The sequence below is a fragment of the Pelophylax lessonae genome, assembly GCF_965119305.1.
Source record: "Pelophylax lessonae genome assembly, chromosome: 1".
Classification (NCBI taxonomy): domain Eukaryota; kingdom Metazoa; phylum Chordata; class Amphibia; order Anura; family Ranidae; genus Pelophylax; species Pelophylax lessonae.
In genome coordinates, this window is record NC_138768.1 from 790,503,359 (window position 1) to 790,713,582 (window position 210,224).

General features: G+C 44.4%; 1 protein-coding gene across 1 annotated transcript; it reads left to right on the forward strand.

The window, feature by feature from the left end:
- Positions 1-7,750: 7,750 nt before the first annotated feature.
- Positions 7,751-131,698, forward strand: WDR1 (WD repeat domain 1). Its single transcript, XM_082252461.1, has 15 exons — positions 7,751-7,964; positions 25,438-25,559; positions 39,618-39,708; positions 46,780-46,927; positions 64,142-64,322; positions 77,627-77,704; positions 87,231-87,311; positions 95,261-95,494; positions 97,491-97,592; positions 101,642-101,793; positions 103,573-103,660; positions 104,156-104,266; positions 115,500-115,673; positions 129,048-129,192; positions 131,063-131,698. The coding sequence occupies exons 1-15, from the start codon at positions 7,949-7,951 to the stop codon at positions 131,170-131,172; spliced, it is 1,833 nt and encodes a 610-aa protein (XP_082108587.1). The 5' UTR covers positions 7,751-7,948; the 3' UTR covers positions 131,173-131,698.
- Positions 131,699-210,224: the final 78,526 nt, after the last annotated feature.

Here is a 210,224-nt window from a genome sequence, read left to right on the forward strand (position 1 = left end):
ATTATAGAAGGGCAAAGCAGAAACAGGAAGAAATCTCTGACACCAGCCTTATCTTCGAGTCCAGGGAGTCCAGCGTGAGATATCATTCAATCCTCCAGGGAGGGTTCTCTCGGGATAAAGGCCACCAAGATGTCTTTTCTGTGGGTCACTTTATTGACGGGTACACACTATTCGTTTTTTTTTTTGTGCAATGTCAGCTCTGGTTGGAGCTCCTGTACTAACCATGCGAGGTTAGTACAACAATCTCCCCCGCTGAGCAGTTGTGTTCTGACACATTAATCATCGCTCTCTGCCATTGGCTTAGAGTGCTGATCAGGAGTCACTCGGATGCTGGTTTCTCCAGCATGCACGTCCCACAGACCGACATACATGTGGGCCAAATGTCGGCCGTTTTCTGTTTAACCAGTCGTTGTCTACCGACATTCGGCCCATGTGTGTGGGCCTCAAGCCTTCTTTGCTCTCCAATGCACAAGTAAACATCAGCAGAGTAATTTACTTAGCTTTATTGATCTGGGGATGGTCACATGAGGTCTATGTAATTGCCAAATCACATTTAAGGCCCGTACACACGATACGAAAATCGGAAGTAAAATTTTGTCCGACGAACGATCTGCCGATTTTCGGATTGGTAGTATGGTGCTTTCGGCAGCCGATTACGAATTTTTGGGCGACAAAATCTGGATGTGCAGGCTATAAAATTTTTATCGTACGTAAACACAACGTCTGATTTTCGTTTAATTAGTACAGTTTTCGTCCGAAAAAAATCATAAGAGCAAGACTAGGCATGCTCAGAAATGAAAGAATACATTCAAAACAATCCAACACATGACATCACTTCTGAAGTTGAATTCTGTCGTACGGGAATTTTCGTATGAAAGTAACCTCTTCACTTTCCATATAGGACTAGCATGCAACAAAAAATGGACAAAAGATGGTCCAATAATCTGATCGTGTGTGCAAGGCTTTAGATTTTTATGGACAGCTTCCAAAAAATTAAAAACAGCTTAGAACAATTACAACCATATCTTAAAAACATTATATGGTGCACATCGGGCCCTTTTTTAATGTATCTAAAATTGGAAAACTGTCTGCATAATTATAAAATTATTAGATTAGTTCCTGCTCTTGCAGAGCTTAAAGCAGTATTAAACCCAAAAACCAAAAATGTAATATATAGCAGTTTACCAATCATTAGATGTGGTGGCTGCATTAGTTTTCTTTTCATAGGCTTTTTTTGTTCTGTTTTTACTCAAAAAGGGGGAACAGGATGGGACTTTAGCGGTACCAGATTGACAAATAAAAGAAAATGTTGTAAAGTATCCACTTTATTGAAAAAGTTTAAAAATTATCCTACATCAAGAGTGAATAACATCCAATGCATCAGTAAAGCTCTGCATCACGTGAAGTTGCATCCATTAAAGCGGAGTTCCGGGCACAAAAACGATTTTTTTTTTTTGTGCCCCTCCGCTAGGTAGAGCTCACCTGAAAAGGAATTGGATAGTTATTTTTATTTTTTTTGTTTACTCACCTTTTTATTGAAGATCGTAAATACTCACCTCTGACTGCTTCCTCCCTCGGAGCCGAGGCTCACCCCGTCACTTCCTGCCTCGCGATGATTCCTGGGAGCTGAACGTCATAGCTCCCAGGAATCAATGCGACGGCACCGGCCCCGCTCGTCATTTCCGGGCGACGCACCGGAAGTTACGAGAGGGGCCGGTGCAGTGCATTCTGGGACACGAAGACGCGGAAGAAGACAGAGAAGAGGACCGCGCCGGCTTCAGCTGCCCACAACAGAGATGGAAACGCTGTGGAAGAAATTTTCTAAGTAAGTATTTCTTCTAAAAGGTAAGTGCGAACCGGGACAGATCAGAGGCTAGCCATTGTGGAATGTGCTAGCCCTGACTGTCCCGGGGGTATGTTCAGCAAAAAATCATTTCTGTGCCCGGAACTCCGCTTTAAGGTGTCATTCAAATGGCAATAAGAGTATTTCAACTCATAAAGAGTCTTTATTATTATTATTATTATACAGGATTTATATAGCGCCGACAGTTTGCGCAGCGCTTTACAATATGAGGGAAGACATTACAGTTACAATACAATTCAATACAGGAGGATTTCCATTTTTTTAGGAGGAAAATAATATATTCTAGAATGTAAACATATGTAAGTATTTATTCTACACCAAGATAATAGTTATACAAAAAAACAAAAAGAAACCACAAAACGTATTCATATATGAAGAAATTACTTACACATAAGTCATTTCTTTATATATGAATATATGATTATTTAATCCTTTCACTATTGCTTCCTGCAGCCCCTTGTCCTTTGGGGCAGATTCCCCAGTCCTATGGTGCCCACACATCACGGAGCCCTGTCAAGCATTTCCACCAGCTTCTGACATCATTTCCGGTCTCCAAGCGGGTCAGTCTGGCCCACAGCTGCGCCTTTTCCTGGTCCCCTGGCTGTTGCCGGCTTTCTCCATCCTCCTTGGTGTCACAAGGAGTTTCGGGGCTGTGAGTCATCCATCTGGACCCATGTCAAGGCGCCACACCACCACTGTGAATTTGGCTTGCACTCTCACCTGTTTTGCACCTTGGCTATCTGGAATTACTCCTGTGAGATGTTTCGTGCACACAAACTCTGGCCCGGAAGGTTTTCCCCCTTAATGACCAGGCCATTTTTTTGCGATACGGCACTGCGTTATTTTAACTGACGATTGCGTGGTCGTGCGATGTTGTACCCAAATAAAATTGATGTCCTTTTTTCCCCACAAATACAGCTTTCTTTTGGTGGTGTTTGATCACTTGTGCATTTTTTTTTTTTTTTTTGCGCTATAAAAAAAAAAAGAGCGACAATTCTGAAAAAAAAAAAAAAAACAATATTTTTAACTTTCTCCTATATAACATTCCCAATAAAAAATAAAAATCTAATTTTTTTCATCATTTTAGGCCATTTTGTATCCTGCTACATGTTTTTGGCAAAAAAAAAAATCCCAATGAATGTATATTGATTGGTTTGTGCAAAAGTTATTGCGTCTACAAACTAGGGGAAAGATTTATGTAATTTTTATTTATTTTTTACTAGCAATGGTAGCAATCAGCGATTTTTAGTGAGACTGCGACATTGCGGTGGACAGATCGGATACCTAACTGACATTTTTGACACTTTTGGGGGGGCCAGTAACATTAGTACAGTAATCAGTGCTAAAAATATGCATTGTTACTGTACTAATGACAATGGCAGGGCAGGGGTTAACACCAGGGGCGATCAAAGGGTTAAATGTGTCCCTAGGGGGTGCTTTCTAACTGTGTCGGGATGTATTTACTGAATGAACACAGAGGCCTGTGTTCCTAAATAAGAGTAACACAGAATCCCTGTGTTCATTACTTACAGAACTGCGGTCTGCCATGTTTACAACAGTAGACTGCCATTCTGTCTCCACAGGGAGTGATCGCAGGTGCCCGGCGGCAATCGTGGCCGCCGGACCCGTTGATTGACCTCCCCTGTGGCAAATGGGCCCCCACTCGCGGTCCCATGAAACGAAGTATAGGTACGTCGTTTCGCTGGGCTGACCTGCCGCAGTATATGTACTGCTGGTGGTCAGCAAGTGGTTAATAAACTGTGTATTTGCACTTGATCTATTGAACTTGCCTTTTACTTCACCACCTGGATCAGCGCTCCCAGTGAATGTTTTTTGGTTGCCTTCTCATTTGGTTATATGAGTAATGCTGGCCATACACTAGCCGAAAGATCGTTTGAAAATCTGTCATTTGGTCCAATCGTTCGTTTTTTGTCCAGTAAATGGGCACAAAAAGAAAATAGTTTTTAACTTTTCAGAGCCAAAAAATCGAAGGAACAGTTTTGAAAATCCGCTGAACAAATGATAAACGAACGATAAATTGAAAGGTTAACCACTTGCCGACCGCTCACTGAGCTGGTACTGCGGCAAAGTGGCTTGTTCCCGTCCAGCGACGTAGACCTACATCGCTGGACTCCTCCCCTTGTGAGGGGTGCACGCGCGGCGCCGGAGGCTCGCTCCCGCTGTACTCAGTCACAGCGGGAGTCGGGCCAGGGGAGGAGCAATGGTGATCACCGACCCTCTTCCCCGATCGTCGGGGAATCGAGTTTGGAGATCCGCCCGCTTGTGTAAACAAAGCGGGCGGATCTCTTAAGTGACAGACAGTGACAGATTGCAGGGTTCAGCATAGCTGAACCTGCGATCTGTCCCTGTGTCACTCAGTCACCTCCCCCCACACACGTTAGTAAGCACCGGGCATACATTAACCCCTCCCTCTCCAATAAAATTAACCCCTTCCCTGCCAGTGTCATTTTTACAGTAACAGTGCATATGTATAGCACTGATTACTGTAGTAATGTCACTGGTACCCCCAAAAGTGTCAAAAATGTCAGTCAAGGGTCCAATCTGTCCGCCGCAATGTCGCAGTCCCACAAAAGAAAAACGCAGATCGCCGCCATTACTCGTTAAAAAAAACACCAAAAATGACAGAAATCTTTCCCTTAGTTAGTAAACGCAATAACTTTTGCGCAAACCAATCAAAATACGCTTATTGTGAATTTTTTTGCCAAACATATGTAGCAGAAAACAAATTGGCCAAAAATTTTAAAAAAATTAGATTTTTAAATTTTTTTGGGGGGGAATTTCATATAAAAAAATGTGAAAAATATTGTTATTTTTTCAAAATGTACGCTCTTTATTTGTTTATAGCGCAAAAAGTAAAAATCGCACGGGTGATCAAATACCAACAAAAGAAAGCTCTGTTTGTGGGGAAAAAAGGACGCAAATTTAGTTTGGGTACAGCGTTGCACGACCACGCAATTGTCAGTTAAAGTCGCACACCGCCGAATCGCAAAAAGTGGCCTGGATGTAAGACAGCAAAATCCTCCGGTGGTAAAGTGGTTAATGTGTTTCTCGGCTGACCTGTTTGCACTAGGCAAATGTGACAAACTGAATGAAAAACGGATTCATTTATGTTCATTGAACAATTTATCGTTTGCAATTCTGTCATTGCATGATGGCACGATCGTCTGCTCTCACGGCCGATTTTTAGTTTTTCGAAAATGAGTTTGTCCAATATTTCGGCTAGTGTATGCCTTCTTTAGGGTGGCAGCTTTCTGTGTGGGAACTCATGCGCCTGGCTTTGTGGCTTACTGTAGCCAATATTTTAGGAATGTACAAAATAACCATAAGGGGAACCCTGCACTGGCCAGTAAGTTAAAAGTATCCAATGTATCAATGTGGAAATGTTATTTGCCTTTAGCGCAGGAAATCAAATAAATTGTAACATTGTACTAGAAGGAGATTGTTGTGTGAATAAAGACACACACGGGCTAGGTTCATATTAAAGCGTTTGTATCCTCACCGGAAAAAAACAAAACAAAAAACCCTGCAGGACAAAGGCATAATGAGCTAGTATGCATCGCATACTAGCTCATTATGAAATACTTACCTTAAAAGGAAGCCCCGACACGGTCACCCGATCACCGCTGAGGGAGCTGTTTTGTCCCTCTGCGTCTATTCCTGGTTCGGCGGCTCCGACGCTGTGAGTGTTGCCGGAGCGGCGATGATGTCACTCCCGCGCATGGAGCCAGCAAAGAGCTCTGAAGGTCCGCCGGACTTTCAGAGCGCATGCGCCGCTGGTTTCAGCGGCTGCATACATGGAAATATCTCCTAAACCGTGCAGGTTTAGGAGATATTAATTATACCTACAGGTAAGCCTTATTATAGACTTACCTGCAGGTAAAAAGCAACAATACTTCCACTTCAAAGCAGAGTTCCATCCACTTTAAATACTGCTGACCCCCTGACATGCCACATTTGACATGTCATTTTTTTTTTTGGGGGGGGGGGGGTACCTAGATTTGACAGGTACCCACTCCCACTTCCGCTCGGATCGCCTAGGCGGCTCGAGCAGAAGTTCTCCTCTCCCCCTCCCTGCAATCTTCTGGGACATGTCCCAGGTCGCAGAAGATTGCCCGGCCATTCACAATGTGCAGTGCGCACCCGGTTGTGACGCCGCAAGCTGCCACAGCCGGGTGCCCACAGTAGACCGAATAATCAGCAAAGATGAGGATTTTCATTCCGTCGAGCTGGAAAGATTTCGACTGCCTGAACCTCTGGAGAATTGCAGATTTGTCGGCCTAATTAAGATACTTCGCTATGATCGGTCGCGGGGTTGATCGCTCAGATGAATGCATCCCCATGCGGTGGGCCCTCTCCACTACACAAATGCCTTGAGTGCTTAAGGCCTCTGGTATTTTCTTGGCACATAAGTCAGGGATAGCGGAGGGAGGCATGGTTTCAGGTACCCCAATGAAACGGAGGTTGCTTCTGCGATCCCTGTTTTCAAGGTCCTCCAGTTTTTGCAGGATAAATTGATTAGTCTTGTCCTGGGTCTGCTCAAAGTGGTGTGAATGGTACACCTCTTCTTCTATATTGGACACCCTGTTTTCTACTTCTTGCAGCCTAAGGGTATGTTCGGTAAGCTGCCTTTTGATGTCCTGCATCCCTGCAGTTACTGCTGTCTGCACTGCAGCAGTGATGGTGGGGGATAGGAGCTCAACCACCGCTTGAGCTATGCGGTCAGATTGCGGGGTCCCCTAGGGATGGCACCGTGGCGGCTGGGGGAGCAGCAGTGTCCATAATGGATGCGTCCGCCTCTCCAGGAAAAAGGCCAAGACCGCGGCCTCGATTTGCGGCGGCGCGCGTGGGCCGTTTTTTTTCCAAAAATTTGTCCATGGCTGGTATGCTACTAGGCAAGATGAGTACCTGGAGGGGTGGAGAGGTACGTCGGGGCTCAGTGAGGTGTTTGGAGGATTTTAAATGCCGATTTGAAGTCCTGCCGCGGGAGGGAAGACGCGGCTACAGCATTCGGCGCCGGAACCTGGTGCCCACAGTAGAGGTGCTGGTGCCGCCGAAAGGAGAGGGAGAGGAGCGAGGCTTCGGGTGGTCACATAGCTGGACCGTGGGACAGGTAAGTGCGTGTTTATTAAAAGTCAGCAGCTACACTTTTTGTAGCTGCTGAGTGCTGACTTTTAATAAACACAAAAATGAGTGGAACTCGGCTTTAAGCTGCATTCACACCCGACATGTTTTTGTCCTTTTTTTGGGGGCATTTTTTTGAGCATTTCGTATATGCGTTTTTAGGCCCTGTTCACACCTGAGCGTTTTTCAGCTCATAAAATGCTCATCTCTGAAGTCTCAAAACGCCCAACAAGCAAAATCCTATTCATTTCAATGGCCCATGTTAATATATAAGCGTTTTGTCACCTGCAGCAAATAGCCTGAAGCTGAAAAAAAGTACACAAGCTTCTTTTTTGGCATATTACAAGCGTTTTTGTTCAATGTCAAGGCCTGCCTCCGAACACCTGCAAAAATCCCCTCAAAAACGCCTGAAAAAAGCCCAAAAAACCCCTGAAAATGATACGCACAGAATGGAACCTTAGGCGTATCGTTTTCAGGCATTTTTTGTGCTATTTTCAGGCATGGGTTTATATACACTTTAATTTTTAACTTTCTTCTGTAAAGTGTGAATAGCTTGCGCTAAAACAAACACACAAACCCAATAAGCTGACTACAGGGACAGTCTCCTTCTCCCCTCCACATTAGTATACAATTCTCACAGTAAAACATGAAAAAAACTGTAGGCTCGCCCTTAGTAAAGATGGCGCCGGCCGTGTCCCCGCCCTGAGCCGTGTCCCCGCCCCCCGGCGCCCTGACAGACAGAGCTGGCTTGTTGCTGGAGGCGGCCAGGAGGGAGCGGGCTGGAGCTCCAGCGGAGGAGCTCATTGTTGACCATATATAGTCAAAGCCACAGGGAGACATCGCAGCTGTGAGCGGCTTCAGCTTCCGGGTTTGTATTGCGGGGCGGCGGAGAGAGAGCCGGTAGGACTGACACCGAGCGAAGCGGCCCACTGCACCGGAGACATGCCGTACGAGAGCAGTAAGTCACCCGGGGACGGGACATACCACTGACTGATCGGGGGAGGGGGGCGCTGTCACTGGGACCTCCACACCCTGCACGGGGGTCAGCCCACCTGTCATAGCGGGGAGGGGGGACTACAAGTCCCAGGACACTCAGAGTGCGGCCCGGAGAGCCACAGGTTGTCTGATCTCATTCATTGGCGGAGTGTGCGCTCCATACACCGAGCGTACCATTCATTACCAGAGCGTGCCCGGCACACCTTATACATGACATGCATGGGGGAGAGAGAGCAGTGCGGGGGAACATGGGGGAAGGGGACACCTCACCTCTTCCTATTCCCTGCCGGGGGGGGGGGGGGGTCACCTCTTCCTATTCCCTGCCGGGGGGGGGGGGGGTCACCTCTTCCTATTCCCTGCCGGGGGGGGGGGGGTCACCTCTTCCTATTCCCTGCCGGGGGGGGGGGGTCACCTCTTCTCATTCCCTGCCTGGGGGGGGGGTCACCTCTTCTCATTCCCTGCCTGGGGGGGGGGTCACCTCTTCTCATTCCCTGCCTGGGGGGGGGGTCACCTCTTCTCATTCCCTGCCTGGGGGGGGGGGTCACCTCTTCTCATTCCCTGCCTGGGGGGGGGGGTCACCTCTTCTCATTCCCTGCTGGGGGGGGGGTCACCTCTTCTCATTCCCTGCTGGGGGGGGGGTCACCTCTTCTCATTCCCTGCTGGGGGGGGGGTCACCTCTTCTCATTCCCTGCTGGGGGGGGGGGTCACCTCTTCTCATTCCCTGCTGGGGGGGGGGGGTCACCTCTTCTCATTCCCTGCTGGGGGGGGGGGGTCACCTCTTCTCATTCCCTGCTGGGGGGGGGGGTCACCTCTTCTCATTCCCTGCTGGGGGGGGGGGTCACCTCTTCTCATTCCCTGCTGGGGGGGGTCACCTCTTCTCATTCCCTGCTGGGGGGGGGGGGGTCACCTCTTCTCATTCCCTGCTGGGGGGGGGGGGTCACCTCTTCTCATTCCCTGCTGGGGGGGGGGGGTCACCTCTTCTCATTCCCTGCTGGGGGGGGGGGTCACCTCTTCTCATTCCCTGCTGGGGGGGGGGGGTCACCTCTTCTCATTCCCTGCCTGGGGGGGGTCACCTCTTCTCATTGCCAAAGGGGGGGACCCCACATCCCAGGGATGCTCATTGCCGAGGGCCATTTGTGTCAGGGAGGAACATGTCAACATCCTGGGGTTCCCACAGCCTCCTCCACAGTGCTCAGTATCTGTACAGACCCCTGGTTTGTTGGATGGGGGGGGACGGACGTGTGGTGTGCAGACCCCCCGTTTGTTGGATGGGGGGGGACGGACGTGTGGTGTGCAGACCCCCCGTTTGTTGGATGGGGGGGGGACGTGTGGTGTGCAGACCCCCGGTTTGTTGGATGGGGGGGACGTGCGGTGTGCAGACCCCCGGTTTGTTGGATGGGGGGGGGGACGTGCGGTGTGCAGACCCCTGGTTTGTTGGATGGAGGGGGGGGGAAATGTGCGGTGTGCAGACCCCTGGTTTGTTGGATGGGGGGGGGGGGAAATGTGCGGTGTGCAGACCCCTGGTTTGTTGGATGGGGGGGGGGGGGAATGTGCGGTGTGCAGACCCCTGGTTTGTTGGATGGGGGGGGGGAATGTGCGGTGTGCAGACCCCCGGTTTGTTGGATGGGGGGGGGGAATGTGCGGTGTGCAGACCCCCGGTTTGTTGGATGGGGGGGGGGACGTGCTGTGTGCAGACCCCCGGTTTGTTGGAGGGGGGGGAACGTGTGGAGTGCAGACCCCTGGTTTGTTGGATGGGGGGGGGACGTGCGGTGTGCAGACCCCCGGTTTGTTGGATGGGGGGGGGGGGTGGTGTACACTTATTGTAGACTGGAGCTGTCAGCAGGCGTTGGTGGGATCATAGATAAACCAGTATGCAGACTGTAGCAGAAAGTTTACAATGGGGCCAGCATGTTCTGTACAGGTCAGGATGTCTGAGACTGCTAGAAATTCATAGAGGTGTTTATGAAATAAATATGTGATCAGGCCCAATGTGGTGTTATCTGTGGGTACTGGGGGGGGTCATATATGGAGAATGTTTGGCATTGATTTGTCAGTACATGGCCTCTTTAAGTTTCCAGCATTTACTTGCATGCAGCCCCCCTCTTGGTTCAGTTGGCACTGCTCAGCAATGTATGTGCTTTGCATCTATAAATATTTCATGTTCTGTGTACATGGGGACAGGGACTGTGTTTGTGTGTACTGTGTGTACATGGGGGACTGGGGCTGTGTACTGTGTTTGTGTGTACATGGGGGGCTGTGTACTGTGTGTGTGTGCAGACACCCAGTAACCTCGCCCTGCTCCTCCACACCCCTATACTGCAGTGCTGCTGTCTCCCTGATTTACACAGCCATCACTTCTCATTTACTTCTACTTCTACTTCCCTGTTCCTCAGCCTGTTGCAGCCGTCTCTCCCTCCCAGTACAGTACACACCTTCCAGCAGATGAGTTGCTTCCGGACTCCACCACACGCCCTGCGGCTCCTATTGACCTCACACTTTTATTATAGGGCCCTGTGATTGGTGTATATGGTTTTCTTATCTTTATATTATTTATATATCAACAACATGTGATCTCTATTCTGAGCTGAACTTTGTTGGACTGAAGTTGAGGAATTGCCTTCATTCATTCTGGGATAGTTGGCCATAGCAGGAGTTTGAGTTTATGAACATCTTTAATGAAATTATGGGGTGAATTCACTGAAGGATTCTGTATGCCATATGAAGGTCATGAGATTGTGAGAGTTAACTCCTCTAAGTAAAATATCGAATGCGAGGTAAATGCCGCATTAAAAATTGAAAAATCATTAACCACTTCAATACAGGGCACTTTTACCCCCTTCCTGCCCAGGCCAATTTTTAGCTTTCATGCACTTTGAATGACAATTGTGCAGTCATGCAACGCTGTACCAAAAACTTTTCCCTACTTCACTAATGTGCATTAATAGGCAGCCTTTATGTGCACTGGTGGGCATCGCTGATGGGGCTGTACTAAAGATCCCTGCACTGATTATCATTGGAGAACCCCCCGTCCTGTATGTCGGAGAGCTGCTTATCGGCTTTCCTGTACTCCCACCCCTGTCAGCGTGAATTGAGGGATGCCGATAACCGGAACTTCCTAGTTACGCTGTTATTGGACACAGCTGATCACATGGTAAAGAGCCTACATCATTGGCCGGTGTTCCGTGAAAAATCCATACCCGTGAGAAAACCATACCCTCGTCACTTCCGGTTCCGCTACGGAGGGTATGGATTTCTCACGGTAGTTAAACTTGCGGCGCTTACATTAAAACAGCTCCTCTGAAACGTAAATCATCTCCGCTCTTCGCCCTGTCACTGCCCTCATCTCCGGTAATAAATATAAAAGCGGATCACGGAGCCGCGATCGCCGTCACATTTACATCACATACACCCGCCGCCGCTTTTATATTTATTACCGGAGATGAGGGCAGTGACAGGGCGAAGAGCGGAGATGATTTACGTTTCAGAGGAGCTGTTTTAATGTAAGCGCCGCAAGTTTTACATTAGACACAGTGCCGTGAGAATTTCATGCCCACCGAGCATGCGCACTTGTCTAATACTTTAATGTTCAATCATGTATCCGGGGCTCTGAGCATGCGCACTGCTGCGCTGCTCAGCTGTTTCAGCCCGGAAGTGACGAGGGTATGGTTTCTCCACGGGGTATGGTTTTTTAACGTTACACCGGAGATGCGGTGTGTCAGAGCGACACACGGCACTACCAGTCTGAGCGGCTTGTTCTGAAGTAAATCATACAACGTCCAGTCAGAGTAGGAGAACCACCGCCCGGCCGTCATTTTGCTGTACCCTGACTGGGATGTGGTTAGTCAATTCACTAATAGACACACGTTGGGTATTTATCACCTGGTGTAGGCAGTCGGTATTTTAGCAATGCAAAATAACAATGAGGGTAGCTCTGCCCTGGCCAGTAAGGTAAAAGCATACAATGGGGGTTATTTACTAAAGGCAAATCCACTGTGCATTGCACTTGGAAGTGCAGTCACTGTAGATCTGAGGGGGATTGTGAGGAAAATAAAAAATAACAGCATTTTTGCTTGCCTATGATTGGATGGTGGAAATCAGCAGAGCTTCCCCTCATTTCAGATCTTCCCCTTAGATTTACAGCAACTGCACTTCCAAGTGCACAGTGGATTAGTCTTTAGTAAATCAGCCCCAATGTATCAGTGTGGAAACGGTCTGCTCTGAGCTCAGGAATGAATATTCCTGTAGTTTGTAACATTTCACCACAGGGGGATGGTTCTTGAATGAAATCACATTATAGTGTTCAGTTTCATATTTCTGTGTGCGATTATTTACAGAACGTTCTTCCTCTGGTGCAGAGTTGGCATGCACAAAAAAAAAAAAATGCCCAAAACAAAGCTAAATTTTAGGTGATAAATATTGAAAGGGTAACTCCGCTTTCGTAGGGAAATAATGTCGTATACAATTGCAAATCCAGTCATTGTAATTGAACGTTATTAAATTCCCATTCTATCTTCAGCACTGTAATTTTCTGTAAAAAATGCAATATGGCTACCTAGAGGCATTCTATACACGGGTGGTGTAAAGAACGTAACCCCCCCCAGATATGTAATTTCCTGCTTGTGTGATTGGCTCACTGATTTTCCCAGATGTCTGCACTAAGATGCAAGTTAGATTTTGAGCATCCCCCCCCCCCTCCTGCAACAAAAAAAGGTTGAGATACTCCAAAAGAAAAATCTTAGCTAAAGGGATGCAATCCCTGCCACTTTCCTCTTTGGAACCCTGCAATTTAAGCAGCTGATAATTCTAAAACCACTCCCATACAGATTCAGGCTCCATGCTATTTCTTCAGAATAACAAAGTAGGAATCTGCAACAAATTTTCTGAAAAAAAAAAAAAAAAAAAACCTTCTCCTGTTCATTTATCACCCAGAGGGGAATGCTGCTTTTGTTGAAGGAAAAAAAACAAAAAAACAAACACAAGCTTGCATGTATCGTTTATCGAATGCAATTAAGAGAAAATCCACTTTTGTTTGGGGGGGGGGGGGGGGAAGTGGAGTGTCTCTTGCATTCGATACGATGCATGTTTGTGTGTGGGTTTTGTTTTAGTGAATTGACTGCTTTTGAGATAAATACTGCATTTTAACTAAAAAATGTGTAGCACTACTCCATTGGGAGCTGCTGGTGACGGGTTCCCCTGAGTTACCCATAGTAACAGTAAAATAATTCAGGCAAAAAATTTGGGGGACCATACCCATGTATTTCTAAAGCTGCTGCACCTATGAACCAAAAGACATGTATATTAAAAAAGAATAGCGCGCAAATGCAAAAGAAATTACTACCAAATCTGAAGACAATCCATAAATAAAAATGGGGATTTGGTCCCACCATATGGCCATATAGTGCTCAAGCCCACTACTGCGTCAAAGTACCCCATTATCAGTGGGTCCTACACTATCCATGAAAAAGAGATGAATCCAGCCTAACCCTTGGAGATAGTACTCCTTGCTGGGAAGGATGTGCAAATGCACTACAAGGGACTCCTACTATATCCACTTGATGGTGGACACTGAGTACAGGTGTGTGTGGGGGGTGGGGAGGGTTGCTCAACCTCGGTGGTCTGGTCAGACCGAATCAAATAATTCAGCAACTTCAAAGTGCCTGGCTCAGTCAAGAAACAGTCTAGGAGTTTTGGTTTTTGTGGTTTTAATGAGAACTTGGATAGGAGAAGGGAATGAGTGGGATACTCCAACTTTAATAAACTATGCACAGTTTGCTGGGACGTTAGACTTGAGTGCGGCAAAGCCGCTGCTTCACCTTGTCATTAGCAATGAAGTAGTAATTAACCACATGCCGCCCGCCCTATAGCAAATTGACGGCGGGATTGTGGTTGTATTATCCTGACCGGACGTCATATGACGGCGGCAGGATAATTCAGCTCTGCATGCCCCCCAGAGCGGCGATCGGTGATGCGAGGTGTCAGTCTGACGTAGGCTCTTTACCATGTGACCAGCCGCGTCCAATCACGGCTGGTCACATAGTAAACAGGAAGAGCCGTTGATCGGCTTTCCTTAGTTCATGCCTGACAGGCACGAGTAAAGGAGCACAGATCGGCGGCTCCCCTGACAGGGGGGTCTGCACTGGTAATCAGATCATTGATTACCAGTGCAGACCCTCAGGGCGTGCCACTAGAACCACTAGGGATGCCCACCTATGACCCCAGGGATGCCCACTATGGCCACCAGGGATGGCAATCAGGGCTCAGGGAGCCCCCCATTGCCCTCCCCATCAGTGCTGCCCACCCCATTGGTGCCACCCCATCGGTGCCTGTCAGTGCAGTCTCATCAGTGCAGGAAAAAACTTATTTATTTACAAAATTGTATAACATAAACAAAACTTTTTTCAAACTTTTCGGTATTTTCTTATTTGTTTAGCAAAAAGGGAAAAACCCAGAGGTGATCAAATACCACCAAAAGAAAGCTCTATTTGTGGGGGGGGGGGGGGAAATTACATAAATTTGGTGTAGGTACAGTGTTGCATGACCGCGCAATTGTCATTCAAAATGCAACAGCGCTAAAAGGGGAAAATTGGCCTGGGCAGGAAGGGGGTGAAAGTGCCCTGTATTGAAGTGGTTAGAGGTTGTAAACCTCCGAATTTTTTTATTTAAAAAAAAAAAAAAAAAATAAACACCTGAAAGACAAACACATAATGAGCACTATTATGCATCACATACTAGCTCATTATTAAATACTTACCTTAAAACGAAGTGCCGACTGCTCACATCTCTCATAGGCGACATGTTCTGTCGCCCTTCTTCCGGGTTTGCGGCATCTGGCCATCTGATTGGCTGGAGCCGCGATTACGCGCATGCACGGGAGCCGATGGTCATAGCACAGGGCTCTGAAGGAACGGCACCAGCGGCCGTTCCTTCAGAGCGCATGCGCCAGTGACGTCACTGGCTGCATGTAAGATAAATATCTCCTAAACGGTACATGTTTAGGAGATATTTACAGTACCTATAGGTAAGCCTTATCATAGGCTTACCTATAGGTACAACTTGCAGAGGAGGGTTTACTTCCTCCTTTAAAGAAACGGTTTAGGTAAGCTGTACTGTGGAACACCGGATCCTCTGCAGCTCGGCTCCACACCTGGTTCACTGGGCTGACCTCTTAAGACCGCCTTCCTCACACTGCAGGAGGAGAGACAGCCGTCCACCTCCTCCTGGGACTCTGCTTCCCACCAAAGACACCCTGTCACATGTCCCCCCGGCTTTTATGAGCAATCCCAGGATGCATTGCAAGAATGCCCTCCCACTGGGACTACCACAAAAGCCAACTTGTCACTGGCTGGGTTTCCTCCACTGTCCAACAAGCTCCCTCATTGGATACTCTCTCTCAGACCCAGTGAATCACACCTGGAGGCATGCAACAGGCAATCTAACAGATCAGGCCCCCCTGATAAGCAGAAGGAGCAAATGGATGCGTTTTGCTAGCACCTACCTAGGAAGGTGCCACAAATATATGCGGTATTAATCTCTTGGTGAAATAAGCCCTACCTCATTATTGAAAATGATCCTTATTCCTTTCTATAGTGTGCCCAGCAGTGCTCATACATGGCTGGGTGGATGTGCTGGGGCTTGTGTGTTCTCCAGCAGTATGGAGCTACATGTAGAGACAGAGGACCAATGATGGGTTATAATTCAAGTATGTGAGATACCAATGGTCCTCTACACTGGTAGGGAGATCACCTGTACTGATCGGTGCTTGGGGAAGGAGGGTGGTTCACTGGCTGGAGGATACGATCACTTTCAGGAAGACTATTGCCAAGGATTCACTGCCTGGAGCGGGCGCTGCCAGAGGGCACCGCTCCCTGGGTGAAATGAAAGTTTCTTTAATTTATGAATGTACCCAATTATATTCTTTATGATCGAGGGAAACATAAGATTTTCAGCAAAGCATTGTGTTTTCCATTTCTAGGAAAAGTGTCTGGGTTGCGCAGTTCAGCGACGTCTTATCCTCATCTGCTCTAGAAATAATAGCTGTGCCATGCTTGCTGCGGGCGAGATCTTCGGTTTTTTTACACATATATTTTTTTTCGTTTAGATGAATCCCTGTGATCTGGGTCATGGTAGAAAGTATGTCACAGATCGGCTCATGCTTTCCTGCTTGATGTTCTTGCTGCTAGTTGGACATGTACAGATATGGGTCAAATTGGGGCACTGTCCAATCAGGATGTTCCAATAGTTTGTATTTTATACTAAAGCTGAACTCCCAAGATAAGAAAATGTCATTATGTGTATTCTTACTTGACTCTTGGCGTGCTTTGTGTTTTTCTTCCAGATCTGTGCAGTAATCCAGTGTGCTTCTTTGCCTCTGTGCAGGAGCGTGCTGTAATAAAGACCGTTCACTGCTTCTCTGGTGACTGATCTTGTTCCCATCCCCACCTGTAGTTTTCTGCAGGCAACCTTCTTCTTTATTTTTTTTTTTTATCCCTTTTATTGCTATCACAAGGAATATAGATATCCTTTGTGACAGGTATGCTTTATGGAGAGATCTGGGGTCTAGAAGACTCCAGATTCCCTCCTCTGTCCCTGAAGTGTTTTTTTTTTTTTTCTTAATGAAAAATAACAAACCTGTTATACTTACCTGCACAAGGCAGCTCCGATCCTCCTCTTCTGGAATCCCCTGCTGGTGCTCCTGGCTCCTCCCCTTCATTGGGTGCTGCCAAGGAAAGCTGCTTTCTGTGGGGGCACCTTTGCAGGCTCACTCCTGAGTCCTGTTGCATCCATTGACACACACACAGCGAGACTCCTGTTATCAATCTGTCCAGCAAGGAGAGCGGCTGGGTGTGGAGGGGGGATGTGTGGGTGTACTGCAGCACAGGTTTTTCACCTTAATGCATTAAGGTGAAAATCCATGAGACTTTACAACTACTTTACAAGCATTTGATCACACCAAGATCAGTGTTTTGAATGCTTTTGATTTTTGAAAATTGTGCTGTTTACATCCCAGTAAACCAAAAGTGATGTTAGGTCATCGCTTCCAGGTTACCATAGCCCAGAGCCAAACCAAGCCGATCAAGTCTTTATTCGGCTCTCCAATCAGCTGTCTGAAGTGCTGGCTAGTCGATTAGGACTCCTGGTGGGACAGAAGATTCCTGGGAGGTGGTGGAGGAGGGAGATGTCCCCTCCTGCTTCTAAAAGCAATCCAACAGCTAGTTAGCCACTAGGATTACTCTATCGAGAAAGCCGACTGTCCGTCCTAAAAAAACTGTACCAGATGATTCATACAGCTGCAAGCATAATCTTTTTATAACCACTTGACATCCAGTGAAGCACTAGGTATGTGACTGGTCGGCAAGTGGGTAAACTCACTATGGTGGTTGCTTTAGATTAGAAAATCAGTGTTCAGACTAAAGCTGACAATTATCGCATCTCTGGGGGGACTCCTGAGGTACAGCCTTAAAGTATAAGTGAAGGCAAAATTTTATATATCCAAAATATTGCGCTAGAAAAGAAGGTAGTAATAAATCAAAGTCCAATACACAAATTTTGAGCTGCTAGCACAACATCCTATTGGTAAAGGACAGTATAGTGTATTCAAATAGCAGGGCTCAAAATACATTAGTTCAAAAATAGTCCTCCAGTGAGATACGACAGACACTGTGGGAAGAAATCGATAGGTCCACCACCAAGGGAAGCTAAACATACAGCCTCTTACTAGATGCGAATAAATTAAACAGCCGGCAGAACATTCTATCGCCTGGTCAATGGATCCGATAGTATGAACCACAGCAGCACAAACCTCAAAGCATGTTCCAAGAGAGATGAGAGGGCAAATCATTGCACAGACATCTTTCCAAACGTTTTATTAAAACAATAAAAATCTGCAAACGGGGTACTCACATTTTCTCTTGTACAATGAGCATAAAAAAATGGCGAGGATGTGTTGTAAAATTGTTTCCAACCAAGAAAATGGACGACCCCCCCCCCCCCCCCAATAGTGTACAGCACCAACGTCATGTGGCTAGGCTTCTCCTGACGTGTTTCGTCATAACTGACAGGGGCGTGGCCACATGACATAAACCCATTCTATATATAGGCAAGACACCGGAAGTGGGTGGAGGTCAAAGGTCGGAAATTGCCAATACTATGAATTGCGGCAATAAAGATGTTCTAAATAATATGCACTGATCCCACATATTTTATTATAAATACGAGGTGGCGCCAATATGCGTTCCACAGCACAGAGGAGGCGGAGCAGGCATTCAGGCTCACCTGGATCCCATGTAAACAATAAAGACCAACATCCTGCTTGCGCTAAGAACAATATAAAACACAGACAAAAAAAGGTTTTAATATATACAGCAAGATCTCTAACCAGAGATAATGGCACCACTAAAAAGGCCAATAACATAAATGGCACAATTGAATGTACGCCTTATAATATTATATATTACCTTAACATAAGGCCATATGTGTGAAGGGATATATAGATAGCACAAATAAAAGTTTAAATATTTTTTACCAGACATAAATCTATATACCAAGGATTATGCAGATGATAAAGATAATCTATCTATATGACACTGGTGTCGTTAACCAAAAAACAGAGGTCGGCTAAAATAATCAGGCAGAAACAAGTCGCACCACTAAAAACAAGCTCATGCACATTACAAATCAACTATTGTTTATGAAAGAATTAATATCCCAATTGACATTAAAGCCGAAGGGCCTATAAGATTTGAACTTGAAAATCCGTTTGGTTTCCAAACGGGAAATACTCCTCCTAATATTGTCCCCCCCTCCAGTGGGGACAATACTGTTTGATTGCCATGAAGGAAGTCCCCATTGGGTTCCTCCCATGGCACTGGTCATATGTTTAGAAAGGTTATGTTTTGGAAAACCCATTTTAATATTCACAATATGCTCTTTCATTCGTACCTGAAAGGCACGCACGCCACAAATGCAAGCCACAAGGGCACGTGATGGCATAAACCACATTCTTGGTGGTGCAGGTTAGAAGAGCATCAATGTCTTAAACCTAAGAAGTGATATTGGATTGAAAGGAGGTGTATTTCCTGTTTTTGAGGGAATTAACAGAGCAGACAGCACACCTTTTTACAGGGATAGAAACCCTTGAGCTGAGTAAAAAGATCTTTTCTCTGGGGGATTAATAATATTAAGAGCGATCTGTAATCTGGCTGGAGGAATACCTCTAAAGGTTTCTCGGGTAATAGGGGTCTTAGAACCCGATCATTCCTAAGTACATCCCAATGTTTCCTTTTTAATGCTTTTAATAGCATGATGTTGGGTTAAAAAGGAGGTAAAAAAGTAGAACTTAATGGAAATATTTGCAGACATCAGGTTGTCATCTTTAGGGCGTGAAACTAGCAGGTCCACCCTATCCCGACTATCGACCTCTAGTTTAGTTTATCTAGAGAATCTGGCGAGTAACCTTTTTTCCAAGGACTGGACTTAAGAACGTGCGCTTCTCTCAGAAAGTCTTATTCTCTAAGACTACAGTTTCTTTTCAATCGTAGAAACTGACTCTTAGGGATGGCACTCAACCAGGGGCTATAATGACAACTCCTGGTGCTGATTAAAACCATTACGGTCGGACTCTTTGAAAAAGTTACCGGTGATCAATCTGTCCCCCATAGCTTTAATGTTGAGATCCAAAAAATGAATTTGAGTCTTGCTCATTTCATGCTGACGCAGGATGCCGCGATCATTGTCATTGAGCTGTCTAATAAGAGGACGTCATCTATATAACTCCTCCAGAGGACCAATTCAGATTCCTGTTGGCATGGATGACGTCTTCCTCCCATTGGGCCATGAAAAGTTTATTTATATATTTCATTTTTTTTTATTGCTGTTTGTTGCCATGTTGCTTCGCATTTGATCAGTTATGACCCCAGCCGTTTGATGACTTGACATTTTGGTTGAGAGCACAAGCAACTGTGGCGCTATGATTCAAGACATGCCGTCAATGTAATTGCTTTAGGAAACTGTTAAAAACGATGGGTTTATTTCCACTTTGAGCTTCAAACTTTCTTAATCTGTGGCTAATACAGTACAACAGTCTACTACTGCTAAGACATAGTGGTAAAAAAAAGCCTATATATTTATCTCATGACCTGTGTACAGTGGTTGTAAACCCATACATATACCCAATGAGAGTACTATCCTCAGGTGATACAGAGATGAAACAAATCCTCCTATGTAAGTTGTACCTGTCTATTTGCAAGTCTTCTCTTCATCTGTTCATAGTGCAGAAAAAAGGGGCGGAGAGCTGGAGTTACACTTTGCAGAGCTCAGTGAGTAGAGCTCTGTATTGATTGGAGGGAAACAGCACACAGGACCATGACTAAATCTGTAAATCCGCTGGAGGTCCCTCCCCTGTCATTTTTTTTTTCTCTTGGTTTCAGGAAATCTTGTCAGAATTTGATTCATACTGATAGCAGAGGAATAAGGCAGCAGACAGAAATTACACTTTGTGTTCTTTATAGAGGTTTATGCTTTGTTCATATTTCATGTTTGAGGTTTACAACCACTTTTAAAGCTGAACTGTAGAAGATAAGGACACAAGCAAGTCAGCTAGCTAAAAATGAGCCAAGCTTAAGATACATTGATGATCATCATATTCTGTTGCTACCGTATCTTCCCCGCAGACTCATTTCCTCACTCCCTCACGTGATCTATAAATCTGGCACCATGTTGGCTTCCTCTTCTCTGAAGGCCTTTATAGTTTACTGATAACACACATGCTGAAATTCTGTGAATGTGCTTACAGGGCAAAGTAAGTCTGTTCAGACATTCCTGTGCTTCCCTGACACTGGAAATCCTATGATGTGGTATTTGTAAGATGTTGTGGCTGCTGGGCATGTGTGTACAAGTAAGGAACCCAGAACAGTCTCAAAGATGAAGAATGCTTTTGGGTTTCTTTGCAGGAAAGAAAAAAAAATAGAACTGAATCAGTAATGTGATGCAACTGCTGTCGTAATGGCATAAAAGATTTGAGCTTACATTTCTCTTTTTACAACTGGTTTTGTGTTTTATATAAAGTACAAATCGTGGGTCTCAATTCTGAGGGTCAGGCAGGTGAGGAAATTACAGCTGCATTGTCCATATCATCAGAGAACTCGTAGGCTGGATAGTTAGCACAAAAAGGTGGTAGGGGTGCCTGCCTGTGCACACATTTATTTTCAGAGTGCATTGATATGCTGAAAATCCTGAGATGGTTAATAAAGCAAATGGTTGGCTTACACCAGAAAACACACCCATTGCCTTTAAATCTCTATTGGCCATTAGCCTCCTGTCACATTTGTGGTCCATAGGGAGCCAAGGAGAGAAGGAAGGGGTAGACTAAAGCCCCGTACACACTTACCGATTGTCGGCTGAAAAGATTCGGCCGATTGTAGGCTTGTTAGTATGATGCTTCCGACAGCCGACAGCGCACTTTCGGCCGAACAGAATCTGTTGTGCAAGCATTAAAATTTTTGTATGCCGACACCAGAACGGCCGATTGTTCGCCAGTCAGTACAGATTTCGGCCGACAGACGGCAGATTTGCAAGACTGGGCATGCTCAGAAAAGAAAAAACACAGGGAAAGTTAACCATCACATGACATCACTTCTGCAGTCGGCGGACAAAATTCGTGTGCAGTCTTTTGCACTTTTCAGCGGACAGGACAGCCCGGGGACAAAAGACGGCCGATCGGTTGGCCGATGATCGGTACGTGTGTACGGGGCTTAAGTAACCAGGAGATATGTGGATGATATGAGCTTGGGGTAGCAAGATGCTCACGATTTGCTTACTGGAACTTGGGGGAGCATCCGTTTGCATTTAGCTTCTGGTTTCTGATGTTTATCCGACTCTTTGGTCTTTCTTAATGTTTTATACAGAGATCTTATACATGTATGTGAACAAAATAACTGCTAAAAATGTGTAGTCCTGTCCAGCCAGTCTTGACACACAGCACAGCCAATGTCCTTTAACTTCTATCTGTACTCGCTATAGCCGAAAGACGGCTACAGTGTGGACCTTAATTGCCGGGAGGGCGTCCATGTATGTCCTCCCGTACACGAGCTGCCTGCGTGCTCCCTGCGGAGCGCTCGCTGCTTACTCTGTGATCAACGACTCCATGAGTCCCGGTGTTCCGTGAAAAAACCATACCCGTGAGAAAACCATACCCTCGGCACTTCCGGTTCCGCTACGGAGGGTATGGATTTCTCACGGTAGTTAAACTTGCGGCGGGTACATGAAAACACTTCGGGTGCAACATAAATCATGTCCTCTCCTATCGCTGTAACTTCCCTCATCTCCGGTAATAAATATAAAAGCGGATCACGGAGCCGCGATCGCCGTCACATTTACATCTTATACACCCGCCGCCGCTTTTATATTTATTACCGGAGATGAGGGAAGTTACAGCGATAGGAGAGGACATGATTTATGTTGCACCCGAAGTGTTTTCATGTACCCGCCGCAAGTATTATATTAGAGACAGTGCTGTGATAATTTCATGCCCACCGAGCATGCGCACTTCTCAAATTCTCTCTTCTTCACTCACGTATCCGGGGCTCTGAGCATGCGCACTACTGCGCTGCTCAGCTGTTTCAGACCGGAAGTGACGAGGGTATGGTTTCTCCACGGGGTATGGTTTTTTAACGTTACACCGGCCCCTTACCACGTGATCAGCTGTCAGCCAATGACAGCTGATCATGTGATTAAAAGAGGTTGTAAACCCTTTTTTTTTTTTTTTTTTGTTTTTCTTTTTGACCCTGCAAGAGAAACGCATAATGAGCTTGTATGCATCGCAAACTAGCTCATTATGAAATACTTACCTTAGAACGAGCCCCCGCCATGCCGCCCGCTTAGCTGGATGACGGGTGACATGTCCAGTCGCCCGTCTTCCGGGATCAGATGGCCGGATGCCGTGGTGACGTCACTCCCGCGCGCGGGAGCCGACAGTCACGGCACGGGGCTCTGAAGAAACGGCACCAGCGGCCGTTCCTTCAGAACGTACATGTTTAGGGATACGGTATTTACAGTACCTATAGGTAAGCCTATAATAAAGCTTACCTATAGGTACAAGTGTCAGAGGAGGGTTTACTTCCTCTTTAAACAGCAGCCGGAAATCAGCTGTGTTTTTTTTTTTTTTTTTTTTTTTTCTCAGGCTGTCAGTGTGAGTAGAAGAAAATTCTGATTGCCGCTGTAACGTTAAAAAAACCATACACCGTGAAGAAACCATACCCCTCGTCACTTCCGGTCTGAAACAGCAGCGCAGCAGAGCGCATGCTCAGAGCCCCGGAGACGTAATTGAAGAAGAAGTTCACAAGTGCGCATGCTCGGAGGGTATGATATGTTAACGGCACTAATACTTGCGGCGGTAAAATTAAAACAGTTCGGCTGCAACATCAATCATCTCCTCTCCTCTCCCTGTCACTTCCCTGATCTCCCCTAATAAATATAAAAGCGGCGGCGGGTGTATAAAATGTAAGTGACGGCGATCTGTGCTCCGTGATCCGCTTTTATATTTATTAACCGAGATCAGGGAAGTGACAGGGGAAGGAGCTGACATGAGGCATGATGCAGAGGAGCTGTTATAATGTAACCGCCGCAAGTTAAACTACCGTGAGAAATCCATACCCTCCGGAAGTGACGAGGGTATGGTTTTCTCAAGGGTATGGTTTTTTCACGGAACACCGCTGCTATCAGAGGGAAATCGGTCCCGAAGAGGAGGGGGGCATCTGTGCCCACCAGCACCACATACCAGCACCACCTATCGGTGCCCATCATGAGTGCTGCCCATAAGTGTCTCCTATCACTGCCACCCATCAGTGCTGCCTTTTAGTGCCGCCTTTTAATGCCTATCAGGGCCCATCAGTGCCGCCTCATTAGCGCACATCAATGAAGGAGAAAAATTAAATGCAAAATTTTATAACAAACTATAAAAACTAGAACTATAAAATTAAAAAAACATTTCGGTCTTTTTTTTTTTTTTTTTTTTTTTTTTGTTTTTTTTTTTTTTTTTTTTTAGTTTCTGCAAAAAACCAAAAGAAAGCTCTATTTGGAAAAAAAAAATGATAAAATGTCATCTTGGTACAGTGTTGCATGACCACACAATTTACACTCAAAATGCAACAGCACTGAGAGTTGGCCTGGGCAGGAAGGGGGTTTAAGTGCCCAGTAGACAAGTGGTTAAAGAGGTTTTTCACTCTAGGGGGAAAAAAAAAATATTTAACTGCTACAAATCCTGTAGCTGCTGGCCCTTAATAAAAGAAAGAAAGAAGTTAAGAGGAGAACTTCTTCTGTTTGGATCCCCTAGGTGATTTTAGCACAGGAGGAAGTGGGTGCCTGTCAAAGCCAGGTACCTGCTCACCACACACACACACACACACACACACACACACACACACACACACACACACACACACACACACACACACACACACACACACACACACACACACACACACACACACACACACACGAGGTGGGGAGGAGGACTTAGTGTTTCTAACGACACAAGGTTTTTATCTTCATGCATTGCGGACTGAAAAGACACCGTTTTTGTTGTATCCTGCTATATTGATGTGATCGCTGCATTCGTGGTGTGTGTTTATTTTTTTTTTGCCATTTGACACTCTGTTTTCTCCTAGTGATCTGGCCATTAACACACCTCCTGTATTAGAGTGCCCCACTCTGGAGGAATGAGCATAGGGGACACTGTTGGACAGCAACTTTGTCTGGGGGTAGAGAAGTGTTAGTGTATCTAAATCTGTTAATAGATCTAACGAATTGAAGCCAAACTCCAGCTCCCACTTTATAATCTGTTTATAGCAATCTATTTTGTTCCTTTTGGGATAAAGGTGGTACATAAAAGCTGATCACTGTAAGCACCCCTGTCATTAGTAAATAGTTTCTCATCTCTGTAACTGATACATTTTCTCCAGTGCTTGTTTTTTTAAAAAAAACAGACTTACTGGTTGGATCACCAGATGAAAATGGAAGAAAGGAAAAAAAAAAAAAAACCTAAACGCAGCCATCACAAGAATCAAAGAATTCAGAAGCTGCAATATAATGTATGCTTTTTGGTTTAATACCACTTTAAATACTCAATCATGTGCAGATGGTTTTCGCATCCTTGTATTACTAAGGTGACTATTCACACAATTTTTTGTGTGACGATTTTCAACTCCTTTAGTAAATCAGCCCATTCCTCTTCCATCTTGAAGACTGGAAGTGAAGGATAATCTTCTAAATGGAACACACAAAGCAAATAAAAATATTAAAATAAACCTTTGGGTCATATATTTTAACTAAAACGGCATTCTGGGTAGTATTTCCTACACATGTATCAGTTGTTTAATGAACAATTTATGAATAATTCATGTTTTAATGGACCGCTCTTGTTTTTTTTTTTTCCTTTGTAGAAAGTGTGTTTGCCAGCCTTCCTCAGATGGAAAGGGGAGTGGCTAAAATTCTTGGAGGAGACCCGAAGGGCAAGAACTTTCTGTACACGAATGGGAAATGTGTTATCATCCGGAATATTGAGGTAAGGAGTCACTGCATTTGTATTTCACGATGCATCATCCTCTAAACATAGACCTGTTCCACGGTCACTCAGCTATCCCTGATCATACAGTGCATGCTGGCCTTTCACATAATCCAAACTTTCTCTGTATAAATACCAATGGGACTGTCTTCTGAAAGTGGTGTGTGTGTTTTGTTTTTGGATAGAGAGGAGTCCTTACGCCAGTCAGGTTATTAGTGCTGCCTGTGCCCCCGTTAGGGGGATTCACCCTCTCTGTTTGTACTATTTACCATTATCATTGAAAGTACAAAGAAAATTCCACATTTTGGGTTGTCCCCAGAAAAGTAATAGAGGGGAAATGTTCCATTGGGGACACTAGTTCTGGAGGTCCCCAAGGAATTCCCTTAATTTGCACAGATTTCCTTTTTCCTTTTCGTGCTCCTGACCCCCTGACATGCCTTTTTTTTTTTTTTTTTGGGGGGGGGGGGGGCAGGTACCTAAATTTTACAGATACCCGCTCCCACTTCCGCTCGGGCCGCTTAGGCTTAGTTCTCCTCCTCTCCCCCTCCCTCCCTGCAATCGTCTGGGACAAGTCACAGGTCCCAGAATATTGCCCGTCTACTCAGGAAGCCGCAAGCTGTCATAGCTGGGTGACCACACAAGAGGGAGAGAACTGAGGTTCCTGCTGGCCGCATCGCTGGACCGTGGGACAGGTGAGTGTATGTGTTTAATAAAAGTCAGCAGCTACACTTTTTGTAGCTGCTGACTTGTAATGCACAATAAAACGGGTGGAACTCCGCTTTAAGTCTTGCACATAGAACCTCATAAGAACCAATTGGCGATTTGTAGTTGCATTGCTGTCCGGAACCAAATACAGAAAAAAGTCCACGGCAGAGGGCCAATTGCTCCAATTTGTCTGATTTACCCCTAAACTGTCCAGCTCTAATGTATTCTCCCCCCCCCCCCCCCGACCACTTGGCAAGCATTGTGGTTCTACAGCTTGCCCTGGATTCACAGTATGTTCTTACTTGGCCCTAATAGTGTGAGCTTCTTTAGAAGGTTGTCAAGGTTCTCATTTACCTGGTCATGGTATACCTGGATGTGGTTGGTCACGTTTAGCTGCTGTATTTACCTTCAGAATGACTGCCTACCTTTGTGTTTCCTCTTGTCTGTAGCATACATGCAAACTGTTCAAAGGGCAAGTAGACAAGTGTTCACCTTTTTAAAGGTGCCTTTTGACGACTGAAGGATGACAAACCGCTACTCTGCACATGCTCTTTAAAATCTTCAAATTTATTGTTTCTCCACAAGACACTATCGATACAGCAGTTAACGCGTTTCTGCCTTCGTTGATCTTATTCATATAATAAGGCTGGAACGTGTTCACTGCTATATCGTTATTTTGTCTTTTGTGCAGAAACATTACATTTTGAAGAGCAAGTATGGCATAGTGGATTGTCTTCCTTATGATTGTGCCTACGGCTGTGCGACTGCTTATCACGCACTCAACCGCTCTGGATGAGTCTTGCATATCATTGGGTTGTAGCACCTTATCTCTAATTTAATTAATGGCCTTTTGGCGATTGGATGACCATGTTGAAAATCCCGTTGTCTTCTGAAGCACATATGCAAACTGTACAAAGGGCAAGTGGACAAGTGTTCACCATAAAGGTGCCTTTTGATAATTGGATGACCATGTAGAACAGTTCTTTTTAAAAAAACCTTTTTCAAAATTTGCGGTTTTGAAAATCAGTATCTTTACCTTTTTAGCATGGGGCTCGGTGCAGACACTTAAGTCAGAGGACAGATTCCAAGTAATAAAACCTGAACAGACCAGTCTGCCCCCAGTCTTTGACTCAGTACCTCTGTATGGATATACCCTGGAGAGCAGCAGTTACATGAGATGACTGTATCCATGGAAGGATGGAATGGGGCATGCATGAACTTGTTACTTTATAGATGCAAGTACTCCATGGAGCAGGGCATTATCTCAATTACTTTACAGCACATTGATTGTGTGTTTCAGGTGCCTGTAAGATGTATGTGTGCTGAGTCACGGCCACTCCCGACTTTCCTGCATTATTTGATTCTTGGTGTTCAGTACAGAGAATCTTTTGTAACTGGTGATTCAGAAATAGACTTTGCTTGCAGTGGTCAGAGCAAGCCTATACTCCAAAGATTCACCACACGAAAATGTCTAGTTACCCCATGTTGTAATTTAAATATAAACTATATACTATTTTCAGTAGATATACTTTTTCAATTATTTTTAGTATAAAAGTATTTTTACAGGATTTTTGCATTCTGTTTTCTTGTTGTACCACAGGGATTGGCCTTCTTTTTTTTTTTTTTTTTTTTTTTTTTTTTTTTTTTTTTGCATATTTGTCCTTGGTGGTTGCAGCATTGGTCTGATGCTGCATCTGTCCCACGCTTGCTCCAACACTGAGTAATCTGTCAAGTCAGCAGCTCTCTGTTGGGTGCTATTGTGAACCAAGACTTATGGTGAATTGATAATTGTTTTATATTTTTGAAAATCAATAAACAAGGCCGTTAGTTTGGTGTGTCTAGTCTTCTTTGTATGCTTTGGGTTTATGCCGCTTACTATCCCATGTTACATTACTTCCACTTTCAGTCTACGTCGTCAACACTTTCACACCTGCAAATCATTTAGTATTTCCTTTTTTTTTTTTTTTTTTTTTTTTTTTTAATCCATTCACTTATTTCCCTGGTGCTGAGAGTAATGGTTTGTCTGTGCTGATCCACTGCTACAGACAAATGGCAACCAATCATACACAGGACACCGACTCGCTTTGACCAAAACTAAACCAGGTAATGTTAGATGGCTTCAGCTCTGCGCTCCACCAGCAGGAGAGGTTCCTCTGATGCGTTTTGTCTCCTAGTGGGCTTAATCGCTGAAGCTGTAACGATTAGACTCACTAGGGGTGAAATGTGTTTGGGGCACCTCTCCTGTGGGTGGAGAGCAGAGCTGAAGCCATCTTATGTTACCTGGTTAAATTTTAGTAGTAACAGTCAGCCTCCTGTGTATGATCTTTTACCATTTGTCCGTAGCATATTGTACCCGGACAAGCTGTATTTTTTTTTTTTTTTTTTGTACCAGTTCATTACATATGTTGGCTGAAATCGGTGATAGGAGAATTAGAGCGGGCCTTTTATTTGTCTACAGGCTGATCTAGTGGCTTTAGCACTTTGAGTTAATGATTCAAGTGTGAAGGAAGTAAAGTCTTGAATACAAATCCTGTATCTGTGTGTTAGTGACTCAGATAGTGTTGATTGAACAGGTCAATGTAACAGGCAGGGCCCCCCTTTCGGAAGAGGTCGGCAATGACAGCCAAAGTAATTCTTGCAGCACATAGACATACAAGGTTTCTCTTTCGTTCATTGACGGACACAGCTCCAGATCTTCTTGACGGATGGGTTAAACTGCCCCCTACAGGAGTGGGACACTAGGCAGAAAAAGTCTTTACCATGCCTATGGGGCAGTCCCAGGGGGTATACTCCCACTTTCTGCTATAGACACTCAGTTTTTTTTTTCTTTTTTTTATGCCTAGTCAGGAGTAAGGACCCAGCTCCTTGCTGGGATCTCTGGTCCTAGCATTTTTTATTTTAAATGGAATTTCTTCTCCTCTTTTTTCTGTTCCTGTGAAAACTACAGTCAGCTGCTGGACTGGGCGTCGGACTGGATATTCTAGATCCCTATGTCCTCCCAGTCCGGCGAGCGAGCGCAGGCCTTAGCCCCACGCTAGGTCGGCCGTGACTTAACCCCAATAGACAGGGGCGTTAAGTCTTGCGAGGGCGCATACGACCTGGTTACGGCCTAAGTTGCAGCGTGCCTCTTGGCCCGTAGCACTCCTATTCCAATGGTGCGGTGGTCTGCCTGCCCACCCAAGTTCCATGGTGTAGTATTTTTACCCCAGCTCCCCTGGTGGCCTTTTGGGGTGGACATCGGACCCCTGGGTTCCCCTTCTTCTTCCCACACAGCGTTTCGCCCCCCACCCCAGGGGTGACCATACCTGTAAACTGTTTGGGGGTGGGTGCCAGTTTTTAGGAGGAATGGTCCTTGTGGGGGCTTATGCCACGGATCCTCCTTACTGTACAAATGTTTGTTGTGGATGGCTGGCTGTATATTCGGCGGCCATTTTCTTGCAGTTTCCCATTAGAGAGGCGGCCATGTTTTTGGAGACATTATGGGCGGTGATTTTGACGGTGGGACGGTGCTGACTCCTGGACTTCCTTTCTCTGTGCCTGACCAGTGGTGTGGAGTCCCTGGTGGGTGCCCAATGGCTCTCCCTCTCTATAGCCGTGGCTTGTTGTGCTGGAATCTGTGGTGCTGCTAGCGCAGCGATGGGGGGTCACTTAGTGTTTCTCCCTTTGCTGGTGTGGTTCACCGGGTTAACCCATGGAGCTCCTGGAGTATGCTTCACCTCCTGATCCTCTCTGAGGAGGCTGCGGGGCCCTCTGGATCCCAGTCCACCTTGTCTGCATTGGCGGCAGTCCTGAAGTCACTAGTGTCCTAAGTAGATATGGTCCTGCATAACTGGATGGGCATAAAGCGTCCCCGCCTTCACTGGCATCCTCTCTCCTCAGATTTTGAGGTTGATTTGGCTGCCGCGGACGCGAGCCTCCCTACTGGGTCTTTGTCCACGCACCCTGAGTGCGCTGATAGGGAGTATGATTCCTCTTCTACTACAGCTGCGCAGGAAAAGGCGTTAGACCTTAGTTCGTGGCATTACCCTTTGGTCTCGCCTCAGCTCCTCGGGTGTTCACAAAAGTCTTGGCCCAAGTGTTAGCATTTCTGCGACAGTGGAGGATGCGGTACTGGGGTACCTGGATGATCTCCTTTTGCACGCAGTCTCCGACTGCCTTAAATACCTGGAAATCACTGTGCGAACCTTGCAGGAGTTTGGTTGGAAACTGAAGTTCCAAAAATCTGCTCTGGTTCTGTTCAAGCTGGACTACCTCGGTCTGACTCTGGATTCAGCCTCAGCCCGAGTTTTTCTTCCAGGGAAGAAACTCCAAAAGCTGTAGGATGCGATTCGGCTCCTATTGTCCAACAGTCGGTGATCTCTCAGAACTTGCATGCGAGTGCTGGGTCTGATGGTTTCCACCTTCAAGGCGGTTCCGTTTGTACAGTTCCACACGAGACCTCTGCAAAGAGAGGTTCTTGCCAAGTGGAAAAAGAATCCACTCTCTAGACAATTTGATCCCGTTGAGCCGGGGTACGAGAGGGTCCCTGATCTGGTGGCTTCACTCTTTGACCAGCCTGTCCAGGTAGGGAGGCGTCTTGGGCACGGATTGTGCTCAGGGGGTTTGAACTCTGGAGAAGTCCAGACTACCAATCAATATACTGTAACTATGGGCGAACAGACTCTGTCCCATTGGACGCATCATCTGCAGGGGTGCCTGGTAAGGATTCAATCGGACAATGCCATGGCCTATGTTAATCATCAAAGGGGCACAAAAAGTGTCCTAGTGTCTTGGGAAGTAGCCAGCATTCTAAGGTGGGCAAAATGTTTAGTTCCAGCCCTCTCTGCCGTGCATATTCCAGGGGTTGAAAATTGGCAGGTGGATTACCTCAGTCGGCAGGCGTTGGACCAGGGAGAATGGTCACTTCATCCGGAGGTGTTTCATAAGCTCTGTCTCCGGTGGGGAACTCCCAAGGTGGACCTTTTTGGCCTCTCATCTCAACAGGAAGGTACAGAGGTTTGAGGCAAGGCCTCGGTATCCTTTGGCTGCCGCCACAGATGCACTGGTGGCTCCTTGGGGCCGGTATCGTCTGATATAAGTCTTTCCCCCTCTAAAACTTCTGCAAAGAATCGAGGCAGAAGGAATTTTGGTCATCCTAGTGGCCCCAGACTGGCCTCGCCGGTCTTGGTACTCTGATCCAGTACGGCTGGTTGCCAATGTCCCTTGGAGACTCCCTCTCAGAGAAGACCTATTGGCTCAAGGGCCTATCTTCCATCCTGCTTTACAGTCACTGGCTTTTAACGATTTAGCTATTGAAAGCCAGATACTAAAGGATAGAGGGTTGTCTGAATCAGTGATTCCCACGCTGTTAGACGCTAGAAAATATACCTCTAGGAATATTTATCATTGCGTCTGGAAGTCGTACATTGCGTGGTGTGAGTCTCTGGGGGTTTCTCCCCGTTTCTTTTTGGTGGCTTGAATTTTGGCATTCCTCCAAAGAGGTGTGGAACAGCGTCTGGCCTTGGGTACCATTTAAGTGGCAGGTTTTTCTTTCAAAGTTCTTTTGGCTTCGCATTATTTAGTTTGCACCTTTTTTGTCCAGGGGGTTTGCCACTTGGCTCCCCCTGTGCGGTGTCCTCTGCCCTTGTAGGATCTCAACGTGGTGCTGTCGGTTCTTCAGAAACCGCCTTTTTTGAAAATATTTGCAAGATTCCTCTGCTTACATTGTCCCAGTAGGTAGCCTTCTTGGTGGCTATTACGTCTGCACGCAGGGTGTTGTAGTTCTACTCTCCCACCCCTACTTCATTGCTATGTCATGCAGGGCTCAGAGCATGGAACCACAATGCACATCAGGGTACGCAGGGATTCGATATTGCTTTAAATGCTGAGTGCTTGTAGGTAGGGTTATATCTGTATGGGTGCTGATACTAAGCATTTGTACAAGTATTCCTGCAAATGCTGCAAATCCTGAAACTGATTCATTTTATATGGCCTCAAATAAAGACCCTAAAGAAAATGACATCGTACTCTACTCACCGATGAAACTGTATTGGTGTAACATTACTTGTAACTTTAACTGAGGCTGCAGTGTTGGCATGGAATGATTGTAGAATATATGGGCCACTGGAGAGGTGGATTTGCTGGGTCTTCCTTTGCAGCAAACTCCTTTTTTTTTTTTTTTTTTTTTTTTTTTTTCTCCCCTAAATGTTTAGTGCAGTGTCTTTTTAAAACCGCTTCTATAAATGTAATTCAGCTGTGCTTTTAGTTTTTGCCTGAAGTTCTACTTTGATGGAGAGCGCAAAAAATGCAAGTGAATAGTTCTAGCTTCAATAAATCACTGACGAAGTCGAGCTTTTCTACATGTCTACACTTTGTATTGATTATGTCCTTACATGCTTTATTAGTACTTGTCACAATGGTTTAAATATATGCACATCTACTGTGTTGTGCAATCGGCAGCAATGTAGGAGCTACTTGTGTCTCGTTGGGCCTCTTGTCCCAGGATGTTAATGTGAATAGTGGCTGAGACCAGGGTAAAAAAATTTCTTTTAAAAAAAAAAAAAAAAAGTGGTTATACAGGTTCAGCGTTTGAGGTGTCTATAGCGGAAATATCAGTGAAGGTGATCGGTCAAAGTGCTATTATGTCACGCCCTATTCGGGGAATGACTGCTTCCATCAGAGCCTTTTTATCACATTTTTGTTTAACCACTTCAATACAGGGCACTTTCACCCCCTTCCTGCCCAGGACAATTTTCAGCTTTTAGCGCTGTCGCGTTTTGAATGACAATTGTGCAGTCATGCAACACTGTACCTAAACCAAATTTGTCATTTTTTTTTCTCAGTATTTGTGTAGCAAAAAAAGTTTGAAAAAATGTTTTTGTTTGTTATAAAATTTTGTAAATGGAACGTGTTGTTTTTTTTTTTTCCTGCACTTATGGACAATGGGCACTGGTGAGCGGCACTGATAGATGGCAATCATGGGCAGCTCTTATGGGGAGGGCACTGAAAGGGTCCCTGAGCCCTGATTGGCATCCCTGGTGGTCATGGGTGGGCATCCCTGGCGACCATGGGTGGGCAATCTCTAGTGGCATCCCCCAAGGGTCTGCACTGGTAATCAATGCTCTAATTACCAGCACAGACCCCCACCCCCCCGGTCAGGAGAGCCGCCGATCAACAGCACTTCCTATTTACTATTCGTCCAATCACAGCTGGTCACATGGTAAAGAGCCTAAGTCATTAGGCTCTTTACCGGGATCGGAGATGCGGTGAGTCAGTGACACAATGCACCCCGGGTGCGCGCAGAGTGGTCTATCCAGCTGGAAGTCGTATGACGGCCAGTCAGGGTAGAGCAACCACTTCCCGGCCATCATTTTGCTATATGGTGGGCAGAAAGTGGTTAATGAGAGACTTCTTTCAAGAGGGTTGTTTTTGGATCTCAGGCAGGAACTAGATGTTAATTCACTAAGGCCTCATGCACACAGAATTTTCCCCTAGAAGCCAGCAGGGTTTTTTTTTTTTTTTGAAAAAAAAAAAAAAAGCCTGACACTTGTAAGTGTTTAACCCTTTTACAAGCGTTTGAGTTTACAGGTCTCAAGCACTTCAGCATTCATATCATTGGCCAGAATAATTTATTTTGGACTTTGAATTGATTTAATGCTGAAGCGCTAAACATGCCCAGCGTTAACACACGCTTCGGTGCATTTTAGACACGTTTACAGGCGTTTTTTTCTGTTCCAAACTCTGCTGCTCCTGGGCAGAGTGTTTTTTTCCTGCTTCTAAGGCTGGGCTCACACTAGTGCGAAACTCTCATCCAATTTGCATGACTGGAGAGTGTCCAGCTGTCAATGGAGCCGGTTCACACCTCTTCGGGGCGGCTGCGGAGCGGATTGCACTGGGGTCTGTGCATCTTTGGCTTAGTTTCAGATCCAAATTCAGGCAAAAACTTGGGCCTGATTTGTCCCTGAAATGGAGAACAGAGTTGCATTGGACCCCTGCTGTGAGCTGCACCGCACAGCAGTGTGAACCCAGCCTAAACGCTTCTGCCACTAAACGCTGCTGAAAGTCTGTGCGTCTGTGTGTGATATATATATATATATATATATATATATATATATAGGATAAAGTGCAAGGGAGTTTAGAGGCAGGAAAAACACAAGATGCCCATAGGAGCATCTTCTGGCAGGCAGGACATCTTGCTCTCCAATTTAATGAATATGCATGTTGAGTTCTTGAGTAACACTGAGTGAGATTTTTTTTTTTTTTTTGATAACCTAACCCTGCTTTAAACTTCTCCACAACTTTATCCCTGACCTGTATGGTGTGTTCCTTGACCTTCATGATGCGGTTTGTTCACCAAGGTTCTCTAACAAACCTAATCACACCCAGTCGATCCGATTCCTGTCTGAATTAACAGTTCGCACTGCGATATGCGAACTGATCTGGGGGTGTCATTAACTTTGTATTGACGCTCCCAGCGGTTCGCATATGGCAGTGTGATCTGCCTGAAAGTCAGGTGCGATGCGGGAACTTGCAGTGGATTTGCAGGGTTTCCCGCATTGCACCAATGTGAACCAAGCCTTAAAGAGGTTGTAAACCCATGAAACTTTTTTTTTTTTTTTTTGCTGCAACCTGAAAGAGAAACCCATGAGCTAGTATGCATACTAGCTCATTATGAAATACTTACATTAGAACGAGCCCCTGCCGTGCCGCTCGCTTACCGTCTTCCGGGATCGCGCATCCGGCTATCTGATTGGCCGGAGCCGCGGTGACGTCACTCACGTGCGCGGGAGACAACGGTCACGGCATGGGGCTCTGAAGGAACGGCACCAGCGGCCGTTCCTTCAGAGCGCATGCGCCAGTGACGTCACTGGCTGCAAGTAAGGTAAATATCTCCTAAACGGTGCAAGTTTAGGAGATATTTACAGTACCTATAGGTAAGACTTAATATAGGCTTACCTATAGGTACAAGTGTCAGAGGAGGGTTTACTTCCTCTTTAAGGGGACTGAATTACAAATCAATATCTGAAAAGTGTGGCATGCATTTGTAAACATTTTGAAAATCCCTTATTTTCCTTCCACTTCACAATTCTTTGCCACTTTGTGTTGGATTATCACATAAAATCCCATTAAAATACATTTTGTTTTTGGTTGTAACCTGACACAATGGGGAAAATGTATAGGGGTATGAATACTTTTAGTCACTCTATGTGCTTTGCTCAGATTCCATGACTGAGGCTTGCAACCACTTTAAGGCCTCCTTTTTGTCTCCCCGGGTAGTACAGCTGCCAGTTGGCAAGGCTGGTATAAGACACCAGGGTAGGTGTCCTGTCTCGGATTTCTCTCTGCTTTACCACTCATGAAGCACCGCTAACAGCATCATTACAGGTTGTGTCTTGTGAAGGGCAAAGCAGATTGAGCGAGCGAGACGCACCCACCACATCGGTCTCTGTTATACCAGCTTCCCTGATTTGGGTGATTTGCCCTACAGTGGGAGCTGTACTGTTCAAGGAGACAGAAGGAAAGTTTTTTACCAGTTATGCAGCAGGATGACTTCTCATTGCAACAACAAGGAAGGTGTAAATTTTTAGGGACTACAAAGGTATGAACTGAGCCATGCCTAAAGGTCTGTATATCTTAGAGGTTGTAAACCCGATTGTTTTTTTTTTTTTTTCTTCTTTCTTTAACCCTGAAAGAGAAACACATAATGAGCTAGTATGCAGCGCATACTAGCTCATTATGAAATACTTACATTAGAACGAGCCCCTGCCGTGCCGCTCGCTTACCGTCTTCCGGGATCGCGCATCCGGCTATCTGATTGGCCGGAGCCGCGGTGACGTCACTCACGTGCGCGGGAGACAACGGTCACGGCATGGGGCTCTGAAGGAACGGCACCAGCGGCCGTTCCTTCAGAGCGCATGCGCCAGTGACGTCACTGGCTGCATGTAAGGTAAATATCTCCTAAACTATACATGTTTAGGAGATATTTACAGTACCTATAGGTAAGCCTTATCATAGGGTTACCTATAGGTACAACTTGCAGAGGAGGGTTTACTTCCTCTTTAACTTCTTCCTATCCGCGCTATAGCCGAAGTATGGCTACAGCGCGGACTCGAATTTCCGGGAGGCTGTCTTTAAACGGCGAGCGCGCATCGGGGAAAATCTGTGTCGGCCGTGTCCCTTGGACACAGCCAATCACAGATCGTGGTAAATGGCCAATCACAGCAGCCATTTACCACGTGATCGGCCCATGCAATGATAGATGATCTCCTATGTAAACATGAGATCATCTCTCATCGCCAGCTCTCCTTCCTCACACAGAGACTGCATGTGAGGAAGGAGCAGAGCTGATCAACCGTTCGGGGACACAGAGGAATGTAATCAGGGCACTGATCACCAGTGCCCTGATTACACAAGGTAAATAAAATACACTAAGTGCCCACAATCAGTGCCCATAGTGCTGCCAGTCAGTGCCCATCAGTGCCTGCTCATCTAGGCACCGATGAGCACTGACTGGCAGCACTATGGGCACTGAGTGTGGGCACTGATGGTGCCACCCGTCAGTGCCCATCAGTGCCGCCTCTCAGTGCTGCCTATCAGTGCAGCATATTAATACCTCCTCATCAGTGCCACCTCATCAGCGCACATCAGTGAAGGAGAAAATTTTATTTATTTTCAAAATTTACTCGCAGAAAATAAGAAACTTTTTTTTTTTTCAATATTTTCTGTCTTTTTTCTTTTGTAAGAAATAAAAAAAACCCAGAGATGATTAAATACCACCAAAGGAAAGCTCTATTTGTGTGAAAAAATGATAAAAATTTCATATGGGTACAGTGTAGCATGACAGCGCAATTGTCATTCAAAGTGTGAGAGCACTGAAAGCTAAAAATTGGTCTGGATGGGAAGGGGGTTTAAGTGCACAGAAGGCAAGTGGTTAAGGTTTACATCTTCCTTTTTTTTTCCAATGGAGCACCTGTCCACTATATTAAATCACTTTATTAGTAATGTACCTTTTTGGGTTAGGAAAAATTCTCCCAAGGTTGACTAAGATTAAATGATCTCAATCACTTATTACAGAGTCTGTTGTATTCAATCCCCAGTGAAATAAGTGGTTCAAAAAGGCAGCCCCCATCTACTTGAGCACAAACCATGGATCGAAACAATGTTTTCCACATTAAAACTTTGAGATTGTGTACATGAAGTTGATTTCTTAAAGCCCCACACTGGTCAAAATATGAACCACCCAACCAGTATGGGTAATTTTGTATTTAATTTTTTTCTTACCTGGTAAAGCAATTTTTATATTTGCCTCTGGTTGCCAACCAGGCACCTTGGTAGTGCCTTTTTAGGGTACAAGGAACTGTTGACACAGCGATTCTACTCTGGCTAGTGCCTTACAGTCCTTTCATACTGGTCACCTCTCCTCCCTGGATCTTGAGAGAACTTCATTAATGGACAACCAATAGGAAGTGCCCACATCATGCAGGTAGTAATTGGGTAGCTGAAGGAGGACACTATCAAATGTGAACTTTAAAAAGAGCGAAGGATCTGCACTGCAGCATCATGTGACCGCAGCTTAGGAAAGTAAGAAGAGCTTTTAATGGGTTGTTGCGTGTGTGTGAATATTTTATTTTTTTTTTTTTTTTCCCCGTATTGATATACAGCTGTCACATGACCCAGATCTTTCCCAGCCTGTCTATCCAGGGTTCCTTCTCATGCAGTGCTCACTCACAAAAAATGTGCATCCTCAGGGGTTTGGGAAATTACTAGGGCGGAGCGGTCTATATGACGCCATGCTGGTCTCGGAGGTGGCAAGGTTCTTGATGCAAGTGAATGAGCGGAGCTCTTGTATTACTACTTGCACAACACCACTGTTGTGTGTAACTGCTTTTGCTGCTGCATTCAGTTAAGTACACTATTATCAATCCATCCATGTTTTCAGTGGTGTTGCTTGACCAGATAAGCTGTCTAAGTGTCCTCTTAAGAAAAGGAGGAGAGGATCCCACTGAAGGAGTTTGCCGTTTTTGGCTTAAATCCATCCACCGTGTAAAATGTGCTCTGAATGTCAGCGCATTGATTTTGGTGAGTAAGTGGAAGGAACCCTGGATCACGCTTGATGTTTGCTTTTCACCCACTGATGCATTTACCTTAAAAAGTGTGTTAGCTGTGCACTTTATGGCAGCATATTTAGTTCTGGTGAGTGTGCGTTGCATGGAGAGGAGGAATTTTGGAGCACAAGCATATCATGATCCTCACACTCTTTGCACAGGTTTTTTTTTTTTTTTTTAATTACTGCACTATAAGATCTTTTTGCCTTCATGGTAATCTGTATGCTGTGACATCACGGTGCCCTGAGGAGTGAATATAGTTGATTACTGGACCTTGGTGATCATGCCATAGAGGGATTACATAAAGCGTGTCTGCTGTTCTCTTAATTGGGACGGCAGTTATTCCTGGTTAGTTGCTACCTCTTAGAACCTACACAGGAAGAATTTTCTAAACCACATACTAGAAATACGTGCAAATTTTTGGTATTACTTGGAATTTTTTTTTCTTTTTATATGTGTGTGTGTGTATATATATATATATATATAAAATCACATTTTATTTTTTGGCAATAACATGGTGTGGGCAGATTTCTGCCAGTCACAGGCTGTGTCGCTCTCCTGCAGCCTGTGCCTTAGAATAAGAGGGAGGTGAAGCCTCCTCCAATCTACATGATTTCCCACCCCCATTGTGTTTAGCTGGTTAGCGGGCATAGAGAAGGATGGAGTGAGCTATCATTTATCATTGTGTATACACCCACATGTGGGATTCTTTAGTCACATGGGCTGCCCAGATGTGATAGGGAGGAAACGCTCAAACTGAGCATGTGCAGATTTGCCACCACAGCTGCAAAATCCCCTAGTTTAATTGGGGACATGAACAGAAGGTGGGGAGCAGCAGAATACAGGAAACAAATTCCATAGTTAGAAGTTAGAGCGAGTATGAACAGCATGTAATACACTATTTATTGATGTGTTTTTTTTTTTTTTTTTTTTTGTCTGATGGAGGTTTACTGACATTTTAAGTGATCTAACTGGGCACTCCATATGGATGTGGTATAAGTTGGGTTTAAGTGATCTCAAAATGTGGGGCAAAAAAAGAACCACACATTTTTTGTGATTCTATTTCACTGCATTCGATATCTCGGTTTGTATGCATAGAATCTTTCCACTCTTTGAGGCGTGATTGGAACCAGGTATTTATTGCTGTTCACAAGACCTTTGTTACTAAATGCTGTAAAATGTATTACACAATGTTTTCGCAGCTGCTCACCCTGTAGTGTGCCATATCTAAATTTACATTGTAGATATTCCCTTTGTGGTTTCTTGACAGAACCCAGCCATTGCCGATGTCTACACTGAACATGCCCATCAGGTGGTGGTTGCCAAATATGCTCCCAGTGGATTCTACATTGCATCTGGAGGTAGGTTATCTTCAAATTATTTTCTGAGAGGTTACATTTTGTGTATAGTGGCAATTATCGTACAGCATTTATTATGGTGAGTTAGATATTGTGAGATCTTATTTTAGGTTACAGAATTGGGAAATATCGCTTGCTGTGGCTTCCAGCTATAGAAGAAACACAAAAGCTGCGCCTACACTTCCTGCAAGAAACTCTAGCTCTGCAGCCAGGGAAGATATGAAAGGGGTTATGACTATGCAGATTTACATAGTTTTTGTAGCAGAGAGAGCCAGTAAAACATTGTTCATAGGTATTATAAGACAATCTGACAGCTAGATAAGCAAATAGTCTAATATCTGTGGATGGCCACAGACTTCATGGGCTGAAAGTCATTGGGCAAGTTAGAAAGCCTTGTGATCACAGGCCTGAGCAAGAGTGTTTGCCTAAGGCAGCCATTTGTGTTACGGGATATACTTGCCGGTGCAGATGCCAAAAGCATTCTTGATTGTCTGTAGCTAAAGCTATTAGTTAATAAATAGAAGCCCTTGAACCCGAAAACAATTTAAAGTTGCTTTTTACTTAGACTTTGCTAAAGTGTATTGAAATATAAAAACAATAAATGAACCAGCTATGTGCTGTCTGGTCTAAGCACTTCTTCTTCTATTAGGCAGTTCATAGACGAGTCAGTTTTTTTTTGTTCAACTAGCAGATTGAAAGAAAAAAAAATGGACTCCATTTCACCATTCACACAATTGTTTTGGATCGGGGAATTCCTCCTGCCAAGCTATTGTATTCCAACAACGGAGATACTTCCCTGCTGTCAGAATATAATGGTCAGCGTTGCAGACTATAGCCTTCAGTGCAGATTGAGTGGGTATAGTCCGACAGGGCGGTTGTACAGTAATCGATCGATTTTTATAGATCACCTTCTGTACACCCTCCCTGCCCATACGTGAATTTAAACCAGCCGCTTCTTGCTAATCTGAACAAATTTTGTTCCATGTTAGGCCAACTTTAGACAGTTGTATCCTTCCATAGCTTTTATCTATGACTTGTTTACCAGTGCAAAGAAATGTGGCTGTATAGCAGCAATGAATGACCCCTCCATCTCTGACCTTAGTGTTTTTATTGTGTTGTATTATGCTTTTAATGTTTGAAAATTTTTGGAAATGCTCAAGAAGACTAGAAAGCCAATGTGTAATAACATGCTTGGGTCCCTACTTCTGGAGGTCCTTGTAGAAGATGGTTGAGCCTCTGCTCACGATTCTTTGTGCACTAAAGTCTATTTGCTAACTGTTGTACAGTAGGACCCAATTGTATGTGAAAAGATGAGCTGTGGTCTGTGAGGTTGTATCGCTTGAATTTGTTGTACATGGAATGGTTCATGCAATCCTCTGTGTAATTTGGTATCATTTGATTATTGAGGCACAATATTCTCTCTTGAGAAGTGGTGATTAATGAAGAATGTGAATGTTATCACCATGTATGAATACAAAAGAGGTCTATATAGCAAACTTAGTGTAGATTTATTCACTTTCAGGTAAGGATAAGGGGGCATTCTTTGTCTGGAGCAAAAGAGATTTTATCTCCACATATGGAAAGGATTCTTCAGTTAGGGCCGTCTTTAACATGGCTCAAAAGGGGAAGCTGCCCTGTGCCAGAAGCCGAGCTACCAGCGTGGCATTGGAAGGGGCACCGCTGATTGAGGGCCCGAGCTGCTTGCAGCACAAATCTGGTTTCCGCAGGTAACAGAGTGCGGAGGAGGGGACCACAGCATGCAGCATCAGTCCCTCTGTCCTTCTAACCCCACCCCATCCCATCACTGCCTACGCTGGTTACTCCCTCCAGGGACACACCCTACTACTCAGAATACTCCCCCCCCCCCCCCCCCCCCTTCGGAGGTGCTTCACAACATGGCAAGGTAATGTCATGGATGGGTTTTCAATGGTCCCCCGGTATGTGAAGGCTAGCACTGTGCATGTCGGCCAGGGAGTGGGATGGATCAGGGGGAGGGGGAAGGAAGTGTATTCCATGCAGATAGCTAAATACACATTTTTATTCCTTATGTGTAAACATAGTACAGTGGCTGTGGGTGTTCTGTCAGGCCAGGTCTCCTCACCTCACCCTGCTGATTTCAGGATTGGAGGGGGGGGGGGGGGGGCACGGGTGGTGTGCTCTTTACTAAAAGGGTCAGTCCTCTTTACCATAAATCTGTCCCTGTAGATAAAAAAAAAAAAACAAACATTGCTCCTACTAGCAATATTGAATTATGTACCCCTCCGGAAACCTGTCCACCAAAAACTCCCCATAAGTAAAAGAAGGGGAAAGCGCCTCTTGAGTGTGGTAAGTTATTTTTATTACAGAAATAATGTAGTGACTTACATCTAGGTAAGAAGGTTCGCGAGTCAGTACGTGACGCTCCGAGGGCGGCTGATTGGTTACTGCAGCATCCAGGTGTCCAGGCAGTCACTAGGTGTCCGGGGGACTGAAGAGGCCAGCTCTTGCCTTCCGGATCTCTTAGGACAGCGATGAGGAGGCTGGGCTCACAACGCTTTTCACACAAGACACTAGACAAAGGAGTGCGCATGCCCAGGATCGGACATCCGCGCATGCTCCAAAACGCGTTGTGAGCCCAGACTGCCCACACTTCCCATCTACACTCCCGTGACGTCAGACGCCGCCGCACCAGCCTCCTCATCGCTGTCCTTTGAGATCCGGAAGGCAAGAGCTGGCCTCTTCAGTCCCCCGGACACCTAGTGACTGCCTGGACACCTGGATGCTGCAGTAACCAATCAGCCGCCCTCGGAGCGTCACGTACTGACTCGTGAACCTTCTTACCTAGAAGTCACTACATTGTTTCTGTAATAAAAATAACTTTTACCACACTCAAGAGGCGCTTTTCCCCTTTTACTTTCTGCATAGTTGACTTCACTCCTCCGGTCAGCAGCCCTGAGTGCCCTTCGATCCATCCATCCACTCCTGGATCCACTCTGTGCCTGTTCATCCCCCACTGGATTCCAGGTCAATTTAACTTTCTTTTTTTTACTTCAGGGACCTGCACATGGACTCTAAAATCCCCCCCCCCCCCCCTTGTGCTAACCCATCACAGCATACTGTCATCACGCTGACCTGTATCCTGGTTATCCACCTAGGATACACGCCCTAATCCCGTATTTCAGCTGACACTTCCTAGCACTACCTATGAGCGCCATACTGCCTACCATAAAAAACTCCCCATAGCGGTGTTCCCTGGCCTGCCCTCTTGCTAGGACATTGCTATGGGGCATTAGCCATTGTTGCTCACCTCCTCCACCATCACCCGATGTCCGCTCCCTCGGATTTAAACACTGCAAATGCACTTTCTTCCCTGTTGACGGCGATGAGCTCACCATCATGGTAACGGGGTTGATGGTGCACAGCACATGTGTGGCATTTATTTTCCGAGTGCTTGTGGTGGGCATCTCTCTTGGATTCACATGTGGCAGGTGCACTATCTACCCTGTTGTCATGGCATTGAGCTGGGCACTGTAGAAACTAGAGAGAATGTATTAATGGTGTTTGAATCGTAGAGACTGCGTTCTTATAATGACGGAGGTGAGCACCAGTATTTGTAGCTCCAGAAGCCTGCCTAAAGTCCCCCCCCCATCCTGGATGTTGCTATGGCACTCCGGCCATTGATGCTCTCCTCTGCCATTGCAAGAGCAAGCTCTCTCAGATGCCAACACTGCATATTCTCTCCTCTGTTGCCATGGTGCTGAGCTCATAGTGCACTGTGCTTGTGTGGCATAAATCCTGGTGTGTTCTTGTGGCATAGACTCCTTCATGAACCATTTCTGACCAGCTCAGTGGATTGTAAAAAAAAAAAAACAAAAAAAAGCAAGATGCATTCCTAATTACACAGAATATACCTAGAGACTAATATTTTATTAACACCAGGGGTAGTTGCTCCAGGGAATATTAAAATTGCCTCCAGGGCAATCAGATGATCAGTGCAGATGTCCTGCTTGGCAAACCACTTCGGCCCTTTCACACGGGTGATCCTCTAGTCAGTTTATTAGGTGGACCTGATCGGAATGTCCATGCATTCCTTATGCTGTTTTAACCCACCTATATCTGGGTGTGATCAGGCCTGCTAAAAAAAAAAAAATGGAGGACTACGTCCTTCTGTTTGGGTGGACCAGATCGGCGGCTGCAGGTTGTAAACAGAGTGGAGTCTGTTTACTGCCAGCCATAGAGTAGAGCGGGGTCTGTCTGTGGTCTTCTCTGCATAAACTGGTGTCATCCACCTGGCTTTGCTCAGAAAGGGACCAACTCACAGGTCCCCTGATGATCAGAACCAAAGGCACTGGTGTGAAAGCCCTTTCAGTCCTGCTTCCTAAAAGCAGCTAACAATGTCTAGCCCTGCAGGAGCCACCCAAGTTCTATACATTGAGAAGCCTGGGATGGAAGATGTCGTCATCCTGTGACTATTGGGCCATACTTCTAAATTTTCACTCTGCAAAACGGCACCTGTGCGCCGGATCACATAAATGCACACACACACACACACACACACACACACACACACACACACACACACACACACACACACACACACACACACACACACACAGTATCTCACAAAAGTGAGTACACCCCTCACATTTTTGTAAATATTTTATCTTTTTTTATTATCTTTTCATGTGACAACACTGAAGAAATGACACTTTTCTACAATGTAAAGTAGTGAGTGTACAGCTTGTATAACAGTGTAAATTTGCTGTCCCCTCAAAATAATTCAACACGGTCATTAATGTCTAAACCGCTGGCAACAAAAGTGAGTACACTCCTAAGCCAAAATGTCCAAATTGGGCCCAAAAATCTCTATTTTGTGGTACCACCATTATTTTCCAGCACTGCCTTAACCCTCTTGGGCACGGAGTTCACCAGAGCTTCACAGGTTGCCACTAGAGTCCTCTTCCACTCCTCCATGCCTCTTCCACTCCTCCATGATTACATCACGGAGCTGGTGGATGTTGGAGACCTTGCGCTCCTCCAACTTCCATTTGAGGATGCTCCACAGGTGCTCAACAGGGTTTAGGTCTGGAGACATGCTTGGCCAGTCCATCACCTTTACCCTCAGCTTCTTTAGCAAGGCAGTGGTCGTATTGGAGGTGTGTTTGGGGTCGTTATCATGTTGGAATACTGCCCTGCGGCCCAGTCTCCAAAGGGGGGGGGGGGGGAGAATCATGCTTTGCTTCAGTATGTCACATTACATGTTGTCATTCAGGGTTCCCTCAATTGACTGTAGCTCCCCAGTTCCAGCAGCACTCATGCAGCCCCAGACCATGACACTCCCACCACCATGCGTGACTGTAGGCAAGACACACTTGTCTTTGTAGTCTTTACCTGACACAATCTGAACCAAATAGGTTTATCTTGGTCTCATCAGACCACAGGACATGGTTCCAGTAATCCATGTCCTTAGTCTGCTTGTCTTCAGCAAACTGTTTGCAGGCTTTCTTGTGCATCATCTTAAGAGGTTTCCTTCTGGGACGACACCCATGCACACCAATTTGATGCAGTGTGCGGCGTATGGTTGGAGCACTGACTGACAGACTGACCCCCCACCCCTTTAACCTTAGCAGCAATGCTGACAGTACTCATACATCTATTTCCTAAAGACAACCTCTGGCTATGATGCTGAGCATGTGCACTCAACTTCTTTGGTCCACCATGGCGAGGCCTGTTCTGAATGGAACCTGTCAAACCACTGTCTAGTCTTGGTCACCGTGCTGCAGCTCAGTTTCAGGGTCTTGACAATCTTCTTATAGTCTAGGCCATCTTTATGTAGAGCAACAATTCTTTTTTTCAGATCCTCAGATTTCTTTGCCATGAGATGCCATGTTGAACTTCCAGTGTACAGTATGAGAGAGTGAGAGCGATAACACCAAATTTACCACACCTGCTTCCCATTCACACCTGAGACCTTGTGACACTAGGGAGGGAAAATGGCTAATTGGGCACAATTTGGACATTTTCATTTAGGGGTGTACTCACTTTTGTTGCCAGCGGTTTAGACATCAATGGCTGTGTTGAATTATTTTGAGGGGACAGCAAAAGTACACTGTTATACAATCTGTACTCTCACTATTTTACTTTGTAGCAAAGTGTCATTTCTTTAGTTTTGTCACATAAAATATTTACAAAAATGTGAGGGTGTTTACTCACTTTTGTGAGATACTGCGTGTGTTTATAAATGTGTCTGTATATGTCTAAAAGACCCCAAACCCCTCCTCTGCACTTAAAAGCATGACATCACTTCCGGGTTTTTGCATGGAGACAAGATCCGAGCCTAATGTGTGCAGGCTGGTTGCCTGGGCGAGCCATGGAAGGGGGTGGGGGTGGGGGGGGGGACGTCCACTCCCGCTGACGACCGAGCTGCATTTCAGCCACATCGGTTGTCTTTACAAGACGGTCGACAGTCGGCTATGGACGCCGGTACCGGGGTGATGCCTCTAGCTGCAGGCATCACTCCGGTACAAGCCCTTTCCCGAAATGTCGGCAAGATTGGTCACCTTGCTTTGCCGAAAATCAGTCGATCCCAAATAAATGAATTAATCTATATAATTTATGAATGATCCAACTGTCCCGGGTAGGGGGCATGCATGCGGCCGGTGAGGGCCTATCGATGGGTACTGTGATCTGTCTGCTGGCACCCACCGATGATAGAGCAGAGAGGCAGAACAGCGGTCTGCCTATGTAAACAAGGCAGATTGCTGTTCTGACAGGAGGGAAAGCATGGATCCTGAGTCTCTGAAAAGCAGGGACAAGCATCCAGAATTCATTTTATTTTTTGTAGCGCAACAAAAATAAAGGAGGTAATCAAATACCACATAAAAGCTCTATTTGTGGGGGGGAAAAAAAGACATCAATTTTATTTGGGTACAGCTTCTCATGACCGTGCAATTGTCAGTTAAAGTAACGCAGTGCCGTATCTCAGAAAACTGGCTGGTCATGAAGGTGGTAAATCTTCCGGAGGTCAAGTGGTTAAATATCCTCTAATGTTGTATTTGGGGATAATCTGATGTTTCTTCTTTGCTTGTTTGCTAGACATTACTGGTAAAATAAGAATTTGGGACACCACGCAGAAGGAACACCTGCTGAAATATGAATACCAGCCATTCGCTGGGATTGTTAAAGACATTGCCTGGACGGAAGACAGCAAGAGAATGGCGGTGGTCGGAGAAGGAAGAGACTCGTAAGTGATGTCACAGTTCTGTGTATATGGAAATGTCTAGATGGATGTCAATCAATCCAGTAAGGCTCGGCAGGCTTGTGTGTTGTACACCATTTCACTGCACCTCCATGGTACTACACATGTAGGGGTCTGAAGCAACTTTTATTGATCAACTATTGTAAATTTTTGGTTTATTTGTAAAGGTCCTGCAAATCGCTTGTGTGATAAGGTTGTTTAGTGCCGGTTCACACTTGTGCGATGCGGGAAGGCTGCGAATTCGCAGCCTGTTCCTGCATCGCAAACGCACATCTGGCAGTTCACACTGCCATATGCGATACGCAGGGGGTGTCAATTAAATGTTAACGACACCCCCAGTTTGATCGCATATCGCAGTGCGATCTGACAGTTCGCTCAGGATCGGATCGCACAAGTGTGAACCGATGTTCAATCCGATCCTGATGCGGCTGAAAAAAAGGGTCCTGTGTGTCTTTTGTGCGGGTGCAGTGCGAATTTAGCCATACAAAGTGTATGGCTGAATTCGCACCGCACAGCCGATCGCATGTAATGAAGGAGCAGTGCGCTCCGAATTACATGCGATCTCCGCAGCCGCACATATGTGAACCGGCACTTAAATCTCCATTTTTATGCTTTGTTGAGATGCATTCAAAAAATGCACAAATACACAGTAAATGCATTGCAACATAACATGAATGTCCTTTTTTTTTTTTTTTAATGTGAACATTTTTAAAAAGTGCAAATGGAGCTTTAGCAGTCATTTTTACTTGTTTTTCTTAGTAGGCAAATGACATGTTCTTTATTTTGAATAATAACAGCATTTTGTTTCCTTGGAGTAAAACACTTGGGTATTCCGATGCCAGAGAGAAAACAAAGCATTTATTTTTAGAGCATATAGCAATTGGCAGCAGCTGCTACCCCCTTCTTGCTATTATTTTTTTTTTTTTTTATAGTTTCTCTAGAGTTTTTGTGCATTTCTATAAATTCCTGCAACATTAGATTATTCTAACTCTCTGTACTGTACAAAGCTCACTGTAGGGTATATGAATAAGAGTACTTGGATGAGACCTTGCATTAGGTCTACATTATGGCACCCTATGAATTCAGATGTCTGCCACTGGGATGTGTGAGAATGTATAGAGACAGTACATTGTAAACAGCGGTAATCTTCGACTTATGAGGTATAGAGGTGCTCCAGCTGTAGCCCCTGAAAACCCTAAAGAACCACACATAATATTTTTAGCTTATTTAGTGCTGCAGTATTTTACTGAAGAAATGGTCAAATACTACAGACGTGCTACAGGCAGGACCGGGAACTAGTGGTGTGGGGGGGGGGGGGGGGGCACCTTCCTTCTGCACACAAGCTCAAGATCAATGGCTAATGACCAGGGTCACAACTTCATGTCTGCTCTGACAGCTACATCTGCCATGTTGTGCTCCAACATGCCTTTCCTATCCTTTCTTTCCTCCTTCTTTTTTTCCTTTCTGCCACTCTTTCCCTTTTTTTTTTTTTTTCCCCCTGTACTCTTTTCCCTCCCCCCCCCCCCCCTCTTGACTCTTTTTTTCCCTCCCCCCCCCCCTCTCGACTCTTCCCCCCCCCCTCGACTCTTTTCCCTTCCCCCCCCCCCCCCCTCGACTCTTTTCCCTCCCCCCCCCTTTCCCTTTCTCCCCCCTCCTCTCGACTCTTTTCCCTTTCTCCCCCCTCCCTCTCGACTCTTTCCCTCCCTCCCCCCCTCTCGACTCTTCCCCCCCCCCCCCCCCCTCGACTCTTTCCCTTCCCCCCCCCCCCCCCCTCTCGACTCTTTCCCCTTTTTTCCTTTCCATGCATTAAGATAAAAAGCCTTCTGTGTGCAGCAGCTGCCCCAGCACCCCCTAATGCTTACCTAAGCCCCCTCTCTGTCCAGCCTTCCGGGACACTCCCTTCTGGTTGACTGAGATACAGCTGCGGTGCCATTGGCTCCTGCTGCCGTTAAAGTCAGTGAGCCAACCAGGCGAGAGGAGGCGGGGCCGAACTGAGAAAAAGAAAAAAAGGAGACTACACAATTTAATCTCATCTCTTATGTTAAGCTAACTTACTCTTACTGGTTCCGACCCTCAACAGGTAGTTCCAGGAATGTAATAATTTAGCTTACTGTTTCCAGGCCAGATCTCCTTGTGATATCTTGATGGGATACCTGTGGTTGCAATTATGTTTTCTCTGTCGCTCATTGACAGACGTAGTCTTCTTGATTCACAAGAACTGGGTTATGTTGTCTCTGCAGGAGTAGGACTAGGCAGAAAGAAAAAACGTTCTGGCTCCACCCTAGGGGCAGTCCCAGATGGTATATCCTCCCTCTCTCTGCTACAAGGCATCAGTTTTTTTCTGTCTAGTCAGGAGTAAGGACCTAAGTTCCTTGCTGGGATCTCTGGTCCTGGAAAAATTCTTTATTAAAAAAAAAAAAAAAAAAAGTTTTTTGTTTTTTCTGGCAGAGGTGTCCTGAATTAACATGGACCCTGCCACTCATGTATCTCCACCGGATCCCCTCGAGGTGTCTGCAGGATCCTCCAGCACCCCACTGACGGTTGAATCATTGTCAGCTATTATGGAAACTTTTGTGTCCCGGGTGGAAGTGGCTTGTCAGGGACAGGGCGCAAGAAAGCGACCCCCGCCTAACCCCTTATTATCTGAAACTTCGGATTCAGAATCTGAGCCTATTTCTGCAGTTGCAGGTACTTCATCTGGGATTGGTGTCTCGGGTACTGTCTCTTCATACAGTGAGGAGGATGTTTCGGCATCAGCCATAGCCCAAGAGGAAGCGTTGGTAAACGCACTCATTGTATCTGTTCAAGAAACCTTAAGATTACAGGGTATTCCGTCGGAAATAGCTGAAACTGAAATCCCCTTTGGGACTGAAACGCATCAAAGTAGCGAAGGTTTTTCCATTGCCCAAATGTTTTGGCAATCCAATCAAAGAAGAATGGAGTCTGCCAAAACGCACTTCTGCTATTTCTAAACGCATTAACAGGCGTTATCCGTTTGAGGAAACCCTCATTAAGAAATGGACAGAACCACCTGTGGTGGATTCACCAATTGCTAGATTGAATAAAGCCACGGTTATTCCTTTAGAAGACGCTCCGTCTTTTAAAGATCCAGTGGATCGCAAGATAGAAGCTATGTCTCGCACCATGTTTTCCTTGATTGGATCAGCTTTCAGACCAATAATTGCTATTGGACTGGTTTCGCAGACTGTAACTGAATGGACCAAGTGGTTGCGCCGGGACTTAGAAGAAGTCCCTCAGGCGGTATCAGATTTGTTGGAACAAATGATACAGGGGTTACAGTTTGTGTGTGATGCGGCGTTAGACGCCACTCCATTATTGGCGCGAGCATCAGTTTCAGCAGTGGTTCTCAGGCGTACACTGTGGCTAAAAGGTTGGTTAGCCGACCAAGGTTCCAAAAAAGCATTGGCTAATATCCCCTTTTTAGGAGAGCGTCTATTTGGAGCCAACTTAGATGAGATCATTAAGGATCTCACGGGAGGAAAGGGCACCTTTTTACCGCAAAATGTTAAAGGTAAAGGATCTCGTCAAAGACGAGGGCCTTCTTTCTCTGCTCACAAAAAGTTTTTTTCGTCCCGCGGGTGAAAAAATTAAGTCCTCCAAAGCTCCTTCAGGAGGCTTCAGGGGACGTTGGTCGGGCAAGCAAAAGCCCGCCCCCTCCAGACCTGAAGATAAATCGTCCAAAGCCTGAAGGTGCACCCCCACCCATAACTGGGGTGGGGGGACGTCTTCGCCGGTTCCCGGATCCATGGCTTTCCAGAATCCCGGACAAGTGGGTTTGCGAAGTCATAAGGTCAGGGTACAAGATCGAGTTTCGATCTCTCCCACCGGCGCGATTCTTCCCTTCCAATATCCGACTCTCCCCGGATCGTCTAGAAGATCTACGGAGAGCAGTCACGGATTTACTACAACAAGGAGTGGTAGTCCACGTTCCTTGGACAGAACGTTTTCAGGGGTTTTATTCAAACCGATTTACAATACCCAGGAAAGAGGGCAAAGTGCGTCCAATTCTGGACTTAAGGGCACTCAATTCCTTTCTCAACATAAGAAAATTCAAGATGGAATCCATTCGCACAGTAGCAGCCTTCCTTCATCCAGGGGATGTCCTAGCGTCCATAGACATCAAGGACGCCTATCTTCACATTCCCATTTTCGCAGGACATCAGCGGTTTCTACGCTTTTCCGTAGAAGAGAACCACTATCAGTTTGTGGCGTTACCTTTCGGTCTCGCCACGGCTCCTCGGGTCTTCACGAAGGTGTTGGCCCCAATGTTGGCACTACTGCGCCAAAGAGGCATATCGATTCTAGGTTACCTAGACGATCTCCTACTTCATGCAGAGTCTCCTCAGACCCTGCTGCAAAACATAGAAATTACTATAATTTCTTTACAGGAATTCGGGTGGCTGGTGAACCAGCAAAAGTCATTTCTGGTTCCCACCCAGAGGCTCGACTATCTGGGTCTAATTCTAGACAGTCAGGACAAGAGTTTTCCTTCCGGTAGGGAAACTCCGGAAGATTCAATCAGCAGTCCAGTTGTTACTATCCAACAGCTGCTCTTCTCTTCGAACTTGCATGAGGGTTCTGGGGTTGATGGCTTCCTTCGAAGCAGTCCCATTTGCCCAGTCCCATACCCGAATTCTTCAGCAAGAGATTCTTCTCAGATGGAATCGGAATCCGGAATCCCTGGACAATCGGATCCGATTGAGCAAACAGACCAGAGAGTCTCTGGTCTGGTGGCTTCGGTCTCCGATGCTCAGCCAGGGAAAGTCATTTCTGCCAATATATTGGACGATAGTGACCACGGATGCCAGTCTATCCGGATGGGGAGGAATTCTCGGTCAGTTATCTGTCCAGGGACTTTGGTCCCCGGAAGAATCCAGGTTGCCGATAAATGTATTGGAACTGAGAGCGATCAGACTTTGTCTGATTCACTGGACCGAGCAGCTCCAGGGCAGCCCGGTTCGGATCCAGTCGGACAACGCCATGGCCGTGGCTTATGTCAATCACCAGGGGGGCACCAAGAGTGTCCGAGCGGCCAAGGAAGTGGCTTGCATTCTTCGCTGGGCGGAACGATTTGTTCCAGCGATCTCTGCGGTGTTCATTCCGGGGGTGGAAAATTGGCAGGCAGATTATCTCAGCCGTCAGACTCTGGATCAGGGGGAATGGTCCCTCCATCCAGAAGTCTTCCACCAGTTGTGCCTACGTTGGGGCACCCCGGATGTGGATCTGTTGGCATCACGATTCAACAGGAAAGTACAGAGATTCGTGGCTCGCTCCCGCGACCCTCTAGCAGAGACCGCAGACGCACTGATCGCCCCGTGGGGGCAATACCAGCTAATGTATGCCTTCCCTCCTCTCGGGTTACTGCCAAGATTTCTTCGCAGGATAGAGGAGGAAGGAATTTCAGTAATCCTGGTAGCTCCGGACTGGCCTCGCCGAGCGTGGTACGCCGACTTGGTCAGACTGGTGGCGGACGTTCCGTGGAGACTTCCTCTCAGGGAGGACCTACTGTCTCAGGGACCGATCTTCCATCCTGCTTTACGATCGCTGGCTTTAACGGCCTGGCTATTGAGACCCAGGTGCTGAAGGACAAGGGATTGTCAGCTTCAGTTATTCCTACTCTAGTTAAAGCAAGGAAAGCGACTTCCAGAAAGATTTATCATCGCACATGGAAGTCCTACATTGCATGGTGTGAACCTCTGGGGTTCCGTCCACGGTCTTATTCGGTTAGTCGAATATTAGCTTTTCTGCAACAAGGGGTTGAGCAGAAACTGGCCTTGAGTACTATCAAGAGTCAGGTCTCAGCATTAGCTATCTTCTTTCAGAAGCCTTTGGCTACTCATTCCTTGGTGCGGAATTTCATCCAGGGGGTGCGACATCTGGCTCCGCCAGTGCGCGCGCCGTTACCACCCTGGGATCTTAATTTAGTATTGTCGGTTCTTCAGAAACCTCCCTTTGAAGATATTAGGGAGATTCCTCTACCTACGTTGTCCCAGAAGGTGGCCTTCTTGGTGGCTATCACTTCTGCACGCAGGGTGTCAGAACTGGCCGCATTATCTTGTCGTTCCCCATATCTGGTGCTTCATAGAGATAAGGTGGTTCTTCGTCCGAATCCATCCTTCCTACCAAAAGTGGTTTCAGAATTTCATCTGAATGAAGAAATTGTATTACCTTCCCTGTGTCCTAAGCCCAGTCATCCTCGGGAGTTTGCTTTACACTCCTTGGATGTGGTCCGGGCGATCAGGGTATACTTGAAAACGACAGACTCGCTTCGCAAGACGGATTCACTTTTTGTGATCCCGGATGGACCCAAAAAGGGGTTGCCTGCATCTGCCGCGACTATTTCCAAATGGATCAGACAGACGGTGGTACAGGCTTATTCTATTAAGGGTCGGGAGCCCCCGTTCCCTGTTAAGGCGCACTCCACTCGGGCACTTAGTGCGTCATGGGCCTTTCGCCATCAGGCGTCAGTGGTCCAGGTGTGCAAGGCGGCTACCTGGTCGTCGGTGCATACCTTTACAAAACATTATAAAGTTGATGTAATGGCATCGTCTGATGCCTCGTTTGGCCGCAAGGTTTTGCAGGCCGCCATTTGAGGAGACCAGTGGTCTACCTCGAGGGTTTTTTTCCGTTGGAATTTTTTTTTGAGTCTCATTCTTTGTTTATAATGAGCCTTTAAAACTTCTAGTTTGGCACCGGTTGGGCCTTCTAGATTGGATTCTGATTTCTGTCAATCCCACCCCTCATTTGTGGCACTGCTTCTGGATGTCCCAGTTCTTGTGAATCAAGAAGACTACGTCTGTCAATGAGCGACAGAGAAAATCGGATTTTTGTAAGATCTTACCGTAAAATCCTTTTCTCTTAGCTCATTGACAGACGTAGTACCCGCCCCTCTATCATTGAGTTGGGTTGGGTTAAATTCTCTGTTGCTGCTTTGTGACCGAACTGATGCCTTGTAGCAGAGAGAGGGAGGATATACCCTCTGGGACTGCCCCTAGGGTGGAGCCAGAACGTTTTTTCTTTCTGCCTAGTCCTACTCCTGCGGAGACAACATAACCCAGTTCTTGTGAATCAAGAAGACTACGTCTGTCAATGAGCTAAGAGAAAAGGATTTTACGGTAAGATCTTACAAAAATCCGATTTTACCTCAGACGTGCTGTTTGTGTATGTTTGGCTGCTAGCACGTTTGAATGGCCGTTTGTAACTATCTTGTACATAACAGGAAAGTCCACTTCTCAAATTGTCTGATCTTAATGTTTTATTGTAATCTTCTACACATCTTTAATAAAAAAGAAATTGGCTATGTCCATGCAGTGCACCTTCCATGGCAGCCATAAAAAGCAAGGGGATGGAATGGGCGCACTGCGGTAGCTTTATGAGTAGGGGAAGAGGGTGTAGTTCCACATCCTTGCCATGGGCACTGGATGAACCTGTCCCTGTACTGGGTACTGGTGTTGTAGATTGGAAACTTGCTGCATTAGGCTTTAAAGCCTGGGGAAATGTTACATAAAACTGCTGGAGGTCACTGCCCTTTAAAAGGAATTCTTCCATTCCCACTACTGAGGTTTCATGCTGCTACAGAGGAAGGACCAGAGGGGTCAATGTGGCCGTAGGACTGCAGATTAATGGCGCTTTTCCACTGCATGGAACCGAACGGTTCGGCTCACTTTTGTGCTTTTCCACTGCTGGTACCACGTAGGAACGGTTTGGTACGGCGGCGCTTTTCCGCTGCATGGAACCGAACGGTACGGCTCTCTAAAACAGTACCACCTTGATTGTGGTTCCAAGAGGTACCATACCGGTACCATATCCCACAATCCTTTGCATGCAGTCACTACTAGCCACTGATTGGTCAGAGAATCGTTATCCCACCCACTTAACTTTAGTACTACTTTAGTGGAAAAGCAAACCATACCGTACCATGCGGTACCAGCAGTGGAAAAGCAAACCGGGCCAAGCATGGCCGAGTAGAGCCGAGCCCGGTACTTGCAGTGGAAAAGTGCCATAAACATCATGTGGGTTTAGAGTAAAGAACTGGTAGCACAATGATCAGTGTGAAACCTGCAGCACTCTTCATTACTTCCGTACTTCTAAAGTAGGCAATAATGTAAGTGGAAGTTGTTCTTTTAATGCAATCCTGTCGGGGTTCACAAGGGATGTTTGAGCTCTTCTTTGCATGTCATGTTTGGTTGTTCAGGGGGGTCATGTAGGAACTGAGCTCCATCTTTTATCTCTTTGGTGTTGGTGACTGCTGTAAAACTTTCAATCTCCTATCTTTCTGTATTTGTGACAATAGTAAATAGGACCAATCGAGAGGGGGACACAGATGGAAATCTGACCGATTCTAATCTCTCGCCAAAATAGTTTTGTTTTGGGAAGAAACTTGATAAATTCTACTATTTTTCAGTCACTAACCGTATTATAGAACTTATAGAAAAAAAAAAAATAAATTATACTGATTTTGCCACATTATACTGGGAGAACAAAACTTCTTTTGAAATTGTAAACTACATTTATTTGTAATGAGTCGTTGCTGAATATTTTTGAAAAATAGTCATCCTTTAGGTTTGGGGGATAGGGGAAGGCAATCCAGACTGAGAAGTACTGCATCGTATACCGACAGTTGAGCTATGTGCTCTGACACAACCTTAGCATCCTATATGTTTCTGGTGTGATGGCAGCCTACTAATGTATGCTAAGAGCTCATTTATAATTGAAGTGTAATCTCAGACTGGGTCCGATGTGGTGGAGGGGAAAACATGCAAGCACAAATGCTAATGTAACTTCTATCGTTTGAGCCATTTCTTTTTAATAACCAGGCCTCATATGAACCAACCCCCCTTAGCGAATTCTTTCTTTGAAGACATTCTACCACTATAATGCTGATTTGGAAGGGAGGATGAAAGACTTTGACTGATTTGGAAGTTGTGAAGGGTATCGTACATTTTAAAGTGCAAACTAGACTACACTGTGTGTGTTTTTATTGCTCTCAACTCCCATCTTCCTTGTGCTAACATGACCACATTGGGGAACTTTATTAGGAATACAGAGTAACTGGCACGTGATCTCTTCTAAAAAAGATGAATCAGGGAGGAATCTGTTCTTAAAGTAGACCTTACCTAGTACATGAATAACTTCTTTATCTACCACCATATACAGCAATTGTGTAATTGCTCAAAAAGGCTGTACCTTTAATATGGGCTTATTCACATTGCCTTTGTTCTCTGAAGAGTAGTCCACTTTTTTCAACTCTTCCACCTGCTTTAACCCCTTAAACCCCACGCTAGTGCGCCGCAACCATACATACGCATAGCGTATGCAGCCCCATTCACTTGCTATTGCATAGAAGCCCCATTCACTTGAATGGGCTCTTCGGGTAGTGGCAGCGCCTGCTGAAAGTGGCAGGGGTAGAATTCCTGCTGCAGCCACGACAGGTCTACACCCCTGGCCACTGTAGCTAAAAGGGTCATGGTTGGTGGTGTTAAAGGCATGGCTTGACTGCCGGGTTTTACCGCAGCCCTGTGTAATGCCTGAATTAAAATGGTTCTATGGAAATGGGAAGAAAAACTTTATCACTGCAACCTGTTTGAGCAATAATAAATACATTTTATTAATGCACACACTTAACATAAAATGTATCTGGTGTTAGGCACTTTTTACTAAAAATTATTGGGTGTGTTGACCCTTTAGGTAATCCTTCCAATATGGCCAGATAAAAAGTTGCCTAATACTCTCAGCACAATTTCCAGTTACAGATGGGCATCTACATCACTCAGTCTGTTCAAAATGGGCATACGATGAAAGATGCCATATGCTGTGACAGTATGAGGCCCTTCCATGGCATGAGATTAATAAGTGGATGTAAGGATGACACAGCAGTCTCAAATTTGCAGTTCGAGAGACTCTAGCATGCGTGTAGTGCGCAGAGAAAGCTGTGCTTTCTCCGGGTTTTGTTATCCTGGATTTGGGCCCGGAGTTTTGAAGGTTCCAAAATTTCTTGGGTGGGACAGAACCATTAACCCTGTTTTCTGGACTTATACTTAATGCCTGCAGCCTGTGTGAGTGCACAGGCATGCAGGGTCATTATAAACTAGACCTGGTGAGAGCTCAGAGCAGTTGCTACCATTCAAAGACACCGCTTTTGTGTGGGGATAGAGGTGTACTCCAACTTACTTGGAAGACAAGACTCCATGTTTGAGAGATTCCCCTACACACAGGTCTGGGAGAGTCAGGACAGATAAGTGAGTCAGCAAAAGACTGAGAGAGTTGAGGCAACTAGAGAATCCAGGAGGGGGATCTGTAAGTTTTTAAGATTGGGAGTGCCTGGGGTGCTGGAAAAACCTAATCCAGAGGCCAGTAGTGGGTCCTTGCAGTGAGGTGCTGCATGCTAAGTTAACCTTGACGAATTCATGGTCTGGGAGATCATTCTGCTGACAGCCAGGTGGCTCAGCATTTTCTACTGACACTGTTTGAGTGCTGCTGAAACCTCTTGTGTTAAGACTTTTTTTACGTTTTTGCATCAATAAAAGTGGACTGCCATGCTCTTAAATACAGTTCTGACTGACGTGGGCTCACTTTAACCACTTTACCACCGGAGGATTTTGCTGTCTTACGTCCAGGCCACTTTTTGCGATTCGGCACTGTGCGACTTTAACTGACAATTGTGCGGTCATGCAAAGCCGTACCCAAACGAAATTTACGTCCTTTTTTGCCCACAAACAGAGCTTTCTTTTGGTGGTTTTGAAAATAAAATATATATTTTTCACTTTTTTTTTTTTTTTATATGAAATTCCCCCCAAAAAAATGTAAAAATGAAATTTTTTTTTATAATTTTTAGGCCAATTTGTTTTCTGCTACATATTTTTGGTAAAAAAAAAATCTCAATAAGCATATTTTGATTGGTTTGCGCAAAAGTTATTGCCTTTTACTAACCCAAGGGAAAGATTTCTGTCGTTTTTTGGTGTTTTTTTTTTTTTAACGAATAATGGCGGCGATTCTCCCCCCCCCCCCCGACATTGCGGCGGACAGATCGGACCCTAGACTGACATTTTTGACACTTTTGGGGTTTCCAGTGACATTACTACAGTAATCAGTGCTATAAATTTGCACTGTTACTGTAAAAATGACACTGGCAGGGAAGGGGTTAATTTTATTGGAGAGGGAGGGGTTAATGTATGCCTGGTGCTTACTGACGTATGGGGGGAGGTGACTGAGTGACACAGGTGACTGAGTGACACAGGGACAGATCGCATGTTCAGCTATGCTGAACCCTGCAATCTCACTGTCTGTCACTTAGGAGATCCGCCCGCTTTGTTTACACAAGCTGTCGGATCTCCAGACTCGATTCCCCAACGATCACTGCTCCTCCCCTGGCCCGACTCCTGCTGTGACTGAATACAGCGGGAGCGAGGTGGAGTGTCTGGCGACGTAGGTCTACGTCACCAGACGATAACGAACCACTTTGCCGCAGTAGAGCTCTAGTGAGCAGCGGTAAAGTGGTTAAAAACGCTCCCCACTTCTGATCTAACCAACCCACATATCACTGTCCAAACAAATGGCAACTGCCCTAACCTATAACTGGCCCTAACGGCAAGGAGCACATGGAAAGGTAACACATGTCAAACCACAAAGAAAAATTTCCAGCTTACCTGCCAGCCTGTAACAAACCAAATTTACTGTCTAACAGTTTACATTAGATGAGCTTAGGGATTTTGTTTGCGCGCATTTGCAAACACATGCGTAAACTGCAGAATCCATGTCACGGCACCCCAGTATTTTCTGCAGTCCTAGCTTAATACATTTTAAGAGCCTCTATAGTAGGAACACATGTATGGTAATAGATAGATATAGGAAAGGTTGCCTGGAAGGAGCCCACCCCTCAAAGGCACAGGAGCGCATTGGACACCCAGCAAATAGTACAATGGCAGTGAAGGTGTCCATTGTGCCGCCTCACCAAAAATACCAACAGTACAAACAATTGGCAACTGCCTCCACCTATAAGTGGACACCTTTGCTGTCATTGTGCTATTTGCTGGGAGTCCATTGCATCCCTGTGCCTTTAAGGAGGGGTGGGCGTGGGCTCCCTCCCAATGGCCTCTCCAAGCTATCCATTACTATATATGTGCTCCTACTATGGAGGCTCTCAGAATTTATTGACTTAGGATTGCAGATAATACTGGGTTACTGTGATGTAGCACTTCACCTAGCAGCAAGAGGGTTGCTGGTTCGAATCCCAACCACGACACTACCTGCCTGAAGTTTGCATGTTCTCCCTGTGCCTGCGTGGGTTTCCCCCGGGTATTCCGGTTTCCTCCCACACTCCAAAGACATGCTTGTAGGTTAATTGGATCCTGTATAAAATTGGCCTTACTATGTATGTATGAATGTGAGTTAGGGCTCTTTCACATGGGCGATCCGATCAGATCCGCCTGTCAGTTTTTTTTAGGCGGATCTGATCGAATCCTCCATGCAGCTCTATGGGGCAGCGGATCTCAGCGGAGACCCCTCCACTGACACCCGCTGCCATCCGTATCCGATCCTGTCCGTGAAATCTGGACGGATGGAAACCCTATTTTTCCATCCGTTCAGTAATCGGATCGGATCTGATGAGAGCGGACAGGCGATCCGCTCTCATCCGATCCCCCATAGAGGGCAGCGGGGGCTGAGACACCTCCCTCTCCGCTCTGCAAGCGGAGACGGAGCTGTCATCCACCGGCTCAGCGGGGATCGCGGATCGATCCCCGCTGAGCAACACGGATCCGCCTACGGAGGCAGACCGTGTGAAAGAGCCCTTAGGGACCTTAGATTGTAAGCTCCTCGAGGGCAGTGACTGATGTGAATGTGTAATGTATATATAAAGCGCTGCGGAAATTGACAGCTCTATAGAAGTACCTGAAATAATAATAATAATAATAGAAGGCCTCTTTCCTTCCATTTGTCAAAGATGCCATTTGGTGTTTCCATCTGTGTTTACTGCTCTCTCGGGAGGCTTTGTGTGCATAATTCACATGCTTACGTTAGTTAATGTATTACCTATAAACACCAAGTAGAGCTCTTTATTCATCATCTCCTTATAAAATGCTAGAACACCGAGATCTCTCAAGTTTTATGTTTAAAGACAATGCAAATCTCTGACAGATGTAATGGCTGTCAAGAGTTTGGTTTCCATGAAGATGTCGGGAATTTATGACAGTTCTAGAATATAACTTGGCTCACTCCTACTAATGTAGGTGGAAATTATTGTGAGAAAACTATACAGCTTTTTTTTTTTTTTTTTTTCATGCACCTAGCAGCCTATGTACGCCAACTGGGCTATTAATGATGGCGCAGAATGAGTGTATAAAATATTGCTCGAAAGTGCTTTCTGATTTTAAAGATTAACTCTAGCTTTGCCTTCAGTTTAACCTGGTAGTACAAGCTCCCTTCCTGTACTGGAAATGCTTAGACTCCCTTTTTTCCTTTTTTTTTTTTTTTTTTTCTTTCTCTGTTCAGACAGCAGTGTTGCTGAAACAGATTCCTTCATCCACAAAAAAGGTGGGATGAAGGAATCCCTTCCTCCAGGATGTTGTAGTCTGTAGCTGCTTTGTGTGTGTGTGTGTGTGTGTGTGTGTGTGTGTGTGTGTGTGTATATGTATGCAAGGCTTATTTTCAGCGGGAACGCTGTTCCCGGAACCTCCAGTCTGAATGTATGCAATGGCAAAGGGGTGCTGGGGCCAGTGGGGTGAGATGAAGGGTCTATTGATGCTGGCTTCTGGGGGGTCTATTGTTGCTGGTGGCCTTTTTTTGCAGTGGAGGATTTATTGTTGCTTGGGGGAACTATTGTTGCTGGGGGGCTATTGTTGTTGGGGATAGGGAGACGATTGTTGCAGGGGAGGATTTTTTTGGGGGGGGGGCCATTGTAAACGTCCCTCCCAGCTCTGCCTCTAGTATCCAGCGACCATTACTCCGCCCTGCTCCGCCCATTGTCTCTCCTGGCTGCATCGGGGGCAGGATCAGGCTGTAATGTTTTTCAATGGAGAGACAATGGGCGGAGCAGGGCGGAGTAATGGTCGGCTGTTGACTAAGAGGGAGAGCTGGGAGGGCTGGAGTACGGGGCGGATTGTATGGCGGCGGAGAGGCTACATGCAGCAGGAGAGGGGGGAGAGACGTCCGGAGCAATGCCGGAGGAGCACCGCGGGACAAAGGCAGGCTGCTACCGACACTCTGGCTCCGACAGAAGGCTCGGGCCGGAGAACTACGAGTGTGGTGGATCCCCTGGCAGAAAGCTGAGCTCTGCTAACTGATCCTGATCTGGAGAAATATCGCGATATATATAGTTAAAAACGAAATATCGCAATATACTTTTTTCCCCAATATCGTGCAGCCCTAGTGTATGTGTGTTATATATATATTAGAGACAGAAGTTGATCAAATTATCAAAGTCTGTTGAGCAGGGAAGCCACACACTGGACAAAATTTGGTAAGTCCCTGCTTAACCAGAGTGTATGGCCGGCTTTGCTCTGATTTCACTGCACACTGTGAGCTATTGTGCTCTGCCGGTGGGAAGCCTTCCCTGCCTGAAGAACACAATGTTCACTGCTAGTCGTTTATATCTTCATTAATTGCATACGAAAAATTAGACTAGTTGATTGTACTTCAGTAGAACCAGCCTGCCTATAGATGGATCGAGTCTTGTTGGGTCCCACAGCTGAACTGGTTTCGATCCATTCATGGGCAGCTTTAGTATGCAGACTCTGCTTGGAAGGACCGATTGAGTCTTTTTAAAAGAGACCTGTTTCACCACCACACCTACACACCTCACTCTTGCTCTTAGCACACTCCATGTTGGCCTAATGCCCTCCCCATCCCTGTCGAACCTGTATGCCCCCCCTCCCCACACACACTTTCATCCCAAAATACCTGCATGTCTTCTCCCTGCTTTTACCATCCACCATGTCTGCGCTTATTCACTTATGGCCACTTATATGCTCAAAGTTATTCAGACTTAGTTACTGCTACAACGCACACCTCTGCTCTCCCCCAACTCAGCTGGGTTTTCATGTTCTCCCTGTGCCTACTCCGGTTTCCTCCCTCTTAGCAAAGACAAACTTGTAGGTTAATTGGCTCCTGTCTTAAATTGGCCCGTGTGTGCGTTGAGAGATCGGGACCTTAGGTTGACTCCTCAAGACCAGATCCAATATGAATGCACAGTATGTAATGTGATGCATAGATTGCCAGCACTATATACCTAAAATAGACATGGAAGATTACCAGGAGCCAGTTAGTGAAGTTTTAGATGTGATAACTGTGAGTGCAAGGCTCTTGGCACATAAAATGTTTCTGTATTCCCATTCTCCATCTTGTCATCTCAGTTTTAGCTGTGAAAATGTTTGCTTCATTGTTGCCAGGAAACTAAAATGCTGATTTGTTATGTAATATTTCTAATTAGGTCTTGTGTATTTTTAGAGTGGGCAAACTGCATAGTTGAAATGTGTTTTGTTAAAACTAAACTCAAGCAGATAGACAGAAATTGATGCAATTAATAATGCAAGGATCAGAAGTGGCTGGTTTTACTTGCTATCAGTTTCTTGCTGTGTACTGTACATCAGAATGCAGAGAGGGAAAAGCACCACAGGGGATCAATCAGGCGTGCTGCATCGCTAGGAGCATGCGGACAAGACAAGAGATTGAGTGACAGAGAGGTGAGCTCTTCAGATTGGGGACATGACTTTGTAAGCAAAAGTAAATCTACATGTACACTGGATGTTTTCAAACCTCCTTTGAATGCTGGAACTTAACAGCTATGTAAAGGATGTTTAAAACGTCAGTTGTGTCGCGTTTACATACCGCGTTTAGCGGCGTTTGCACTCAGATCCGTTTTTAGAGGTAAAAAAATCCTTCCCCCTTTAAACAGTAAAAGCGCTACACGTGGGTAGCCGCGTTTGGCATTTGAAACGCCGGTAAACACACGTTCTGAACATCCTGAACGCAAATAATTTCTTTCCAAAAAACGACACTGAACTCCACTGCCTGTAAATGACTGTAAACGACCCTGTGTACATGGACAGATAAGATAACATAGAGGAGGGTTCAGGGGCTTCTGGAAAAAACGTCAAACTGCTCCTAAACGTCCGTTTACAAGCAGCAGTGTACATAAGGCCTAAAACTGTCACAGAGAAAGATCGGGTCTCCTGACCTGCCAGACACGGATGTGCTGTGTGACAGAGCTGTGTAATCCAAAAACTGGATGGATATAAATGCAAATCTTTGGTAGGTAACAGTTCTTGTTTATGTATTTCATCTGTGCAACTGTCACCTGCCAATTCTGTTTAGTTTTCTATTACAAACAGCTTTGTCAGATGCTAGGAGTCCTGACCATTTCATTTTCTGCACTGCAGTAAAACCGGGAACGCGGGGGAACGCAGTTCCAGCACCTCCAGAACGGAATCTATGTAATGGCAAGGGATGCTTGGGTGTGCTGGAGGGTCTGTTGATGCTGGCTAATAGGGGATCTATTTTTGTGGAGGATGGGGGTCTATAGTTGCTGGGGAGGTCTTCTGTTGCTCATGGTGGATGTATTGTTGCTGGGGTGGGTTTTATGTTGCTGGTGGGTCAGTTGTTGCTGGGAGGGATTTATTGTTGAGCGAGAGGTCTTTGCCGCTTGCTGCTGGAGGATCTATTGATGCTGGCTACTTGGTAATCTAGTATTGCTGGAGGGGATCTATTTGCGCAGAGGATCTATTGTTGCTGGGGAAGGAAGTCTGTTGTTTGTGGGGTATCTATTGTTGCTGGGATGGGTCTTATGTTGCAGGGCATCAATCATTGCTGGGAGGGATCTACTGTTGAGGGAGGGGTCTATTGATGCTGGCTGTTGGAAGTCCATTGTTGCAGGGGTGGATCTATTGTTGCTGGGGTGTCCCTTGTTTCTAGATCTATTATATTGCCTTTCTTGTTGTTGTTAATTATCTAAAAGGGGTGGTATTGGGAGGTGGGTAAGAGGTGAAACCAAGGAACGGTGTTCGGAGGTGGGTAGGGGACGGAATAAAGGGGTGACTCGGAAGGGAGGAGTTCCTGCACCTATTGCTTAGTGTTTCAGATTATAAATCACACTTGCACTTTTTACGCCGGATATCTAGTGAGGAATTAGCAGTTTGTCACATGTGAAAAATACACATCTAATATTCTCATTGCTCTTCCGTTTAGGTTTGGTGCAGTGTTCCTTTGGGATAGCGGCTCATCTGTTGGTGACATCACAGGACACAGCAAAGTGATCAACTCTGTGGACATCAAACAGACCCGGCCCTATCGGCTTGTGACTGGCAGCGATGACAACTGCTCTGCCTTCTTCGAGGGACCACCTTTCAAGTTCAAGTTTACAGCTTCAGTAAGATTTTTATTTTTTTTTTCCAAACTTCAACCCTGGGTGGATAGACAAACATTATAATGGTGCTCTATAACCGTAAATTCATCTTTAAAGTGTCACTAAACCCACAACACTTTAATCAGTCTCAGCAGTAAAGCATGCTTGTTCTACTCACTGTGGGATCTAAGGGGTAATCCTCTGCATTGTCTAAAAAGGCTGTTTGATCCTGTCTTCTCTGTTCCTCCCATTTTTCCACTGTCCCCAAACCATCTTCTGATAGAACAGAGCATTAGGGGACAAGCTGCACATCAGTTTGGTGTGTATTGCTAGAGTTTTTTTATTTGGGAAGGTGCATGTGATCCGCACAGGGCCGGCCAATCAGCACTGTCCAGACAGAGGGTCAGGGGTCCTGCAGCCTCATAGGACAGCCAGAGTAGAGTGAAAACTCCTCCTACAAGCTTTAACCAGACAAGGATAGCAGTCACAAGACTGCTATATACTACTGATGAGAAAAGGTATTTAGCAGTTTGTATTTACTAAAATAATGCATTTCCTTGTTCTGTGAGCTGTGGGAGACCAGATATAGTGAAGGCAGGCGACTGGATTTAGTAACAATTTAACTGCATATTTTTTTTTTTCTTTTAGTTTGGAAGCAGGGCAAGTACCTGAATTTGACCTACTTTCAGCCTTTTGCAGTACCTGTACAGCTGGGTTTGGGTGTGAGAAGTAGTAAAAGCAACCATTAGCTCATGCTGGTGAGGAGGATGCTGAAGGGAAGTGAAAGCGGAGTGATGGTGAGATGAGCTAATCACTTTGCTGCTTCTCCTTTCACTGTTCCGCCACCGGTTGCGGCCAGGACAGCCTGGACTCAGGGAAAGTGGGTTAGGTGATTCTGGTCATCAGACCAAGGACATTTAGTGGCATAATAAAAATACTGTGGGGAAGTATTTGCATTGAAGATGAATATTTCCATAAAATGTTTTTTTCGTTTTAACTGGCTTTTCATTGTCATCTTGTTTTGACTAAAGTTCTAGTTTAACCTTTTCGCTGCTAGAGCCATTTTTGTATTTTTTGCACATGTTTAAAAAATCATTTTAGGCCTAAAGATTACACAAAACCCCCAAACATTATATATTTTCTCTGAAAGCAGACACCCTAGAAAAAAATAGTGGTAGTTCTAATTTTTTTTATATCTCACAATATTACCGCAAAGGTCTAGGAAAAGCAAAATTTCAGTCAAAAGCGCACTAAAATGAATTTTAGGGCACAGATGCAGTAAACTTCCCACATTTTTGGTAAAATATAAAAGACGAGGTTGCACTAAGTAAATAAAATACCCAACATGTCAAACCTTAAACTTTTCTATAGGCTCCGCTTCAAAAGCCCTCTATAGTTCATTAGTTTTGGTGTTACGGAAGATATCTTGTGCTAGAATTTTTGCCCTGACTCCGGCGTGCATATCGATATGTAACGTGTGTCACAATCAACGTTTTCACACGTAGGCGCCCCCGACGCGTGAATGTGGAGGTAGGGGGCCTCAAATTTTTTGGATGGGATATAGAGAAAAAAAAAAAATATATATATATATAATATATATATATATATACCATTTATGGGGCCTACTAAAATAAAAATTCACATGCTCATTGTATTTAGACAAGATTTTCTTATCCTGGAATTTCGCTTTTGTCACTTGAAAGGGGGGGGGGGGGGGGGATTAGAGGAAGTCTTTAACTTTTACATCTTTGCACACTGCACTTAAATGCATTGCATGTAGAGGCACTAGAATGTTAAAGGGATTGTAAAGGCAGAAGTTTTTTTTTTTTTCCCTTTCTTACTGCATTCCTTGCACGGTATATTTTTAAAGTTGAATTGGTCCAGCTTGACGTTTCCACCCAGCCTCTCCACCTTGTCCAATCAGAGAACACTTGCATTCATTCAGAAAATGCAAACCATTCTGACTAGAGCCCATTCTCAGCGGCCAAACTCCTATAATTGTTACGGAACAGGGCACCCCTGAGCAGGTACCTCCGTTGACAGATGCTCCTAGTGCTTCCCGAGGGCTCCAAGCACTCCACCAGACACCGTAAGCACTTCAGACTCCACGAACCCCTGCAGCTTGGTTAGGGTCTTGGCATCTCCTACCCACCCTGGACCAACGACAAGGCCCCAGGTTCCTGTGGGTGAACCTCTTTCCCCAGAGAGTGCAGCACGAACAAGCTCTTACACAAGCTCTTATAAGAGCTTAGTGATTCTCTAAGGGAGTATGGAAGACCATAGCAATCCCTGTAGCAGATTCCCCCAATAACGAGACAAAGCTCCGAGATGAGGGTAAAACAGGAACAACATTTATTGGAAGAACAGAGCACACTTTTATACAGAAATTGGAACATCCTTCCCCCAACAACCGCTTTCCCATTGGTCAATTAAGTACTTGCAGTTCTCACTAAGGTCCTCTACAGCATATGCAAATGAGGGCTTGAAAATGAGTCAACAGGGATTGGTCAGATAGCTTTGACCAATGCAAGGAGACAGAAGCCCCAGGGGGCAATCAATGTACACAATAGTCAGACACAGAACAATGGTTCCCTAACGAGCCCTCAATACACATTACTCTGAGTGTCAATAGACCGCCCGTCTCCTCAGAACTTCCTGTAATGCCCATATTAGGAGTTGGCTTCCTGTTCCTTACAGTTTACAGGAATACGTTTTAGCTTCCAGGAGAGGCAAGGCTCCATTAGCCACATGTTTAAAGAAACACAAAAAGACACAAAAATGCATAACTCCCAGCCTACTGAACAGAACCCCTACATTCAACCCATCCCCAGATAGCCTGGATCTGAGCGCTCAACCTATCCAAACAGCGCTCAGATGCCACAAACGCAGTCAAATTGCCATGGGGTTTACGTTTAGCCTGGGCTGATGAGAGGGTCCATAGTCCCATTGCAGGAGGCGAGCAACCAGGCTTCTCCAACGCCCAGTGGCGAGATTGGTCTCGCCACACTCCTATATTCAGAATGCATCAGGCTGGCCGCTCAGCACTGGACTCAGAAGCAAGAGCAGATCGCTGGAGTAGTGGTGTCTACTTCAGTGACTTCCACGTTCCAGCAACATCTGCTAGGTATGTATAATGTACATTGGTGCAAGCTGGAGCAATGTAACTATGTAAAAATATATTGTGCCTTTAAATTTAGGTACTGTTAGTTTGAAGTTTTAGGCCCCTTTCACATGGGGCAGATTCCACCAGGATTCTGCCTACTCAGCAGGGAATCTGTCCACTGAGTAGATGGATGACAGGTCCGTGTCACACAGCCGGTTCTCTATGGGCAGTTTAATGTAAATGGACCGCCTGTCTTACACCTGACAGCCATCTGATCCCCCAGACAGATAGGGAGCAGATCCCTATTCGTCTGTTTTTAGCGGACAGGGCGTCGGTATGTGTCACCGGACACATGACCGTTGACGCCCACTGCTCCTTTCGAGGATCAGGTTCGCTTAAAAAAAAAAAACCTGACAGGTGGACCCGATCTGCCTGTGTGAAAGGGGCTTTGTTTAGAAAATGTTTTTATTCAATCTTACCTACTATGCAACTATGTAATTTCAAGATTAAAACAATAGTCCATTTGGTTCAACCTGTGTAGTTGTACGTGTTGTCATGCGTTTGCGTCAGGAATTGCCTGACTGATAATTATAACTAGTATTTTTACTAATCAAAGTTCTTTTTAAAGGCACACATCAAACCATATGAATACAGACTAAATATTGATTATTCACTAGATATGTATTCAAAAATAGTTTGATTAAACTTAGTTCAGCCATAATCTTAAATAAAATTCAAAATTATTATGCAACCCTTGCTAATAAGTTTTGCTAAGCAATGTGAATGTGTTTTGTCCCCGTGGACAAAAAAAACTATATATATATATATAATCTCTCTATCTCTCTGACAAAACGTCTGAAATTTATGTAGCCAACAGTTACCCCTCTGCAGCAAGAATTCACTATGTAACAAAAATGATACGCTACTATAGCACCAAATAAAGGATGATAACATTTTAGAAAAACAATAAAAAAGTTAAAGAAATTATATTAAAATATTGGGGGAAATAATCAATAGTCAGTATTAAAATATTCAATGAATCTGGAAAGTTCAGTGTAACATATTTTCCCTTCCAAAATGGCTGCTGGCTTGCAATGGTCATTACTAGAGACCCCCCAAGATGTCTGGCTCTCCCAAAATGGCGTTTTGTATAGGAGCTGTGTCTTGCGCCCATAAAGTATCAGAGTATGAGGCATGATATTGGTATGATGGATGAAGTGTGTCAAGTGTATGTGGTGAGTGTAAGCAGTGTCCTCTCCTAGTCCTTCATACCGTTCTGGACAATAAGCTCATACAAATTATAATAAGCCTAGCCCAGAAGGTGGAACTTCTTTCCATTGGTTGAGGCAGAAAAAAAAGTGAACTTCCTCCTTTGATTAGGCATTGCCTCTTTCAACCACCAAGTGTCATCCTAGGGCAGAAATATTTGTTCCCATTATTTGGGTACCCATCCAGCACTCAACATTTCATGTCTTGTACATGCTAAATATTGTTTTATGATAAACGTTAAAACGCATATTACTTTTGTCTTTCAACTTATTGCCTCAAAGTCCCACCTACTGGTCCGAGGAACTTCTAGTTTAAAAGCCCTTCCAACTTTGTGACCCTCTTTCTTACCAAAAGAATCAGTTACTATAACTGGGATAAGCAAGTGGAATGTTGGTTTTGCAGATAGGGAAAGTGGTATGAGCAGGAGCTATAGTAATGCTTAAGGCAGAAAATTTAGACCATTTTTAAAAAGGACCTACAATCTAGACCTAATCAGTGTCTAGTGCTGTAGGTGACACCATAGCATACATATATCTGTATATATATATATATATATATATATATATATATATATATATATATATATATATATATATATATATCTTATTGTGAAAACAAATTACAGATCTGAATCCCCAACAACATTGCTTATATAGATCAGTGTTTCTTAATCTTTTTTCACAATCTCAGGGCATGCCATTGTATATGTAAAAATCTGAACTAATAGTTTTACATATCGCAGCAGCATCCACACACATAGGACACCAAATTATAGAGGTGACTTATTCTTCCAAAAGAAATATCACTTTGCACACTGATACTGACTAGTATTCCAGAATTTCTCTTCTCCCTCACTCAACTAATGTGACCCCCAGTGCTGACGAAGGGGGCAAAAAAGGGGCAAACATGCATGCTGTGCAGACACCCAATATCCTCATCAATTGTGTCGTCGGTTTTTGGGATGCTAGTGGCTGGCCTATACAGTGCCCAAGTTTTGTAATGCTGCACAGTGAAAACCTGTGGCTTTGTGTTTAAAAAAAAAAAAAAAAAACTTGATACTTCCGCTGGCTTGTACACAATATTTGCACCATTTGGGGTAAATTTTTTAGGCATTTTGTCAAGGCAGCCCTGAAGAATCCAGAAGGTACCTCGGGTTCCCTGGTTGAAAAAGGCTGACCTAGATGATCTATGCACCAAGGGGGAATAATATAATCCACTTACTTCTCCCCCTAATCTGTCCAATTTAGTGCCTTCCAAAAACGCTTCTGTGACCATGAAGGTGCTGGGGATCAAATTTTGTTCTGTATTCGAACAATGTAAGCATTATTAGGTTTATTTTTGCACATTGATCTTTTTCAGTGGGAATGCACAACATTTTTGATCTTTTAGATTTTCCAAGCCCCTTTTTTTTTTTTTTTTTTTTTCTTTTTTTTTCATTTGCTCTTCTAAATTCTAGGATTTCTCACTGCAGGTCATTTGTAAGCACCTCCCAGTCACATTTTTCACTTTCTGGTTTCAGCTCCGGTTTTCCTCGGGTTTTGCTTACTTAAATAGCCCAGACGATGCTAAATAAGTTATGACTTTATTTCCATATTTACCCAGCATGAGTAAAGGCGAAAGTTAAGCAAATTACAGGAAGTGGCTGCGAGGCTTGTTTTGTGTAACTCTGCCAGAATGTCCTTCATCTGACTCTTCATTGTGTTTTTTTTTTTTTTTTTTGTTCTGCATCACTTTCAAATGTAATGACTTATCTGCTGGTTTAGGGAATATAGTTGACAGTAAACCTATTTTATAAATTACAACAGTATCTGTCTGATTTTTCTAACTTGAAGTGGAGCAATGAAACCAGCTTCAGAGTCTGTATGTGTGTTGTTTTTTTATTTATTTTATTTTTTTGGGGGGGGTTTCCCATGCGTGTGTTGTTTTTTTTTTTTTTTTTTTTTTTTTTTTTTTTTTTTTTTTTTTTTTGGCAAACCGTTGTAAAATATTGCAAGTTTGTATTGACTTTTTTATTTTCAGTAAATTTGTAAAATGCATTCATCCAGTTAATCGTATACATGGTGTTAAAGAGGAAGTAAACCCTCCTCTGACACTTTTAGGTAAGCCTATATAAAGGCTTACCTATAGGCAGTGTAAATATCTCATAAACATGTACCGTTTAGGAGATATTTACCTTACATGCAGCCAGTGACGTCACTGGCGCATGCGCTCTGAAGGAACGGCCGCTGGTGCCCGTTTCTTCAGAGCCCCGTGCCGTGACCGTCGGCTCCCACGCGCGTGTGCGGGAGTGACGTCACCACGGCTCCGGCCAATCAGATGACCAGATGCCGCGATCCCGGAAGACGGGCGACTGGACAGGTTGCCTGTCATACAGGTGAGTGAGCGGCACGGCGGGGGGTCGTTCTTAGGTAAGTATTTCATAATGAGCTAGTATGCGATGCCTACTAGCTCATTATGTGTTTCTCTTTCAGGTTACAGAAAAAAAAAAAAATGTTCATGGGTTTACAACCTCTTTAAAGATTGCAAGTATCAGTCTGGTAGAGGGCCAAAAATAGTCAAATAAGAACGATAATGCGAAATCCCAAATCCTTTTCCCAAACTTTTTCTTATTTTCTGTCCCAGATTGTCACTAACCCCAGCACACAGTCAAGGGCCTATTTTTGTAAAGCAGTCAGAGTGACTTTTACTAAATACTCCCTGCCGGTGAATCAATGTAATTTAAAAACAAAAACACCAGGAAGATTCACCTGCAGTAAATGTTTTGTCAGTGACCGCTTATAACTGCTTTTATAATTATGCCCCATAATCTGCTAAGAAGTTCAGTTATGGCCTGTCAGTAGTAAGAAAAGAGCCATTCCATACATTGCAGGCTTTATGGAATTTATTAGGGTATTTCCTCTTTTGGAAAAGGATTTTCTAAGACCTTATTAGCAACCATTTGTTTCCAAAGAGCTAATATAGCTGTAGCACAGGGGACATTCACCACAGGGAGTTGGTGAATTTGTTTGTTTTTATGAATATGGCTGGCCATAACGAGTCGGAATACACTTATCAGTGCAAACAGCAATGATCAAGAGAATTTCCAGCAGGCTGATCCATCAATCTACTTACAACTAGCCTACCTATACATTGATTAAAATGTGGCCGGTCCTACTGAACCAGCCAAATTTCAAACTGTATATGGCTGGCCTGAGGAAGAGCATTCTTCTAAGAAAAAAACAATATTTTGTTAGTAGTGCCATTGCCATACTTTGAACTAACTAAAAAAAAAAAAAAAATAATTTTTAATTTTTTTTTTTCCCCCCCGTTTTGGCTAGAGTAGAGGGGGATTAAAACACCTGTCAGGTTTTTATTGCTTTCTGTACCCTGTTAGGGAGATTCACTCTCTATTTGTCCTTTTAACCATTATCATAGAAAGTAAAAGAAAATCCATCACCAGTTATTTTGTGGTCTTTGCTGGTAAGGATAGTTAAAAACACATGAACAGAAATTCTTTGTTTAATACTGCTCTACATAGTTTATGTTTTACCTGTTCTAATTTAAAGGCCGAGTTCACATTTTGAAAAAATAAAGGCACATTTTTTATATTTTGCAGAGCATTGCACACACTATCAGCAGATCGTGGGTCCATCTCTGGCTCCAATAAGAGTGATCTGTGCTGAAGTTTCCTATTTTCTTTTTTCCTTTATCCCGGCTCTATTGCTAAAAGAGAAACTTTTTCTATCAGGTAATTTCTTGACACCTAGGAGAATTCTAATACAGAAGATTTCAACCTGCTTGAGAAATCTTTAGACAAAACTCCTCGATTTTCAAATTGTTGTTACTCAGTTTAGTTGGCTTTACATGGTGACCACCATCTGTGAGAACTCGGGGTTGCTGAATGTAAGCCAAATGCTTACTTTAGTTTGTAGGATACCAATAGTCCTCACTGTCCTATACTCCCTTAAATTCTGGATAGTCTAGCCCTTTGATTATAGCTGAGCTGTTCAGCTGCCAGCTGCGGGGGGTCCATTGATGTCTCCAACTTTATAAAGTTTGGAAGGCTCTAATATGGTGTTTGCTATAAGCAGACACAGTTGTGTCACTTAGCGGTGTACACATCGCAGTGACAGGGCCAGGCCTCATTAGACAAGTCTGTGCCGCTCCTTCATTGTTAATTATTATATGCGTTATAATTCCCAGCTGGCAAGCTCTGGGCAGACATACAACACGGAGGTCCTTTATGTTTTATCCTTTCTGTGTTCTGTTTGGGTCTCAAACAATTCAGTCCTGGCTGACCCTCTTAATGAATCTCTTGCTGCCTGATTCCGTCTGACTGCCGAATGCATGTTACAGGGAAAGCTGTCTGCTCTGTTCTATGCAGCATCTTTCAGTGGACTGCTGACATTTGGGGGGATTTTCAGGAAGAGTCTCATTTCAGTATACATGAATGCGTATTAATACTTCAGTTAAGATTTCCTAAGAGCTAAAGTTATATTTGTGGAGCAATATTTCTATAAAGAAAATTGAATAACGCAATAGAAATTAAGAAAGGGACAATGCTTTTTTGAACTTTTTGTAAACTTACTGTATATATTATATATACTGTATATATTGCTTTTTTTATCTTCTGAAGCCTGTGTGAACAAAGCCATATATGTCCCAGAAACCTGCAAAGATCCAGTGGAGGTTTTAAGGCGAAGGTCACTTTTTTTTTTTTTAACTAATAATTTAAAAAAATTAATAAATGCACATGTTTTTGCAGGAAAAACGTGCATTTAATATATTTTTTCCACAGGAGCCTACATTATCAGTGGATCCGTGAGTGCAATATCAGGCTCCCACTTGCACTTCCTTGAGCTCTCTGTTTGGGCTTTCAATCAGAAAGTTGGAGGAACTTCAGAATGGACTGAGTGTGCTGATTATTATTGAGAACTAATGCCTCGTTTCCACTGAGCGGAACGGTTCGGGTCGGTACAGTTTGGAAGGGTTAGAATGGTCCGGTCTATTCAGGTGAGCGTTTCCACTGCAAGTCGGGCCACCAGGGACCATGCGGGGTTTACACCAAATGAGGTGTTTGTTTTGCTCTTTCATTTGACGTGAGCATTGATGGTTTCCTGTCCGCCAATCAGAGGACTCTATCGTGTGACGCCAGTAGCTCCGCCCTAACCGTACCGTACCATTTCCTATGGCCCTACATCTGAAGCAGGACCAGGAATGGTGCGGTTTGGTTCGGTTGTATGGGCCACTTTCATAATGGAAACACTCAAATTAGCGTACCGAACCGACCCGAACCGATCCGCTCAGTGGAAACGAGGCATTAAAGTCCATCTGCTGTGGTGGTGGGTGGGACTTGGATGTTTGTACATTCACACATCTGATTTTTAAATGTGACAGCGGCTGCGGGGATAGGAACCCCTGCATGCTGTCACAAGAGGTGGGGAAGGTGATCATCTAGGAGCAGTATGCTGGGGGGTGCTTGCACGCTTGATACAAGCGTAACACGTTCTTAAAGGTGAACGCGACCTTTAGTCCCAGTTAATATATATGCAATGCCAAAACCAGCCCAATTCCAGTGCGGGTTCCCGCATCGCATGTCACCTTGCCGGCGGTTCACACTGACATATGCGAACCGCTGCAGGTGTCAATGCAAAGTTAGTGACAACCCCCCCCCCCCCCCCCCAAAATTGGATCACAGTGTGAACTGCCAAATGGTTCAGGAATCTGATTGCATGGGATCCGATTTAATTAAGTGTATATCAAAAAAGGATCCTACATCATTTTGGTGCAAATGCAATGCAAATTCAGCCATACAGTCTGTATGGCTGAATTCACATTGCATGTTATCTGCACAGCAGTGCGGTGCAAATCACATGCAATGTCTAACATCGCACCAGTGTGAACTCAAGCTGACTGGATCTGCTGAAATTTGTGCCAGGTGTGATCCTATTGGCATCAACCAGCTCAACAAACTTGGACTGAAAAAAAAAAAAACCCCAAAGAAGCAGAGTGGAAAGTTGATACCCATGCTTCCTATCAGATGCAGTCACTATTTAGGTATTCAAGCAGCCACAAGTGTCATGGCTGCTTGAATATAATAGCTGGCAGCAGAGATTCCACTGTTGAGCACAGATGGAAGAAAAAGAAAATGTTAACATTCTGTGTATATGGCTAACCTTAGACCTGCCTTTACACAAAGCAGCAAAATCTGCTTTGGATCTGCTACAGCAAGGGGGCATAGGAGGAGTGTTTTTTTTTTTTTTTAAGTAGCTGACTTGTACATCATTATACAGTGTTTGCCTAATTCACTTTCTTTTGTAAGGTGACCTAAGTGTGACAAGTGATGACACTCATCCTTGCAGTAAAAGTAGAGTAGGTATCTATCCTGTGTCAATTATTCATTAGTTTTCTGCTGGAAGTTGCAACACTCTGCCACTGAATACAGGCCAGGCACTGTGTGATCGTTACCTAGAAAGATGGGTAGAAGACCACCTCCTAGAAGGAAGAAAAAAACTTATTTTTTTAATCTTTCAATAGTTTTTTTTATTGAAATAAGAAAACAGAGTACAAAATTAGAGTGAAAGTAGATGTTTCCACCCAGAGCAAGGGTGAACATAAACGTAGAGTGTTGCATTAGCTTATAAACGTAATAAGCTTAAAATCCATATACGATGAAGTGCATACTTTAAGCAGAAATAGGACTGCAACATCCGTCCATGGACAAGGAGAGTGTTGAGTCCAAGGTAAGGAGGAGAGGCAAGAAAAGCAGAATGAGCAGAAAGTGGGACAGGAAGGTTCTAAAGTAGACTTTTAGGCTTCTTTCACACGGTCCGCCTCCGCAGGCGGATCCGTGTTGCTCAGCGGGGATCGATCTGCGATCCCCGCTGAGCCGGGCGGATGACAGCTCCGTCTCCGCTTGCAGAGCAGAGAGGGAGGTGTCTCAGCACCCGCTGCCCTCTCTGGGGATCGGAGGAGAGCGGACCGCTTGTCCGCTCTCATCAGATCTGCTCCGCTCCGATTACTGAATGGATGGAAAAATAGGGTTTCCATCCGTCCAGATTTCAGCACAGGATCGGATGCGGGTGTCAGCGGAGGTGACCTCCGCTGACACCCGCTGCCCCATAGAGCTGCATGGAGGATCCGATCAGATCCGCCTAAAAAACTGACAGGCGGATCTGATCGGACCGCCCGTGTGAAAGAGCCCTTACAAAGGAATTGCAAATACTGAAAGTTACAATAGGGCAGTAGTTTTACTTTTGTCTCTGTTTGGTCAGAGACACTGGAAGGCATGGTTTTCCCCTCCTGTGGGGACTTCCAGGGAGAACATCACTGCAGGTTACTAAGAGAAATGCTTCTGGGATGTGCTAGTCATGGAGATCAATGTTTGTGGAATTTGTCAGGTGAGGTTTGATTTGGCGAAGAGACATTCCATACAACAATGGTCGTTGATAGTAGAGATGAGAGTATAGTGTTGGTGGAAGTGGGTCCTTCCAAGCCCATGCTAGGGTTACACATGCTGCCATTAAGATGTGAGTTAAAATTGGAAGGAATGTCTTGGGCCAAACAGAAGGGTGTAGACCATAGAGAGCCTAAAATGGCTTGTTTTATTCGAAAAAGGAATTGTCTCAAAAAACGTGAAATCTTTCTGCCCACTTAATTCCTCGTGGTTTTGACTTTGAAATCTTTAATAAGCTAAGTGAAAATTCAATTTCCTTGATGAACAGATGTTAGAGGTCCATTCTGTTTCAAAGCATGTGAAGTGTTCTGTATCATTCATTTCAATGGCATGATTTTCTTCTGTGGGTTTATTGAATGCATTTAACCTCCCTGGCGGTATGATTCTTTCCGATTTTTAGATGCTGAAAGCGGTACCATTATTTTGCATGTAATTCTTAATGAGCAGCCCAAACCAACTATTTACATTTTTTTTTTTTTTTTTTTAACTGTACGTTGTTCTTTATAACTTCTCGGGTATGATAAAGTTTGAAACCACAAAATCATAAATTATAATATAATAAACTATAGACACATATGATTCCCCCTTAGCCGTCTATGAACCATCTAGTTGACTCACCATACCTCTTCGCTAGGACGTTGGGGGGTCCCTCTCTCGTGCTCTGTGCCTTTTTCTGCCCAGTAATGTGCTTTCACTATGTGCATTATGATGTGCCTCATTGTGTCTGTAAACATATGATTTCATAAGGTTTCATGGGACCATTGGCTCTCAGTATACTTTCCTGTGTACACTGTATGATCTTTTTTTCAATAAAAATTTTTTATGGAAAAAAAACTATAAATAAGTTAATGTGTGTGTGTGTGTGTGTATATATATATATATATATATATATATATATATATATATTGTGTACAGTAAAACTGCAGGAAAGGGCATTGGGGGGCAAACTAATGTGAATTTATCTTATTTTGTAATGTATCAGTGTGTTTTTACTATTTAAATTTGCCGCCGGTTCCATTGCCCTGCGAGCGTCACATTGCAGGAGACTGAAGCCGGGGCACACAAAGCTTTGGGAGGAAGATCCGCCGCCGGGATACATCGCTGGATCTCAGGGACAAGGTGAGTACCCTCTCTTACAGGATCCAGCGATCTTCCTAGCGGCTTTTGGCACTGAAATTTATCCCCGAGCCACACTCGGGAATACAGCTAGGAAGGTTAAACAAACCTCAATATTATTGTGCAATTTCCAAACAAGTTCATCTTCCATAGTACTAAATGGCACCACATGGCAAATGTACTGTTCATTCATAGAGCCTCACAAAATTCCTTTACACCAAAGAGACCACGCAGAAAAATTTGTGCAAAATTTTAATTTGGGCTGTGATTGATATTTTTTGTTTTCATACGTTTTGTAACGGACTTTGTTTTAAACTACAATGGCTAGAAATTTGTGACCGATATGGAATATCTTGATTAGAAATTATATAAATGTTTTTTCTTTTCTTTCCTCTTCAAACATAGGACCATAGTCGCTTTGTAAACTGTGTGCGGTTTTCACCCGATGGAAACAGATTTGCCACTGCAGGTGCTGATGGTCAGGTATGTTAGACACCAAAAGCTGCTTTTCACTAAATCTTCATTCCCAAACTGTACACACTGCAACTACAAATGTGACTACTGCTTTAATATTTCACAGGTATAGAGAGCAGCCAATTAATCATTGACTGTGTACACAACCCGTGGTAATACCTTAGATTTATTTACTATTTTTGCCAAAACAAATAACTTTAACACTGAGGCCCCTTTCACACAAGCGGACCGTTCAGATCCCCCTGTCCGTTTTTTAGGCCGATCTGAACAGATGCCCCATGCATCTCTATGAGGCATTGGATGTCAGCGGAGACATGTCCGCTGACCTCCGATCCGTCAAATCCGGACGGATGTAAAACCCATTTTCCATCCGTCAATCGGATGAGAACAGACGGTCCGTTCTCATCCGATTCCCCCATGGAGAAAAATGGGGACCTGACAGCGCTGTCTCCGCACACAGCGCAGAGACACAGCTGCCATCCGCCTGCTCAGCAGGGGATCGGCGGATCGATCCCCCGCTGAGAAAAACTGAGTCTGACGACGGACTACCGTGTGTGAAAGGGGGACTAAATCTGGTATTTCTACTCTGGTAACCAAATGTTGGCAAGAGCTGCTGTTGAACAGCAGCATAGTGCCCATTCTGTATGCTCAGTCACCAGGAATATTCCTAGTATAGACATGTTCCTTTTTTGGGCTGCTTATATAATATCTATTTACTTCTGATGTTTGAGGAAATCTTTTTTTACATTTTTTTTTTCCCACTTATCGATTTAAAAGGAAAGTGCCTTTAAATTGAATCACACACATTACCATCCGATTCCAGTTTAGTTAGCCTATAATATTTAACCTATGTTTTTTTGTACCAGTATCAGTTTGGGGCAAAGCAAAGGGTAATTTATCGATTTTATAAAACCTTCCCCCATTCTCCCTCTCCTGTTGGAGCCCCTCGAAATATTCAGTACTTGTGGGTGTTAGGGAGCATGTGATCTACTTTTTCCCATAGGATGTAGTGCCTGTATGGCCAATCACCATGCCTGATTTAATGTAATGTGGTACAAAATACAGTATAGATTTATATTTTTCTATTTAAGTTTATTTTTTTTTTATTTAAAACGCACACGTATTTGATCCCCTGCTGATTTTGTTTCCTTTGCCCACTGACAAAGAAATGATCAGTCTCTAATTTTAATGGTAGGTTTTATTTTAACAGTGAGAGATGGAATACCAACAAAAAGAAATCCAGAAAAACAGATTTCAAAAAAGTTATGAATTGAGTTGCATTTTATTCAGTGAAAAGAGTATTTGACCCCTTTGCAAAACATGACTTAGTACTTGGGGGCAAAACTTGTTGGCAGTCAGGTCAGACGTTTCTTGTAGTTGGCCACTTGGTTTGTACACATCACAGGAGGGATTTTGTCCCACTCCACTTTGCAGATCCTCTCCAAGTCATTAAGGTTTCGAGGCTGACAGTAACTCGAACCTTCCGCTCGCTTCACATATTTTCTATGGGATTAGGGTCTGGAGACTGGCTTGGCCACTCCAGCACCTTAATGTGCATCTTCTTGAGCCACTCCTTTGTTGCCTTGGCTGTGTGTTTTGGGTCATTGTCAAGCTGGAATACCCATTGACGACCCATTTTCAATGCCCTGGCTAAGGGAAAGCGGTTCTCATCCAAGATTTGAGGGTACATGGCCCCGTCCATCGTCCCTTATGATGCAGTGAAGTTGTCTTGTTCTCTCAAACACCCCCAAAGCGTGAGGTTTCCGCCTCCATGTCTGGCTGTGGGAATGGTGTTCTTGGGGGTCATAGACAACAATCCTCCTCCTCCAAACACGGCGAGTTGAGTTGATGCCAAAGAGCTTAATTTTGGTCTCATCTGACCACCACACTTTCACCCCGTTCTCCTCTGAATCATTCAGATGTTAATTAGCAAACTTCAGACGAGCCTGTACATGTGCTTTCTTGAAAAGGGGGACATTGCGGGTGCTGCAGTATTTCAGTCCTTCACGGCACGACACTGTTCTCATGATCATTGAAACTCCAGAACGTGAGATCTTGCATGGAGCCCCAGACCAAGGGAGATTGACAGTTATTGTTTCTTCCATTTGCGAATAATCACACCAACTGTTGTCAATCTCTCACCAAGCTGCTTGACGATAGTCTTGTAGCCAATTTTAACCTTGCGTAGGTCTATTAGGTTTTCCCTGACATCCTTAGGCTCCATGTACATGGGACGTTGTTAAAAGTCCCTTTGAATGCTGGAATTTTTAGGACGTTTGAAACGTCCGTTCGGTCGCGTTTGTACCCGCGTTTAGCGGGCATTTGCGTTTAGAACCGTTCCAAGAGGTCAAAAAAAATATTCCCCTTTTAAAATGGAAAAAAGCGAACGCTAAACGCGGGTCATCGCGTTCGGTCGCGTTTTTGCATTTGAAACGCCGGGAAACGCACGTTCGAACGCAAATAATTGCGTTCTAAAAAAAGTCCCTGAACACAACTGCCTGCAAATGACTGTAAACGACCATGTGTACATGGACAGATGAGATAAAATGTAGATGGGTTCAGGGCCTTCTAAAAAAAACGCCCAACTGCTCCTAAACGGCCATTTCCAGCGTCCCGTGTACATGGAGCCTTAAACACCTCTTTGGTCTTGGCCATGGTGGAGAGGCTTGAATCGGATTGCTTCTGTGGACAGGTGTGTGTTTTTTTTTTTTTTTTTAATACAGGTAACAATCTGAGATTAGGATCACTCCCTTTAGGAGAGGGCTCCTAATCTCAGCTCGTTACCTGTCCAGAAGACACCTAGGAGCCAGAAATCTTGCTTTTTGATGGGGGATCACATACTTATTTCACTCATTAAAATGCAAATTAATTTAAAACTTTTTTGAAATGCGTTTTTTTTTCTGGATATTTTTCTTTTGTTCGGTCTCTCACTGTTAAAATAAACCTACCAATAAAATTATAGAAAGATCATTTCTTTGTCAGTGGGCAAACATACAAAATCAGCATGGGATCAAATATTTTGCCTGTGTACACACTCACACACTCTCACTGTGTTTAGTGTATTTTTTCTCTAATCGTCTTCCAGGGCAGCATCTGAGAGATGGGCTTCTCTCACCTGAAACAGGAGAAACAATAGTCCACCATTATTTAAAAATATCAGTCATACCTGCATGCCTCAGTTTGGTTGTGTTTCCTCCAGGTCCACAGGAGCTGCAACTTTTTTTTTTTCCCAATCCCTATGCTAATTGCAGGGGACTCCCTGCCCAGCCTCCTATCCAGCTCAGTGGGCTTTGGGTAATGCAGATCAGGGGCAGCATATTGGGGCAAGCTGGCCCCCACCTGAGGTTTCACCCCTACTGAGGGGTATGCAACCATCCCCCCCCCCAGCTGTACAAAACATCAATGGCATTTCCCCCCAAAGAGGCCTCTGCAACTGGATTGAGCCAGATATCCGGTCACCACATCCTCCTGGGACCGGCTTTTCACGAGCTGCCTCTCCGGTCAACAGAGAACAGGCGATCCACGCTGCTGGAGGAGCAAGATGGCGGCAGGCGTGTCTTTTCCGGAGCCTCTCAGCACTTATGGTGATGCACTTTCAGTCCGCAGCCATTGTGGTGAAGGCAGAAGTTGGACGACAGAGCGTAGCACTTTCGCTGATGTCCCTTCCGGGAGGCGGCGCAAGTTTTAAAAAAGGGGAAAAAAAAAAAAAAGTCAGATGGACTATCTTCCCCAATGAAGCAGCAGGCTGTAAGGACACCAGGAGAGCAGATGGCAGTGCAGGTATGGCCACCAACCTGCATGGGGTCAGCTGGGGGCGAGGCTGTAGCAGGAAGCAGTTAAAAAGCCCCCTATGCAGGAGTTTTTTCTGAGACTGACTATGTTGGATGCTTCCCCACCCAGCCCTGCAGATCCTGCCTGTCAGGGCAGCTCCAAGGTAAGCCAGAGAGCAAAGGGCAATGACCAGCAGCAAGGCATGCGTCCCTTGCGGTGTCAGGTTTCCTCCAGAAAGGAAAAAAACATTCTGCCAAAAATGCATCAACAAAATGGTGGCCAAGGAATCACAGGGGTTTCTTTAAAGCGGTTGTAAACCCAAAATGAAAAAAAAAAATGCAAGACAAAGGCATAATGAGTATGCATCGCATACTAGCTCATTATGTATTACTTACCTTAGAACGAAGCCCCGACACGGACCCCCGGACATCGCTGCGGGCGCCACCATGATCCCTCGCCGTCTCTTCCGGGTTCGGCCGCTCCGGCGCTGTGATTGGCCGGAGCCGCGATGATGTCACTCCCGCGTATGCGCGTGCAAGTGATTTTCCGGCAAGCTAAACTGAAGGTCCCCCCCGGACCTTCAGAGCGCATGCACCGCTCGCGTGAGCGGCTGCATGCACTGCAAATATCTCCTAAACCGTGCCGGTTTAGGAGATATTAATTGTACCTACAGGTAAGCCTTATTATAGGCTTACCTGTAGGTAAAAGTGTAAAAAAGCGGGATACTACCGCTTTAAAGAAATGATTATCTCCTTCAAGAAGGAAATATAAAGCACGACTGGGCCACTACGTTCGGCCATAGAAAAGCTGGAGGTTCCAGCAAGCTCCAGCCAGATTAGTACCTCATCTGCCAGTAAGCCATCCATCCCCTTTGGGAGCGGGGAAGAGGTTGACCTAGCAAAGCAGGAAACAGATTTCAGATGGCTCAGAATCCGAAGATGGCTTATGCTTGGACTCAGTTGAAGATCCAGCATCAGAAGACATGCTTTTTCCCTCAGAAGACACAGACAATTTGCTGACAGCAATAGGAGATATGCCCGGTATCAAAGAGCAAAAAGTTGCAGAGCTTTCCTTACACGCTAAGATGTACAAAGGCCGAAAAAAACAACATTTCCAGTACATGAGACTCTGAAAAACTTAGTCAAATAATGGAAAGAGTCGAAAAAGAAGCTCTTAATACCAGCTGCGATAAAGCGCAGAAATCCTTTTAAGCAGAGGAGGATACAAAATCCTGGGCAAAATGCCTTAAAGTAGATCCCTCCCTCGCAGAATTGCAAACAAGTCTGACTTAGCCTTTGACAACTCCGGGATCCTCAGTGATCCAATGGATAAAAAGATTAAAGGCACTTCTAAAGAGCCTCGGTAGCTGGAGCAGCAAACCTAAATCCAGCTATAGCTTCCACCTGCATGGCTAGGACCTTGTTAGTCTGACTGAGGCAGCTGCTAGGAGATACCCCCAAGAGAAGAATTGGTAAAGACCATACCCACACTAACCAGTGCGGCAGCATTCCTTGTGGATGCTTCGGCAGAAACTGCGAGGGTATCAGCCAGGACCACTGGTTTAAATAATTCTATCAGAGCCCTGTGGCTGAAGTCATGGGGAGGGGACATCGCTTCCAAAAATAGATTGTGTGGCATCCCCTTCACAGGCGATTTCCTTTTGAACCTAACTTGGAAACAGTTCTGGACAGAACCGCAGCCAAAAATAAAGGCTTTCCTCGAACCAAAAAGACGCCGGGGAAAGCGTCCTTTCGTCAGTCCAGGAGATTTAATAAAACGGGCCAAAGAAGCTCTGGATACAAAAAAAAGACAAGGGAGACTTTATCCTCAAGCCTTCCACTCAAAGAAACCAAAAGCAATTACGGTCTCCAGGTGGCGGGCAGACTTGGCAACCTTTTTATTCTTCGTACGACAGCAGGTTACTCAAAGTTTTCCACTCGCGCCCCCCCCCCCCCCCCCAACCAAGTACCGGGTGAGGACACTCCCGAAAAAGGCACAGACCAAGCAGAGGCCTTTTTTATCTGCATTAGAAAACCTACTAAAACAAAGTGATTTGTCATGTATCGCTGGAAGAGGGAAAAAAACAGGAGTTTATGTGCACATATTTGCGAGAAAGAAGCAATCGGGCAAGCTAAGGTTTATACTGAACCTCAAAGCACTCAACAAAAAGAGAAGGTACAAGAGATTCAGGATGGAGTCCATCTACTCGGCCAGGAATATCCTTCCGGCAGGAGTATTCATAGCTACAGTAGATCTGCAATATGCATACTTACATGTGCCGATAAAGTCATCAAAGATACCTAAGATTTGCGGTCCAGAGTCCGACTATCACTCTACACTTGCAGTACATAGCTCTACCTTTCAGCATCTCTTCTGCACCCAGGAGTTTCTTGAAAATAATGTCAGAAGCCCTAAAAAACCTAAGACAGCAAGGCATAGGCATGGTGCCATACCTAGACAATCTGTTGTTTTTGGCCGATTCAGCAGACAGCCTGGAAGCCAATATGCACAAGAGCATCTCCTACTTGCAAAGCTTAGGATGGATTTTGAATGAAGAAAAATCGCAATTAACCCTGAGCCAGTCATATACTTGGGCTACATATTGGATGCCAAAATAACCAAGATTTTCCTGACAAAACGAAAAAGTCGAGAAAATCACAGAAGCGATAGTATCCCTGATGGGGGGGACCAAATTCATGACAATCAGACAGTGGATGACAGTGTTGGGACTAATGATGTCCTCAATTCTGGCCATCGCCTGGACACAGCTGCATATGAGGCCTCTACAAAATCGAATCCTAGCCTGATGGGATGGCAAGCCATCATTTCTAGCGACAAAATATTTTGGTACCTTGTTCAATCAAAACAACGTTCCAGTGGTGGCTCAGCCCGGTAATTTTACCTCAAGGGACGCAGACCAATCCGGTGCGTATCACTATGGATGCCAGCACTCTAGGATGGGGATTGCATATGGTGGATCACTGCATTCCAATAAAATGGAACCACCATTGGTCTCAAGCATCCTCAAACTTGAGGCGCTAAAAGCTTTCCAACCGTTCAGGGCAAATATGTCTGGATTGTCAGACAACGCCACAACTGGGGCATACCTGAACAGAAAAGGGGGAACAAAATCTTATGGGTCTGACCGAAATTACTGTCACGGGGCAAGAGAAACATCAGAACCATCTCTGCCATCCATCTGAAGGAAACGGACAACACGCTGGCAGACTTCTTAAGTAGAAGTCCTAAAACAGAAGGAATGTTTTCTTGATTTAAAAAAAAAAAAAAAAAATCTTCTTGTGGATCACCCAAGCCTGGGGGGTCCCCAAAGTGGATCGGTTTGTGCCAAGAATAAATATGAAACTCCCAAAATACTTCTCCCTGAACCCCACAGATGGGCACATCGGTGTAGACGTGTTCAACCAAAGCTGGGTACACCAGCTGTGTTATGCAATTCTTCCAACTGCCCTAATGCCAAAGCTGGTGCAACAGATCAAGGAAGAAAGGGCGATAGTGATACATATTGCACCCCAGAGGCCATGATTCAGTCACTTAAAAAAAACCTCTGTGTTCTGCCACATCTAACACTTCCAGACATGTCAAACTTCCTAACGCAGGGGCCAGTCAACCACCCTAACTACAAGGTTATGAAGCTCTCAGCCTGCTTTCTGAAAAGGTGAGGCTACAGAGCAAGGGTCTGTCGAACAGGGTGATTGACACCATTTTAGCCAGCAGAAAACCCGTGACCAGAGCCACTTGCGAAAAAGTGAGGAAAAAGTTTGTCTTCTAGTACGGGAGCAAAGGGAACACCCTGACAAGGGGACTATTTGAGTAATCTGAGATTTCTTACAGGAAGGAGTGGACAAGAGCATTTCCCATAACACTTTGACGGTCCAAGTGGCAGCTCTATCTTCCTGCCTAGATATCAGGCTGGCAGAAGACCCACCAATAAGGTTCCTTCTCTCGTTTAAAAAGAGCCAGACCCACGAAGTTCAGCAGAATCCTAACATGGGACCTCTCCATGGTACTTAAAGGATTCCTCTCTGCACCCTTTGAAGCATTGGAGCATATCTTACACAAAAAACAGTACTCCTAGTGGCGCGTGTGTCAGCAAGGAGAGTCAGCCAAATACAGGCTCTATCCATGATAGAACCTTACTGTTTAATTCAGATGGATAAGATAATCCTCACCCCAGACCCAGCTTTTCTACCAAAAGTCTCCAACTTTCCACAGAACACAGGATATGGGTATCCCCTTTCTTTCAGGTTCGATGGATAGCAATAAAAGAGACACGTACAACAAGCTAGATGTAAAAAACAATTTGAATTGCTTACCTTGAAAGGACTAAGGATCGGCGAAAAACTACCACACTATTCATTCTCCACGCAGTAGTCAACAAGAGGAAGCAGGCCTCAAGTACGACAGCAAGATGGATAAAGCTTGCTATTCAGGCAGCTTACCAAGCACAAAACCTTTTCCCGCCGAGCAGAGTCAAAGCCCACTCGACCAGAGCTTGGGCATCATCTAGCGCAGAAAGGGCCGGGGCAATACTGGAGCAGATCTGCAGGGCAGTGACATGGTCGCGCTTCAATACCTTTGTAAGGCATTACCGCATCGACCCAGCTGTCCTGTCAGGACCAGACATTTGGTCGCAAGGTGCTCCGGACTTTATCCCCTCCCTAGTAGGTATTGCTTGATGCATCCTGCTGCCCTGGAAGAAATTTTAGAGAAAACAGAGTTGGGTACCTGGTAACCCTTTTTTTTTTTCTAAGAAGTCTTCCAGGACAGCACTCTTTCCTGCCTTAAACAACAATACAAAAGGAGTTTGCGGATTCATGAGTTTACTTAAGGGTTCCTTCCATGCTTTACAATTACTGAGGCACGCAGGTATGACTGACTTTTTTATAATGGGACTGTTGTGTTTTCTTTTTCCTGTGGGAGGAGCCTATCTCTCAGATGTTGCCCTGGAAGACTTCTTAGAAAAGAGTTACCAGATACCTAACTCTTCTTTTTTCTTTTTTTTTTTTTTTTTCTCCTCAGTTGGCAAATATAAAGGAAGGGGAAAGATGGTCAATAGACTAGTTCACTTAATCATTGTATTGTACAATCTGATTGTGAAGTTTTTGGACAACTTAAAGCTGTCATAAACCTATAAACAAAATAAGTTGCAGCTTATCAATCATTAGATGTGACTGTATTTTGTGTTTTTAGACTTTTTTTTTTTTTTTTTTCGGTTTTACCTAGTGATTTTGGCCAGTAACACACCTGTATTATACAGTCCCCACTCTGGATAAAGGAGCACAAGGGGGGTAGTTTTGAATGGCTGCATTGCCCATCTTGGCGAGGGAAGTGTTAGAAATATTAGCAGCTATAATATATACAGCAATAACTTGAAGCTAAACTCCAGTTGACACTTCAGTCAGTTACAACAGGTTTTTTCTTTTGGGATTAAGCTTTTGCATAAATTACATAAATTAATAAAAGCTGATCATTGTAGAGACCTCTGTTAGTGTTAAATGGTCGTTCTCATCCACTGCAAGAGCTTGTTCTTTTGTAAAAAACTGACTTACTGAAAGGCGCACCAGACGAAAAAAGAAAACGCCTAAAAAAATAAAAAAACTTTACAACCATCACATCTAAGAATTAGTAAACTGCAATATAAGGTTTTTGCGTTTGAGTTTACTACTGCTTTACCAAGAAAATTAATCGGTCTTATCCTTAGCCAAATGCTCAACTATTAGGTAATGACTAAATTTCTTCACAGATCTTTTTATATGATGGAAAAACTGGTGAGAAAGTTGGCCAGCTTGGCGCAGGAAAAGCTCATGATGGAGGGGTTTACGCAGTAAGTGCTGATTTCTTTTATACATACTTCCTCCTTTCTCTTGATGGCTGCTTTCTAAATTTTTTCTTTTTGTTGTATGACTACACACAGGTAGAATTTCTAGTATCTGCATAATCTCATGTTTTGCTTAATATTGTACAATCCCATGGTAACTTACTGTATGGGGAGCCTAATTGGAAAAGTAGAGTACCTGGAAGGGTTGCTAAACAGGCAGCAGGAGCCTTTCTGGACCATATATGAAAAAAGCAGCCATTGTCATATGGGGGTTTAACATAAATGTATGCAAATAGTAACCAAAAAGTTTGTCATTTATTTGAGGAGTGGAGCCAAGACTGCCCTGAAGCATGCATTTTTAAAAACCACGCCGGTAATAGCAGGCATAATACTCTCATCACAGGTTTCCCTTAACGTCTACATAAATCATAATAATATTCGCTTCAGTTTTGTCTGTCTGTTACCATTGTTTTTGTTAGATTTGTTTGAGAAGTGCAAAAAATACCTTTGATTCTACCAGAAATCCAGTGAGCCGATAACCACCTGTGTTCTCTGCCTCTTCTGACTATCGGCATAGTTTCCAGCTATCTTTGTTATAGGGAAGGGGGTAATGTGTTCTGCAGTGCTGTCCTTACGATGCTGCGCCTCCATAGATTAGTGCACTACAAGGCAATGCATTTGTCTTTTATTACATATGTTGTGTGTGCTGAGGGTCAAGTCTGTACACACTAGAATTTTCTTTTTGTTTAGCCCAGTGGGCTGAGACCGCCGTACTAAGTGATGTTAGTGCGGCGATTTCCCCCGCTGTGCCTTTGTATTCTGACAGGACTGCCCCCCCCCCCCCCCCCCCCGAGAAAACACACTGATTGGCTGCCAGCACTGGTCATAAACTGGGATTCCAGCATGCCTGTTTGACACAAGGCTGTCGTAAGACCAGCTTTTGTAGAGCCGGCAGCTGTACACATGGGTTGAATGTTTGTGGGTTCCTGCTGAACTGCCTGTTTTCAGCCAGTTTAAGGCCAATATTTCTCCCATTAATTTGCATACAAAAGTGTACACGTGGCCTTTAAAGTGGTTGTAAACCTTAGATATGAAATATGAACCAATCCTATCCTTGTGTACTTGTGTCAAATAGGAGCACATCTGCTGCTTTGTTCCTCAATCAGCATTAATAATTTCTGACCAGTTTTCTTGATGCCAAGAAGAAAAAGGTGACCGGGGTGGTATCTCCAGTTGATTGACAGCCTCAGCTCTGTTCCTGTGTGCAGGGGGAGGAGGGGGGGGTGTCTCTTCCCTCCAATAAGCTGTCAGAGCTCTCCTCACTGAACTCTGCAGAGTAACTTCAGCCCTCAGCCCACTTTTAGTCTGAACTGTGAACATAATGGTACAACTTATGTAGGAGTATTTATTTAATCTGAGATGGGTATACATGAGGGTTTACAACAACCTTTAAACGTACAGTAGTTATTCTTTATATCAGAACTCCAGTCAGGATTATGTCTACAATAAACTCAGGGCCTATTCAAACCAAAAACTGCACATTTTTGCATGTGCTGTGACATGCATTCGCTGCATGTTTTTTTTACGCTCCTTTGCCGTGCATTTTTCCTAAGCTTGCATCTCCTTAGATCACGTCCATATTTTTTTCTTTGGACTTTTATGTGCACTGCAGTGTATTGCAGTGCAATTTTGTACATTTATACATTTTTATGCGCGTTTCTGTGCATTTGCAGTGCAGAAAAACGCAGCTTGCTGTACATTTTTTTTTTTTGCACTGCAATTATGTGAACTATGCTCATAGCTCATAGGATAACCTGAATTTTGGACTGTCTATGCAGTTGGAGTGCAGTCAAAAATGCATCCCTCTGCATCTGAAGAGAATGGGGCCCTAAATGTCTCGTTATGTGCACTTGCTGCTTTTACACTGCCACAAATCTGTACACTGCAGATTACATTTTCTAAATTTCCATCCTTACCCGGAGTATAAACCTTTTAAGGGAAGTATTTTCAGTGAGCATCTAACATTCACCAGAAGCTGGTTTGATTTGAAGATCTCCCTCTAGTGGTTGTGTACATCAGGGATCGAGATTAGCACTCTTGGCTAAGATCTGCTTCATATAAAACATTAATGTGATTTAGAAATGCTGACACGTGCCCTGTCTGATTCATGAGCAAGGGAGATGCTAATGACATGTCCATTTTAAAGTTGGGCTTTCACACTGATGGCATTTTTTGCTGCACTTCTTTTTTTTTTTTTTTTTTTTCCCTGATAAAAATGCAATAAAAATCTCTAAATCCTATGGGACTCTTCACACTGTTCTGCTGGTGCAGTACATTTGAAAAGTCCTGCATGCTGCATCTTTGGTGCGCTTTTGAAAACCGCACCCAAAACGCAGCTCCCCATTGAAGTGAAAAGGAAAACCTGTCCACGCTTCCCAGGTGTATGCTAGGAATCGGGCACCCAGAAAACGCACAGGAAATGCATCAAACGCATATGCGTTTTTAATGCATTTTTGCAATGGACCAGTGTGAAAGCACCTGTAATGCATATCTGAACCAAAACAAAAAGTAATATTGCAGCCTACCAGTCTTTAGATGAAGAGGGCCTGCATTCTTTTTTTCCAGGCTAAGAACATTTTCGGCTAGTAAAAAAAAATACCCGATAATCTTGCCAGAAATTGTGTAGACGACTAGTCCCATCAGTCCATCATGTAATGGAAATGAAAAAAGGCAGCCATGTTTTAAGTCTGATTAACATTCATGTCTGCCACCATAGATCAAGAGTGGATGAAAAAATTTGTAGGCATGAAGGTATAGGAAGGGTATTTCTTTTCAGGTTAAAGTAAAGGAAAAAGAGCCTAAAAAAAAAAAAAAAAAAAAAAAAAAAAAAACAACAACAAATTCAGCCACTACATTGAAGGTTGAAGAACTTTTGAGTTGCAGTTAGACATATGCCGGTTTTCGGTAATTCGATATATCGCGGTATTGCATAGCCACAGTATTGTTATTGTGGCATTTTTAAAATACCGAGTTTCTCTGTCAAGTCTGCCTGACTTGTGAATTGATACATTTCAGTGAGCTGGATGACTCATTCACTCACACAGCTAACACCTATCAGCATTAAGTCTCCCAGTAACTATAAACAAAAATGATTACATTTGTATCTTTTCCTTCCCTCTGCCAGGGAGAAAGGAAGTTTAACCTCTTAAAGACTGGATCTTTTTCTGACACTTGTTGTTTGCAAGTTAAAATCATTTTTTTTTGCTAGAAAAGTACTTGGAACCCCCAAACATTTTATATATTTTTTTAGCAGAGACCCTACAGAATAAAATGGCGATTGTTGTAATATTTTATGTCACACTGTATTTGCGCAGCAGTCTTTCAAACGCAATGATTAGACTTTAATGAATAATAAAAAAAAAAAAAACGTAACAGTAAAGTTATCCCAATTTTTTTTTTTTTTGTTACACAGAGAATCGTGAGAGAATCGTGATCTTTATTCCAAGCTAAAAAATCGTGATTCTCATTTTGGCCAGAATCGTGCAGCTCTAATAAATATATATATATAATATATATATATATATATATATATATATATATATATATATATATATATATATATATATATATATATACACACACACGCATAGCAGCCCACATTACATTATTATATAGCCATCAAGCAGTGTCTACAAAAAATGCAGAAAGCTTGCCAGAGCAGGAACTGCAGGTTAGTCGCATGGTGCAAAAGCAGGATGGATTTCAAGGCCACTGAATTTTTAAAAAATGCTGCATGCACCTTTTTTCTGCGGAAAATGAGGGCATAGCAGCCCGTTCAAATCAAAGGGCTGCTATGCCTGTGCAAATGTGGGCCGCCAACCCGCATACATGTGAACCACCAACCCGCATACATGTGAACCACCAACCCGCATACATGTGAACCAGGCCTAAAGCAATAGTAAAGTCATTTATAAACAACACCTCCTTCAGGTTTAACCACTTCTTGACCACAAGGATTTGCCCTCTTAATGACCAGGCCATCGGATCGGAGCCGAGCGCCAGGACCAGTTATCACCAGTTAGGCCAGACACTGCTTGATGACCTATTTTAGGCCTGGTTCACAGAGTCTGTACTGACTGACTATATAATAATGTGCATAAGTGAACCAAAGCCCCTAAATTCAGCAATGAAATTGAAGTGAGGTGGAAATTTAATAATTTAATAATAGAATACCGTGATAATACCGTATACCGTGGCAAAACCTTAATCAATTAATCGCAGCATGAAAATCTGATACCGTCACAAGCCTAGTTGCAGTATATTTAATTTTAGGTTTAGATACACTTTACAGTATTTTTTCTCTTTAGTTTATTGACGGACACAGCTCCATATTTTCTTTGACCCTTGGGTTATACTGCTCTCCTTAGCAGTAGGTCACTAGGTGGAAAAGAATTGACTACGCCTATAGGGCAGTCCCAGGGGGTGTACTCCCACTTCCTGCTATAGGACTTCAGTTTTTTTTCTGCCTAGTCAGGAGTAAGCACCTAGCTCACTCCTGGGATCATTGGTCCTAGCATTTTTTCCTTTTTTAAACGGAACACGGGAGGTAAAAGGAATGGGAAAAGCTTCTACGCCAGAATTTTTAAGGGGGTCAGCATCCCCCGGAGCTGGCGGATCAGTTGATACAGGGGTTACAGTAGGTCTGAGATGCCTCTCTGGAAGCGGCCGTTTTGGCCTGCAGGGTGTCTGTGACAGCGGTGACTCTTCGCCGCATGATTTGCCTAAAATGCTGGTCTGCCGGCTAGGCCTCCAAAAAGGTGTTGACGGAGTTCCTATGGAAGAGATCATTAAAGGTCTCATGGAAGGTAAGAGCACTCTGCTTCCGCAGGTAACTAAAAGCAGAGAGCCTTCCCGCAAACGTGGGCCTGTCTTCTCGGCTCACAAGCGGCCCTTCTGTTCTGCATGGTCGCAGAACAAGGGTTCTAAATCCTCCCATACATTTTCGGGAGGTTCCAAGTTGGTAAATCAAAAGCTGGTTCCGCTGGCCCCACAGACAAGTCCTCCTCTGCCTGAAGGGGCGCCCTCACCCATACATACCCTGACCCCTTTGTGCAGGTTCAGAAATTCAGAATGGAGTCCATTTGCATGGTAGTGGCATCCCTTCATCAAGGGGATTTTCTGGCTCTCTATTGATATCAAGGACGATTGCCTTCATATCTAAATATATGCCGGGCACCAGCGTTTTCTTCGCTTTACCGTAGGCAAGGAACACCATCAATTCATGGCGTTACCCTTTGGTCTCACCTCAGCTCCTCGGGTGTTGGCCCCGGTGTTAGCCTTGCTCAGGCAGAGGGGGATTGTGGTACCTGGACGATCTCCTTCTGCGAGCAGATTCCCGTCTGTCCTACAGAATGATTTGGACATCACTGTGGGACCTCTACAAGAGTTCGGCTGGATGCTGAATTTTTAAAAATGCGCTTTGACTCTATCAAACATTTTGGACTACCTGGGCCTGACCCACTGGTCATCTCTCATGACTTGCATGCAAGTGCTGGGTTTGATGGTCTCCACCTTCGAGTCGGTTCCCTTTGCTCAGTTTCATACCAGACCTCTGCAAAAGGAGATTTTGGCCAAATGTTACAAGAATCCTCAGTCTTTGGACAATCTGGTCCTGTTGGGCCAGAGTACGAGAGAGGATCCTTACTGTGGTGGCACTGTTTCCCGGCACTCTGGCAGGGAAAGTAATTTCTTCCCCTGTACTGGACAGTGGTCTCCACGGACACCAGTTGGTCCGGGTGGGGAGGTGCCTTGGGCACAGAATCGGCACAGGGAGTTTGGTCTCGGGAGTCCAGCCTGCCAATCCATATCCTGGAAATTTGGGCGATCAGGCTTTGCCTGTCCCAATGGACGGAACGTCTCCAGGGGTGTCCGGTGATGATTCAATCGGACAACACCACGGCTGTGACATATGTCAGTCATCAAGGGGGCACCAAAAATGACCTAGTCACTAAAAAGCAAACTACCTCAGTCAGCAGGCCCTGAGTCCGGGCGAATAGTTTCTGCACCCGGTGGGGTTTCAACAACTTTGTCTCCAGTGGGGGACCCCCAGATGTGGACCTATTAGGCTCTCATCTCAACCGGAAGGCTCTGATGTTTGTGGCAAGGTCTCTGGAGTCTCTGGCAGATGCCGCAGATGCTCTTGTGGCCAGTATCATCCAATGACTTTCCCCGCTACAGCTTCTGCCGAGACTTCTCGGCAGAAGCTATAGCGGGGAAAGTCATATTGGACGATACTGGCGCAGAATCGAGGCCGAAGAGATTCCAGTCATTCTGGTGGCCCCAGACTGGACTCGAGGGTCTTGGTACGCAGGCCTGGTTAGACTGGTAGCTGATGCCCCTTGGCAACTCCCTCTCACAGAAGATCTTTTGTCTCCAGGACCGATCTTCTGTCCTGCTTTAGTCGCTGGCTTTAAAGGTTTGGCTATTGAGAGCCATGTACTGAGATACTGAAGGACAGAGGGTTGTCAGATTTGGTAATTCCTACTCTGTTAAAAGCTACAAAATTGAATTCTGGGAAGATTTATTATCGCGTTTTTGGAAGGCGTACATTAATTGGTGTGAGTCGCCCCCCCCCCCCCCCCCCGTTCCTTTTTCGGTGTCAAATCTGCTGGAGTTTCTACAAAGTATGAAGAGGTGTAGGTCAGATTTCAGCTTTGGCCATCTTTTTTTCAGTGCCCATTGGCCACGAATGGGTTTGCCATCTGGCTTCTCTGGTAAGGTCCTGGTGCCTCCATGGGATCTTAATCTGATAACTGTCGGTTCTTCAAAAATTGCCTTTTGAAAATATTTGAAGTTCCTCTGCTTACTCTATCACAAAAGGTGGCTTTCTTGGTAGCTATTACTTCTGCACGCTGCGTCTAAGAACTGGCTGAGTTGTCCTGGTGGATAACGGACAAAGTGGTACTACGTCCCTGTCAGTCATTCCTTTCTAAGCTCGTCTCGGGGGTTACACTTAAATGAAGACAGTGTTGCCTTCATTATGTCCTAAGCTGAAACGTCCAAAAGAAATTGCCTTGCATTCCCTGGATGTGGTTCAGTCGATCAGCAAATCGGATTCCTCGTTTGTCCTTACGGATGGTTCTCATAAAGGGCAGGCTGCTTCTGCTGCGACCATTTCCATATGGATCAGGCAGACGGTGGTGCAGGCCTATTCAATCAAGGGTCAGGCACATTCTACAGGGGGGCTTAGTGCCTCCTGGGGCTTCTGTATCAGGCGTCGGTGGTACAGGTTTACAAGGTGGCCACCTGGACGTCTGTACACACATTCACAAATTCAAAGTTTTGCAGGCTGCTGTTGCAGAGGCCTCTGTCCCATGAGGGTGTATTTTTTTTCTTGGTAAGTGAGCTCTAGTTGAGCTAAGTTTAGCCCTTTTGGGAAATATATTTATTGCTGTGTTTTTCCCACCCCTCTTGTTGACCTTGCTTTGGGACATCCCAAGGGTCAAAGAAGATATGGAGCTTTGTCCGTCATTGAACGAAAGAGAACTGGATTTTTGGCTTTACCGTAAAATCCTTTTCTCTGATCATTGACGCACACAGCAGCCACCTCTGTTGAGTTGGGTTATATACTCTTCTGACACCTCTTGTTACAAAACTGAAGTCCTATAGCAGGAAGTGGGAGTATCCCCACCCCACCCCACCCCCCACGACTGCCCTCTAGGCGTAATCCGTTATTTTGAGCCATGTGCCCTATTCCTAAGGAGAGCAGCATAACCCAATGGCTAGGAAGATATGAAGCTGGGTCTGTCAATGAATTTCAGAGAGAAGGATTTTACGGTAAGTCAAAAATCCAGTTACTTTCACACTGCCAAGCCTGCACAGTCTTCCATTCAACAGGGTTGTATGTCTGGATGTACAGCAAGCTGTAACCATTCTGTTTTCCCCCTCTACCACAGATTAGCTGGAATGCTGACAGCACTCAACTTCTGTCTGCGTCTGGGGACAAAACTGCAAAAATCTGGGATGTTGCGGCTAACTCAGCAGTCACCACATTCAGTCTCGGCACAGATACGCTGGATCAGCAGCTTGGATGCTTGTGGCAGAGGGATTACTTGCTTAGTATTTCTTTGTCTGGCTATATCAATTATCTGGACAAAAATAATCCAAGCAGACCTTTACGTGTGATCAAGGTAGACGATGAAAGCCTCTTCTTTTTTTTTTGTTTTAATGTTATTTTTGTATTCTAAAATGCTTATGCATGCATACCTGATTAATTTTCTATCTTTGGTGCATTTAGACCATTTAGGTCAGCAAATACGTAAAATGTTTTACATTTTTTGAAACTTATAACATAGGCATTGAAAACCAGTCCCTCATAAATGCATTGCCTTCTTCAGAAATTACATGTACATTTGTCACAACAAAATTCTTTAAGTTTAAAAAAGTAAGTTTAATCAAGCCTTTCACAAACTCCTAACACTTAGGGACATCCAACACCCCTGGCAGCTAAGACTGATGTCACCTCTCTAGGAGAAGAGAGATCACAAATTACTCATACTATAAAGTTCTTCCCAAGCGTGTCTGGCCGACCTTTATTTAACATGGATTATAAATCTATATCTCAACTCTAAGGCCTCATGCACACTGGCACATAAAGACCATACAGCTTAAAATTGTGAGCAGCGTTCAGCCGCCCTTCGTAAAACACTGTACATGAGTATACTCAAATTGAAAAGAAGTTACTCCCTTCCTAATTTTTTATTTTATTTTTTTGCATATTTGTCACACTTAAATTATTCAGATCGTCAAACAATTTTTAATATTACACAAAGATAACCCAAATAAATACTAAATGCAGTTTTTATATTTTCATTTACTAAGGGGAAAAAAGCTGTCCTGCCTGGCCCTATGTAAATAAGTAATTGCCCTTCCTACATTGTGAATGAACTGTGATTAACCACATTTTTTTTGGAAAGAGTTAATGCAGTTGTATACCCTGCTTTATTTTTGCCTACAGGTAAGCCTATGAAAAGGCTTACCTGTAGGTAAAATAAATATCTCCTAAACCTGCACAATTTAGGAGATATTCACCCTGCATGCAGCTGCTGACGTCAGCGGCGCATGCACTCTAAAGGTCCAGCATACTGTGCCGGAACGGAGGGCTTCCATGTGCATGCATGCCACTCACATCGCCAGAGACTGAGATCCCGGAAGAAAGGACGGGAGAAGATGCCGGTGTAATATCCCGTACTGGAAACACGAAAAGCTGTAGCAAGCGGCCATGTTGTTCAGTCGTCATAGGTCAGCCATGACAGTCTTGCAGAACAGTTTATACACGCAGCGATTGATATCCCCCTCCCCACCTCTTAATTTGTGAAATACATAGGTTTTACACTTCAAAAGAGCTGGTATCTCAACTCAGAGACCTCAAAGCCCAGCATGTAGACCTGTGCTGAGCTGTAAACCGCTAATTGAGTCCTGGCAGGATGTCTTATTTTCCGTCCAGACCTATCGTAAAACGTTGAGCAAATCCATTAAGGGTAACCAGAACTAATGGGGATTGTAAAAGGCAATCATAGAGCCCTGCCCAATTCAAAACGTAACAAATACTCACACGATTCATAAACTCACAGGAACATGACACCTAAGAAGTATATATTTGGATCAGAAATGTCATACTGAATGAATTAAGGTCACACGTGACCACACTAGCACATATAGAAGTCAGATATTCCCTGGGTGACAAGTTTATCTGAGATATTCCGTGTCTATTATCCCTGGATGCAAAATTAAATGCTCAACGATAAACTATCAGTTTAAAAAATGTAACCGGTACATATTGGAGGGTATAAATAGTGGTATAAAACTGCGTCAAAAGAGGAGGGACCTGATATTGGCATAAATTCAGGACAGCCAATGGACACTCCTTTATAGTGGTCAGGTTCATCTGTCAACTGCCCTTTGATCCCAGAGAAAAAGGGAGACCCGTAGCCGGTGATCAGTTCTCATGATTACATCAAAGCAGGAACATCTATCAAGTTTGAGGACCAATCACACCTGGCTCATCTACTGAACTCTAACACCCAGGACAACTTCTGGTTTGCGCTCAAGACCGAAATCTGTGCAAGAATTCTAGCTATATCCAGTTGGTGTAAAACTATTATGTTTTTGTTTTATTTTCTGCAGGGACACAACAAGTCTATCCAGTGCATGACTGTCCACAACCTTGATGGCCGATCGACGATTTATACTGGCAGCCACGACGGGCATATTAATATCCTTTTTCACGTGTCTTTGTATACTTGTTGTTAAGCTTGACGTTGCACACCTTAGGTGCATCCATTTGGGTAAACGGCTCTTAATATATTTTTCAAAGACATTAATGTGTGTGTGTGTGTGTGTGTGTATATATATATATATATATATATATATATATATATATATATATATATATATATATATATATATATTCTCCTAAAGTAAATCTAAGCCGCAAAACCACTTTTTCCTCATCCATTGAGGGACATCTTTGGTCTTTTGACCTTCAATCAAGCCTCTTCTCCATATTGCAGCCAGGTCTTTACAGTGCAATCTTCAGCCTGGCTTTTAGAGCGGTAGTAAACCGCTGGGGGGGGGGGGGGGGGTAAACCGCTTTTGCATCCTGAAAGGTAAAGCTGTAATGTGCTAGTATGCAATCGTATACTAGCACATTATGTGAAACTTGATTTAAAACAAAGCCCATCCAGCACCAAGGTGCCAGCGATGCAGGCGCTTCCATCTTCACCTGGTCTTCCTGGTTCACGGGCTCTGGCTCTGGCCAAGGCTCGTGTGACCCGCTGTTTACAGCACAGTACTCCTGAAGGAACGGCCCAGGTGGCCTTTCCTTCAGAGCGCATGTGTCAGTGAGGTCACTGGCTGCATGTACAGTAATTATCTCCTAAGCAGTGCACGTTTAGGAGAAATTTACACTACCTATAGGTAAGCCCTTTATTATAGGCTTGCTTATAGGTAAAATTCAGAGATGGGAGTTAGACTTGGCTGAGCTTCATGTATGAAGATAGCCCAGAAAAGGCCTTCAGGCGTTGGAGTCTACTAGGGATGCACCGATCTGACTTTTTTGGACCCGATACCGATATCTGGCGTTGTGAAATCGCCGATACCGGAACCGATCTGGAGCTACACACAAAGCATGCGGCTGCAGTTCAGAGCAAAGCCACTCTCCATGTTCTAGCATATACCGTACATTATAGCAATAGATTAAAGTGATTGTGGTGTTTTTTTTTTTTCTTTTTTAAACAAGACTTTACACACGTTATACTCCTACTCCTCTTCTGTGCAGTTGGTTTTGCATAGGGCAGCCTGGATTGTCCTCTTCTCGGGTCCCTCTTTGCTGCTCCTAGCCCCTCCCTCCTGTCGAGCGCCCCCATAGAAAGCAGCTTGCTATGGGGACACCCGAGCCGTGCTGCATCTGTGCTGCTTTGTTGCCGTTTGACCCTGCCCCTTCTCTCCTGATTGGCTAACTGACTTAGATTGACAGCCACAGGAGCCAATGGCAACACGGCTGTCTCTCAGCCAATCAGGAAGTAGAGTCCCTGATCGCCGAGGGACTCGCGGACTTTGCTGGACAGAGATGGGGTGCTGGGGGGGCTGCAGCACACAAGGCTTTTTATCTAATGCATTAAGATAAAAAACCTGACTTTACAACTCCTTTAAGGGCAGGTGTTGCCTGTGCAGCTTCCTCATATATTTGTAAATGGTGTGCAGCTAAAAGCACTGTTTTTAACCCCTTCATGCCAACCGTATGCAAGTATGCAGCCCCACTGGACTGGGCTTTTTTCCGTGGAGTCTCTAATTTGCGTATCTCCCTTTGTGCTGGGAGCGCGCCACACGGTGCACTCCCAGCACAGTCACTAGGGTCTCACGGAGAGCCCTGTACTAAGGATCGGGACCCAGAACTTCCAATTCCGGGTCACCTGATTACTGTGGTATCCAAATGACAGCGGAATCACAGCGATCACTCACTGAAGCCCGCCCCTGTTTTGTTTTGTTTTCCCACCCCTGTGAATGGAGGAGAGAGATGCATTGTATCTTTTGCTCTCCTAGGAGGGGAGGAAAAAGAAAGTATGTAAAAAATAAATAAAATTATAAAAAAAAAACCTAGATAAAGGTGTTACCTACGTCAGTGCCAGGATTAGTGTTTGAGTCAGGATCAGGGTCAGTAGAATCCAAAAAAAAAAAAGTAATTGGGCATTATTGTTTTTGGGCTGTTGTCTGTCTGGTGGTAGGTTATGGTAGAAGCAAGAAATAAACAGCTACAAAGAAATGTATCTTTGACAGTTTTCCTTTTGGTTAATAAAAAAAAAGAATATCAAGAGATACCCATTACTATTTACCATCAGAAGAAAGCCTAATTTTGTCCTAAAAAAAGAGGTATAATCCACCTGGATGCACAAAGTAATTGTGATATGCACAGTTTTACTTGTGTCCAAGTTTAAAAATTGTGCTTAGGCATTTAGATTTGTTTTACCCTTAGGTGTGAAGGTGTTAAAAAAAATAAAACACCGTAAAGCACCACATTTAAGGACTGATAAGCTGATATTACCTGTTTTGGGTTTAAGTGCACTTTAACCACTTGCTGACCGCCGCTCGACTATTTACTGCGGCGGTCAGCCCCTCACAGGCAAAGCGACGTAGGACTACGTCCCTAGCCTGTGAGGCTCTAGGGAGCGAGCGCGCGGACCCGATGTCCGCCGGTCACTCGCGATCGTCTGTTACACCGGGAGAAAGGCAGGCGGCTAATGTAAACAAAGCCGCCTGTCATTCTTCCCTGTGTAAGAATGGAGATCAAACGGTTCTGCTATGTAGGACCGTTGATCTCTGTTACACATCAAGCCACATCCAATCGCTGTTAGAATCACTCCCCTAGGGACACACTTTTATATTTATAGCACTGATTACTGTAGTAATGTCACTGCTAACCCCAAAAGTGTCAAAAATGTCAGTCAAGGGTCCGATCTGTCCGCCGCAATGTCGCAGTCCCGCAAAAAAAATCACAGATCACCGCCATTACTCATTAAAAAAAAAAACAACAAAAATCTTTCCCTGAGTTAGTAAACGCAATAACTTTTGCGCAAACCAATCAAAATACGCTTTTTGCTTTTTTTTTTTTTTTTTTTTTTTCTCCAAACATATGTAGCATAAAACAAATTGGCCTAAAATGTTAAAAAAAATTCGATTTGTTTCATTTTTTGGGGGGAATTTCATATAAAAAATGTGAAAAATATTGTTATTTTTGCAAAATTGTCGCTCTTTTTTTGTTTATAGCGCATGATCAAAAAATCGCACAGGTGATCAAATACCACCAAAAGAAAGCTCTGTTTGTGGGGAAAAAAGGACGTCCATTTCATTTAGGTAGAGCGTTGCACGACCGCGCAATTGTCCGTTAAAGTCACGCAGTGCCGAATCGCAAAATAGGCCCTGGTCAGGAAGGGGGTAAAATCTTCAGAGGCTTAAGTGGTTAAGGGTACATGAAGTTACTCATCTATGCAGGATCTTGCTGGCAGAACGATGCAGAGTAGAAAAAAAAAGGGAAACTCCTAAAATGGTCCATAAATATTTGCGTTTTACAGATGTATAGACGTGTACATCTTATAGTGTTTAGACACATGCTATTCTACTTCCATTCAATTAAATCTCCATGCACCCTGAACGCAGTGCAAGTTTACAAAGACCGTGTAATGTTGTATTTTTAACAAGGCTAGGACTGTATTTGGTTCCTTTTTTTAGTCAGGAAAAAATAAATATTGCATTTTAATGTTTTTCTGTAAGGCCCCTGACACACTTGTGTGTCCTGTGACTTGTCCTGTAACTTGGGACTGCCAAGTCGCAGGGCAAGTGGTACTTCATGATTTCCAATGACTTCAAGTTGCAGCAGCTTCAAAGTAGTCCCTGCACTACTTTGGTCCGACTTTGATGCATTTTGAGGGCTATAGACCTCAAGATTACACAGGCATTGATTCAAGTCCAGTCCTATTTGTGTCAAAAATTGCGCGAATTTTAGTTTGCATAAGTGTGAAAGTGGCCTTAATCATTTTCATATAGTAAAACTGTTCTCCCCTCTTCCTGTGTGTTTGAACAGTCTGTATAATTTGAACTTCTATCCAATACGTATCCTAACACGCGTGGCCAAAGGAGGCAGATGATGCATTCCCCAATCCAGAATAACCTGCTCTATGTAGTAGGAGTCTGTCGATGCATACCCTTCCTTTTATACTTATCAGCTGTACCTTTTTTGTTTTATTTGGGCGTGCTTTCCTTAATCAACTTGTGCACATTACTTTGATGCTGCATCAGGTGAGAATGACGCCTTCTCTGGAAAGGGCCACACAAACCAGGTGTCCAGCATGGCCATTGACAGCTCCAACCATCTTGTTACTTGCAGCATGGATGACACTGTGCGTTATACTGATATCGTCAACAAGGCATACAGGTGAACATTGCTGATTCCTTTGCTTGGTTATGATGTGTATCTGTACTGTATTTGTCCGTGTGTTTTACTGGATATAGGATGCTTCTACCCAATTCCTGTAAGTGATGGGATTTTCAAGAGAGAAATGTCAATGTGTAGTTTTTAGCGCAAAAGGAAACAAAAATCCCTATGGTACCACGAAGGTTTCTGTGTCAAAACCACTCATTATATCCTTCTCTAAAGATTTATAGGGCCTGATCTTTCATTAGTCCTCTCAATCTAGGCTTGAATTCAGTCCAAGGACAGACTGATCACCATTGTTTAGTGATGAGAAAGGGCAGTAACTTGTCGCACCACAACTTTAGACGGCCATACATGGATTAAAATTCGTCTGGTTCTGCAGGTATCAACCAGATTCCAAATTTTGATTCATGTGTGGGCACCCTGGTTGTTTGTTCACAAGTCAATCCAAGTAGATTGGATATAAGCCGGAAACACTAATCATTGTGTTCTGCTGTCAAAACATAATAGCGTGGTAGGAGGAATTTTATTCCATTCCACCCGTGGTATAAGGAAAGAAAACTGCATAATGTATGGCCTGCTTTAAAGGCTAAGTTCACCTTTTTGTAACCGGTTACACCCATATTCAGGTTGTACCATGTTACAGATGCACCGGCCTCCACTCTCCCATCCTGACAGCGGGGGATTTCAATTCTCCTCCTCTTTTTGATTAACTGCCACAAACTACAAGATCCGACAGCCTTTGCAGTGAACTACCACAGTGCTGTTGAGTGACGTGGTAGTTCATTCATGCTTATTATCAGTGGTACGACCAGACAGATACAGTCTGCAGGACCATGGCATTGCACCCACAACCTGCTGATCATGAGTGCAATGCTTTACAGGTCTTTTTTTTAAATAAACAAATAATAAATGCAAATATATATAATATATATATATATATATATTTTTTTACGTGCAATAAATGTGCATTTATTTTTATTGTTTTTTAAGGTAGAATCATCCTTTAAGAATCAATTTTTTTAGCGAGCATACTTGTTTTAGCCAAAATCTTGTTGCTTTGTTATACTTTTCATTTGTTCATTGAATTAGCCGGCATAAGGTCACTTTCTCTGTGGGCTCTGCAAAATCACTATGCTTGGACATCATTAATACTATATTAACTATACTATATATATACTATATTAACCTAACCTTTTTCAGAAGGGTATCAGCAAAGGAATAACCTGAAAAAAAGACATGGAAAAAATAATCAAACAGAAGTGGAGTTTTTTAGTAGCAAATAACACTGTTTCACCTGGTTTGTTTCAATCCCAATTCACACTATAGCGATGACATCGCATGTGATTCGGAGCGCAGATTGTATGGCTGAATTCACATCAGATTGGGACAGAACACGCACAGGACCCTTTTTTGGGTCTGCAGCAGAATCTGATCGCATGGTGGTTCACACCCATGCGATCCGATTCATGTCCAAACTGACAGTTTGCACTGCAATATGCGAACTGATCTGGGAGTGTCATTAACTTTGTATTGACACCCCCAGCGATTCGCATATGGCAGTGTGAACTGCTTTCAATTTGAATGAGATGCGGGAACCTGCAGTGAATTCACAGGGTTCCCGCATCGCATAGATGTGAACCGGCACTTAAGAAGAAGAAAATCGGATCGTTTTCTGTCAGGTCTGTTTTTTATTTTTTGCTCCAGTTGCTATAAATTTATTATACAATACATCCTGGTGTAACCTTCTTCTTCTTTTTTTTTTTTTTAACTTTTCAGTGCTCAGGATGCCGTGAAGTTGGATGTCCAACCAAAGAACATTGCTTTGGGATCTAATGGATATGTTGTGTTAGTCAACAGTAGCCAGGTACGTAGTGGTGGGTTATGTGTGTTTCCATTGCACTGAATGAGGAGTGTTTTTACTAGAGCACATTATGCTCAACCTACCAAGTTTATAATTTTTTTGTGGGGCTGCAACTATTTTCATAATCGAATTAGTTTGCTGATTATTTTATCGAAAATTTAATAAAGTGTGGTGTATAATTTAGTTAATATGAAAAGTTTAAAAGAAAAATGCAGTTTATTCCTAAATATCTATATGCAGTGGTAAGTATAAATAACCAACTATAATGGTTAGGGAGCAAAATGGCTTTTGGCACTTGCACCAGATACCCATCTCTCTCAGATTTGGGTATTGCTGTGGATGGCCAAATCTCTTGCAAAAAAGGCCCTTTGCAGCCAAGCAGAATTTTCAGGTAGCCCTTTCTGTCTGCATATGGCCAGCTTTAATCAGACCATGATGAGTAGTTTTATCAAGGAGTTTTTCTACTTTTGTGAGATCTGCTTTCTATTCCCTTCACAGATTGTCCTCCTGAAAGACAAGAAGAAAGTTTTTGTTGTTGACTCTTTGGATTATGAGCCAGAATCCGTTGCTGTCCACAAAGGCTCTGGAACAGTTGTTGTTGGTGGACTGGTAAGTTGAATGTTATTTTATGGCAAAACTGGTCTGTGTTAAATCTAATACTCCCACATTTATGCATTCATGCTTTGCTTTACTATTCAATGTCATACAAATTACTGAGCTTGTGTACAAATGGTGTCAGAGTAAATGGGGGTTGCATGCTCTAACCTTCTATATAAACTGGATTTGTACAAGCTGGGATTTTAGTGTACTTGCTGTGCCGGAATAGGGTTTCTATGAGGGAGCATACTGCAAGGAGAAAAGTGCCAGACAGCTCATCAACTTACAGCTAGAATAAGGCCAGCCATAGACGGTTCGACTCAAATCGTGTCTGGGCTGGCTGAATGGTTCAAATTGATCAACTTGGGTACAACCAGCCTGCTAAATTTTACATGCAATTATCACTAGCAACTGTAATGGCCACCAGCAGTAATCACTGCCTTCTCCCAGTGGGGACGGCTAACCCCTCGCCTTGCCCCTCAAGAGAAATTAGCTCCATGTATTTATTGCAAAGATAAATTTGCCAGCTAGCTGACACCAGCCAAAACAGTAGGGGCTGGTTGGGACCTCTATCCAGTACAAGACCGGAAGTATCATGACTGTGACCGTATTAAAGCATTAGAGGGTAGACTGGAAGAAAGGGGGAGACCCTCTGTCAGGGTCTGTCCCTGCTGGAGAGATCTCATTTACTGTAACCTCCCTTTGTGGTCACAGGGCGGGAAGTGAGGCGCAATCTCCCAGATTGAAATGGCAATACAAACTGGAAAAAAAATAATCAACGCTATAGCACCTTTTTTCTTTAGCGAATACAAACTGGAGGTTGTAGCCCTTCCCAACTCTAACAATTACTTTTTGACTGGAGTTGTGCCTTAATGATTGCCATTCAAATGAAATGAAATGCAGGTTGCATATTCTCGCAGATATCTGTGAAAGCTGCACAACACTTTTCATGTTTTTCATGTTTCTTTGCGTTTGTGGTCTTGTAACCCATGAGAGTGGAAATGCTGGGGCATACGATGGAGGTAACTAAATTTTGGCAAAACCTCACCAGGGGGTTGCTCTGTTATCTTTTTATATTGAGGACGCCACATCACTGGAGCATCAAGAGTCTTATTCTCAAAAGCTTGATGGTAGGGAGCAAGTGGCTGTAACATTAATTTTCAGCAGGGACAGTTTGCTAAAAGTCCCCATGTCATTTCTTACAGGTGTCTCATATTAGTGTATAGAAGTATGGCATGCTTTCTTAAGTGCAAGGCTGCAGAACCTTTTTGTGTAAAGTATTTGATCAATGTGGCCTTCATGAGACAGCATTTCTGGACCAGCACTTGACTGCATCATCAAGAATGCTACTGGTGGCAAGAGCACCTATCTTGGCAAAAGAAGTGGCAGGAACAAACTACAAAGCTTTTTTCTCTTACGTCCTCCGACAGTCGCCGCCTCTTCATATTCGTCACATATGGGGTATTAGACTTTGCTCCGAAGGAGTAGCTAGGCAACAGAATATGTTAACAATAAAGCTTTAACATATCCCACCCTCAAGGGGTGGTCCCCTCAGTCAATACCCTCCTATTTCCTGCAACCATATCTCAGTTTTAATGTCTAGCTTGTCAGGAGTGGCTGGCTCTCTCTGTGCTGGGACTTTTTGTCCCAGACTCTTTCTTCTTTTTGATATTTTGTTTGAGTTTTCTCTCTACCTTTACTTAGCTGTTATTTTTGTCAGCATTAGTTAGTTCTTCGGACGAAGAGGATCATGCGGACTGGGTCTCGGGCTGATCCCCCTGGTCGCAGGTCGTGGGTCAGTGGCTTCCCAGTCTGCCATCGAGCGTTCAGCCAGGTAACGCTCCTGGCACGGTGAACGACCCATCCCTGTTCGGTGCAGGGATGATTGGTGAGGTGGCTACCTCACCGGACGCTGTGCGGTTTCTGAACCGCCATTGTGTGCGTCTTGAATTGCGACTCTCCCTGCCTCATGTGCAGCGGCTTGTTCGCCTGTGCGGGTTCCCCACGCCATGTGAGGTAAGTGTATCTATGTGGGGACCTGTCTGTCTGGGGGGGGTCTCAGTCTGGGACTGTGTAACCTGCCTTTAATCACACTGCTTGTCTCCCTATATCTCGGCTGCATGCTGTGGGCTGCAAGGGGGGGGGGAGCTGTATGACACTGAGTATGTCAGGCTGGGCAGTGTGAGGAGCTGTGTGCTGTGGGGCATGTTTTTAATGGCATGTTGGGGCATATACAGCGATCGCTGCGGCGATCTAACATGTATCCATATTATGGGATAATATTGTGTGTGATTTTATGCACTGTGGAGCGGCGATTTCGGCGCCAAACGGCGCCATTTTACCGGCGCCCGCTCCGGCCGCATGGTTTACATGCACGGCGGCCATTTTCTTGTAGCCTCCATAGGCTTACATAGAGCGCCCTGGCAGCATCACTTCCTCTCTCCTGGAAGCACCGATCGAGGCAGCAGCAGCAGCGGAGTCTCCTCAGGTTTTATCCTTCTATTCCTGTGTTCCATTGCCTGTATTCAGTCTGTATATTCCCTGTGGGGGTCTCATTGTGCCTGAGTGTGGTGCGGTGGGCTGCGCTTGCCGCGCTTGCTGTAAGGGGGCAGTTAACCCTTGGTTGTCTGGCATACAGGGGCAATGGATTCTCAGGAGGGCAAGTTTCCCACAGTATTGGTGGAAAGCCAGGGGACCGCTGTTTCCCCCCCAGGGGGGGATTTGGCCACTATTGTGGCTGGCCTTGCTGCACAGGTGCAAATGCTGGTGGCTGCTCAATCTACTAAACGGCCCAGAGTTGCTCTGTCCTCTGATTCTGAGGGTGAAGGTGATGGGGCTGTTCTGGCGGGGACCCCCCTATCGGGGTCCCGCTCCTCTCTTGATCTAGTGGGGTCTGAGGTAGAGGCTGAAGTTGAGGGGGTTGATAATTCTCCCCCTGGCTCGCCTGAAGAGCTTGCAATCATGGATGAGTTGATTGCTTCCATTAAGCAGACGCTACGTTTGCAGGACGAGGTGTGTCCCCCAGCTGCCTTGGCGGCTTATGGGACGCAGAGAAAACGCAGGACGCCGCAGGTTTTTCCCTGCAATGCTGATTTTCAGCGCGCTGTTAAGGACCAATGGCGCGATTTGCGCAAGCCTTTTGCGGTACCAAGTAAATTTAAGCTGCGTTATCCTTTCTCGCCTGCCACTGATGAACGGTGGTGTGTGCCTCCGCCAGTGGATCATGCTATTGCGGTTTTGAACAAAGCCACTGCGATCCCTGCAGAGGGATCCCCTGTTTTCCGTGATGCCACGGATAGGAGACTGGAGTCTCTTGCCCGTCATACTTATTCTGTTACGGGTTCTATGCTTAAGGCTCTGTTTGCTTCTCTCATGGCGGCCCAGGCGATCGCAAGTTGGACGCAGATGCTTAGGCGCGTCCTAGTGGCCGATTCGGCCTCGGCGGCGACCCTGGATATGGTGGATCAGATCCACCAGGGTGTCATGTATCTGTGTGATGCGGACCTGGACCTGATTCCGTTGGCCGCGCGTGTGCACAGCGTGGCGGTGTTGTCTCGCCGCCTGGTTTGGTTGAAATGTTGGTCGGTGGACCAATCTTCACGTAAAACCTTAGCCAATCTGCCTTATGATGGGTCTCGCCTTTTTGGGGAGTCCCTGGCTGTGTTGATTAAGGGGATTACCGGGGGTAAGAGCACTCTCTTGCCCCATTTCCCCAAGGCTAAGGGGGCTTCTGGGAAGAAGCATGCTCATTTTCGGCCCCCTCAGGGGTCCTTTCGTGCCTTTCGGCCGCACTACAAGGGCAAACCGTTCAAGGGCAAGGGCTCTCAGAAGAAACCCTGGTCTGGGAAACAGAAGTCCGGCCAATCCGGACCTGCGGCCCATAACAGTTCGGCCTGAAGGGGCGCCCTCACCCAGTTTTGGGGTGGGGGGACGCTTGCTCGGTTTTCTTCAGCCCTGGTTGGCCCGTGTGCGGGACAGATGGGTTCTGGAAATCGTTCGATCTGGTTACAAGATCGAGTTTCTCTCTCGGCCAGAGAGCAGATTTTTTCCCTCAAATCTACAACTGTCTCCAGAGCGCCTGCGGGATCTGCACCTGGCGGTGCGGGACCTGAGGGCTCAGGGAGTGGTGGTTCCGGTGCCTCATCGGGACAGATTTCGGGGGTTTTATTCCAATCTGTTCACCGTGCCCAGAAAGGAGGGCAAGGTTCGTCCAATTCTGGACTTGAAAGCTCTGAACCGCTCTGTGCGGGTTCGCAAGTTCCGCATGGAATCCCTGCGCTCGGTGGTGGCTGCCCTGGTTCCGGGGGAATTCATGGCCTCCATCGATTTGAAGGATGCGTATCTTCACATCCCCATATTCGAGGGTCATCAGAGATACCTTCGATTTGCCATTGCGGAGGATCACTACCAGTTCGTGGCGTTGCCCTTTGGGCTCGCCTCGGCTCCGCGGGTCTTCACCAAAGTGCTTGCACCGGTTCTGGCATTATTGAGAGCCCAGGGCATTTCTGTCCTGGGGTATCTGGACGACATTCTGATTCGGTCTGCGACCAGTCAGGGTCTGGAGAAGGACCTGTCTGTCACGATGCAAACTCTGCAGGAGTTCGGTTGGACGATAAATGTTCCAAAGTCGACACTGAGTCCGTCGGTTCGTCTTCCCTGTCTGGGAATGATACTGGACTCGGTGCAGGCGAAGGTCTTCCTGCCGGAAGACAAACTCAGGACTCTTCAGGAGGAAGTCAGGTCCCTCAGGGACGTTCCGAACTCGTCTCTGCGGACGTGTATGAGATGTCTGGGATTGATGGTCTCGGCTTTCGAGGCGATTCCTTTCGCGCAGTTTCACACGCGGGGTCTCCAGGCGGAGATCTTGTCCAAGTGGGACGGGCGACCTCAATCTCTGGATCTTCAGATCTCGTTGAGTCATCGCACCAGGGAAAACCTTCTGTGGTGGCTCCAGTCCCCGTTGGTGTCCGGGGGCAAGTCGTTTCGTCCGATCTCGTGGACGATAATCACCACGGATGCCAGCCTGTCGGGCTGGGGTGGTGTTCTGGGCGTTCTGTCCGCCCAGGGGACCTGGTCGGAGGGGGAGTCTTCCCTCCCGATCAACATTCTGGAATTGCGTGCGATAAGGCTCTGTCTTCATCGCTGGACGGACCGGCTGCAGGGCTGCCCGGTTCGGGTGCAGACGGACAATGCCACGGCGGTGGCCTACATCAACCACCAAGGGGGCACCAGGAGTGCCCGAGCGGCTCGAGAAGTGGCCGACATTCTGTCTTGGGCCGAGACTCATGTCCCGGCGATAACGGCGGTTCACATTCCGGGAGTGGAGAACTGGCAGGCGGACTATCTGAGTCGCCAGACCCTGGATCAGGGGGAATGGTCTCTCCACCCGGCTGTCTTCCAGATGTTGTGCGCGAAGTGGGGTCTTCCAGATGTGGACCTGTTCGCGTCTCGCCTCAACTACAAGGTGAAGAGGTTCGTGGCAAGGACGCGCGACCCTCGGGCAGACGCGTCGGACGCGTTAGTGGCCCCGTGGCATCAGTACAGGCTGATGTACGCGTTTCCACCGATTCAGTTGCTGTCCCGGTTCCTTCGCAGGTTACACTCGGAACGCAGCACGGTGATTCTTGTGGCACCGGACTGGCCTCGCCGGTCCTGGTACGCAGACCTCGTGAATCTGGCGGTCGACGCCCCCTGGCGTCTGCCTCTTCGGGACGATCTACTGTCTCAAGGACCGATTTACCATCCTGCTTTACAGTCGCTGGCTTTGACGGCCTGGCTGTTGAGACCGAGGTCCTGAAGGAGAAGGGTCTCTCTCCAGAGGTTGTTCATACCTTGATCAACGCGAGGAAGTCTTCCTCGGGAAAGGTTTATTACCGTACTTGGAAGGCCTATTTTGCCTGGTGTGAGTCCAGGGGGTTTTCACCCCGCACGTACTCGGTTTCCCGTGTGCTGTCTTTCCTTCAGACGGGTGTCGATCAGCGTTTGGCGCTGGCTACGATAAAGGGTCAGGTGTCTGCGCTGGCCGTTCTGTTTCAACGTCCCGTGGCTTCCAACTCCTTGGTTGGCACTTTTATTCAGGGTGTGCGGCATCTGGTTCCTCCTAGGAGGGATCCTTTGCCCCCTTGGGACTTGAATCTAGTCCTGTCTGTGTTACAACGTGCTCCTTTTGAACAGATCAGGGAGATATCGTTGTCTATGTTGTCCAAAAAGGTCGCCTTTTTGGTGGCGATCACTTCGGCTCGCAGAGTGTCGAAACTGGCGGCTTTGTCCTGCAAGTCTCCGTACCTGGTTGTTCATTTGGATAAGGTGGTCTTGCGACCTAATCCTTCTTTTCTGCCGAAACGAGTTTCGGAATTCCATCTTAACGAGGATATTGTTTTGCCTTCGTTGTGCACGAAGCCTAAACATCCAAGGGAGGTGAGACTACATTCTCTGGATGTTGTTCGGGCGATTAGGGTTTACCTTAAATCGACTGAGTCTTTTCGAAAGACGGACTCCTTGTTTGTTCTTCCAGAGGGTCCTCGGAAGGGCATGGCGGCTTCCGCCTCTACCATTGCCAAATGGATCAGGCAGACCGTTGAACAGGCCTATGCCTTGCAGGGGAAGGTTCCCCCTGTGCCTGTGAAGGCGCACTCTACTAGATCTCTGAGTACGTCTTGGGCCTGTCGTCATGGGGCTTCTGTAGCCCAGGTGTGTAAGGCGGCGACTTGGTCGACCGTACACACTTTCACAAAATTCTACAAAGTAGATGTTCAGGCATCGGCGGATGCTTCCTTTGGCCGCAAGGTTCTTAGTGCGGCTGTTCCCTAGGGTCCCTTGTTGGGGACTCCTGGCTGTTGGGATAAGTTTTGTATCCCCTGGTTTTTTGTCTTTTCCTGGGTTGTTGCTCCTGTTGAGCACTTATTTTTGCTGTTACCCAGCTGGTTTCCTTCCTTTGGTAAGGTTCCTTTCTTTGATGTGGAGACTGCGTTGCCTTTCGGCGCGGATGCGTTTCCCACCCCTCATGTTTGCACTGCTTTGGGACGTCCCCATATGTGACGAATATGAAGAGGCGGCGACTGTCGGAGGACGTAAGAGAAAACGGAATTTTTGTAAAATCTTACCTGTAAAATTCCTTTCTCTGAGTCCTCCGACAGTCGCCGCCCCCGCCCCTCTTTTGGGGTTTGAATGTATACTCTACTGCTATTCCACTAAAACTGAGATATGGTTGCAGGAAGTAGGAGGGTATTGACTGAGGGGACCACCCCTTGAGGGTGGGATATGTTAAAGCTTTATTGTTAACATATTCTGTTGCCTAGCTACTCCTTCGGAGCAAAGTCTAATACCCCATATGTGACGAATATGAAGAGGCGGCGACTGTCGGAGGACTCAGAGAAAGGAATTTTACAGGTAAGATTTTACAAAAATTCCGTTTTTTTTTCTCCCCCTTCTTTCTTAAGAAGCAGCTCTTTTGTTTCTCTTTGACCCCCACATTGAAACCCCCCAAGACTGGCTCCCTATCCACCTGCAATAACTGGCCAAATCCTAAAAGAAGCCTTCCTCTGCATTAAGGGTTGGCCCAACTTTACAGGAGGATCAGGGGAATGTTGGTTAACCTTTGCAGCTGCTTTGATGGTTTGCATCGAAGATGCTTGGGTGTGGGCTACAAACTTAACTTTCACTCCCTGCCCCCTATTTCTTACCTCTTACCTTCCTGTGTTACCATGCAGATGAGCAGATCTCCATTAAACCCTCTTGGGTCTTCTAGATCAAGGGGTAACATTCTCAGTTTCTTTGGCACAACAGTTCCTAGGATTTTATTCTAGTTTCCAAGCCTAAAGGGGGAGTTCTCCGTAATCTGTGTTTTTTAAACCTCTAGTTGTCTTCATTGGAGTCCAAAAATTCCACATGGAATCTGCCAAATCTGCCATCATCCTCCTTCAGCAGGTAGACTTATTGCCTTCTGTGGACATCACACGTGCTGACTTGTATGTCCCTAACTCTTCAGTGCATCAAAGAATTGTACGCTTTGCTGTGGGACCCAGGTAGCACTAGTTTGTGCCCCTCCCATTTAGCCTCTCATCTAGCACTGCTGCGTACTTGTAGCGGCATCATTGTCGGATACTTAGATGACATCCTTAGGACAGTCTGTGTGGACTATGTTTAATTAGATGACATTGACCATCTAGATGTTGGAATGATTCAGGTGGTTCCTGAACCTTAAGAAATCATTGCTGGAACTGACCAACTCATCATTTGGAGTAGCTGGATATAAAACTGGACACTGCTCATGCCAGAGTTTCCTTCCACAGGAGAAATCTCTTGACAGTCCAGTTCTCGGATTCAGAATCTCCAGTTCAGGTAAAAGTGATGGTAGCCTTTTTTGTGACAGTCCTATTTCTACATTTTCACTCAAGGCTTCTACAGCACTTCATAAGATTGTCATGAGACAAGTCAGTCCAGGCCTTGAAAAGACAAACTTTTCCATCACCAAGGACTGGGCCGGACTGTCCCTGGCCTGGTGGCTTAGGAATACAGCTCTGGAGTCATAGCAAATCTATCTTCCTTGCCATTTTTTTGGAGAATCCTATGACTGATGCCCGCTGTTTGGGCTGGGGAAGGAGTCCAGGAAAACTTGGCAGTGTAGGATACTTGATCATCATCAGGGCCTTCTCTCTCGTATGGCATCCTGGAAATTCAGGCGATTTGTCTCTTTAAAGCGGAGTTCCACCCTGGATTTTTTTTTTTAATACCCCCTGGACAGTCAGGGCTAGTACATTCCACAATGGCTAGCCTCTGATCTGTCCCGGGTTGCACTTACCTGTTAGGACAAATACTTACCTTGCAAACGTCTTGTCCAGCGCTGCCATCTCAGATGTGGGCAGCTTGAAGCCAGCGAGATCCCCTTCGGCGTCTTCTTCCGCCTTCTTTGGTCCCACGATGCTCTGCACCGGCCCCGACGTCGACGTCACTTCCGGGTCGCGCGCGTCATCCCTCTACAGCTTCTGGGCATGCCCAGAAGCTGTTTAGGAGGGGATGACGCGCGCGACCCGGATCTGAGGTCGGGGCCGGTGCAGGCGCAATGATTCCTGGGAGCTATGACGTTCAGCTCCCAGGAATCATTGCAGAGCCAGGAAGTGACGACGGGCCGCGGCCGAGGAAGAAGGAAGTAAGGTAAGTATTTTTTCTTCGCTACGAGGTAAGTAAAAAAAAAAAAAAATATGCGATTATCCATTTCTTTTTCAGGTGACCCGGAGCGAGAAGATGGAGGTAAGTATAAAAATAGGGTGGAACTCCACTTTAATGTGTTGGACCATCCTACTGAAAGGTCTAAAAATCTGTCCAACACTTACCTTAACCACTTGCCTACTGGGCACTTCTACTCCTTCCTGCCCAGGTCAATTTTCAGCTTTCAACGCCTTCGCATTTTGATTATTGCACGGTTATGAAACACTGTACCCAAACTAAACATTTTTGGTTTTTAATCGCCACTGGGTTTTTTCTATTTTTTTGTAAAACAAACGAAAATAGACAAAATTTAAGTTTGTGTTTTTTTTTTTTTTTTTCTTTCGTCATATTTTGTAATTGGGTAATTTTCTCCTTGTACTGATGTGGCATCACTAATATGCAACTCTGATGGGCGGCACTGATGAGAAGGCACTGACTGACCTCACTGCTGGGATGATTAGTGCTTTGATTAAGTCTTCAAGCCTCCCCTGTGAGGAAATGCCGCTGGTAGGCTCTCCTCACCTCATGCTGTCAGTGTGACGAGAGGAATGCCGATAACCGACATTTCCTTTGTTTACATGTGTTCAGCTCTGATTGGACACAGCTGATCACATGGGTTAAGAGCCTCGTCATTGCCTCTTTACCAGAATCAGTGATTGGCTGTGTCCAAGGGACAGAGCACCTCACTGATCGCCGCATGCGCGGTGAGAGCCGGAGGACATCATGTGAACGAGCGAGCCTTTGCTTGTCATTTGACAATTTGGCAGCCGGGAGGCAGGTAATGTCATTAAGGTAAAAAAACCACCTGCATGCAGCTCGCCCCCTCCTAATACTTACCTGAGCCTAATCTTGATCCAGTGATGTGCACGAGAGCAGAGGCACTCTGTTCTCTCCTTCCTCATTTCCTCAGACACAATGGCTCCCAATGTTGTCAATCACTGCCAGTGAGGAGGGATGGGGCTGAGCCGCACTCCTGTGTGATTTTATTGGCACACAGAGTGGGGATCGGGAGCGAGTACGCATGAGTACTCCCACTTTGTTGTTACCGTGGGGGCACTCGGTGGGGGACCTGAAGAAGAGGATTGGAGCTGCTCTATGCTAAACCATTGAACAAAGCAGGTAAGTATACCATGTTTGTTATTTAAAAAAAAAAATCCCACATTTAGAACCACTTTAATTCTAACATGACTTTGCTAATATAATGATCTGACCACTAGATGGCATTGTAACATAATATTCTGTCCTCTAGTAATATAAGTATATAGCTGTAAACACAGCTGTAATTACGGTATATCTGCATTGTAATATGCTTCAGTATTTGTAATGCTCTTTACTAATTGTTTATCTTTTAAGATGCTGTCATTATTACTTTACTACTGTACATACTATACGCTCAGCAGCCTGTTCCTTTTATTTATTATATTATGTTTATGCCAGCTGCAAATATTGTGGTCAATTTAACAAGCAGAAGCCTTTAATATAAGATCTATATGCACGTTTGTGTGTGCGTATACACAAATTTCCAATGTGGCAATCCAGTTCCAAAGACAGGATGGGGAAATTTTGTGGTCATACTCATTGTCTTAAATGTTTGGGCAAGCTTCATTAAGGCTGCTTTCACACCGATCAGTTTTTCTTCCGTTTTTGTGTGGAAGAAAGAGGAAGAAAAATGCATGACCAATAAATCCTATGTAACTCTTCACACTGGTCAGTTGTGGGTCCGTTGCGCTTTTCAAAGTCCTGCTTGGTGCCTGTTTGGTGAGTTAAAAAAAGAAAATGGCACCAAAACTCACCTCCCCATTGAAATGAATGGAAAACGCATTTAAAATATGCATCCGTGTTTGGCTGACAAACTTTGCTATAATTTAATTATAGGTTTGTCTTAACATGTTTTGTACAGTTTATTCAGTTACTACTATTACTGCTATATTAATTATAGGAGGCTGAGGGTTGTCTGGTACAGAAGGCAGCTTTTTAGACATGAGCCAAAAAAGTAATTCTGTCCTGACCTCTGATGTCTGTACCTCTTTCTTTATAGGATGGCAACATCCACATGTACTCCATTCAGGGAAACACACTAAAGGACGAGGGAAAGTCTCTGCCAGTCAAGGCTGCAATAACCAGTCTTGCCTATTCCAATGATGGTGCCTTCCTTGCTGCTACGGATACCAACCGTGTGGTCACAGTTTTCAGTGTTGCTGATGGATATGCAGTAAGTGAATTCTGAAGATTGGGGTTAAGCTGCCTTTAATCTTTAAGTGGTCTTACAGAGGTCTATAGAAAATGATTTATTGATGTAATATGTAGTCGATTGTGTTACAATCTGAAGCGGATCTGTAAACCGTTCCCCTGCTAAATTGGTGATGAACAGTACAGATGTGCACAAGAGCAACGACTCTACCGGGTCTTTTCCTCCTCATTGGCTAAGGACAGCTGCAGGAGACATTGGCTCCCGTTACTGTCAATCATAGCCAGTGAGCCAATGAGGAGAGTGCAGGGCTGAGTTGCGCTCTATGTGTGAATGGGCACACGAGCAGCAGCTCAGGAGCCCCCATAGCAAGCTGTTTGCTATGGGGGCGTTTTGCAGGAGGGAGGGGCCAGGAATGCTGGCAGGGGACCCGAGAAAAACCATTACTCAGAGCAGATAAGTATGACCGGAGTGTTTTTTTTTTTTTTTTCTTACCTGCTTTTAATTTCAATTTTAATTCATGATGTAGTTAGTATGCACTCCATACTAGCCTATTATGACAGGCTTGCTAATAAACGGAGCCCTCCAGTGCAGTTCTCATGGCTCCCCCAGAGCTTCCATCTTTGCTTGGTGTTCTTTCCAGGTTTTAGATTTTCGGCCGCTTGAATGGCGACGTCACTCCCACACATGCACACAGGAGTCACATTGCTGTAGCTCAGAGTAGGCTGTAAATGTGATCTGAGCTGCACATGTGCTGCTCAGGTCACATTACACGCTAACGGGCAGGGAGGATATTTATGAAAGATACTCGCGGGTCTCTTCTGTTATAAAAACCCTGCCTGTTTGTGGATTTTACATTTCATGACTTTAGTACAACTTTAAAAGCCCCATGCTATGTTTGTGGGGAAGTGGATGCAAACGGACATTTGTTCATTTGGCTCGGTTCACATTAGTGCGATGACAAACCTTGCATGTGATTCGGAGCGCACTGCTCTGAAAATCACATGCGATGTCTGTGTGATGTGCATTCAGCCATACAGATAGTATGGCTGAATTCGCATCTGATTCGGCACAAACATGCACAGGACCCTTTTTTTGGATCCACACCAGTATAGGATCGCATGGTGTTCACACTTATGCGATCCGATTCATGTCCGAATGTCAGTTCGCACTGCGATATGTGAACTGATTTGGGGGTGTCGTTAACTTTGAATTGACACCCCCAGCGATTCGCATATGGCAGTGTGAACTGCCTGCCCTGGGAATGCGATGCGGGAACCTGCAGTAGATTCGCAGGGTTCCCGCATCACAAGTGTGAACCAGGACTAAAAGTCGAAATACCTCAAATCTACCACACTTTAGGTCCAAAAGACAACAGGATGCAGACCTTTTTTTTTTTTTTTTCTCCCCTGACATTGAAAGACTTGGAGGTAATCGGACATCTGTTTACATCCGCCTACCCATAAACCTTCATGGCGATTTTTTTTTTTTTTTTTTTTTTTTTTTTTTTTTTTTTTTTTTATTAGAAACTTTCTGAAAAACGGAATGGCCATGTAATATATTTATGTACAGTAAATGCTGGAGCCTCCTGGGCAGACCGCTTTAGTAGGCTGGGCCCTGCATGTGTATTGACCATGTTAATGGTTTGATCAAAATGGTTATCTGTGGGACACTGACAAATGAGTAGATCCGTCACAAACTATTGATAGAGATCAACCCTTGCATGTTGAGGTCTTGGCCTTGGTGCCAATTTTATTTTTCCTTGGTCAAATGTGCGTGCTCTGTTGAATAATTGTACATATTTATAAAAAGGTATTTTATTGATTTTCCTAACCGCCATCTCATATCTTTGGCTAGCTTATTTTTTCCGCTCCTTTATCATTAAACTGTCCTTTACTCTACACAACCTGCAGGTTTTTATTACATGATGCCAATCCTCTACTAAGTAGTTTGAACAGTAGCAACAACATATCCACCTCATTTAATCCTTTTAGCACTTTTTCTGATAACACGGCTTGGTTACTAGAGCATGACTGCATGGGCAGGTTTAAGGAAAGTTACTCTGAGAAACATAAAATCACTAATTTTATACATTTAAAATCACTCACAGGGTGTTGTATAGTGTCCGTCTGTCTGTTTTTAAGTACCTTTCCTATTATCTACCTTTCCTATTTATCTATTTTATACTACCCTAGAAATTTCTCATCCCAGCTGCATACCTAACTTTAGAAAATTACCATTACAATCTCTTTAGCCCAAATTCTCCTCTGCAAATATACAAAATCCTGTGATATTGATACACTGTGACAAAAAGCACTAGATGAGGGTGCGCTTCCCTACACATTAAATGGCCACTTATCTAAAATATAACCTTTTATTATAAATCCTAAAAGGCATGTAAATGCCCATAACTGGTATCCTTATAGGTTGAGGTCAATGCCACCATATATGAACTAAAGTTCTATCTCTATGTGGTAATAATTACATCTTCCAAGTTTATTTGGTGAAACTTTTCTCTTGATATACACACACACAATATTATATAGGTTATTATATCCTCCTTCATTCAATACAAAGGCTCCAGGCTTTTTAGGGGATATACAGTGCCTTGAAAAAGTATTCATACCCCTTTGAAATTTTCCACATTTTGTCATGTTACAACTAAAAACTTAAATTTTATTTTATGTAATAGACAAACACTAAGTGGCACAAAAAGTGAAGAGGAAGGAAAATGATAAAATAAGTGTGGTGTGCATTTGTATTCAGCCCCTTTACTCTCTGATACCCTTAACTAAAATCTGGTAGAAACACATTCCCTTCAGAAGTTACCTAAATTAGTAAATAGTCGACCTGTGTGTTTGTAGTTTTAATCTCAGTATAAATACAGCTGGTTTGTTAGAGAACCTTAGTGAACAAATATCATCAAGGCCAAGGAACACACCAGACAGGTCAAGGATAAAGTTGTGGAAGTTTAAAGTGGGGTTAGGTTATAGGTTATAAAAAAAAAAAAATATCCTAAGCTTTGAACATCTCGTGGAACACTGTTCAATCCATCATCCGAAAATGAAGAGTATGGCACAATTGCAAACCTACCAAAACATGGCCATCCACCTAAAAACTGACAGGCTGGGCATTAATAAGAGAAGCAGCCAAGAGACCCATTGTAACTCTGGAGGAGCTGCAGAGATCCACAGCTCAGCTAATGGAAGAGTGGCAAGAAGAAAGCCATTGTTAAAGTTCTGTTTGCGGTTTGAGAGAAGTCATGTGGGGGACACAGCAAACCTGTGGAAGAAGGTGCTCTTGTCAGATGAGACCAAAAGTAAACTTTTTAGCCTAAAAGCAAAACACTGTGTGGAAAACTAAAGCTGGATACACACTATACAACTTTTGTTGTTAGATTTCCTTTGGATTTACCTTCAACTATGTAGTGCAAGGGCCTGTCTGATTGCATACAGATTAAAATGTGTTTAGATTTGACCTCATATTATATAGTTTTGGTAAATCTAAAGGAAAAAATCTAAAGGCAATTGTATAGTGTGTATGGCCCATTACACTGCACATCACCCTGAATACACCATTCCTACCGTGAACCATGGTGGTGGCAGCATCATGTTGTGGTGATGCTTTCTTCAGCAGGGATAGGGAAGCTGGTCCGAGTTGATGGGAAGATCAATGAAGCCAAATACAGGGCAATCTTAGAAGAAAACCCGTGAGTCTGCAAAAGATTTGAGACTGGGGTGGAGATTCACCTTTCAGCAGGACAACAACCCTAAACATACAGCCAGAGCTACAATGGAATGGTTTAGATCAAAGCATATTCATGTGTAAGAATGACACTGTCCAAGTCCAGACCTAATACCAATTGAGAAACTGTGGCAAGCCTTGAAAAATTTGCTGATCAGATGCTCTCCATCCAATCTGACAGAGCTTGAGCTATTTTGCAAAGAAGAATGGGCATAAATGTCACTCTGGATGTGCAAAGCTGGTAGAGATCTACCCAAAAAGACTTGCAGCTGAAATTGTATGGAAAGGTGGTTCTGCAAAGTATTGACTCAGGGGGGCGAACACAAATGCATGCCACACTTTTGTAAATTTTATAAAACCTTTATCATTTTCCTTACGCTTCACAATTCTGTGCCACTTTGTTTTGGTCTATCATAGAACATCCAAATAAAATACATTGAAGTTTTTTGATTACAACATTGCAAAATGTGGAACATTTCAAGGGGTAGGAATACTTTTTTCAAGGCACTGGTATAAACTCAAGGTCTACTCCCCAAGACCAACCGTTATAAAAAGTTGGGTACATCTGTCTCTCCTACCATCCACTGGCCACATATAAATGAACAAAAAGTATACTAGTAAAGACTGTCTTACTGAAGATCGGTCTTCTGCCCTATGAAAATATCTTTCTCTCAGATAGGTAATATGGGTACACGCATCCATGTGGACCCAAATCCCCACCAATGGACGAGCCCCGTATATCACCATAGCCACAAAAAAGCTTCTCTAATAATCAAAACTGACTGGCTGGTTTTCTTCAAAAAGAGATTGACTTTGAGGTTTATTTACTAAAGGAAAATATACTGTGCACTTGCTCCAGATCTGGCAGAGTGGGGGGAAGATCTGATTTCTATCATCCATTCTTGTGCAAGCAGAAATGCAGTTATTTTCCTTGCATGTTCCCCTCAGAACTAGAGCAACTGGACTTGTGCACAGACTATTTACCTTAAGTACATCAACCCCATTGACTCTCTAGAACAGGCATCACTAAATGGCGGACCGGGGTCCGGATCCGGACCCAGTTAATGTCTCATCCGGACCCCTGCGGTCCCACCCTTTAGAGTTGTTTTGCCCACAGCCATCACCACTGCCAGTCTCACAGAGCCAACAGCTGGAGGCAGGACAGCTATAGACAGAGGACCGGGGCTATCCAAGTTAACAAGCAAGTGATTGGTTGCGAGGATACAGGGTGGCCATTGCACAAACATGTGATTCGGACCTCTGCTGGAAGAATATTTTATTGACTGGACCTTTGTAAATTTTAATTCAATACCCCTGCTCTAGAAGCTATCCAGGTGTTTTCAAATGAGGCACCAACTATATCTGAAAAGCCAATATACATTTAAACATATATCTAGGATTTACAAGAATTCTATGAGGTGTTGGGAGATTGCAAGTCTTGAAATGTACATTAAAAAGATTACGGTGAGGGGATTTAGGATTATGATCAGACCACATTCCCATACTGACAACATAGATTTCTCTAGCGCTCATCGACAGACGTAGTCCTCGGTGATACACCACCTTCGGGTTATGTTACCTCCGCAGGAGCAGGACTAGACAGGAAATTAAAAAGCTCTGGCCACACCCTAGGGGCAGTCCCAGAGGGTATATCCTCTCTCTCTCTGCCTCAGCAAATCAGTTATTTTCTGTCTAGTTAGGAGTAAGGACCTAGACACCTTGCTGGTATCTTAGGTCCTGGCAAGAATTTTTTCTTAAAGGATTTTTTTTTAGACAGCTTTTTTCTCCAGTGTTCCTGTGAGATCTTCAAGCAAGAAAGCTGAACTGGGCGACGGGCTGGATGTTGAGATCCGGTGGTCACCCCAGTTCAGCCTACGAGCGCGTGCAGGCCATAGCTCCGCGCTGGGTCGGCCGCGACAAAGTCCCATTAAAGGACTGTCCACGCGAGTTAAACGTCTCGCCGAAACGCCAAAGACCATGAGTCACGGCGTCCGTATCGGTCGACAGCCCTCCCGCCCCGGTGGAGAGGGGTACTGTCAGGAGTTGGTGCCCGCCTGGTTCCGGTATGGTGAGTAGTATGTTCCCCCTTTCCCCCTGACGGGTTTTGTGGTGAACGCGGGCCCCTCTCTGTATGGTAAGATAGAGTCCCTTTCTATCCTACAACATGACACAGATCCTCCTACTTTGAGTGTGATTTTATGTGTGCAAAGAGCCAGGAGGCTTGGTTTGGGAGCTAACAATCTAATTGTATACATGTTTTAAAGATGTAATCTGTGGCATTCTGGGAATCTTATGGGTTAAGAATAAGCTACCTACCAGTCAGAAGCCACGGACATGTAGACTGCCTTCCTAATCAGATCTCCAGCTATTAGCAGGCCTCCCGAACGGCCATGCGGTCCGCCAGGGCCGGTACCGCCAACCACGCCATATCCCCATGCAGTGTGTGCCCTGCAGCACACCGCTATTCAGTACGGGCCGCCGCCATTTTTTTTGCTGGATCGCACGAACCGCCATTTTGTCGTAGCCTCGTGTCTCCAGCATGGGGGCGGCCATGTTTGAGGTGATCCAAACACCTCGTGGAGCTTGGGGGAGGCGCCGGAAGGCGTACAGAGGGGCGGAGCCGCCTCCTTTCTTCCTGGGCAGCCAGCCAAAAGACTTCCTGTTTGTTAAGACAGCGCTGTAACCTGTTGCAGTTAAACTCTGAGCATCAAGTGGTGAGCCTGGGGGTCTATCTCTCTCTCTCTCTCTCAAACGATAGGGATCCCTAGCAGGTAACACTAAGGGGCTTTTGTGGCGCTGGGGGTCGAAAAAAAAAAAAAAAAAAAAAAAAAGTTTTATTTTTGAATTATATTATCCAGGAAGTAACTGGAGTTATCATGGACCCTGCCACACATATTCCCCCACCTGTTTCCCTCGAGGGGGCCACGGGACCCGCCGGTGCACAGAGTATAGAGTCATTTACAGCAATTTTGGAGTCTATGGTGGCTCGGGTGGAGGCGGCCTGTCAGGGACGGGGGTCAAGGAAGCGACCCCCGCCTACCCCTATACTATCTGACACCTCTGACTCTGATTCAGAGATGGTCACTGCAGCTGCAGGTTCCTCTGCAAGGGCTGTTATCCCAGGTAAAGCCCCCTCAGACAGTGAGGAGGACGTTTCTTCTCCCGCTATTATTCAGGAAGAAGCATTGGTGGACGCACTAGTTGTGGCAGTGCAGGAAACCTTAAAACTTGAGGCTTTACCGGCAGAGGCAACTGAAACAGAGATTCCTTTTGGTACTAATAAGCCCATCAAGACGATGAAGGCTTTTCCTGTACCTAAATGTTTCGGTAATCAGATTAAAGGAGAATGGGAGCATTCTAAACGTACCTTTACTATTTCCAAGCGTATTGCTAGACGCTATCCGTTTGAGGAATCCATCATTAAGAAATGGACGGTACCACCAGTCGTGGATCCGCCTATTTCCAGGCTGAATAAAGCCACGGTTATTCCAGTGGAGGACACTTCGTCCTTTAAGGATCCGGTGGATCGAAAGATGGAAGCAGAGTCCCGCACCATCTTCTCTCTGATAGGGTCAGCATTTAGACCAGTAATTGTTATTGGTCTAGTTTCCCAGACACTTACGGAATGGGCGAAAATGGTACGCCAAGATCTTAGGGGAAAAGATATTCCCCAGGAGACATCTGATTTGATGGAACAGATTATACAAGGGCTACAGTTTATCTGTGACGCAGCCTTGGACACTACTCCCTTATTAGGGCATGCATCCAAGACAGCGGTGATCCTCAGACGTGTGCTGTGGTTAAAATGCTGGTCAGCTGACCTAGGTTCCAAGAAGACCTTGACAAATCTCCCCTTTCAGGGGAATCGTCTATTTGGGGCCAACCTAGATGAAATCATTAAGGATGCCACTGGGGGCAAGAGCACTTTTTTGCCACAGGCTGCTAAAGCTAAGGGACCTCGCAACAAGCGAGGACCTTTCTTTACCGCCCATAAAGGGCGCCCGGCTGGTACTAGCGGGAAAGGCAAGACTCCTCCAGGAGGGTTCAAGAAGGGCTGGTCGGACAAGCAAAGGACCAACCCAGCCAAACCCGAAGCAAAGGAGTACACAGCCTGAAGGTGCGCCCCCACCCGGTTTCAGGGTGGGGGGACGTTTTCACCGGTATTCAGGACATTAGATCGAGCATCAACCACTACTACCGGTGCGATTCTTCCCTTCCAACATTTAAGTACTACAGGAAGCGGTAATTACCGTTCCCTGAATAGATCTTTTCCTTTACCTTTTCCTAAGATTAGTCCCGATACCTCACAGGAATCGGATCTGGTTGACCAGATAGGCCAAGTAGCCTCTAGTCGGGTGACTTCGGTCCCTGAGGTTCAACCAGAAAAGATCACCTTTCCTGATAACTATCAGGTATCTGATAAATGTGTGGGAACAGAAAACGACCAGACTTTCTCGGATGGTCGGGGCCAGATACCTCTAGGGACGCCTGGTTCAGATCCAATCAGCGCCAGTGGTCCTAGAAATTCTAGGCTGGCCTCCTCAAGCCGGCCTGGCCGACTTGGACATGTTAGTCGTAGACGTTCCGTGGGAACTTCGTCTCAGGGAGTGTCTGTGGTCTCAAGGACCAATTTACCATCATGCTTTACAGTCGCTGGGTTTAATGGCCTGGCCATTGAGACCCAAGTACTGAAGGACAGAGGTTTGTCAGCTTCAGTCATTCCTACCCTTATTAAAGCAAGGAAAGCGACTTCCAGCAAAGTCTATTATCACACATGGAAGACTTATATTGCGTGGTGCGAATCTTTAGGATTTCCTCCACGTACCTATTCGGTGACTCGAATATTGGCCTTTTTGCAACAATGGGTTGAGCAGAAGCTAGCCTTGAGCACCATCAAGGGTCAAGTTTCAGCATTAGCAATCTTCTTTCAGAAGCCTTTAGCTACCAAATCCTTGGTGCGGAATTTCATCCAGGGGGTGCGGCACCTGGCTCCTCCAGTCCGCGCGCCCTTACCGCCCTGGGATCTTAATTTGGTTTTGTCGGTTCTACAGAAACCTCCCTTTGAAAACATCAGGGAGATTCCCTTGCTTACTTTATCCCAGAAGGTGGCCTTCTTGGTGGCTATTACTTCTGCTCGCAGGGTGTCAGAACTGGCTGCATTATCATGCCAGTCACCATACCTAGTGATTCATAGGGATAAGGTAGTACTTCATCCTAAGCCATCTTTTCTTCCCAAGGTGGTTTCAGATTTTCATCTGAATGAAGATATTGTACTACCTTCCTTGTGTCCTCAGCCCAAGCATCATCGGGAACATGCGTTGCATTCCTTAGATGTGGTTCGGGCAATCAGGGTATACCTGAAAGCTACGGAATCATTCCGTAAGACGGATTCACTTTTTGTGATCACGGATGGCCCCAGAAAGGGTTTGCCTGCATCTGCCGCGACCATTGCCAAATGGATTAGACAAACGGTGGTACAGGCTTATTCTATTAAGGGTCAGAGTCCTCCGTTCCCTGTTAGGGCGCACTCCACTCGAGCGCTCAGTACTTCCTGGGCCTTTCGCCATCAGGCGTCAGTGGTCCAGGTATGTAAGGCGGCCACCTGGTCGTCGGTACATACCTTTACAAAATTCTATAAAATTGATGTGACGGCATCGGCGGATGCCTCATTTGGCCGCAAGGTTTTGCAGGCCGCAATTTGAGGAGACCGGTGGTCTACCTCGAGGGTTTTTTTCTGTTTGAAAAAAAAAAAAAAAAAAAAAATAGTTTTCTCTTTTTTTTTGTTGAGTCTCATCATTAAGGATGAGCATTGTAAACTTCTAGTTGGCACCGGTTGGGCCTTCTAGATTGGGATTTGATTTCCATTTTCCCACCCCTCAGTTGTGATACTGCTCTGGGACGTCCCGAAGGTGGTGTATCACCGAGGACTACGTCTGTCGATGAGCGCCAGAGAAAAATGGATTTTTGTAAAATCTTACCGTAAAATCCTTTTCTCTTAGCTCATCGACAGACGTAGTCCCCGCCCCTCTGTTTTGGAGTTGGGTTGGGTTAAATTCTCTAAGCACTGCTTTTTCACATAACTGATTTGCTGAGGCAGAGAGAGATAGAGGATATACCCTCTGGGACTGCCCCTAGGGTGTGGCCAGAGCTTTTTAATTTCCTGTCTAGTCCTGCTCCTGCGGAGGTAACATAACCCGAAGGTGGTGTATCACCGAGGACTACGTCTGTCGATGAGCTAAGAGAAAAGGATTTTACGGTAAGATTTTACAAAAATCCATTTTTTGTCAGGTTGGGGTAAACTTCAAACAGAAAACACCTTAAAGCGGAGTTCCAGCCATTCACTCACTTGTCCAACGGTCCAGCGATGCGGCCGCCCGAAGCCTCGATCCTCTCCCTCGGCGCCGGCATCACTGCTGTGGGCAGCCGGCTGTGACAGTTTGCGGCTTCACAGCCGGGTACCCACTGCGCATGCGCGAGTCGCGCTGGGCGCCGTGATTGGCCGGCAATCTTCTAGGACCTCTGACGTGTCCCAGAAGATTGCAGGGAGGGAGGGGGAGAGGAGAAATTCCGCTCAGGGCGCCGCGGCACTCCGAGCGGAAGTGGGAGCGGGTACCTGTCAAAACTAGGTACCCGCTCCCCCCCCCCCCCCCCCCAAAAAAATGACATGCCAAATGCGGCATGTCAGGGGGTCAGGATTTCCTAAAGCGGAAGTTCCACTTTTGGGTGGAACTCCGCTTTAAGGATGCAATACCATGAATTTGAAACAACTCAATTCACTGAATTGAATAATCAGTTGGAGGAGCAGAATCACATCCGTAAATTATCGGACCATCCAGACTTTAAAAAGCTGGAATATAGATTACAAAAACAAGTGGAGATTCATAAAGAAACCATTAAGATAAAAAAACATAAAGTTCATTTGAGATTCTGATGACTTTATGATAATTGGTCCCGTAAGAACAGAGGGTTAACTCCAAAGACGGTCTCTGCAGCTGACCCTGATACATTATATAAATGAATAATAAAGGTTGTAAATAAGAGGCCTTTTGGTGCGTAGGAAATCCTCTGCTAGCTGTGCCTACTCATTGGGACTGATTTACTAAATCTGGTGCAGATCTGCAAATAAACTTTCAGGATTTTCTGTCGGCACAATTGAACATGCTGAAATTAGAAGCCAATTGGCTACCATGCACAGCTGCACCAGATTTTGCAAAAATAGTAAATTAGTGAATTAACCCTATTGAGACCTTTTAGACTTTTATAGTGTTCATTCTTTTAATGTCCTGTGAATTTTTTGGTTTTACTGTCTATTGGAGAGATTTTCTTTCCCTTTCTGTCCAGACACAACATAAATTGGGTGGAAATGCCCCTTAGATAGCTGTGACTGGAACAGGTTTCTGATTGAAAAATTTACCCTCTTACTGTTCGGGATGACAACTGTAAAATGTTGGTTTCTTTCTGTCCCATGAATGGTTACCAGAACATGCAGAGTGTGAATCTTTCAAGTGAGTGCACTAACAGCAATGAAAATCTGCCCCCCCCCCCCCCAGGTTTGGCTAGAAACACATCTAAACCTTAACCTATGTCCCCTTATTGTGCAAGCATCAGAATGTACCCTAGAAAAACTTGTAGTCTACAAACTTTGTTTCTCTTACGTCCTCCGACAGTCGCCGCCTCTTCATATTCGTCACATATGGGGTATTAGACTTTGCTCCGAAGGAGTAGCTAGGCAACAGAATATGTTAATAAAGCTTTTAACATATCCAACATATCCCACCCTCAAGGGGTGGTCCCCTCAGTCAATACCCTCCTACTTCCTGCAACCATATCTCAGTTTTAATGTCTAGCTTGTCAGGACCTCGCCGGTCCTGGTACGCAGACCTCGTGAATCTGGCGGTCGACGCCCCGTGGCGTCTGCCTCTTCGAGACGATCTACTGTCTCAAGGACCGATATACCATCCTGCTTTACAGTCGCTGGCTTTGACGGCCTGGCTGTTGAAACCGAGGTCCTGAAGGAGAGGGGTCTCTCTCCGGAGGTCGTTCATACTTTAATCAACGCGAGGAAGTCTTCCTCTGGGAAGGTTTACTACCGTACTTGGAAGGCCTATTTTGCCTGGTGTGAGTCCAGGGGGTTTTCACCCCGCACGTACTCGGTGTCCCGTGTGCTGTCTTTCCTTCAAGCGGGTGTTGATCAGCGCTTGGCGCTGGCTACGATAAAGGGTCAGGTGTCTGCTCTGGCCGTTCTGTTTCAACGTCCCGTGGCATCCAACCTTTTGGTTGGCACCTTTATTCAGGGTGTGCGGCATCTGGTTCCTCCTAGGAGGGATCCTCTGCCCCCTTGGGACTTGAATCTCGTGCTATCTGTGTTACAACGTGCTCCTTTTGAACAGATCAGGGAGATCTCGTTGTCTATGTTATCCAAAAAGGTCGCCTTTTTGGTGGCGATCACTTCGGCTCGCAGAGTGTCTGAACTGGCGGCTTTGTCCTGCAAGTCTCCGTACTTGGTTATTCATTTGGATAAGGTGGTCTTGCGACCTAATCCTTCCTTTCTTCCGAAACGTGTTTCGGAATTCCATCTTAATGAGGACATTGTCTTGCCTTCGTTGTGCACGAAGCCTAAACATCCACAGGAGGTGAGATTGCACTCTTTGGATGTTGTTCGGGCGATCAGGGTTTACCTTCGATCGACTGAGTCTTTTCGTAAAACGGACTCCTTGTTTGTTCTTCCAGAGGGTCCTCGGAAGGGCATGGCGGCTTCGGCCTCTACCATCGCTAAATGGATCAGACAGACCATTGAACAGGCCTATGCCTTGCAGGGGAAGGTTCCCCCTGTGCCTGTGAAGGCGCACTCTACTAGATCTCTGAGTACGTCTTGGGCCTGTCGTCATGGGGCTTCTGTAGCCCAGGTGTGTAAGGCGGCGACTTGGTCGACCGTGCACACTTTCACAAAATTCTACAAAGTAGATGTTCGGGCATCGGCGGATGCTTCCTTTGGCCGCAAGGTTCTTAGTGCGGCTGTTCCCTAGGGTCCCTTGTTGGGGACTCCTGGCTGTTGGGATAAGTTTTGTATCCCCTGGTTTTTTGCCTTTTTCCTGGGTTGTTGCTCCTGTTGAGCACTTGTTTTTTGCTGTTGCCCAGCTGGTTTCCTTCCTTTGGTAAGGTTCCTTTCTTGATGTGGAAACTGCGTTGCCTTTCGGCGCGGATGTGTTTCCCACCCCTCATGTTTGCACTGCTTTGGGACGTCCCCATATGTGACGAATATGAAGAGGCGGCGACTGTCGGAGGACGTAAGAGAAAACGGAATTTTTGTAAAATCTTACCTGTAAAATTCCTTTCTCTGAGTCCTCCGACAGTCGCCGCCCCCGCCCCTCTTTTGGGGTTTGGTTGTATACTCTACTGCTATTCCACTAAAACTGAGATATGGTTGCAGGAAGTAGGAGGGTATTGACTGAGGGGACCACCCCTCGAGGGTGGGATATGTTGGATATGTTAAAAGCTTTATTAACATATTCTGTTGCCTAGCTACTCCTTCGGAGCAAAGTCTAATACCCCATATGTGACGAATATGAAGAGGCGGCGACTGTCGGAGGACTCAGAGAAAGGAATTTTACAGGTAAGATTTTACAAAAATTCCGTTTTTGTCCTTATTAACAGGAGAAAGACAAGTTCTATGGACACCACGCCAAAGTTGTTTGTGTTGCTTGGGCACCGGACAATGAACATTTTGCCTCTGGAGGAATGGATATGATGGTTTTTGTTTGGACCTTGAGTGATCCAGATAAACGTATTAAGATGCCAGGTATGTGTCATTTCTCCATGATCTTAGTGAATTTAATGGGGCTGTGCTGAGAAATTGTATGTGCAAAAGTTCACTAAAGGTCATTTGTTATGTTTGTTACATTACCTCTGTGCCTCTCCACCTCATCCAATCAGGGAAAGCTTTACATTCATTCAGAAAATGCAAAGCATGCTTCTGAATGGGGACGATGCTGAGCAGCCAACTTTGTGCTCAGTATGCACCAGGGCAGCCACTCAGCAAAGGATCTGAAAACAAGTGGAGATCACTGGAGTAGCGATGTTTCTAACTAACGGGTTTATAGCACGTAAGGTATATACAAGGTTACATTGGTCTAAGCTAGACCTGAGTAACTGTATAAAATATCAATACCCAAAATTCTTCTTTTAAAGCAGCTGTATACCCGGCTTGGTGATTCTTACGGGTAAGCCTACAATAAGGGTTACCTGTAGGTAAAATATCTCCTAAACCTGCACGGTTTAGGAGATATTCACCCTGCATGTAGCCACAGACATTAGCGGCCCATGCGCTCTGAAGGTCCGGCGTATTGTGCCGGAACTGCAGATCTCCTTGTCGAAACAGTGCTACCGTGCGCAGGCGTGAGAGTGAAGTCATTGGGGCTCCAGCCACTCACAGCGCCGGAGCCTGCGAGCCAGGAAGAGACACCGAGGAAACATGCCGGCTCCCTCAGCAGTGACCGGGCGCTTTGTTCTAAGGTAAGTATTTCATAATGTGCTAGTATGCGATGCATTGTCTTGCAGCCAGGTGTTTTTTTTTTTTCAGCGGTTTACTACCGCTTTAACGGAAAACAGTTACAAGAGAACCCCTACTGACGGCTATTAGTAACCTTTTCTTCTAAATGCTATTGGGGAGGGTTTTGTTTTAACGTAAGTGTTTCATATTGTGCTAGTATGTGATGCAGACTAGCACAATATGACATTAACTTACTGCACAAACTTTTTTTTTTTTTTTAATTATTTTTTTTTTTCCCATCCACGACTTTAATATCGCTTTAATACATCATAAAGAGGGGAGAAGCCGCCCAAGAAGCCATTCAGGTGGACCTGTAACTGAAAGTAAAACTGCAACTGAATCTAATTTCCAGGCAACTAGACCTTCTTCCCAATACAAAGCTGGGACATTGCAGCTATAATGCATCATTGTAGTTCTACGTCAGTATTTCTCAACGCTGGTCCTCAGGGCACACCAACATGCCAATTTTTGAGTATTACCTTGGGGAGATGCAGAGTTGAATACTGGAGTCACTGAGCAGCAAATTATATCACCTGTGATGTATTTCAGTTTTCTTGCAAACCTGGCCTGTTAGTGTGCCCTGAGGACCGGAGTTGAGAAAAACACTGACCTACGTTGTTAAATTTGAGTTAAAGAGGAGCTCCAGCTCCTTCAGAGAAAATACTGGAGCTACTGACTTTCAATATTAGGGCACTTGGTGTGTCCAGGAATCCAGCGATATCCTCACCCGAGCCGATTTTTCAGTCAGCTTTTAGGTGCTGCTGCCACCATCTCGACTATGGGAAACCAGCAGTGAAGCCTTTCGGCTTCACAGCCGGCTCCCTTTTGCGCATGCGCACTGCGATTTTCACAGGGCGAGGAGGAGTGGGCCAAACTGTCAAAACTAGGTGTGCCCCCTCCCAAAAAAAGGTACCAAATGGGGCAGCTGAAGAGGGAGGAGGCAGACAAGCTGAGCTGCCCCTTTTGGGTAAAGCTCTGTTTTAGGAAACAGGTGAACATTTTACTTTAGGGCAATTTAGGTTTATCTACTCATCACAATAAGATTTGTTTTATTTTTAATCAATTCTGTTTGTTTTTTTTCTTGCCTTGAGCTAACTATAAGCCTTTATTGTTCATTTAGATACCCATCGGCTACATCATGTGACTGGACTGTCCTGGTTGGATGCAAACACATTGGTCACTGTATCCCATGATGCCTGTGTCAAACAATGGACTGTCACTTACAAATGAGCACTGAGCATGGACCAGCACAGGGATAGCTAGGACTACTGCAATTGGAGATTCTATAAGAAAAATATATATTTCTGTTATATGCTTTTGTGGTTTGCCACATTCTCATTCTTCAAAAAAAAAGAAAAAAAAAGTGTCTATCTATAACAAGTCCTTTCAAAGCTTTAGTCAGTGACCGCTTGCTGGTAAATAGCTCCTATGCATCAGATGTTGTGACCAACATTCCAGAGGCAACAGTCATATCCTCAAGTACCCAGACTGAGGGCAGGTTCTAATGGAGAGTTTGTGTGTGTGCTGTAGAACCACATAAGACAGTACATACTGCTCATTTTTTCCTGTTACAGAACATTTCTGTATCCGCTGTTATGGTGAAAAAAGTGGTGATCTATTTTTGAAACTCTGGTGTGCAGCTACTGTGTATTGTTGCTCTGCTTGTCCATAAACTGTTGCCTCAACACCGAAACAAGTCCTCACGTTAAATGGGGTACCTAAGGAAAAAAAAAAATAAATAAAAATTTTTTATGTAGTTCTTTTGATTTTTTTTTTTTTTTTTTGTGATATTGGTTTCCTAATTTAACATTCAGGTTTTTGTAATTTAACGTTGTTTAAATTATTGGGAAAACCCATCTTAAAAAATGGCCTTTATCTGTATAATGGGCTCAAGCTTTTCACTTTTATGGTCCACAATGTGCAACCTAACCCCAAATCAAAAACATGCCAAATCCTGATTTAATGATGTTTGCAAATAAATAAATATACAATAGATAATCAATAAATTAATAAGTTAAAAAGTGTTACTAAACCCAGGATCTACATTCACGATGTCTGGTCTCCAACAGTACACAGAACATGGAAATGCAACTATTTTAGTAAACAAACTGCTAAGAGCCGGTTCACACTAGCGCGACTTGTCAGCCTGACAAGTCGCGCTCCCTCGCGGTCCATTGACCGCTACAGGACCCGTTGTAATAGGAGCGACACAAGTCGCTCCAACTTAGAAAAAGGGTCCTGTACTACTTCGGGGCGACCTCGGAGCGACTTGCATAGACTTCCATTATGTGAAGTCCCTGCAAGTCGCTCCGAAGTCGTGGTGCATGGTAATGCCCAAGTCGCCCCCAAAGTCGTGCAGAGTCGTGTCGCCTTAGTGTGAACCGACTCTAAATACCTTTTCTCATTAGCAGTATATAGCAGTCTGGTGACTTAGATCAGTGTTCGGCCGAGCATTAGTTAAAGCTTGTAGGATGAGTTTTCATTCTCCTCTGACTGTTCTATGAGGCTGCATGACCCCTGACCTTCTGTCTGGACAGTGCCAATTGGCCCTGTGCTAATCACATGTACCCTTCCAAAAAAAAAGCAATACACACCAAACCGAGCATGTGCAGAGGGGCTCTTTACTATCATGCGATGGATTGGGGACAGTTTAAGAAGGGGAAGATGAGAGAGAAGACAGGATCAAACAGCCTTTTTACACAATGCAGAGGATTAAACCCTTAGTTTCCACACTGAGTAAACAAGCATGCTTTACTGCATATACAGACTGATTTTACGGCTATGGGTTTAGTAACACTTAACGCATTTGATTTGATTTCCTCCTCCCAAGCAGCACATACTTTCCTTTCCTTCACTTCCCTGCCACTCCAAAGAAAACCAGTTATGAAAGGGAGTATGTAGCTTGCTTCCTTTCCCCTAATGTGACAGCTCATGACTTGACCCTGCACTTGAGTCCTTGGACCTGTGGAAGTTCTGTGTAAGAGGCTCAGAGCCGACGCATGGCTTTCCTTTCAGGGTGGGCAGCATTAAGGAGGACCTGTTCTGATACCCTGCATGGGGAAAGCACAGATTTATTTTAAGAGAAAACCAACCACCCCACTACAACTGAAGTTGTATGAAGAATAATTGGTTTATTACTAATTTAGAGCAGATACCACTGTTCCCTGGACTAGACAGCTTTTCTTTCCCATCCTTTAGAGGGGCACAAGAAGTCTTGAACCCTTGGGTTATATTGCTGTTTACAGAAAGACTAAACACTGGCAAACAAAATGCCCTCCTCTAACAGAATTTTTTTTGCTAGTGGGCAAGGAGAATAGACGTTGAGCTCTGCTGTAGTAAAGACTTTTTTGTAGCAGTTTTTTTTTTTTTTTTTTTTTCTCTCTCTTCAGTAAATACTTTTTTCTACATCACTGCTGAAAGTTTTCCCTCTTAGCAGCTATCCAGCATGGCAGTCCTTAGCTTGGTTTTTGGACTGTACATATCTGGACCCGTCTGCACTTGATGCTGCGGGGCTAGTTTGGAATTGACCTAAGGGCACTGGGATCTGCATAGGACAATTTCCGGACTTAGTTATGTTCAGCTCTGCTAGCATTGCCGCTGCCCTTGCCCTGTCTCGCTTAGTCTGTAGGCCAGGCAGGCCATGCATCGAGAACTTCTATTTTTATTGGTAACTGGGTGCCATTATTCCCCATTTCCCCGCTGGCTTTCCTGTGGGAGGGGTTAACATTGTGTAACTGAGCATTAATGTCACCTGCTGTGTGGGGTGTTGTGCACGTGCTCCTGTGGCACATGAAACATTGATCCTCAGTACATTTCCATTGCCCACCTACACCTCCGGTCATTATGACCTTCTGGTCACTCATCTGCTACCTGCGGTTTGGACCTTGTTTCTTATCCTGGGGAAAGGGGGGGGGGGGGGGTGTAACATTTTGGCGCTTTGGGTAATTTAACTACCATGCAACAATGGTCCCCACCCTGTCAAAGAGTCATCTGATTTGGATTCTTTCAGACAATGCCGCAAGTGGAGGTAACATCAGGGAGGATTTAGAAGTCTTGCTGCGGCAAGAAAGGTAGAACGGATCCACGGACAATAAAAATCCTAAAATGAAATGCAAATGCAGCCTCCTCTCATAAAAGACATGACATACCTCACATGAAAAGACATGACATACCTCACATGAACTTTATCTAAAAAAAAAAAAGATACATTGCATAAATACAATACATGCTGCGTAGGCATCATTCAGATATCATCTTTTGCACCATAAGAAAAATCATAGGGGCAGTTCAGCTGCTTGATTGTTCTTACAGGCAGCGGGAGGGGATGTCTGTTAACCCAGCCAACCCCCCCTCCCCGCCTTCTGCCAACCCCCAGTGCTTCTACTGGTTCACCCTTGCGATCAACTAAATAGTAACCACCTGTAAATATTTTTAAAGCCTCGCCTATGGAGATTTTTAAGTACCAAAGTTTGGTGCCATTCCATGGGTGTGCGCAGTTTTAAAGTGTGACATGTTTGGTATCCGTTTACTCGGCGTAACATCATCTTTCACGTTCTACAAAAAAATTGGGCTAACTTTTAGTGTTTTTGATTTGTTTTTTTTTTATTCTTGAAACTGTTGTGTTTTCTAAAAAGCGTTTGAAAAATTGCTGTGCAAATACAGTGTGACCTAAAAAGTTGCAAAGATCACCATTTTGTTCCCTAGGGTCTCTGCTAAATAAACATATATAATGTTTGGGGATACTGAGTAGTTTTCTAGCAAAAAAAAAAATTTTTACATGTAGGAAAGGAGTGCCAGAATAGGCCCGGTATGGAAGTGGTTTATCGACCCCTAAAAAGCCTCTAACAATAATAAAAAAAAAACATGTACTGACTACAGAAAGAAGCGGTTTTGCAGCCTGGTGGTACGAGAGGAAATACTCATAAATCACCTGCTGTAGGGCAACACTATAAACAAGGCATTTGCAGGATGGAGATATCCTTCAGAGAACTTAATAGTTCTCTGAAGGTACCTCCTCTTCCCCAGTTCTTCAATACCAGCTGAATAGGCCGTCTCAATGTTCTGCATTGTTTTTTTTTTTTTTTTCTGTTTTTTTTTAATCACAATAAGGTATTTCTGTTATGGACAGTGCACATCCCTTGCCACAGAAATATGTGATAAGTCAGTACACTCTTAATGGCAGCCTTCTAGAAGCTTAGAAAAGCCTGCCCTCCACAGCTTCCTCAAAAAGTACAATGTCAAAACAAATTTACAAAAAAAAAAAAAAAAAATACGTCTTCTGAGCTTTTCCCACCAGACAGGATCTGTGCCCTGTCCATGACAGATCCTCTCTTTTTGTCCCCAAGAAACGGAACTGCTGTACCCTCCTGACCTCAACCCTGTCAATCACAATTAATCTCAATCCGTCTCCTAAAACCTACAATTATTTATATCGATCTCCCAAAATCTACAATTATTTCCTTTTGTACATTTTTGCTCTAAATTATCTCTGCGCCAACCCACTAGGTTTCATATTCCCTGCCGATATGCAGCTTTGTCACCATCTCTTATTCTCCCAACTAACATGGTGTCATCTGCAAATTTTAGTTTTACCTGGAAACGGGGGAGACAATAAGTATGTAAAGTAAACAAAAAGGGGTTTAGCACCCATAACTGACACCTCTGTATTAAGGGACAGCTTTTGTGTAGAAACTACCAACCCTTACCCTCTGCTGCCCATCAATAAAAGCATACAAACATAGCCTATTTTACCTTCCAAATGGGTCAATACAGAATGTAAAAAATGAGGTTGAAGCATTATAAGAGGTGCATGAAAGTCAGCCAGCCCCCAGTCTGATGTACTCGCCCTCCAGTCTGTCACCAACCAAGTAGACCTGTCTCTTGGTACAAAGAACAGGGGTTTAGTTGACACACATTTGCAAATGCATGTGAAAGCTGCAGAGCCACTTCACGGCACCCTCTTAAATCTGCAGTCCTAACACTCCTAATTTAGTGTGTTCACACTGAAAGCACATGGCTGCTAATGGATTTTTTTTTTCTTCTTGTTATAGGGATGGAGATGCCGGGCACCACCAGCTTGGGTCTCACACAAAGTCCCACCTAGTCCATTATGTTTAAAGCGGTTGTATCCCGCTTTTTTTCACTTTTACCTACAGGTAAGCCTATAATAAGGCTTACCTGTAGGTACAAATAATATCTCCTAAACCGGCACGGTTTAGGAGATATTTACAGTGCATGCAGCCGCTCGCGCGAGCGGCGCATGCGCTCTGAAGGTCCGGGGGGACCTTCAATTAACTTGCCGGGAGCTTGCCGGAAAAATCACTCCCGCGCGCATGCGCGAGACTGACGTCATCGCGGCTCCGGCCAATCAGCGCGCTGGAGCCGTCTCTTCCGGTTAATCAGCGCGCCGGAGCCGCCGAACCCGGAAGAGACGACGAGGGATCATGGCAGCGCCCGCATCGATGTCCGGGGGTCCGTGTCGGGGCTTCGTTTTAAGGCAAGTTAAACATAATGGGCTAGTATGCGATGCATACTAGCTCATTATGCCTTTGTCTTGCAGGTTTTTTTTTTTATTTTTTTTTTTCATAGGGTTTACAACCGCTTTAAGTACAGAATGTAAAGCCAGTGCAATAGCATCTTCTGTTGATCGATTGGCTTTAAAGGCAAATCGGTAGTTATCTAGCCCTGATGGAATATACTTTAGCTTTCAAATGTAACTGCTCAAAATATTTAATTGTAATTGGTGTCAGAGCCACCAACAGTAATCCCTAAGACAACAGCTAAATTTCTTAGGAACTGGGACAATTACTAATGTTTTCAGGGAAGAAGGCACTACCTCCTGCTCTAAGGAAGCATTGATTTCCATAAAACCCTCTGCCAATTGATAGGCACAATCCTTTAAACATAATCCCCTGAATGTTATTAGGCCCTTCAGCTTTCCTCTCATTAACTTGAACAAGCATAAACGCACATTCTGAACAGAAATCTTAGAAGGCATTTGCCCGGGGAGGCTAGACAATTTAATAATCGCATCATTATTCAGCTGATCAAAACAGGCATTAAACCTGTTTAATCCTTCTGGTAGAGGCCTCGCCTTCCCTCACATCAGCCTATCTTTTTTTTTTTTTTTATATATAATCTGTGGCTAACTGAATAGATTTGCTCACGGTTCTAGCACTATTGCATCCCAGTTCTTTATCTAACCTCAGTTTCTGCCTTGTAGTTATTACATGCAACAGGAGTGTCTGTATAAACTGGTGGCCATATTGCAAAGAACACGTTTTGGTTTTTCACAGGGAAAAGGTGGGATGTCGAATCCCAGGACTTCTTGCCTAAGGTTAAGTTCATTCTGCTTTCGGTCTTAGGATTGTGTGTAATTGCACAATTTCCTGCACCTGCATCAAAAACACTGCTGCTAGCAAAGGTACAGGGGTGCCAGTGCGTTTTCCTGTGCTGAGAACTGCAGAACACTGATTTCCTTGCAGCTGCTATTCTGGATAAGATGCGGGGGGACCTTTCCCTTGTGTTTTGTGTAGGTGCAATGAATGGGCTGCTGTGCCCTCATTAAACACTGCCTTTGGGAACTTGGCATAGTGTCAACCAAGCCTTGGAGAGTCTTTGCCATTGGACCAAAGAGATATCACTGACTTTATATAATATTGCTGAAAATCAGTCCAGTAAAGATTGTGGCATATACTGTACTTCCTTTAAAAAAAAAAAAAAAAAAAAAACTACAATTGTGGCACTTTAAATGCTTATGGTAAATCCAGTGTGGGTCACAGAATGGTTTCATAGACCTTACAAATATGTGATAATAGCAAGCGTTCTTAAGACCACATTCACATTGGCTCAAGATTGACATGTCAAATTGGAGCCATTTGCCAGAAATGGCACTGTCCGAATCTGTGCGATGCTGAATTTACTGCACTACTTTTGGTGACTTCTGGGGGGGGGGGGGCAATTTGGGAGAGGTGAGGTGCCCCCTGTCAGCACACAATAGAACAGCATTGTAGATTGCTGTACTAAACCTCAGATTGTAAGTACAGTGGCTCTGACCCGAGCTGTCAGGTTTTTTTTTTTTTTTTTCGTTCAACCCGCTGGATTGAACGGGAAAAAAAACTAGCAATGTGTACAAGGCTTTAATGAAAAATTCAGAGCACCGCATTCATAAATGGAACCATAAATCTGTAGACCAAACAATTTGGATTAAATTACAATCTTCCTTTGCCAATATAATGTGCGTTTCACCCTTAATAGAGAAGTATGGGTATTTTTTTTTTTTTTTTTGGCAAAATCCTACTTACCTAGGTGGAAGCAGCCTCGGTCCCCTGCAGGCTCTAACGCTAAGAACCGAGAAATCCGGCACCGTTGACCGCTCAGTTCTCAGGGCTCCCTGAGCAGAAAGCAGGTGACTGTTAGTAACTGCACTCTGCTCCGCACCTCCTCACTCATTGGAGCGCTGGGCTGTGGATTGCTGAGAGGCTGAGCCAGGTGCTGTCCAGACATGTGGGTGGACCCCGGCTTCGGCCTGCTATCTGCTGAAAATTGTTCACAGGAGTGCACTTTGCAGGAGAAGTACAGCGGAACGAGCTTTGGCTGTACTTCTCCTTTATTGCAGGAAAAATTCAATGGACCTTTGTGATTCCACTACCACCAGGGATCACAGAATTGCTTACTGATTGTTTGACCCCATTCATACAAGAAGGCCAAACAACATATCTGCAATATGCAGTGAGCCGTCATCACCAATTAAAAAGTCTTCACATGAGGCACATACACTCCAAACCCAGAGGCAGAAAGGAAGACTCCCAAGTGGTACAGATCAATATCAATCAATGGTCTAATCTAATTGACTTGAATGGAACTGCCTCCCACCATGGGCAAACATGGCTCTCTCACAGGCGCACACTTAAAGGTGTTGTAAAGGCAGAAGTTTTTTTATCCTTATGCATTAGGATAAAAAGCCTTCTGTGTGTAGCAGCCGCCCCAGCCCCCCTAATACTTACCTGAGCTCCTTGCGAAAGTATTCGGCACCCTTGAACTTTGCGACCTTTTTCCACGTTTCAGGCTTCAAACATAAAGATATAAAACTGTAATTTTTTGTGAAGAATCAACAAGTGGGACACAATCATGAAGTGGAACAAAATTTATTGGATATTTCAAACTTTGTTAACAAATAAAAAACTGAAAAATTGGGCGTGCAAAATTATTCAGCCCCTTTAAGGCTCTTTCACACGGTCCGCTCCGTAGGCGGATCCGTGTTGCTCAGCAGGGATCGATCCGCGATCCCCGCTGAGCCGGGCGGATGACAGCTCCGTCTCCGCTCGCAGAGCGGAGAGGGAGGTATCTCAGCACCAGCTGCCCTCTATGGGGGATCGGATGAGAGCGGACCGCTTGTCCGCTCTCATCAGATCCGCTCCGCTCCAATTACTGAACGGATGGAAAAATAGGGTTTCTCTAGCGCTCATTGACAGACGTAGTCCTCGGTGATACACCACCTTCGGGTTATGTTGCCTCCACAGGAGCAGGACTAGACAGGAAATTAAAAAGCTCTGGCCACACCCTAGGGGCAGTCCCAGAGGGTATATCCTCTCTCTCTCTGCCTCAGCAAATCAGTTATTTTCTGTCTAGTTAGGAGTAAGGACCTAGATACCTTGCTAGGATCTTAGGTCCTGGCAAGATTTTTTTCTTAAAGGATTTTTTAGACAGCTTTTTTTCTCCAGTGTTCCTGTGAGATCTTCAAGCAAGAAAGCTGAACTGGGCGACGGGCTGGATGTTGAGATCTGGTGGTCACCCCAGTTCAGCCTACGAGCGCGTGCAGGCCATAGCTCCGCGCTGGGTCGGCCGCGACAAAGTCCCATTAAAGGACTGACCCCGCGAGTTAAACGTCTCGCTGAAACGCCAAAGACCATGAGTCACGGCGTCCATATCGGTCGACAGCCCTCCCGCCCCGGTGGAGAGGGGTACTGTCAGGAGTTGGTGCCCGCCTGGTTCCGGTATGGTGAGTAGTATGTTCCCCCTTTTCCCCTGACGGGTCTTGTGGTGAACGCGGGCCCCTCTCTGTATGGTAAGATAGAGTCCCTCTCTATCCTATAAATGACACAGATCCTCCTACTTTGAGTGTGATTTTATGTGCAAAAAGCCAGGAGGCTTGGTTTGGGAGCTAACAATCTAATTGTATACATGTTAAAAAGATTATAATCTGTGGCATTCTGGGAATCTTACGGTGATAAGAATAAGCTACCTACCAGTCAGAAGCCACGGACATGTAGACTGCCTTCCTAATCAGATCTCCAGCTATTAGCAGGCCTCCCGAATGGCCATGCGGTCCGCCAGGGCCGGTACCGCCAACCACGCCAAATCCCCATGCAGAGAGAGTGTTGTGTGCCCTGCAGCACACCGCTATTCAGTACAGGCCGCCGCCATTTTTTTTTTGCTGGATCGCACGAGCCGCCATTTTGGCGTAGCCTCGTGTCTCCAGCATGGGGGCGGCCATGTTTGAGGTGATTCAAACACCTCGTGGAGCTAGGGGAGGCGCCGGAAGGCGTGCAGAGGGGCGGAGCCGCCTCCTTTCTTCCTGGGCAGCCAGCCAAAAGACTTCCTGTTTGTCAAGACAGCGCTGTAACCTGTTGCAGTTAAACTCTGAGCATCAAGTGGTGAGCCTGGGGGTCTATCTCTCTCTCTCTCTCGATCAATAGGGATCCTTAGCAGGTAACACTAAGGGGCTTTTTGTGGCGCTGGGGGTCTGAAAAAAAAAAAAAAAAAGTTTTTTATTTTTGAATTATATTATCCAGGAAGTGACTGGAATTATCATGGACCCTGCCACACATATTCCCCCACCTGTTTCCCTCGAGGGGGCCACGGGACCCGCCGGTGCACAGAGTGTAGAGTCATTTACAGCAATTTTGGAGTCTATGGTGGCTCGGGTGGAGGCGGCCTGTCAGGGACGGGGGTCAAGGAAGCGACCCCCGCCTACCCCTATACTATCTGACACCTCTGACTCTGATTCAGAGATGGTCACTGCAGTTGCAGGTTCCTCTGCAAAGGCTGTTATCCCAGGTAAAGCCCCCTCAGACAGTGAGGAGGACGCTTCTTCTCCTGCTATAATTCAGGAAGAAGCATTGGTGGACGCACTAGTTGTGGCAGTGCAGGAAACCTTAAAACTTGAGGCTTTACCGGCAGAGGCAACTGAAACAGAGATTCCTTTTGGTACTAATAAGCCCATCAAAACGGTGAAGGTTTTTCCTGTACCCAAATGTTTCGGTAATCAGATTAAAGGAGAATGGGAGCATTCTAAACGTACCTTTACTATTTCCAAGCGTATTGCTAGACGCTATCCGTTTGAGGAATCCATCATTAAGAAATGGACGGTACCACCAGTGGTGGATCCACCTATTTCCAGGCTGAATAAAGCCACGGTTATCCCAGTGGAGGACACTTCATCCTTTAAGGATCCGGTGGATCGAAAGATGGAAGCAGAGTCCCGCACCATCTTCTCTCTGATAGGGTCAGCATTTAGACCAGTAATTGTTATTGGTCTAGTTTCCCAGACACTTACGGAATGGGCGAAAATGGTACGCCAAGACCTTAGGGGAAAAGATATTCCCCAGGAGACATCTGATTTGATGGAACAGATTATACAAGGGCTACAGTTTATCTGTGACGCAGCCTTGGACACTACTCCCTTATTAGGGCATGCATCTATGTCAGCGGTGATCCTCAGACGTGTGCTGTGGTTAAAATGCTGGTCAGCTGACCTAGGTTCCAAAAAGACCTTGACAAATCTCCCTTTTCAGGGGAATCGTCTATTTGGGGCCAACCTAGATGAAATCATCAAGGATGCCACTGGGGGCAAGAGCACTTTTTTGCCACAGGCTGCTAAAGCTAAGGGACCTCGCAACAAGCGAGGACCTTTCTTTACCGCCCATAAAGGGCGCCCGGCTGGTACTAGCGGGAAAGGCAAGACTCCTCCAGGAGTGTTCAAGAAGGGCTGGTCGGACAAGCAGAGGACCAACCCAGCCAAACCCGAGGCAAAGGAGTACACAGCCTGAAGGTGCGCCCCCACCCGGTTTCAGGGTGGGGGGACGTTTTCACCGGTATTCAGGACATTAGATCGAGCTTCAACCACTACTACCGGTGCGATTCTTCCCTTCCAACATTTAAGTACTACAGGAAGCGGTAGTTACCGTTCCCTGAATAGATCTTTTCCTTTACCTTTTCCTAAGATTAGTCCCTATACCTCACAGGAATCGGATCTGGTTGACCAGATAGGCCAAGTAGCCTCTAGTCGGGTGATTCCGGTCCCTGAGGTTCAACCAGAAAAGATCACCCTTCCTGATAACAATCAGGTATCTGATAAATGTGTGGGAACAGAAAACGACCAGACTTTCTCGGATGGTCGGGGCCAGATACCTCTAGGGACGCCTGGTTCAGATTCTATCAGCGCCAGTGGTCCTAGAAATTCTAGGCTGGCCTCCTCAAGCCGGCCTGGCCGACTTGGACATGCTATTTGCAGACGTTCCGTGGGAACTTCGTCTCAGGGAGTGTCTGTGGTCTCAAGGACCAATTTACCATCATGCTTTACAGTCGCTGGGTTTAATGGCCTGGCCATTGAGACCCAAGTACTGAAGGACAGAGGTTTGTCTACTTCAGTCATTCCTACCCTTATTAAAGCAAGGAAAGCGACTTCCAGCAAGGTCTATTATCACACATGGAAGACTTATATTGCGTGGTGCGAATCTTTAGGATTTCCTCCACGTACCTATTCGGTGACTCGAATATTGGCCTTTTTGCAACAAGGGGTTGAGCAGAAGCTAGCCTTGAGCACCATCAAGGGTCAAGTTTCAGCATTAGCAATCTTCTTTCAGAAACCTTTAGCTACCAAGTCCTTGGTGCGGAATTTCATCCAGGGGGTGCGGCACCTGGCTCCTCCAGTCCGCGCGCCCTTACCGCCCTGGGATCTTAATTTGGTTTTGTCGGTTCTACAGAAACCTCCCTTTGAAAACATCAGGGAGATTCCCTTGCTTACTTTATCCCAGAAGGTGGCCTTCTTGGTGGCTATTACTTCTGCTTGCAGGGTGTCAGAACTGGCTGCATTATCATGCCAGTCCCCATACCTAGTGATTCATAGGGATAAGGTAGTACTTCATCCTAAGCCATCTTTTCTTCCTAAGGTGGTTTCAGATTTTCATCTGAATGAAGATATTGTACTACCTTCCTTGTGTAGCCCAAGCATCATCGGGAACATGCGTTGCATTCCTTAGATGTGGTTCGGGCAATCAGGGTATACCTGAAAGCTACGGAATCTTTCCGTAAGACGGATTCACTTTTTGTGATCACGGATGGCCCCAGAAAGGGTTTGCCTGCATCTGCCGCGACCATTGCCAAATGGATTAGACAAACGGTGGTACAGGCTTATTCTATTAAGGGTCAGAGTCCTCCGTTCCCTGTTAGGGCGCACTCCACTCGAGCGCTCAGTACTTCCTGGGCCTTTCGCCATCAGGCGTCAGTGGTCCAGGTATGTAAGGCGGCCACCTGGTCGTCGGTACATACCTTTACAAAATTCTATAAAATTGATGTGACGGCATCGGCGGATGCCTCATTTGGCCGCAAGGTTTTGCAGGCCGCAATTTGAGGAGACCGGTGGTCTACCTCGAGGGTTTTTTTTTCTGTTTGAAAAAAAAAAAAAAAAAAAAAATTTTTCTCTTTTTTGTTGAGTCTCATCATTAAGGATGAGCATTGTAAACTTCTAGTTGGCCCCCGGTTGGGCCTTCTAGATTGGGATTTGATTTCCATTTTCCCACCCCTCATTTGTGATACTGCTCTGGGACGTCCCGAAGGTGGTGTATCACCGAGGACTACGTCTGTCAATGAGCGCTAGAGAAAAATGGATTTTTGTAAAATCTTACCGTAAAATCCTTTTCTCTTAGCTCATTGACAGACGTAGTCCCCGCCCCTCTGTTTTTGAGTTGGGTTGGGTTAAAATCTCTAAAGACTGCTTTTTCACATAACTGATTTGCTGAGGCAGAGAGAGAGAGAGGATATACCCTCTGGGACTGCCCCTAGGGTGTGGCCAGAGCTTTTTAATTTCCTGTCTAGTCCTGCTCCTGTGGAGGCAACATAACCCGAAGGTGGTGTATCACCGAGGACTACGTCTGTCAATGAGCTAAGAGAAAAGGATTTTACGGTAAGATTTTACAAAAATCCATTTTTCCATCCGTCCAGATTTCAGCACAGGATCGGATGCGGATGGCAGCGGGTGTCAGCGGAGGTGTCTCCGCTGACACCCGCTGCCCCATAGAGCTGCATGGAGGATCCGATCAGATCCGCCTAAAAAACTGACATGCGGATCTGATCGGACCGCCCGTGTGATATAGCCCTTAATTTCAGTGCAGCAAACTCTCTCCAGAAGTGCAGTGAGGATCTCTGAATGATCCAATGTTGACCTAAATGACTAATGATGATAAATATAATCCACCTGTGTGTAATCAAGTCTCCGTATAAATGCACCTGCACTGTGATAGTCTCAGAGGTCCGTTTAAAGCGCAAAGAGCATCATGAAGAACAAGGAACACACCAGGCTGGTCCGAGATACTGTTGTGGAGAAGTTTAAAGCCAGATTTAGATACAAAAAGATTTCCCAAGCTTTAAACATCCCAAGGAGCACTGTGCAAGCGATAATATTGAAATGGAAGGAGTATCAGACCACTGCAAATCTACGAAGACCTGGCCGTCCCTCTAAACTTTCAGCTCATACAAGGAGAAGACTGATCAGAGATGCAGCCAAGAGGCCCATGATCACTCTGGATGAACTGCAGAGATCTACAGCTGAGGTGGGAGACTCTGTTCATAGGACAACAATCAGTTGTATACTGCACAAATCTGGCCTTTATGGAAGAGTGGCAAGAAGAAAGCCATTTCTTAATGATATCCATAAAAAGTGTTGTTTAAAGTTTGCCACAAGCCACCTGGGAGACACACCAAACATGTGGAAGAAGGTGCTCTGGTCAGATGAAACCAAAATCGAACTTTTTGGCAACAATGCAAAACGTTATGTTTGGCGTAAAAGCAACACAGCTCATCACCCTGAACACACCATTCCCACTGTCAAACATGGTGGTGGCAGCATCATGATTTGGGCCTGCTTTTCTTCAGCAGGGACAGGGAAGATGGTTAAAATTGATGGGAAGATGGATGAAGCCAAATACAGGACCATTCTGGAAGAAAATCTGATGGAGTCTGCAAAAGACCTGAGACTGGGGTGGAGATTTGTCTTCCAACAAGACAATGATCCAAAACATAAAGCAAAATCTACAATGGAATGGTTCACAAATAAACATATCCAGGTGTTAGAATGGCCAAGTCAAAGTCCAGACCTGAATACAATCGAGAATCTGTGGAAAGAACTGAAAACTGCTGTTCACAAACGCTCTCCATTCAACCTCACTGAGCTTGAGCTGTTTTGCAAGGAGGAATGGGCAAAAATTTCAGTCTCTCGATGTGCAAAACTGATAGAGACATACCCCAAGCGACTTACAGCTGTAATCGCAGCAAAAGGTGGCTCTACAAAGTATTAACTTAAGGGGGCTGAATAATTTTGCACACCCAATTTTTCCATTTTTTATTTGTTAAAGTTTGAAATATCCAATAAATTTCGTTCCACTTCATGATTGTGTCCCACTTGTTGATTCTTCACAAAAAATTACAGTTTTATATCTTTGTTTGAAGCCTGAAATGTGGCAAAAGGTTGAAAAGTTCAAGGGGGCCGTATACTTTTGCAAAGCACTGTATGTGGGGCGGCCCCAGTGAGGGTGGCTGAAGCCACTACCCTCCGTTTGGGCATCCCCCCTCCCCTCTGTTTCCCCTGGGTGGTCGGCTCCACTGGGGTTCTCATCCAAGCAGCTGGGCGTCAACAAAAATTTAGGCCGCGACTTGCGACCTTCTAGGCCATGCGGCCGAGTTGGGGGGCAGCCCCAGTGAGGTTAGCTGAAGCCCCCTGCCTGGCTGGGATCCATGCACTTGCGAGTGGGTCTCCATAAAAATTTAGGCCACGCTTGCGCCTCCAAGGCCATGCGGCCAGCTTGGTGCCTCCCTTGGAGGGGTGGCACTGTGCGGGCAGTTTACTTTTTTGATGGCAGCCATGCCGACATTATTGTATAGGGCTCCTGCCCCTTTTTTAGCGCTGCAGACCCGTCAGGGTACCTTGCCTGCGTGTCCGCATCGCAGCGGGCGACCCCCTTTTAAGGGGGCTATTTCCTATTAGGCGGGCCTTAATAGAGGGGCTCAAGGGCTGACCCCCCCCCCTCATTTTTTTTTTCTTTGCAGGGTCCAGTAGGTGATCCATTCATAGGCCCTTGGTCGGCGTCCTCTTTGCGGGATCGCAGTTGGCAGGCCTTCCCCTGATTGTTAGGTTTTCCGGGTGAGCTTAGTATATAGCACCCCCACCCTCCCCTGCCTCATCTGTCTCATCAGATCCTGAATCTGTTTCGCCCGCCGCACATACGAGTCACCCTACTGGGTCTGCGTCCACACACCCTGAGTGCTCAAATAGCAAGGATGATTCTTCTGCTCCCCTAGCCGTGCATGGAAAGGTGCTGGTGGATGCACTAATTGTGTCAGTGCGTGATATTTTTTAAATGGAGGATGCGGCGGCACCCACAGGCCCTTTAAAGCGGCGAGGGCGTTCCCCCTTTTCCGCTTACTTTGACAACATTGTCACAAAACAGTGGCGTTTTCCAAAATTCACCCTTGTGGCCCCTAAGCGTTTTGCTATGCAGTATCCTTATGAGGATTCCTTGCTTAAAAAGTGGACGGTCCCACCTGTAGTGGACTGGCCGGTTTCCATGTTACCTTAATTCTGGTTGAGGAGCCCCGGCCTTTAAAGATCCAGCTGATAGGCGGAGGCTCTTGCCTGCCGTATGTTCACTGTGGCTGGTTCAGCACCTAGGCCAGTATTCACTATTGCCCTGGTGTCGCAAAATCTGACGAGTGGGCTAAACTTTTATGCCGGCGGATCAGTTGGTCCAGGGGCTACAGTTTAGCTGTGATGCCTCTTGGATGTGACTCCTTTGATTTCCAGGCTGTCTATCAGCAGTGGTTCTTCGGTGTATTATCCGGCTAAAATGCTGGTCTGCGGACCAGATTTCTAAGGAGGCCTTATCTGATCTCCCCCTTGTAGGGGATCGTCTGTTTTGAGCTTCCTTGGATGACATTATTAAAGGTCTCACAGGGGGGGAAGAGGATTTCGCAGGCTACCAAGGGCACGGAGCCCCGTCGTAGATGTGGGCCATTCTTCTCAGCTCATAGGCCTTTTCTTCCCTCAGGGTCTCAAGACAAGGGATCAAAGCCCTTCAGGGCCTCCAACGGAGGTTCCAACAGGACCTGGTCTGGCAAGCCACGAGCGGGCTCTTCCAGACCTGCGGACAAGGCTTCCTCTGCATGGAGGGGCGCCCTCACCTGTATCTGAAGTGGGAGGACGTCTTCGCTGTGAAGACAATGATTAAGCACTTTGTGTGCAATGCGTCTGCTGAACAGTATGGATCCTTCGTGTGTCATGTTTTTCAACCTGTGACTCTACAGTAAATAACAAACTTTTCTTCATTTCTGGATGTGCCACTTTTTGTTTCTTTGTTGTATGGACTTCTCAGGTTGTGGACCTCAGCAGGCACCCAGTCTTGTTGCCACAGCAGTATTAAGAGATCTACAATTTGCAGACAGCCTTGGAGCGGTGTATACTCCACTTCCCCTTCCCTTAGGACGTCTTTGCTGGTTTCCGGATCCGTGGACCTCCCTGGTACAGGACAAGTGGGTCCACAAAGTAATTTGCTTCGGCTACAAAATTGAGTTTTGGTCTTATCCTCCGAAAAGGTTCTTCCCTTCCAACCTGTCCCCAGATCGCTTACAGAGTCTCTTTGGGGCAGTGCAAGATTTGTCACTTCAAGGGGTGATTGTTCCAGTTCCGACTTCGGAACATTTTCAGGGGTTTTTACTCAAACCTCTTTACAGTTCCCAAGGAAGGATGGCAAGGTACGTCCAATTCTGGACCTCAAGGCACTAAACTGCTTTGTGCGGGTACAGAAGTTTCAAATGAAGTCCATTTGCACAGTAGTGGCGTCCCTACATTAGGGAGATTTCCTCCGCTTTGCCGTGGGGAGGGGGAGAGCATTATCAGTTTGTGGCTTTACCCCTTGGTCTTTCCTCCACTCCTCGGGTCTTCACAAAAGTTTTGGCCCTGGTGCTAGCATTGTTGCATCATCGGGGGATCACGGAACAAGGTGGTACCTGGATGATCTTCTCCTGTGAGCGGAGCCCCTGGCTGCTCTGATGGACAACTTGGAGATTACTCTGCGAAATCTGAGGGAGTCTGGTTGGTTTTTGAACCTTCAGAAGTCTGCTCTGGTTCTGTCCACAAAACTGGACTATCTGGGTCTTACTGTGGACTCGACCTCGGCCAGAGTGTTTCTTCCTTAGGAAAAACTCCAGACATTGTAGGAGGCAATTCAGCTTCTGTTGTCCAGCAGATAGTCATCCCTCCCGGCTTGCTTGTGTGTGCTGGGCATGATGGGGTCTACCTACGAGGTAGTTCCGCTTGCACAGTTCCACACGAGATTTCTGCGAAAGAGATTCTGGTGAAATGGGACAAGAATCCACGGTTTCTAGAGGTGGCTTCGTTCTCTGGCACCTCGACAGGGAAAATCTTTACTGGACGGTTGTCACCATGGATGCCAGCCTGTCCGGGTGGGGAGGCGTCCTCAGCACAGATTGTGCTCAGAGGGGTCTAAACTCTGGAAGAGTCCAGACCGCCGATTAATGTACTGGAACTCTGAGTGATCAGACTTTGTCTGGATCATTGGACAATTCATCTTCAGAGGTGTCTGGTACAAATTCAATCACCAAGGGGGCACAAGAAGTGTCCTGGCGGCTCAGGAAGTAGCCGGCATTCTCAGGTGCGTGGACCGATTTGTTCCAGCCCTCTCTGCTGTACACATTCCAAGGAAGGTACAGAGGTTTGTGGTACGGTCTCTGGATCCTCTGGCCGACGCCACAGAAGCATTAGTGGCTCTTTGGTGTCAGTATCGTCTGATTTACGCATTCCCCCTCTCAAACTTCTGCCAAGACTCCTGTGCAGGATCAAGGCAGAAGGGATTCCGGTCAGTCAAGTGGCTCCAGACTGGTCTTTGCGTGTCTTGGTACGATTTTCCGGTACAGCTGGTCGCCGATGCTCCTTAAAGACTTCCTCCCAGGGAGGATCTGCTGTCCCAAGGGCCAATCTTCCATCCTACTTTACAGTTGCTGGCTTTAACGGCTTGGCTGTTGAAAACCAAGTGCTGAAGGATGGAGGTTTGTCTGAATTGGTGATTCCTTCACTGTTAAAGTCTAGAAAATCTATCTCTAGGAAGATTTACCATCATACTTGGAAGACATACATTGCATGGTGTGAGTGTCTTGGGGTTCTCCCTCACTCCTTTTCAGTGGTTCAGATCTTGGCTTTCCTCCAACGAAGGGTTGAGCAGCGCCTGGCCTTGAGTACCATCAAGGGCCAGGTTTCGGCCTTGGCGTTTTTTTTTTCTTTAAATGTCCACTGGGCACATATTTCTTGGTACATACCTTTATCCAGGGAGTTCGACACTTGGCTCCTCCAATGCGGTGTCCATTGCTGCCGTGGGACCTCAGTTTTTTTTTTTATCAGTTATCCAGAAACCTCCCTTCAGAAATATTCGGGAGGTTCCCCTGCTTATGTTTACCCAGAAGGTGACTTTTTTTGGTGGCTATTACTGCTGCATGCAGGGTGTCAGAGCTGGCAGCTTTGTCTTGTCGTTCACCTCACCTGGTGGTTCACAGAGATAAGTGTCTTCTTCATCCCTGTCTGTCGTTCCTTCCAAAGGTCGTCTCTGATTTCCATTTGATTGAAGACATTGTGTTCCCTTTCCTATGTCCCAGGCCTAAACATCCTTCGGAAATCGCCTTGCATTCCCTGGATGTGGTTCAGGCAATCAGGGTGTACCTGGCAGCTACGGAGTCTTTTAGGAAGTCAGACTCACTATTTGTACTCACGGATGGACCTCGGAAAGGGTTGGCCGCTTCTGCTGCGACCATTTCCAGATGGATCAGACAGACAGTGATTCGGGCCTATTCGATTATGGGTCAGATTCATCCTTTCCCTGTTAAGGCGCTTGCCTGCTGGGCCTTCCAACATCCGGCGTCAGTGATGCAGGTTTGCAAGGCAGGCCACCTGGTCATCTGTGCACACTTTCACAAAGTTTTATAAGGTGCATATCTTGGCATCTGCATATGCTTCTATCGGTCGCAAGGTTTTGCAGGCTGCTGTTTAGAGGACCTGGTTCTCTTTGAGGGTGTATTGTTTTTTCAGGTGAGCTCCAGTTGTTTATGGTTGAGCTCCATGTTACCTGGTTGGCTATGATTTATCCTTGGGAATTTTTACTTGCTGTTCCTACCCATCATGTTTGACACTGCTTCGGGACGTCCCAATGGTCAAGGAGATAAGGAGCTGTGTCCGTCAATGAACTAAAGAAAAATTGGATTTTTGACTTACTGTAAAATCCATTTTTTTGATGTTCATCTATGGACACAGCACCCACCCCTCTGTGGAATTGACTTTCTTCTGACACTGCTTGTAATAAAACTGAGTGCCTATAGCTGAGATTGGGAGTAAACTCCCTGGGACTGCCCCATAGGCCTAGTCAAGCTTTTCCTGCCTAATATCCTACTCCTGTAGGGGCAGTATAACCCAATCGTCAATAAGATAAGGAGCTCTGTCCGTCAATGAACATGGATTTTACGGTAAGTCAAAAATCCAGTTTAAAAAAAAACACGAGTTTTTACAATCACTTTAAGTACAACCATGTGAACAAAGACTTTATTTCACATAAAACTTAAAAAATAATTCACCTTGGCTCCAGCTTAAACTCTGCGTAGACCTCAACTGAGTTTTAGACAATTGGCCATTCTCAAAGTCTAGGATTATTTGTGTGTAGGTTCTATATAACTAGGGTTAATATTCCCATAATTTCCAAATGAGCCTCTTAAAAATAGAAGCATCCACATGGCAATCACAGTGAATTGGTAAAAACTTCAGGATTTCCAGGATTGCTCCCTCCTATTGCACTGGCCTACAATATTAAAACAGATCCCAGGCAGTACACCTAACACACTAAAAGATTTAAAAAAAAAAAAAAAAAACTGCAAACTATGCACATAAATTATCAGTAATATATTTTTTTAACTATTTGCAATAAAACCAGTTTAATTGCCTGGATGTGGTTTGGGCCATGTGAGTCTGAAAGAGGGCACTGCTTCTTCCAGAAAGGCTGATTCTCTATTTGTTGTTTTTAGATGGTCCCCAGAATGACACCCTGGTTTCTTGTTCCATCTATTCTATGTGGCTCACAGAACCTTCATTTAAGTGAGGGGATATCTTTCTAATGTACAGGAAATTCCCTCTTAGGTATCATGGGAACAAGCGTCCCTATTTCCCCTCTTCTGCTGTTTTGGTGGTAACTAAAATTTTTGGATTTACTCTCACTTTCATTACAGAAACATTGGTGATGAGGACAGTTAGAGAGTGACTCTCCCTAGGGGGACACCCACAATAAAAGCCTGACAGTGCCTCTAATTTCTGGCCACTCTATCCAAAACTAAAAAAAAAAATGCCTTTATTGCTCCCTCTACAAGGTCTAGTAAGGTTGCCATCTGGTCCATTCTAATAATGTGCATATCTGGAAAAATTTGTTTATTTCGGATTCGTTTCAGTAAAAAATGTCATTATATTAATTTCGTATATTCGTTATTTTCAAATCGATTTGAAAATGAATTTGAAATCGAAACATATTGCAATAAATTCAGTAAGGTATAAAGAAAATAGGAAGATGATGATTTCGACTTAGGCTGCTAAATAGAATAGAATAAAACAGAATAGAAAAAAATAGAATAGAAAAAATAGAATAAAATAGAAGGAATATAGGTGTCTTCCAAAATCCTGTTGTATTGTATTTCTATGTTTTTTTTTTTATACCTTTATTTTCTATTCTATTAGTTTCCTTTATTTTATTTTCTTTTCTATTCTTTTTTTTTTCTATTCTATTATTTTCTGTATAATTCTATTCTATTCCGTTTTGTTTTGTTCTGTTCAATTCTATTTTTTTTTTTTTTCTTTTCTATTCTTTTTCCATTTCACTTTTATAACTTACTGTATTTATTGCAATATGTTTACATTTTTAAATTCAATTTGCCTTACAAATTTGAATAATTCATTTCGTTATTTATTTCTGATTCTTTGAAATTGTTACTATTGTTATTTGGAAATTCAGAATACATCCATATCTTCGAAAAAGGAAAATATTGTCCAAATTTCGATTCGTAACGAAACAAAACACACATGTCTAGTTTAATGTTCACATTTCTCTAAATTCTACTCAGTGGATGTTTCTACAGTATCTCATCTAATACCAGCTTCAGACGTTAGGTCCTTTAAACAGATTTTTGAGCTCCATTGAAGTCCCCGGTTCCTGCTCTTTACATTGAGCCTGTTAGCAATAGTTTGCTGTGTCGTCTGCCCCTTAGTTGGACTACTTTTGGATGTCCTGAAGTCTTAAGACTTCTTGTGGAGCTCAGTGAAGGAGAAAGAAAATATGATTGTTTTGTTCTCTGTAAAATCCTTTTTTTGGAGTCCATGGAGTGACACAGGTCCCACCCTCTGTGTTTATCACCATACTCTTAGTACAGCATGGTACAAAACTGAGGCATGCTGGTAGCTGGAAGGACTTTACTACCTTGGCTGTTCTACAGTTTTTTGTTTTTAAACTTTTGCCAATGTTCACACCTCCTGTACGCAGCAGTATAACTCTACCTGTGTCCCTCAATGTACTCTTCAGGAGAAGGATTTTATGGTGAGTACAAAAATCCTATTTTACTCCACATGCCGCCTTTATTTTACAGACTCATTCACACCTGGCTGCATGTATGCATGTTAATGCAGTTCAGTCCACCAATTTTTAATAGGGTGAAAACACCCCAGTGTTGATAGAATACCCAGTGTGGATAGAATACCATATCTACACTTTTTTTTTTTTTTATCAAGGCAGAACACCAGAACCCATAGTAGTGCTTTAACTTGCTTGCTGTGTGTTGTGGTCGTGGAGGTGTATTTGGGTGCCACAAGGTGTGAAGCCAGTCTACGAGTCACTAATAAAATGAAGGCTGTGGTCTACACTATTTGGTATCCTATGAATGTGTTCTCTACATTACATAATGCCATAGACACTTTAACACTTTAAAAGGAGAGCCCGATCACATGACAGTTCATGCAATGGGCTCCTGGCACTTTTTCTTTTCAACCAATTATAGAAATGAATGGAGTTTCTTGTTTTGTAACTGAACTTTAGAGCAGCAGTATGGTCACAGTACAGGGGGCCATTCAAACCTGTGCATTTCTCTTTTGTGCATGTTGGAAAAAGTGCAGGTGCTTTTTCATTTGACAATGAACCTTTTTGGCCCTGTAGACTTCCATGGGAGCACATGAAAATGCAGATGCACAAGTGCCAACTTGGCCTTCTATGGCCATACTATATACAGATGCATCTCATAAAATTTGAATATCATCAAAAAGTTAACATATTCCAGTAATTCAATTAAAAAACTTGTATTATATTTGATATAGGTGCGTTACAAGTGGTATATTTCAATAATTTCTTTCTTTTAATTTTGATGATTATGGCTTGCAGCTAGTGAAAACCCAAAATTCAATATCTCACAAATTAGAATATTACACAAGACCAATAAAAAAAAAGGATTTTTAATACAGAAATATTGACTTACTGAAAAGTATGTCCATGTATAGTATAGTATGCACTCAATACTTGGTTGGGGCTCCTTTTGCATGAATTATGGCATCAATGGAGCATGGAGTGGCATGGAGGTGATCAACCTGTGGCACTGCTGAGGTGTTATGGAAGCCCAGGTTTCTTTATTAGTGGCTTTGAGCTCATCTGCATTGTTGGGTCTGGTGTCTCTCATCTTCCTCTTGACAATACCCCACAGATTATCTATGGGTTTGGGTCAGGCAAGTTTTCTGGCCAATCAAGCACAGTGATATCATGATCATTAAACCAGGTATTGGTACTTTTGGCAGTGTGGGCAGGTGCCAAGTCATGCTGAAAAATGAAATCAGTATCTCCATAAAGCTGGTCAGCCGAAGGAAGCATAAATGCTTTAGAATTTCCTGGTAGAGGGCTGCGCTGACTTTGGACTTGATAAAACACAGTGGACCAACACCAACAGATGACATGACTCCCCAAATCATCACAAACTGTGAAAAATGTTGCATTTCATTTTGAAATCATGGTCCCAGAGTCTAGAGAAAGAATGAAGAGGCAGAGAATCCAAGTTGCATGAGGTCTAGTGTGAAGTTTCCAAAGTCTGTGATAATTTGGGCTGATGGTACTAGTAGGCATTCATTCACAGGAATGTGACTTGTAATTCTCAATGAACTGGAAAGGCGCTGGTGAGCGCTCTCGTAGTCCATTGAGCTTCCTGGACTTCAGTAACGGCCTGTCCGTATCAGAGGTACAGGCAGACAGTGTACTGACAGTCTGCAAGGGCCTGAGATTGCACCTATGATCTGATAAACACAGGTGAAATATTTTACAGCAGGGGTAGGCAACCTTAAAGAGGTGGAAATCTACCTGAAAAACATGGAAAATGTAAAAGATCGCCAGGCACAGTGTCGCCTCCTCATACCCACATTTAAACCTCTAATTGCTGTACTACCATGTCACAATCAGGTGCATTGCATGGCAATCATGGGTTTAAATCAGGTGGTGAAGGAGGCAAAATATCGCCTCCTTGCCACTTGTCAAACACACTCGGATCACTTTTTGGAGGAGCAGCAGTGCCTACTGCACTTGTGAATGAGCCCTTAGTAACATTCGGCTGCCACTCCCTGCGGTTGAATCACGGTTTTACTGCCTCCCTTCCCTATTTAGCTGCTGAGGCATTAGCCAAAGGTGTACACATGCCGCAGCATAAATGAAGCCCCCTGTTGCTTTTGGTGGGTGCTACTGCCTGCCAAATGCAACCTATTTAAGTGTATGGGGTTGCTGGTGCCTCAAGCCAAAGAAGGGGTGGGACTTTATGGGCAGGTATATATATGTATACAAGGAGATAAGTAAAATGTAAAAAACATTTATTCGAAAATTCTAATAATCGTATATAATTACATACACAGAATAGATTAAGGTGATGGTGTGCTTGGGAGAAGAGCCCAAGTGTGAAGAAAGTAAAGGTGATTCAAAAGAATCGGTGACAATAGTGAATATTGTGACAAGCAAAAAGGATTTTTCTCTCTGTGTTTCCTGTTGGGGTTCATAAGAAGATGTTCCCAGAGAGAGATCTCAAATTGCTAATGCTGACGCGTTTCGGCTCTATCGTGGGCCTTTTTCAAAGCGTTTATGTCACACAGTAAATAATCTATGAAAATAATACAGGGATTATTAAAAATCCTCTCAGAAAATAGATACAAAGTGTATTCATAGTATTTGGTAGGTACATACATAGGTATAGCCCTATTTTTTGCGCCAGGGTTCCTATGTCCAGTAGCAGTCACAGTGGGAATCGTATATTTGCGCGTAGCCTATGGGTTATATAAGGAAAGTATTTTAATATAAGTATTCATTGATGGTAGGGAGCTTTTCAGTTTTAAGTAGGAAGTATTCCTTCACTTACAGTTTTTTGAGGCTGGTGGAGTGAGTTTTCTCCAGAGTCCTGGGGATATAAATATTTCCCCTTTTCCTCAGCCAAAATCCTTTATCTGTAGTATATAAGGTATGATGATCAGGTGTTTTTACAGTAATTTTTGTGACTTTGAAAAAAACATAAAAAGTGGTTGTGGTAGTAGGTTCCCTCCAGCGGGGGAGGGGAGACCTGGTGGCCACTTGCACTTACATGGATTAGCTGTATGTCTGCTTACTGTGGAAAGGTTCCGTCGGCTGGCGCAGGGTATGTCCTTCCTCTTCTCTCTCCATGAGAGAAGTGCGGATAGACGCTCGTTCCCCAGCCTTTTAAACCCCTCGCGCATGCGCACATTGCGCTATGTGTGAGCGGGCTTCTGGTGAGCGTGACGTGGCGTGCACTGTCTACGCCTGCGTCGGATGGATGCGCGCGCAGGTCTGCCCGTCATTTGGACGCTCACTGGCCGCCGACACGTAGAGGAGGGGCCGTCTTCTCCCCGAGAGGAGTAGTTGGTCCCAGTTAACCCTTGCGTTGCAAGGGCTTTCCGTGCCGGGTGTGACTGCTGAGTTGTGGGAACCCAGGGAACAATAAAATGCGGCATATACCTCTATTTTTTGATCATATAAAACGTAATTTTGAACACTTCTCAAATGTTCACAGTATATCATAGTGATATATGGGAAAAGTAGGAAAATAAAGAAAAATACAAGGGATGAGCATTTTAACAGCAGTAATATATAAACCATCATGGGTAGCAGTAGGTTGAAGGATGGGATAGGTCCCGATTTGCTGGATGTTATCATGAAGGGTCACTCAGATGTCATGTCTACATATTATGAGACCTATATTGGGTGTATCGGAAGTACTGTATCATTTGCTTTTTTTGGCAAAACGTGGTTGCTCAAAAGGTCATAAGTGGTAATTGTATGACCGAAGAAAGGTTAACAGGTGCATGATCATGGGGGGAGGAGAGGTGTGTGGAGGCATGGATGGATGGTTTGTTAGTCTGTTTTGCCCGATGCAAAACCTTCGAGGAATGGGCGAAAGCTTTCGTTTTCGTTTAGTCCGGGTGGAACTGTGGCCCTTAGGCGTCTGATCCACCTCATTTCCAACTGTAGTAATTTTTTGTTCCAATCCCCACCACGGTGCGGGATATGGATCCTTTCCAGTGCTATAAAAGTTACATTGGGCATCCTGTTTTTATGATAGTTGGTTACGTGCCTGCCCAGAGTTACATAAAAGTTGCAAGGTTGCATACTGTTGATGTGTTGGTTAACCCGTTGGCCCAGTTCTTGTTTGGTTTTTCCTACGTAGTAGGATCCACATTGGCACCGCATGAGGTATACGACCCCTCTAGTCTTGCAATTTACAAAATGTCGGGGTTTAAAAGCCTCCCCATTGGGGAGTATTGTATCTACACATCTCTTTATGACACCACATTGTCCACAACTCCCGCATGGAAACGTGCCCTTGTCTTTGCAGGGGTCTTTTCTACTTTCTTTGTATTCACTATGGATAAGTGATTGTTTTATCGATCCTGCTTTTCGAAATGTTATTTGTGGGTTTTCTGGTATGAATGGTTTTACTGCAGGGTCCTCTTTAAGAATCAGCCAGTGTTTAGCCAGGATCTTCTTGATTTTTTCATGGTCGTTAGTGAACCTCATTATTATCCGGGTTTTATTTTCCTGTTCAGTGGTTTTCTGTTTGTTTTTGTTTTTGAATAAGATCTCATTTCTCTCCTGTTTTTTTACCCTATTGAACGCTTTTCTAAGGGTTGTCTTTGTGTAACCCCTTTTAGCCAATCTCACCGTGAGGAGGTTCGCCTCTCGCTGGAAATCTTGGTTGGTTGTACAATTTCTTTTCACTCTAAGAAATTGACTATATGGAATAGCGTTCTTGAGTGGAGTGGGATGGAAGCTTGACACATGCAGTATGGAATTTCCTGCGGTCTCTTTTCTATATAGGGTTGTCTTCAGAAGGCCGTCCTTATCCTTCATGATCCATGTATCTAGGAAGGAGATTTTTTCCTGGTCATAATTTAGAGTGAAGAACATGTTATAGTTGTTATTGTTCATGGCTAGTGATGTCGCGAACCTAAAATTCGCCGTTCGCGAACGGCGAACGCGAACATCGGCAAATGTTCGCGAACCGGCGAACCGGCGAACCGGGCGAACCGCCATAGACTTCAATAGGCAGGCGAATTTTAAAACACACAGGGACTCTTTCTGGCCACAATAGTGATGGAAAAGTTGTTTCAAGGGGACTAACACCTGGACTGTGGCATGCCGGAGAGGGATCACGCAAAAAAAAGTTCTTAAAAATTATAATTTTTTGATAGAGAGCCAATTATTGGAAAAATAAAAAAAAAATAAAAATAAAAAATTTCTTTGGATTTAGCATCTGGGGGGTCTAAAAAGTGTACCTGTCAAGTTTCAGCTCTGTAGCATGTCCAGAACCCCTAAAAAACAGCATTTTTCTTATATTTTCAGGAATACGGCTTCTCTGCGGCTGGCTTTTTCTCTTGCAGGCATTTAGCGGGCATTTTTTTAGGCAGGCATGTCATTTTTTGTATTTAGTGTCTGGAGGGTCTAAAAAGTGTACCTGTCAAGTTTCAGCTCTGTAGCATGTCCAGAACCCCTAAAAAACAGCATTTTTCTTATATTTTCAGGAATACGGCTTCTCTGCGGCTGGCTTTTTCTCTTGCAGGCATTTAGCGGGCATTTTTTAGGGCAGGCATGTCATTTTTTGTATTTAGTGTCTGGGGGGTCTAAAAAGTGTACCTGTCAAGTTTCAGCTCTGTAGCATGTTCAGAACCCCTAAAAAACAGCATTTTTCTTATATTTTCAGGAATATGGCTTCTCTGCGGCTGGCTTTTTCTTTTTTTACTTTGCAAGCTGCTGTGCCACCTTATATATCAGTGGTGGGTGGGCAGTGGCACAGTACACTCTCTGTGGACCTGACAGCAGTCACTGGCACCCAGGCAACTGCAATTTAAAAAAATATATATTTTTTTTTACTTTGCAAGCTGCTGTGCCACCTTATATATCAGTGGTGGGTGGGCAGTGGCACAGTACACTCTCTGTGGACCTGACAGCAGTCACTGGCACCCAGGCAACTGCAATTTAAAAAAAATATATATATTTTTTTTTACTTTGCAAGCTGCTGTGCCACCTTATATATCAGTGGTGGGTGGGCACACAGTGGCACTGCAGTGGGCAAAGTACACTCTGTGGACCTGACAGTCACTGGCAGCCCAGGCAACTGCAATAATAAAAAATATTTTTTTTTTTTTCAATTTATTGCAACAAGATGCTGTGCCACCGTATATATATCAGTGGTGGGCAGTGCACTGCAGTGGGTTCAGTACACTCTGTGGACCTGACACAGCACTCACTGCAATTATGACAGAGGAAAAAAAATATTTTTTAAAATGCCAGGTACTGTGCCTGTGCCACCTGAAATGAGTGTGGTGTGCACACAGTACAGCCTGTGGTAGGTCTGTGGCCTCTCACACACAGCGGGCAGGCAACTGCAGTCACAGTGTACAATATATATATATATATATATATATATATATATATATATATATATAGAAAAAACTCTATTACCTTACCAGCCCTTAAAAGGGCTTTTGGGGACGCTATATATATATATATATATGTATATATATAAATAAAAAAAAAAAACCTCAATTACCAGCCCTTAAAAGGGCTTTTGGGGACACTAGATAGATAGATATATATATATATATATATATATATATATATATATATATATATATATATATATATATATATATATATATAAAAAATTACACAAATACCAGCCCTTAGAAGGGCTTTTTGGGGTGCTGTCCTTACAGCAGTAGTGGACCAAGAACACTGCAAGACCAGGAACACTGACTAACTGTCCCTAGCTTAACAGCAGCAGCAGCAGCTCTCTCCCTACTCTCACTACACACACTGCTTCAGAATGATCTAAGATGGATGCTGCCCTGGCTTATTTATAGGAGGTGGGAGGGTGTGGGAGGGAGGTATGCTGATTGGCTGGAAATGTGCCTGCTGACTGTAAAGTTCAGGGTCAAAGTTTGCCTCAATGATGTCTTATGGGGGGCGGACCGAACATCGCATATGTTCGCCGGCAGCGGCGAACGCGAACATGCTAAGTTCGCCGGGAACTGTTCGCCGGCGAACAGTTCTATACATCTCTATTCATGGCATGTAAGCATTCTTGTATCATGTTTTCCGGTCCTGTCCATATGATGAATATATCATCTATGAACCTTTGCCATAAGATGATATTGTTGGCAAAGGTGCTGTTCTCTTCTTTAGCCAGAAATTCCTGTTCCCAGGCTCCAAGGTAGGTGTTGGCATAGGAGGGGGCACAGCTTGTGCCCATCGCGACCCCACACGTCTGCAAATAGTATGTGCCATTAAAGACAAAGAAATTGTGGTTCAAAATAAAGTCTAACATCATTACAACGAAGTCATTGAACTTTTCATCGTGTTCGCTTTGTTCCCTCAGGGTTTGTTTTATAACTTCCATTCCTTTTTTGTGCGGAATGTTGTTATACAACGCTTCCACGTCGATAGTAATGAGAAATGCTTTTTCTGGTATGGTAATACCGTCAATAATCTGAAGGAGGTGTACCGTATCTCTCGTGTAGGAAAATAGCTTCGTTACATGAGGTCTCAAGTAGGCGTCTATGACTTTGCTTGTGTTTTCCGTTAGGTTGCCATTCCCGGATATGATGGGCCTACCCGGGGGATTGTTTTTATCCTTGTGGATAAAAACAATCCCCCCGCAACCTATTTAAGTAAATGAGGCCACTCTGCTAGCTCCCTGCAACTGCATGCTTCTCTGGGGTACAAGATGAATAGAAAGCAACACAATGCTTCCTGCTTTAACTTTTTGTTTGATGGTACTGCAGAAGGTGGCTGGGCATTTGCAGAGTGGCCTCATTTACTTAAATAGGTCATGCTTGGCAGCTGCTACACCCACCAACCATGACAGGACATATAACCCTTGCTGCGGCTGTGCTATGTGTACACCCAGGCCACTGTACTTAAAGGGGGTGTGGTTTGGGCAGGGGTGATAAAAACACATCTTAACTATGGGATTTTTCCACCCACAAGCTACAAATGTAAATGAACCCTTACTGTTCTGAGCCCCCTATAAGGCTGCATTTACACTGATGTGCTGCGGTTTACCTGCACTGCGGGTGTGGTGTTCAGTGCATCTGCGACTGTCCTGGGTTAGCTGTGCTTTGCCATAGACTTTTGTAATATCCTGCGGGTGTGATGCACTTTCTGAAAATGCACATAAACTCCTGCATTCAGAAAGTGCACCACACCTGCAGGATATAATAAAAAGTCTATGGTTAAGCACAGCAAACCCGCGGTGTGGGTAAACAGCAGGGCACCAGTGTGAAAGCAGCCTGATACTAATAAGCCCAGTGTCTGGGTTCACACTGACCTGAAAATCTCTTCTTTCCTGCTGCTGTCACCAATCTGGAGACCACTAGCTGGGATAAGAGAGGGAGAGCAGTTGGTCAACATGGGACAGGAGTCAGCATTACAGAAGAGGTATCGACTTATGCGGCTCTTGCTCCCTACTACATTTTCAACTTTACAAGTAGTCCTTCTGCATTATAAATATAAAGTGCCAGCGCTTAGGATAAAATGAGTTGACAATAAATAATTATTATAATGGCTGCTGCTGATAAAAAGGTGCCTTCTGCATTGCACTCTGTTTAATGCTCTGGAATGGCGGGTCAGCAGGCCCAGACTACGATCTATTAGTCACCTGGCCATGATCTACTGGTAGATCCTGATTTACTGGTTGCTGACCCCTTGCTTACAAGCTCTCAAGAAAAAAAAAATAATAAATGCATATTTTTTTACCTACAAAAAAAAAAAAAAAAAAAGGTATTTATTATTTTTTTCCAATGTAAAAGTTTTGGGAAACAGTTGAATTGATGGGTTTAGTTCCGCTTTAAGGAATTACTGAGACTATTACTGAAATACCTCTGAGACTGTCATAAAGGTCTAATGCCTTCAATACTTTCCTAATCAAAACTAGTATACAGGTAAGGTAAGAAGTTCAAACTTCACTTGACTTTCATGTTCTGCATAATGACTAGCCCATTAAGGTGTTACAATTGTTGCTGGGGGGGGAGCTGTGAAGGAGTGTGTATATATAGAGAAATACTAATTAGCTGGCCTAATTCATTAGCTGCAAGTACACCATTCAAGTACAACATTTAAGTACAGTGAAGAGATATTGCAGGAGATAGTCAGGAGGTAGGCTGGAAGGTGGAAAAAGAAAAAAAAAAAAGGTAAGATTTGTTTGACTTAAATTTACAATTTTTTTTTTCTCCTCTTTAAAATGGCAGACTTGGTTCAGTGCAGGAATTGTTGTGCATTTATTTCATGTTCCACTCTTTGGAGATTCGGATGCTGTCAGATCTGTAGGCAATTCTCCTTACTGCAGCAGGAAATTGCATTTTTGAAATCAGAGATATTTAAATTATCTGTTAAACAAACTCCTGCTGGGACTGCTGCAATGCCACTGCCACAGAGGACCCCCAGAAATGGCAGATGGGTTACTGTAGGTTCTGGAAGACGTAGAGTGGTGGATAGAAGACAAGTCCCAAAGTCGGTGGTTCTCCAAAATTCCAAAAGTATGTGAAAGATAGCATTAAATCTAACCTAATACAAGTTGGTGAGGCCAACATAGAGTCAGTTTGGGTTACGTTGCAGTTTGCTAATCATGCAGTAACTCGTGTAGGTGTGATATAAAGACCACCTGGTCAAGTTAAAGAACTAGATGATCTACTAGTTGAAGAAATAGCTAAAATGACAATGAAAGGAGAAGTTATCATTATGGGAGATTTCAATCTTCCAGATATAAACTGGAAAACCAAAATAGCAAGTTCTACCAGGAGTACAGATATTCTAAATTCCCTACTGGGGTTGTCTCTGCAACAAGTGGTTGAGGAGCCAACCCGGAGGGAGGCCATTTTGGATTTGGTATTCACAAATGGGGATTCGGTATATGATGTCATTGTAGGCGAAACCTTGGGATCTAGTGATCACCAGTCAGTGTGGTTTAATATAAGAACTGTGAAAGAGTCACACCACACAAAAACAAAAGTTTTAGATTTTAGAAAAACAGACTTTTCAAAAATGAAATTAGTCATAAATGAGTCCTTATCAAACTGGAACGGATTACATGGCGTCCAGGAGAAATGGGACTACTTAAAAGGTGCATTATTGAAGGCAACAGAAAATTGCATTAGACTTGTCAGTAAAAGCAAAAAAAGGAAGAGACCACTGTGGTACTCAGCAGAAGTGGCCCAAATCATTAAAAATAAAAAGCTAGCATTTTGTAATTATAAAAAAACCCAGAGCAATGAAGATAAGGAAATCTACAAGATTAGGCAGAAAGAGGCCAAGCAAGTTATAAGAACTTCTAAAGCACAGGCAGAAGAAAAACTAGCTCAGTCTATGAAAAAGGGGGATAAGACATTCTTCAGATATATAAATGAAAAAAGGAAATTAAAACAAGGAATAACTAAATTAAAAACAAAGGACGGAAGGTATGTAGAAGAGAATAAAGGGCTAGCCTACTGCCTTAATGAATACTTCTGTTCAGTTTTTACAGAAGAAAAAGAAGGAGAAGGACCTCCACTTGAAAGGATGACTAATGAATCGTTTGATGCATGTGTCTTTACAGAGAAAGACGTTCTAAGATTGCTGTCTAAGGTGAAGACAAATAAGTCACAGGGTCCTGATGAGATACACCCAAGATTATTAAAAGAGCTTAGTGGTGAGCTGGCAAAACAATTAACAGATCTATTTAACCAATCATTAGTAACAGGAGTCGTCCCGGAAGATTGGAAATTGGCAAATGTCGTGCCCATTCACAAGAAAGGTAGTAGGGAGGAATCGAGCAACTATAGACCAGTGAGTCTGACATCAATAGTAGGCAAATTAATGGAAACCCTATTAAAGGATAGGATTGTGGAACATCTTAAATCCCATGGATTGCAAGATGAAAAACAACATGGGTTTACTTCAGGGAGATCATGTCAAACAAATCTTATAGATTTTTTTGACTGGGTGACTAAAATAATAGACGGTGGAGGTGCAGTATACATTGCATATCTAGATTTTAGTAAGGCTTTTGACACTGTCCCACATAGAAGACTTATCAATAAACTGCAGTCATTGAGCATGGACTCCCATATTGTTGAGTGGATTAGGCAGTGGCTGAGTGACAGACAACAGAGGGTTGTAGTCAATGGAGAACATTCAGAACAAGGTCATGTTACCAGTGGGGTACCTCAGGGATCTGTACTGGGGCCAATTTTGTTTAATATCTTCATAAGTGATATTGCAAAAAGCCTCGATGGTAAGGTTTGTTTTTTTGCTGATGACACAAAGATATGTAACAGGGTTGATGTTCCTGGAGGGAAACGCCAAATGGAAAAGGATTTAGGAAAACTAGAAGAATGGTCAGAACTCTGGCAACTGAAATTTAATGTAGATAAGTGCAAGATAATGCACCTGGGACGTAAAAACCCAAGGGCAGAATATAGAATATTTGACACAGTCCTGACCTCAGTATCTGAGGAAAGGGATTTAGGAGTAATTATTTCAGAAGACTTAAAGGTGGGAAGACAATGTAATAGAACAGCACGAAATGCCAGCAGAATGCTTGGATGTATAGGGAGAGGTATAAGCAGTAGAAAGAGAGAAGTGCTTATGCCGCTGTACAGAACACTGGTGAGACCTCACTTGGAGTATTGTGCGCAGTACTGGAGGCCATATCTCGAGAAGGATATAGATACTCTAGAGAGAGTTCAGAGAAGAGCTACTAAACTAGTACATGGATTGCAGGAAAAAACTTACCAGGAAAGGTTAAAGGACCTTAACATGTATAGCTTGGAAGAAAGAAGAGACAGAGGGGATATGATAGAAACTTTTAAATACATAAAGGGAATCAACTCGGTAAAGGAGGAGAGCATATTTAAAAGAAGAAAAACTACCACAAGAGGACACAGTTTTAAATTAGAGGGGCAAAGGTTTAAAAGTAATATGAGGAAGTATTACTTTACTGAGAGAGTAGTGGATGCATGGAATAACCTTCCTGCAGAAGTGGTAGCTGCAAATACAGTGAAGGAGTTTAAGCATGCATGGGATAGGCATAAGGCTATCCTTCATATAAGATAGGGCCAGGGACTATTCATAGGATTCAGATATATTGGGCAGACTAGATGGGCCAAATGGTTCTTATCTGCCGACACATTCTATGTTTCTATGTTTCTATGAGGTGTTTTGACATTTATCTGACATTCCTGATCTGTATAAGTATGTTGGTTACTCTGTTGGATTAACATTGGTCTAATAGCCAGTCCTTTCCCTTCTTCAGGAGGTCAGTTCCTCCTAGTTGATTATCGTCAGGATCATTTTTAGATTACATTTTTTCTATAGTAACCATTAGGATCACGGAGATCATTGACTAGATTTTTATTTTGCAGACACAACACTGGACTGCAGTCAGTTCTAGACCTTCAAATAAAAGATTACTCATGATTACTTCTACACTGCCACGACTTTTCTGTAAAGCTCCATTCACATTAAGGCATTTTACAAGCTTTTTTCAGAAACGCAGGACATTATTTTTAACATGGGTTCCTGTGGAACACGTTCACATCAATGCATTTTTGTGCCTTTGTGTTTTTGGAAAGGGACATGGACTTTTTTAAATGCAAAACTGTGCTTTTTTTGTGTTTTTGGTTCAATAGTCTTCAATGAAGAAGCTGCAAAAAAGCATGTAGTGCGTTTTTATTGTGATTTTTTCCACGATTTGCATTTTGCATATTTTAATCTGCCCAACAACAAATTTTCCCCCCAAAAAAACCCATAAAAATCGCAAAACGCAAATCGTGGTAAAATTGTGTGTTGAAAACCCCAAAAAGCAGAGCAGAAACGCTTATAAGCAAGATTATGTGAATTGATCCTAGTCTATCTGTCCTTTTTTCACCTTCGATAACAGAAAGGTGAGTGCAGAGAAATATATTTTACTTAAAAAAAAAATCAAAATACATTTTTCTTTTTTCACTTTCACCAACATAGAAAGGGTTTTTTATGTATTGGGTTCAGACAAGCAAATATGTACCAGACATACAAGAGATGACTTGTGCCATTGTGCCGTTTAGGCACATCATTGTCATGGAAATCTCAGTAAGGTGCCTGGTGCCAATGGATAGACAGTCAAAAGTGGGACTTTAAACAGCAACAAGGGAATAGTAACATATCACTACTTAGTATATGATAAAATAAACAAATACAAAATCTTTATTTATGACAGCAAGCATGTAAAGAATGAAAACATTGTACAAGCAAATTGAAATGGCTGTTCATCGAATACAGTACAATAAATCCCAAAATAAGTCACCAGTCAGATGAACTTAAAATAGTAAACACCCAACTTGTTTCGAAATTTAGTTTTTCTTCAGGGGTGTACATAAACCAAGTGGAAAATTACATTCTATGATGAGAATATATTATTAGATGCATTCCATAATTATACATACAGGTAATTTCGTTACTTTATCTATACATATAGTTTAGAATTATAGGGGAATCGTCAAAGTTAAAACCAAATAAAATCCAGGGAAATTGTCCTCAAATCACCACCAGGTGGTAGCAGAGCCCAGCCAAATGACCAATGAGCCACTGCACCGCACAAAGGTAGCAATTATATAACTGCACTGTCTTTGATAAATAGCCATTCCAATTTTCTTATACAATGTTTTTATTCTCCACATGCTTGCTGTCATAAATAAATATTTTGTGTTTTTTTTACTTTATCATATGCAATAAGAAGTGATATGTTACTAGTCCCCTTGTTGCTGTTTAAAGTCCCACTTTTGAGTGTTTGTTCTTCTATCTATAGTTAGGTTCATATATATTTGGAAACAGGCACAATTTTCATACTTTTGACTCTGTATGCCACCAGAATAAAATTAAAACAAAATAATCCAAATGAATTTGAAGTACAGATTTTCAGCTTTAATTTAAGGGGTTGAACATAAATATCAAGTACAAATTTTAGGAACTGCAACCATATTTATACACAGCCCCCCCCCCCCCATTTTCAGGGGCTCAAATGTAATTGGACAAATGAGTATAATCATAAATAAAATGTTCATTTTTAATATTTTGTTGAGAATCCTTTACAGGCAATGACTGTCTGAAGTCTGGAACCCATGAACATTACCAAAGACTAGGGATGGGCTGTGTGTTTCCAGTCGTACGTAAGTGTATGCTTTGGCCAATCACAGCACAATGTACTGTGAGAGCCATGACTGGCTTTGGCCTTCGGCCAATCATGGCTCAGGGGCTAAGTCCACGTCCCACACTATATAAGGCTACTGTTTACAGGGCAGCTGTGTATAGTGTATGACAATAGAGATTAGGCAGGGAGTTAGTGGATAGTGAGTTCAGTCAGTTTAGTGCAGTCAGTGTAGTGTACAGGCATACCCCACTTTTAAAATGTATGGATATGTTGTAGTCCTGGGTCCCCTCTCAGTGCTCCCCAAGTTTGGTGTCCCTATCACTTATGGTTCGGGAGCAGTGCCATGTCAAGAAGACCAAGATTTTCCATTGACGCCAATGTTAAAGACAGGGAGCAGTGCCATGTCAAGTTGACCAATATTTCCCACAGATTGCAAAAGATAGCAGGACAAACCCCAAAAAAGAACTGGTGAAAGTGCAGAGAAGGGCAACCAAACTAACAGGAGGCATGGAGGGGCACAGCTATGAGGAAAATGTAGAGGAACTGAATTTATTCTCTCTTGAGAAGAGGAGATTAAGGGGGGATATGATCAACATGTATAAATAAATAAGGGGTGCATATAGTGAACTTGGTGTGGAGTTATTCAATTGAAGGTCATCACAGAGGACAAGGGGGCACTCTTTACGTCTAGAGGAAAAGAGATTTTGTCTCCAAAAATGGAAAGGTTTCTTCATAGTAAGAGCTGTGAAAATGTGGAATAGACTCCCTTCAGAGGTGGTTCTGGCTAGCTCACTAGATTGCTTTAAAAAAAGCCTGGATTCTTTCCTAGGTGTTAATAATAAAACTGGGTACTAATATTTATAGGTAAAGTTGATCCAGGGAATATCCGATTGCCTCTCGTGGGATCAGGAAGGAATTTTTTCCCCTGCTGTAGCAAATTGGATCATGCTTTGCTGGGGTTTTTTTCACCTTCCTCTGGATCAACTGCAGGTATAGGAGTGTGTATATGGGATTGTATGGTTGTGTTTTCTTTACTGTTTTTTGTTTTTTATTGGTTGAGCCAGATGGACTTGTGTCTTTTTTCAACCTGATTAACTATGTAACTATGCCAACAAACAATAAAGTGTGCTCAGGTATAATAATATAATGGCTAAAGGTATCTCATCCCAAGATAAACAGAGACTAGACAAAGGACATGGGGCAGATAGGGGGATTTTGATGGTACCCTCTTGGACTAATAGTACATTATATGGACAATAATCTCTTTGATAAAAATATATTCATTTTATTACAAAATATTGTTAAAAACATTTAACAAAAAACAAGAGCAAGCCATATTACACCAGAAATACACATCTCATATCATATGTATCTAATATTTTGATATAGCAACCACGGGAAATCACGGATAACTGGGTGTGGGCCTCGGTGAAATTTGTGAGATCCTCATGTAGTATACCCACTACCCGATATGTTTCGCGGGAATCCGCTTCCTCAAGGGTATGGGCATGTGCAGTATCAAACAAAACAACTAAAAAAAATAAAAAACATATAGGTGTCAGATAATCAAATATTATGTGCCACAAAACAGATACAGAAAATTTAAACATTACATTACAAAATTATGTTACAAATATGTTAGGGCCTTAATGATCAAATAAACCCCACCTGTATGGCTGTTGTGTATGGAGACCAGGGAAACCAGAGAGCAACAGGGTGGGAATTCTCCCCCAGGCGGGCATGGAACGCTGACAATGCGAAGGCCCAAAATCCTAAATATATTAAGGGAATGTGACCTTTAAAACACTTGTAAACAGAAGTTTAGTCCAAATATAAGTACTTGTAATAAGAAGAGTACATGAATAAGAAGAGCCATGAAGAGTACAGAATTAATTAAAAACGTAATTTAAAAAAACATATGATTACATCTTAAAGCACAATCTAATAAGGAGAGCACGTTTTTAATTAATTCTGTACTCTTCATGGCACCAGAGTACTTCCTGGTGAAGCCTGTATTGCCTTTTAATATTTGCTGCAGTCACTTCCGGTGCGGGTCCTTTTATGGCCGCCACTGCAGTGTTTTCATACGTCTGAGGAAGGAGCCCAGTATGCATGCTCCAAAACACGTTACGTCACTTCCGGTAGGCTTGCGGTTCACCGCAGCCTCCATCCAATCCAGCTCCTCCACGGTCCTTCCTGCATCGTCATCACCCGGCTGCGGGCCAGTTGGTATGCGCACATACTAACACAGGAAGCAATTCAGGAATATGGACACAAGCTAATTCCCATGTGAGTTGCTATATAACTTCATGTAATAATTTTTTATGCTACACTCAGCGGCGCCTGTTTTCTTCCTCCTGTTGATCAAGGGCCATAAATTATGAATGGATAAGATAAAAAAAGGCACAGACCATGAGAAGGAAGTTAATTAAAAACTCCCCCCTGATTGGGTCACCATCTATCACGATATCACCCACCTACAATAAGGAAACCAAAATAAAAAAAGGGGGCAAGGGCCCTTGTAATAGTAAATTGTGTCTCAAAGACTGAACACACATATTCAAATAGTGACCATAGCACTTGGTTATGATCGGTTCAAACCTACCTAAATGTCCTTACTTCATTCATGGACCCATCCCAGAGTGTTGCAGGGCTAAATTGCACAGCTTCCTGGGCCTCTTTTATATGCCCCTTACCTCCAGCGTCCATCAGGATGCCATCGGAGGTGCAGACGCCATTAACAGCTACTGTGCATGCGCAAGACGGCGCCTGACAGTGACATCACCCCTTATGGTACACTGATATCTATGGTCTGTGGCATTTTATTTCCAATCCTAAATGTCCTCTTGAATGGGTTCTATTGGCAAAGAAATTCTTGGAATCTCAGAGATAGAACACTGCAAAAGGGATTATTGAGTCTGTCTTAACGGATGCTAGCAATTGTAAGCACTGATTCTTGTTTAAAATGTGATTTAAGAATTTGTTATAATAGTCTGTCTTTTTGTCCTTTTGAAATTTAGGATTTTTATTTCTGTATGTCATGCTAATTTTTGCAATAATGTCTTTTCATTAGCTTATATGAGCACTATCCAAACGAATTCTCCTGAAGAAGCTATACATATGTTGTGGAATTTTCCTCAGGTACAATATACCTGTTACCTGTTAGTCAGTGATACCAAATCAGACAATATATATAGCTATATATATAATGAGATCAGACAGACTCAAGATGGCTGAATCATAGTGACCTGATTTTATTACAGCGTGTTGGAGTTTAAATATACCATATGACGTATAAAAAGTAGGTTGTATTAACATCTAACGTATACATTATTGTCCAATCAGGATTAGCAATTTATTATGGTAAGCATAGGGTTAATCTATATTGTGATTTTCTGTCATGAGGGAATTTTCTTGTGATGCTCATCAAGGGATTTTCCAAGGGACTTTTGTAGAAGATATTAATTGTTCTGCGGTCAAGCTGTCCAGACAGAGTTCCTCTTTAATAAGAGATAGGGATTTTTGGCAGGCTCAGCTTATATATATTTTTAGCTTTTGAAAGCTCAGTGACACATGTAAAGAAATTAAAGAGACAATGAGATTAATACCTTAAAGACATTTTGATCTAAATTCCAACATTTTGTATACAAGTCAGACATCTTGTCTAAGCCGCCATATTGTATACAAATCAAACATCTTCCCACCTCATCTTCCCCCTCTTGAGAATTTACTGATCACCCTAACTACCTATCCACTCATCAGATCCCTCCAAGGGAGCAGCCCCTTACGCTTGGGACACTGGCCCAGAGGGCAAACCTCAGTGGGGGGTGTCTGAGATTACTTCAAACATGGGGGGTTGAGGTGACAGATGTCTCATTACATCATACTCAGCATCATCAATCACTTCTTATTTCCGTATAGAGGTGAAATAGGTTGTCTCCTTTGCCTTGGTAACCTTATCAACCAAACACATAATTATTTTAATTCAACAGGTAACTAGAGATCATAATTATCATAAACATCAATATGAATACACCACTTTCATCATTTAAGGAGAGACTAAAGCCCCATACACACGTGCAGATTATCTGCAGACTTACCTTTTCTATGTAGTGCAAGAGCCTGCCGGATTGCATACAAATTGAAAATGTTTAGGTTTGACCTCATATTATATGGTTTTGGTAAGTCTGCAGACAAAAGTCTGCAGATAATCTGCATGTGTGTATGGGGCATTAGGATAAGGCAAATCCTCCAAAGGACTGTGTTCATTAGGATGGGCGGACACCATTGGAAGTAAAGAGGCTTTAGTACGTGTACTTGTGACACACTGGGAAAGTCAACTATGGGCCTTATTGCCACAGACATAAAAGATTCCCCACTACCCCGAATGTGACCACCCTGGGGTGAAAATGGGTATTAATAACTTTTCTGCATAATACCCCAGTTGCTGTCTGAACAACAGAAACCTGAGGGCTTCTCCTAGGTGAGAAATGTCCATATTGTCCATATTGTCATTTAATATGGCTTATATTTTATGTTTAACAGTTTCATTTTATGGGCTGTTCACAGTCAGCTGTGGGCAGGATATGTTTATCAGTGCTTGTGAACAGTCCACCCTCCCTACATCAGTTTTATTTCCATAGAACGCTATACACACTGTAGGATTCTTGATTAGACCTGCAACTTTCAGGGGAACTAACATGTCCTTTCGTGCACTGGTATTGTTTCTATAGGATTTTGAAAACTCTGTCTGATTTAGATCCTCTAATGCAAGTGGGTTTACTAGCACAGGTACAGTCTGGGACTCTGGGTGTAGTTGTGGACATATCTAGCACCCTAAGTACCCTGACTTCCTGGCTACTGGTATTTAAACTTAATAGTACATTGGGCCTTGGGTTGTTTGTCTCTTCATCGTCCTGCCCCTTCATTATACCCAACATTCCCATACATATCAAAAAATTAGAAGAAAATCATTGTACCACCTTTATGCAATGACTGGCGTGAATCCATGTATCCCTTCTACCTTGAGGGATGTTGGTGTAACCAATTGCACTCTTAGTAGCCTGTCAAACCGAGAGTCGAGACTCCTTCTGACGTGTTTCCTGAATACTACCCAATCACCAAGCCTTACTTTATGACTTTTAGTATCCTCATTTGCATCTGGTAGGAATGAAAACACACTGTTATGCATTTTTGTAAATTGCTTTTGAAGCGCTGCAATACATCTAGTGAGATCTGAGTGTGTGGCTTGCAATTGCTGTGGTAAATAGAGACTCGCTTGAGGAGAGCACCCAAAGAGTACCCACACCTCTCTTGGGAGAGTTCCCTGGAAAGGACAATCTGGCTTAGGGGTGTGCTTACAGCTCTACCAACATTGTACCTAGCACATATCATAGGAAAAATTCCCCTGGGGGCTGGGACTTTTACGGCAATAACCAGGACTTGAGTATGTTTAGTATAGAATTTATTAAACAAATCTAGTACAAAATATATGTAGTACAAAACATATGATAGACCAAGACAATAACAAAAAACAGCAAGTGTATCATAAAAGCATGGCCATAGATACGTCTCTGATGCTGGAGGTGTCTGAGATGTCTGGACAGGACCAGACGCGTTTCGGTCGGTTTGCCTTTTTCAATAGTCCAACAAGAGAAGCCAGATCTCAGACTGGGAATGTAAGAAGCAAAAATCAATACTTGGTACTGACAATTATAAGACAATCGTATAAAGAAGAGTATACAGTGTGTGAATCACATAGTATCTGTTTTACCAAAAGACATAGAAAGTGTCAATAAGTAATGTGTTATGTAAATACATACCAGATAAGAAAGTTCTCTGTGAGACGAGGAAAGAAAGGCCATGTGGGAAAATAAAATCTTAGCGGGTTAAAGAACCTCAGTTTCCAGAAAGCCGCTATTGGTGTGCACCAACTTCTGGTTGTCTGTTTTCACAGATCTATAGATGTATGTCAGGTTGTGCATTTCTGAATTTGGAAGGGAGCCCCCAAAAAATTGGTACGTTGTGGGGAACAGCAGCCCCACAAACAAAGAAAGGTGGCTGTACTCCTCCGATCAAGATTCCCTCAAGAATCCCAAAAGTAGGTCTGCATTAAAGGGCGTCTATGAAGAAAAAGAAAAAGAAGGGGGAAGATGGGATAGGTCAGCAATATTAGAAGAAAATCATTGTACCACCTTTTTGCAATGACTGGCGTGAATCCATGTATCCCTTCTACCTTGAGGGATGTTGGTGTAACCAATTGCACTCTTAGTAGCCTGTCAAACCGAGAGTCGAGCCTCCTTCTGACGTGTTTCCTGATTATTACCCAATCACCAAACCTTACTTTATGACTTTTAGTATCCTCATTTGCATCTGGTAGGAATGAAAACACACTGTTATGCATTTTTGTAAATTGCTTTTGAAGCGCTGCAATACATCTAGTGAGATCTGAGTGTGTGGCTTGCAATTGCTGTGGTAAATAGAGACTCGCTTGAGGAGAGCACCCAAAGAGTACCCACACCTCTCTTGGGAGAGTTCCCTGGAAAGGACAGTCTGGCTTAGGGGTGTGCTTACAGCTCTACCAACATTGTACCTAGCACAGGTAATACAAGAAGCAGTATGTTTTGCAGCTACTCGAGGAAAACCTGGTGCTATCCAGTGTTTTATTACCAAGGTGGTCATTACATGACACGGTCCGTGAGCTGCGGCTGCCACCTTCGGGTATAGGGCCTGAGATCAGACAGAAATGCTCCTCCAGCAACCAGTTACATCCTGTGTTGCACTTTTCTTCCGCCACTTCTCACGCTACTGTGAGGGGGCTTTTTCTGCAATGATATCAAGATTGCCATACTTACCGGAGTTGGTTGCTTTCCTGCAGTATCCGTATAGGGACTTGTTCAGTGCAGCCTCTTTCGCTGTCCTGTCAGCCCTTGCATTTCTTGCAGCATCTTCTGCGTCTTCTCTTGCATGTGCCTTGGTTTTTTAAATAAATGGCCACCTTGGTGGGGCACTGGAAGACTAAGAACAGTCTCTATTATATCTGCATGCTTTATTGGCTGAGGTCAAAAAGTTACAAGCTTTCAAAGAATATGACCAAAATCATGTCAATGTAAATGTTAACTCTTTAAAATTCACAGGCCTTTGCCAAAGCCATCAGCTGCTTGTGCTTAGATCTTTAGATTTAATGCCTCTGCATTTCTTTTTTCCTTTTGTTTATTCATTTATATATTGCTGTTACTACTGCATACCCAATTACAGGCTTACCCCCTTCTGTGTAGAAACATGATCCATCTACATAAAGGGTCTCATCAGGGCTTTAGAGAGGAGCCTTTTTTGGCAGGGCTCAAAGATTCGGACTCTGCCATCATCAGCTCAAAGCAGTCATGAGGGGTATGAAACAAACACTTTCTCCTCCCCCTCTAATGCCTGCTCCTGTACTGGAAGTAAACTGGCTTCAACACATTGCTCCATTTTATTGTGATATGGTCACTACTCAACAGGGCACACTCATACACTGATATCCGTGCTGAGGAGATGTGTCTGGTTTGTGCCCTGTGGAGTATCTCCTGTACAGCATGTGGGACAATTATGGTCAGAGGATGTTCCAAAACTATATAAGTTGTTTGGTTTTATCCAGCAGCTCCTTGCAGGCTGCTACAGCCCGCACACAGCTGAGGATCCTTTTATTACTGGGTCAAGCTGGCCAGAAACATATGCTAGTGGCTTCAGTTTGCCCCCGTGTTCTTGTGTGAGAACCCTGGATGAGTGTCCATTCAACTAAGTAAAAGGCTTTACCACCTTTGGGAGAGAAAGGGCGGGAGCAACCTGTAACCCCCTCCTTCAGTTCACCCAGACAGACTATCTCTTCCTGATTTAAAGAGACAGACCGTCTGGTTGTCAGAGATGGCAAATACTGCTACACACTGGATTAATGGGCACGGCATCTGAAACTGAACACTGAAATTTAACTTAGTGGTTTTTTTAACTGTAAAATTACTTCCCTTTTTCTTTGAAGCCGGCAGGAAGCCACTCCCAGCCCCACCCCTGCTACTGTTATTCAGTAACCCTTTGGATTGCTTCTGATGGGACATGCGGACATAGCTTGGCTGAATCCCTTATTCACTGTCTATCTTCTGGGGGGTTGCAATTCTTTGCTTTAATGTCCTGTGTTTACACTATTTGTAGTAGGTCACTTTCTTTTATACACCCATAATGACAGGAATTAACGTACTTTTATCTTTCAAACAAATATCCTCTAAAAACTTTGTCTCAATTTACAAAAATCTGATCAGAGGTTCCCCTTTGGTTATGGAGGATGCCCCTAAAATACCCCTTAAATACTATAATCAGATAAAAAGTTAATCTAATTTAAAACTTTTGGCTCAGTGCCAAAAGGGTTCAATGGTCACATTAATTGTGGTAACCCTTAATAAAAAAATTAATTCTATAACTATTATAGGAACAAAGATAATAACATTTGAACCCCTTTGGCAAGCAGCCAATTTTCAAAATTTTTAGTTAATTCATTTTAGTTATAATTTTATAGAAAATAACCTCAAAATATCATATGCTGTTCGTTTATCAGATAGAGAAACAATCTTTTCTCCGTGCTTACGGAGAAGAAAACCCGAGGATCACTTCCTATTGTTATACCAAAGACACAGGTCCTGCTTCATACATTCTGCAAGGAATCTGTCATATATCAAAAGATCCTTCTCTTATAACAAAAACCACAATAGGCTGTCACACACAAAAAAATATGCTCCCAGAGCATGTAATCTAAGGCAGTAGGTTTAATCTTCGGATGCAAACTCCCTGGTCTGCCCAATTTATCTGGTGACCCTGTTACCCATAACCTTCCTATTACCCTGTAATAGGAACTGCCTTTATATCTCCCCAAGTCCCTGACCTGGATTCGCAATTAAGTCATCTTTCATAAGACCCTCATACTGTCCATCGGTCACAGAGCTCGCTTCTCTTCCTGTGTCTCCCTTTTTTCTTTGAGACAGACAGAGAAGCAAATGGCTGTTCTCGCTGCACAGAGGAAGTTGCTGCAAACCTGTGGTTTCTTAAGAAATTTAAAGGGCAATGGTCATCCTCACTTTCTACCCATGAATACAAGATTCGCTGTGTTTTTTCATGGAACAATTCAACACACCCCAACTCATTAAGCTTCATACTCTCCTGCTTCCATTTTTCTGCAACTGATTTCAAGTTAGTTCTTGCCAAATCTAAATCATACATTTTACAGAAAATCTGCCATTTCTAGTATCAAAGGCGCCCTCTTGTCTTATCCTACAACTAGGATTATTAGCTGTCTAACTACAAAACATTTTAATTGGCTGTGTAGCCCATACACCATGCTCCCAGAGCATATAATCTAAGGCAGTGGTCCTAATGACCTTTGGCATCGACCCTTGGTCGGTATCCGTGGTAATCCAACTACCTATTTATCTCACTATTACCCAGTAATAGAAAACTGCCTTAAACCTCCCAGGCCTCTGACCTGGATCTGTAGTTTGTATTTGGACAGCCAACACAATTACTAAACAATTAATTATGACAGGTTCTCTTACTTGAAATCAAACTATTACCACATGCATATATATATATATATATTAGAGCATAGAGGCAGAAAACTTTAGACGTATATAGAATGACCGGGGTTAATTAGTCATATAGTTTCAATGCTTGCTGCGTCTCAAATGGACACTCCGAAATGAGATCGCTTACCAAAACACACCGTGGGTCACGTTTCTGTGTGTCCAAGACACCCACAGCAGTGAGGGTTGACCCAACCTCACCTTTCGCAACAAGTGTTAGTAGTAACAATATATACACCGACTAAGAGTTTAGGTTCTTTTAAGAAGGTATTACGTCAAAAAAAAAAAGAGTTACCTGGACGACTGAGAGGACTGGAAATACAACGTAAGCAAACAATGGGCTTACCTGGCCAGTTTTCTCTCCAGAGTCCCCAGCGTCCAGGTGTCTCACTCCGTCCGCAGATGACGTCACCTCTCCTGGGCTCAAGCTCGCCAAGCTGTTGTGGAATTTTCCTCAGGTACAAAATACCTGTTCAAAAACGAAGGGATTTCCAGTCACTACTTACCAACCAGCCAGCAACCAGCCAAATTAACCTAACAGTATGCGTTAAAAACAGGGGTTTAGTTGCACACATTTGCAAATACATGCGTAAGCTGCAGGCCGCGCCAAGGCACCCTGATATCTGCAAAATACCTGTTACCTGTTAGTCAGTGATACCAAATCAGGCAATATATATAATGAGATCAGACAGACTCAAGATGGCTGAATCATAGTGACCTGATTTTATTACAGCGTGTTGGAGTTTAAATATACCATATGACATATAAAAAGTAGGTTGTATCAACATCTAACGTATACATTATTGTCCAATCAGGATTAGCAATTTATTATGGTAAGCATAGGGTTAATTCTATATTGTGATTTTCTGACATGAGGGAATTTTCTTGTGATGCTCATCAAGGGATTTTCCAAGGGACTTTTGTAGAAGATATTAATTGTTTTGCGGTCAAGCTGTCCAGACAGAGTTCCTCTTTAATGAGAGATAGGGAGTTTTGGCAGGCTCAGCTTGTATATATGTTTAGCTTTTGAAAGCTCAGTGACACATGTAAAGAAATTAAAGAGACAATGAGATTAATACCTTAAAGACATTTTGATCTAAATCCAACATTTTGTATACAAGTCAGACATCTTGTCTAAGCCACCATATTGTATACAAATCAAACTACCTCACATATAAAGCGAAACATGTCGAGAAATCGTTTGTGGTACTGTCTTAATAAGTTTGTAAATTGTTTTTATTTTATTTTTTACAATTTTAAAATCATTTTCATATTTAAACATTGAATATTTTATCAAATGTGTTTCTTTAATTAATTTTGGACCTTAAAAGCCCAAAAATCCTTGGTAATAATTTTCTATAGTGATTTCAGGGTGTGGTGCATTTGTTCCTTCATGGCACACTCATCTACACAAATATATACTTAGTATACCAGGGGTGGTATCACCCAGCAATTCAGATGAGTGTCCCAGATCTCTGTGAATGATTGATGCAGCCGTGTGGGGAGAGCCCCGCACGGCTGCACTCTTTTCAAAAAGGGACAGCTTGTACGGGGAACTTCTTCCTATACTGCTGTCACAGGGAGAAAGGGGATCGGCAAGCGGCTTCAGCAGTGGGAACATATTACATGTTCCACCCTAAAAACGCGTGGAACATGTTTCCAAAGATTAACTTATACTTTAAGGATTCCCACTGTGTGCCCTATTGTACGTCGACCTGTACCTGGGGGCTAGGAAAGAGAGCTCTTTTATGGTACCATTGTCAGACCAAATCAGGGCATAAAACGTCCCATCGAACAAAGATAGGCACTAGAGGAGGGAGGAGATTGCAATCAAAAAAGAAAAAGGACAGAAAAGATATTGGTATTTTTAATCTAAGTCGAGTGGTTCTTAATGAATCAGAAAATAGTGTCTTGGTCTTTGATAAGTGCTTAAAATTTGCTACCCCTAGGAATCTCAATAAATTTGAGACTTATATGGATGCCGATAAATTTGTGCGAATACTAAATGTAAAACGTTACATATTGTCTAACCCTATAAAGGAGAATATATTGATTTCTACTGAATTCCAGCATTCTGGCCTTTCCAATGCATCCCTTTTTAATCCCCCTGGTTTATTGGCCCCATCTCTGAAGGTTTTCAGAGATGTTGTTTTGAGGGATTTGGATCATATGCAATTCCGGAGGGCCATAATGAGTAAAGAATTGGAGGCTGGCATAGATTCCTTATGTAATAACAAGGACCGAGTTATACGTCCAGCAGTTAAGGGGGATAGGATAGTGATTCTTGACAGATATAATTATACAGCTGAGATGAATAAAATAGTGGGAGTCAAACATATGCCCCTGTAGTTTGTAATCTGGTAGTCAACTACAAAAAAAGAATTGGAACAAATTGTTGATAGAGGTTATTGGCTTAATATATTGAATAAAAAAGAAAATGCCTTTCTAGTACCTAAATCACCCCGCACCCCACTATATATTATCTTCCCAAAATACATAAGAGCCTTACCTCCCCCAGGGACACCCCATTGTGAGTGGTATTGACTCAGTGACGTCCCGGGTGGGAAAGTATGTAGACTCCCTTTTGCAACCTTTAGTGCAAAGGATGCCTTCCTATATAAAGGATATTCGTAATGTTATTCAGTTATTATCCGAACATACTCCTAGGGAAGGACTTTGGTTGGTGACAGCCGATGTCTCATCCTTGTACTAGATCATTCCCCATGATCTTGGCATAGCAGCAGTTCATATATATATATATATATATATATATATATATATATATATATATAGGGATTCAGGGATGCCGGATATTCAGGTATCCTTCATTATGGAACTTTTAGAGTTTGCAGCTTCTCACAACTACTTTTGGTTTGACAATTGTTTTTTTTCGCCAAGAGAGGGGTGTAGCCATAGGGGCTAAATATGCCCCCAGTTTGGCTAATCTTATTATGGCCCAATGGGAAGAGGAGGTCATCTGTGCCCAACAGAGACCACAAGTTGTGCTGTGGGCTAGGTTCATTGATGACGTCCTCCTATGGGATGGTGATAGCCCTACTCTGGCCCAAATTTTTTGAGTTTTAGAGGGTTAAAACTTAACTATGAGGTGAGTCAAAAGTCTATTAATTTTCTGGATCTTTGTATTTCAATTCAGAGAGATAGGCTTGTTACTACTACCCACTTCAAGTCTACTGACAGGTATTCATATATTCCTGTCGATAGTTACCATTATGCCCCATGGGTGCGCTCAGTACCTAAAAGTCAATATATGATGTTGAGGTGTAATAGTACAAGCTGAGACCTTGACTCAGAGGTTTTTGGAGAAGGGATATAACTCTCCCTTTCTTGAGGATACCCTTAATCGAGTTATTCAAATAGATAGAGAGGATCTTCTGAAAGAAAAATCTAAATCCAATAGGGAAAGTTCTCTATCTGTAGCACCCTTTATTACCTCCTATTCTGTACAGCATAGGAGTATTAAACACCTTATTCATAAACATTGGCATATACTGGAAAATGATCGAGTACTGGGTAAGGTTTTACCAGATAGGCCCCAAGTGATATTTAGCGGGGCCTCCTCCCTTAGAAATAAACTGGCGCCTAATGTTTTCAATCCTCCCACTAGTAGACCTTGCTTCTTTTACAATCTCACTGGTATTATCAGTGTAATAAATGCAAGGTTTGTTTGCTTAATGGTTGTAGATCAAGGAGAACTATGGAGAACTATGCAGTTTACCTCCACTACAGGCTTGAAACATAAAATCATAGGGGTAGCGTATTTATTACAGTGCCCCCGTGGGTTGCAATATGTGGGTCGGACCAAGCGCCCCTTGCAAGTTAGTTTTAATGAGCATGTTATCAATATTAGAAAGGGTTTTAGACAACATTCTGTTTCTAAGCATTATTTGTTGGTATACAATAAGGATCCCAGAAATACTGTTTTTATGGGGATTGAAAAATGCCAACCTCATCGGAGAGGCGGTTCTTTTATTAGGGGTATTTCTAAGCTTGAAATGGCTTGGATTCACAGGATTAAATGTTATGCAATTTATGGTTTAAATATTGACGTGGATGACAATGCTTTCATAGATAATGCATAAAGGATTTTTATAATTCAGATGGGAGGGTGTATTTATTCTAGTTTAGGGTGAATATAGGTGATAAATCCATTTCAGATTTGCTAACAGGGTATTTCTAATATAATCAATAAACCAATAGATGTTTGCCATATTGTGAACATGGTTTAAACTTCTGTTGGACTATAAGCTCTCATGAGTTTGTAAGCATTTGAAAATCGGTTATATTTTTATATTTTATCAGGTTTAAAATTTCTTTGGTTATCTAATATAAAACATTTTTATAATTTATTTTTTTTTAATTTATAATTTATATTTTTATTTATGATTAAAAATATTATTTATAATTTATAATTTATATTTTTATTTATGATTAAAAATATTATTATTACCATGTAATTTGATCTGGTATTATTCACTGGGGATTACTAAGTCCTTTGAGGATTTATTTTGAGTATAATTAATTTTTATTCAATTAATTTTTATTCAATTGTTTTTTTTCATTCATTTGTTTTTACTGAGTACTGCCAATGTTTTCCCATATTCAATATGGCCACATCGGGAGGGATGGCCGAGGTTCAAACCGAGGCTTGATTGTCATGTATGCTTTAAATTGCGGTGAATCAGCATGCCACCAGTACCCCAGGACAACGTCATCTGTGATGAAACGCATTGTATCACGATGTGCTGACGTCACCGATATCCTGAAAGGACGGGCGATGCTGGATTAGCCAACCGCCTATATTTCTATGCACTTTTTATCTGGATTGCTGTAAATGCATTTCTTTACCTTACTAATAAATTGATACAGTTTTACACTATGGTGGACTATTATTATTATTTGTTCATGGCGAGTGATGGTAATCCTATTGAGTGAAGGTGGACGTGGGGGTTTACATGGTGTTTAACAACCCTTTGGATCCATATATTTATGATGCTTCCTGCCCCATAGGCCCTGGCTGGGTTATGCCACAAGTGTTGACGACCTTGAAGGTCGCAATTTTCTGGGAAGAGGCCATTTAGTTCGGTGGAGGAATCACTTTTTGCGGTGAAGGCTTTTTTATCACACAAGAATTGCACAGCTTCATAGTTGCATCACGGCTATTTTATATGTTTGGATACTATCACTGGTGTTTTTCAATTATACACGTTGATATGGACTTTTTTTCACATTGTGGTTCATTTTCACAATTTGGACATTTATTATTAAAGATAAAATAATTTATTAATTTTGTCACATTATACAGCGCAACTGTCAGGGCTTACCTTGGTTGGAGTCTGTAGCGCAGAGATGTACGTTCAACCTTGCAGATATCCACAGTCCAAGTGATCAGATAAGGAAGCCACCTGGGCTGTGAATCTGTGCACGGGAGCTTAGCAGGAAAAGTGCTCCAATTAGCAGCACCGGCAGGAATACAAATGGAAGGAAAGTCCAGGAATATCCGTAGTCAATGGATGCCATGAGTCAGGATAAACATGGAGCGGAGGTAAGGTCAGAAGCCGGAGTCAGTCTGAAAAACAAGCTCAGGAGACAAGAACACAGGAACAAAATCTGTCAACCAGGAACAATGAACTGACACTGCTCTAAGGGAGAGGCAGTGTTTCATACCTTGCTTAAACGAGCAATTAGCTTCAGGTAGACAATGAGAGACAGGAGCATTCTCAGGTAAAGTCCAGCCCTTTAGTGCTGCAGGCAATACCAGATAAACAAGACTGAATCCATATGAGCTGATGTGTGGCTCAGAGGAAGGAAAACAGGCCCAGAACATCAAAGTACCCAGGTTCAAATCCCCCGTTAGGTACTTAACAGCAGCCAAGCCTGGCAGTCTGTATGGCATGGCGAGAGCCGTGACAACAACTTTTTTGATATTTTGCCATCGTCAGTTTAACTGTGCCATGTACTGTCATGGCACAGTTACATTGACAATGTATTCATGATCTGGACGAGAACCTGTCCTGAGCTGAATAGCTTTATGACAAAATGTAGATCGGCCACAAGTGACAGAAAAAGGGGCACTTTTCTGGACATTCATAGTGAGAAACAAAAGAATGGCTTTTTGATATCTGATCTATTCAGAAAGCCATCATCTGCAAACACTATTCTTCACTCATCTAGATCCCCAATTAAATCCCTGGTTAGGAATATTTCTTATGGGCAATATTTGAAGCTCAAAAAATTGCACTAGAGAAGAAGACTTTATAGTTCATTCTAATGATTTAAGAGTTCAGCTTTTAGCTAGATGATATAGTCATAAACCTATAGACCCTTCTGAGGAAGAGGCACGGCCTCGAAACGCGTCAGCCCTCTGTTTCCAGTTTAGATGTTGGACCTCTGCTATGAGGTGGCTTTATGGAATTGATGTGCCTGAATTTCACGAATGTTTGTGAGTAGCTGATTTTAATTTTTATTTAACCACTTTACCACCGGAGGATTTTGCTGTCTTCCGTCCAGGCCACTTTTTGCGATTCGGCGCTGTGCGACTTCAACTGACAATTGCGCGGTCGTGCGACGCTGTTCCCTAAACAAAATTTACGTCCTTTTTTTCCCACAAACATAGCTTTCTTTTGGTTGTATTTGATCACCTGTGCGATTTTTACTTTTTGCGCTATAAACAAAAAAAAAAAAAAGAGCGTTTATTTTGGAAAAAATAACAATATTTTTAACATTTTTTTATATGAAATTCTCCCCAAAAAAGATGTAAAAACCAATTTTTTTAAAAATTTTTGGCCAATTTGTTTTCTGCTACCTATGTTTGGTAAAAAAAATCGCAATAAGCGTATTTTGATTGGTTTGCGCAAAAGTTATTGCGTTTACTAACAAAGGGAAAGATTTTTGTCATTTTTGGTGGTTTTTTTTTTAACGCGTAATGGCGGCGATCTGCGATTTTTTTTGCGGGACTGCGACATTGCGGCAGACAGATCGGACCCTTGACTGACATTTTTGACACTTTTGGGGGTACCAGTGACATTACTGCAGTAATCAGTGCTATATATATGCACTGTTACTGTAAAAATGACACTGGCAGTGAAGGGGTTAATTTTATTGGAGAGGGAGGGGTTAATGTATGCCTGGTGCTTACTGACGTGTGGGGGGGGAGTTGACTGAGTGAGTCATGGACAGATCGGATGTCCAGCTATGCTGAACAGTCCGATCTGTCACTCCCTGTCACTATGGAGATCCGCCCGCTTGTGTTTACACAGGCGGGCGGATCTCCACACTAGATCCCCGGCGATCGCCGCTGCTCCTCCCCTGGCCCGACTCCCGCTGTGAATGAAAACAGCGGGAGCGAGCCTCCGGCGGCGCGCAAGTGCCGCCCAGAAGGGGGAGTGTCTGACGACGTAGTACTATGTCGTCAGATGATAACGAGCCACTCTGCCGCAGTAATATTACTGTGGGCGGAGGTAAAAAGGTTAATAAACTCGCTGAGGATAATGCGCTAGGCTGGTGCGCCCTTTCTTTGTTTTGTATTTACAGTGTTTTGGTCGACCGCCCTGGTCGTAAGGGGCAGCAAAGCCTAGCCATAATGGATGCCAAGTAGTAGCACGAGTTCCGGGATTGAGGCAGCCTGAGGACCAGGTTCTGAGCGCAGGAGGGGGGTGCTGTATAGCACTTATCTTTTTTGGGTAAATAATCTACCTGTATTTCTCAGCATTGAGGACAAAATTGATCCTGGCCTAATCTCCAACCCCAGCATGCTTCACTGTTGCCTGCAAACACTCAGTATTCTACTGCTCTCCAGTCCTTTGGCAAACAAACCGCCTTCTGCTATAGCCAAATATTTCAGATTTTGACTTATTAGTCCAGAGCATCTGTTGCCATTTTTCTGCACCCCAGTTGCCATTTCTCTAGCGCTCATCGACAGACATAGTCCTCGGTGATACACCACCTTCGGGTTATGTTACCTCCGCAGGAGCAGGACTAGACAGGAAATTAAAAAGCTCTGGCCACACCCTAGGGGCAGTCCCAGAGGGTATATCCTCTCTCTCTCTGCCTCAGCAAATCAGTTATTTTCTGTCTAGTTAGGAGTAAGGACCTAGATACCTTGCTGGGATCTTCGGTCCTGGCAAGATTTTTTTCTTAAAAAGATTTTTTAGACAGCTTTTTTCTCCAGTGTTCCTGTGAGATCTTCAAGCAAGAAAGCTGAACTGGGCGACGGGCTGGATGTTGAGATCCGGTGGTCACCCCAGTTCAGCCTACGAGCGCGTGCAGGCCATAGCTCCGCGCTGGGTCGGCCGCGACAAAGTCCCATTAAGGGACTGACCCCGCGAGTTAAACGAGAATGGGAGCATTCTAAACGTACCTTTACTATTTCCAAGCGTATTGCTAGACGCTATCCGTTTGAGGAATCCATCATTAAGAAATGGACGGTACCACCAGTCGTGGGTCCGCCTATTTCCAGGCTGAATAAAGCCACGGTTATTCCAGTGGAGGACACTTCGTCCTTTAAGGATCCGGTGGATCGAAAGATAGAAGCAGAGTCCCGCACTATCTTTTCTCTGATAGGGTCAGCATTTAGACCAGTAATCGTTATTGGTCTAGTTTCCCAGACACTTACGGAATGGGCGAAAATGGTACGCCAAGATCTTAGGGGAAAAGATATTCCCCAGGAGACATCTGATTTGATGGAACAGATCATACAAGGGCTACGGTTTATCTGTGACGCAGCCTTGGACACTACTCCCCTATTAGGGCATGCATCTAAGTTAGCAGTGATCCTCAGACGTGTGCTGTGGTTAAAATGCTGGTCAGCTGACCTAGGTTCCAAAAAGACCTTGACCAATCTCCCCTTTCTGGGGAATCGTCTATTTGGAGCCAACCTAGATGAAATCATTAAGGATGCCACTGGGGGCAAGAGCACTTTTTTGCCACAGGCTGCAAAAGCTAAGGGACCTCGCAACAAGCGAGGACCTTTCTTTACCGCCCATAAAGGGCGCCCGGCTGGTACTAGCGGGAAAGGCAAGACTCCTCCAGGAGGGTTCAAGAAGGGGACCAACCCAGCCAAACCCGAAGCAAAGGAGTACACAGCCTGAAGGTGCGCCCCCACCCGGTTTCAGGGTGGGGGGACGTTTTCACCGGTATTCAGGACATTAGATCGAGCATCAACCACTACTACCGGTGCGATTCTTCCCTTCCAACATTTAAGTACCACAGGAAGCGGTAGTTACCGTTCCCTGAAAAGATCTTTTCCTTTACCTTTTCCTAAGATTAGTCCCGATACCTCACAGGAATCGGATCTGGTTGACCAGATAGGCCAAGTAGCCTCTAGTCGGGTGACTTCGGTCCCTGAGGTTCAACCAGAAAAGATCACCTTTCCTGATAACTATCAGGTATCTGATAAATGTGTGGGAACAGAAAACGACCAGACTTTCTCGGATGGTCGGGGCCAGATAGCTCTAGGGACGCCTGGTTCAGATCCAATCAGCGCCAGTGGTCCTAGAAATTCTAGGCTGGCCTCCTCAAGCCGGCCTGGCCGACTTGGACATGTTAGTCGCAGACGTTCCGTGGGAACTTCGTCTCAGGGAGTGTCTGTGGTCTCAAGGACCAATTTACCTTCGTGCTTTACAGTCGCTGGTTTTAATGGCCTGGCCATTGAGACCCAAGTACTGAAGGACAGAGGTTTGTCTACTTCAGTCATTCCTACCCTTATTAAAGCAAGGAAAGCGACTTCCAGCAAAGTCTATTATCACACATGGAAGACTTATATTGCGTGGTGCGAATCTTTAAGATTTCCTCCACGTACCTATTCGGTGACTCGAATATTGGCCTTTTTGCAACAAGGGGTTGAGCAGAAGCTAGCCTTGAGCACCATCAAGGGTCAAGTTTCAGCATTAGCAATCTTCTTTCAGAAGTCTTTAGCTACCAAATCCTTGGTGCGGAATTTCATCCAGGGGGTGCGGCACCTGGCTCCTCCAGTCCGCGCGCCCTTACCGCCCTGGGATCTTAATTTGGTTTTGTCGGTTCTACAGAAACCTCCCTTTGAAAACATCAGGGAGATTCCCTTGCTTACATTATCCCAGAAGGTGGCCTTCTTGGTGGCTATTACTTCTGCTCGCAGGGTGTCAGAACTGGCTGCATTATCATGCCAGTCACCATACCTAGTGATTCATAGGGATAAAGTAGTACTTCATCCTAAGCCATCTTTTCTTCCCAAGGTGGTTTCAGATTTTCATCTGAATGAAGATATTGTACTACCTTCCTTGTGTCCTCAGCCCAAGCATCATCGGGAACATGCGTTGCATTCCTTAGATGTGGTTCGGGCAATCAGGGTATACCTGAAAGCTACGGAATCATTCCGTAAGACGGATTCACTTTTTGTGATCACGGATGGCCCCAGAAAGGGTTTGCCTGCATCTGCCGCGACCATTGCCAAATGGATTAGACAAACGGTGGTACAAGCTTATTCTATTAAGGGTCAGAGTCCTCCGTTCCCTGTTAGGGCGCACTCCACTCGAGCGCTCAGTACTTCCTGGGCCTTTCGCCATCAGGCGTCAGTGGTCCAGGTATGTAAGGCGGCCACCTGGTCGTCGGTACATACCTTTACAAAATTCTATAAAATTGATGTGACGGCATCGGCGGATGCCTCATTTGGCCGCAAGGTTTTGCAGGCCGCAATTTGAGGAGACCGGTGGTCTACCTCGAGGGTTTTTTTCTGTTTGAAAAAAAAAAAAAATTGTTTTCTCTTTTTTTGGTTGAGTCTCATCATTAAGGATGAGCATTGTAAACTTCTAGTTGGCACCGGTTGGGCCTTCTAGATTGGGATTTGATTTCCATTTTCCCACCCCTCAGTTGTGATACTGCTCTGGGACGTCCCGAAGGTGGTGTATCACCGAGGACTACGTCTGTCGATGAGCGCTAGAGAAAAATGGATTTTTGTAAAATCTTACCGTAAAATCCTTTTCTCTTAGCTCATCGACAGACGTAGTCCCCGCCCCTCTGTTTTGGAGTTGGGTTGGGTTAAATTCTCTAAGCACTGCTTTTTCACATAACTGATTTGCTGAGGCAGAGAGAGAGAGGATATACCCTCTGGGACTGCCCCTAGGGTGTGGCCAGAGCTTTTTAATTTCCTGTCTAGTCCTGCTCCTGCGGAGGTAACATAACCCGAAGGTGGTGTATCACCGAGGACTACGTCTGTCGATGAGCTAAGAGAAAAGGATTTTACGGTAAGATTTTACAAAAATCCATTTTTTTTCATGCATAGTTGATTTGCTTAGCCATGTTTCCATTTTGGAAGTATGGCTTTTTGGCCACAATTCTTCTGTGAAGACCACTTCTGGACAGACTTCTCTGGATTGTAGATGGATGTTCCTGGGTTCCTGGTTTCTGCCAGTTCTGTGCTGATGGCACTGCTGGGCATCTTCTGATGTTGAAGATAATGAAGCATGATGTGTCTTTTATCTCCTTCATTAAATTTTCTTGGTTGACCACTGTGTCTACAGTCCTCAATGTTGCCTTTTCTTTGTGCTTCTTTAAATGAGCTTGAACAGCACATATTGAAACCCAGAGTCTGCTTTGAAATCTTTACCTGGGAGAGACCTTGCTGATGCAGTATATCTAAATTATGTCTTGTTGCTGTGCTCAGTCTTGCCATGTTGTATGACCTGTGACATGAAAAATGTTTTCCACAACCTCACCATAGTAGCAGAGGTTAGCTGTTCCTTACCCAGCTTTAGGCCTACACAGCTGTTTCTGTTTCAGTTAATGACTGTGTTTGAACCTACATTTGAAATTGATGATCATTAGCACCTGCTTGGTATAATTAATCAATGTGACCTGAGACATTTTTTGCTTTTCGACATTGTGTTACTTTAACTGACATTTGTCCAGTCACGCGACACTGTACCCCCAAATAGAGCTTTCTTTTGGTCGTATTGGATTATCTCTGCGTTTTTTATTTTGTGCACTATAAACAAGAAATGACCGACAATTTTGAGAAAAAAAATAAATAATAATATTTTTTTACTTTCTGCTATAAAATATATCCGATAAAAAAATGTAGAAAATCAAATTTCATCCTCAATTTAGACCAATATGTATTCTGCTACATATTTTTGGTAAAAAAAATCCCAATTAGCATATATTTATTGGTTTGCGCCAAATGTAATAGCATCCACAAACTATGGGATATATTTATGGAATTTTTTTTTTTAATAGTAATGGCGGTGATCAGCGATTTATAGTGGGACTGCGATATTGCGGCAAACAAATTGGACACTAACTGACACATTTGACACTTTTTTGGGGACCAGCAAAGTTATTAAAGTGAACAGTGCTAAAAATATGCACTGTCACTGTACTAATGACACTGGCTGGGAAGGGTTTAACATCAGGGGCGATCAAAGGGTTAACTGTGTGCCTGACTAGTTTTTTACTGTTGTATGGAAGGTGCTTTTACTAGAGGAAGGCATGGATCTGTGTCCCTACTTTGCAGGAGCACAGGATCCATGTCTTCCTTACTGACAGAATGGCGATCTACCTTGTTTACATAGTAGGCAGATCGACTTTAATGGGTATAACGACGTTAGTTGTAACGAAACGTACGTAGGGAAGGCGTGCTGACGTCACTGCTCTACATCCGGAAGCTGGGCGGCGGCGGTGTTTTTTGAAATTCTCGACAAGCGCATCTCTTCTGAACAATTGTAAGTGCATTTCTGTGGTTATACCCATTAAACTGTTTGGACCATCTGCACTATTGTGGCCCCTTCTTTCTTTGCATATTTATGGGCAATTAACTATTTAGACGAGGCGGCTGGTACTTTTTCCTGCTGGATGTGTCATCTCCCAGTATCCATTAGGATTGGGTCAGGAAAGGCGGTTCCTTCCGTATCTGGCTGGTTTGAGAGTATACAATGCTGTTTGTCCTTTCTTATCTGGTAAGCGCATAGCATGCTTCACTGTGGAGGTTAGAAGTGATCCTTGGTGGTGGATTTACCATCTCTTCATCTGCACTATTGGAATCTTCATTTCTTGGACTGTCCTACTGAATGCATATGTTCAATCTGTGCTATTTGTTTGGATTTTTTACTTGAACTATTGCTGATTGACTTTCAGTGTATCAATTGTGTAGCGCAGCTTTTCTATTTACAGAACAATCAGTGCTGGCTGACATGAGGTCAGCGGGACCCACTGATCAGTTCCTGCTGTGTAGAATCACAGCAGGAGCGAGCCTCCAGCAGCGCACACTCACGCCCGATACCTGGAAATGCAGGATCCTGAATAGGTATATACAGCGGTGATCGAAAGTTGGGCACCCCAGGTAAAAATTTGTATTAATGTGCATAAAGAAGCCAAGGAAAGATGGAAAAATCTCCAAAAGGCATCAAATTACAGATTAGACATTCTTATAATATGTCAACAAAAGTTAGATTTTATTTCCCTCATTTACACTTTCAAAATAACAGAAAACAAAAAAATGGCGTCTGCAAAAGTTTGGGCACCCTGCAGAGTTATTATCTTGTACTGCCCCCTTTGGCAAGTATCACAGCTTGTAAACGCTTTTTGTAGCCAGCCAAGATTCTTTCAATTCTTGTTTGAGGTATCTTTGCCCATTCTTCCTTACAAAAGTCTTCCAGTTCTTTGAGATTTCTGGGCTGTCTGTCACGCACTGCTCTTTTAAGGTCTATCCATAAATTTTCAATTATGTTGAGGTCAGGAGATTGTGAAGGCCATGTCAAAACCTTCAGTTTACGCCTCTTGATGTAATCCCCCGTGGATTTCGAGGTGTGTTTAGGATCATTATCCATTTGTAGAAGCCATCCTCTCTTTAACTTCAGCTTTTTCACAGATGGCATCAAGTTACCATCCAAAATTGGCCAAAATTTTATTGAATCCATTTTTCCTTCTACTCGTGAGATGTTCCCTGTGCCACTGGCTGCAATATAACCCCAAAGCATGATTGATCCACTCCCATGCTTAACAGTTGGACAGAGGTTCTTTTCATTAAATTCTGTGCCCCTTCTTCTGCAAATGTACCTTTGCTCATTCCGGCCAAAAAGTTCAATTTTAACCTCATAGGTCCACAGAACTTGTTTCCAAAATGCATCAGGCTTGTCTATATGTTAATTTGCAAAGTTTAAACGCTGATTTTTGTGGTGAGGACGTAGAAGAGGTTTTCTTCTGATGACTCTTCCATGAACATGTACAAGTATCTCTTTATAGTGGAATAGTGTACCACATTTTCAGTGTCTGCCAGATCTTTCTGGAGGGATCGTGCAGTCAAATGTGGGTTTTGAATTGTTTTTCTCACAATCCTGACAGCTGTTCTGTCTGATATTTTTCTTGGTCTTCCAGATCTTGCTTTAACTTCCACTGTTCCTGATGACTGCCATTTCTTAAGTACATTCCGAACAGAGGATATTGACATCTGAAAACGCTTTGCTATCTTCTTATAGCCTTCTCCAGCTTTGTGAGCGTCAACTATTTTCAGTTTCAGTTTTCTAGACAACTGCTTAGAAGATCCCATGGTGCTGATTGTTGGGGCAAGGTCAGATGACCCTGGGCATTTACAACCTTTGAGATTGACATCACCTGGTCTTCCCAGACGATGATTGAGAACAATCCATGACACTGGCAGGTGTCAGCCTTGCAAAGGGGGCAGTGCATGCTATAAAATCTGCAGGGTGCCCAAACTTTTGCAGACACCATTTTTTTTGTTTTCTGTCATTTTAAAAGTGTCAATGATGGAAATAAAATCTAACTTTTGTTGACATATTATAAGAATGTCTAATCTGTAATTTGATGCCTTTTGGAGATGTTTCCGTCTTTCCTTGGCTTCTTTATGCACATTAATACAAATTTTTACCTGGGGTGCCCAAACTTTCGATAACCACTGTACATGATCCTGCACTGCGCAACAGGATATACTGACCTACAATAACCATTCCAGCAGAAGTTCTAGTTTAAAATAGTCTCTCACAGCAAATAGCCCAAAAACAATCAACCTTTTTTATGACAATGGTTACAAAAAAAAAGTAAAGGTAAAAAAAATAAATAAAAAAAAAATAAAAAAAAAAACACCCTATATACCAATTCAAAAGCATTTAAAATATCAATACACTGTTTATCCAGTCCTGAGATTTACACATTTCTGCCAGAAAGCTCAGCCTTGTCTAGCAATTTAGGGGATCTGACCTTTCAATGCTAGAGTTTATTTTCACTTAAAGGTGCCAACTACATCCCTATCCTGTGACTGGAGAGTGAAAGGAGAAGTAGTAGACTAATGAACTCATCTCTCTATTACTCTGCTTCCAATAAACATACATTTAACAATGTATTAATAATTAAAAAGCTGCATTATTTTGTGTATTTATTTATATCTGCCTGGAATTCAGCTTTGAAGCTAATCTCCGGGATAAACAGATATTATCCAAATACAGGGGACGTGTATTATTACTTGAATCTGGGTGTAGTTTGTTTTTTTCTTTCAGATCTTTGCAGTTATCCAGTGAAACTTTGCCTCTGTGTAGGAGCTTCCTGCAATAAAGACTACTCACTGCTGCTTTCTCTGTGTGCCGGGTGACTGGTCTTGTCTCCGCCCCTCCTGTAGTTTTCTACAGGTAGCCTGTAGTAAGTGGAGCCTGCTGGGTCCCTCCCACAGCTCTACACAGGTTGTGCAGCACAGTGAAGATGTCATTGCTACACGCAATCACATTGTAATATCTGGGTTTGCAATTTTGTTTGGGTTTGCAATCAGGCTGGTTCACACAAATGGGGTGGTTACTAAGGAATATAATATCAACCATATGTAGCACTATCCCGAAGGAACTGCTGAGTATAGAACTGTTTTGGGTCTCCCTCTGATTATCCTGTTGCCAGATACCAGGTATTTTCACTCGCTGCCAGGTGCACACACACTTTTGCTCATTATCTTAAATGATCAGTCTAGGGAATTTGTTTTGTTGTTTTATTTGGAGAACTTAGATAGGAGAAGGGATTAGTGTAATGTACAGGTGAGGACAACTCTCACTTGGCCTCACTTCTGTGGAACTGAATAGCAGATCTGCTGAACCATACAGCACTTGCATTGAAGAATAAGTAATTTGCTTGTGTTAGCAGCAGACTCAGTGAACTCTGTATCTTCAGGACACTAGCCAGTGTCCCCTTTAGCTTACATCCAGCAGGCGGACTTGCTAGCATCCAGAGAGGGGTTACAACAGCAACCGTCTCTAGAATCTCTGTGGGAAGTCTGTACTAACCAGGCCTTTGCCTGCAGGTCACCCTCTTCCATAGTACAAGATGAGATCCATGGACATCCTCCCTCAGCCAGCCCTCAAAAGAGACCCTGGGTTTCAGCATCTCTGACTATGACCCTCAGATAAACTATCTGAAGCCACAAGGCAGCCTGTGCTGGGGAAAGGCAGCAGCCTCCCTCCCCACCTGGACTCCGCTCTCCAGACGAATACCAGGAGTCACATGTGCACCTCAGATATAAATACAGTCACACAGCATGCACCAGGACCCCTCCAGTGCCTATTGGCCAGGGCTGTACAAATCTTCCCTGCTCTCATCAGCATGGTTTCCTCCCACTGTCCAATATACTGCACTACTGTGGAATCACCTGGAAAGCCTTCCAAAATGGTCAATTCTGTGGTACTACAGAGACCAGGGCAATCAAGCTGCGTGTTTTAGCTGCCCTCCTCTCTCACTATCTCTTCCTCTCTGTTCTCCGGGAACTAAGGAAAATACATATAAGTGTGAAGCCAGGAATGTTAATTGCCATAGATAAATGTTACAGGGAACATCTGTATGAGAAGGATATGTATTGCTTGTCAAGCTGGTTAGGGAAATATGTATCTGTGATATAACTGTTGTTTTATATATGTGATGCACACCCTTATTTAGGCAGTTGGCAAACAGGCATGAGCCGGTGCTATTTTTGCTAGCGAATAAAATGGTTTGTTTTCCTGAGGTTCGCGTTTGAATTCCATTTCTGGTTGCCAACAACTGTTTGACGCTACACTACTATTGGATCAGTGTAAAACATCAAGCCAGGATGAGCAGCATTAAAGCACACTGGGCAGGACCTATCTAAGAATGACAGCTCTCTGTTAAGCAGACAGCTCCTAGATTTACCTAGCTGTCTACCTGTTAAGCAGAGAAATCAAAAATTATATATACACCTACCTATCACTTACCTAGGAGGGTGCTAAACATACCATTATGGCCACCCACCTAATATTAAGTAGGTCCCCCTTTTGCCACCAAAACAGCCCCAACTCCAAAGTAACATCCACATGAATAGCGGGGCCCAAGGTTTCCCAGCAGAACTTTACCCAATGCATAACACTGCTGGCTTCCCTTCTTCCCATACGGCACCTGGTGCCATCTGTTCCCCAGTTCAGTAACACACACACCCACACAAACCTAGCCATCCACATGATGCAATGGAAAAAATGTGATTCATTAGACCAGGCCACCTTCTTCCATCTCTTTGTAGTACAGATATGCAGCTATGCAGCCCCATGGACAACACATACGGTGTGTTCTAAAACCTTTTTCTCCAAATCATCAATAACTTTTTCAGCATTTTTAGCTACAGTAGCTCTTCTATTGAATTAGACACAGGCCAGTGTTTGTTCTCCACATGCATAAATAAGACTTGGCCATAAATCTGTCCCTGGTTCTCCGGTTTTCCTTCCTAAGAACAACTTTTGGTAACATCCCACAAGAGCTGCAGTTATGGAGTTGCTCTGACCCAGTTGTCTAGGCATTACAATTTGGCCCTTATCAGAGTTGCTCAAATTCTTATGTTTGTCCATTTTTTCTGCTTTGAACACATCGGCTTCAGGGGCAACATATTCTTTTGTTACCTACCTACAAGACTTTCATTGGGGTGTATTCAAATTTGCATAATGGCCTTGAATTAATTTGTTAGGAAAAATACTTTTTTGTGTGTGCAAATTAACAAATCTTGGCTGCAATCAATGACCCACATTTGTGGGAATGTTTTGTAGTATAGTGTCCCATAGAAAATGTTGATTCTGAAAGGAAAGTAAAGGTTTTCTGACAAATCTGTTGGGGTGTTCTCATTTATGCTAAGCACTGTGTGTACTTTGTTCAGATTTCATGGCACTGGCAAGGTTACATGTAGTTACATGGTTCAGCCATCATGACCATGCCCCTGTTTCAAGCAGGATAGGAGTTGGCGCATCACACATACCTCTATGTAGAAAAAAAGAAATAGCCGCACATCCAGGGATTCCAATAAGTTTCAAATACCTTTAATTCCAAAATGTTGCAAGTGATGACACCAAAGACACCAACATGAAGTCTCGTAGACGCGTTTCACACATACATCTTGTGCTTAATCATTACAATGTAATGATTATAATTAATGTAATTAAAAGGCATTTGAAACTTATTGGAATCCCTGGATGTGCGGCTATTTCTTTTTCTACAAGTGTTCCCACGGAGGCGGGCCGGGGCCAGCACTCTATTGGATATCCTATCTCCTGGCAATTACCACACACTATACACCTGGAGCAGCGTTTTCCTATCTTCAGTACACATACCTCTATAGCATCAAAGGGAATGGAGTTGATGTATAGTCATTAGTCTGGTATAAGAAAAACAAAGAAGGGTATGGGGCAACAGTCGGGACTTTCAGGGTTCCCGTCAATGACCAATAATAATAGTATTTGGACGACACTAGTATTATATATTTTTTATAAAAACATTTATTTTTATTTAACATAATTGACAGAAAAAAGACAGGAGAAACAGATTACATACAAAAAACATTAAGGAAGATTGATCGTCCAATGTAAAAAGCAGATCAATAAAGTTGTAAACCTCATATATAGTGTTGAGCGAACACGGACTGTATTATTCGTGTTCGTACCGAATAATTGGATTTTTGTTACCCGAACACGGACACGGACACTTTACTGTATATTCGGGTAAAAATCCGTGTTCGGTCGTTTTATTTCCGGGTTTTGCATGCTTTGGCGCGCTTTTCATGGTGGGCTTTCAACAGCCAATCAACAAGCGTTTAACTGGTGTGCCTAAGCCATCCCAGCCATGCCTGCAAATGTATCAGTAGCTGTGATTGGCCGTCTGAAGCATGTGACCAAGTCTTTATAAGTTCGAGGCAGCGCCGCAGCGGCGTCATTATGCTGCTTAGATCAGGGAGAGAGCACACATCAACGTGCTGGCTGCTGATTAGGGACAGACAGGCAGGAAAAAACCATTTGTGTCCGGATAGAATTGAGGGACAGGTCGGAGTGTTTTAGGCAGGGCGAGTTGTAGGCATTTTAGGGAGAGGCTGCTGCTGATTTTTAGGGAAATTGTGTTCTACAAACTACAATCGATATTGCTGTGTGGGGTGGGGTCTGCACTTAGTCCTGATCTACGATCTCTTATCAATCCTGTTAGGGATAGAGTCTGCTGAATTTTAGGGAAAGTGTGTTCTACAAACTACAATCGATATTGCTGTGTGGGGTGGGGTCTGCACTCTGCACTCAGTCCCAATCTACGATCTCTTATCAATCCTGTTAGGGATAGAGTCTGCTGATTTTTAGGGAAAGTGTGTTCTACAAACTACAATCGATATTGCTGTGTGGTGTGGGATAGGAGATAGGCAGGTGTCAGTGATCCACATCCATTTTGCTGTATGTGGGCTGCAGTGAACACAATCTTTTTGGGGTGCAGTGAACACAATCTTTTTGGGGTGCAGTGAACACAATCTTGGTGCAGTGAACACAATCTTTTTGGGGTGCAGTGAACGAAATCCTTTTGGGGTGCAGTGAACACAATCTTTGTGGGGTGCAGTGAACACAATCTTTTTGGGGTGCAGTGAACAAAATCCTTTTGGGGTGCAGTGAACACAATCTTTGTGGGGTGCAGTGAACAAAATCATTTTGGGGTGCAGTGAACAAAATCATTTTGGGGTGCAGTGAACACAATCTTTGTGGGGTGCAGTGAACACAATCTTTGTGGGGTGCAGTGAACAAAATCCTTTTGGGGTGCAGTGAACACAATTTTTGTGGGGTGCAGTGAACACAATCTTTTTGGGGTGCAGTGAACAAAATCCTTTTGGGGTGCAGTGAACACAATCTTTGTGGGGTGCAGTGAACAAAATCCTTTTGGGGTGCAGTGAACACAATCTTTGTGGGGTGCAGTGATCACAATCTTTGTGGGGTGCAGTGAACACAATCTTTTTTGGGTGCAGTGAACACAATCTTTGTGGGGTACAGTGAACACAATCTTTGTGGGGTGCAGTGAACACAATCCTTTTGGGGTGCAGTGAACACAATCTTTGTGGGGTGCAGTGAACACAATCTTTGTGGGGTGCAGTGAACAAAATCCTTTTGGGGTGCAGTGAACACAATCTTTGTGGGGTGCAGTGAACACAATCTTTTTTGGGTGCAGTGAACACAATCTTTGTGGGGTACAGTGAACACAATCTTTGTGGGGTGCAGTGAACAAAATCCTTTGGGGTGCAGTGAACACAATCTTTGTGGGGTGCAGTGAACACAATCTTTTTGGGGTGCAATGAACAAAATCCTTTTGGGGTGCAGTGAACACAATCTTTGTGGGGTGCAGTGAACACAATCTTTTTGGGGTGCAGTGAACAAAATCCTTTTGGGGTGCAGTGAACACAATCTTTGTGGGGTGCAGTGAACACAATCTTTTTGGGGTGCAGTGAACAAAATCCTTTTGGGGTGCAGTGAACACAATCTTTGTGGGGTACAGTGAACATAATCTCATACTTCTGAAGATTTGAGGGTGCTGCCTGTTCCATACTCCTACTCAGTCCCGATCTACGATCTCTTATCAATCCTGTTAGGGATAGAGTCTGCTGATTTTTAGGGAAAGTGTGTTCTACAAACTACAATCGATATTGCTGTGTGGTGTGGGATAGGAGATAGGCAGGTGTCAGTGATCCACATCCATTTTGCTGTATGTGGGCTGCAGTGAACACAATCTTTTTGGGGTGCAGTGAACACAATCTTTTTGGGGTGCAGTGAACACAATCTTGGTGCAGTGAACACAATCTTTTTGGGGTGCAGTGAACGAAATCCTTTTGGGGTGCAGTGAACACAATCTTTGTGGGGTGCAGTGAACACAATCTTTTTGGGGTGCAGTGAACAAAATCCTTTTGGGGTGCAGTGAACACAATCTTTGTGGGGTGCAGTGAACACAATCTTTTTGGGGTGCAGTGAACAAAATCCTTTTGGGGTGCAGTGAACACAATTCTTGTGGGGTGCAGTGAACACAATCTTTGTGGGGTGCAGTGAACAAAATCCTTTTGGGGTGCAGTGAACACAATTTTTGTGGGGTGCAGTGAACACAATCTTTTTGGGGTGCAGTGAACAAAATCCTTTTGGGGTGCAGTGAACACAATCTTTGTGGGGTGCAGTGAACAAAATCCTTTTGGGGTGCAGTGAACACAATCTTTGTGGGGTGCAGTGATCACAATCTTTGTGGGGTGCAGTGAACACAATCTTTTTTGGGTGCAGTGAACACAATCTTTGTGGGGTACAGTGAACACAATCTTTGTGGGGTGCAGTGAACACAATCTTTTTGGGGTGCAGTGAACACAATCTTTTTGGGGTGCAGTGAACAAAATCCTTTTGGGGTGCAGTGAACACAATCTTTGTGGGGTACAGTGAACATAATCTCATACTTCTGAAGATTTGAGGGTGCTGCCTGTTCCATACTCCTACTCCTCATTCATCCTTTTAGGGGTACAAACAATAGTAATTGGGGCCTAGTGTGGTTCTGTACGTGTGAGATACATACACTTTTTTTTGATCATATTTCCTATTCCGCTATTCAATAAAAACCTTTGGGGATCAATTAAATTGCGGGATAGTCTGTGTCGGTACGTGTGAGATCCACCTTTCCAAGTTTTTGAGGTTCATCTCATACTTCTAAAGATTTGAGGGTGCTGCCTGTTCCATACTCCTCCTACTCCGAGTCCTCATCCATCCTTTTAGGGGTACAAACAATAGTAATTGGGGCCTAGTGTGGTTGTGTACATGTGAGATACATACACTTTTTTTGATCATATTTCCTATTCCGCTATTCAATAAAAACCTTTGGGGATCAATTAAATTGCGGGATAGTCTGTGTCGGTACGTGTGAGATCAACCTTTCCAAGTTTTTGGGGTTCATCTCATACTTCTGAAGATTTGAGGGTGCTGCCTGTTCCATACTCCTCCTACTCCTCATCCATCCTTTTAGGGGTACAAACAATAGTAATTGGGGCCTAGTGTGGTTGTGTACGTGTGAGATACATACACTTTTTTTGATCATATTTCCTATTCCGCTATTCGATAAAAACCTTTGGGGATCAATTAAATTGCGGGATAGTCTGTGTCGGTACGTGTGAGATCAACCTTTCCAAGTTTTTGAGGTTCATCTCATACTTCTGAAGATTTGAGGGTGCTGCCTGTTCCATACTCCTCCTACTCCTCATCCATCCTTTTAGGGGTAGTAACAATAGTAATTGGGGCATAGTGTGGTTGTGTACGTGTGAGATACATACACTTTTTTTGATCATATTTCCTATTCCGCTATTCAATAAAAACCTTTGGGGATCAATTAAATTGCGGGATAGTCTGTGTCGGTACGTGTGAGATCCACCTTTCCAAGTTTTTGGGGTTCATCTCATACTTCTGAAGATTTGAGGGTGCTGCCTGTTCCATACTCCTCCTACTCCTCATCCTGCCTTTAGGGGTACAAACAGTAGTAATTGGGTTCTAGTGTGTTTCTGTACATGTGAGATACATACACTTTTTTTGATCATATTTCCTATTCCGCTATTCAATAAAAACCTTTTCGGACCAATTAAATTGCGGGATAGTCTGTGTCGGTACGTGTGAGATACACCTTTCCAATTTTTGGGGCGCATCTCATACTGCCGAGGTTTTGAGGGTGCTTCAGTCTGCCTCCTACCTGCTCCTCCTACTCCTCTTCCTCATCCTGCCTTTAGGGTACAAAAAATTGTAATCGGCGGGGCCTAGTCTGTGTTTGTACGTGTGAGATACACCGTATTATAAAATTTTTCCTATTCCGCTATTCAATAGACACCCTTTTGGAGTGTAAAAAATTAAATTACGGCATTGTCTGTATCGGTACGTGTGAGATACACCTTTTAAATTTGTTTGGCGCATCTCCTTCCCCCGCCAAGGATTGCAGGGCGCTTCAGTTTGCCTCCTGTTCCCAACTCCTCCTACTCCTCTTCCTCATCCTGCCTTTAGGGTACAAAAAATTGTAATCGGGGCCTAGTCTGTGTTTGTACGTGTGAGATACACGTATTATAAAATTTTTCCTATTCCGCTATTCAATATACACCCTTTTGGAGTGTAAAAAATTAAATTACGGCATAGTCTGTATCGGTACGTGTGAGATACACCTTTTAAATTTGTTTGGTGCATCTCCTTCCCCCGCCAAGGATTGCAGGGCGCTTCAGTTTGCCTCCTGTTCCCAACTCCTCCTACTCCTCTTCCTCATCCTCCCTTTAGGGTAGAAAAAAATTTAATCGGGCCTAGTCTGTGTTTGTACGTGTGAGATACACAGTTTTTTTTATCCTATTCCGCTATTCAATATACACCCTTTTGGTGTAAAAAACATTAAATTGCGGCATAGTTTGCATATTTGACTGTGAGATACACCCGTGCGATACTGTTGTTGTTTTGTTCCACTATTCAATAAACACCTTTCTAGGGCAAGATCTTAAATTACAGAAATATGAGGAGACCGTCAAATAAGGGCCGTGGCCTGGGTCATGGTGCTGCTGGTAGAGCTCCTGTTGCAAGGAGAGGACGTGGTCGATCTGTGCCAGCTACACGCACAAGTCAAACACCTTCCTCAAGTGTGAGTAGGCGACAGAACCTGCATCAGTATTTGGTAGGGCATCATACGCCCCTAGAAGTGATGAGGCCAGAACAAGTGGAGGCGATAGTAGATTGGTTTGCTGCTGACAGTGCCTCCAGTTCCTTCACATTGTCTCCCACCCAGTCTACTGCAGAAAGGTCAGAGTTGGCACCTGCAGCCGATGTCCAACCGTCTTTCACCTCACCCCCTTGCAAATCAGGCAAGCAGTCTGAGCCCCAAGCCATACAGCAGTCTCTTCTTCTTTTTGAGGACTCTGTCAGCAGGGTTTCCCAGGGCCATCCACCTAGCCCTGCCCCAGAAGTGGAAGAGATTGAGTGCAGCGATGCCCAACCACTTATTTCTCAAGATGAGTACATGCAAGGACCATCGCAGCACGTCTCCGATGATGACGAAACGCAGGTGCCAACTGCTGCGGCGTTCAGCATTGTGGAGACCGACAAGGAGGGCAGGGGTGAAGACTGGGTGGAAGATGATGTGGAGGACGATGAGGTCCTCGACCCCCCATGGAATGAACGTCATGCAGGTGACCTGAGTAGTTTGGAGGAAGAGGCGGTGGTCGCACAGAGCCACCAGCACAGCAGAAGAGGGAGCAGGGTGCAGAAGCGGAGCCACCGTGCCCTAGACACTACGCCTGCTACTGCCCAACGCAGCAAGGGAACGAGCGCACCAAAGTCAGCTCAAAGGAGTTCTCTAGCGTGGAAGTTCTTTAGAAAATGTGCTGATGACAGGACACGAGTGGTTTGCACCCTGTGCAATCAGAGCCTGAAGCGAGGCATAAACCTTCTCAACCTGAGCACAACCTGCATGATCAGGCATCTAAGTGCAAAGCACGAGCTGCAGTGGAGTACACACCTTCAAAACCAAGAAACATCTCTGGCTCATCCTGCTTCCTCTTCTGCTGCAGTCTCGGCCGCTCCAGCCACATCTGTAGTGATACCGGCACCTGCCACCCCGCAAACAGACGATCTGTCAGCAACACCACCACCTGGGTCACCAACAACCATCTCCACAATGTCCCGTGGAAGCGTTCAGCTTTCCATCTCCCAAACACTTGAGAGGAAGAGGAAGTACCCCCCTACCCACCCGCGATCCCTGGCCCTGAATGCCAGCATTTCAAAATTATAGTCTGGTGGAGACGCACAGTTTTAAAAACCTTATGTCAGTGGCTGTCCCACAGTACGTCGTGCCCAGCCGCCACTACTTTTCCAGGCAAGCCATCCCTTCCCTGCACAACCAAGTGGGGGAAAAAATCAGGTGTGCACTGCGCAACGCCATCTGTGCCAAGGTCCACCTAACTACTGATACGTGGACCAGTAAGCACGGTCAGGGGCGTTATATCTCCCTAACGGCACACTGGATAAATGCAGTGGCGGATGGGCCTGAGACTGATAGCAATTTGGCGCATGTCCTTCCACCACCGAGGATTCCAGGGCGCTTCAGTTTGCCTCCTGTTCCTAACTCCTCCTACTCCGCTTCCTCATCCTCTACCGCCTCCTCATCCGGACAGCGTAACACCTTCACCACCAACTTCAGCACAGCCAGGGGTAAACGACAGCAGGCAGTTTTACAACTTGCCTGTTTGGGGGACAAACCACACACCGCGCAGGAGTTGTGGAGGAGCATGGAACAGCAGACAAATGAGTGGTTGCTGCCAGCGAGCCTCAAGCCCGGCCTGGTGGTGTGCGATAATGGGCGAAATCTCATAGCAGCTCTGGGCCTAGCGGGTTTGACGCACATCCCTTGCCTGGCGCATGTGCTGAATTTGGTGGTGCAGAGGTTCCTTAAAAACTACCCCGATATGTCAGAGCTGCTGCAGAAAGTGCGGGCCGCCTGTGCGCACTTTCGGCGTTCTCACCCTGCTGCTGCTCGCCTGTCAGCGCTGCAGCGTAACTTCGGCCTTCCCGCTCACCGCCTCATATGTGACGTGCCCACAAGGTGGAACTCCACCTTGCACATGCTGCAAAGACTGTGCGAGCAGCAGCAGGCCATAGTGGAGTTTCAGCTGCAGCACGCACGCGTGAGTCACTCTGCGGAACAGCACCACTTCACCACCAATAACTGGGCCTCCATGCGAGACCTGTGTGCCTTGTTGCGCTGTTTTGAGTACTCCACCAACATGGCCAGTGGCGATGACGCCGTTCTCAGCTTAACTATCCCACTTCTATGCCTCCTTGAAAAAACTATTCGGGCGATGATGGAAGAGGATGTGGCACAGGATGAGGAGGAGGAGGAGGATGAAGAGGTAACATTTCCAAGGCTTTCAGGGCAGTCATTCGCAAGGGGCTCCGAGGGTGGGTTCCTGCACACACAAACGCCAGGGACACAATTGTCCAGCAGGGGCACAGTTCTGGAGGATGAGGAGGAGGAGGAGCTGGAGGAGGAGATGGAACCATGTTCACAGCAGGGTGGCACCCAGGCCAGCTCATGGCCATCACTGGTGCGTGGCTGGGGGGATACAGAGGACACGGACGATACACCTCCCACAGAGGACAGCCTTTCGTTGCCTCTGGGCAGCCTGGCACACATGAGCGATTACATGCTGCAGTGTCTCCACAACGACCGCCGAGTTGCCCACATTCTAACTTGTGCTGATTACTGGGTGGCCACGCTGCTGGATCCCCGTTACAAGGACAACGTACCGTCCTTAATTCACTCACTGGAGCGCGATCGCAAGATGCGCGAGTACAAGCGCACGCTGGTAGACGCGATGCTGCTGGCATTCCCATCTGACAGCGGGGCCACAGTGGAAGCACAAGGCAGAGGAGGAGGAGGAGGAGGTCGCCAACGCAACCAGGGCACCGCCAGCACCTCAGAAGGCAGGGTTAGCATGGCCGAAATGTGGAAAAGCTTTGTCAGCACGCCACAACAAACAGCAGCACCAGCAGCTCAGACGGAACGTCTTAGCAGGAGGCAGCATTTTACCAACATGGTGGAGCAGTATGTGTGCATACGCCACATGTAGTGAATGACGGGTCTGCCCCCTTCAACTTCTGGGTCTCCAAATTGGGCACATGGCCTGAGCTTGCCCTTTACGCCTTGGAGGTGCTGGCATGCCCTGCAGCCAGTGTATTATCTGAACGGGTATTTAGCACGGCTGGGGGTGTTATAACAGACAAGCGCAGCCGCCTGTCCAGAGACAATGTGGACAAGCTCACGTTCATTAAAATGAACCAGGCATGGATCCCACGGGACTTTTCCGTACCTTGTGCAGAATAGCAATGGATACCGACCTTACCCACCCATTGTTCCATTTTTGCTCTTTCTCACTCTTTTGGGGTGTACCCTCATTTAAAATTTGTGAAAAGAAGCAGTGTTGGCTACCTCGTCCTCCTCCTCAGGGCCAGATTAACGTAGGGGCTATTGGAGCTGCAGCTCCAGGCCCCTACCTTTTATATAGGCCCCGGGTTGGCCATATTCACTGTTACCGCTCTTCTGTCACTTGTAAACACAGAAGTCTGGCTTCTATGCTCGCTTCCCCAGGCAGCACCCTCAGAACCTCCCCACACAGCGCGAAGGCCGGACAAGGAGGGACAGTTGCCGATGCATGGATGTGTTTATGGGCTTCAGAGACAGCATCCCATGTTGAATTAGGCATGCATGGCTGCACCCTTCCTCCTCTGGGTGCATGCCAAGGCACGGCCCTTAAGGCCCTTCAAAATCCTCAGCACCAAGCCCATGATGCTCTTAATCCGGCCCTGGTCCTCCTCCACCGCCGCTTCCACCTACACCGCCCATAGGTGTGCGCAGCCTATTGCATTAGGGTGTGCACCCCAAAGTTTAAATACACATGCATGTGTTTTCCTTCATGTACATGGCCCCGATACATTACTCTCCCTGCTGGCAAAGAGAAATAGAGCAGAGCAGGTCCGAGGGAGATCTTTCCCATCTCCTCACTGGCAAACAGAGTGATAATGCTATGTGCCCTAGGTGATTAGGTTGTGCCCAGGCACACCCGGCACACCCTGTGCGCACGCCTATGACACCGCCACATCCACCACCACCTCAACCTCCCTCCTACTCCATATGGGCCTCGTCCTTCAGAGATGAAGATCATTGTTTTATTTTTCTGTTTTTTTTTTTGTTGTTTTAAGTTATTTCCCTATCCACATTTGTTTGCAGAGCACTTGCCATGCTCTTAATTACGTTTTGCTGCCATTTGCAGCACTCTAGCCCTTTCCTTTGGTGTTTTAGAGCCATTTTAGTGCCTGAAAGTTCGGGTCCCCATTGACTTCAATGGGGTTCGGTGTCCGGGAAAAGTTCGGCAAAAGTCCGGGACACGGACCCGGACTTTTTTTTAAAGTTCGGCCGAACCCGTCGAACACGGACATCCAGGTGTCCGCTCAACTCTACTCATATATTGATAGAATTGTGTTTTGAACCACAGGGAAGTACCAAAGGACCAAGATAACCTGGTAGATTCCAGAGTACTTCCTTAGGTATACAACTACCCACTACCCTACATGTTTCGCGGTGTGATCCGCTTCTTCAGGGGTACAGGGTACACAATGATGTTCAGAGGGACAACTGCAGAATAATTAAGACAAAAATTAATTAAGACAAAAATTGATATACAAATATTTACAACAATTTTATTACAACATTTGTTGACAGTTTTCCACCTTTATAAATACGTTTGAGGAGGGGATAAAATCTCCTTGCCCATCCAAACGTATTAATATTACAAGAGTACATTTATGCCAAACTATACCACAATATATCATATGGACACGAAGATCAAAAAACATGAATGCTCCCACCTGTGAGGCTGCTTGTGGATAGGCAGGCCGACAGGACCAACTAGTGGCAAACCAAGTCCCCCAGGCGGGCATAGACGGCCCAAGTTATAATTGACTGCAGGGATAGGTGCAAAGTCCTAAATGATGTATAGGAAAAGTAAGAAGACCAAGAAAGGACACAAGTGGAAGGAGAAAAAAGGGAAAGAGAGGAGAAATATATCCACAAAGGATGTTATGTTTCCGTATTTATAATCAACAAAAATAATATTGTGTTAATACTTGTGTGTTGTTTACTATAAAGAAACAACCAAATGTTGTAATTTTTACATTGGACGATCAATCGTCCTTAATTTTTTTTGTATGTAATCTGTTTCTCCTGTCTTTTTTCTGTCAATTATGTTAAATAAAATAAATGTTGTGCAAATACTATTATTATTGGTCATTGACGGTACCCTGAAAGTCCTGACTGTTGCCCCATACCCTTCTTTGTTTTTCTTAATAATATTGGGATGTGGTACCTTTACTAGAACATCACCTTCTCGATTTGAGCCAATTTAGCATATTAGTCTGGTATAGTTGATGGCTGAAATAGATGATACTCAGGGCCAGCTCAGTTGCAAAGAGAAGTCAGTTTAATTAAAAGGGTAAGGCAGGTACAGGAAAACTGCTCACATTTAAAACAGTATAAAATAGCTCATCTGTTAGGTGGTCTGCAGGAACACAGGGGCCCACGGCTGGATGTTGTGGCTCCAAGAGGTGGTAATGCAGGGGATGGTGAAGGAGGGAGATGACTGGAGGGCCAAGAGACCAGATAGAGGGATGGCCGGCAGCTTCAGGAAGGTATTCTGTTCCTCAGGGAGACACCTGGTGAGCCGAGAGACCGTTTGGTAGGATGGCCGGTCGTTTCAGAAGGGCGTCCTGCTCCTCAGTACATCCGGCACCAACAGATAAGGGAGCCCAGCATGACAGATCCAGCAGCCAATCGCACAACGCATTTCTGAGAGTGAGCAGTAGCCTCCCAGGGCGTGCACGCTCCTTTCTCAAGTGCAGTGGCATGACACAGAAGAGCTGAACAAGTTTATAGGAAGCCAGCACTCAAGCTGGGCGGATGCAGATGGACTTAAAGTGGAAGAGGAAACAACGATAGGGGGGGGAAACAAAATGGGGGGAGGGAGGAAAGTGAGGGACGGAACACAACATACTTACAGACGAGATGAGGTCATGAAGAATATAACTTATATCAAAAAGTAGTACATGGTACTGCGAGCCTGAGGACAAGTGCATATAGAAAATGGTTATATGACAAGGTAAAATGACACACATCGGCTCTAATCATAATATGGTGTTAACATCTAGCTCTTCGTTTAAACCATTGGGTGAAAGTGAATCAAGGGTATAGATCCAAAAAGTCTCTCGTTGGCATAATTTGGCAAATCGTTCGGCCTCAGATGAAAGTTTGGGGATGGACTCTATTACCCAAACCTCCAATCCTGATCTGGACATGTTGTGGAACTTGAGGAAATGTCATGGTACGCTATGTTGGTCACAGCCAGGGCTGCTGTTAGAAATTGCGGGGCCCAGTACAGACTACCTGGCAGGGCCCCCCCAAGAAAATATTAAAGATATATTTAGCTAAAATTACAACAAAATCACTATTATCAGACACAAATCTAACATAACTCGCACGATTCCTGCTAAATCTAAAAAAAAACAATGTTAAATAAAAAAGATGAGATGAGAAAAATATACAGGCTGGGCAGTTGGAGCTCAGTGATCAGAGAGACAGAGAGAGAGAAACAAAAAAGTTACAATTTACAAATAAACTCCTGAGTCCTGAGCAGAGATAAGTGCTGGGAGGGGGGGGGGGCACACAAGGGAGGGGGATTAGTGAGGGACAACTGTCTCTTTCTCAGCAGATAAAAGCTGATAGCAGGGAGAGGGACAGATCAGATTCAGGTGCTGGAGGAAGATTTCTGTATTTGTTGTCCATCACTAATCCCCCTCTCTGTGTGGGCCCCCCTGTGTGCTCGGGCCCCCTACAAGAGGGCTGGTGGTCCCCCCCTATCAGCGTCCCTGGTCACAGCCCTCCTCCACAAACCTGCGATGGCGACCAAATCGTTGCCGTAGTGGGCAGATGGTGCGACCAACATTGAGTAGTCCACAGGGACAGGTCAGGCAGTAGACCACATAATCAGTAGAACAGTTGTAGAATTCTTCCAAGCGGTAAGTCTTATTTTTATGGGTGAACTGTTTTTTACCATGTCGTACAAAGGCACATGTTTTGTATAAAGGCTTGTTACATCGGTACATGCCCTTTAAGGGAATGAGGCACAATGGATTATGGACTCGCCCTTCTGAAGATGCCAGCCATCCTACCAAATGGTCTCTCGGCTCACCAGGCATCTCCCTCCTTCACCATCCCCTGCACCACCCCTTGGAGCCACAACATCCAGCTGTGGACCCCTGTGTTCCTGCAGACCACCTAACAGATGAGCTATTTTATACTGTTTTAAATGTGAGCAGTTTTCCTGTACCTGCCTTACCCTTTTAATTAAACTGATAACACTTAGAGACACTCCTGTTTCAGGATGTGGTCGCTGGACCGAGTAGTATGCATCTGACCCCAAAGGCCACACGAGAACCACATGATCCTTGAATATGTAGCACCCCATATCAAGATCCTTATAGCATGCCTTGAATTTCCGGTAGGCTGGATTATATTCATTTATCATTTGGAACAACTGCGGAACCTGCAGGAAGTCCCACACAAAATTCTTGTTGAGCTCTGTACGGTTCTTATAAAAAATATAAAAACAGGAAAAAAATGCACTAGGTCAAGCAAAATGAACGAAAAGGTAAGCAGCCACTTAACCAGCTGTAAAAGATTCATATAAATAAGAAGCGGTGCTAAATCCTAATAGTGTAATCATGAATATTCATATGGTAAATAATGTGGCACGAAAACAACTTAAACACGCAGTTCATAAAATATGAGCAAAATATATAATTGAAAAAAAAATAATCATATGAAAGTGATAAAATAAAACAGGTGCAAAATCCAGTGTTAGGTGAACATAAAAAAGTCTTTTCAATGAAAAAGTCCTTTTCAATATTAACGTTGATTGATTAAATCCACCACCAAGCACCAACACTTAGCATATGCTTCTTACCAGATAGCATAGACCATAAATTATAATGGTCATAAAAGCACAAAATAACCCGACATCGGAGATAGGCGGTGGTTGTCAGCAGCAGCTCCAAATGGGAATAAAAAAATGAACAAGCAAATTGAAGCCTGCTAACAGTTAAGTCCTTTTATATAAATTATATAAGAAGTACCTTTGATGAGTTGTAAACAGGCACAAACGAGTCAAAAACCAGCAGACTGTCAGCTCATGAGAAGGGAACTCCGTGAGCAGGGCTCAAGTCCTGCGGGAACGCATGGGAACGGCGTTCCTGTACTTATTCTACAACAGGAACGCCGTTCCCTTTCCCCCCCGAGCGCCCGCCACCCCTTGCTCTGGGATGGGTCCCAGATTGTGGGTCCCCGACCCGCAATCCCCGAGCATTGCTGTAAACTGAGCCAGCAGCACTACAGGAAGCAGAGCCGACGCTTCCTGTATAGCGCCGGCTTCTGTCACAGGCGGAGTGATATCAAATGTACTCCGCCTGTGACCGGGCATAGAAGGAACGACTCTGCTGCAGATGATGAGAGGGAGGTAAGGAGCCGCCAGTGATGTCATGGCACCGCTCGGCGCCTTTTATGAGCACGGCATGAGAGGATCTTTTTCACCGGAGCTCCAGTCTCACTTTAGATCTTCTTGGCCGCAATACCGCCTGCATATGCTGCTCCATCCTCTGCCAGTCTGCCTGTCCCGCTGTGACCTCCGGTGCAGTCTCCTTCCACCAGCCCGACAGGATGACATCCTGAGGAGACTGCACCGGAGGTCACAGCGGGACAGGCAGACTGGCAGAGGATGGAGCAGCATATGCAGGCGGTATTGCAGCCAGGAAGAAGAATGGCTGCAATACCGATATTCCCCCAAGTTGGGACTGCGTTTAACCAAGAAATTCCTGTTTACCTTCACCATGTGCTTGCTGCTATCTGGGACTGTGCAATTTACCTAGAGCCCCATGGGCCAATGTTATAAACCACTGTATCCCCCATGCAACAAGTCTCCATGCCACATGTGGTTCGTTCATTCATTCCCTTAAGCTGGGACTGTGTTTAACAGGAATTCTTGTTTAACCCTTACTGTGTGCTTGCTGCTATTTGGGATTGTGCAATTATTTTGGAGCCCCAACGGGGCAATACCTAACCAACTACTGCATCCCCCATGCAACAAGCCACTTCATCCAACCCGGGTTGATGTTATCCCATTGTGTGTTGTCTTCATTTTAATGATGTTATTTTAACTTGTTATGTGCCACACCTATTCACACTGTTTTGTTATTTTTGGGCTTATGTGCCTTAATAAAGTTTAACTTTTTTGACTTTCACCCACCTTGGTGTCCTTAGTTGACTCCTCTTTTGAGGGGGGACCTCTAGTCTCCCTAGGTTTATTCATCTTCTGTAGTATGCCCGCAGTCTCTGACCATCTTCTGTAGTTTGCCCGCAGTCTCTGACCATCTTCTCTAGTATGCCCGCAGTCTCTGACCGTCTTCTGTAGTATACCCGCTGTCTCTCACCATCTTCTCTAGTATGCCCGCAGTCTCTGACTGTCTTCTGTAGTATACCCGCTGTCTCTGACCATCTTCTCTAGTATGCCCGCAGTCTCTGACCGTCTTCTGTAGTATGCCTGCAGTCTCTGACCGTCTTCTGTAGTATGCCCTCTGTCTCTGACCGTCTTCTGTAGTATGCCCTCTGTCTCTGACCGTCTACTGTAGTATGCCCGCAGTTTCTGACTGTCTCCTGTAGTATGCCCGCTGTCTCTGACCGTCTCCTGTAGTATATCTAATGGGAGAGAGGCAACCCTAG

What these genes read in the sequence shown, in the direction of transcription:
- WDR1 (XM_082252461.1), top strand. An exon ending in GACCTTTACGTGTGATCAAG is followed by an intron (nt 95,495 to 97,490) that starts GTAGACGATGAA and finishes TATTTTCTGCAG; the next exon opens with GGACACAACAAGTCTATCCA. An exon ending in ATATTAATATCCTTTTTCAC is followed by an intron (nt 97,593 to 101,641) that starts GTGTCTTTGTAT and finishes TGTGCACATTAC; the next exon opens with TTTGATGCTGCATCAGGTGA.